The sequence below is a fragment of the Strigops habroptila genome, chromosome 3 (genome assembly GCF_004027225.2).
Source record: "Strigops habroptila isolate Jane chromosome 3, bStrHab1.2.pri, whole genome shotgun sequence".
NCBI classification, from domain to species: Eukaryota; Metazoa; Chordata; class Aves; order Psittaciformes; family Psittacidae; genus Strigops; species Strigops habroptila.
In genome coordinates, this window is record NC_044279.2 from 86508187 (window position 1) to 86787930 (window position 279744).

Genomic DNA, 279744 nt, shown 5'->3' on the forward strand with positions numbered 1-279744 from the left:
AAAGTGTCAGTTCCAACTGACTGACACAGACCTGCTGTCTGCAGGAAATTGTTCCACTCTGGAACTACATACATGGTGAGATTCAGATTCCTTGGTACCCGTTCCACACCTTTACTTCCTGTTCCTTGAAGAATTTGGAAGCCAATTGATATTGGAGATGCTGTTCACCTGTATCTTGGTGCTCTGTATTTTATCAATCTGTATTTCTTATACCAAAGTCTGGGTGAGCCATCTCATCTTTGTGAGGTGATTAAAAATTACGGTTCTCTAGTTACAAGTGAGTATGTGGACTCTGTCCTATCTGGGTGAATAGTTACTGTACAATTCCAACATGCTTTGCTTTTGAACAAATACAGGCACAAAAAAAAAGAAAAGGGGGGGGAAGCACAGCTCTACGATTAGACTTGACGACACTTTTGTCTGATGCCTTGAACTCTTTGTTTGTCGTTTGATAAGGAAATTTACGCAAAACTTTATCTATTTGGGTGCTGGCAGGTTCAACCTTTTCAGGACAAAAAGGCCCAGACTAACACATAATAAACAAAGCATATCAAATTCATTTTTGGCAAGGACAGTCCAAGTTTTGTAATCTTCTTCAGGCCAAGTGGAAATCTACAAATGCCAGCACTATGGTTAATATTTTACAGACTCAAGTAGGAAAGAGTATATAAGCAAATGCTTTCCCTTCTATCTTCCTAGCTTTTCTGAGCATTTTAACCCACATCATCATCTGCAACCATGAAGTGGGTAACATTAATTTCATTTATTTTCCTCGTAAGTTCTGCCAGATCCAGGAATCTGCAAAGAGTTGCTCGAGGGGCAGGTAAGAAAGGACCACTTAGTTGTCTTTGCTATATCAATTTCATGTCTGTAATGCAATTTCTTGGAGAATTCTTGCAAGCCTGATCCAAAGAGAAGAGAAAAACTTGATTGATTGACTTGAAAAGAAACTAAATGAAGAAATCATGAGGAGATTGCTAGAACAGGACAACTTAACTGGGTGAAAAAGTCTGGTGACGTCCTTTTGCAGCATCAGTGTAAGGCATGAACAAATGTTGATTATTCAGCATCTGTTACTTTCCAGTGTGGAGAAAGGGGGCGCACTGTGTTTTTGCAAGCGCTGTCTTTTGCATGGTAGTTCATACGTGAGCTCCTCACCAGTAAAAGGTGACAGTTTTCTCATAAGTAGGTCAAAAAACAAAAAAGTCTGCATCTCAGTCTGGGCTGCAGGAAGGCTAGCCAAAACCTCCTCGTTGTTTCATCTCTCCCTGTGTTATAAACCTTCAGACATTTGTCAAGAAAATATTTCTGCAGGCAGTCCTAGACATTTTTCCACTGATATTTTTGATTTTTGTTTGAAGCATGAAAATACCCCAGTTTAACCAAACTCAGTTTTCAGGAGCTGGCTGGGATGCCAGTGAACAGCAGCAAAAAAGTCTTTAAATTACAATTTTCTACACCAAAATGCTTATTATCAAAGCAGGTATATTCCATTAGGTAAAGGAATTACTCCTCATGTTTTCTAAATGCTTCTGAATGGTATTTCTAGACCAAGACAACTGACCCAGTCTAGCTTGTTCATTACTGTAGCCATATGACTCAGTATCTGTTGGAGAAATCTCATGGGAGTCTTCTCACCAAGAGCAAGGTGTAACTGCAACCTGTATTTGTTACCGCCAGGACCAAGGGAAGGTATTTACCTGCTTTCCTTTTCCTGGAGAGCACAGATGATATGCACTGGTTGGAACCAGAATATGAATCTGACAAATTAATCATTTTGTGTTCAAAAAGAAAATTCTGCTGATGCTTGCTCTCATCAAACTGCAGCTGCATTCCTTTCTTTGTAGCGTGGACATGATAGTGCTGTCACTTACTTAAAGGACGTGTTTGCTAACCCTTAACAGTAAGCTACAGCAGTCATTTTGAGTATTTGAATTTAGTATGTGCTTACAGAGGTAAATCTTGTATTAGAATCCTAAAAATCATATGCTTGGGCTCCGCCAGAAAGATGAGCGTGCGTAAGCATTAGGTGTCTACAGACAAATGGACAAGAAGGGTCATCTGAGACATCAAAGAGCTCAAGGTGGCTGAAAAGAGCTTTAGATTGAAGTTCCCAGAAAATCAGCACAGATTACCCAGAATGGTGTGCCCAGAGGTGGGATTTGGCAAGTGCTCAGCATCAGCTTGGGCTGTTTCAAAACAATGATGCTACTCCCTCAAGTTATGCCCTTAAGAGCTGGGTGAATGCTGCACCCTTCTGCAAATCTGACCCAAGGTACCCAGCAGGTATTCCTTAATGGGTCTAGCACAGCCAGGGGGATAGGGAGCCTCACTGTTCTCTTTGCTTTCCTTCCTAGAGCACAAGAGTGAGATTGCCCATCGCTACAATGACTTGAAGGAAGAGACATTTAAGGCAGTGTAAGTGAACATTCCACTTACATTTTCTGATTCTTTTCCATCTCTGTTGATATTGGACCAAAAAGGGAAACTAAAACACACCATATGAGCGAGTGAAGAGTGTATGTGTCTCACTGAAGGCACTGAGTTAGCCTTACTGTTAGCGTACAAAGCCTACAAATATGTTAAGACCTGCAAAACTCACAATGACTTTCTTGCTCTTTGGGAAAAGAACTCCTTGCAAACCTTATGAGAAAACCTGTGTTCCTTATGGGAACACAGTTATGCTGGATTGTGACATTACCAAAAAAACCCAAACAAACCCACAACTGGTTTTCTAAGACAATTCAATTATTTTCTTTTGAAATTGGTTTTGGGAATGGCAGAGGGCCCTGGCAGGAACATACCAACTTCTGAAAGAAGGCAGCCTGAAAATCAGAATTTGTAACAAAATGGCAAAACCCAGCTTAGTTTACAGCTGGTAAAAGCAGCAGGAAACTCAAATCATAGTGTTTTCTGTTTTATTTCTAATCTATCATTCAAGACTTCTGTTCTTGGGGATTAAGTCTGAAAACCTTTTAGAAAGGAGGTGAGAAGAGGAAGGATGTGGGATCTGGTACTAAGCTCTTCATGGTACTCTATTTAAGCACTTGTGCATGTCATTTGAACAATTTCGTATCCAGAGGCACCTTTGAAAATGTTAGCTGTTATGTTTCTTATCTCCATATTCCAAAACATGCTTTGTGTTTCAGTTCCATGATCACATTTGCTCAGTATCTCCAGAGATGTTCTTACGAGGGACTGTCTAAGATGGTAAAGGATGTTGTTGATCTGGCACAGAAGTGTGTGACCAATGAGGATGCTCCTGAGTGCACAAAATCACTGGTATGCAATGAATCCTTTGGTATTGTGTTCCTCCTTTCCTCCTCATTCTGTGCAGCTACCAGCATCATCCTCACTGAGGATTTATACCTGGTCCTTTCAGGCGTGGCTGTTGTCATCTGCCAATTCTCAGATTTTAGTGCTGAATCAAAGAACTTGTTTTTGTTGGGTTCTGAAACTCTGCCTTTCAGAAATGCCTAAATGATCTGTGGAGCCACAAATTGGAGCCCAGACACAACACTTGGGCACATTAAGTTTAGCATTGCCTGGAAATAAATATTAGCATTTAGCACAAATATCTGAGCTGTATAATACAGGTCTAATTCTAGGTATCCAGATGACCAAAGTGTGTGGGTTTTCACACTGGGGTGACTTGAAAAGGTATGTGTGCTAGTTTAAGGTACTTAGTTTAAGAAGTTTTAAAAAAACTCCTCTAGTATGAGGTAACAAAAGAAGTTTGCAGGTAAGGAAGATCCCTGGGTGTCTAGCAGGCTTCAGAAAGACAGGTGCCTGTGTTCTTGTGAGCTCTAACATTCAGACCAAATGACATGACTACATTAGTTCTCCTTAAAGGTTTCCCAACCTGATCATCAAATAGAATCTCAAATTCTGCTTCAATTAATTTGAAAATTCAGTTTAGTCAGATTAGAAGTAAAAGGAGATCTCTGTCTTGCACAGAGTATTTTAAATTATAATTAATTTTTTTCAATAACGGTTTTCATATTGGACCACATAAAATAAAACTTTACGAAATTGTGTTGAAAACAATGTCTTATTCTGATTTATGGTCTAAATATTATCCCTGTAAAAAATGTATTTACTTATCAATCTGGATTTTCTTCTACAGATTTGTACATTGTTTATTACAGTGTTTATAAGGAATAATTCTGACCCTCAGCATCTCCCTTACAGCCCTCTATTTTCTTGGATGAAATCTGCCAAATGGAAAAGCTCCGTGACTCATATGGCGCAATGGCTGACTGCTGTAGTAAAGCTGATCCTGAAAGAAATCAGTGCTTCCTGTCATTTAAAGTCGCCCAGCCAGACTTCATTCAGCCATACCAGAGACCAGCTGCTGATGTGGTGTGCAAGGATTACCAGGACAACCGGGTGTCATTCATGGGACAGTAAGAAAAATGGCCATTTTGTACTCTTTAAGTATTTAGTTGTGCAGAAGAGGGATCTCCAAGCTATATAGAGTGCGTGGACATGCAAGACATTAGAAGTTGCAAGAGTTCAACCTCATATCTGCATGCGTAAATCAGTTGCTCAATTGTTAAATAGCCAAAGCTCTGATCATGTATTTTCACTCCATGCTAGTGCAGGTTTTTCCATTCAAAAATGCGTTTTAAGGGATCACATTCTATAAATCTTGGGGGACTTCTTTCTTTCCTCAAAAAAACCCTGTAAAATCACAGTGTATCCAATATTGATTTAATAATTTACTTGCTCCATCTTCCAACCACTCCCATTGTAATTAGAAAGGATGAAGAAAGATAACAGTAAAAAGAATAAAAATCAGCAAGAAAATCTTGGTGAAATGGCCATAGAATAATTTTTCACACTCAAAATCACAATTTTCAAGTATCTGACAATGCATTTAAAAAAATCAAACCATTTGCACATCAAACTAGGTGGCTGACAATAGAAGGACTTAATCCACCTGGCGCTGCTACTGTGCCCTGCTTTGGAAATTGAGATTTAAGAAAGCGTTTCCGATAGAAGGCGTTGTATTGGGAAAGTAGATTACATTTCTGAACTCAAAATGAAAGTTATAGAAGCTCTAAGAGATTTAAGGCCATTTGCTGTTGTCATTGGAATATGTAACTTAGATTTTCCTTTTCCTTACAGTTTCATCTATTCTGTTGCAAGAAGAACCCCCTTCTTGTATGCTCCAACAATCCTTGGTCTGGCTGCTGATTATGAACGTGTACTTCAGAGCTGCTGCAAAGAGAGTGACATTGGTGCTTGCTTGGATGAAAAGGTATATCCAGTTTTTCACTGTGGGTAAAAACGGTCTGCTGCATAAAGGTCTCTTCTGATCTTAGCAACAATTCTCTTTAAAGCGAAAAGTGACTTTAAATGGCTAATGTTAAATTACAGTTTATAATACCAACATTCTGCTTTCCTAGGGTGGCTTTCAGTAAATATTTGTATGTGGCTTTATAGAAACTAACATGGAATAAAAATTCATATTTTGGGTGTTTTTAAATGAAACCAAAACCAAAACCAAAACCAAAAAGAACCGAACCATAGATAATTAAGTTTGTCTTTTTGTCCCTTTGCTAATACATTAACAGGGAGCTGTGACTATTGTGCAGATGTGCTGAATCCAGAGAACGTGTAGCACTTGCAATTTTTCATCTGTGGTGAACTGTAGCAGGAAGGCATGCTACTAGAGAGGCATGAGGGCAAGACAGCTCTCTCTTGGCAGCCTAACATGCCATCACCTCATCCAGTGTGTAGGTGTAAAAGAGGTCTCCCCTATTTTTGCCCTACTTGTTGTCCAAGCAAATGGAGGAGAAAGAGTGGGAAACAGGTAGAATCTTCCTGCTCATGAAAATCTTGGTATGAAGAACTTGTAGCGAAGGATTAATCATGTGTTAGTCTGTTGATTCAATAGCAGGTGACTTCCACAGAGCTCTGCTTTTTAGAGAACTGTAGCTAAAAGATTCCATGTTAGCCTTGGCAATGGCATGAGCCTCATTTTCCTTTTGTCTCCAGCTCAATCTCAGTGACTTCTGTGTAATCACCGCGGTGCTTTGTAAGACAATTTAGGCTCCTTTGAAGCCACAGGCTTCAATCAAACTGAAGTATTTGGTGAACAGCAGCATGTTTGTAGAACTGTACCGTACCATAAGGCATAGCATACAGACTAGAAGTTCAGTGCTGATTGCAAACTGGTTAGGACTGCCTAAGGAGTTCTCAGCTGCTTTGGCTTCTCAGCAGAGCTAACTGGACCAGGACCTGCTCTGCATCTGAAGTGGGAGTTTCAGATTGTTTTTTTTCTCAGTCCATTAAATGTGACAAGTTTAATGTGACCGTGTGCATCCTGTTGCTATAGGCAGGTGCCATAAAAGAAAAAGCCAAGAAAATAAGCCTGAAGCAGCAGTATACTTGTGAAATCATCAACAAGTTTGGTGAGAGAACTTTCCAAGCAGAGTAAGTTCCAATCAGTTTTTTATAAAAAGTAGGCTTGTTAACATGAACCTGAAACTAATCAAGAGGAAAATTCCTCACCCTGAGGAAATTCTTCCCTGTGAGGGTGGTGAGACACTAGCACAGGTTGCCCAGAGAAGCTGTGGCTGCCCCATCCCTGGCAGTGTTCAAGGCCAGGTTGCACAGGTCTTGGAGCAACCTTGTCTAGCGGAAGGTGTCCCTGCCTGTGGCAGGGGATTGTAACTGGATGAGCTTTACGGTCCCTTCCAACCCATAGCATCCTGATTCTATCCTGATTCTATCATTCTATGAAAACACCAGCATACAGAATTCACTTCCAGATGCTGAGTTAGAACAGTGCACTCATGGTACTTCCTGGCATGCTTTTTATTTATTTATTTATTTTAAATAAGTTGCTAGTTTGAACCTTAAATCAGTGAAAGAATCAGATTTGGCAGTATCACAGTTATTATCGAAGCTATGTTTTTAAGATTAAGAAAGACTTAATCTTTCCAACAGGGAGTTGCTTTGCATTCTGTGCTTGCCTAACACACTAACATTGACTAGGACTGCCTTACTAGATATAGTCAGTTTTGATTTAAAGGCTTAATTAGGACTATATACATCTGTGCTAAGCAATCTGGAGAGCCTTTACAGGTCATTCCCCAGCCATGGGGAATTCTAGGGTGTGATTCTTACATAGACAGCTCAGATAGAACAGAAGAATCAAACACTTGTTTCTTTCTATTTTAAAGAAGCACTGGGTACTGGTGCAGGTGTCGATGCCCCTTTTTTTTACTAACCACCAGAAATTAGATGAGAAGAATGAATTAATATTTACTTCCAACAATGCTGATCTACAGTATCACAAGCGTTAGCAAGATTTCTGTTCAATAGTGAGCATTAAAACAAATATATTTTCTTCTTTTCCACTCAGTAAACTTGCTCGCCTGAGCCAGAAATATCCCAAGGCTCCGCTCTCAGAACTTGTTAAAATCGTACAGGACATTAAGGGTGTCTACAAAGAGTGCTGTGAAGGGGACATGATAGAGTGCATGGATGACAAGGTAAGCCAAGTATTTGTCAAAACTGTTTACATACTTGAACAATGTTTAGGAAGACAATAATTTGTGCAGCTACTCATTCACAGTCCAGGAAATTCGTACTCAACACTGCTGGAAGATTCCTCAGCCACTGAAAACCTCACAGCCAGCTCAGCGGCTTGTTCCTGGAAGTAGGCTTTGCACTGGTTCTGGATCTAGCCTTCCATAATCATGAGGATTATGGAAGGAGATGTTACTTACAGTATAGTATGTGTGTTTGGCTGAAATCAAAACATTTATCTGGGAGATTGATTGATGGTATTTACTCACTTCAATCATAAACAAAGCAAAAGAAAGCACGGGCAATTTTCTGCTGTCCTCTTGTGTGTATTGCCATCCCTGTAGTGTCAGGGAACTGTAGAGAACAGCTTGCATGGGAGGATTAGCAAAACTGTGCAACAGTGACATGATTTAAATGTTGCCTCTCTGGCTGGAATTTAGATGTGCTTTTTAAACCAGCTGGTGTCCAGTGCTGGCTTTATGAAGCTCTGGGGTTTTTGTCCTGTGTCAGAGCTGGGCACCTGACTATCAGATCTATCTGGTACCCTTGTGACAGATCACTCAATGACTTTCCAGAGTTTGCCTTCTCAAAGTTTCTAAGATCCGGGAAGGAACCACATTTTCCCTGTACCCATGAACACAGTGCTTAGTACACAGAGCACGTACCTGTTGCTCTGATTATTCCCTTTCATGGAAACAGCATTTCCTTAGGAAAGCGCTAAGTAAATAGGTGACTTGGGTGAAAAGGGAAGAATCTGAAAAAGAGAGGGGGGATGAATTTATCTTTAAATTATTATTTCATAGCTTGTCTGATAATATGTTTTAACTCTTTAGGCAGAGCTTGTAAGCTATATGTGCTCTAAACAAGATGTTTTCTCAAGTAAAATCAAAGACTGCTGTGCCAAGCCAGTTGTGGAACGAAGCCAGTGCATTATGGAAGCAGATTTTGATGAGAAACCTGCAGATCTTCCTTCACTAGTTGAAAAATACGTCCACGATAAGGAAGTGTGCAAGAGCTTTGAGGCAGGCCATGACGCATTCTTGTCTGAGTAAGTAGTGCAAACAGCATGTGTGCTCGTATTTGAATGTTTCTGCATATGAGGCTCTGTCTTTTCTGGACTATGACCTTTTGCACTGCTGGAAAAACTGTCCTCTTGTAGTTTCAACTGCATATGGAGAACAGAGATGACCACATGGAAGCCTGATGTAGCTCTGACCCTAGTTGAACCCCTAGTTTCTCATTCGTGCTTTGTGATTGTTTCTGTTCAGCACTGTCCTACTTCTCAAATCTGAATTTATCAGTGCTTTTATTTGTGGGCTTTGTGCATGCCCACATACATTACCTGCTTAAGAGTTATTCTGTCCCAGGGAACTATTTTGTTCCTCTCACATTTGCCTTGTTGGTAGACGACAGAACGACCAAAACCATGTACTAAAACAAGCAAACAGCATTCCAAGCTCATTGTCCATTTACTTGATCTCATTGAAGGAACTGTCATTGTCAGTTATTGTGCTGTGCATGAAGAAAGCAGCACATTGTTCAGGAGCCCTAATTCTGTTAGCCTGTGTGTCTTTCAGGTTTGTTTATGAATACGCACGGAGACATCCTGAGTTCTCCACACAGCTGATTCTGAGAGTTGCTAAGGGATATGAAACACTCCTGGAAAAGTGCTGCAAGACAGACAACCCTGCCGAGTGCTATGGAAATGCTGTAGGTGCACAGCTTTGTTTGCAGATAGCTACAGTGCTTGGTCGGTACCTATCATGAAACAACTGAGTTGAGAAGCTCCTATGGAAGAGCAGACAGAAAGCATTTTGAGTAACTAGCCCCAGGGAAAGTTAGTGTTCTGATGGGACACGAAGCAGTCCAGGGCCTGTGACAACGATACAGAATTTTCTCAGATCAGAGAATAACTTCATTGGTCACCTTATGAAATTTCAGACTAGTCTCACAACTGCCTGACACCTCTGTCTCTCAGAAGTGATTCTGCTTAGCCTGAAGATGATTAATAACTGGTTAGATGAATTATTCTGTGAGCTCCACTGCCTATACTGTGTGGCTGCTCATGGATTATAATGCGAATGTGTATGGCCAGCTCACAGACACAAAGCATAAACTTTGATCTCCTAATCTGCAACTGAATTGCACACAAGTCACAGCACAAATTGAGTCACCAACAGCTTTGGCCAAGGAATAGAAAGAGGATGTTCTCCTAACAGTTGATAATCCTATACTTGAAAAATATTCACCCCATTTAAACAAAAAAACCCCAAAACCAACCAAACAAAAAAGCAAACAAAAACCCCTCTTGTCTAGAAAGTAAGTCCAACAGGTAACTAATTTAAATTAAATTAAAAAAATCTTGCTGCCTTTTTAACTAATTTCTGCTAGAACTTAAGACTCATATAAGAATCAAGCCCTCCCTAAGCTACCCAGGCTGTATGGAGGTAATCAGCCTTGCAAAATGGGTATCTATCTTACAGCTAATAAGATCTAGAAGAGCTCAAAAGCTGCATTTGTATGACTGTTACCAGGATGTCCTGCTCTAACATTACTAATGAATTCATACTGGTTTGCAGCAAGAGGATTTGAACAAGCATATCAAAGAAACTCAGGATGTTGTAAAGACCAACTGTGACTTTCTTGCTACCCATGGCGAGGCAGACTTTCTTAAAGCGTAAGTACTTGCTGATAAATATTCCTGAGTGTAAAGAATGGTGCTGGCTGCTTTGGGCAAATTTATTTGGTCTTCACTTCTGTTTTCACTTCAGTGGTCTAGCTCAGTAGAGCATTCATCAAATGTGAGCCAACAGTCATTTTGATATGACTTTTTCAGAATTCTCGTCCGCTACACAAAGAAAATGCCTCAAGTATCAACTGACACCTTGCTTGAAATGGGAAAGAAAATGACATCTATTGGTAATAAGTGCTGCAAGCTTTCCGAGGACAAACGCCTGCCTTGCTCTGAGGGATATGTGAGTACACTGCTTTATTCTCTCTACTCTTGAGGATTTCTTCTGTTCTCAAAAAACGTTGATTTCTGGTGAGATGATAGTAAACTCACAAGATTTTCCACAAACCCCAAGCTAAGCATCTACCTAAGAGAATTTGAAGCCTGTTAATTTTTAATGAATGTGGGAACCTAAGTAGTTGTCTGATGGGAGCTTGTGAAAATTTCAGCTAAACTTTGCTCTCCCTCAGCAAGCAAAAATAAGTTGGTTGGCTGCTTGCATTTGGAAAAGCTAAACAGTCTCTTAAAAAAACTAAATGTACTTACTGATTGTAGCCTGATAGGCAGGCTTTTTGCAGACTAAGAAATACCCAGCTCCAGAAATACATATTTATTTTAAGTTTTAAAACCATGCCATTTCCAAGGAGGTGTTTGGATCTGACAGCTTCCACTTCCAGCTGTGCTATTGTACCACAAACACCACATCTGTTATTGCAGCAGATGTAACTCAAGTTTGTCCTTCTTTCCTTCTCTTTTCAGCTGGGCATTGTGATTCAGGAGATGTGCAAGAAGCAGGAGACCACACCTATAAATGACAACGTTTCACAGTGCTGCAGTGACTCCTATGCTAACAGGAGACCCTGTTTCACTGCCATGGGAGTAGATACCAAATATGTGCCTCCAGCATTTAACCCTGATATGTTCAGCTTTGATGAAAAATTGTGCACTGCTGCTCCTGCTGAACGGGAACTAGGGCAGATGAAGTAAGCTAAAGAAATACTTGTAGAAAAGCTTCTGAAATGTAATACTTGGAAGAGGGGTGCAGAAGGAAGCTACAAACACCCTGTTTTGTCATCTAACTGGGACTTCACTAGCAACAGATAAAAAGCCAGATGGAACTATGTGTCTGCACTGAGCTTGTCAGTGCATAGCATCATGCAGTTTGGAAGAGGCAAAATAGGGTATTTTCTTCAAATAAAATCAGTGTCTTAGCTGACCTGTTGCATGTAGGTCCACTGCCAGTGCAAATCTTAAGAGGTACTTCATTAAGACAACATAAAGGTCATTGCAGTAAGTTTTTTCCCCACCTATAACTGGGATAACAAAAAGCAAAGTGGTAGACTGGGAGTTTGGAATCACAAATAGGCACAGACTCCTCTAGGCATGATCAAAAAAAAAAAAAACCCAAAAAAACCAAAGCCTCATAAATGAGCAATACCTGCACAGAATGGCATATTTGAAATTGCGAACTCAAACTACAGCAGGTAGTGTTAACTCTGTGTTGTGGCTTTGTTTTCAGATTGCTTATCAACCTCATTAAACGCAAGCCCCAGATGACAGAAGAACAAATCAAGACAATTGCTAATGGTTTCACTGCCATGGTGGACAAGTGCTGCAAGCAATCAGATATTGAGACATGCTTTGGGGAAGAGGTATTTCCTATCATCTCCTTTAAAAAACAAAACAAAACAAGAAACGAACACGGGAAACCAGAAACACGAAACCAGTAGGAAACCATGCATTAGGAAAGCAGTTCTGCAAACTGCTGTGGTCACTTGTCTGTGTGCCCTTACAATAAATTTACCTGCAGAGCAGAACATGTGCAATCATACAGATTATAGTCATTGCCCAGTTTCATGTGGAAAGGCTGCCTGGAGGTCATGTAGTGCAGTCATTTGCTCAAAGCACAGCTAAATTTTAGATTAGATGAGGTTGTTCAGGGCTTTGTCTGGAAGAGTTGAATTACAAGCCATAGCTGAAAAGATGTATGTGTAGAACCTAAACTCTACCTCTCACATACACGAACTTCCTTTTGTGCTATAGATTCTTACAGAATTCTGAAGGATTACTAGTAAAAAGTGCATGTGGATCAATTATCAGACACCTAGCAAATATAGATACATTAGCAAGGGGAGTCCAGGTGATTATGTCCTATGAACAGTCATTCAGTTTTTTTTGAAAGTCATCAACCACAAATACATTCATTCATTCAACATCTGAAATAACCACAGGAGGAGTTGGTCTGTAACCATATTGCTGAGCAAGCACAAAGCATTTACAGGAAGTATAAATGACAGTTTCCAACAGCAAACTCATTAACATTTGAAGCAGAGAACTCTATTACCAATATCCTAAACCATTTATTGATTGAATCCTTTTTTAATATATAACCAAAGTATTGCACAGGTAAATACATTAGGGAGACTTAGGAAATAATTATTTTTGTCTCTAATTCACTCTAAAAGTGTATTTTCTACCTTTGCAAAACTGAAAAATACCCAACATACACGAGTGCACAGATTCTAAACTTAGGAAGGACCATTAGAATTATCCTTTGAAACAGAACACAGACACGAGTTTAAGTTTATAGATATTCCTGCTCAAGCACTACATACTTTCCTGCCTTGGCTTCTCTCTCACAACTGTTTGTATTCCTTTTTCTAGGGTGCAAACCTAATAGTCCAGAGCAGAGCCACATTAGGAATTGGCGTTTAACATGTGGTAGGTAACAGCAATAATGCACATATATTGGGTCATTTATCTATCTATTTATCTATCTATCTATCTCTATCTAATCTATCTACCTATCTCTGCCCACCCTTCTGCCCAAAACATAACTCCTTCAGCTCAAAAAAGCATCCAGCTTCCCTTTAACCACCAAGCAGTTGCTTTTTCTAACAACCGGTTTAACCATCTGCCATTACACAGCATACAGCAAGTGGAAGTACTACTGGTGTGCTACTATTATACAAAATAATCCTTTTTGTTTCTCCAATCTAGGTTGCCAGTGGGGAAAATATGAAGAAAAATACTTCTGTGTAACTTCTCCTGCCCATTACCTTTTTTCCTTTGGTATTGAATGAGTATTTCATAAATCTTTAGCGTTTTGTCAAACCACATGCTTTTCCAGAAACTTTTCAATTCTATCACTTTGAAAAAATGAATAATAAATAAAAGCTTTATAAATCTGCATCTGTCCTTGTCTGCTGGTGACTACCATAAGACAAAGCTCTGCAGTGCTCCTTACACAAAATGGTTGCTACAAGTACTATGTAAGGGCAGGGATTCCATGGGTTTTTTTCTGTTTCTTGCTCTTGGAAAGTAGGTATGAAAGAATATGAAAGGTGCTAACACATTTAGCTAGGCTTTAATACCGTGACTCAATTAGAGGTTCACCTTAGGCTTTACCTCAGCAATTATAATCACACATTAAGAAAAAGTTCAAGGGAACTGTTCAGTCTAAATAAGATGACTGGCAATGAGAGCTTATTCAAAGGAAAAAAAATTATTTTTTTACATCAGTCCCAAATCAAGTATCCCTTTGCTTGCAGAGTTGCAAACAGATCTGCTTTTAGACACTTCTTTTAATGTCTTCTAAGTTGTTTTTAAAACAGCTTTTGACTTTAGTGTTGTCTCTTGAAAAGCCTACCATCTGAATTATGCCCTTCATTTCAGGAAGCTCCTAAGAGAGAAATATTTCTGTTTTATGCCACTAAAGCAGCATGATTTTCTAGCTCATAGGTAGTTTCACTTTAACAAGGACCCTTGCATAACCCATGCATAATAAGACATTTCATTAGGGCAGTTTGCTTGGCCTTGACACTCTTTTGCCTGTAGTTCATGAATTGGGAATGTTCTCCAGAACCACAGAAGTACACTCAGAATGAAACATTCAGAGACACTGGGTTGAAAATTGAAAAGGAAGAATCATCCGTCTTGTTATGATTGAAAGGTTTGAACATTCAATCACTGCGAGTCATAGTTAGGTATTGGTTTAGGTTGTGTAACCCCAAGTCATTCACAAACACCTCATTTGAAATGTACAGTTTTGTGAATTGAAGCAAGAATCATTTGTCAGTTGCGGTGAAGCACATTTTCACTTAGTTTAAGGGAGCAAAACAGGCATTCCAAAGACCACTCCCATTATCTAATTCACCATCCAAAAAGCTGACAGTCATCCACTGCACGTAAAACTAATCTGCTCTAGATTAGTGAATTAGGACAAGTTAAGCTCATTCAAGGAAGAGATTTGGTGATGATTTTGATGCATGGAAATCAGCCCTATACCGCAAATCTATCAAGAAGTGGGGGTTTCTCACTAGATTTCCAGCTACCCCCCACACCGTAACACCATAACGATTGTTATGTGTGCTGTCACATGGGCTACGGCTTTTCAACTACACTTTGAATAACTCCAAATACAAACCAGGTTAAAGGTTCCATTAAGATTTAGTAACTGAAAATGCGCTTGTAATGAATGTGTTTGTGATTTTGCTGGCTCCAAAGAGACATAGAATTAATAGATAAATGATTTCTGGGCTGCATTTATCATTTATCAATGCTGAAAAAAGTAATGCGGCAAGAGAGTGAAGTCGAATATCAATATAGCAAAAATATGTGGAAAGAATGGATTTCTCTCCACCTCAGCCCATTTCTACAATTTGTAGGAACCCATCTATTTCATTCTTGCACATCAATAGCTTTCAGTTTGCATAAAGACAGAGCACTGCAGCTGAGCTGCGGCACTTTAAGAAATATCTTGAGCCTCTGTGTTGATGTGATTTTGAAAATTACTTTTAAAAAGCTTTTGCTCCCATGCTGAGCTATCTTCCCTGTATTCCTAGGGCTGTCTTGTGGGTTGTGGCTTCCCACAACTGATATGTTTTTGTCCATCTGGGTTTCTTTGTAGCGAGGGGATTTTCCTTTTTTCCTTGCAGTATCCAAGTTCAGAAGGAAAAGGAAGAAGGAAGCACACTCATAGCTCTAGCAAAGTCTATATTTGTGCAGGGTTCACAAAGATGAATGCCTTAGGACCAGGCAGACGATGGGTGACCTTTTATAATATACTTCAGACCAGTTTGGTTCCTACCAGCTGAAGGCAGCAGTACTGCTCTCATCAAGAGTTGGTGAAAACCCAGCATTTTGGTTAACTGCAACCCAGTGCCTTAATTTATTCCCCAAAGTGCAAATGTAGACAACATCTTCCCACAGCAACTGCAGCACAAAGCCGGGAATAGGAACTGCTTATTTTGCACTGGGTGAATACTTTCCAGGTAGAAAAGAATAGTGTGAAGGAATATTGCTATGTGCTCAGAAAAAGCTACGCATGCATTTCAAATACGGGAGCCTTCCACCCACCACTGTCCAATCAGGTAAGTTTTAATTCAAAAAATATTATCAAGGAATCAAGGAATTAGGCAGGACTCATGAGTACAAGTGCAAAAGAAAAAGAATATTCTTCTTCAGAAACCTCATATATTTTCAGTTTTCAATATTCCAGTAAAAACACCTGTGTTTTCCCATATTTAATTCTCAATTTGTCCATCTTCCTTCCTTTATTTTGCCAAGAAAAACAACTCTCAGCAAGCCTTGAATTTTCAGAAAGCACAAAGAGGAGAAGGATGGTGGGAGTGAGGATTTCTCCACTGTAATACTCTTTGAATCTTTGGCTACAATCATATATTTAAGTACATATGCATATATATGTTTTTAAATATGGAATGTTGATAACCATTTGGGTCTGAAAACCCAAGGAGTCATATGACGATTTTCATGACTCATTTGGGTGATTAACAGACATAAATAGTTCTTTATTTACTTAGTAAAATATTATTTCTTAGAAGCTTTGTGCCACATTTCATTGGCTTTTAAATTTCCTTTTCATTAGTTATATTCAGATGCTTGCAACGTGCTCTTCTTGATGCTCCTACACTTCTTATCAACTATGAGTGTGCAGTTAAACTGCTGCCACCAGCCTAGTCTCAGCATGTACTTGAATCTAAAGGTATTACAGTTTTCTCCATCAAAAAACCCCCCTGTATTTGGTTTTGTTAAGCACTTGTTTGTTGAATGTTTTCAACCTGAAGTGCATTTTTCTCCCCCCGCTGCAATGATAAAAAAAAAAATCGAAACCCTCTAGATCCCAATAATGTGAAACTTCCATATGAAAAATTTTCAGGGGGTTATGTCTCCATTTGCAGAACATGCTCATTTTAACAGAGAACATGATCATTATTGTAGCTTGTTCAAATACAGAAAGGAATCAATGAATTAGGCAGGACTCATGAGTACAAGTGCAAGATTCTGAAGAAGTGTGGAGGTTTCACAACAGACTAATTGACCAAAAACTGCTTAAGAAAGCAACATGGACAGGCTGTCCCAAGAATTGAAAATACGGTGGAGAAGAGAGATAGGGAATTACCTGCAGCTCACGTACCATTCTTAGACACAAGGGTTTCCAGAGGCATGTCTATGGTTCTGATGCTGCTTTCTGAGTTAAGTCCTGATTTTAATGAAGAATAGAACTGATGCTGAAGCTGTGTCTGCTACTGTAAAGGAAGAGAACAGCGCATACTCCTAACTGGAAATTGATGTTACAGAAGTATCAACCGCACCAGCTACATGTAATCAGCTTTTGAATCCAGATCTTTCTCTCATGGACATAGCATCAGGTAAGTCCTTATAATGCTGCAACACTTCTTCTACATTCTGGCAAGCTTATTGTATGCAAGAACCATATTATATCTAAAGTTTTGGTCACTTCAATAGGAAACCAAATAATTAAATCACAAGTCTCTCCGATGAGAATAGGGATGTCACACAAGACAGAACTGTTACTTCAGTTGAAGTTCTTGCCAATAATGAAGTATAAGGTCAGAAAAATTATCAGGATCACTCAGAGCCTGCCCACAAAATGGAAATAGTTTTTTTTTCTGAGGGAAATGAATACATCTAGATATCCCCCCCTTTTCCAAAGAAAAACTGTGTCCAAGCAGAACTCAAGGGTCTTTTAAACACAACTGACTTTAGCATGCGGCATTCAACTGAAAACATCTCTTTAGCAATAGCACATAGAGTTTCTTATCAATGCAGATCTCAGCTGACTAGACTCAAATCTGTACCCTAACAAGTGTAGGTCTTACTGATGGGCTTAACTGAAAATATCAACATGTACTCAAGAATACTCTTCCACCACTCCTCATACCATGAAGAAAGAGAAAGGGAGAAGACAGCTGTGGGAGAAGCAAGCACAAAGGGAAATAGAAACAGAGCCACAGCCATAGTGTATGCCCTTCTGGACGCGGTATACAAACTTTGGATGGCCTTACTAATCATTATGTCAAGCTTCAGTAACTGGGTCTAACTCTGCATTTGACTTCCTTTCCAGATTGCTGCTCCATCTCATTAAATGCAACTCTCAGAGGACAGATCAACACTAATGAAAATGATTGCCCATCTCACTGCTGTGATGGACAAATACTGCAAGCAAAGAAATGCTGGGGCACACCTCGCGAAGAGGCACTTCATATCTTTACAAATCACTCCAAAACAGAAGCTGACATAGCAAGTATCAGTGAATGCACCAGGTAGAGTGACCATTTGTACAGCTATGTTTGCCATGTGTTTGCCCACAGATAATAAACTACGCTTCTGTGTAGACACAGACTACTTAATCTTCACATTGCACTGCAAAACATATGGCACCCGTGACATCAGGTAATTTCTTTGGAACCAATCCACTTCAAGCATCTCACACAGCGAAGTCAAAAACTATAGGAAAAGATGGTGTATGTAAAAGGAGGGGTCAAAAAGAAAACAAAAAAAAAAAAGAAAACAGATTAATAGTTAATAGATGATTGTTGTCTCAAGTTCAGTAACACATATTTTCCCCCCTAGTTTCAACAGCATTCTTTCCTTCAACCTTGCTATCTCTGCATACTGTCAGAACAACTCGGCAGAAGAAATCGACATATAAAAAAAAGGCAAAACAAACCTGGGTGCAGCAGTTGCGAGATCTCAAACCACAGTATCAGAAAGTGTAAATACCAGTTTCTCAGCCTAAATTTTGCTCTGTAAGGAAATTAAGGACTTTAGGGCATTTCAGACTTATCATACATTTTGGTTACATTTTTCCTTATCATCATGGTCCCTTTCCGTGTGAATTCATTAGCTCCAAAGGAAGAATTCTCTATTAACAGTTAAGAAAATTAGTCTCTCTAGAATGGCATTATATATATATTAAAAAAAATGTATATGATGGTCTCTCCTGACAACAGACTAGGAGACAAACTGTATGAAAGGTTGTGCTCTATGTCCCCTTTGACTCTCTCTCTGCAATCATAGAATCGAATCATAGAATCAACTAGGTTGGAAAAGACCTTTAAGATCATCAAATCCAACCATTACCCCAGGACTGCCAAGGCCACCACTAAACCAAGTCACCGAGAGCCTCATCCACATGGTTTGTGAACACTTCCAGGGACGGTGATTCTACCATTCCCTGGGCAGCCTGTTCCAACACCTGACCAACCTCTCGGTGAAGAAATTGTTCCTAATATCCAGTCTAAACCTCCCCTGGCACAGCTTAAGGCCATTACCTCTTGCCCTATCACTTGTTACTTGTGAGAAGAGGCTGACTCCCAGCTCACTACAGCCTCCCTTCAGGTAGTTGTAAAGAGCGATAAGGTCCTCCCTGAGCCTTCTCCAAAGTGAACAACCCCAGTTCCCTCAGCCATTCCTCATCAGACTTATTCTCTAGGCCCTTCACTAGCTTTGTTGCCCTTTTCTGGACCTGTTCCAGCACTTCAGTGTCTGTCTTGTAGTGAGGGACTGGTGAGAACATAGGAACTCACCCGTGCCCAGTACAGGGGGATGATCACTTCCTGCTGGCCCTGCTGGCTATGCTATTTCTGATACAGACCAGGATGCCACTGGCTTTCTTGGCTGCCTGGGCGCACTGCAGGCTCATGCTCAGCTCTGTCAGTCAGCACTCCTAGGTCCTTTTCCATGAGCAGCTTTTGAGCCACTCTTCCCCAATGGGGTTGTTGTGGCCCAACACATGCATCCTCCAAATGCAGGACGTGGCACTTTGCCATGTTGAACCTCATACCATTGGCCACAGCCCATCAATCCAGCCTGTCCAGACCCTTCTGCAGAGCCTTCCTATCCTTCAGCAGATCAATGCTCCCAGCCAACTTGGTGTCCTCTGCAAACTGACTGAGGGTGCACTTGATCCCTTCATCCAGATCATCAGTGAAGATATTAAACAACACTGGCCCTAACACTGAGCCCTGAGGGACACCACTAGTGACTGGTCGCTAACTAGATGTGATGCCATTCACCACCAGTCTTTGGACTCAGCCATTCCAGCCAGTTTCCAACCCAGTGAAGAATCCTCCCATCCAGGCCATGAGCAGCCAACTTCTCCAGGAGAACACTGTGGGAGGCAGGGTCAAAGGCTTTACTTAAATCCAAATAGACAATGTCCACAGCCTTCCCCTCATCAACCAGGCAGGTCACCTTACTGTAGAAGGAGATCACGTTGGTCAAGCAAGACCTGGCCTTCATGAACCCATGCTGACTGGGCCCGATCCCTCCGTTTTCTTGCACGTGCTTTATGATCTCACTCAGGATGGTCTGCTCCATGACCTTCCCTGGCACTGAGGTCAGGCTGACAGGCCTGTAGTTCCCAGGATCTTCCTTCCTGCTGTTTTTGTAGAGAGGCATCACACTGGCCAACCTCCAATCCCCTGGGACCTGCCCACTAGACCAGGACTGCTGATAGATGATGAAGAGTAGCTCAGCAAGCTCCTCTGCCAGCTTCTTCAGCACTCTTGGGTGTAACCTGTCTGGCCCCATAGACTTGTGCAGATCTAAGTGGAGCAGGATGTCTCTAACCATTTCTTCCTGAATTATGGGGACTTCAATCAGCTCTCCATCTCTGCAATCCAACTCAGGGAACTGAGTACCCTGAGGATGGCTGGTGTGACTGTTAAAGACTGAGGCAAAAGCAGTATTAAGTACCTCAGCATTTTCTTCATCCTCAGTCACTAGGTTTCCCCTAGTATCCCTAGAGGATGGAGGTTCTCCTTGGCCTTCCTTTTATCGCTAATATATTTGTAAAAGAACTTTTTATTATCTTTCATGGCAGTGGCCAGATTTAGTTCTAGCTATGCCTTTGCCTTTCTAACTTTCTCTCTACATAACCTAACAACATCCTTGTACTTTTCATGGGGTGATTGTCCCTTCTTCCACAGGTGATAGATTCTCTTTTTTTTTTCCCCGAGTTCCGGCAATATCTCTCTGTTCAGCCAGGATGGTCTCTTCCCCACCAGTTTGATTTTCGGCACATAGGGACCACCCGCTACTGCACCTTAAGGACTGCATTCTTGAAGAGTATCCAGCCTTCCTGGACCCCTTTTTCCTTCAGTGATGTTTCTGAAGGAATTCTGCCACCCAGCGTCCTGAACAGGCCAAAGTCAGCCCTCCAGAAGTCTAAGGTGGAGCTTTTGCTGACCTTCTTCCTGACTTCTCCAAGGATTGAAAATTCAATAATTTCATGATTCCTTTGCCCAAGACAGCCTCCAACCACCACATCACCCACCAGTCCTTCTCTGTTTGCTAACAGCAAATCCAGCCGGGCATCTCCCCTAGTTGGCTCTCTCACCAGCTGTGTTAGGAAGTTATCTTCCACATCCTCCAAGAACCTCATGGATTGTTTCTTCTCTGCTGTGTTGTACTAAAGTAGGGGTACTAAGGAAGGTGACACTGCCCCTCTACTCTGCTCTCGTGAGATCCCACCTGGAGCACTGTGTGCAGTTCTGGTGTCCTCAGCATAAGAAGGAAATGGAGCTGTTGGAGCAAGTCCAGAGGAGGCCACAAGGATGATCAGGGGCTGGAGCACCTCCACTATGAAGACAGGCTGAGAAAATTGGGGCTGTTCAGCCTGGAGAAGAGAAGCTGTGTGGAGACCTTATAACAGCCTTCCAATATCTGAGGGGGACCTACAAGGATGTTGGAAAAGGACTCTTCATCAGGGACTGTAGCAATAGGACAAGGGGTGATGGGTTCAAACTGAAACTGGGGAAGTTCAGGTTAGATCTAAGGAAGAAGTTCTTTCCTGTGAGGGTGCTGAGGCACTGACACAGGTTGCCGAAAGAAGTGGTGAATGCTCCATCCCTGGCAGTGCTCAAGGCCAGGTCGGACAGAGCCTTGGGCAACATGGTCTAGTGTGAGGCATCCCTGCCCATGGCAGGGGGTGGAACTAGATGATCTTAAGGTCCTTTCCAACTCTAAGTATTCTATGATTCTATGACGCAAGCTGGGGGGTAATACACTGTCTACTCTGAGGAGTAACCAGTTTCCAACCTCCCTTGTCTCCCAGGTTCCTACCATCTGCCCGATGGCAAGAAGGTAGGGGATCCTAAAGTTCTTTTGTTTTGGGTGGCTGGCTTGATACTCTCAGGGACGGTAGGGTGCAGGTCTGCCAGGCAATCTCCTCCTCGTATTGCCTTATGCTCCTTTTAGCCATTCCTCCTCTTCCTGTAGCTCTGCCACCATGCATAGCAAATCACCAACCTGCTGACATTTTACACAGCCAGCATCTAACATCACCAACAGGCTCTGGCGCTCACTACAGCCAGACGCCTGGACAGTTACGTGTTTATAAGGGACCTCTGTCTGGGTCACCATGTCCTTCCTGGCCAGCAGAGAGGACCTGGTTTTCTTTGCTTTCTGCCGAGAGGATGCCATCCTAAAGCACTTTCTCCATCACCGCGGCCTGAGCTCATCTCTGCACCCCGTGGGGCTACTGGCTCTCGCCTGCCCCGCGCCAGCCGCCGCACTGACTGCCGCAGCCACGCTCTGTCCACCCGCTCTGCTCGCCACGATCCCAAGGGCACTGTTTTACCCTATCAGGGGCAGTGCCGCCCCTCCTGGCACCGCCCCCTATGAGACAGCTGCTGAGTCAGCAGCGCTGCCGTTTCCCGTGCGAGTCCTGACTTGGATTTGAGGCTCCTTGGGTGGCTCTTCGCAGCTCAGGCAAAAAGTGTTTTTAGTCTTCTTCTAGCTTGCAAACCTGATTGATGATAGCCTAAAGTAGAGACATGCTAGGAAATCGTTTCTAAAGCACTGCACATAATAGCAGCTTCACAAACTGCTATTCAAAGATGTTTATTCAACCATAACCTTATCTATTACATGAACAACCTAAAAGTTGTCAGGCAGAGATAAAGACGGGATAGGAGCCAGTGACCCCCTGCAGTGGTGGCTTGTTGAGGAAAGGAAAGATCATGGGTAAAATTCCCCTGAGAGACAGGGTCCTTGACTGTAGAAAGTGTCTCAAACAGACCCCTACAGAAACATGGTGGAGTGGAAGAACTTTCCCCTTGCAAGTGCAAGGCACAAAGAGCCATTATGTGGACTTGAACCAAGGGATATCCCAATCCCTTTCAGAAAAGGATATGGAATACCAGGCAGGATGGCTTCAAAAGGAGATTTGGACTTGACAGCTGCCTCTGCTCTGTGGGGCCACCATCAGAGTCATACCTGAGGGGTAGGCTGCAAATGAAGTCATCTTAGTAGAACTACCAGTGTTAAAATACCTGATCCAACCAAAGGATGACTCTGTCGGAAGAGAAATCCTGGACAAGGCAATGCTAGACTCTTGACCACAAGAGTCTAGGGACTCTTTAGGGACTCTTTAGCTTTTTACTCCAAAAGCTAAAACTCCACTAGACCTAGAGTGAGCCATTGAGTCCCAAGGCTCAATGTCTTGGGAGTAGTGCCTTTCAGAGAGCAGCTGTAAGGAGTTCACTGAGGCCTTCACAAAAGGACATGCATTTTGCTTCCTTACCTGTGGGCAAATATCCCAAGTTCTCTGCCTTACTCAAAAGCACTGTCTCAGCAGGTCACTGCAACTGGAGTTTGCCTTGTGTCGAGATAACAGTGATTGTGTTGTATTAAGTTAACTTGTTTTGACATTCAGCAATGGTGTTTCACTTGGCTAGACCGTCATGCCTACAGGTGCCAGATAAAGACAAGGACAAGTTATAAATGTCACCCTTTGTACTCTGTGGTGTCCAGCTCAGTTGCAATCAACCCAAGGTAGGATTTGGAACATAGATAAAAGTAGGTGTGTTTTGCTTAGGAAATAAAGGGAAGGGTGGGTCAGGGACCAAGGATTTTAACTTGAGGGGTTTAACTTCTTTCATTCCAGATGTTGTGGGTTCATCTTATGCTCTCACAATTGGCTGGCATATAGGCTTTGCTTCCCAATAAAGGGCATATTGTGTTGATAACTAACATGGATGCAGCAGCATCTACAAAACATCACTCTTTTAAAGCTTTCACACTAAATACTAGGCTGCAGATATCCCTCCCAATACCCAGGGACCACCCAATAGCAATGATTACCTCTTTTGTCCCACTTAGGGCTCAACAACTACTTCCAGGACTTCCAGAAGGACATGCATTGCATGTAAAACAAAGTGGAAGAGTCTATCCTGGAAATGATCCTCACCTAAGGCAGAAAAAGTTTACATCCAATGAAACCATTTCATTATCATCTCCCCATCCCTAGAAGTGTTCAAGGCCACATTAGATGGGGCCTTGAGCAACTTCGTCTAGTGGAAAGTGTCCATGCCCATGGCAGGGGGTTGGAACTAGATAAACTTTAAGGTCCCTTCCAACACAAACCATCCTATGATTATGGTGTGGTCTCTCTTTTTTTTATTATCAAAGGTGTTTGCTATAGAAGGGCTTGCCTCTGAGGCAAGCAATGGCTCCTGGAATTACTAGAATGTTTCTTCCCCGCTGTATAGAAGTGTATTTTGCTTTTGACATGGTCCTGGAATTATGTGGAAGCAGAGAGGCAGGGCAGGGTGGAAATCTGGGCAGTACAACTCACAGGGGACAACTGTGTCCTCATATCACAGAGGTGGTCAAATTGCACTCGAGATGAAACCCTACACTACAAACGTCCACACAGATAAGTCCTCCCAGGACACTTGTCAGCTTACTACCAGCACTGAGACCACGCAAAGTACGCAGAGCACTTCCCACCCGTGTGCACTGACACAAGCCACACAGCAAGTGTGTCCTTGCACGCCCAGAGAACCAACAGGAGAGAGAAAACCACTGCCAGAAAAGCCGTGAGGAAAGTTGCTTCATTCCCAGCCAAGTAAGTCAAAGGGAACCAAAGGACAGGACTTGGTTACCAATTTAGAGCAGCACTTAGGTGTGTGTGGCCAGGGCATGCTCCCACCTGTACTGCGAGAGGTTATCCCATCTCCTGTGCCAACGTGCTTACACACCCACATGGTGAACACTCCCCAAGACAAGAGCTCAAGGAAAAACTCAATTCAGATCAGACCAAAGGGCTGAGCAAAATGCCTGAGAGAGACACGAAAAAGAAAAAGAGAAGCCAGACATCATACATGAATCTTTTTGTTCCTTCAAGTTAAAAGAATTTGAACAGGATCCTTTTAGCTAGAGAAATTATGGTTTGTGTTACACCACATCCATCATCTCAGCATAGGTCAGCAAAGAGGCATGGCTGGGCAATGAGTATACTTTAATACCACATCAAAAACTGCCTGTTTTTTCATGAAGCAAATCATTCTTTTGTACTACTGATAATAGTCCATAATAGATAATCCGTGAATTCATAATGCCCTTTAAACATAACAATGTCCAGATTACATATACAGTCAAAAAAGAGAATAAGACATGCCCTTTTGGCAAAATACACCCACTCAGGACATCATCTCCAGGTGAAACCAAAGTTTACGAAAGATTTTGATAGAATTAGTCATTTGCAGGGGCTGAGAAGAGTGATTCTTGCCATCAGATTTCCCAGCATAGCCAAATACTGTTAAATCAATTGCAGCAATGAACAACTTGGATTTCCTTCCTGTGTTGCCTCCAGGCTACTGTGCCAGAAAAGATGTGCTGAATATACAGGTAATAGAGTTCTATATAACAAGTCCCAAGCCACACCTTCAATTCTGAGGCACAGATTCAGCAATGAGTGCCAATGCTGTCAGAGGTAATCTTAAGACAAAACCTTCCACTCTCTTCACTAAACTTCTAAGTAGACCCTAAACGCCAACTACAAAACTCTGCTCTGCTTCTGTAAGCCTCACACTGCAGCACTCCAGCCAAAGGCTCTCAAGTGAATTTGGCTCATACTGCCATGTTATGTGTGATAAACTCTGTATAATCTAGCAAGAGGAGCTGAGTATTTTCCCAGTTCAGAGCACTAGGACATGTGTGTGAATGGCATTCCAAGAGGACAGAGGACTGTTCTTGATTTTTTAGCTAAGTATTTGCAGGCAAGACTCAAATACGCTCTATGAAAGTGAGGTTTTTTTAGGAAATCTGCCATTAACTAACTGAATAACATGGAAAAGCTGAAATGCTTTTGGCTTCCAGTGGAAAATTCCATGTATACAACCACAAGGCAATTGCTGGAAGACAAGGAGGAAAGCTGTCAGGGTTTTCAATGAAAACTAAATGAAGCAAACCTGCAAAAATGAACCACTCTTTTTTTGCTGCTTTTTTGTCATATAAAGCAATACTTCTAATCTTTTATTTTTAAATCTATTCATTACAAGTTCTTGTTCTTCATAACAGGGAATTATTCCTTATTTCCAAAAAGGCAGAAGGTTCTGCAGCTAGGGCAGAAGAGATGCCAACCCCCATCCTAAGAGCAACTCTGCTAAACACAGGCAGTGGCAGGCTCAGTCCCACAAAGACAGAGCTAAGTTATAGATAAAGCTTTCATGAGCAGTGTGTCATCCTCAATGGATATGGTTGCCCCTTAGATTTCAGATCTGGTCTGGTGATCATGCTCCCATCTTCTCACCCAGAATCCTTTCCCATTTGATACCATCTCATGTGATGACACGCAACCCCCATGTTCTTCCAGCAGCACAGAACAAGCAGCATTGCCATTTTCTCTGGAAAGAAATAAAAAGCCCTGTCTTTGCCCCTTCCTTCAGACTAAATACACATGTCCTTGGCCACCTATCACTGTGTTACACATACCTGTGGCTCTCTAAAGTCATTCTGTCTTCAACAATTTGTCATTTTTATCATGCTGATGCTTACAGCATACTATTTCAAAAGTAAGTAAAAGGACTATATTAAGTGGAATTATTCCCTTCCTTCTACAGTTTGAGAGTTGATTTTGTTTCAAAATTTGGAGACATTTTTGTGGTAATTTTTAATGCTGCAAAAATCTTGTAGGGGATACTTAATTCAGCCTTTTGGCCATGACACCTTGAGAGCAAGAGACAGTTTGTACAGCAAGGAGGGATGAAAAATACCAGGTTAACAGCTGAACTTGGGATTTTTCCATCAACAGTGTGTTACAAAGACATCTTCTTTGCAGCAATCACCTTTGAACAAATTTGCAAGTAGCTGAGATCAGCATGCACAGTAAAAAGCCCAAGGAGCGTTTAAACTTCTTGTTTGAAGTTTGATAAGTTAAAAATATGTATTTGTCTAAATCTTAAGGGGAAAAAAAGGCATCTCCAAGGTCCATCCTTTGCAACAAGCTGGTGGATTCATCCTCCTGAGCAAATAATATGTCTAATTATTGTGAAAATATTCCAAACTGGCTAACGTTACATGTGACAGTAAAAGGGTTTTGATTAACCAGAAATCGTTTGAGAGAGTATAAAAGTGCCTCTTTCCCGTTACTTCTTTCTGCCTTACCCAGATGAATCAAGCTCACCCCAAGCCCCTGCCAAAATCTGACAGGATGAACTGGAGAACAGTAATTTATGTGATTTTACTGGTGAGCCTTCCCATAGTCAAAGCCCTGCCTAGAAGTTATGGGGACATAGGTAAGAATATATCTTATGGTTTTAGTCTATCTTTTTGTATAATACTGATGGCTGCAGCTTCTCATACATGGTTATTTGGTATCTTGCTTTGCCTCTGCCAGTTCTACACTGGTGTTTTCTGTGGGTCAAAGGTATACAACAAATCTCAATCTGTATAAATTATTTGTGATCAGCCTTAGATGTGTTGCTTCTCAAAGGCTTGAGAATCTATTTAGTGTGCAGGACAGCCAGTGGTTGCTGAGAGGAAGCCTATTGAAGGGGAATTCAATCCCAAGAATGTGGTTGTGCCACTGGTTTTAGGTACTCCAAAACCTGCTGAAGTGGAGCCTGTGGTTTTCTGGTCTCCCTTCTGCAGTGTGTGGAGAAGTGAGATAGAGGAGGCCCAAGAGGGATGCTACCTCCATCTCTGGTGGCTATTCAGAGTAGCAAAGTTATGCTATTGCTCTGTGTTTTCCTTTGGAGGGATCTTACTCTCTCTTCATTGAGTACTGAGAGCTTACAATGACCAAATTTCTCACTAAAGCCTAAAAATGGGGTCTAAAATAAAATGCTTCTTTCCCATTACATATTGTCATTATTATTCAGCTCTTTTTTCACCTGTATGAATTCCAAATGCACTAAATGGCCCAACAGTGTACCACAGACCTGATGTTTGTGTTATTTTTCTCATGTTTTCGTCACAGTTAACATCCCTGCATTGCTCAGAGCGATAAACTGGTTTATTTCTTTGATTTGTTTGATCCTTTTACAGTAATCTCAGCCCTACTGATGCAAGGGCAAAACAGTTACACGTTGATTGGGGAGCAGGCCCCTTGTTTTAAAATTAATGTCTCTGTATTCTCAAACAAACAAGAAACTCAATAAATGATGGCATTTAGATTTGCCAATTAATAAAGGTGCAGTGGCAAAGGAAAAATATTTGCACAGGATTTTTCTCATAAATGGGACACATACTTTCCTCTGAGCCAGTTCACAACATGGATGGAAGGATGCAGCTCTGTGTATTTTGGAGGAGCTTTGCCTGCCATTGTAGTCCTCGTTTTATCCCATGTTTTCTACACAGAAAATCCTTCATCAGTAGCTAGAGTGGTCAAGCGCACCTTAAGATAGCTAAGGCAAGGTTAAAAGGTATTTTTAAGGTGCTTCTTTAATCATGTGCAGCATCAAAGTAGCTGAACACCCCCAGGTTTTAGTGTATTCCTCCCCACAACGCTTGTGCTAGGCAGGGAAATGATATTGGCCCTAATATGTTATAGGTCAGAAACAAACACTTTCACATCCTTGTGCTAAAGTCAGATGGGAAGCTAAATCTCAGGCCTCGCTGCTCCCACTGGTAATACCCTAGCACTGAATTATCTTTCTCCCAGCCTCCAGTACAAAACAAACAAAAAAACAGAAGATATTTGATGAAGCATTTAGCAAACATTTTTAATTCAAATTCTCTTGTTTTTCAGAGGAAAAAACCAGCATTGGACAACGTTTTTCACAGCTGCAGAAGAATAATTTTAAAGCCATGTAAGTCATCCAGACAGAGTGTCTACTTGCAAATTAGCTGCCACTGCACATCCTTGCGTTGTTTGGAATGAGCACATACAGCAAGTCAAATGCTCATGTGTTCATGCCAACTCAGCCCCAGTGACATGAATCCTCTTACTGTCCCACAGGTAAAAGTTACAGAATTAGTTTCTTAGCTAGCCAGCAACAGGTTTAATGGTGTGTGTTCTTCTCCTAGGGCCCTGGTCATGTTTGCTCAGTACGTGCAAGGAGGCACATTTGGCACAGCGGTTAAAATGGCTGAGGATGTCACAGACCTTGCCAAAAGGTGTGCTGCTGCAGCCAAGGACAACCCGGACTGCCTGAAGCCCTTGGTAAGCACATTTACCCTTCTAATCTGGCAACTGTTTTCAGAAGTGATTTGTCATGTCAGAGCCCTCATGTGTGTATTCCCAGAGAGGCATGAACACATTGTTAAGAGACTTACCTGTGTATGTGTGTTTGGCCTTACTGACTCTTTGGTTCTCCAGGCTCCGATCTATAAAGCGTCTCAAGATCAGCGGAGGAAAACAAAGCCCCTCTCCTCTCCCCATCCCAAATATCACAGCATCTTTACCTGAATCCGTGACCTGCATTTCTCTAAAATACGTTCAGAAAGATGTGCCTTTATGGCTGGTGTAATCAAGAAAAAGGGTCTGAATAATGTTGTAAGGTCAGAGTGTTTGACAACCATTCCACTTGGAAGCATGTCTTGGCATAACAGTAGGTACCAGAGTTCAAGAAATCATCACCCAGGTTTTAGAGGTCAGCCTGATTTTCACTGCAGTTAAAGCAGGAAGAAATGAAGAGAGAAACAGTTTATGAGAGTTGGGGCTTGTTGGCTTGAAGTATCCTCCTTGGAGAGCTCAGAAGAGCAAAATGGAATCCTCACACAAATTAACTTTTTCCTAATTTTCACAGGACAAGATCTTCCTTGATACAATATGCCAGGAGGAAAATCTTCCCAGGTTTACTGACTGCTGTTCTAAAAAGGATCCTGAAAGAAATGACTGCTTCTTGACTCTTAAAAATTCATCGAGGGGGTTCATTTCTCCTTTTGAAATGCCAAATGCAGAAGTTGCCTGCAAAAATCATTCTCAGAATCAACATCTGTTAACAGGACAGTAAGTAAATAAGTCATAAATTCATTGCCTAGGTAAGACAGCTATGAACCTGCAGACAGCAAATAGTTTTCAATGCAGCTGTCAAGTTCGGTTTAACATTTTCTGTGAGCTTGTGCTCGTTCTTCTTCTTAATGTGAATTATTCGCATAATTCATCTAGCTGTAATGGTCATTCCACAAAGCCTGTTCTGCCATCTCCTGCTTTGGATATAGGTCTATATGATAAACAATCTGCCCTGGTTTATTGTAGTGCATATAAAGGCCTTGTCTGAAACCAGGAGCCTCTGTTTAGTCCTTAAAAGCCAAGCAGAAGTTGTGCTGCTTCTGAACCAGAACTGGCAGGATTTGAGATTTCCAAGAAACTGGCCACCCCATCAGCAGTTTCCAAGATAATAGCACACTACGTGGCTTCTCATTATGACAGTAAAACAGTCACTTTTAGCAGCTACCATTTTAATTTCTGGCAGAGGCAGCTATACCACTGTTGCCCCTGCATGTGGGGGCTTACTGGGAAACTAAAGATGTTTTTCGCTGGGTTTCAGTTTTATTTATGAGGTTGCCAGAAGGCATCCTTTCCTCTATGCCCCCACCATCCTTTCTGTCGCTATCCGGTATGACGAGATGATGAAAAACTGCTGCAGAAGCACTGAAGACCTCACTTATGACCTGGAGGAATGCTTTCGGAGACAGGTATTCCATCACAGGCTACAGATAGCAGCCACTTCTTCACAGAATCATAGAAGGACAGAATGGTTTGGTTGGAAAGGACCTTAAAATTCATCCAGTTCCAACCCCCTGCCACAGGCAGGGACACTTTCCACCAGACCAGGTTGCTCCAAGCCCCATCCAACCTGGCCTTGAACACTGCCAGGGATGGAGCAGCCACAGCTTCTCTGGGCTGTGGCCTCACCTGTGCCAGGGCCTCAGCACCCTCACAGGTGAGTTCTTAGGAAGAACTTCTTCTAAGATCTCATCTCAGTCTCCCCTCTGTTAGGTTAAAGCCATTCCTCCTTGTCCTGTCCCTACACACCCTTGTAAAAAGTCCCTCTCCAGATATCCTGTAGGCCCCATTAGATATTGGAAGACTGTTATAAGGTCTCCCTAGAGCCTTCTCTTCTCCAGGCTGAACAAACCCAGCTCCCCCAGCCTGTCTCCATAGCAGAGGTGCTCCAAGCCTTGGAACAGCTTTGTGATCTCCTCTGGACTCACTCAAGCAGGTCCACATCCCTCTCAAGCAGGTCTATGTCCCTCTTTCAGCATCTGAACCGGATATTGGAATTCACCTTCTGAATCAAGGACAAACTGAAATCAGACTCAAGTGCTCTCTTGAATTATAGCTTGAACTCCTAAATGAAAATGCTTGACTGTGGGGTGTTGGGCAGCTGCAGCTTTACAGTGAACCCAAGGCAATCCCCATGCCCTGTGACAGCATCGCTGTCCTCCCAGCTCTGCCCAGAGAGGATGAGGTGCTACACAGCATGGAAAAGTCTGATTTGCTTCCCTGCTGATAGCGCCATGATACACCTCCTGCTTGTCTGGGTATCTGCACTGCAGAGACATGCCCCACACATAACCTGTGTCCGAAATTCAGAGCACGCTACCTGTCATGGTGGAAAACAAGGATGAGGAACATGGAACGCTTGCTTAATAAATGCTAGCAACTAAATAGCAAGCACAAGAGTTCATATTGCAGCCTGGACAGCATTTTTCTTTCACTATTAAAAAATCCCTGTTTAAAAGACAATCGCAGCAGTATTGTAGTGTAAAGCATTGCCTTGTCGTTTTATCCTCTTTCACAGTCTGCATCTTCTTTCTACCAGGCACCAAAGGTGGTGAAGCCAATAAAAGAAGATGGCCTAAGGCAGGAGCACACATGTGGAATCTTGCACAAGTTTGGAGAAAGGACCTTGAAGGCTCTGTGGGTGTTCCCCATGTCCATCTTATTTTGAAATGAAGTGTGGATATCTTGTGTTAGCTGTGGGCAGCTCCACACCTGCATATAGCACAGTGACTCAAATATCAGCTGTGTCCTTGTCATATGCAGGTCAATAGTAGCATCTAACAAGCAAGACAGATTAGAAACACAAATTTAGGCATGACAGCTCTCATTGTTTCCTTAAAAACTGCCATTACCTTTCAAAATCTAAACCCAAAGTTTGAAAGGAACACATCTCTCTGGGATGAAAGCCGGAGTGATTGTGAGCAAAGTACAACTCATGTCTCTTACCTAGTTTTAACACAAGGTTGCTCCTATGATTTTTTGTGCTCACCTACCACATTTCCTTCCACCATCTCACAGTGAAAGTCTCCTGGGGTCTTTAGACAACCCTGAAAAATCTCAGCTCTTGTCTTCAAGGAACATTTATTGACTTGAGCGGGAGCAGGGAAGAGACCATTTCTGAACAGTTTGGATACCCCCTCCACAATAAAATGAGGGGAGCTATCACAGCCACACACTGTGATTTGAAACAATAACTATTTTTCTTTGTTATAGGAAGCTTGCTCAGATAAGCCAAAAATTCCCTAAAGCTGATTTTGTTACTGTTAGCAAACTCGTGATGGATGTTGCTAACATGCACAAGGACTGCTGCCGTGGAGACATGCTGGACTGCATGCGTGATAGGGTAAACCTCATTTAACATTTGGGTGTTTGCAGAAATGTAATGCTATTTTTGTGTTGGTTTCAGTTTTTTTCTCCTCCTGTGCTGCACTGATTGCTCTCTGAAACTGGAGTTTAGCTCTGCAGTCTAAAAACCTGCTTGATTTTCCCATTTGACTTTTTTTACCCAGGAGCACCTATGGCACAGCAAGCAAGGGACTGCACCAAATAGATCAACAGGGCTTCAGTCTTCTTCCCTGTTGTACCAGAGTTGCATGGCACAGCTTTGATCAGCCACCTCTTCTCTTTGGGAGTCATCCCCTCCATCTGGAAAATGCAGATAAAAACACTGATCAAAAACCCCTCCAAAGATCAAAATCTGGTAAAATTTCCTTTGTTCCTTTTTCTGCTTTACAGGAAGAGCTTCTGCACTATGTCTGCACAAACCAAGACATCCTATCAAGTAAAATAAAGCAGTGCTGTGAAAAGCCTCTGTTACAAAGAAGTGAATGCATAGTTAATACAGAAAACAATGACAAACCTGCAGACCTCTCCCCCCACATCAGGGAGTTTATAGAAGACAAAGGAATATGTGAACGTTTTGCCCGGGAAAAGGACACACACTTAGCCAGGTAACTTGGGTCTTCCTCAGCTCTTCCATTTTTTTGTTTCAATACTTGGGTCACAAGGTGACACTTTGGGCATAAAAGTCCAGCTCATCAGCCTCCAATTTGTCTGCTCTGGGAGTGTGTAGGCTTGGGATACTGGGCAAGTTAATCTTAGTGAACCACCACTCACCCCTAGAAGGTGTGAATGAAGAGTAAATGCATTCTGCAAATGTGGAGCAGAGCACGACTGTTATTTCAGAGGCAAAACTGAAGAAATGCCTGTGAAATTTAGGAAAAATCAGTTCTGATTTCAGGCCCCAGCTACAGCTTTGATACACTCTTCAGTGTTAAATTCAAAATACTTCAGTCAGACTCATGTCTTGATTCAAATGAGATCAGTTGGTTTCTGTTCTAGCCGTGTTCCTTCATGCAATGAAGCCCTGATCCTACCCGTAGTAAACTTAGGCACAAATGCTCCATGCTGCAAACATAGCATCAAGTCCCAAAGACAGAGAATTCACTTCAAATAACATACATCGGGTCTACTTATGAAAATTTATTGGGTTCAAACTGCTGTGTAGGGCAGCTGCTGCAGCATAGCTCATCTTTTCAGTGTCTGCTGAGAACTGGGTCTGTTATTGCAAATTATTTCATGATCATTAGGCAGCTCTTTCGGCTCATCTCTAATTTCTGGTACTCCACATATTGCAGGTTTCTGTACGAATACTCCAGGAGACACCCTGAGTTTTCTGCCCAAATGCTTTTAAGAATTGGTAAAGGATATGAGGACCTACTGCACGAGTGCTGCAAGCCTGGAGCTCCAGAGGACTGCTGCAGCAGAGGGGTGGGTGCTGTCAGGCTGCACACCGCATACTGATGAATTCAAACATATGACCGCATGACTAGCCTGCTCCAGGCCTTGAGCCACAGCTCCTGTAACAAACCAGCACATATTACAAGGCCTCACTATGGAATAAGCATCAACAGAGCCTTTGCAATCAACACTTGCGAAGTGATTTCACATGGATAGGCAGAGATGCTGGGAAAAAAGATGCTGGGAAAAGGCATGGAGCTAAGGTTTCTGTGCGCCCTGCTCTCTGCTGAGTGCTCCAGCAGCGCCAGTTGCCCTCTTCCAAACACAAAAAGAACTTACAGTTATTGTCACAGACCAAGACATGGGCATTGTAAACATCTCAAGCTAGGAGCTGCCCTATGTCTCACACCCAGCCTTCCATCAGTCCTACAAAATTAAATATTTCAAGGTGGTTGAAGGAAGACATGTATGACATTCAGGCAGTCTATAGAGGTTTCAGACAGACAAAGGCTTTCTGTGGAATCAAAAATGGGTGGCATGTAGCAGGTAAGAAGTAGCTACAGATAATCCAGGCTTTATCTGGAGGGAGTGGAGCATTCTGCATTCCCCCTGTTACAACTCCTCAAATTAACTTACTTTTTTCAGGAGGAGGAACTGAAGAAACATATTTATGAAACTGAAAGTGTGATGAAGACGAGCTGTGACATTTACAAGGAGAAAGGAGATTACTATTTCCAAAATGAGTAAGACTTTTTTACATGCTTACGTTACTCTAACTACAGTAGACAGAGCAAACCCAGAGTAGCTGAACCATACACTGTGCTTAAACACAACACGCAGGCACAAGCCTCCTGCAGGAACTTTGGGCCTGATTTGCATGTTAATAAGCACATGCCTAACAAGTATGCACACAATCTTAATGAAACCTTTAAGCCGCTTGCATAGAGTTAGGCTTCAGCTGGCCTGCTCTGGGGAGACATTGGGTTTTTTGCCCTCCCGTGCATGTTTGATCTTTAAAAGACCCTGGAATTAGAGGCTTCCAACAAGCCTGGTAAGCTCCTTCTACCTGTTATATCACTGAAGGTTTTCCTGGCCACAGTGGTTAATAAACGCAGTTCTTAAAACAAAAAAACAAGTAAACTTCTTTGAGCTTACCTTCTGCCCCCATCTAGTCTGCCAAGAAGACACTCAAGTCCAATTTTGTTCTTAGACAAGCTCCCTATGCTCCCAGGGAAACGAATAACATGCGGAAGACATAGGTACCATCTCATAAAAGGGCCCACTAACACGTAACTGGCAATGCTGCTGTTAATTCTATTTGTTTAACCTGGTAAGAAACTGGTCAGAGAAAGGAGAGAGGTCAAACAAGCAAAGCAGGCTTACGTGAAGTTCTACACTCCAGCCTTAGTCCTGCCGTTGCACTACTGAGTGTTCCCTGGGGTTTGGCTGGAGCTCGAACATGTGAAGGCAGAGTCTTGCTCACTGCTGCCTCATGCAACACCCCCACTGACTTCAGAAAAATTACTATTTCAGGCTCCTCATGAGCTTCACCAAGAAGATGCCTCAACTGACATCTGCAGAGCTGATCAAATTCACCAAGCAGATGACTACAATTGGCTCCCAATGTTGCCAGTTAAGCCTGGACAAGCTGCTGCCTTGTGCCGAGGAAAACGTGAGTATTGTTTCTCTGGATCTCAGTCCTACTTCTGGAAACTCTGTCACAAATTCTGCTGCCGGCAGGGTCCAAGAGCAAAGGTAAGTGAAAAGAATGTTCACTAAGCTGTTGAGTTGGTCTGAAGATGTACTTCCATGCCTGAAGCAAGTATAACTCCATGTCATTGAAGTTAAGGCTTGAATTGAACTACATAAAAAGCTTCAGCCCATCCTCCAGTCACCTGTTTCTCCACCATTCCCTTTACAAGAGCAGCCACACAGACCCACAGGTTCCCTGCTGGGGACAGCAAGTCCATGCAAGTGTGCTTTGTGAAGAAATCTGTCCTGGGTTCCGCTGTAACAATTATTTTTCTTCTTCTTAGTAGCTGGTGCAGTGCTGTGTTTTCTACTTTAGTCTGAGATCAATGCTGATAACACCAATGTTTTTAGTTGTTGCTAAGTGAAGTTAACCCCGATCAAGGCCTTTTCAGTCTCATGCTCTGCCAGTGAGGAGGGGCACAGGAAGCCGGGAGGAAGCAGAGACAGGACACCTGACCCAAACTAGCCAAAGGGGTATTCCATACCACAGCACGTCATGCCCAGTACATAAACTGGGGGGAGTTACACAGAAGGCCCAGATTGCTGCTCGGGTCGGACTGGGTAGCGGTTGGCGGGTCGTGAGCATTGTATTGTGCATCACTTGTGTTTATTGTTTTCTTTTCCTTTTCCCCTTTTAGTTTTATATTCTCTCCCCTTGTTTTTTCCCTTATTATTATTGGTGATTGTAGTAGTAGTTTTGTATTATACCTTAGTTACTGGACTGTTTGTATCTCAACACATGGGATTTACATTCTTTTGATTCTCCTCCCCCTCCGCCCAGGAGCTGGAGGGAAGAAGGAGGGGAGGTAAGTGAGCAGCTGTGTGGTTCTGAGTTACCGGCTGGGCTTAAACCACAACAAAAATCACATTGGTTCTGTGTGCAAAGGACTGTCCCTGGAACCACACAGACATACTTCTGAGAAATTATTGCACTAACAAAAGCCAGCATTCAGTCAAAAAATAAACTGTCACCTACCTTACAAAGTTTAATTTAAGCTTTGTTATTCTTTATAACTTTAAGAGCAGTATGTATTTTTGACCATAAAAAAATATAAATAATTTTTTTTTCCACTTTTCTTGGTAAAGCTGGATCTTGTGCTTGGAGAAATATGCAGAAGACACCTGACAGATCCTATAAACCCAGGCGTGTGCCACTGCTGCAGCAGCTCCTATGCTCTCAGGAGACCGTGCATAGGGAAACTGGAAATGGATGAGCATTACGTGCCCTTATCGCTGACTCCAGGGCTGTTCACTTTCCATGAAGACTTGTGTACAACTGAGGAGGAGAAGTTACAGCACAAGAAGCAGGAGTAAGGCGTGCCTCTTCTAGTCTGTTACCCTCCTGTTTCTTATTCTTACTTTGGCCATTAACTTGTGCTGGGGTGAGCCCAAACTGTCCTGGGCCCTGTGGCATGGTGCACAACACAGACACCACCTGCACACTTAGCTCATGGATAATCATAGAATCACAGACTGGTTTGGGTTGGAAGGGACCTTAAAGCTCATCCAGTTCCAACCCCAACACCTTCCACTAGACCATGTTGCTCCAAGCTCCGTCCCACCTGGCCTTGAACGCTGCCAGGGATGGGGCAACCACAGCTTCTCTGGGGTGGAGCAATGCTAAAACCCAGCACAAATATTTTATTTCCCAGGGAAACTGGGCATGTCTTTGCTCCCTGCTGCAAATACCTGTCTGGGTGGGGAATAAAAATGAAAAAGCTGTAGAAGGGAAGTGGGCAGTAACAGAGGGACTTTGCAGGACTAGGGCTGGAGAAATGCACCATAAGCCGTGTGCTTCCCTTGCTTTGCTCTGCTTTCCTTGCAGAATGCTCATCAACCTCATCAAATACAAACCCCAGATCACGCAGGAGCAGCTGACGGCCATCACGGCTGCCTTCACTACCATGAGGGAGCAGTGCTGCAGAGGAGGCAACCCCCAGGCCTGCTTTGCCAGAGAGGTGTCCTTTCTGCTTCACCTGGCTCACAATGGAAACAGGGAGTATATGCAGGAGGAGGAATTGCTCCTTTAAACAGCCAAATCAAGTCTGGCTAGCCAGAATTCCTCCAGTTCTGTTTCGGCAAATCTGATGGTCTGCACACATAGATATCAGTTGATAGCTGATCCATCACTAAAGGACTTACCTAATTAGTCTCATGTTTACATGCAGCAATTGATGGATACAGAGCTCAGCTCCATCTGTTGCTTCTGGGGAGCTATTGGGACTGGGCCTGTGAAGGACAGGGACAAAGGTGTTTCCCTGGCTAACAGTTCTGAAATGAACTCTTAATTTGTTAATTCTCAGTTCTGAACTGAATTTCACTTGAAAAGTTCCTCAGCAGTAGGGAGAGAAAGGATGTAGTCACATTTTAGGTCAAAGTATTTTCCCTGTTTGTTCTCCCTACCACTGTTTTCCTCTTCTCTTGGCTATGTTCTTGTAGCTCATTGACCTTCACACTGCAGAGCTACTTCAGCTTCTCTTCACCCTCCACCAAATCTGCTTTTGTGTACTTCCCATCTCTCTCTCTGATGTATTCCTTCACTGAGCTTAAACCCTCCACGACCCTTGAGCCTGGCTCTCTGCTTTCCTCAGCCTTCACTTTGCTTTAAATGACAAAAAAAAAAAAAAAAAAAAAAAAAAAAAAAAACCAAAAAAAAAACCCCCAAAAAAAAAAAAAAAACCCACACAAAAAAAAACCCACAAAAAACAAAAAACCAAAAAAAAACCAACCCCACAACTCTCCTGTATTAACAAGTAATTTCCACCTCTGAGCACACCAAGCCACACACCTGCGAAGAAACATTCTGCTACCTCCTCTCAAACACTAAATCTCCAAAGGCAGCCTGCGCTGAACAGGAAAAGCAAAATGTTTATTAAATGTAGTGGTAAATATATCTTTGCTCTACAGAAGATTGTATTTACACAGCTTGCAAAGACAACAAAACACTATCCACTGCTGCCACAGTAGGTAGCGGCAGCTTGCTTGTTCACAAACACACCACCACGTCACCTTTCAAACTACTACTCATAGATATTTTGCTTTTTTTCAGGGTCCAGAACTTATAAAGAGATGTGAAAAAATGTTGTCAGCATAAAGAGCTCCCGCAGCACATTGGAAGACACTTGCCAACCTAACAGCAAGCGTATCTTTTCTGATGTTCATGAAGCATAAACAGGATCATGTGATGTGTCAGAGTGTACAACCACTACCTTGTGGCTCTTTACTCACAAATCTGAGGAAGTCTGGGTGGTTTTACACCAGCTACAGTTCATCTGCTGCTGCAAACGAGGGACAAGAGGCATCTCAATAAACCACACTTCCCATAGGACCTGCTGGGCTGGGGAACTGCTTTTCAGTCAGATGAGGAGGAACCCACATACAAACCTCACCTTTGTTTCCTGTCACAGTGATTCAGAATTATCAAGGAGATGTAAAATTTAAACCAAAGCAAGTAACTTAAAGCCAGTTAAATTTCTTAGTTGTTCAGGATCCTTAAGCATGCAAGGCTTAAGAGAGAAGGCGCATCACCTTGAGGAAATCCACCGAAAGAATAAGTTAAATGGATGGAAATTGTCATTAAGGATATAAATCATGAGACCAAAACTCATTCATTAGGTTTGTGGCTGACAGCAAGGTGGAGCCACACTGTTGCAAACCCCTTTACAATTCTTAAATGTCAAAATCATTTTGTCAAAATGTCAAAATGATTTTGACATTTAGAGAGACAACCTAGAATATTAGAGAGACAACCTAGAAGAAACCAGCTCTGTTCTACTAGGACAGATTTCACACATGACAGAGGAATGATTAAGCAGCTGTACCATTTCATTACAGAAGAACTACTCACTGGGGAGCTGTGCAGGTTACCATGCAGTTGTAATGAACCACAGGCCCAGAGCCACCAACAGTTGGCTGCTAATTCAGGTCTAACTTATTGCTCATATACTGGGGGCATAAGCAGAGCAACAGCTAAAATAGAACAAGGCTTTACTCAAGTATCAATGGTGGTTTTGATACCCAACCAACAATCAGATGGCCACCTTGGGCTTCTCCAAACACTGCAGCTTAGAGATGGTGATCTAGGTCAGTCTTCTGCAATCTGAGGGTGGTTTGGGGGCTTTGGCCTTTTTTTTTTTTTAATGTTTTAATCAGTGATGACTTGAGATTTTCCTCTGGGGGAAGCTCAATCATACAAATTCAGGTAAGAGACAGACTCTCACTGCTGTCTGTGTGGTTAACGACTTAGGCTCCCAGTTCAAAAGCAAGCCCTCTTGCCTCTGTCTTCTCTGCTTTTCACTGCTGTGTTACCTGGACTATCCAGTAAATCTTCGGAATAAACTCTCCCCTGTTCTCACTTGTATTTGTCAGAAATTTTTCCTTTTATCCAGCGCTGCAAGGCCAAAGCTTTATTGCAGTAGTCCTTCAAACCCAGCAGGCTCCAGCTGGTCCATGCATTGTCCTGTAGCCATTTCCTAGCATATTTCTGTTCCTGTCCAGCAGGACAAGTGAAATAGAAATATTTCAGCACCAGAAGGTGGCACAAATAGCTCGGTTGAGGAATTGTGTTCATGCACAGAGGACTGAAGAACCTGCTTAAAAACATTTTCTCTCTTTTTCACATGGTCTGAGCATTATCTTTTAATTGCAGACCAAGGAATTATGAATATTTCATATTCCAATGTTATCATAACTGCACCTTCACACAATTACTGAAGCATTTAGGAAAATGAACATGTAATAGAAGCAGTCTGTTCTGCATAAAAATACTTCAATACCCTTTCCTGGTTCAAATGAGAAGGATGCCGCAGCACAGGCCAAGATCTCTTAGCACTTGCCCTTTCCCAACAAAGTCAGACAAGCTTGTGTCCCTGCTCCTGAATTTGATCTACCCGAACATTGCTTTGCAAACAGGTTCCAACTTGTCCTTACAGGAATTTAGGCAGAACCAAGCACAGAGATCCACACAAAGCTGTATGTCTGCTCTAGCACCATTTCCATGGTCCATCACTATTGCACCTGGTGCTCAAAGCTCACCTGGCCTTAGAGGAACAAAAACCTCCACCCATGACACAGCTGAAGCAGCCACTTCTGCTTGGGTTTGGCTGAGAACTTGGCCGTGGTCTTCTTCAGACTGCAGAGATCTGACATTCCATGACCTGTGATGGTTTAGGGCAAGTTTCACACCTCCAACAGCTTGGATAACAGCTACTTGAGTGGGCCCTGGGGACATGTTCGTGATGCCTGCGTACACACTTCTGGTGCTTCAAGGAACTTAGATTTGCACCTGTAAGGCAACTATTACTTAAAACCATGCATCTTAACTGCTGAATTATCTTCATTTCTTCCCCCTGTGCAACCTTGCCTGTAATTATTTTCTGATCAAGACTGTAACAGACTGCACATTCAAATAAACCCCTTGGCCCAAACCACAATATCTTCAGTTATGACTTGTCATTTTTAAATCACCATCATCTCAGACAATGGTAAGTTTTCCATATTTGATTTATTCTACATGATTTCCAGGCACCGTTTCCCACACAGTGATTCTTTTCTTCTTACAGTGTTTATCTCATTACCTGCATCAGGTAGCTGATGCAAAACACAGATACCACGTAAGAGACTAACATGGAAGGGCAATTCTTCAGGCACAAGTTGGATTTTATTTACATCTCTACAGTTTGAGCTTTAGTATTACGCAGGACCCATCTGGAGAAGACCCAGCACACTGCGCCAGGGTAGGCTGCACCAACGTTGCACTGAGGCCATGAAGTCTACCCCTCACAGAACACTTCTTATTTCCACCTTTAGATTAAAAACCTCAGGCATTAACTTGTAATCTTTTGTTTCAACAAAAAAAACCCCTGAGGTGCCTCCCAGGACGCCATAAGCAGATCCAAGTGTTTAGTTTGAGCTCTTACTTGGCAGTTCAAGGGATATTGCAGACAGAAGTTCCCCCTTATGTTGAGGAACTGAGGAGCTGTTAGGTGGGAAGGTTCCCATTTGTATTTTTCTAACCATAGCTCAAAGCTTAACCAAGTTGAATATCTACTGTTCGCAAGCTGGGGGGATTTCATTCTCTTACGGATATTCTGGGGGTTTTTAATTTAAGTGAAAAGTTTAACTGCAACCTTAGATACATAAATATCATTTGCCACTTACCTCTACTGAAAAGCCTTCTTCTAATGTAATTCGACATTTCTCTAATAGAAGGAAACCCATATATATAATTCTCCTATTTTCTGTACAATTAACACACTGGCTATTGCAATATTTTGCTCACATGCTAGACTTCTCATAATGGTCTATAAATTAGTAGGTTTTAAAGCCTTGTGCTTTTCATAGCAATTTTCCCCCTATCTTATGCTATATTCAGTCTTTTAAGGGGATCTAGTGCGTCTTCTGGGATGGTTCTCAACTTGTATTCCAGAGCTGTAGGGGAGCAGCTGCATAATTATGAAGAGAAGCTCCAGCACATGGAACCCTCCTGTGCTGTCAGGGCTCTGAGGTCCCATCCTGCTCATGCCAGCGCACTGACCTTCCTCAGGTAGAGGAGTGTGGGTTGTTCATGACAGGCTCTCCACCTCAAACTGTGGTCTCTGTTCTTTGAGCAGTTCGACTGTGAAGGTGCTGATATATCAATCTCTTCTCTCTCAGGTACCTGAGATGGAGAGAGAGAGAAAAGGCATTTCAGCAGCAGAATCCTGCAAAACTTCAACCCAAACTCTAACAGGCAAGTTGAATGGCTGAAAAACATTGTCATGAAAGCTTTCCCATAGCAATTGCCGTTGTCTATTGATTTTTCTTTATATTTCCTGGCCATTTTGATTCAAAGAGATTACCACACAGTCAGCTGCTAACAGATCCACAGCTGGTGCAGGCTCTCGTTGCTTTTGACCTCAAGACCCATATACCTGTTCAGAAATACCGCTGTGCTTGTAAGGTGTACTGGTTGTGCATTTTGAGCTACCACCACAAGAATTTGCAACATTTATCACAAGTGATGTTTTAAAGCAACATTAAGAAATTAGCACTAAGGTCCCTTAAATGCCATGCTGCCCAAGTCCAAGGAAATACACAGCAGCAAGTAGGAACTGAGGAACCAGTCTGAGGCTCAGAAAACAAATGAAGTAAAAATAAAAGTGACACTGAAAGTCAGAATCTCCTGGAAAGATCCCCCCATATGTCTGGGGTCAGTATTTATTCTGCAGTCTTTAACAGCAGCAGCTCATCTGGGTATGCAGAATATAGAAGAGGATAAATCCCATTAAGCCTCACTTCAGTAATTGCAGCACAGTGACTCTGCTACAGAAACCCACTCCCTTCTTGAGCCAACCCCTAACTGTGAATATTCTCTTGGCTTCAAAATGACCCCACAACTTTTCCTTCTATTTGCCTTGCAATTGTCTGTTGAATCTCCTGTTGTTCTTCTTCATTTATTCTATGCAGAATCGATTCCAAAAAGGGAAGATGAAACTGAATATACTGAGCAACCTAGCAAGAAGACAAGAAATGCATGTTAGCAACCACACTACCTGAGAAGAGTGGTGGGAACTACTAGAAGTGGTGGGATACGTACATCACTGCTGATCTCCTCCACATCTCTGTCCATGAGAAAGAACTTGGCAATCTTCTCCGAGGGCCCCTGCAGCAGTCTGTGCAGTAAGGGGATGTCCCCACTCCTCAGTTGCTTCTTCTCTGGGATTTAAAAGAAACATGGTGATGCATAGAACACACAAGAGTGCCTTGGGGTACCTCACAGAACCAATAACCTGTTTTCTTGACAAAGACTCTGAATTCAACTGATGTGCAATTATTAGATAACAAACTAGGCTCCAACACATATTAGCAGGAGGATGTGGCAACTCACTTATGCTATGTATGGTCAAAGAAATGGGTAGACACAACAGAAAGGACCTATGATTTAGGTAACCACATAAGCCTGATCCAGGCCCACCAGCTTGATCCTGACTCCCTAAAACAAAACTTACTTCATAGATTTCAAACATCATTTCAGCTTCATATTCTGACATTTAAGGTACATGCCCATCAGTTCTCTCTCCCATTCTTTCAGGTATTCCTTTTAAGAAGGATCAAATTTCCTATTTCCTAAAGCAAGAGTATGTTGCAGAAGTAAACATCTTCCACCAAAAAAAGGTCCTTTTAACAGGCATCCAAAACTATCGACTGAAGTATCCCACATCCCATGATTGTCACTGTGCAGAACAATGGTTAGGGCAGAAAAGCTTTTTAACACGGCCTTGGAATGTGGGAACACCAAAGGCCTGTTTAGCCTTCCATAACCAACTATACCAGCACACTGTTACTCAGGTTCTCCCCTTCACTAGAGGGCCACACATCCCCAAGGGGTCTCCAGAAGAGCTGTGATGCCACCCAGCTTCCACACTGTCCAAACAAGGACAGATGCCTGGGATGAACCCTGTCACTCCGAATCCAGCCAGGCACACACAGGCACACACAGGCACACGGTCACTAGAGATAAAGGGATCACACAGCAGTGTCCAACTTACCTCCAGATGCGTGGATAATATAAAGTGCAAATTCATGGGGGCTGTTTTCTATCTGTTAAACACAAAGAGATGAGATCTTAGGCAGAAGTTCTTCCCTGTGAGGGTGGTGAGGCCCTGCCACAGGTTGCCCAGAGAAGCTGTGGCTGCCCCATCCCTGGCAGTGTTCAGACTGACCCAGTGTTTCACCATCAGCAGATACTCTGTGCTTCTCAACTCAGTTATTTAAATCAAAACCCTGGGATCCACTTGCCCACATAACCACGTTCAGCAAACGGCAGCCCTTTTGAACAATTACTTTTCAACTTATTCTCTACAACTTCACAACCTGCTCTGTAATTCCATTCCTTGTGTTATTATTCAGAGAAGTCAACTTCTCCTTTTAGTATCACACCACCAAGTCTTACTAACTGCACGAAGTCATTCTGCCCCAGCAAAGTCTCCAGGCAAGTTATAATAAAACAAGGTAGTTTCAGACAGCCTGGCACTGATCTTGAGCACTACTTTTAACTCTGACTGTCTGGAGCTTTCCATGTGCCCGAATCTAACTGAACTCATCTCCCAGACCCTTGGGCTAGAAGAGAATTCCCAGTTGTTTTAAGCACAACACAATTGCCAGGGCCCGCCACTAGAGGGAAGCACGGCCATGGGCATTGAACAAACGCATCCGTGCTAGGAAAGGCTCCAAGTGCAGCTGCGTTTTCCTCTCCTGGGCCTCAGTTCAGAGAGAAGCGGTTCTTACCTTAAACTTCTGAAGCAATTGTTCTATTACTTGTCTTGTTCTCATCTGGCTGTTGATTCTTATTTTGGTTTCTGATCCAAAAGCTGGAGTAAAAACCGATGTCTAGGAACAAAACCAGCAGCAAAAGGGCATGAGCATGAGGGCTGCTGAACACAGCAGCAAGGACCACAAAGGATGTAAACCAGCACAGCTCTGGGACAAAGCAGGCTGTCAGGTGTGGCTGAGAGAGCTGGGCTTGTTCAGCCTGGAGAAGAGAAGGCTCCAGGGAGACCTTAGAGCAGCTCCAGTGCCTAAAGGGGCTACAAGAAACCTGGAGAGGGGCTTTGGACAAGGGGGAATGGCTTTAAACTGACAGAGGGGAGATTGAGATGACACCTTAGGAAGAATTTCTTCCCTGTGAGGGTGCTGAGGCCCTGGCATAGGTTGCCCAGAGCAGCTGTGGCTGCCCCATCCCTGGCAGTGTTCAAGGCCAGGTTGGATGGGGCTTGGAGCAACACGGTCTAGTGGAAGGTGTCCCTGCCCATGGCAGGGGCTTGGAACTGGATGAGCTTTAAGGTCCTCTCCAACCACTCTGTGATTCTATGACAAAGCACAGGTGATGCAGTGTCCTCAGGAGATCACCCTTGGTACCAGGACTACTGTGGACCCTGTCATGCAGGGTTGAGCTCAGGGCCCACCAACACCATCCTGGCCATACATGGGGCTATTGGAGAGGTGCCCATCAGCTCAGGGGCCTCCAGCCACTTGCTGGAACTCTGAGCTGTCCCAGTACCCAACCTCAGGTGATGGCAGCGAGCATTTGTACCTCATAATTATAGAAGTGGCCGTTAATTGAAAACCTGTGAGTTTCTACTTCTGTCTTGGCAATCATGGGGAGACGGGTCCTGCTCCGCAGAGTTGCCACGGTGCTGCCGGCCCGGGGCAGGGTGGCGCAGTCCTGGTCCTGCTGGCTCCTGGGCATCAGCGTGCGGCTTTCGTAACAGGAATAACCTGGACAGAAAAAAACCCAAATAGCTGCTTTACCCCCCCTTCCAGAACCCCACAGCAAGGAGCCTCTGGATGGAAGGATTTAATTATTATCATCATCATCATTATTATTATTATTAGCACAGCCCATTAGAAGTGGCCATTTGAAAAGATACCTGCATGGCAACCTTTTCACTAACCAGCTGCACATCAGTGTTTCACCAGCATGGAGAAGATGTTCAGAGACAGAGATAACCCTTTGCTGGCAGGGAAGGCCTAATGTGTCAGATTATATTTGCAGTCACAGAACAAGGAATTTTTAGTGAACATAAGAGCACCAACACTAACTTTCTTCAAGGTTCGCCTTTTCTTCAGCAGATTTCAGTGTGTCCCCGCTAATGTGATGGAGGTCGTCAAATTCTCCCCAGCGTGTCATTCCCCTGAAATACAAAAGATACATTTATAGTTGATTACTATTCATTAACCAATTTGTAGGAAAATATTAAAAATCCATTTCCTATATATATATTCAAAACACACTCAACTAACTCCAAGGAAGATGCTGAACAACAACTTGAGTTGTGTTCTCTGCATTTAAAGAGTTCATTTAAGATTAAACAACCAAGCTGCTCTGCATACCTTCAAGCATGTCAGGGCAGCTTCATGTTGTTCTGATCATGAATTAATATTTGCTTTGAGATTCAGATCTCCACCAGTCAGAAGTATTTTTAAGAAATAAAAGGCAAAGCATAACTTTAACTGCCAGACTGAACCCATCCTACAGGCCAGATGCACCCTGTCCCAGTAGACCTGGTAAAGGGGAAAGAAGAGAACCAGAATTGCCTCAGACTCAAGTTCTTCACTGGTTACTTCTGCCAGGTTACATTCCTCAACTTCCACAGCAAGAGACAAAGAGCAAGACTGTCTCTGACTTTACTGGAATTCCACAGCTGCAAAGAAGGCAGAATTAAATCCACAGTTCTAACATGTACCACATGCAACCTAAACCGAGGGATAATTAAGAAAGTGAGCTCTGAAATACAGAATTTATCAGGGGGTTACTCAGGGTAAACATTGGCTCAGCCTTCATATTACACATTACTCAGCTTCAGCTCGGACACAATTCAAAGTTCACCAACCAAGGCTTGGGAAATAGTGTTCAAAACAGAAAAAAGAGATACTCTGAGAACCTACATCAGTTTTTAAAGCTACAGCAAATGCAGCACGAGTCTCATCAGCACAATGGACTTGATGGGCAATGCCATAGGTAGCAGCCTGAATGAGCAGCTGATGGTGTGTGTTTCTGAGGAAGTTTAACATCTGATTTCACACAAAGCCAGTATTCATTTCCTGGCTAGAGCTTGGCCCTGAGAGGCAATGCTTTCACACCTGAGGTACCTGGAAAGGTAACCTCCTCCACCTTCTCAACTGCTCTTCAGCTGAAAGCCAGGCAAAGATGCAATAAAGATGAACCTTTCTGCCCAGCAGAAGTTCTTGAAGGACCACCACAGCCTTTGGTGAATCTGGGATACACAGCCAGACACATCCATTGAACATGAGCTGTCTTTAAATACTACCGTGCCTCTTCTCGTGGAGGTTAATTCATTACCTTTTACTAGGGAATGGACCCACATTCTCTGAAGACTTCAGGGTTACAAATGAGGGTATCTGCTTCTCATCCTGAATTTTTAATCGGATTGGATGTCGAATGCCCCAAAATATTGACAAGATTCCTTCAATAAATGGTTTGCTTCCTTCTCGCTGACGGAAAGAAAAAAGGAACAAGAGTAATAATAATCGAGCGACAATCACTGATCTCCCCTCTAAGTAACAGGAAGATGGTGAAATCATTAAACCAGCAGAAACGCAGCTAGTGAAGGAGAAGCAAGTCCAGACCGCTAAAGCAGGGACTCTGTGGTATGAGAAATGATTCATGCTTCAATCCCTCCGTCAGCTCCATAGAGGATGTGTTTCTGGGGCTCAGCTTCCCAGTATTTCCCTGCACTAAAGATTCACGCTCCAGGAGAGAGCATTAGTCTGTCCTTGATGGAGGGACAGTCATCCTACCATTACACACCAGGGGTTCAAGCTGAAGAGTGGGGGAACTGCACCCCACAAACATCTGCAGTACAACTCAGTGTACTGTACTCAGTACAACTACAACATCAGTGCCCATTAGAGTTTTTCCTGCTGTTACATTGTGCTTTCTGTATTACTTTCACACTTACCTGACTATGTGACAGTTGCAGATTTTCTTGATCAGAATAGTAAGAGTTGTAAGTCTTCAGAAGCAAACTGAGTTGCTCTCTAGAATAAAAGATCACAATGAAAAGAATCATGTTTTTAACATCCATATCACTGTAAAACCCTATATCTCTTACCCACTGCCTTTTTGTTAATGATTAATAACTTCATTTTCCAGAAGTAAACTTGTGTCAGGGCACTGGGTTACTTTTAAGTTGGCTCTTTACAGGCCTAATACACAGAGGAAATAAATTACTCATGGTCTACTGTGACGTTAGTAACCCTGCCCCAGAATAACTTGTACTTTAGACTTCTGCTACAGTCACGGAGGGAAGCAAACAGGAACAGCACTTCCATACACCAGCACTGCAGATGATTGCAGTCAGGTTACCAGTTGTTTTCCCTGCATGAGGGCTTTCATTGGGTTTTGATATCTTTTTCAGATACATTTCTTATTTCAAAATACCTCCAATATGCCTAGAGAAAGCGTTTCAGTTTCCTTCTGCTTGAGACATAACAGCTTGGCACTAAGTCTTTGCTCAGAGGAGAAAGGATGGAGTTGAAGAGAGCCTCTGCCAACAAGCAGGGGTTATAATCCTGCCCTCATCTTGGATTTCAAACAGAGATTCAGGATGCAATTACAAAAAGCAGCATAACATTCTGCTTTGAAAGTGCTGTGTTGAGTCAGGAAGGCAACATGAGGCACACTGGTGCTAGCAGTGTTTAAAACTCAGTGTTTAAGAACTACCGGAGGTAATTATGCCTGTCTCCATCGTTGACAAACTCACATATAGCCCTTGTGAACAAGGCAAAGGGCAATAAATGCCATGTTGCACAAATACAGGCTGGGGCGTGATTGCTTTGGCACTGACACTGGGGAAAAGCACCTTCTGGTTACCACTAAGCAGCTGCTGGTCCCAAGTCAGCTGTGCCATGCTGAGATGGAACCAACATACAAGGAGAATATCCTCTTCAGGGCAAGGCTGCTTGAATTACAGCTCAAGGCTCAATTTGGTCAAAGTACTCTGCCTTCTTCACATGACTTTTGGCAAAGAATAAACACCAAGTTGACAGCATCCAAACAGTGGGGAAGTGATAAGTAGCGTCAACCACAAAGACAAAAAGCAAGTTGCAACTTGGGCTAGGGAGGACCAAGGCAGAATTAAGTGATATATATTTCAGGACCATCAAGAATGAAACACTGTCATGCTAATTAAACAGCAAAGATGATTTAGATTGTAATTCAAGAAAGCAATTTCCACCAGCAGAGATAAGTAAGCTTGGGAAACAATCGCATGGAAGCATCCAAATTCTTCCTTATGGACAATCTTCAAGTACTAACTGATATGACTAACAACAAAGCTGGTTTAACATGTTGCCTTGTGGTGGGGAGCGAAAACACTGAGAGTGTTTGCAAATAGCAACTCTTCTTTCCATGCTTTTGTCTAGCATGAGGTACAAGAGCTGAACCACAGGCAGAACAGACAGCACTTGCAAGCTCTTCTCACAGCAAGTTACACTGAGACCTACTGAAACTATTTAAGACTCATGTACCATCAGAAGTGCTATTACTGTTCCTACACCAACTTTCAGTAAAAAAAAAAAACACCACCAACCAAAAACCCAAAACCAAAAAACAACCATAACTCCCCCCAAAGAACCCCAAACAAACCACGCAAAACCAAAACAAACCCCAAGAATTGACTTCTAGCACCATTGCTGAAAACCAAATCACACCCGAGAATGATGCTCAGTAGAAAAAGCATTTTACTATTTCAGCAGTCAGAGATCACCACAAACAAAGAAATAATGTGGGACGTGTAGGAATTTTTCAAAGTTGTTTCCCTGTAACAGTCACCACACATCCAGAAAATGAGGATGTGATCCATGGTGACAGCAGCACCCTTATTAGAGATGACAAAGCTAAGAGTGATCTCTTCCTTATAGGATCAGTTTGTCCATCACTGCAAGCAGTACAGAAAGATAATTTCAAGGATGAATATTTTTGCCCAGCATATCCCTCTGATCAGATGGTGACTCAATTTAGTCAAACTTTTTAGTTTAAATAGCTCTACAGTTGACTGGGTAAACTTATAAACAAACAAACAAACAAAACCAACCAAGCAAATAAAGTCAGTGGGTCAGGGGATCTCAACCTCTCAACTGTGATATCAAGAAATGGCTTTAAACTGACAGAAGGGAGGTTGAGATGAGATCTTAGGAAGAAGTTCTTCCCTGTGAAGGTGGTGAGGCACTGGTGCAGGTTGCCCAGAGAACCTGTGGCTGCCGCATCCCTGGCAGTGTTCAAGGCCAGGCTGGATAGGGCTTGGAGCAACCTGGTCTAGTGGAAAGGTGTCCCTGCCCATGGCAGGGGGTTGGAACCAGATGAACTTTAAGGACCCTTCCAACCCAAACCACTCTGTGATTCTATGAGACCAGTGCAAGAGAATAGAAGGATGGATTACAAAGAGAAATACAAGTAATTTTGGTTGGAAACTGCTATGTATAATTTTAGGTGTTCCAATGAAAATATATTCTCCCAGGACTATCACTGTCTTACTGCAGCAGTGTACACCCTCTTCTGTGGCTTATGACTGTTTCTCAGCCACCTCTTACCATCAATACATACCCACAGCACCTGGACAACACAGTATCTCTGCATAATGCTAAGCAGAACGACACCACTGCATGTCCTTACATAGGATACAGACCTGCAGCACTGATTCTTCCTTCAGGACAAGGTGGGCAGACATCTGACCCTATGCCAAGCAGAGTGCCAAGGTGAGACAGATGGACATGGCTGTGTTTGTGGTGGAGGGGTATGCAGAATGTGCCAGTCAAAAGTTTTCCCTGATATTCCCTATCCTTGCTCCACTTAGAGTGAACTTGGCAGCGCCCTCCTGTTTGTTGAGCCTTTTCCCATGGTGAGAAGGGAAAAGATACTCAGGGCTTTTACTCAGCAGATAACATTAGAACAAAGGCTGCACCATGAAACTCAACAAGGTTAGCTGCATTCCCTTCTAACACATTGGATGTAAATTATTTACTGGAACTTACTGCAACTCTCAAAAGATGTTTTCCCGTGGCACCGAAAGAGCATTTTCAACATTTACTTCAACTCTTAAATCCTAGTAATACAGCTGGTGAAAGCCTTTTTTCCTTTGAGTTGGAATAGCTCATTACAGGTTCTTTGTCTCATGAACTATGAAGATTGTATTCAGGTCATCCCACCAAAAGGGAAAGTTCTAATAGACACAGCTATGAATCAGATAGAAGCAAAATTGGGATCTTACTGGCTAAAGGTAAACAAGATTAAGCATGTCTCTGCCTCATACACAGGCAAAATCCAGATGCTATGCGAGATTAACATGCTGAGTAGGAGATAGGGAGTTTTGTTTGACAGATGTTGTGACAGACCTGCTGATCCTGCTTGCACAGCGCTTAAAACATAGGTCATCTTATACTTTGAAGCCTAGTACATTTGGCAATCATTTTACTGATTACCAAGTTGTCATTTTGCAAGCTTTTTCCAAGTAGAAAATTAGGGTGATCAGTTTCCTGGAGGCCCAGATCATACTCTGGGGCCCATTTATTACTCTTAGGGCATGCTGGCTCCTAAAGCAAATAAAATCACAGGCTAAAAGCACTTAATGATGTGGTAAGGGTTCTCTCTGAAGCAGATTTATGTTTCTCTCAAGATTTTTGCTTAGTTTGTATTGTCTAGAATAGCTTCCCATTAAATTCCACAGGACTTTGCCCAAATAAATCTTTCAGGTTTCAGTCCTGCATTTGTGCACCCAACAGTGACGAACCACATAAGCCATTACAAAAGCCCTGAGGGAGAGATTTAACAGCAGCTCACTGACTTGTTTGACCTTGTGTACTGGGGACAGGAGGAAAGAAAAGATTTTTCCTTCTTTTAACCCCAGAAAGGAGCAACACATGCTCCAGCCTGTTAGTTCCAGAAGTCTTTCTGTAACACATCTTCAATTACAAAGGCCCAGAGACTGCCCTAACCAGGGGGCGCATGGTCATGTCTGAAGAGTTAAGCTGCCAGAAAATTAGGGGCTCTGTGTTGCAAGACTGTTCCTTATAGCACAGCTTTGGGACAGCAGCCAAATGCAGCCATTACTGGAAGCCTGAGCTAAGTAACTAGTAGAACTACCTAAAGACAAACCCAAAAAGGTAACATTTACTGCAGAATCATCACTTGGTTCAGTAATGAAGGCAGGATACAGAGGAGCTGTAAAGTCAAGAGCCCTGGTGGTAAACCACTGTACAGCCCAAATTGTCTTCACTTGAAATGCGAAAAGAGGAGAGTTCACCTGTGCCTTCTCCCTCAATTCCTAGACACTTATCTAGGCTTATATTTATGGCAGTTATTCATAAAGACACAATAGTTCAGCTGGCCAAATGCCCTGGCCAGCCTTTTGATCCAGCCCCTGTGCAATTCCCAAACAGCAGGCTTGCTACATCAGCAAGATTCACACAATACAACTGGAAGAGGCTTAATGTAACAGTCAACTGAAGGCATAGATGGGGGATGGCAGCTTGAAAATTGCATTGGAAGAAGCTCAAGTGCATACAGAGTATGTCAGTGATTCTTGAAACACTTGTTTTTTGGTTTGGGTTTTTTTTTTCCAAGGCAAAGCAGCTTCAACCATACTTTAAACCATGACTAAGAGAAGGGTCTTGACCATGATCCACGTATCATTACCTGAACAGGCAATAACAACTCAAACACATTGGCTCATCTAATACATTTCCAAATGCTTTTATATGCCAAGTATATAAAAGTTCACACAGATTAATTACCTTTAACATAAAATCACTATGTCCCAAATTAGTAGCAGTATAAAAGGAACAACTCTTTAGGAGGAGGATGCGTTTATTGTCTGCGTGCTTTGGGCAAAGCTCTGGCACCCTTAAAAAGGGAGAAATTCACAGTACTACTCATGCCACATATAGAAGTATCAGGATTCAGATGCAGATACCTATTGCAGTGTGAGAATATCTATTACAGGGCCCATCCCTGGAGGTGTGTGTACTTACCTTCTTCCCACAAGAATATTAGGAGAGGTGGAAATGAAGTGAAAGAAGAGCCCCCTCTTCCAGCTCCTATGCTCTGGTCAGCAAGGGAAAAGCTATTTCCCTACAAAGGGGATGGAGCTATATGGCAGGCAGCTCTGGGTTCATGGCAGCATTAGGAAAAATTCCGGCTAGCCAGATTTAACCAACGGAAAGCATCCCATGAAAAACTGTTTGAGTGCAATTCCAAGCTTTTTACAAGGAGGTTAAAGAACCACTTTACACAGAATAGAGCCAGGAGCCTGGCAAATCTTTTGCAAAGACATCCCCCACCTGTAGCCACAGACCAAACCCTGTGCCTCGAACAAGTAGAGCTCAAGGGAAGCTCTGGAACTCATGTTCAATTCCAATAGATTCCAAAGATAGGAAGGTCATCTTTGCTAATTTGGAATTTTATTTCAGTATCCTCTAAAAGTGCTGTTCTACACAAACAAAATCTACAGACCAAGAGGTTTAATGCTTGGTTCTTTAAAATCCATATAAAGGGCAACTTTGTTCTGGAGACACTTGACAGAATGCAAGTTCTAGGAACTGCTGCTGCTACAGGCTCAGCTCTCTACAGGATTCCCTATTAATGAAGAAATACAGAATGACTTGAAAGAAAGCAGCAAAGTCATTAAATGGTTTTGGGTTGTTTTTTTTTTTATAGTTTACCTGGTTATGAACTTCTCCTCATTGATGGAAACAGAAGGTAGATGCTGAGCTTTCATAGTCACTTTCTTCATTTATTCCAAAGAGATGAATCTAAACAAAAGGTTAAAACAATTATAGCCACTAATGCCACTAAGAAAGACCAAGTGGTAAACACAACCACAAAGCCTTAGTTTGCCAAGTGAAACAGGATCAGACACTCAAGCTAAGGGTTAGCTACACGGTATTTTGACCTCTTTGTACTCAGCCCTAATACCCATATATTTCCCACTCCTAGTAAAAAAGTCATAGGCCATTCCCACCAAGTAGATCACAGTACCTTAAATCATAGAATCCCAGATTAGTTTGGGTTGGAAGGGACCTTAAAAACTCATCCAGTTCCAAGCCCCTGCCATGGGCAGGGACACCTTCCAGTAGACTGGGTTGCTCCAGGCCGCATCCAACCTGGCCTTGAACACTGCCAGGGATGGGGCAGCCAGAGCTTCTCTGGGCAACCTGTGCCAGTGCCTCACAGGGAAGAACTTCTTTATCCAAGTACTACATATGCCAGGACTTTCTCAAGTAGTTTTAGGACCACTCCACAACTCCATGATTACACTTCACTCATTAGCAGAGAGACTGCAACTACTGGTCAGGATTCACTGGTTAGTTATGGATAAAGCATTGCCCAGGGTCACCAAAAAACCCCTAAGTGACTCAGGAAACCAGCTCTTAACCACGTTTGTAGAGCTAGACAAGAGAAGAAGTGCTGATCATCAGTAGTGTCCTGCAGCACACAAAGAAAGCAGCTAAAAGATTAAAGAGAGCACAAGGCTATAATTAAAGTGATGTAGCAATATAATTTACAGATCTCCATGTTGCAATTCCAGCACATTGTGTAGGCAGCGAGCCAGCCCCTTAAGACTTCAACAATGCATTCTTCAATAAGCTTAATTACGAAGTCTTGGCTACCTTTATTCCCCCTCGGGTACTAGAAGAAAAGGCAGACTGAGGAAAGTAACTGAAAAGTCTCAGACTTAAGATTGACAACAGATAGTGCACTAAAAAACTTAGTCTCAGCCCAAGACATGGCACCACACAGAAAGGCTGGGGAGGACGGGGGAAGGGGGAAGGAAATGAGCTCCACAGAAAACAGTAACATCTGAAAGGCTGCATTGGAAGTGGATATTTTACTTCTAAATATTAATCGTATTTCTTAATGCAAGAAATACTTGTATTTCTCTCTTAATGGGAATGATGGCAGAGGCATTCACTTAACAGCAGCTGATGTCCTTTCTCCCTCATGCTGGGGGATGGACTTGAGCCTGATTTCAGACTGTGTGGACAGAGCCTGGTGTAACACCTCTGAAAAGTAGTTTATTGTCTACAGCACTAATACCAAGTAGCCTTCAGAAAATCAGTTTAGGAAAGAAATCCAAGCTTGGAAATCTCATGGCTAGCTAGCGAGTAAGTGCCCAGCTTCTATTGAAGTGATCCTACACTACTGAGCTCCTGGTTTAGAAGTTACCTGAAGTTTCCATAGTCATACAAGAATAACTTCTAAAATAAACGTGGACAAACAAGAAGCAGTGTAAAAACACAGTATCTTCACCCTACACAACATCTAGGACACTGTCTCACAACCTCTAAACCCAGAGTGCACTACCAAAACGAGCTTTACATGAGCAGCTGGGGTTTCTAGCAGCACTGGATCAGTAGCTCACCAACAGGAGCAGGAGGGATCCCACACCTCATTGTCCTGAGGGTGACATCCATCACAGCAGAAACACACCTGGAATCTGATAACCCCGGGTCTGTACAGCAATGAGTGTGTATAGAAAGAAGAGATCACTGTATATGATCAGTATAATCTTGTTCTTTCTTTGCCTCTGAAATGAGTTGAGTTCAGTAACCATTTGACACCTCTTGATATCTGGTTTTAGGTGATTTACAAATACCTCCAACTGAATCGACTGCCTGTGCCAGAGTATTTCAGACCAATTTTAAATGGTGCAGAGGAACTTATGTACATTGGCACCTGGACAACTGGATGTACACTTCAGCTTCCTCCCATCCATCAGGAAGCAACATGTGAAGAACAGCAATAACCAAGTTACTAGTACTACTGGTAGAGCAGCAACTCCTGCAAGCTCCTGCACTGCTTCATTGCTGGTGGTGGCATTCTTTTCGATAGAATCTGACCTTCAACTGATTCATATGAAAGAAAAGCTCAGACTGAGAGGTGAGCTTTACACAAGAGATGATAATCACTGAACTGTTTTGTTTCAGTGAATGGCTTTCACTAGATTATTTGCCTTAAAAACCTTGGGCATATCTTAAATTAGCTGGATGCCATTAAAACACTGACAATGAAACAAACTGGAAGAGTAGCTGGTGATGGGAACAATTCCTCACCAACACCTCCCCCTTTTCCCTCCCTCGGTGCCCAGACAAAGACTGGCCTCCTCTATAGCTGGTGCAGAAGCACAAAAAGCTCATTACAGTGATGTGACCAGTTCTGCTTATAAGGCTTGTACAAAACACTTCCACACCATCAGCTCACCCTAGAGATAAAACACTTCATGTACCCTTCCTAGAAGCTCACACATCTCACATCCCTCATTTTTAGTTAACCCTGAAACCTGCAGGTTGGGAACATGCAGCGACTTCCCCAGCACAACTACTGGACACCACAAATGACAGTATATTTACATTGGTGCTCTGTAAATCCTGTCACATATTCTATCACCTGCTGGTATTTTCTTGTTTTCCATGTTACTCTCCTGTAGTTCTTTTGATGAAGCAAACAGAAGTGAAATGGGGTTTTTTTTTTCCCCATTGTTCTCTATGATTTAAACTAACAAAAATAGGCTGATTTTCCATTTCTTCTAATGGTACATGGTCCAGGCCATCTATTCATCTATTCAAAGCAGTCTCCTACTTTGCTTAGTGTTAGACAAGTGTCCTCATTATTACATTAAACTGGACTAGAACCAGAGAATCCCTTCAGATAGGTAAGAACTTACAGAAGCTAAGACTAACCTCCTCGCCTGAGACTTCACTAAGAAGAAACTTAAAGCTCAGGGGAAGACTGAAGCCTAATATACTTTTGAAAGGACTAAAAAAGAAGCAGAAGGGAAAAACAGGAGTAAATGACAAGTGGGGCAGATAGAAAATGAGCAACTCCAAAGGAAGACTGTTAATGGACAGGCAGATCAGAGGACTTGTTTAATTTCAATAAGTACAGTGATCTTGAAGTTATTTGCTTAAAGGGACAGCAGAGGGACAGGACAACCAAGGAATAACAAAGCAAAGGTGAGAGCACACAGCCACACTGATTTGTACACAATTATAAAGGCAGCAACTGTAGAGGAGGGCTGGAAGAAGAGGGACACCCCACATCCAGAGCTGAGCCCAGCAGGAGCAGGAAAGCAACATTTTAATTTGTACATAACAGCCTGGATGTGCTTTTTGGCACATGTCTATATTAAGGTGGGGACTGCCAAGCAAGCAGTGAACTACACACAGCTCACACCAGTCTTAACAACAACTAAATGCACAAGCCTCCCCAAAGATCCCTAGGCATATTGACCCAGTGCTTCCCCAAACTGTCCTAAAACCACAAAAATGGGGTGAACCTTCTCCCTTTTGTGTGTAGAAACCCCAGGGCTCAGTTTTCTTAACTCAGCTATCAACATATGCATGTACAGCACAATGAGCTTGGCACTGTAGGCACAACAGCACCTACACCCAAGTCATGTTCTGGACTCAGAAGTGTCTGGTATTCAGCTAAATTTTGGACCAGATAAAAACAAGTTAAGGATTTATTCACATACATGAAAAATGAAGCATCAGCAGAATATTTTTCCTCATCTTTTCCTAGTCACACATTATATTAGCCTTCATGTTGTTTGTTTCTTTAAGTTCCATGTCCTCACCAGTAAAAGCAAAGGTCTAACCAAAAGAAAGCACTTAGGCCAAACACTTGCAGTTTTCCCTGCTGAAAACAAGGGTTTCTTTGGGTTTTTTGTCTTACAGACTCCTTTACTGTTTACTTTAAAACCTAGTTGCTGCAGTACAGAGCAGTAACAGCACTACTCGAGTACAAAACACAGCTCAGCCCCTCTGCTCAGGCAGGTTCAGAACAGGCTTTGCTGCCTGAAACCAGAGGTAAGTTAGTGTTAATCGGTGAACATGGCCCCCCAACTTTGACTCAAGGGACAAGACACACGAGTTCCCTCCCTTCACACAACAAGAAAGCAGGGCTTGTACCAAATCTATTCCCAACACAAAATAATCCATTGTTATGAAGAGAAGTTACTTTTTTTTCCAGGTCCCTTAGGAACGATGGCTTTTACTTGCCAAAAAGGCAGACAAGGTCACTGATGTAACCTTTGCAATCACATTGAATGAAGAACAGCAGAGGCTTGTGCCCATGCACATGCTGATCAACAGCAGCAGCACTTCCTATTATCTGCCTGTTTTAATCACAACTGATTCACACAAATCACCTCAAGAATTAGGAACTTCAGCAGCTTCTGACCAAATACTTCTCTCTCCCTCCCTCCCTCCAGCACCCCAACCACCCAGAATGAATTTGCCTGGAGTTCTGGGCGATTGCAAAGGATCTTGCTTCCTACTGACTCCGCAGGTTGCACAGCAAGCAGAACAGCTCCAGCGTTACACAGCACTTACCTGCACACGGGAGAGCAGAAGCAGAGGAGGAGTTTCACGTACCTTTCACTGAGCTCTGGAGAGGCATGACAGCAGTGCGCTGCTGACAGTTATCTCTGCCACTTCAGGGAACCCACAGAGCTCTTAATTACTGTTTTGCTTCACAAACTGGGAGTGCTGGAAACCCAGGACACTCCCCACACCTCAGAGCATGTCGGGAATATTTACCTACCCACTTGCCTCCCTCCACGCTGCTGACAGGAGCTCTCTTAGTCATGGTTACACCTATGGGGAGGCTCTGGTTAACACTTTAATCACTAACTTCATAATGAGAGGCAACCTGCTGACTCCTGGTGATTATTTGCTGACAGGGCGTACCCTGAAACATCCTGTGCTGGAAGAACTGTTAGGCTTTAACCTCAGCTGTTTAGTAATCCATAGGATAAAGTCATTTTTCCTTCTCCAGATAAATGCTAACCTTTAGTGTTTGGTGGAATAACCAAACCATATGATCACATCATGCTCAAGTAGAGATCTATGGATTTTAACATAACAGAAATGCTGACAACACAGCTTCATCACTTAATCACATCCAGCTGCATAATCAATTCTTTGCTTAACTGTAAAATAGCCTTATGACTATTACTCAGTGGGCAAGAGTTGTGTCTGTAAGAGAACACATTGCTGCTCAGCTCAATTGCTCAGCAGCTGAGTATAAGCAGATGTTTAAGCTGTAAAAAAAAAAAAAATAAAATAATATTTGAACCAATGAGCCAACACACACCTTCTCAGCTCCTTTTGTTTGCCTATCCATATATAGCAAGAGATTTATTCACAAGATCAAGCCTAAAACTGAAAGTTACTGGGCCACAGAAAGAAGAGCATGAAAAATACTGAGCCTCGATCAGCCTTCATACCCATCTCATGGCTCTGGGATTTAGATCAAGTTACTTCTGCCTCTATATAGTGGTAGACTTGGCAGTCCTAGGGGAATGGTTGGACTTGATGGTCTTAGACGTCTTTTCCTACCTGGTTGATTCAATGACTATGTGTTAGAGAGGCAGAAGAGACTCATGAAAGTTTCATTCCTGCTCACATCTGTACCCTCTGGGGCACTCCTTTCCAGAGCCTGTGCACACAACACAATATACTTGGTATTTGGGATTACAGTTTATGCTGCAGTTTCTAGCTTGGCACCTGAAAAATATTCAAACAACGGTTTCAGTGGTATATATATGACATTGAAAAGTCTCTCACACCAGAGGAAGGAGTCAACACACCAGATTTTTTGCCCAATTCTCAACAGCACAGAAGCTCCATGTTGTGGTAGACTTGGAACTTCACACCAAGCTGGAGCTGCTGCGTCTCTTGTGCAGTTGTTTAACACAAATCCATACAGCACCCCAAATTGTTTAAAACCAGAGGCTTGATTTTTTTCTGGCACAGCTTCAGACTCTGCCTGATGCTCTTGGGATCAGAGAGCAAGCACAGCCTGGCACCTGCAAGTCTCCAAAGCAAGGTAACATTGGATCTCTGACAGACACATATGCCACTCTGCTGGACACTTCCACTGTTGGGTACCAGGAGGTATCCAGGTATTTTTAGATCTGAAGACAATAGCATTAGCTTATGACAGGGCAATGACACTTAACCCTTCAGTGTAACTCAAGCTTCATCCCAACTCCCAACTTGTAAGGTTTTATTTGGTTTGGGTTTTTTTTTTGTAAAGATACATATAAGTTTTTCTGAACAACTTTTTCAAGTCTAGAAGCAAGTTTTGAAAACACAGTGCTTAAATTACATTGACACATGCAAAGATATCTCTGTAAGAAATTAATACAATAAAGCAGTGAAAAAACTAATTTGAATAAAGGACTAGCATTCACATTTCCAGTTAAGCCAGGCTTGGTGAACATAGCTCAGGTTTGTTTCTCTCCCACTTAACTACTCCTACCAATGGCCTAGTTGTGCTCTCATTTGAGTCTTACAAAATTACTAACTACTTTGCAGACAGTAGTCAGTGCAGACTAGGAATAGGTATCACATGGAGCGGGGGAAGAAAGGCTTTAGGGACACATACAGGAATTAGTTCACTGTGAGCTCCAAGAAAGAGAATGCCTCTATTCCTTTCACAGGAAATAATCAATGCACACAGGTTTGGGGTTTTTTTTTTTGTTTTTTTTTTTTTTTTAAATCTAGCATAATAAACATAGTTTATATTTCCTGGAAGTCTAAGAACAAGCCAAAACCTGGCTCTACTGTTTCACCCTTTAAATGAAGGGTAACAATGGTTTCTTCAGCACAGGCGGGGAACATGCTGCTCCAAGTCGTTATAGATTGTATTACATTTCTGTCTCCTTGCATGATAAACATTCAAATCATTTTAATAAAGAAAAGGAAGTTGGAGGTCAGCAGTTTAATAACTTGGCCTCAAATCATTAACAAACAGACTGTTAGAGCTAAAAATTCTCAAATGGGTAAAACTAAGACTCCTGCTCTATTTTTGTAGTACACAGTCACAAGAAGCAGTCTAGCCATTGCAAGATCCTACATGCTTGCTGGACTCCAGTGGAAGTGTTTTGATAAACACAACAGGATATACAAGCTCACAACAGATTACTTTGCTTTATGGTGAGAAGGAAAATCCATAACATTGTTCGCAAACAGCTGTTTCTGGCCAACTTCATTAACCCTAAACAGAAAAATTCCTTCATGGACTTTCTGAGCCAACTACTGTAATACAAAGTTAGAGCCTCATCAGACAAGATCTGAAATTGACTTAACCAAGTGATCAGTTCTTTCCTTTAAATTACAAACATTACCACAGGATTGCATTGATAATAGCCACAAATCAGGGAATTTAGAAGAACTGCATTTCCCCCACAAAGGAACTCCCATTCCTTAGCAAGATGATTTTCTGTCATGACACCAAAGTGCCAAGAGATGTACTTGTGTGCCAGGACATATTTTGCAGACACAACTGATAAGGACAGAAAACAAAGTAGGAAACAGAAGATTATCTCAGATTATTAAATATACAATGCACACATCCACTACTGCGTCTTGCCACATGTGCCACAATCCCTCACACACCATCTTCTGAATTTTGGGGGCCACAAGCTTTTAAGGTATAGTAAAGAAGCAGAGCTGATGTTTGTAGCAGCACATGTGCTAAAGGGTATAGGGTTTTGACATCACTTAAATAGCTGGAACTTCCCAGGTACTGATTTTCACCTGCACTTTGCTTGCATATCTCACTCTCTTTGCCCTCATGAACCACCACTAGAGGAGCAGGTCCGGAGCACCATTAGTCACACACCATGGCTTTGCATTGATTATACACACCCATTTAGTCATCCATTTGATATTACAGAAAATGATAAAGCCATACAAGAATTTTCATTGCCTGGAGCTAGAAAATATTATAAAGGGCAGAACCAAAGGGAACTGCCCTATCCAAAAGAGTCATACAGCTCCTCACTCCCATTAGAGCATAAAATCACTACCTCACCACACCCAGCCAACTTGCACAGCACTTACCAGCTGTAAGTCTTCCACAGTTAAGATTTTCAGACCCAGATTTCACTCAAACCCCAAGGTATTCCATAAAACACCACTTTCTCAGATTTCTTTCTATATACCACTCTACATCTATACACTTCTGTCTTCAAGAGTCAAAACCCCTGGTCCACCTTGCTTCTATACCTCCACAAAAAAAAAAACTCACCCACTTACCTGAGCTATGGGCTCCTTTTATGCTCAGGTCACTGCTCTGTAGTGGTCAATTGAGGCCCATGTGACTGTAGCACCTGACCCCCATTTCCAACATGCTAATGATTTTTCTTTAATTACTTTTTTCTTAAGGCAGCTGAGTCATCATGTGGACTGTCTCCTTTGTTCTGTTCCTTTTAAAAACACCCCTCCAGTCCTCTCTACAATCAAATGGTCATACAAGTTCTAACCTAAAGTTTTGGGGAAGCTTCAGGTCTTGATCCTGACTTGAAGCTATTGCCATAATTCTGTGAAGGTGCATTTGGAGCTGCCCTGGCAAAACAATCAGCTAATTTTTCTGCTACTTCTACACTTGCCTGTAAGTTGTGTACAAATAGGAAGATTCGAGATGCAAAGCATTGTATGATTGAGGTGGGTGGGTGTCCTCAGGTTATATCTGAAGGGGGCCTACAAGGATGTGGAGAGGGACTCTTCATCAGGGACTGTAGCGATAGGACAAGGGGTGATGGGTTCAAACTGAAACTGGGGAAGTTCAGGTTAGATCTAAGGAAGAAGTTCTTTACTGTGAGGGTGGGGAGGTACTGGCACAGGTTGCCCAAAGAAGTAGTAAATGCTTCATCTGTGGCAGTGTTCAAGTCCAACTTGGGCAGAACCTTGGGCGACGTGGTCTAGTGTGAGATGTCCCTGCCCATGGCAGGGGGTTGGAATTGGATGATCTTAAGGTCCTTTCCAACCCAAACCATTCTGTGAGTCTATGATTCTCCTCATCCTAGGATGTCCCAAATCATAAAGTAAACTTCAGCAATAACCTAATTCTAATACATTTTGGATCACAGACATACGTATGCAAGTTTATATTTTCTCCACAAGCAAAGGGAAGAAACGGGAAATGTCTTTTCTCCACTGAACATCAGTCCCAGAGTCACATTAGAAATACCCAAGCCTTATCCAAAAGTCTACCAGTAATCAATCTGAGTTGAATTTCTGATGAACACAATGCATATCATACATTGTTTCCTTGACTTTGCTGCAGTACATGGCACTGTGCCATAAACTTATGAATTATCTCTAGCATACAGTCTTGCAGCACTGTCCTAAGCCATGTGTGACTGAGTTCAAGGGGGTTTGAGAGACTGTTCACTGTCATGCTCTCAGTGGTTACTACCCTACCAGTCAGATCTTCAAAGGTACTACCTTTTTTGCCCCAGAATTTCACCTCTGCAAACTGACACAGTTCCAGACCCTGAGATGCTCTGAAGAGATCTCTGTGGCTCCTCAGGTCTCTCTAAGAATGTTCACCCTGTGACAGAGATCCTCCTCAACTCTGCTTAGTCTTCTTGCTGAAAATCACTGCTCTGGGTGGCCCTTATCCTTCCATAATGCTGCTTTCATATTACAATATCAAATAACCCCTCTGGGCATTCAGCTGTCAAGCTGATTTTACCAGGAGTAGATACATCAATGTACTTACCGCTTCATATTTATATTCTGTTCCTGAGTGCCTGATTGTAGGGATCACATTTTTATTCTCAGTCAGATATCCAAGACCCAGACTCTTCAGAGTAGGGTCCCAGAGCACAGTGGGTGCTGCATGCTGTGGATGGCAGTTATGTGTCAGCTCAATGGCAGAGGCGGTGGCATTCCAGTGGTGCTGGATAAAACAATAGCCTCTCTAACACTGAAAGGCTCAATCTTCTCTCAGTGCTTGGCTAACACATTTACAACCTACGCTGGGGTTCATGGGAATGAACAAGGCTAAAAGTTGATCTCAGTGCTGAGGACACCTGATTGTTTTTGTATGAACAAAGCCAGATGAGGATGGAGGTATATGAAACACTGTGTTATATAAAATCACCATCTGATTTGGACTATGAGCTCTGCCTGTTCCTGTTAAGGCAACATAAAAACTCAATAGCTGTTTAGGAGATGCTGAAATTCTGGAAAGCTTCTTCCCTTTGCTGACAGGGTGTGTCTTCCAGTTTGGAATTTGATCCATCTGAAACTGTCATTCTCAGCCCTGTGGGCGATACCTTGCTTCTAGCCAGTACACATGTCCTTACAAGTGAGGAATCTGAACAAGCTGCCCACTGGAAATGCAAACTCAGCCTCTGGAACAGTATTGTCCCAGCTTCTACACCACTGGGAATGTACCACGCTGGCGGGAGGCAATCCCCACTGCAGGAATCTAGTCAACCAGGATGGTCAACCAGCTAAAGAGCTGTAGAGGAACGGGAGTGTCTTTTGGCCTGTGAGTTGGACAATGTGCTGGCCCAGGTCTGTGGAGAGCACAGGTTCTAACTGGTGCAGGAATGAGAGTAATTCCAGGCATGAAATGTTACGCAAAAGTAATTGCAGAGGCAGGAACCGCATCTGAGCAGTAAAAGTCCAGCTGTTCCTGGAGGCATATGGGCAGGCAGCTGGCTGATCCTCTCCTGGAGCTCCTAGTATCTGCATACGTGCTCACTGTGTGCTCTGCAGTAGTCAGCTTAGTAGTGCTGCAACAGCTACTTGCTACAGCAAGTTCAGAGCAAGGCACACTGACTTTCATAGAATCACAGAATGATTTGGGTTGGAAAGGACCTGAAGATCATCCAGTTCCAACCTCCTGCCATGGGCAGGGACGCCCCACGCTAGACCATGTCACCCAAGGTTCTGCCCAAGCTGGCCTTGAACACTGCCACAGATGAAGCATTTACTACTTCTTTGGGCAACCTGTGCCAGTGCCTCCCCACTCTCACAGTAAAGAACTTCTTGCTTAGATCTAACCTGAATTTCCCGTTTCAGTTTAAACCTATCAGCCCTTGTCCTATCACTACAGTCCTTGATGAACCGTTCAAGCCTTCATTTACAGTGATGAATTTCAGACACCTGTGTAAAAACTTAAAGAGTATCTGGTGAAACAGATAGCTCAAAGGCCCACCAAGGCCAGGTTGCATGGGACTTTGAGCAACCCGGTCTAGTGGAAGGTGTCCCTGCCCGTGGCAGGGGGTTGGAACTGTATGAGCTTTAAGGTCCCTTCCAACCCAAATTGTTCTGTGATTCTAGGATTCTGTGATTCTAAATCCCCTGAAATTGAAGACTCTTAGACCAACAACGTGATTTTTACATGATTGATGCAAATAATCATGTGAATGACTAAACTGCTGCCAAGGAGGTACTGGGGTAAGGTGCCTGCTAGTGCTAACTGGGCTTGGGCTGCAAGGAGTTCACAGCCCAATGTGGTGGCCTTGCACTGGCCCCTGCTGGCTGCTGCAGCGGGATGTGCCACAGAGAACTAATGTCACGGCTGCTCCTACTCTGCTTACTTCCCGGGGTGTCTGGGATTGCTACTTAGTAGATTAAGACATATCTATTAAAAAAACTTTATTTAAACTCGCTTTGTCTGCTTTTCTTAGTTTATTACTAAGAGCAAACTCAATTGTCTGTGTAATTAAGGAGCTAAGACACTCCAATCCTCGTGCCTCATGATTTTTCTCTCCAGGAACTAAGTTTAATCACCCACTTGTGCATGTCACTGCAACACGAATTTAAGAAGCTGCCAGGGCCTCTGCAGAGTGAAAATACTTTTAACTATATGGTCTTCAAATATTTTGAGAATAATTTGTCTAATTAATGCAGGATCTGTTCAAACACTGATATTTACAACTCAAATTTCGTAACTGTAAATTTGTCTTGCAAAATGTATCATTTTAGACTTGATTTCCCTGCTGAAATAAAACCAAAATGACTCTTGGATATTGTCAGAAGTTGCTGTGAATGTACAAATCATGTCTGCCAGCTCTCACTTAGCTTGTCTGGCCTCATCTCCTCTGATGTTCTTCAGCTCTATTTTCCACCAAGTCTGTTCCCAGATAAACATGTTCCTGCAAGCCTTCTCTGGTACACAAACTGAGTAAATGATGTTGCTTTCAGAAATTTGCTGTAAAGATGTATCCTAATAAAAGTCATGTCATATGCTGATCTCTTACCTTACGCTGGGTTTGTTTCTTATTACTTCACCTTTTTGTGACTGTTTTGACTTCAAACGCTTCTGGTGACGCATTTTTCAGCCCTCTTCCTGGTCTCTCAAGAACTGATAAAAATCACTAGTCCAATATAAAGACTAATAATTAGTTGTTGACTGAAGTCAGCAATGCTAGTCTAGGAACACAGCTAGGAACCCTGAGTAAAACCTGTCCTTTAAGCCCAGGATGATTTAGGATGCAGTGGCGTAGAAGTACCACAAGGTGGGGGGCGACCCCAAAGGCTTTTGACTAGAGCCTGTAAGGACAGGACAAGGAGGAATGTCTTTAGACTCATAGAGGGGGGATTGAGGTGAGATTTTAGAAGTTCTTCGCTGTGAGCTTTAAGGTCCCTTCCAACACAAACTATTCCATGATTCTATGATTTGCGAATCTCAGACACTCTCCACTTCTTCCTCCTTCTAGATCTCTGGAGACGCTTGGAGAAACCGATCCTGAAAGTCATCAGTTGATGATGCTGCCAGTGGACAGCGGATGAACACTGACTGGAGAGCATAAATGTGGATCTTTTGTCTTGGGAATGTACAGGCTTGTAATGTCTTGGGACATGCCTGTTAGTCCTGCCTCATATCAACCAGGTGAGGCTTGTAGATAGAGGAGCATGACTGGGACATGAGCCCCAGTGGTGTCCAGGTGGGGCAGGGTTCACACAGTTTCTAGAGTAAAAGAGACAGCTCAGCTGTCCACGTAGTAAGTTCAGTATAGAACAAACTTGGGAGCTGGGTTCCTAAGTAGTGGTTTGTCTATCTAGGCTGCTTTTGCTAGATACATACTATTATGAGGGTGTTAATGCATATTTCCCATCTTTGCTACTGTGAAATCTTTTAGAGGGGCATATAGTTATGGGCAGATGCTTCCTCAGGCTGTAGTTGCTCTTTGTTTAGGAATTCCTCCACTGTTCACATAAAAGTAAACGAAGGAGCTGTGTGTTGCTGTTGGGCTCCTATTGAGCTGCAAATTTGTGTTGTGTGCCCACACACCAGCCTCTTGCAAGACTGTATGTGAGAATATTTGCAAAGCACTTCCCCTTCAGTGAGGAGTTAGGTTCTAGAGAAGCACGTGTTGTCAGCCTATGGAGCCCTCAGGAATGGGATGCTGCCTTTCAAGCAGAGATCTGGGGAGACCTGCAGTGCATCAAGTGCATCCACAACATCTTAGGATGCTGTGGTCCAGCTGTGTTGTGAATCCAGCCTGCTGCTGGAGAAACTGCAGTCCTGGATGCTGTCCCTGTGTGTAGTACTGGCCTGCAAAGAAGAGGCAGGGGAAAGGTGAAATGGTTTTGAGTGTAAAGGGGAGGTAAGGTGAAAGTGATGACTGTAATGGTGAGAGATGTCCAGAGATCCCTGGTCTGAGGTAAGGATCTTGTTCTGTGGTCTGCTGGTAGAGCAGAGATAGATATGAATTTAAAGAGCAGCTGGAAAATAAGCTTGTTGATGCTACTAGAGGTACCTCAAGGCCTTTATGAAAGTTTATTCTTCCTGTTCCTTTCCCTGTGACTATTGTAACACGTTTTCTGTTTCTCCTTCTAATTTAGCGAATGTGTACAGCAACAGTAGGCGAGGATTCTGTGGCCTAATGGATGTAGGAGATCAGACAAGATGAGCTGAACAGTCTCTTCTGGCCTTGAAAGCCTGTGACTCTCTCATTTGTTTTCTCCTCTCTTTTCTTTCCCAAGGCAAGGATCACTTTTCCCCCAAAGCTGACGTGGCTGTTGATGAGATGACCAGAGGCACAGTCCTTGTGGCACAGGTACATAGGAGCTGTCAGGAAAAGTCTTGTAACTGATTGTGCTGCTGCTGTGACCCTCTCTGCCCCCTTCCCAATCCTGCATGCATGGAAACAGACAACAAAGCCAGAGCTTGTAAGTCTGGCTGCTGGGCAGGGTCGTGTTGAAAAATTGTGGCGCTGAGAACTTCCTTGTGGAGCACCAGTCACCACTCAGGATGGTGTGGCTGGAAAGGGAGGAGTATTCCCTCTTGTTCCTGATGTGGACAGAGAGGAAGGGCACCGGAGCGAGTCTACAGAGCGCAACTGGCCTGTTGTCCAGCAGACCGAATATTCATAGAATCCTAGAGTGGTTTGGGTTGGAAGGGACCTTCAAGATCATTCTGTTCAAACCTCCCGGGTCTGCACTGCTCTGCCAGTCTCAACTGTTTTTGCAACACTGACAGCCAGTCACAGCCTGTCTGACGGACAGTCTGTCTGTGACTGGCAGACAGTCACTGGCTTCTGGCAGGCAGAGGGAGAAGTGAGGCTTCTGGCAGCATCCCAGGGTCTTCCTCCTGGTGGCAGGAGCTACCTTTCCTCCAGCATGCTGTAGGACAGAGTATCTGCTAGGCAGTGAATGATGCTGGCCTTGCATCCTCCATGGCTCACACCAGAACTGCTGCCCACTCATGTTTCTCTGTTTCCAGATCGCAAATTATGACAGTGCAAACAGGTCTGTCATTGATTGAGCTGTGAAACTCGATGGGTGAGGAGGTGCGTGTTGGCATATGTATTTTTTCATCACTGTTAGAGTTTATGATTATACAGGCTTTTTATTGATGTTTAGGAACTTGCTGATGTTTCTTGCTAGTGGTTTGTTCACCTTTGTACCTTCTGTGTTCTGTCACCTTCCTTTAGGTGGTGTCCATCAACAGGACTCTGGTGGCAAGAGGGCTTGCTCACTGGCTTTACTACTAGCCGTGCAATTGTCAACCCTTGATAACTCTTCCTGCAAAGAAAAATGAAAGAAGAAATTGTTTTCTGCACTGTTACAATTCTGTTTGGTAACATCTTGCAAGAAGACTCCTTTACACTCAAGTGCGGAGTCTTGTGGTCCATTGAAATATGCCAACTGTTACCATTCCACTTGAAACACACCCGTCATCTTGGTGAAAGGTGGGGTATTAAAATCCATAATGACAGATACTGTGGCTTTATAGGAGAAAATCCTCCCTGGCTTCTACTCCGAACTTGAATGGAAAAACCCTTAAAACATTAGGGTTCACTTGAAGCTAGCAAATGCCCCCGAAAATGTGGTTGCATTTTGTTCAGGATGTATAATGCCCTGTGAACTTCGCATCTGCTTTTTCCTAGAAGTTACATTGCTTGTCCTTTTTCAATAGGCTCTGCCTATGAAATTAATCATAGAATCATAGAATCAATCAGGTTGGAAATGACTTTTAAGATCATCAAGACCAACCATTACCCCATGTCCTGGGTTCAGATGGTTATTTTTCTCCTTCTTACTAGGTGTGCAGTGCTGTGATTTTGGCTTTAGTCTGAGAATAATGCTGATAACATACCAATGTTTTAGTTGCTGCTAAGTAATGCAGCAAATTTTCAGTCTCTTATGCTCTGCCAGTGAGGAGGGGCACAAGAAGCCAGGAGGGAGAAGAGACAAGACACCTGACCCAAACTAGCCAAAGGGGTATTCCATACCACAGCATATCATGCCCAGTATATAAACTGGGGGGAGTTACCCGGAAGGGACCCGATCGCCGCTCAGGTCAGGTTGGGTATCAGTCGGCGGGTGGTGAGCAATTGTATTGTGCATCTCTTGTGTTTATTGTTTTTTCCCCTTCCCTTTTTAGTTTTATATTCTCTCCCCTTGTTATTTCCCTTATCATTATTATTATTAGTAGCAGTAGTTTTGTATTATACTTTAGTTACTGGACTGTTCTTATCTCAACCTCTCGGGTTTAAATTCTTTCGATTCTCCCCCATGTCACTGGCTTCTGTTTGGCCACTGTTGTGCTTCGAGCTGATGATTCCAGAGAATTGTTGAGCATGGATGTTTTATACTACTACTGTTATACTAACTGAGCTGGGAATCCACACGAGGTATCAGAATAGGAAGCAGGTGCTCCGCAAGGGCAAATGCTGGATATTTGGGTATCAAAAGAAAGGTCACAAATTCCCATTTTGATAGTCAGTTTGTGGCTTTTTGATGCAGTTAAGAGTTACAGCTCGGGCTGATCTGGATGCTGGCAGCTGAGGGGACGATGTGCTTGGCTGCAAGGTACTTAAATAAGGAGCCTTGTCCTGCAGCCCACCAGCCCCCAAGCACTGGGAACAGCCTGCAGAGAGGAAAGGGAGTGATTTACCCTACCCTAAGAGTTTGTTACTGCCTTCAGTAATGTACCTTAACAGGGTGAGTTATTGTACTAGGTACAAAAAATTTCCATTTCAGTTCCAGAGATCAGGCTGAGGTGGTTGAAAAAATATGAAGCAGACTGTTTCCAAATAAAGCTAATGAAAATGTGAAATAACAAACAGATAACAAATAGATTTTTTTAATAGAAAACATTTAATAATACATTGTTAGGAATAATGACACTCTCACAAACAAATTCTGTGTGTGCAAGATGGAGGTTTTTCCCATTAGCTGAGTGAGGAGCTAATTTGACATACAACCAAGTCCTTGTACAAAGCAATGAGTCTGTGAATAGTTCTTAATAAATTAATAGTAGGAATGAAGAATCTAGCAGAAATTAAATAAATTATCATAATTTTCTCTCTTGTATAGAAACTACACAATAAATACATTTATAAATACCATGGAAATCACAAAAAATAAATAAATACCAAACTGACCGTCTTACAGAGTTCATAGGCTAGATTTTCCACGTGAGAAATCCCAGCTCCTAGTACAAGGCTGCCTGTGGTTCAGGAACCTGTTGTTGACACAACATACTTGCGCACTCCAGGGGAGCAGAAGGAAGGATCAGTTTGCTGGTGTTTTAGCAAAATAGTGTAAATAAGCTGTGCTGTAAGTGCAGTGCACTTCCCCAGGTGTGTTTGGCTGAAGTGGTTGCCAAGGGTCCTTCATTTCCTTTATCAAACCACTTTTCCTATTCAAGCATCTTCAGTGTCAATGTACAGGCAACACCGCCCATTCCAAAAGGCTTTCTTAAATAGATGCAGTGAAATCAATCAATCAATCAATCAATCAATCAATCAATCCACAGGAAGCAGAGTAACACTGATGGAGGAGGTGGCAGATGGCACACTGTTCAAAAGATGCTTTTCCCAAATGCTTCTGTCAAGGGAGGAGTGGGAGCAGTTCCCAGACTTGTTTGTCCTGATGTTTCTTAGAGTGGCGAGTCAGAGTTGAGTTGAGCCCTAGTAAGAGGTGAGGGAAGAGAACCATTTAAAAGAAGGTTCAAGGATAGTTATCATTGCTTAGCATTGAACAAGCATTTAAGGATGAGTGGTCTGTTTGCCACTCTATTGGCTATCCTAGGCATGGAAACAAGAAAGGTGATGTCTCAAAAGCAGTTACTGAAGTCCTAGTGTGTGCATATCTGGTGTCCAGCTAGGGAATTTCTGCTGCGTGAGTTTCTGCATTTTCTTGCATCAAGAAACTCATTAACTCAGAAATACGATTTATTAACATATGCTACTGTAAGTAAGGAAAAGATGCATTTTTTTAAAGCCTCATTTTTCAACAGGAGCCAAACATTTCTGAGTTCCTTTCCTTCCAGACCAAATTGCTGGTACTCAAATGTTTAGTAGTGACATATCGGCTTGAACAAGGACCTTGCAGCAGTCAGACTCTAGACTAATTCTGAGACTAATTCTTTAATTAATCAGCAAGTTTCCTTGGTTTTTTATATCTGATGAAGAGAAAATGGAAAGTATCACTATAAAGTTCTACAGATTGGCTTTTTGGAGAGGTTTAGCACTCAGCTGCCCAAATGAAAAGGGAATGGGACTTACTTGGCCAAAATTGCCTTTACAATTATCTGTACCCAGGGAGCAGTGGGCTCCAAGCACACCTCTCTGCCATCCTTCAGAGTCGCTCTGCAAAAGAAAGATTAAAGAGAAGTCAGGAAACTACTGCATGGATCAGTTTTACTCACAGAGTGTAATACAAGGGCATTTGTAAATGAGTATGAATTCATCCCAGCTGCTCTAGGTTAGACTTGGCCATTTTGGTTTATGTTTTCCACAACAGAGGAAACTAAAACCACCCAGGAGCTGTGTGAGTCTGTGCCTGCTCTCAAAGCAGCCACACATTCCCCATATCTTCCTCAATATATATGGGTATTTGGTTTGAATTGGTTTACATTAGTAAGTGACTGAAGCCTCCAGCACTGAGAAGATGCTTCAGCAGTACAAGGATTTCAACCTTTCAGTCCTTCCTCCATGCTATTCAAGACCAGATTAATTTCATTTCTTTCCCTATGTCTGCTTGTGGGAACTTTATTTTTCACTCTGAGACTGACCTAAACTGTTTTCCCAGGAGTTTTGTCTGCTTAATAAATAAATGTAGCATTTAAAGGGCATTATTATCTCATGTATTAAGATCCGCCCAGTCCTTGAATTAATGTTTTACCCTCAGAAATATTTAATATGTCCAATGACAGATAAATAATTATCAGTTCAGGAATACCTACGGTCATAGAGACGATGAAGAACATGGTGTATTACTTAAAACTGCCTCTCTCAAAAGAATAACCAAATCTGACCTTATTATGTCATGGTCATGAAGTCTGAAAGCCCCAGTGGCAGGGGGAAGGTGAAAAAGAGGAAGGATCTTGCAGAGCTACTTACATGACTTCAACGTTCTTGCAGTGGGGGCCGCTCTGTGTCAGCTTCACATCTTGAATGGACTTAGGAGGGATGAACTTGGAATGAGTGGCTATGCACTGGCACCGGAGCTCAGTTCCCATCCTGGCCAGGGTCCTACCTGTGAGCAGGAAAGGAAGGACATGGTTGGAGAGGTGGTCCTACCCATTGCTGGGTCAGACATAAAGCTCGACTTCTTTGGTTTATCCACATTCTCAGTTAAAATACTGTATTTGTCGAAGCTGCCTAAATCAGTCCTTATGGAATAAAGATGAGTTGCTTGTTTCAGATGAGCTGATGCCCAAGTACATTGAAAACTAAATCAACACATCTTTTTGAAGTAAACCACATGGTTTGTGTTTTCTTGTACTGGTCACACTGTATGGTTAGTTGCATCATTTCGACATCTGGATTGACAAACTGGCGACTACACAGAAGACAAAGCCCTTGAGGTTTTCATTATTGGAGGCTTGTCCATGCTTCTGTGTTAATATTTACTCTCTGTTTCCAGTAATATATATTACTTGCTCGAGGCAGTATGATCATTAATTAACAAATATGAGATCATAAGCTGTTCTTTATGTGGGAAGGAAGAGAAACATTCAGACACTTAAGAAGGAGATCCTTAAGGAGAAGGAGACACAGAGTGTCTCACTGTGAACACTTGGAGTGAAACATAGAAGCAAGGCAAATTCAAGTTGCATCCTTAAGGTTTTTCCTACAAGATGTCAGTAACTCGTCAGCACAAGGGCTATGTGAAACAAACCTTCAGACTGAAGAGGAATTGCTGCAAATCTCCCAAAAGAAACTTCCCAAAAACAATGCAAAGCTACCTCAGTGCAAGGAAAAGCATCTCGGAGATGCCTACACAAGTACTATAGTCCTCAGGAGGGATTCACTCACCCTGAGACGCAGCCACGGAGATCAGGCAGAGAGCCAGGACAGCCACGAGTTTGGCATTCATGGTTGGACAGGAGCTGCTGCTGGACGGGTTCTGCGGAGCAGTGAGCTCTTCTATCCTGAAGGATTGCTGATGCCTCTCAGGGTGACCCATGTAGCTTATATAGGGCTTTGTGCCATGCACCTCTGCTGGGCTAGCAGCAGAGAGGATTGCGTTAGAGGAATTTCCCAGATGCAGTACAAATGAGTCACATGACTGTTGTGAAACTGCTTCCCAGATGACGACAAATTATTCTGCCAAAATGATATAATGTATTAATTTATCAAAATATGTAAATAATAGCCATGCATTCCTATGTCTGGTGTTGGCTTTTGGAAATACTGTGCTTTTTCTCATGCATACCCTGATTGAGTAATACAGCTTTGTGATGACTTCAGTTACATTTATGTTATAACTTTTTATTACAGGGTAATAACTCTTCTTTGTAGGGTTGCCAGGTCTATACTTGAAATACTGAATTTCTCATCTCCATTTCTGGTGATAGCTTCCACTTATCCAATCTTAAGCCACTGGAGTGGAAATGGAGCAGTGCTGAAATCACTAAAAAGATTTTTCACTGGGCTTAGGATTTTACCTTGGCATTATTTTTATATCAACGATTCTAATTCCTTGCTCTTTTTTTGACGTTCAAGGGGCATTTCACAAAGTCAGTTCATCTGTGCTACTATCTGTTCAGGAAACGAACTGAGGCTGCAGTCTTCAAAGCTTCCTGGGGGAAGCAGATAGTAAATTCTGAGCAGTTTTGAGAACCCTGCCTGCATTTGTCATGTCACACATATTAATGAATGATGAACAGAGGAAGCTTTGCATGCAGACTAAATAACATGACCTGCAGAACTGCAATTGCTTTTGTTTGCTTTGTAAGTCTAGGTACTTTTAATGAGCCTTTTCTGTCATCTTTTTCAGTGACCATAACCATTGCTCTTAGCAAAGGGAAATAACATGAAGCATTACGGCACTGCTGGAGATATTTCTGCTCAAGAGCCTTGTTGCATGAACACCGGCTGTTTACTTGCTGGAGCTGGTACAGATACTGCCTTGTGAGGGAGACAATTTCAGTGAAAGACTTGGGATTAAATCATAGAATCACAGAGTGGTTTGGGTTGGAAGGGACCTTAAAGCTCATCCAGTTCCAAGCCCCTGCCACAGGCAGGGACACTTTCCACTAGAGCAGGTTGCTCCAAGCCCCGTCCAGCCTGGCCTTGAACACTGCCAGGGATGGGGCAGCCACAGCTTCTCTGGGCAACCTGTGCCAAGGCCTCACCACCCTCACAGGGAAGAAATGCTGATCTGTTGTTCAAACAAAGATTTGGGGTTTTAACCCATCTCAGTAGAAGCCATTCTGTTTCAGTGCTGTGAAAACATTGTCCTTTTGACCGTGATGTTTTTTGCTGCTTGTTATCTCCAACCTCAAAGCTTCATGTTTCTGTGATCTGTGGATTTATAGAGGTGTTTCTCCCCAACTCTGGGGAGCTCATAAAAGCTCAATTATCTTTAGCATGTACAGCATTAGACGTTATTTATAGTAATACTTTAATAGTTTGCCCATGATTTATTGGGGTTTACTGTGTACCATTTGTCATAAACTTACTTGATAAAAGGAAAATTGTGATGAAAATTCATCTGTTTGCCAGCACTGTGTCAGCTGGCCCAAGGGAAGACACCACCAAGTTTGTCTCTCCTACCTCTTACTGATTCCGGTTCTGGCTCCTGATGGTGCTCCTCCTTAGCTGTGTGTCTCAGAGAGCTTTACTGAGAAGTACATGTATTCTCTGAAGGTGTGCCAAGGAGAGGATTTTACCAGGTATTGAAGGTTGTGTTTTATTGTTCATGTTGTGTATGTCATGTTAAATTCACAGGATGGTTTCACTGAAGTCAAGCTGTAAATGTTGGAGCTTTAACCAGTTTACCTGGAACATGGTTTTGCTGATTCTTTTCCTGCGGGTTCTCTGTTTCTCTCTGTGTCTCCACAGATGTATGCACACACATAGAGCAATTAAAATTGTATTAGGGATCCCACTTTTCTTTGTTACTATTTGCAGCTTTGTTATCTAATTTTGGAGTGTGACAAAATGTCATTAATGTCTGAGGCAAAAAACCAGAAAATTCCCCCTCAAATCCCCAAGGAAAACCGATTGCTTGTCCTCCTAACCACTAGGCTCAGCTATTTCCTGAGTGTGGCAGTAACAGATCTGCAGAAATCCCCAGATCAAAAGGGAAGCCAAAAGCCTACTCCACCTCTATCATTAACCCTGCCCCTAAGCTAAGAGTGTCTGTCTCTAAGAACAGGATGTTTCTAATGAAATAAAAATCCACCATGTTGGCTGAGAGCTAAAGCATCTCCTCTCCCTCCACTTTTTCTCTGATATGACACAGCTCCATTGGGACTATGTGAAGCGGGTGTAATAGAGACGGTAGAGGCATTAAAATGTGAGACATGAGATTGAGCCCAAAGGCCAGGCACTCCTAACCTGGATTCCTGGGAATGCCCAAGTTCTCCCTCCACCCCTTCCACTCTTTGCCCGGGATCTCACCCCAGCCCGTGCCTATGAGAATTCCAACTCCATTACCTGATTTTGGCAGTGTGAGTTTTCCCATCAACCAGCAGAGATGACTTGTGCAAAAGGAATTGCTGCTCCTTTTGCCGGGTAAGTCACTGAGTGAGCTGATACCGCCGCAAGCAGATACCTTCCATGGCTAACCCCATTAAAAGCACGCTGGTAACCAACAAAACAACAGTTAGGCAATAGTCCAATAACTGAAAGACAGCTGAAAAGGGAAGTAAATACTTCCCTTGACTGTGTTTGAAGGCAGGGTATAGGATGTGTTCTCATGCTGCAGGAGGGAAACTAGAGGTTTTTCTTTTTCCTGATTCGTGGCCCTGTCTAATGAACACAAAAGTCAATCTTTTGGGATCTTGTAAAGGATCATTTAGAGTCTTTGTACGCAGCAAAGGACACCCAAACACAGGGGTCAGAGTGAGGGGGATTCATGTGTGCTCCAGTGACCAGGATCATCAGAGAGGTGGGGGAAGAGCTGGGCTCTAGCCCCATTTTGGTTTCAGCCACCTAGGTCCAGAGGAATGCTCCAGCCTGTGGGCTGTTTAAGTTTCTCTCTGCAAGAAAAGTAAGACTTTGTCTTGGTTTAGACAAATGCAAACCTCTCATCTGAGAAGCTGTGCACACAAGACCCCAGCAGTCCAGGACACAAAGTTTTTGCTGGAACGAGGGTTCAGCCCATGCAAGGTGAACTCTGCCAACTCCTGTCTCCTGGGTGTTCTCTCTGCCAGCCGCTCTTGTTCCCCAGGGGAAAAAAAAACCTGCTCTGTCTTCTGAAACCACCTCCTGTTCCCCATAGAGGGCTTGGCATTTTCCTGCCATTCCTCTCGACCTGCCAAGAGCCAAAGGGTAAATATTGGGGCTGGGAAATAATCCCTTGAATTGCTCAGGAACTGGGCGCAGTGCTGTGCAAACACTTGTGAGGCACGGCAAGGGGAGAAGAAGGGCTCCTAAACATCTGCCTTTGCCTTGCTCTATGAGGAAGTGATAGCGTAGAAAGGAGAAAAAGCTTAGGTCAAAGGAGAAAAAGCTTAGGTCAGCTTGTGATTTTCTGTTAAATGAAGTGTCTAAATACAGATGGCGATGTGCCCTCAGCCAGATCATGGCTTCCCTGAGCCCCTCTGGAATCACAGAACAGCAGTACAGCTTCATAGTTGACTTGTCTTTTAACTGACGTGTTTATAAATACAACAGTATAAGTATATATTCATATGACTTCATATTTATTTATGATATGTGTTTCATTTCATATTCACGTCCTCTGCATGAAAATTGTCAATTCTGTATGTAGCTTTCAGTTAAAAAAATTGTTGTGGGTTAAATGAAATGCTGCATTTGATCCAATTCAATATCAAAAGTCGCTGACAATATTAATATAATGTATCGAGCAATAGTAGAAAATGATACATTAATATTCACTATAATACTAACATAAAAAGTTAGCAAATATTAACAAATATTCATATTAAAAATAAACTGGATAGACTTGGTATTAACAGAGAAGATACTAAGTCCAACCAGGGAGTTGTTAGGGATGGCAGCTGGAGTTCTTGCTCATTGTTTTAGTTGCGTTTTCCTGTCCTGAGCTTGGCAGGAAGCATTTTCTGGCTGTGGCAGCAAGGTATGGAAGTGGTGGGAGAGAACTCATGGGAAGTTTTGAGAAGTTCATACCAGGAACTTCTGATTAAACTAGAAGTGGTCAGCAGACATCATGCACATCATGCATTCACCTCTGCCTCATAAAGTGTCACTTGCTGTAACCTTACTGCCTACTTAAACTCTATGGGGCCATCACGGTCTTTTTCCCTGCAGTCCCCCATTGCCCTGACCACTCACCTCTGGGCTGGTAATTGCTGCTAGAATCTCCATTTAGAACTTCCTATCCTCAGAAACTAGATTTATATTGCCAGGCATAAACCACATGTAGCAAACCATGATGGGAAGACACCTTTAACATCCTTTTTGACTAGGGAAAGAAATTAATAATGACTGCAATAGGAATTAATGCATTAAAATAATGTTTAGTGATGAATGCTCCATCCCTGGCAGTGTTCAAGGCAAGGTTGGACAGAGCCTTGGGCAACCTGGTCTAGTGTGAGGTGTCCCTGCCCATGGTAGGGGATTGGAACTGGATGATCTTAAGGTCCTTTCCAACCCAAACCATTCTGTGATTCTCTGATTTACCATAATAAATATATAAGCTGCAAAATCCTTTCGCAAAGCAGAAAAATGTGGCCTATTAGAGTATCAGGTAGAACTAACATGAAAGAAATAATATTGCCAAATATTTCCCATTATATTAAAATAATGTCTTCTCTTCAGAACTACGACTTCTAAACTTCTTTTTGTATATATTTACGCATGTGTATCTCTGCCTGCATCTTCCCATCTATAAGTGAAACTACAGCACAACAGATATCACTTCAGAAACAACACAGGTAATTTAGTATCTCTAATTTTAGATGCTCTCTTCTTAGAACCATTGATGAGACATAGTGAAGCACCTCATAGGCGGTAATTTAGGTGTCAGACCATGCTTGCTTGCAGCTGTGCTGCAGGTACATCCAGTCAAAGACTGCTTGGCTAAAGTAACTAATAAAGACACTTCATTTCCTTCAGTCAGCCACATTTTAATCAGCATTCCCCATGCCAGTAAGTGGCACATCTCATAGATCATTTTACAAATATGTTGCCACAAAAGTTCTTTTCTGGGTATTTTCTGGGTATAGAAAATGAAGCTTTGGTCTCTGTAGAACTCATTGCTGCAGCTGTCAGGAGCAGCTGGTACAGGATCTGTGCCACTTCCTCGATGCTGGTTCTTTCATGGAGAAGTGGCTGTGAATTCACTTCTCTTCTGGCCACCTAGAGGCATCTCACTTTTGAAAGAAAGAGATCTGGTTTGCTTCATCACCTCTTGCATGGAGCATCTGCTCATCTTTGTGGCACTACCTTCAACCTTGCCCAACTCTACTGTGTCTTCTTGAAGATGGGAGCCAGGGGCTGCACAGTGGGTGAATCTTGCAGTTACTCAGCGGCATAGCAAAACCTAGTAGTTCTTATTCAAGCCCTAGTAACTCCTAATATCATGTTTGCATGGGTTGGGTTTCTGGGTGGGTTTTGGTTGGATCTGAAGCTTTTTCACTGCTGAGCCCTGATGTGATGTTCCTGTCATAGTCGTAATCCCAAATGCTCTCTCCCATGTGCTAACGGTCAGCCTAGAATGCCTTGTTTTTATATGAGCTTTGTAATTTGTTCCCATGTCAATCACTTTGGCTGCTTCCTGCAGTGAATTTCACCTGGAGTTTCTTGCTTAACCAATGAGTCTCCTACAGTCCTCCTGCAGTTCTTCGTAGTTGAGCCTAGTCTTGCCTGCTCTTCATTTAGTATCATCAGAATACTTCAGCTTATAGGGAACGACCTTCCCAACCCAAACAGGACCCCAACAAGGTGGTGCAGGAATCCATGGGTGATGTCCCTTTATCAGAAAAAGCTGACTTTTTCATTCTGCCCCTCATTTCTGTAGATTCACCTCTTACCTATCCATTTCCAAATGTTCTTCCTTATTTCTAATGTTTGGTGAGGGTTGTGAAGGGATTTCAGCATAATAATTTGACTATGGGGGACCTGCAGCACCCATAGGCTTGTTGTCACTTTCAAAGAACCATAACAAGTACATGGAAGCCTTCCTTCCAACCTACACAGACTCTTCCTTACTATGTGTTTGTTCAAGTGCTTACTAACTGTATCCTTTCTATTTCTACTTTTATGGCCTTTAATTTCAAGGCCATTGAAGGGTAACTAATTTATTCTTGTCCTTACAGCACTAAAACACATTCATTAAGCTTGAACTCCTCGATCCATTGCAGATAGAGTTTTAGAGATAGACACAGCAAAGGAAGTAAGTAGAATCAGGGAAAAAAAAACACCAAACAAGTAATCAAGTATAGTAAAATAGCAGAAGGGGGGTCTGTTCCTTGACATTCTCATCAGTGTTTCCTCTCATTTCATATCCTAGAAAAACTCCGAGATGTCATTTTCCTTGACTTTTCTTTGAGAGGTGATTCAGTATTGCTTCTGGCCCTGTAAGTAGATGAAGTACAAAGGGAATTCAGAAATCTATTAATGAAATAATTTTCATTAATACAAGCTACAGAGAGAGCTCACAAGTTGTTAATGACCTATTTTTACTGTATCGACCCAATACATATGTGCAAAGACAAATCCTGTGTTTACACAAATGCTGCTCCAACAGAAAGGAATTCCATAGGCCTGTGTCCAAAGTGTGCTCAGCAGGGACACGATTGTCCCCATTTACAGCAGTGAAGGTTGACAAGCGTAAAAATGCCAGCTCTACACCTGAGTTATATCCAGAAAGAGGAGGTGAGTCTTTTAGAGCTTGATTTTTGGAAGGGTCAAACACGCACCCAAATTGTGCCGTCTCTCACGAGGTGTTTAGATGCATCATACACCTCTGGCCTTTTGGGTGGCTTAACACACAGGGCAGCTGCTAAAGTGAGGAAACGGTTTTAATCCTCAGGCATTTAGGAATGCAGATTTAGAGAGAACCGCTGACAAGAATTCCTAGTGCCTGAAGAGGGAGAACAGTTTCATGCCAAGAAATTAAAATATGCCTTCTAAAAATAGGTTTCAACTGAAGCTGTTCCAGCAAAGAAAACATCTCACCTGGCCAAAATAGCCTTCACAGTGAGCCGGACCCAGGAAGCAGAGGGTTCCAGGCACACCAGCCTGCCGGATCTCAGTGTAGCTCTGCCAAGGAAGAACAGAGAAGTTCAGGATAGGTGGGTCCCTCATGGTTTGAAATTGATCTAGTGATCAAGGAAATTGGTAGCACTTCTGAGAGAACTAGGGAGAATTATTTTCCTATAGTGTTTCCATACGTGGGCATTTGGATTTTTAATGAATGATGTTACTATAGGCACTGGTGATGCAACCTTTTTAATGAGCTTGATGATTTTTATTAGGTTTTCTGTTCTCTATCTGGTCATAGTTTAGCAGATATTTCAGGAACTTAATTACCTTGGAAAATTGTTTCCTTTTTTTTTTAACTCAAACCTGGCTGAAATTCCCATTTACTGGTGAGGTGGAACTGGATGACGTGCAATGCTGCACAGAGGGTGTGATTGTACTGGAATTATTTGCTTATGAAACCATAGTGAAAGCAAAAGAACCTGAAAGCTCCCCTCTGCTTGCAGGAATGCATTGATTCAATTCATGTGAATAGCTCCTGATGTAGTTTTAAATTTAGCTGACCATGTCTTTTACTTTGTACTCGCTTGGATTTTCCAGTTTAAGAAGTTCCCACTTCTTGCACAGGAAAATGCTCAGTATACAATTCTGACATAGGAAATAGCTTGTGCCATTTCAAACTTTGTCACATGCAGACCAAATTAGTGGAAATTGCTTGAATTCATGTCAATGGGATCAAGATTGTATCTTCAATTGATTCTTCATTGTCTAAATTAGTAATCATACCCTGCATGTGTTATGGGATCTAATTCTTTCCTCTGATGATCGTTGTAATTAATATATAAGCCTAGAAAGATTTCTAAAGTACTGTTTGGAAGTGGTTTGTTTGCAGGGAATTATATCATTCCTTTGCTAGGTTTAATACCTTATACTTGGTGTCCCGTGAGGCCTTTGCAAGGGGTACATTAGTCCACCCAAAGTAAATAAGTACCCAGGTTGGGAAACACCAAGTGGCTTCCTCCGCTTGAGAGCAAGACTGTATTTTGCAAGAGTGCTCACATGATTTCCACGTTTTGGCAGCGAGGTCCTCTTTGGTTTAATCTCACACTCTGGATAGCCTGGGGGGGGATGAACTTGGAATGAGTGCTGTCACACAAGCACTGGAAGCTTTTCCCCGCTGTCTTCGCCAGGGCCTTACCTGTAGAACAAAAGCAAGTTACGGGGAGGTAAACAAACAACTTCATCACTTGCTCCTGTGAAGCAAAGAGTATTTATTGCCTTCTGTCAGCCTTATTCTTGTTACTCAGCTCCTATGATGTGCTGAGGACTTTGAGATAAAATTAAGTTACATTTTCGCTGTTGGTGTGCAAAAATATTTGAAATTAAACTTTTATTTCTAAGTGAAAATACTCAGATGTTTTCACAGTGCATTTGTGCCTGGCCAGATTCTACACCTAAACTGCATCCCTTGACCAAAATAGCCTAACATCACATGATCACATATTGTTGACAAGTTTCTGCTGTGATCATCTGCTCATAGTCTTTATTCTTTTCTGCAAATTCCACGATTCTTCCTTTGAGGAAGTGCTACCATCAACCAGCTTAGCAGGAATGGAAGTACAATTAGGAGAAAGTTGTCATTTGGAAAGGAAGAGATGTATGAACATGTTGAGAAAAAAGGTCCTCTTTGAATTCAAACATTCCCTAAAATCTAGGCTGAGACATATATTATGGCATAGGAATAAAGTAATTTTCTGATGGAAGCATATTTTACCCTTGGAAGCAGCCACAGCATCCTAACAGATGCAAATACGAATGATACTTGTAACTTCTGAATGACAGGATATTGAAGATGCACATCTCTGGCGAAAAGTCACCATTAACACAGCACAAGCCCTCTTGGGTGTATGTATCCATTGGTTATGTGAGTGTTAAGAAATCATTTTCCTACCTTCTGACCTCACCATGAAGACCAAGCAGAGAACCAAAGCAGCAGCAGCAGATCTGCCACCCATTGCTGTGCAGAAATCTTCTTGACCAGTGTCCTGCTTTGCTTGCTTTCACATTAGGTTTTATCTGGGAAGGGGCCAGCCCAGCAGCCACTGCAGCACAACACAAGGGCTCTGTACACTTGGGTCTCCTAACGTGTGAGTGTTGCATAAGAAATCCAAATCTCTGCGAAGTCCACTCGGAGGCACTTCAGAATTCCCTGATTTACTTCTGCTGCTGTGGATTTCAAATAATTTCTTTAAATGATGATTATTATCCCTCCCTTTCTGCTTGCACATCTTCATGGAATGCTAGTTTTAACCAACAAAGCTGAGCCTGCTGAGTTCCCTGAGTTGGGAATCAAGACAGTATTACCATGCATGCCCCTGAGACAAAATTAAGAGATCTTTTCCCCCTCTCTGAATGTAGAATTTCTGTTCAGCTTCTTTGCATTGAGTTTAAATGCCTCATGCAAAAACTTTCACCCAACATAACTACAGGAACTTTTCATCCCAATCTTATGGACTGTATCTTGATCTGACTCTAATGAAGTTATTTAGTCCTATGAAACCAGGACATAACTAGTTTCTGTTGTTCTCTGAAAGGATTTGGTCATTTTCAGTTTGGCTAAAGGGATTCTGTACTGAAAAGCTTCTCTAGTCATTGATCAGGAAGCAAGGAGCTTCAAATGATTGAGGCATGGCCACCTAAGTCACTTAAGCTCTTCAGAAAATGCCAATTGTTCACATTGTGAAATGAGAAAGTGCCTGACAAACAGGAGTTGCAATAGCACCTGGTTAAAATACGCACTTGGGAAGTTACTGATTTCTAACCATCTGTATCTAGAGTAATCATAGGTATTTGTGACAGAAGATAAACACATGTCCGAAGTGAAATCATTTGTATTGTTCACTTATTGGGATACTGGATATTCTGATTTTTGTGAGAAAAGGTAATCTCAAGGAAAGAAACTGGACCAAATTGTGAGCTGATAAAGTATGTTGTCCATATGAATTTCCATACTTCACTAATATTAAGAAAGCAATTGGGTTTTGGAAAGAAGGAGCCTGCCAAAGGAGAGCCTTGATATTGTTTGGAGGGGAGATGGTGGTTTATCCTGGCCATAAACAGTGTCTGGCTTTTGCTCAGCAGGGAGCGGGACAATGTTTTGGATATGTTGGCTCCAAGTGTTAATTAACTAGTTCAGAACTGCTTTCATTGTTCAGTGTAAAAATAGTTTGCCAGGAGAATTAGGAATTTCATGGAGTCTGACTTCAGGTTTGAAGAGGGAGTATCAACAAAGCAGAAACAGCATGGAAGATCAGGTAGTCATCATCAGAAGAGCCGCAGTGCTTCTCTCAGCAGTCTCTGAGAGCACCGAAACACAGTTTGGGAGCATGAGGGTTCTTGTGTTCCTAACAAAGGCATGCTGTGAGGGCACACAGGACCAAAATGCAGTACTTCTTCATTTCTCGCCAGCCTCTGAATCACATCTCACCTATGGGAGAAGAGCCCTCCTGTAGCCATGATTCAGCTCCCAGTAACTTCACTGGGATTTTGCTGGTGACAAAGGTGTCTGTACAGCAGTAAAGCAGGTGCCAGTCCCTTAGTATACACATATACTTTTATGGGCATGCATCTAAAGGGGTTCTTCCTACCTCTCCCCATTCCTGGCTTGTATTTCTGATGTGCTTGCCTCCAAATTAGATCTCTGAAAGAAGCCAGCTTGTAAAAATCACTTGGAAAACAGGAAGGCTTAGACAGGTAAAACAAGTCTGGACAAACCCTGTCCCCCTGAGAACCTTTGTCTCCGTTCCATGCCAAGGATGAGGTCTAACAGGCTGTAGAGCAATTCTGTGGGATAGGGGCAGCAATGGTGACAGGGGGCAAAGTGGGGTTAGAATAGTTATCAGTTACCATCTTGCACAAAGTCTTGCAGAAACTCCCTTTTTTTACCTTGCACCGTGAGCAAACATGAGCTGTTTGTGCAGAACATGGAGTGGATCCTTAGTGGAAAAGGCTGAAGCTAAACAAATATCAAAACATTTGCTCAGCTTTCCCATTTTCTCAAGTGTTCAGTGCTTCTGTTTCAGTCTTTTCTCTGGAAATTGCTGTGTCACAGGCAGATGTGTGTCCATATAATAGGAGCTCTGTTTCTTAGGCTTCCTCCTAATGCAGTCCTCCCTCCTCACTGCAGTTCAGGAGAATGCTCAGTGACTTCCATCATGTTTATCAGATTTCCCTTCTTATTCAGGTGAAGGAAAAACCTTGTTCAGTGCCATGTTCTCAGCTGACGAGCTGGCTGAGCACCACCACCACTATGGCCTTTGAGTTTCTGTGACTAACCATTATTCATTCATTACTTTCTATCTGTGAATTTTATCACCCAGAGCTCTGAAAACACCAAGACTGGCAAGAAAAGAGGAAAAAAGTAGATAATTTTTATGATTCCTCCTACTCGAAACCTTCTGCACTCACCAGAGGCAGGAATTTATTGTTGTAATTAGCCACCCCTTGCCCTTTGGTGAACCCATCCCATGGTGGACGAAAGGAAATACATCCTTTTTTTCAGGTCTGTATTTCAATACAGAAATTAATAACACACAATATTGAAGTGAAAACATCTCAACAAACATTTATTAGGTACATATCAAAAATGTTCCCCATAAATAAATAAATAAGTATTGAACACCAATGACATCCTTATGCAAAAGTAAGTAAAAATAAATATATAAATAAATAACGTGCCTCTTTCTAACCAAAAGATGGCATTAAGATATATGTTTAGACCTTCACAACAGTAATTCGCAATAAATAATATCTTGAAAATGATGGCACAAACCCCAGTGTCTCAGAATTTTGATGTCCTAACTCTGCAGGCTCCCTCTTTTGGTCAGTAGCCCACTCTGAGCAGCAGTGACCTAAATGTGATGCTCCCCTATCAATATTTTCCTGGAGAGAAGGAGTTAGCTGCTGTTCTTTTCCTAAACAGCAGAAAGGGAAGGTGTCATTTAGTGAAAGCTCTGCACTGATCCAGCTGTGTTTAGCAAAACTTATTCCAGGATCGTCTCCACATCCTTTCACAAGCTATTCCTTCTGCCTGCTTTTTCTGGCGTCAGTGGTTCCTCTCCTACATAATGTGACCTCTGTAAAATACTTAAAGTACTGTTGTCAACCAACTACAAAACCTGATCTAGTTCAAGATGTCCCTGCTTATTGCAGAGGCATTGGAACTAGATGACCTTTGAAGGTCCCTTCCAACCCAAACCATTCTATGATTCTGTGATTCTAAATCCAGGGAATCCATATGCTCTAGGTGCTGTTAGAAGTGTGAACACAGGCAGCAGGGGGAGGTCAGCTGCCAGAAGCTGGATGAGCTTCTCCATCTCTTTTTTGCCTTGCTGCAAGAGTTAGGATGTTTTTCTTCTTTGTCTTAGGACACTATCTCAGGTTTGGCATTTGCCCTAGAAAGAAAGAAAATGGAAAAGGAGACAATTAGAACTTGCTTGTAGAACAGGTATCACTCCCTGGAATAAGATGAGATCCACCACTAAGGGTTTGTGCTTCTGTGTCCAAGCCCCTTAAAAGCTTTAACTGAACCTAAGGGCTGCTGGTACGTTGTGACCTTTCTACAAGTCCTCAGTGACTGGGGGCTTCCACAGCTTGGTGCTTCTCTTGGGACCTTGTGGGCCTGATTTCCCCCACTCATCTCAATGCTGTTCGTTTTAGAAAACTGATTCTTGCTTTCTACCATACCAAGCAAGAGAAAAACCCCCAGTTAATGCCTGGCTTTCCTGAGCACTCAAGCTGCAGGTTTTCAGTGTGCCTGTGCCTTACAAGAGGTGTAGTTACCATTCATTCACATGGGGTGTGCTATAAGCGATCCAACCTCATGCTGATGATTAAAGCTCAAAGCAATTCGAGTGTTTATCCCATTAGTGAACACAAACATTAGTAGCAGCCTGAGGAAACAGAGTTTGTGGGAACTTTACACTACACATGTTTGCTGGCTCATTTAAAACACCACTTTTGGATAAGCCATGCTGAGAACAGGCAACTCACTTGTCCAGGATTGCCTTGATGATGAGCTTCACCCAGGGAGCAGTGGGCTCCAAGCACACTTCCCGGCCATCCGTCAAGGTAGCTCTGCAACAGAGAAAGGAGGAAGGGAAAAGGTCAGGTCTGTTTAGGGAAGTCCAAGGCAATTTCCCTTTACCCTCCTAACATCATTCTAGGTGTACACTGACGTCTTCTTTACTTCAAGCTGTATCAGGTGAGGCTGTAGCCTAACATAAAAGGGTTTGGGGTTTTTTTAATGGTTTCATATCTTCTCATACCTGCTTGAATGTATTAAATCATTTGCAGGACTCTCACGCTTTCCAAAACTGATTCTTTTCTCCCACTCCCTTCCCCAGCTTGTGATGGTACTTAACTCAAGGGCTGTCTTTCCATCTTAATTCACAAACTGTACTGCCCAGTCCACAGGAATTAGAAGTTCTAGAATTGTGACTGGATTATACGATCTGTGTGAAAAGGGAGTTTTTTCACTGACTTGAGTAGAAGTGTGATCATTTGATTTGGCCTAGCCATCACAACTCATGTTTTGATCACTCAACATGGCTCCATGCATGAAATTAATTTCTCATCTGCTGGTGGAATTCAGAGTTTTAGAAAGCTATTTGCTGTCTGAGTTTAGGTTGCAATAGTTGCATGGAGTGTTTGAAAAGTGGAGATTGTCAAAGACAAGACGGGCTTTCTAACATGTAGTGTGCTGTCTGTCAGAGCAACAGCGTTGCTGGTCTGCATTCTGAGCAGCTGCCTGCAGGCTCACTCCGTCAGCGAGCACTTACATCACCCTGAATGCAAAATCTGTTTCCTTCTTGTTAATTAATCAGGAGGATCTTGCAAAAGCACTTACATGACTTCGACATTCTTGCAGTGAGGTCCGCTGGGGATGAGGTTCACGTTGTGAATGAACTTGGGATGGATGAACTTGGAATGAGTGCCTACGCACTGGCACCGGAGCTCCATCGCTGAGCGTGGCACGGCCTTACCTGCAAAACAAGAAGGAAAAATAAGGTGGACTCTTTTCCTCTTTCCACAGCATAGAAGCATGGAATCACAGAATGGTTAGGGTTAGAAAGGACCTTAAGATCATCTAGTTCCACCCTCCTGCCATGGGCAGTTATGTCTCATGCTAGACCATGTCATCCAAGGCTCTGTCCAACCTGGCCTCGAACGCTGCCAGGCATGGAGCATTTACCACTTCTTTGGGCAACCTCTGCCAGGGCATGTTCTTTTGCTTGCAGTATTAGAAGAGTTATTTGCTGCACGGTACAGTACCTCTGCTGTCAGCATTTGCCATAGCAATTAGGAGAGCTTTAGAAAGGATTTCTGCACCTTTTGTTCCCATCGCTGAGATGAAGAGAAGGATCAGGACCACAGCCACAGCCTTGCGTGTCATGATGCAAGAGTGCTTCTCCCTTGTGTTCCGCAGGTCTGGTGCTGTGGTGAGGTGAGCCCCAAAGGTGGCCAGTGCTGGTGCCTTGGGACCTGCTGGGTTTTATACTGCCTCAGCCTCCCTGGCACAGAAGGGTCATGCCAATGGAAACTCCAAACCTGTAACATGCTGCTGTGCCATGAGTCATGCATGAGTGGGCAAGCCCCTTGCCCTAGATTACCATGAAACTGCTTTTCATTAACAGAAAACACTTCATTAATGAATGAAATAGGAAAACATAGACTCTGTACACAATTGCCCTGGACTTAGCTCTGTGATATCGATAGGGGGGTTTGTAATACTCTAATTTCTTGTCATTATTTTCTTCTGTATCTTTGTTCTTTTGATGTTGTTATTATCTTACTCCTTGTGACCTTCCACTTCTGGTAGAAGGCACTCATTCTGTGGCTTTCCATCTGTGTCTTTGGGCTTTGATTTCTTTTCATTTTACATTCTACAATAGAAGTAGGAGCTAGTAATTTGTGGAAATGATAGGTACTAGAACTGGATTTTAATGACCTTCCCTTGTCCTTATATGCAATTACATTTAAAAAAAAATAATCTTCCTTTATATGCTAAGATAACTTCTGCAGAAACAGTATTTTTGGATACATTAAAACCTAGCATCACTGAAATAAGCAACAGAATCCAGACTGACTGACACATATTGAGAACTATTATTATGCTATGATGAATTGCTTTGCCTAATCAGATGGAGGTTTTTTGAGGCTGACTGCTTCTTCTGAAGCTAAAGCTTCTTGACTGTTTGCTGCTTTGAATTTGGGCAGAGGGAAATTGTAAAAGCTGCTGGAGGATTCTGCTTCTGAAATAAAGTGAGGCACTTCTGCAAATTGAAATTAGACCCTGTAAAGAGACTTCTTCTGATTTTGATCAAATTAAAGGAAAAGTAAAGATGGGATCGTGAAGAAGGATTATTCAGATCAAGTCAGAGATGTACAACCATTTTTATTAACAATAGAAAATAACACTAAAACACAAGGAATCCCATTACTGTTGTTCTACCAGGTAATGGAGACAGTCAAAGGAACAAAGCATAGGACCGGGTAGGAATGAATGTAGGTTTATTATTCTCTGACTCAGCATGAAGGACACAGGGGTTTCTGTGTGCCAGGCTGAATTCCACATAATGTTACCGTATATATCAGTGTCTGGAGTTTTATATAATTAGATTTATAAATAGTTTTAGAGGACTTGCAGTGAACATAGCTGGAGTAGCTAATGTTAACAGATAAGTCCTTAATTACAGCCCTTCTGTGTCAAGGCGGAAGTCTGCCTAGTGAGTATCTTCTCTTCAATCATGGCCACCAGCAGACGTCTGGGAAAAGATCAAGTGTCTTTGAGACTTACCCATTGTCTCCCACTCTAAGCCTGGTTTCATTTGATGCCTCCTGATTCTTTTACAGGAAATCAAGAAGCAGATATTGATCATTATCCCTGATTTCCACCTCCTTCAGAATTCTGTAGACCTTTATCACATCTCCGGGTTGATATCTTTTTACAAAATGTCGTGTTTTCTGATAGTAGCAAGGTTGTTCATTCCTATCTCTGGACTTTTTATTTCCCCTTAGCACGCTATTTCCATGTACAGCCAGCTGTTTACAGAAGTGCAAACTAGAGTATCAATGGAAATGTCTTCTGGCCTGTGAACAAGAAGAATAGGGAAGTATGAATTGCTATGCCTGAGGAGAGTTTCCAAATAAACACAAGAAACTGGTATTTGTCTTTGATTTCATTAATGATGAAATTATTGAAGCTAAAATTATTGCTTAGGTGTCTTACATCTATCATAGATGACACAATGATTACACTATAACAAATCTTGATATGGAGCAGTGGAAACAACTGAGCAGAGCTGTGGAGCCCATGTTTTGATGTGTAATTTGAGAGGTAGTGAGTGGAAGATTTGGCCTGCAAAAAACCCACGGTCAACAAAGATAACATTCCTTCTGTGGTTACAGAGAGAAGTCAGAAAAGATGAACTATAGATGAGAAAATTACATGTTTTATAGTGAACCCTTGTGACTTGGGTGAAAGAGAGGAGGTGCCGTTTCGATTTATTTGGAAGGAGCTAGTTTTGGAGATGTGAGGCAGGTGAATGAAAAGCTGCTGAATTTCTAATGCATTCAGTCTCTGACTGAAGAATTCCTAAGCCTTAAATAGGAGTATAACAACGACTGGAAGCCTCCAGCAGAATAAACACCTTTTTTTGTCACATGGATCATAAATACAGGGTCAAGAAGGTTCAGTTTTCTTCCTAAGGCATTCAGTAAGAGATTCGCAGATCATCTGTATGCTTCTCCCCAGCTTTTCGTGACCTGTGAGCGACCTGAAACTTCACATTTCCACATGTTCCCCTGAGCAGTGGGGAATTTCTTTCCCCTGGAGAATCCCTTGCACTGCTCTGTCCTCATCTCCCTCAATGATTGCTCACCGGTATCTTTAGAAATGCTGCCTCATGCCTAGAATTTTAGATCCAAACATGTAAAAGATCATTTAGAAATAGCTGAGCAGCTGAGTCAGTGAATGTGACAACTCCTGTTGGGGTTTTTTTGAAAGATGATTAGGTTCAGCAGGAAACGGTAGTCCTGCTTGAGCTTTAGATCTTCTTCAGGCAAATTCTTCCTCTTATTTTCTCATACTTCTGCGACCCTGTATGCAAAATCTATGCATAGTCTTGATCTGCAAAGGGGAAATGTCTCAACTTCTTTGGGTCTTTTTCAGGCAGTCTAGGTCTTCAGTGTCATCTGTATTTTGGCGGTGAGACTGTCTCTACTCTGAACCTTCCCTAAGACAACCTGACTGACTTGAGAGGGCTGAACAGAGAACTTACAGTTACAAATACAACAGATAGATGCCTTTGCCCCCTATTTCTTAATTATATAGCCACAACCACCCCAAGATTTGAAGTTTGCATATCACACTGACTTCTATATGAAAGAGATGGACTAAATGGCTCTAAACAGAAATGCAGCCATGAAGTGCATGTTGAGTACCTTTCTGAGCTTCAGCAGTGCCTGGGTCAGCCCTCTACAAAAATAGTCCTTCTTTTTTGTTTAGTTAATATGCAGCTCTGAAAGCTTAATTCATTTAGATGAGCCGTTCCTCTTGGGAAAGGCTCACTAAATTTGTGTGGTTGTATCTGCCCCTCCTTCTGAAGGACATGCTGGATATTTACCACCGCTAACAGAAATGGAAATTGCATGCATTCATTTCTAGACTGAGTGCTGAGCATGGAGTGAAGTCTGTTTTCTGGACCAGTCCTGCACTGAGCAGGTGTTACAAAGGTCACTGTGCGAGTGGTTTAACAAAGGAGTGTTAATTAGTCACACCATTGCACAAAGTCTTCTGAGAACAAGGATGAGCGCCTCAGCTCTGCTGTACCACAGCGCTACTTCCTCACAGCACAGGAGATGATGATCCCTATTCTTGTATTGTCCGTGCGGCCCGTGGTTCTTGCTGTAGTTGCAACACCTATGCTGGTGAATACTTTTTTCCACTTCCGCTGCTGATGAAGTCTCTGGTTTAGAGGCAAGACAAGCACCATCGAGTTGTGTCACAAGGGGACCCGGCACGTGTGTCTCCCTGCAGCACAATTGAGCGTCCAGCAATACACAGATCTATAGCACATCTAAACCATCACTCTCGCTTCTTTCTCCCTCAGTTGAGTTTTCTGTTAGCCTGCTTAATTTTCCTTCTTTCCCTCAGTTGAGTTTTCTGTTAGCCTGCTTAATTTCCCTTCTTTCCCCCAGTTGTTCTGGGTCCTAGTGCTATGCATTTAATACTCCCCCCTTCAGCCGGACCTCCAAAAGTCATTAATGGTGGTGCTGAGTATTGCTTCAGCAAAGCCCTGGAGCTTTCTGGGGGGTTAAGCATTAAGGAATCTCATTACTGTTGTTCTGCCAGGTAATGGAGACACTCATAGGAACAAAGCAGAACATCTAAGGTTGACTCAGGACTTTATTCATAGTTTTCAGTAGTCTGAAAGAATCCAAAATTGCAGTCCTTCCTTTCTGAGCCCTTTGGCCCATTCACAATACAATCAAAAGCCATCTACTGATCAGGTTTGATGGAAAATATCTGCCTTTGTATATTCCTGGGGTTTCCCCGTGTATGTAGTAACTGCATAGGAAATGAAGTCATCTCCAGAAAGGGAAGTAGTATTGGGAAAAAAAGCAAAAAGAAGAAAAGAAAGAAAATGGACAGGATGCTGCCTGAAGCATGACCAGATGTTCACGCTACTAACAGGCAGCAACTTTTCCAAATAAAAAGTGACCACTGTGGTTTAATGCATTAGCTGCATTTTTAAGGCAAAAAGATAATTGCAGTAGCAGGATTACTCAGGGGCTTTCCAGTATTTCAGCTGGTATGACCACATGTTGTCTTTCATATCAAATACATACCTTTTTTCATTAATCATCTGAAGGAACTGAAAAACAATTACAATAGAGGAACCAAAGGGATCTAAAATATTTTCTTTCAAGTGTCAAGGCCGGGACTTCCAGGACCGAGCAGAAACAGTAGCTGAAAATAAGGACAGGACTGGAGAAGCTACTCTAGGAGTAGCACTTGCTCACACTCCCTGCCCTCCCTTTTGTGGTTTCTATCCCCCCAGCTGTGCCTGAACTAGAAGTCAGCTTGCTAGGTAGCCTTTATCTACCTGAGAGAGGGGGATAAAATAATGCCCAGTTTTCCAAAGCTATTGTATTTTGCCAAGCAGAATTAACAACCCTGTGATACATGGGCAATGCAAAGAAAATCAATGGAGTCACACATCAGCATTGGGTCTACATCTGCAGAGAACAAGGTCCTGAGTTCAGAGGCAGTGAGATGATGTGAAGCTCAACAGCTACTAGGAGATAGAAGAGAGTGCATTGGCCTCAAAATTCCCATGTGCAAATCATCAAGACATTTATTGCCAAAGTTCCAGCTGTACGGAGGGAAAATCAGTCCGGCCCCAAACACGTAACTCCTACCCGGGCATTCATTTCCACTGGTTAAATATCTGCCCTGCTGGGTACATGGCATCAATTTTTGCAGTTTAATTGTCTTTGTTCTGCCCTGTGGCATGTTGGTTTTGAATATTTGCCATGGAAGAGATTGGGTTTTCCCTGCTAATAGGTACAAAGGAGGACTTGCATTGCAGCTGCACCCAAGTATTCTGCTTCCTCCTGCCATTGGCACAGACACTGGACAGATGTCAGGAAGGATGGCTGGGATGGGAACAGACCCTGGGTCCTGTCTTTTCCCACTCAGTCTTCCTCCTCAAGGAAAAGGAGCAGAGGCAGCACCTCTGGTGTATGCTTCTCTGACTGGTAACACTGTGCTGCAAGGTAATGGTTTTCGGGGGACTGGCTTTCCCTCTTCTTTCCTTCTTTTCATGTTGTTCCTATATCAAACTGAAAACCCCACGGAATAATTTACATTATTCTGACTTCTTGGCATCTCCTGCTATGGAGAACTTCCTTTAACTCAAAAGATCAAAAGTCACCTGCAGGTCAAACAAAGGCTTTAAGTATGACCTGTTCTGCCTTCTCCCATTCCTCATAGATATGTAACAGCAAACCAGAACACTTGTGTGGCAGGGAGAGTTTGGGAACTTAGGCTTTGTTTTGCTCCAAGCACTCACAAGTAGCTCTAGATTTTTAAAGGTCCAGTAGTACAAAGACACAGTTCATATTCTTTAAGCCTCCATAGATTTTCTGCAGTATTACAGCACTTTTGGAAAGCAATCCTATTTGTGTGTGAAGTTGCTCAGATTTTGTGAACTTGAAATGAACAATGCCACTTCAAATTTAGCATAAACAGCTGTGTTGAAACATACCATGAGTTGTCAATGTCAAACTCAAATGTCTGAATCTTTAATGTAGATCAAGGATATAAATCTACAGCAAGGAGCCTGATTTTCCCCAGGCCTTTTTTCCTGAAGGTCTTCTGATACCTGTTTGATAAGTCCAATCCCAGAAGAGTTAACCAGGAAACCACCCATTATGAGTGTAAGGAATCCACTGGGAGTAGTCACTGAGCCAAACGTTCAATCACCCACACAAAACAATATCCCTTCCCCATTCTTCTTCAGTGTAATAACCACCAAGGAGCTTGGGAACTGGTAAGAGCCATTAAAAGCTTTGATTCCAGCACATCTGTTATGATTTTTATTTCTGAAGCAGCCTGCATGACTGCACACTGGCTGACAGTCTTTCTTATGGTTCATCCTGTCAATCATGCATATTCTTCAGCAAAGATTTATATTGCTTCTGCAAAGTCTCCGTGATTTCTGCAGTTTTGGAGGACAAAAGCTCCTTGGGTAGAAAGATGTCCTCCAGAAATTATTTTCAAAGACTGTCAGAGAGTAAATGAGACCTAGGACCCCTTCTTCTTGGTTAGACTTTATGTTTGCATCTACTTTTTGGCTTTGATGAGGTTTAAAAGGTTCTCTCCTGAAAAGATGGTCCTCGTATTCTAGTTTTAGTGTTCTACTTGAAGCATCTGGCCAAGTTCTGTTCCACCATGTCCACTGAAGATTTGCCAGTGGAGATACTTAAGATACTATGAGACCTATATTTTCTTCTTCATGCTTAATGTGTCCTGCCTAGAAGTCTTTGAGACGGTCCAAAAGAAACTCTGCATTGGAAATACTGATGTCCAATGGCACCGCAGGAATCATCTAACCAGACATCGTTACCCTTTCCTGAGCCAGATGGAGAATCAGTTTCACAGAAAGACATGAGAGAATAAGGTTGGAAGAGCCCTTTGGAGAACACCCCGTCCACGCTCATACAAACACATACATACACATACATCCTGCCTATTCAAAGCAGGGTCAACTACAGCAGGTTGCTCAGGACTGTGTCAATGAATACCTCTAAGGATGGAGACTTCACGACCTCTCTATGCTTTCTTTTTGTGTTAGAGTTTTGTCAGGAGCTCCGTGTTGGGTGATCGCTGGTAGATCATGGTGAGCTCCAATGCTAATTAGTGGTAATCACTAAGTGCCATATTCAAGGCATTTGACTGTCCAGCCTGAGTAAATATGGACTTAGGTACAATGGCGTTAACTTGGAGCCATCTTTGGTGAAAGTTTTAGGTTACACATGCTAAACTGCAGAGGTCCTGTGACAACGCTGCACCTCTTGGCTGTTTCTGGAATTTTTAGATGCTTTTCTCTGTGAGATGAAAGTCACTCACAGATGCCAGAGAGGGGCTATGATTTTATGATTCTATGACTTTGTAAAGTATTGAGATAATAAAACTGTCTAGTTGTGTGTACCGGGAGCAGCGACAGGGGCTCAAGTGCTTTGTCTCATTCTGTACAAGCAGTGGTCAGTTGTCAAACACTGTACGATTATTAGTTCCTGGGGATTTGTTTTGTGCTTTAGTGCAACAGTGGTTTTGATCAGGAATGATTACTAAACCAGAGTTTGAAAACAATTTCCTTCTAGCTAATGTTGCAAAATGAGCAGGATGTGCACTTGTTGATCTGAACGTCACTGTTCATCTGTCACACCAGTTTTTAAAGGATGCTACAGAAGTGTGGGAAATAGCAACAGATTACACTGGGACTCATAGCCTTTGTTATTATAATCTTTAAGTAATAGAGCTTGAGTTTCAAGATATATAATTGGTCAGGTAGGGAAAAAAAGGAAGAGGTCTGGAGTATATTTGTGCAGCATCAATTAAATTTTTAGTCTTTTATGCCCAGTTTCAAGATAAAGCTCAATTTATCATCAACCTTTGAAGCACTGTCTACTGAACAATAGATTCAGAATGAAAAAGCTGGCATTTTCTTTGTTGCTCTGCCATAAACCTATCTGTCATGGTAGACAATAAGTTGCCATCCCAAGCTTTCTATCACAGTACTTTCCTCACATACTTTTTCACTGTTTTTTTGTGATGCTTCTGTATGAAGTTACTAATGAAAAATTGTGTCTCATGTCTTAAACTCACCGTAGTGCACTCTGAAAGGAATGCTTGTCATTCCACATAAGCCAGTGCATGTCCTACTCTTTTCACAACCCGATCTGGAAGGAAATGCCAAATCTTATGGTAATCACTTACCCAAAAGAAGTTTCAGATGAAAAGCATGTGTCTATAGCAGAAGGCATAAGAGCAAAGAAGTTTGGTTTTCATACACATTGTTTGAGTACTTCTGTGGTTTGTTGACAGTAAGAAGGATAAGCCAGGTGGCACAAATTCAGCAACAAATGAATAGCTGCCTTCTGAAGATACTAAAAATCACACTTTAATGTTTAGTCGGAACATTAAGGCAAGTCGTGTTGCACCATGGTAAGTTCCTCAGAGCCCTCCTTTATTGGCCTCTCCTTATTTCTTCTCTGAATCAAAGATATTTCCCAATAATCAACAGTTCTTGTGCTGTTTTACCATGTTTGGGGCAGATTAATGCAGAAAAGAATAGTATCTCTCATTAGCATGCAGTCACATCAGAGTTTCAGTGGAGGACTTTTGGGACTTATTTTGGTATCTGGGAATAGGGATGGGCTGAGGTTTTGGAGGGTTTTATTTCACTGCAATGCTGGTAATTTCATTTGTAGGCTGATTTTTTTCTTTTAGTTTTTTGAGATAGTCCCATTTTATCCTCTGGCTCTGGGATAGTGTTAGGGAAATAACTAAGGAGATGGAGCAAAAGCTGCACTGCAGGGGTGGGAGCAAGAGGCCAGCGCTGAGGAAGACACAGGAACTTCTTTTGATGGCTTCCCCAAGGCTGTATGTCCCAAACTACATCCTTAGTTATAACAACAGAGCCTAGAAAAGGATTTACTGTAAGCCATTGTATGAAGCATCAGTCATTGCTGTATTGGCTGGCTGATGATATCTGAAGGATCATCAGTGAGCGCTCTGAAGCCTTACAGAACTAAGGTGCCACCAAATTAAGACACACAACACAATGGAATTACAGGACATTATGACATTTTTACCACTGAACAAAAGCTGTCTCTGTTAAGCCTTATTAACACATGGGTCACTTCATCTCATGGCAAGTTCAGTCATGTTGGCTCTTCCTGCAAGCAGCTATGGGTGTGAATTAAGGAAGTGTTGGATATCTTTAATCATCTGCTGAATCCCTCAACCTCCACAGCAGGCAGTGAGGCTACCAGGTACTCAGTGTTGCTCAGGAACAGTCAGACTATGCTGTTACCATTTCTAGTTTATATCTGCTATCACAACTATAGCATTACAGCTAGATCCTTGTGTTGCACGCGACTGCTATAGTATAAAGGGAAGACAAGTGGGCTAGAGGCCGAAGAGCATCTGCTGCCTAAAGTGAGTGGCCTTGTGTCATACAGACCGTGAATATATCTGAAAGGAAGAGGGACACGGAGGTGTTCCAAGGGCTGGAGCACCTCTGCTATGGAAACAGGCTGGAGAGCTGGGCTTCTTCAGCCTGGAGAAGAGAAGGCTCCAGGGAGACCTTAGAGCAGCTCCCAGTGCCTAAAAGAGCTACAAGAAACTTGAAGAGAGGCTTTGGCCAAGGGCCCGTAGGGACAGGACAAGGGGAAATGGCTTTAACCTGACAGAGGGGAGATTGAGATAAAATCTTAGGACGAAGTTCTTCCCTGTGAGGGTGGTGAGGCCCTTGCACAGGTTGCCCAGAGAAGCTGTGGCTGCCCCATCCCTGGCAGTGTTCAAGGCCAGGTTGAATGGGGCTTGGGGCAACCTGGTCTAGTGGAAGGTGTCCCTGCCCATAACTGGATGAGCTTTAAAGTCCCTTCCAACCCAAACCACTCTGTGAGTCTATGATTCTAATATGTCTCCCTGTACTGTTTATCTGCAAAAGGCAATGCCAGTATGTTGCATCTTTGCTGTTTGTCAGGGTCCCATCCTCTAGCCGTTGGTCAGTTCAAAATGAATCACTTGTTGTGGGGCCATCCAAAAGCCCTTTTCTCAGTAATTCTTTCACTTGGAGTCAGAAAGTTGGTAACGAATTCCAGCAAGACAATAAAATCATATGTGCCTCATGTTGCAATCTCATTGTGTTGCGCAGTGTCCTCCTAGGAGGCCTGTGTAAGAGGTCACTTCTGCACTAATGGCACGCAAGCAAGGGCACTGTCATTTTTAAAGAGCCGTGGTGGTCCCTCTTTCAGCATAGCAGGCAGCTTCCTGCCTGGAGCCACAATCTGCAGTTTAACATTTCTGCTCCAAGCAGGCAGCATCTCAGCACCCTTCAGCCTAAGTTTCTGGTGTAGCTTGTGAGTGGGTTCAGAATAATCATGGATTCATAAAATCATAGAATGGTTTCGGTTGGAATGGACCTTAAGATCATCTAGTTCCAACCCCCTGCCATGGGCAGGGATGCCTCACACTAGACCATGTCACCCGAGGCTCTGTCCAACCTGGCCTTGAACGCTGCCAGGGGTGGAGCATTCACCACTTCTTTGGGCAACCTGTGCCAGTGCCTCACCACCCTCACAGTAAAGAACTTCTTCCTTAGATCTAACCTGAACTTCCTCTGTTTTAGTTTGAACCCATCACCCCTTGTCCTGTTGCTACAGTCCCTGATGAAGCGTCCCTCTCTGGCATCCAGCATCATCCCTCTCTGTAAAAGCACCAGTAAGTGGATGCATTAGATCCTCTCTTCCAGTGTAAACCCAGCAGACAGCATGCACTTATGAGGCAGGAATGGCAGAGAGAGCATATGCAGGGTTTCTAGCAGCGCTTGCAATCATACCAGATGACATCTTAGAGCCTTCAGTGCAGGGCTTCCAGTGGGTTGTATGAGCCCAGCACCAGCAAGCATCCTATTTTCCTCTTTGTGAAGAGTATCTAAAATAATGAGCTGCTTATCTGAAGCTGAGATTCCACAGAGTGCCTCAGCAAAAAGGAGCAGTCTCAGGGGTGACTCAGGCCATGGTGCTCTCCCTGCACACTGCCCATCGGTGGGCCACAGTTCTGCACAATCGGCATCCAACGGGGCCTTTCCTCACCCCTCACCGCTCTTGCACAACCAGAAGCCACTTGCTCTTGTCCCAGGCAGTGAAGAAAAGACACAGCTCAGATCAGAATTTGGATCTGAAGCTCCTGTCCGATGGAGTATTTGAATGCAGAAATGTTGTCCAAGGCTCACTGCAAAGATATGAAATTCCTTTGTGAGCAGAAAACAGATGTGCATATGTTCTAGCTAGTGTTTATCTGGTGATGGTAACCAGGGGGAATGTGATGGTAACATTCTGCAGGCAAGTTAACAGCATGGCCTTTGGTATTTAAAGTCATCATACCCTTGAATTGGCATGTGGATACTTAAATAAGTGGCCTGATTTTCACATTTGTAACAGTTGCTGAAGTTGCTGGGTCTCTGTGAGAGCAATAATTGAGACCATTTCAGTACCTTACTTCAGAAGTTCCCAGTGAAGGAATGCATCCATTAGGAATTTTCAGTTTGAGGCCAGTCCCTTGTGAAAGGAAAATACAAGGACAACCCAGGACAAAATCAGGATGTAGATTAGATTGATTGCATGTGCATGATGTGGAAGGTTGGATGAACTCAGAGAAAAGACAATCGCACCCCTAAAGCGTTAACCTGGAGCCCAAGATATCTCAGCCCAGCTTCTGGCTTTGGTGCAGAGTTTTGTGACTCTGGGATAGTCAATTAGGCTAAGAACTGCAAAGATCTCACCAAAGGGGTTGTCATCCTCAGTGGTCATTGCAGTGCAAATTAATTACTGCTTGTTTTTTGTGCCTAACTTTTCCCTATAAAATTCCATAGCTGCATAGACTGAAGCTGCCTGTCTCCCAGGAGGTATGCTTGAGTTGCTGTCGCTCTTTTCTAGAGGCTCAGAAAAAGAAACACTCTGAAGTATGGAGGAAAGATAGTCTCAAAGCCTTGAGAACTGAGTGAGTAATATTTTTATTAAGGAATACATACACTTTAAAAAACAAGAGCAGAGGCTTGCCCTGCATTACGTGATTAAACCAAGTGCTGGTGCAGGTCTTAGAACAAACGCAGACCTCAGACTATAAGTAAAACTGGACTTGCTTTTTTGCAAAAGTAGCATTTGTGAGTTACAAGTATACTTTAAAGTATGGATCTACAAGACCTTTGAAAGAAATATCACCTTTCTTTTGTGCATTTTGCCTGAAAAGATGCAAATTGTGTGTACGAGCTTATCTTTAACACTTTAGGTACTTTAACCTTTTAAAATTCAGAAGAACAGAGGCTTTCTTGCTTCCTTTCTAAAATAAATCCACCTTATAATCCTTTGGAAAGGATTCAAGAAGCACGCCTTCATCCATTTCATGAACAAATAAACTAACACAGAAAAAAAGCTTTTGAGTTGGATTATGGTTTTGCTTCCCACCTCAGCGGCAGGAAGTTCAGCTGCAGGCTACACACTGCTTTTCAGTGCAATCTGTTCTGTTTTCATAGCAATGCCAGCACCAGACACTACCTGAAAGCTGAACTTCCTGCCAGAACCTGACGCAGGTCACACTTCTCCTGCGGGATTTGCATGATTTATTTCTCTTTTGCATTACTTGACCCAGTACATTGTTGAGGATTGAACAGGTCTTATTCACCCCACTGAAGTCACTGAGGTGTTTTCCCTATTACACTTTCCACTTGTGTAAGCTGATATTTTCCCCACCACCATCTCACATGCCTTCACAAAACTGCTCAGGTGAAAAACAGTACCAAGATTTTCTTCTGATACGTGGTCCAGCGCAAGCTCCAAGCGTCTAGGCCTCAAAGACATGAGTCCTACCACCTCTGCCATTTCTACAACATCAAATTCTTTTCACATGTGCACAGCTCACCAGGCTTTTGACTTCAGAGGTTTAGTGGTTCAGCTTCAGAAAGCGGGAAATGAGTGAACGTAATAAGCATCTGAGCATTTTAGTGACCATTAGAGTCCATGGGAATATTTTACTTCAAAAAGCCTGAAATGAAGCATTATGCAAGTAGACACCACTAAGAAGGGATGGTATAGGAGGGCCCTGAGATGAAGGATTACGCAAGTAGACACTAGTAAGAAGGGGATGTTACAGGAGTGTCCTGTAAACTTCCTTTGCAGTGAGATCCCTAATGCTGGAAATGCTGTTTGCCTTTCTGTATGCCTGATTTCTTGCCTAATCTTTCCCAAATTTTCTGAACAGAAATGAAACTCAATCAAAATAATGCCTGAACAGCAAAGGAAAAATGCGGAGATTTTCCTTCCAGTTCTGGCATAGCAGTAAAGCCCTTTGGGAGTCTCTGCCTTCTATCTTCAAATGACAACTGAGCTTTAGAGACTTACCCCTTTTATTAACCGCCATTGCACTTTCTGTTTTCCCTAGGGGAATTCGGTTTACTGCTGTAGCAGAAAAAAGAATGAGGAAGTATTCCCCTCCCCAACATCCTGAACAATGAAATCAAGTGTTTTGCCATTTTCCCCCACATTTTGGTCTAGCATTTCTTTATGACAATATACAATAATACACTAGCAGGGTACATGGATAGTACCAGAAGTGGTACCAGTGAAATGTGTGGGAAATGGAGAATAAAACCTAAAATAAAATGCTTGCCTCTCCTATAGATTTTAAAGTGTATGTTCAAAACCTTTCAAACGTATTTTATGGTTCTGCCCTGATTCAGTGTCCAAATATGGACTTAAATTGGTTTGTTGAGGATTGCTTTGAACAGAAGAGAATAAACCGATGCCCACATGATTTTCAGCACTGGTGACAAAGAGGTACTCGGATTTTATGACAAACAGAATCATTTATGATCCTGCATTGAAAGTAACCTGCAGCTGCAAGTTCCTGCAGGTGTGCACAAGCCACCCAGGAAATAGCAAGCTGCTGATGGCTAACTGAGCCTTTTCCTTTGAACAAAACAGCATTCACCTGAAAGCTAAAAGACAGGGCCTTTTCTTATTGACAACAAGGGCTGAAGCAGCCTCTTGCCCTCAGGACAGAATGGACTAGGGTGGCCATAATCATTTCTTGGTTTACCCAGGACTTAGCACTTTTGCTTCAGATTTTTTCCTTTAATAATATGTGTCTTTGCTAGGAATATGGAGATTTCTCATCGCAAGTGCTTCTCTAACAGCTTCAAGCAAGCAGCAGATTGATAAACCCAAAGGGTAATGGGTTTAAACTGAAAAAGGGGAAGTTCAGGTTAGATCTAAGGAAGTCCTTCATTGTGAGGGTGGGGAGGTGAATGCTCCATCCATGGCAGTGCTCAAGGCCAGGCTGGACAGAGCCTTGGGCGACACGGTCTAGTGTGAGGAATCCCTGCCCATGGCAGGGGGTTGGAACTAGATGATCTTAAGGTCCTTTCCGACACAAACCATTCTGTGATTCTATGAGACTCTTAGTACCATTGCCGTTGTTTTGCTCAGGACCAGTTTTTTTCTGCCACTGAACCATTTATCAGCTTATAACCAAAACCAGACATCTCCTGCCCTTTTTCTACTCTTCTTCCTTGACCAGGAAGATCTACTAATATACGTGAGAATAGACTCATTTCTGTTTCACATCTGCTCCCACAGGCTCAGACCCAGCATGGGCAGGGAAATGCCAAGCATGGTTATTCTGTGGAGAGTCTGTGAAAGACGGATGTCTCCAACTCCATCCCCTCCCTCCCTTGTCTCTGCCTCAGGTCACCAACAGTAAAACCCAGCACAATCAAACGTAATTACAGAGCTTCTTAAGGCAGCCTAATGAGGACGTCAAGCTTTTCCCCCCAGGAGGTATACAAAAGTCTGGTAAGACAGCAGTCCCTATGCATGGAACATCCTTCTCCCAGGAACCCACCCTGAGGTTCATCCCTCACCATCTCTTCTCTGCTAGTAAGCAATGATGTGATGTTGCAGCCCTCCTGGTGACTGATTTAGCCTCAATGTGGCTGCAGGCAGGTCCACAGTTCCACCTGGAGGCCAGTTGTGGTGGAGCAGCCTCTTGTCACAGCCTCCAGAGCTTGCTCTGAATGATGCTCAGAGACAGTTCAGCACTGAACCCAAAATCCACGTGTCTAGCCCTGCACTTTTCATGTCCACTGAGTTCACTCCACCTGACCTTTACTTATGGTAAGGTTTTGCTCCCCCCTGGAAGGTACAGCTGTGCTGTGACTGCAGCTGTCACCCACAGTTATCCCTAGCTATAACCACCTATTCGTGTGATTAGAGCTGATGGAAAGGTCACTGATAGGAGAGGTGGTTGATCCATGCTTATATTGTACGTGAAGAGTTTTAGAGAATGAGAACTGTTTCCTCTTTGTACATAACCATCATTTAGTCCTGCCTTCTGCCTTTTATTCTTCTACAGGACTCATTTCTGCTCTCCCTTCTTAAGGAGCCTGCAGTGCTGGACATAGGTGGTTTCCTCCATGGCGCTGAGTATCCCTCCCACCTGGAGGCATCCTAGCAGGTCCTGAGCCAAGTCTTCCACCAACAAAACCTGCCTTAGTATTTCAGGTGCAGTCCTGTGTTCACTGACGTTATCCTTTGCTGTCTTTTCTACTAATTCGCCTGGTAAAGGCATCAGCTTGCTGGTCTGCACTCTTCCAGACTTTCAGAAGGCCGACCCTTAAAGCCAGGCCTTTTCAAGCCTGGTATCAAGACAGGGGGAAATGAGAGGTTTGGCACGTGCTATGCTTTACCTTAGCATATAGTATTTATTTCATGTTTTTCCTATTTGACCTTGGAAGCAACCTTCCATTCTAATAGCCTTCTTAACACTGTTTTAATCACATAGGCCCTTAAAACATCTTTTCAACATAAATTTACCAGTTATTATTCCTGCACTCCAGAGTCAGCAGAATCATAGGAAACACAGGCTTGTGTTGGAAGGCACCTTAAAGCTCATCCAGTTCCAAGCCCCTGCCATGGGCAGGGACACCTTCCACTAGAGCAGGTTGCTCCAAGCCCCTGTGTCCAACCTGGCCTTGAACACTGCCAGGGATGGGGCAGCCACAGCTTCTCTGGGCACCCTGTGCCAGCGCCTCAGCACCCTCACAGGGAAGAACTTCTGCCTCAGAGCTCATCTCAATCTCCCCTCTGTCAGGTTAAAGCCATTCCCCCTTGTCCTGTCCCTACGGGCCCTTGTCCAAAGCCTCTCTCCAGGTTTCTTGTAGCTCCTTTAGGCACTGGAGCTGCTCTAAGGTCTCCGTGGAGCCTTCTCTTCTCCAGGCTGCCCCAGCCCAGCTCTCTCAGCCTGGCTCCAGAGGAGAGCTGCTCCAGCCCTCGCAGCATCTCCACGGCCTCCTCTGGACTCACTCCAACAGCTCCACGTCCCTATTGTGTTAGAGGCCCCAGAATTATCGAGCAGGGTTTTTTTCAAGTGGTGTGTACCATGAATACAAACCAGGGCTGTCCGAATGGAAAGAGTACTGCTAGAACAGAAGAATGACGATTCAAACACATTGACAAATATCACTAGCAAGCAATGGGTTTAGAAAATTAAAGCATTTATTCAAATGCTAATGGCAAACTGTGGATCTAAATTAAAGTACTCATTTCACAGCAGAACAGTATTTGGACAGAAATGAAATTTCTTTTCAGTCAATGTCCTGATCAACTTAATTTTATAGGAATTTTGACTATCTCAAAGAAAACCAAAGGTAAAAATGCTGAATTTCAAGCAAATCAGAAGCTGCTTTTTTTCAGCAGCCTCTTCTCTGAAGAATCCCTCCAGCTCACTCACTCTCTTGCCCTCCCTGTGTACTCCTGAGCAATTTTAGGAAAGCAAAACTGGTGTGCTCATGATTTCTGCCATCATTTTTAGCATCTTCTTGTATATTCTTGTATCCTGTGTGTAGAGGTTGCCTGAAATCAAGCAATCTGAAAATTTCAAAAAGGAAGGGAAAAAAGGGCACTACAAGCTAATGGGGAAGATGACCATTGACAGTAACCTCAATGGTGATCACATGTATCCAAAATGTTATGTTTTTTCCCCAAACACCTCTGTCTCTAAACACCTCCCTTTAAGGAGCTGAAACAAACTCTTGTCCCTCTTGCTAGTTTGCATGCTACTTTGGGCAATTCACTGAGAATTAAGCAAACTTATCAATAGTAGTTTTTCCTTCCTTTCAACTCAACAGCAGACATTTTTTTGTGCCAGGAACAATGTAATCAATCCAAACCATTCTATGATTCTACTACAGAGTCCAAATATGCTGAAGAATGGACCTACACAGAATGCTTGAAGGGAGTAATCCCTGAGATAGCAGCTTTACTATCTTCTAGGGTGTAAGCCACATTTGGCTTCTTCATTTTTCCTTCATTGCAACACAAGCAATGAAAGTAACATGGAGGATTAAAGTGTTAGTGTCCTAAGAGAAGACTTCAAAGATTTTGTGCTGATTCCAATGAGTGTTCCCATTTTCATGTGGTCACCAGCCTCGTGTCACTGCTTTCTCATCTGGTGTCATCACTTCAACCAAAAGACCACAACTATCCAAAGCACACCCTCAAAAATTGCTCAGATCCACTGAATCTGAATCCTTAGTTGGATTGAAATTGGCTTAAACCAGTTTGGGGGAGGGGGAGTGTTGTTGGTTTGGGGAGTTGGGGTTTTTTATTGGAAGAGTAGTTCATTTTGTAATAGATTCATATTTGCTTTACTTCCATCTATTTGCAGATGCAACAAATTTCTATGTATCTATTTTGAAACAACTCCTACTTGAGGGAAATCTTTGCTATCAGGCTTAAAGTACAAGTCCAGCCAGTTCTAAACAGTCACTATAATGTGCTTGGTTTCAAGTCGTTCTAATAACGATTCATGAGCAGATTTCCTCTTCACAAACCAGAAATATTTCACTGAAATCTGTCTGGGTTTTATCTGATTTTGCTTAAAGTTTCAGATGTATATTCTACAGCAAGGCGATATTAAGTAAATAGGGATCAGGAAGTTGCAGGGAGAGGGAGATCTAGGAACACACTTGCAAACCTTAAATTCCTGCATAGTCCTGAACATGTCACAAACCAAAGAAACACATGGTACAAAAAACCCCTGACCTAGAGGCTTTAGGGATACACGAGGCATTCGAGTTGCTGGGGCAGGACACACAGCAGCAATAGGACTTGGTGAACTCTACTCATGTTCACAAGTACACGTGGAAGAGAGAAACAGGACTGGCTGCAAAAAAATGACATGCAAAAGCATATTTCATACTAAAACTAATTACAAATCATAGAATCATAGACTGGTTTGGGTTGGAAAGGACCTGAAGATCATACAGTTCCAACCCCCTGCCATGGGCAGGGATGCCTCACACTAGACCATGTCGCTCAAGGCTCTGTCCAGCCTGGCCTTGAACACTGCCAGGGATGGAGCATTTACCACTTCTTTGGGCAACCTGTGCCAGTGCCTCACCACCCTCACAGGAAAGAACTTCTTCCTCAGATCTAACCTGAACTTTCCCTGTTTCAGTCTGAACCCATCGCCCTTTGTCCTATCGCTGCAGTCCCTGATGAAGAGTCCCTTTCCAGTGTCTCAACAATGGCATTTCAACAATGAAAGTGCACTGACCATAGCTGAACTAAGCTTATGTGCAAATCAAGCTCAAAAAAATGACACCCGATTTTCTTTAAAAGCTCCCAGAAAACTACATGGTTTTTTGCTGCTTTATGTCAGAAGGTAGCAAAATGCCTCGACAGTCATGATGAGGAAGAGAGTGACCTGTCTGTGCAGAGGAGGGGAACAGGAGACTGGTGTTATGGAGTGTCCCTATAGAAATTTTGAGTGTCTCCTTGTTACAGGAAAATCAGGAACGGGGTGCTTGGGGGAGCAACCCCCACTAGATGAGAGCATGGAGTCACATGGGGTTAGCCAGTAAGGCAAGCTCCAGGACTCAAACCTCCTTCAGGAGAACAGAACGGCTGTCCTCGGGGTCCCATGCAGACCCCGAGCGACCCTCGGAACTGTGCAGTGCCATGCTTCGCCCTGTCCCCTGCATGCAAGAGCCGCTGCTGAGGCCATAGCAGCCCTCTTCCTGCGCCGCTCCTTCGGCACCCAGAACCGGCCCTGGAATAGGTCAACGAGGCTCCCGCCATGGTCAGCGTACCCAGGCACAGCCCCGGCTCAACTCCGCGCCGGGAAATTCCCCAACAGCTCCCGGCGGGCGATAAAAGCAGGGGCGAGCAATGGGGCCGCACTGCCAGCTCCTGCAGCGCCTCCGCCGCCAGCAACGGCCATGGACCCGCACCTCCGCCTACTCCTCCTCTTCTTCCTTCTCCTGCCCGCTGCTCCCTGCCGGGGTAAGCCGAGCTTAGCGGACGGGTCCCGGCAGCGGTGAGCTGGGGGCCGGGGCCCGGCGGGGGCTCGGGGGGGGGGCTCGGGGTTTCTGGCGCTGGGTCTGAGTCGTCGCCTCCCGCCGCAGGGGCGCCGCTGGCCGGGGAGCTGCGCTGCCGCTGCCCGCGGACCGTGACCGGCATGATCCCGCCGCGGCGCCTGGCCCGCCTGGAGCTCATCGCCGAGGGGCCGCACTGCGCTGTGCCCGAGGTCATGTAAGTGCCCGGACCCAGTTCTCGCCCTAGTCCCGATCCCGGTCCCGGCCGCGGCCTCACGGCTCCCTCGCCCCGCAGAGCAACGACGAAGCAGGGACAGACGGTGTGCCTGAGCCCCGCCGCCACATGGGTCAAGCGCATCCTCGCCGGGATCGTCGCCCAGCAGGTAGCGGGCAGAGCGGCCCCCACTAGGGGGTTGGTCCCGGGAAGGAGCCCCGTTAAAGGGAGGAGAGCAGGTTCCTCCTGCTGAGCCGGGGCCAGGCCCTGCTCACCTGCGGCTTCTTGGCTTTTTGCTTCCAGCTCAACACAGGAAAACTGACCAGGGAAGGAAAGTGGCTGGAGGGGAGATGACCTAGAGCTCGAGGGGCCTCCTGCTCTGCGTTGGAGCCGAGCCTATTTACTGAGGCCTTTGTTTAATGTGATGATGTCTGATTATTGAAGTATGGCAAGTACTATGAAAGATGCATCTTTAATTTGGACCCTGTCTGAAAAGCACAATTCTAAGTGTTGTACTAATTCACTGCCTTTAAAACTTTGCTTTTGGGGTGTTCTGCAGGAGAAAAGATACAGGGAATATCCTGAATTCTTTCACAAGAAAAAACATCTGCCTGGGCTGCAGCATTAGCAACCCACGGATGAGCCTTCAGCATCAGCATGAAGTCTATTTCCGTGCTACACGTCTTTGTAAAGACTTGAGTAACTCGCATAGAAACATTCTACATGTCTGCTCAGAGTAGAGAAGGGAGCTGGTGCCTCCCAAAACATGACTTTGCACATGATATACCTGTGTGCGTGGAAAAAGCTTTCCCAAGGGCTCTGCTGAGTCAACACGAGTCTACCCACCGCCACCTTCTGGTTGCTCTCTCCAGCCAGAGCTCCTGGTCCACTACCAGCGCCTGCCTTCTAAGGGAGCTGGGTTTGCTCCTTGCAGCCTTAGACATGTGGTGTCTCTTCATGTATGGCACAGTGCCGTAACTTATATAAATTATATTTGAGTGAACATGCACAAGAGCATGTTCACTCAAATTATTTATTTATTCCACTCCAAAATCCTTTTGGAATTGTGTACATGCAGTTTCCTCTGCTCTGCATATTTCTGTCCAGCAGAAAATGGAAAGAATAGGGACCTAAAGCACTTTTAAATAGTAGAATCATAGAATCACAGAATCATTTACGTTGGAAAAGACAACCTTTAAGATCATTGAGTCCAACTGTAAACCTAACACTGCCAAATTCACCACCAAACCATGTCCCTAAGTGCCATCTTAGTGCACTTCGAATAGGGAAACTGTACTTCGAATAGGGTAAGAATTAAATGTAGTAATGTAAATGTCATTGTGGTGAGACCAGATGATTTCTGTTCATTTTCCAAACTGTTCAAGAAACCTTCATAGTTATATATTGTGTAGAGATATGATCCTGCATCTGGAATAACTACTAAGTTCCTGTAAATGAAAGAGAAGGGTTTTCCTAGCAATGAAAACATTTTCCTAATGTTTTTATTGCTATATATGTTTCCTAATCAAGAAATTTTCCCTTGTTACTTAAAGAGTTTTGCTTTTTAAAGAATAAACATTTGGATACACTTGGCTGGTGTCTGCTTCCACGTGTTAACATAAAAGTCGGCTCCTACACCATCAAGCCTTGTCATTTTAGTTAACAGCTTCTGTACATCAGTACAGTTTCACCATTCCAAAACTCCAATCCTCAGTACTCCTTTGCTTTAATGGGAGTTCTGGACTGAAAGCATCAGGACTGAGCCTCTTTTATTTGGTCCCATTTGCAGGGAAAGGGAATTATTTTGGAAGCTGAAGTGATAATTCCACTGCAGTCACCTAGGAGCTGAAAACTGTACTAGAGAGAGTTTGGAGCAATGAAACAACCTTTTCCCATCACACATCCCCCTAAATATTTATGCCCATTTCTGGTTTCTTTTGAAATGAGGAAACGGACAGGTTTCATATGGCCAGACAACTTAGACCTCTTCCTACCAAGGTTAGGAGAAAACATTTTACCCTTGCACCATCTTGCTGGGCTTGGAAGGATCTGTGCTGCCACTTGAGAGGTTGAGAAGAACACTTGACCTTTTGGCAGACCTCTGGGAGGATGTCTGAGCTGGTTTAGGTTGAATCTGGCCAGCAAAGTGCGGTTTGGGTGGCACGAGGTCAGATAATGTAACTTCATCACCGACAGCAGACTGACATTAGTTTAAATATGAAGCCGTGTGATTGCCTTGGGTTTCTCAAGCCTAAGGGGCTCTTCTTTCTGTCTTGCTGACATGCTTCTGTCATTCCACCTACTGCAAAGGAGCAACACTACTTTCACAATGCCTTTTTCTAACACCTTCTCCATAATAATGCAGGAGGAGGCTCTGGGTAAAGCAAGGGCAGCTCAATCTGTTTCAGTCCTGATGAGCCTGCTGCTAATTTGTTCCTCCAACAAACTCTCCCCTAAGTAAATACTGGTCATGCCAACATTCATGATGGCTTCATCAAGAGAATTCCCAACCTTCGTGAAAAACATGACCAGGCTCAATGTTCTCATTAGTAACAGGGAAATTGTTAGGAAGGTGGCATTCAGAGTGTCTGTAGAACCTGCTTTGCAAACTGCCTGGCTGTTCCAGTAACAAACCCACCCTGTGGACGTGCAAGCAGAGTCGTGATGATGTGCTGCAGTATCTGTTGCCTGCAACACCTGACATGGCCTTTCCCAGTTCATATGATGGTTGTGACTCAGCTGTGGAAGCCGTTTTTGGGGAAGAGTGATCCCTTTGGACCACACTTGCAGCATGCTTAGGACTGAGGCTCCTGGCCCTTTTGGGGACACATGTGGACTGCCTTAACGCAAATCTGGTGGCAAGGCCATTGCTCCAAGCAAATTGTGCTGCCACAACAGGGAAGGAAGGCATAGTCCTCCCTTCCTCGTACTTACCTTGGTCAAAAAAGGCTGGAGATATAAGAAAGTTCACAACAGCAAAGCAAAGCGGGCTGATTTCCTACGATGTTTGGTGGAGTAAAGAGATGTGGCTGGCCCAGCATTCCCTTTGGAATCCCCTGGCAGCTGGGCACTTCTATGTGGCCAAGGGAGACTGTGAAGGACAAACTGAGGAGAGCACAAGCCTGACAGTCATTCTCAACTCACTTTGAGAGTGGCAGTAGGTTAGCAGCACTTTTATCCTTATCTGCGTATATTTCTTTCCACCTCCAGGCCCCTCCACCTCCTCAGTAAACACACAAATAAGTCTGGAATGGCTGGATGTCCGTTTCACACTGCACCTGCTACATGTCTGTAGCTGCCACAGACAACACGGGGATTTTCTGTCTGTGCAGCTAGTTTGCAAAGATGATTTCTTTATTTGGATGACCACCTGGCAGTGGAACACTACTGAAGCCCAGTTCCACATCTGTTTGGCAGCATCTAGCCTGGTTTCCTTTGTAGATAAAGTCTATCATGTGATGAAGCTGCGTTGATTGTTCTGTATTCCTGTTTTCCTGGCAGCTTTTGAGTGATGACCATTTTCAAAGTATTAGGATCAAAGATATTCACTTCTAGATGTTTTCTGACAGTCTATAGGTAGCTGTAGAAATTGCCATTGTGCTCACACTGAGGAAAAGGCTGCAGCATAAGCACATAACACACTTTCACAACATATTAGAGAACCCAGGGCAGATGGAGAAAGAGAAGATGCAAGTGCCTTAATCGGGGGAAGTTCCTTGGTTGGATTGTGCACCTAATTAGACATGAGAGAATCCAATTGCAAAACTCAAGTCCATTGAAAATCAGTTTCGTCAGTTCGGCTACTTGTTCGCACACAGCACCTTGATCATCCACTGCACTAATCCTCACCTACTGGAAGCAAGGTCAGGTCTACCATGCCAGTGTCAAAGAGAGGTTACTGTGATCCACTGTCCCTGCAGGGTGGCAGGATGAGCTATGCACATTGCGTATTTTCCTTACGTTACAACACATTCTCCTTGTGTCATCGGCTAGACCTCTTGACACACTAACCTCATCACACAGAGATGCTTTTAAAGTTACTCTTTCTCCTCAGGCTTCCCTGATTCATACTCACTGGCATAAGAAGATTCTCTGATCTGCCTCCCCTTCTTAGCCCAACATCCAGGAGGCACCAGTGCAAGAGGAGAGCATACCTAGGGCCTTCCATCATGCTAACTGGCAGTGGATCACTCAGCCTCTCCTATCTCTCAACAGTAATTAATGATTAAGTGTGACCAACTGGTTGTATCAGTTACAAAAGGAAGGGAATTTCCCCATAGCTGGAAAAGTCTGTCCAGGAGGTTGGGCTGATCCCGCTGGCACAATTCAGCTAATTGCCCAGGGCATAATCCTTGAAGGAGTTAATTCCTTTGGGATGATCCTGAATTATTTGCCTCTTAACTTTGTTGAGAGTCTATCTAAAAGTGACAGTATGGATCACATATTCTTAATTTCAGCTGCCTCCTACTCAGCCTTCAGTAAAGATTATTGTACTGTCTCCAGCACAAAGGAATAGCACCAGGATACTCTGAGCACCAGTGCAAACAGCACACGTGTTCTTCTTTCACAGGGACAGAGACAGAACAAATGATGCTTATCTGACTTTTTCTTGCCTTTTTTCCTAAACCATGGTGCTGGTAGTACTGCTGACAAAGCCAGATGTATAGGGTTGGCCAAGCACAGCTTAAAGGGAAGTGACTGAGCAATGCCTCTGGGCACAGAAGGCATTTTTTGGAGTCCTTGCACATCTTGAGTCTCCTCTTGCCCTGTTGGTCTGGTGGGTGTTTGCACAAGCCTTTCCCAAAACTCGAGTCCAGGGTAAAGGTCAGGCCAACTCTTGAGGAGTTTGATATGTCAGAGAATGAAGACATTCTAGCCCATCAATGAATGTTCTTGTGTACGTCAAACAAAACGGTTAATTACATCACAGGAAAATGACTGGGCAAATAAGCTTCTTCACAAGCACTGCAGATGTTACACAGCTGTCAACAAGCCACATTTGCTGATTGAAGAGCATTTCCTTTTTGGCATGTGAAGCTATCTCAGAGCTTCTTCACCTCTTTCTGCAGTGAGTTTCTGCTTCTGACACATCATTATTTCTTCGTTGTGAGGCACTCTGTGCTCAGATCCCTCTTTAAAAGCAATGTACCTTAGCAGCTTATCTGCTGCATTAGTGCTGAATCACATTGTACTTCACAGCAAGGCCAGCCAGTGGCAAATGAATGCATGGGGATGAATCTGTCCTAGCTGGAGAGGCATAAGACAGTCTGCTTTGAAAAGCTGTATCAGCATGGAAGAAGGACACACTGTCCGTGATTTTATGAGCCCTGCACAGAATACTTTCCAAATCCCACAAACACCTCCTTCAGATTTTGACCATGCCTGTTCTACCCAAAAGATGGAATTTCCAATTCAGAAAAAGGTACAGCTTTACTTGAAGGTAGCTTGTTTTTTTTCAAGGCTCTCTCAATTATTTGTTGTGAAATCTCCCACTGGAGACAAGAACGACTAGGAAGTGGCTTTCCAGAAGTCAGAGAAGGCAGAGGAAAGCAATGTAATGTAAGATCCTGATGCTGGAGCTGACAGTTTGAAACCCATGGGACAGAAGGGCCACTAGGGAGTTTCTCACTGTATGGGGCATTTGTCATGGCTGTTTTATCACTTGCAGGTTGAACTTCCAATCTAAGGTAATCATTGCTATTGGTAGCTATTTCATTCAGCTCAGCCTATTCCTGCATGTAAGCTGAGAGATTTGGAGAACGCTGAAGGAGTTCCTCTAGTGAAATATGCTCTGTTAATGCAGATTTCTCTTTGAACAAGGCATTGGCCACTCTCTAACAGAGAAATCCTTTTCCTCCATGAGACAGGCCCTTAACGTCCCATCTGTAGCAATTTTCTAAGAGCTCAGCCACTGCTGCCCTTCATGAATTGCCCAAAAAAGGGGTAAAATGCAGGTCAGCCCCAATTGTCCTTCTATACCTGCTCTACTTAAAGTGACAACTGAAGTCAGCAGTGAAAAGCTGACTTCACCTAAGCTGCTACTGACGTTGGAGCGATCAGAACTTCACGTAGCAAGACTTTACCCTGAAATCCAAGGCAATTGTGTTCAGTGAGCTGGCACTTTCCAAAGCAGAAAGCCTGTTTGCACAGAACATTGCCACAAAAAGAAAAACAATCTGAGAGCAAGACAAGATTTTCTCAAATAAACAAAAGCCAGTACACAATGGCATATCTTATAAACAGCCACAAGCCAGGAAACGTTAGTTTATACAGGGGGCAGGGGAGTGGAGGGAAAATATGGGGAGAAAAAAGTCAGCAAACAGTTCACAGAGACTATTTCCTTACATTTTAAAGCTAGTCCATGTCTTTACAATCCCTTTGCCACTGGCACACCTAGCATATCGCTTCAGGTTGTACTCTAAATATTTCTGTGTTGGAGAAACGGGATTTTCAGCATGAAAATGTAGTTTTTCCATGGCACCTTATACGGAAATTTCACAATAATAGGCAGTTTCAGAGTTGTGCAGCAAGGACTAACAGCCAGGCTAGCGTTTTATAGCTTGTGCTTAACTATTGAGCTAGAGCCTGGAGTTCTTTCAGACAACTCATGAGCAAGGCAGAAGGAATTACAGCCAGGAAGGAATTGGGTATTTGCTCCCTACTCTTTGGCAGACTGAACACAATGAGAGGCAAGCACTTTGGAGAGCAATACAAACCCCCACTGCTTTGAGATCTTCCCCTCCTGGTTACTTTAGAGCTTCCGTAACGTCCTGTAGGGTGGCAAAAATGGGAATTACTCAAGTGCCCCAAGGCTTACACATCTGATGGACCTAGAGCCACAGAGACTGCACTGGCAATGCCTACATCAGTGAGTTCACACCCAGCTCCAAGAGGAGAAAAGTCAGCTCCCAACGGGAAGCGAGCTTAACCCAGGATAGGTGTGCGGAATCCAATTAAGCCCCTGCAGCCTACAGGAACCTGTATTTTGCTTTAACTTCACGTGGGCTGTGCTTAAAGGGAAACATGTTTGGCTGAGTGGAAAGAAGCAACAGCATCTGCTGCAGTAGGAAACCAGTACATTTTACAACAGCACGTTTTGTCTCCAGACGAATTTGCCTCATCCTTATAACCCAGCCTTGCTTTTCTGTGAGAGGAATCATAGGAAAGCAAATTAATGTGAACAAGGATTGTCCTTGCTCTTTATTTCTTCCTCTTTACCTGGCAAGTAACTGGATGTTAAGCGTTCAAGTTGTGGACATAGAGAAAAATCTTACTGAACTTTGAAAGCTTCTTGCTGTACAAAATAGCTTTTCTCTCTGTAATGCCAGAATTTTAAAGTCCAATATTTAGGCTGTTGTGGTTAAAAGAAAGTGTTACATCACTCAGAAATGGAGAAATTATTATTTTGGGTTTAGGGATACCATCTTCCAGTTGTTGCTCCTCAAGGGAAAACATCTTGCTATATTAAAAAGCTTTCCAGGGAAAATAATGTATTTTGTCTGACCCATCCACCAGATGAATGCAAAAATTTAGAGTAGGAAAGGGCTAAAAAGTTGTCCTGTCTCTGAGAAAAACAGTAAATCCAATTATGCAACTTTGCAGACATTAAAGAGAGAAGAAATTAGGGGTGAGTGTAAGCTGGACAAAGGTACATTCCAAAAAACAAGGGAGAATGGGAAGGGTTACTTACAGAGATGTAATTAAATAAATAAATAGTCTACTAAGGGATGGACTTAACAATATGACAACTAAATATGTAAGTATGTACACACACATCTACTTATATCAATGGCATGTTATGAAATCACAGAGTGACTCAAACAATCGATATTCTATTCCCAACTGGCTATTCCCCTGGGGCATAATGTGGACATATTTGAATGACTGGTGTTACTGGTTCAGTCATAGGGGGAAACCTGGCCATAAGGAAAACCAGCGGCTTCCAAATGATTGTCATACTGTTCGTAGACACAAATATTCAGAGTTCCCTGCCCTCCCTTGTCCCCATTGCTAAGTGAGGGAGAGTGATTTAGCGTGACCAGAAGGTCGAAGGAGGTGATCCTGCCCCTCTGCTCTTGTGAGACCCCACTTGGAGCACTGTGTACAGTTCTGGTGTCCTCAACATAAGAAGGACATGGAGCTGTTGGAGCAAGTCCAGGGGAGGTCACAATCAGGGGCTGGAGCACCTCCCGTATGAAGACAGGCTGAGAAAGTTGGGGCTGTTCAGCCTGGAGAAGAGAAGCTGCGTGGAGACCTCAGAGCAGCCTTCCAGTATCTGAAAGGGGCCTACGAGGATGCTGGGGAGGGACTCTTCATCAGGGACTGCAGCGATAGGACAAGGGGTGATGGGTTTAAACTGAAACAGGGGAAGTTCAGGTTAGATCTGAGGAAGAAGTTCTTTACTGTGAGGGTGCTGAGGCACTGGAACAGGTTGTCCTAAGAAGTGGTGAATGCTCCATCCCTGGCAGTGTTCAAGGCCAGGTTGGACAGAGCCTTGGGTGACATGGTCTAGTGTGAGGCATCCCTGCCCATGGCAGGGGGCTGGAACTAGATGATCTTAAGGTCCTTTCCAACCCAAACATTCTGTGATTCTTTACTGCCTTCCCCCAGAACATCTTCCTTCTCAAAATTTATGCTAATAGACTGTTTCCTCTTTGCATTTTCAACCTTTTGTCCTCTTTAGACTATATATCCCTTTTTATTAGCAAGAAAAGGAAAAATTCTGCTCGTTTTCCTCTCCATGGGAGTTCTGCTTCACATGGGTTGAGGTCCCTGTGCCATTTGGCACCTAAAGCAGAGCCCTCATTGCACTGATCCTGGCTGAGAGAGGCCTGTGCCCCAAGGTATCAGTGACTCACCCAACTCCACTAACTGAGCAGGCCAGGCCACACTGAACTGCACCTCTCCTCGGCTGCAGGAGAGATTTTGCCAGCTCACTGCAGGGAGCTCCCTCTCACTGCTGGTCATTACCTACATGTCCTCGCCCTCATGTGAAACTGCACCAGCAAATTCCATGTGAACATTCTTCTCTTCTGCCATCAGAAATGACAGATAGAGTCGATTTCTTTTTTAGACAATTTTCAAAAGAGCTTGAATGACTCTCAGTGCGGGACCCTTTACACAGAGAGAGCTGTGCCCTGAATTGTGCCCTGTTTGGTCCTGCACAACTTAGGGTTACCAGCATCTGAAGGCATGGAAGACTCTCTTTACTATCTTCTTCTACGTAATAATAGCTCTAATAAATGGCATTTTAGGCAGTACTTGACAGATAAAAACAAGAGCCTGAGTGCCTCAGTTTCAGGAATCCTTTCTGAATACAGTATTTTAGGTATGTCAAACCCATCAGCAATTCCTTACTAGAGAAGGCAGGGCTGGACTGGATCGAAAGCAGAGTACACTGTAAATGTCTGCTCACAGGCCAGTACATGGTGATCGGTGGTATGGCAGATGCATGCTTTTTTGTTTTAGTATAGAGCTGAATTTTCCTCTCACCTAGAGACACTAGAAAAAAGTTGGAAGAAGAGATCTGAAAAACGAGATTGTAATCATTAGGGTTAAAGGCAAGAGCATAGTAAGAGACAGCCTTGTAGTGCTTGCAAATCTGCAAGGACTTGCAAGAGGGAATTAGATTGCCCTTGACTGAGAAGAATGGAATAAATGCAAAGAGGGCTAAGGGCACAGAAGGCAGCATAAGGAGATGTGGCTGTTCCCAGCATTGCCACAGCTGTTTTTTTGTTTGTGCGTGTGTGCTGTTGCGCAAGTAACTCAAATCCTTCTTAAGCAAAATCGTAAACCACACATTATTTATTCTCTTTTAAAGGAATGGCAGCTGGAATGACAAAGTTAAAGCATAGCTTTAAATGCTTCCTAAAACACCACCTGTTATTCAGAGGTGTTGAAAACTCAAACCTTCTTAAAACATTTTGTTTATTTATTTTAAATTATTGTACAGTACAAATAAAGGCAACAGCTCAGGAGCTCTTTTCTAGATATCAGAGCATGTGGTATGACTTGCCCATACAACTAAAGTCTCTTTTCCTGCAGACAAGTGTGTCCTCAGCCTCAGGAATTGTCCCTGGCTTGCTCTGGCCCATGAATTTGCTGCATGCTATATGGGATAGTGCATAAGTAGGTGTAAGAGAGTCATAAACATAATTTTTTTAATGTCATAATGCTCTGACTTCCTCATCCAATCCAAACAATATGATTACCTTTATTTTTGCCAATGTTCTATTATTAGGTTGATTCTGTCTTGTATTTCAGTACTGAGAGAAAATTGAACAAGTGCTGAGCTATAAATGATGATAAGCAGTGCACCTTAGTACCTCTCTCACAGCTTTAACTCGTATGTTACTCTCTCTCAGTATTTTACCGTTGTCTTGGAATTAAGAAGGCATCTCGGTAAGCAGAGTGGCTCTAGCTTACTGCTCAGTTCCAGGTGTGTTACCACAAGCTGTCTCATCTCACGTTTTCCCGCTACTTGTTCTGGTTGTGGCAAAAAGCGGGAGTGTGTCAGTAATTCCATCTGTATGTATATGTGCATGAGAAGGAAATCCTGGCATGTAACAGTGCCAGCAGTCCCATGTGGGTCTGAAGACACAGCAGAGTTTGTTTGCAGTTCACCATAAGAAGGCACAGAGAGCAGCCATGGACAGCAAGACTGTAATCTCCCTCCTGATTCTCTCTTTTCTGGGCAACTTCCCTGGTAAGAAAATTCAATTTCTTTTCCTTTGTATTACAATTCTCCCACAATATGGTTTAGCTAAAAAGAATGTTTTCAGGTGTGTAGGCCTTCCTCACACTGTCTTTGAGGTAGCAGGTGTGTCAAGAAAAACATACGCATGGACTGTGGGCCTGTTTCAGAGTGGGCCTGTTTCTTGTCTCCTGGGCTTTTTTCTGCTAGTGGAGATTCACTGCCATTGGTGAACTTGTCCCTTAAATATTCTGAGAAAGATGAGATTACAGCCAGGGCCTCAGAGGTGATAGCCTGCACTAACTGTGTGCCATATTGCATTGCTATCACTTTTCATGCTGCTTTTATGTTAACTGGCCCTGGGATGAAAGCTTGGAATATTGAACCTACTTTCAATCAGACTATTTCTAATCAAGAGCCATCTGTTAGAGCTCTTTCCTGAGAAGTATGAGGGTAAAAAAAACCCAAACTCTGCTGGGAAAGTCCAAAAAGTATTTTGTGGGCAGAAAGTATGCCAAGTTTAGGGCTTTGGAATGCTTCCAAGCCTTGGCACCATGTGAATGCTTCCTCCTACTGCATCCTGGCTTCATGTTGGGATGACACACATCTGCAGTCTCTGATGAGCCAGAGTAGAGCTTCGTGTGGGCAATCTCAGGCTGGACAAGTGGCTAAAAGGACATTACACAAACCTGCAGCGAAGCCCTGGCATAGCCTTTAGGAATCTCATTTTATTCTCTTGAGCCTGTAGATGGGATGTTGCCACTCTGCTGTGATGCTCTGTGCTTCCCAGTGCTTGACTTTTTGCTTCCTGTCAGGTAGGCAGGGAGGTGTCGGTCAGCCAAAAGAAACACTACAGATTCAGCTGGGCAGAGGGTACGTGAAGAAGGGAAATAGATGGATGGTCATAGCAAGGCACAAGAACTAGCACAGGGTGAGGTAAAGTTGGTCTTAAAGGATGTTAAGACTGGCTACAGTAAGAGAGGACTGATGAACAGACTGGGATTTCGGCTCCTGCAGCCCTACATGCCTCTGTAAGAGTGTCCATGTGTCCCCATCCAGTTATCTGGAGCTTGTCTTTGCTTCTTGTTGACACTGCCCTCAAAGTGCTGAATCTCCTCTTTCAAATCTGTTCCACAGTGCAAATGTCAGGAACTTCAAGCTGAAGATGCAGCTTGCCTTAGTGGGAAACATGGACAAATATGCTTTCTCTAATTACTATTTTAACTGTTAGTTTGGTTCAGCTGCAGACATTATAAGCTTCCCTTCCCTTTCTTTCCCTTACAGAGATGATGCTGGCAGCGGAGCTGCGGTGTCACTGCATCCAGACTGCCACAGGGCTAATACTGCCAAAGCACCTGGCCAATGTAGAAATCATTCCTAAGGGCCCACACTGCAACGCTGTGGAAATCATGTAAGTAAAGCAAGCAGGCAAGAGAAGTTATGGCTTACAAATGCTCACAGGTTGGCAGCCCTTAAGTTTGTAATTCTCAGCCTTGCCTGCGTCCTCCTCTGACCTCCTCAGGTGCCAGTATTAACCAAAGTTCAATGTTCATTCCACTGCAGAGGCACACTGAAGAACAGCAAGCAAATCTGTTTAGATCCCCAGGCCAAATGGGTGAAGATGATAATTAACGGGATTCTACAGAGGTAACTGCCAGGATTACCTGGGAACTGGAATTATTCCACCAAAGGGTGTATTTTCTCCAGTATAAACACCAATGTGTGTGCAATCTTCAGCATTCTTTCTCTGAGAGCCATTTGAGTAGTGCAGGGCTGAGAACAGGGGAGGACTGGATGTAGTGGAGAGTTGGACAAGGCAGAAACAAGGACTACCTGACACCCCTCAGCAATCTAAACCAACCTGTTACGTGTCATACTGTTCAAACAAGTCTATTGATACAGGTTCCCTGGGGCTGTGTTCAGCTCGACACTGGCCAGGGCAACGACCGCGCTTTCTAGAGGCACAGCCTTGGAAGCAATACAGAAGCGTTGCTCAGCACTGCCCTGCTCCAGCTGATCTGCCCAAGAGACATAAGGATCATAAGAACAAGCTCCTCTTGTGTCTGTGCATGGGTGCATCTCCTGGGTGATAAATTACACATGGGCAAACTTCTCCTAGAACAGTTTCAAATGACTTTCCGCCTTAGTGCAAAGTAAACATTCAACTAAAAACAAACAAAAAAGAAAATAATTCTTTCCTTTTCCACCACAAGTGAATCTGTTTCTGTCTGGTTTCAATGGTTGTGTTTTAATCTCACTGTTTGGTGCCTGCTGTAATTCATTACAATATCTGTGTTACAGTTCATCCAAGAAGCGGCGTCAGTAAGCGAAACAGAAGCATCTCTGCAAGCAAGAGAAAGCTGCACGGAAATGCTTTTGGCCTTTAAGTGTCTTCTAATTCCACTCTAGCTTTCTCTATCCTTGCTGCTCTCCATACCTCAGCTGTTCCTCTGCAAAAGGAAACTGCTGGGCTCAAGAGGGTGTCACAACAGTAGCAGAACCTCGTATTTTATGGCAAAATTTGACATGGTGCTTAACTGCAGAGGCATGTAAAGCAGCACCCTGACCAAAGCCTTGCCTTGCACTGCTCAGCTGGAAACCCCAGCACAGGGTTAGCACGCCAAACACTGCACTTGCTGAGCTGGCACTTCCACTAGGCTTCCTTCTGAAAGGCTATGAAGTACTGTTTTGTTTAGTTTAAAGAGGGCTGTAGGTTTCTAAGCAAAGAAATCCTAACCAAAAATTCTTACTGACAGAAAGACAGAAAAAAATATTCAAAAGGAAAAGAAAGGGAAAAAACAAATTTATTGGTATTAATAAAAACCTTGCATAGAGGCAACATAGTCAATGAAGTGAAGCAAAAGCCATAGATTTCGGTGTTTAAAAACTGGTTTTTTGGTCTTATGCCTATTAAATAAACCTCTAACCTTTAAACAGCAGTCATACTAATTCTGGTTCTGTCACCAAGCTACCAATGTCACAAGGACTCTTCTACAAAAAAAGTTTTTAGAAGCCATCAATTCAGCTGTTCATAAATGAAATGTGAAGAAAATGTGTGTGAAATATCTTCTATGTTTGCAAACATGCTCAGAGTTTCGCCACCTGCAAACCATTGTCAGGGTTTATTCACAGTGCACCGGGGCTGAAAAAGTTACTGTAAGTGCAACAGTACTATAGGTAATATTCTGAATTGCTATGCCTGATTTTATAAGAAAATAAACTAGATTTTAAACAGTTTTTCAGTAATGACACTTTTGCTAAAACATACTTCCTTTTCCCTTTAAATAATATATTTGAATACTACCTTGTTTTCAAAATTAGAAGTGCCCAGTTCCCATCTGAACACATTTCGGGTTCTACCACTGAAAGTGACACTGTAGGTCTCCAAGCACGTGTGAGAGATGATGTCTCAGCTGTGTAGCATGAGGGGCTATTGAAGGACTATCTGACTCCTTCATAAATGAAAGAACACACCAAAACAGATTTGCCATTAAGACCTCACGCTTACAGGTAACTGGAAAAGTAAGATTTTTCAATTCTTCCAAATACATTGAAAAAGATGCTGATCCATTCCATTAATTAGAAACAAACCTGTGGATCTTTTTATCAGTGTTTGGAGAAAAATACTATTTCCTTCAGTTTTAACTGATATAAGGCAGCTTTTTTGGCCAGTTTACTTTGCCAAGAGCACACTCAGCCCAAGGTGGTACTGAGAGCACATTACAGTAGCAGCTGGTAATGAAAAATGGCTGATAAACACAGTTTTGCTCTCTAAGACTAAACCCCAAATTGCTATGTCAGGTTCAAAATTGTGTCTCTGCAGACAGCCCGTGATTGCACTGACACAGAAGATTAATACACCATAAACATGGTGGCAGGGGGTTGGAAATGGATGAGCTTTAAGATCCTTTCCAACTCAAACCATTCTGTGATTCTATGATGCTATGAATATGTGCTCTTTACCAATTCATTCAGCCTAAATGGAAGAGAAAACTCTTCCACTGGATTATTTCATACTCCCCAGCCGGGAGGAATGGTAAGAACCATTTTTACTGAGAAATACAATAAAGCACACAACAAGATGTACATTTCCATCAAACTTCTGTTCTCATTCATTTTCAGTCTTACTTTGGCACAGAAGCTTTTGCAGCAGAAGGATTGCATCTGGGTTACACTATAGCAAAGCCTTGCCCTATTTGCTTTGCACCAGACCTGTACCTTAGCACTCTTTTCCCTACAAAATAGCAATGGGCCTTTGCTGTTCGAACAAACTTTTCTACATGATCAGCCTGTTTTCAAACCCTGTGAAGGGAAGTTGGGTACTTAAAGGCTGGGTGGCTGGTGCTAAGGAGAAAGACTTCCCTAGTGCTCTTCTTCAGTGGGTGTGCTATGGCAAAGCCTGCAATCTCGGACTCCTTAAATCTCACAGGATTTTCCCCATGACCTGAATTATTTGTCTACTTTTCCAATGACTTTCTGTCCCACCCCACCTGACACATTGAATATCTCAGTCACAAGATGTAAAAAGCTACACCAGCATCAATAGAGAATAGTCCCAAACTTCCTATTTACACTGATAGGAAACAGCAAAGCTCAACCTAGAAGTGGCTCCACTGCAGCAAATAGAATTTTACTACAGGTGAGCATAGCCTGCAGATGCTTTTGCCTCACGACTGCCATATAACTAAGTGCTTGCCCTGTAGATGAACTCACTGTTATTTACTATGAGTAGCTCACTGGACTACGGAAAACACAGTTCTCTCTACTTCTGTGAGACAGCAATTTTTCATTTCAGGGTTTTTCCAAAGACACACCCTATTGACTAGTCATCATCTCTTAACTATTAGCAATATCTTCCTATCATGGCACATGAGTAACAGTATATGGCAATGGTAGGAAGGCATTATATACCTTAAACTCACAACCGGGCAGGAACTGTGTAGCATGTTATGACCAAGCTTGACTGTCCCCTCTCCTAAGATTCTACTTTTCTGTGGGAGTGGTCTTACAGAAATTAGTTTTGAGATTAAGTTGTCCCCATGCTCATTCTGGAAGATTTTTGTGTATGGAAAGTTTTAGTCACATCTTTCCAAAGAGAGATGAGTTGTTTCATACGAAAGAACAAGTACATATCCCTTAGTAATGCTGTGGTTAGATGAAAAATGAGAAGGATTGAAATGAGCAACATTAGAGCTGACACATCTTAGAAATGTGTTTAAAAAAAAAAACCAAAAAAAACCAACCTAGTAACCTAGTGAGGAGCTGGATTGGGGAATGAGGAGGAAAAATACTGGTAATTTGAGATAAAAGGTTCCAAATATCCTCAGACATTTCCTAGAGTAAATGCAATGTTCAGCAGTATGTAAATGCCAAAATCAGACTGGAAGCCAGTAGAACGTATGTGGCTGAGAGAGTTCATAGGTTATGAATTAAAGATGAGCAGTATTTGAAGGTAAAACTTGCTGAGGGCACTTATTCTGAAACATGAATGATTTGCTCCAGTTCATTCTTACCACTTTGCAAGTAAGCAAAGACCAGTGTTCACATTTATTGTGACACCAATACAAATATTAATCTTACAGAGGTATCATTCACGTTTGGCTTCACATTTCCCCATTCAGACCATTCAGACAAGCTAAGTCTCAGTTGAAAAAAAGTCATGTTTTTACAGCAATATTAGATGTGGACATTAAAGCTTAGCATCTTTTTGGAACTTAAGGAGATTTACTAATTGCACCATGAAAATCTTAGGCTGTCTCAGCATTGGAAGGTGCTGCTGTTAGAAGCTTTAAATAATCCTCTTGAAGGGTATCAATTCAAAGAGGGCCAGAGTCATTCAAATTCTACATAATGGCTAACAGCTTAGAAAAGGAGTTATCATCTTCTGCCTGACCACCTACCAGGAAATTGAAAACCTGTAAATATATTTTTAGAACTCAAGTACAAACGGTAAATGAAACCATTTTTTTTTATACTCTCCCAGAGGGGACCAGGGCACCACACGCACTTAAAACAGGGCCAGGAACAACACTGGGGAGATGACCTGGTCTAATGAAATCTGTCCCTGTCCATGTCAGGAGGTTGGAACTGGATGAGCTTAAGGTCCTTTCCAACCGAAACCAGTGATTCTATATTCTCTGATATATGAGAAAGAGGTGATCCTGCCCCTCTGCTCTCGTGAGACCCCACATGAGACCCCACTTGGAGCACTGTGTACAGTTCTGGTGTCCTCAACATAAGAAGGACATGGAGCTGTTGGAGCAAGTCCAGGGGAGGCCACGAGGATGGTCAGGGGCTTGAGCACCTCCTGTATGAAGACAGGCTGAGAAAATTGGGGCTGTTCAGCCTCAGAAGAGAAGCTGCGTGGAGACCTCAGAGCAGCCTTCTAGTATCTGAAGGGGGCCTGCAAGGATGCTGGAGAGGGACTCTTCATCAGGGACTGTAGCAACAGGACAAGGGGTGATGGGTTCAAACTGAAACAGGAAGTTCAGGTTAGATCTAAGGAAGAAGTTCTTTACTGTGAGGGTGCTGAGGCACTGACACAGGTTGCCGAAAAAAGTGGTGAATGCTCCGTCCCTGGCAGTGTTCAAGGCCAGGTTGGACAGAGCCTCAGGTGACACGGTCTAGTGTGAGGTGTCCCTGCCCATGGCAGGGGCTTGGAACTAGATTATCTTAAGGTCCGTTCCAACCCAAACCAGTCTGTGATTCTATGATTCTGTGATGCACACGCCTGCTGTATTGATAGAGCACATATGCTTCAAATTCAGGAAGAAAATATAATGTTGTAAATATCTCATGTTTCAGACACTAAAAAGATATTTCCTTTCTGAAAAAGTTCATATAGAGCAGAATACACCATCCCAATATTATTCTTGTCTTTACAGCTGCCTAAACCCCTTTGCCTGCCATGCAGTTCTGCTGAAGCAATTCAGATCAATTTCCTTCCCACTGCTAAAACATATATAAAAGAGTGGCATAAAAACTCTTAAGGTTTTAGTGGTGTAAGGAAGGAGAAATTACTTTTTTTCTGTATCAGCAAACATTAAGTTTTATCTATACTCAGAATGATAAAAAAAAATGTGAAGCCATTTAGGAACACAGCTATGTAACTCAAATCGAAATGTGAAAGCAGGTTTTTAAAAAGCATTCTTTCTCCCAAGACAGCTTATTTCATACTGGGAAGTGTCTAAGACCAGGAACCCTGTGTTGTCAGGGGAAATTGCATTGTTGATGAAGGGGCTCACTGCTTGCATCCCACTAGAAGGCTACCCTGGAAAGCTGCACTGAGAGAAGCCATAGCGAAGAATGCAGATGCACAAGGAGTATTTTTCTGCTAGCACATCTACCTCACTTACTGGAAGCCCTCAAGCTAAAAGCTTGTCTGCGTGTTAGGGCATATGCTCCTTTAATTATAGTGCTACAACTGCCCTGTGGTGCAGTTGTGTTGTCCCTCGCCTTCTCACATGCAAACTGAAAAGATTTTGCAAGTCACTTTGACAGCAAAGCTGTGTCACTACCAAAAAGTAGAAAGGCTGAAGAAGTTGATTTAAAATACTGCTAGTATGACCTGAAGTCAACTAAAAGAGCTACCACCCCTTCTGCTGGCAGAGCTATTGACACTCTCAGCTACTCCTCGAGACCCAGAAGACTGGCACAGATTGGAAGGCCAAGGTACGAATGAGAACAAGCCTGGCAACGCTGTCTGCCAGCTGAGCCCCCAGGCAGTGACACAGCTGGAGCCATCTTCATGAGGCTCTAGGGACAGAGGGCAACTGTTACTGATATTCTTAATTATCCTGATCAGTGTGAATGTTGTTTAGGGGATGGATACCTGTGTTCTTTGGAAATACCCACCGTGGTCAGACTGTGTAAGTTAGGTCGGTAATTTCAGAATGTTTCTAATTCATTCTCAGAGAGATTTAAAATAAATAGATCATGTTATGAACATTTCTCTCCACAGATAATGCACACCCATGTAAATGTACCTGTTTATTATTTTTTAATGTAAAATTGTTAACCTTTATGAACATGAATTCCACTGAGTTTAGTTAATCTACCCCAACATACAACCTTGCCTCAAATTTACCACTACCGTTCGTGTTTCTTATTATTGCTGGGCCTCACTACAGAAAACTCCAGCATTTCATATTTAAGCTTACAAACAGCACCAAGTCACGTTGTTGACCTTAATAGTACAGGTAAGTTTTTCTCTGCATGGCAGGAAGTCTTTAAGGAGTTCAGCCACACTCCACAGCAAATTCCCTGCTGTGTTTAATGGTTTACTCCCACCCACACAAGCCAGTAACCACAGACAGCAAAATAAAAGATTCACATAACAGCTCAACCAAGATTTAAACTTAGAAAGCAGAACATGCTAATGTGACTTATGTTCCTAACTTGTACCTCAACAACCATCTTTATCCTTGACATTCATACTTTATCAGTTTGTAGCAGCAACAAAGTATCCTGGCATAAGTTTGGTTTTAGGGGTTTTTTTGCATCATCTCACAAATCTTTTTTCATACACAGGCAGTAGTTAAGTCAATAGCACTGTACAGTTCACATATTTCAACATCAGCTGTCTATTAAATGGCATCTAATAATAACATTGTAATATTGTAGGCTGCCATTGATTAGGAAATAATTTTTTAAGCTAAAAATGTGACGGTATGAATTCAGAACCACTGTTTTATTACCCTTTCTCTTCCACCTGCACCTACAACACTGAGGTGAGGATGAAGGTACAGTCCTAGAGCACAAAATCAGGTCCTATGAATAACAGCAATGTTTTCCAAAGAGCTGAGCATCCTCACTTCTTTCCAAAGCATCCATCACTTCTTTCCAAAGTCATAGGAATCATGTGAGAGGCAATATTCAGGCATGTCACTTCAAACCCTGGCTCAGGTGACAAAACCCCTTTAAAATTTAACAGGCCCTCTGCATTTTGAACCTACTTCAGAGATAAAATCAGGGCAAGATGAGCATCATGCTGAATGGCTAGAAGAACTACTTCATAGTTCATTCAAACCCAGCCTTTCCTCAATCCAAGTGCAGGACATCTGACAGACATTGGTGTAGGAGGATATACAAGCAGAGCATTTTAGGACTACCCCTCTCACAGCGTCTGTGCTAGATGAAAACACTTCAGCAGTAAAAAGGAAGAACCTGCTTCCTTGGCATATTAATATCTGAACATTATTGCACAGAAACATAATCAGAGGACTTTTTCTAATGTTCACGGGGTCAGTTCCCTTTCTGTCCCATTTGCCTTCTACAAAGCAGACTGATGCACTAAACCAGATGTAGCTATCAGGCCAACTGCACACACCCTGGATTAAGCAGACATAATAAACCAGAACAGGCCCCATTACTTTACCAGAACAGAGCCAGCTGCATCGTTACTAAATCCACTGAATCCTGATGTGTTCATGTATGGTGTTATGTGGTTATGACAAATACAGCAATACAAAAACAATGATGACATAAAATATATGCTCCTATTCTTTGTGTATCCTGCTATTTACTTATTTCTCATTTGGTTTGCCTTTGAGCAGTTTTCTTGAAAGTATGTTTGGGGTGTGATACAGATAGATTTACTATAATAGGGGCTCCGCAGGGCATACCAGAGGTATGAATATACTCTTGGTTTATTTTGTAAGGGGCAGAAAGGCCTAAAATCCAGCGCTTGAGGTTAGAGTGACAAGTAAGGCTCTCCTGGGAAAGCACGACACTCGTAAGAGACTGGAAAAGTGCTTGCATCCTATTTAGAGAAATGCTACATGAAGATATTTATACTGAAAAGCCACTATACCCAGTGACCCACTTTTAACCTCCCGTGTGCTAATGCCTCAGAATTCCACAGACATAGTCAGCTGCCTGACTGCAGCAAACAGGCTGGAAACCAAAGGAAGGGGGTTAATCACATAACTTGTAGCTAGGTCATAGTAAAGGATGTTGTAAATGTTAGGAGCTTACAAGAATCTCCTATGGATAATGTGCAGACACATGCAAAAAGTTCCATGACTGTTGCAGGGCTCAGGCAGTCCATGAAACACAAATGATTGTCAGCACAGAAGCAATTCTGGGAAACTGCTGCCACACGCCCAGTCTGTTTCTGTCTTCTTTCTGAGAAATAAGCTTAAGACAGGACAGGAACCTGGGCTAGATGGAGCTTCACTCTCACCCAGAGTGGCTGTTCTTATGGAAGTCACATGCACTTACTCTGCAGTCTACCACTGTTAGGAGAAGTTGGATTTATGCCTTACTTATCTCTCTTGTGGAAAGACACGCATGGACAGGTGGTGCCTTACTGCATTGCAACAACAAAGCACTCAGCATTTTGATGAACTAGGTCAGGGTGAACTAAGGTGTATGAAAGCTGTCTCCTTCACCAGCACTAGGGAACTGCTGTAGGTAAGCAACTTCTGTTCCCAATCTTGGCAGTCCCAAAACATACCCATGGATAAAGAGTACAAAACATGTTCTTCCCTTTGTCTCCCACCATTTCCTTCCTGCCTGAAGTTACTTCTGTCTCCACAACCCTGAGAAAGTCCTGCCTGCCCTGGCCACCACTCGACAGACTGCAGTGTAGCTGCACACACAACAGTTTTCCTCCAGAGGGTGGTGTCTATCAGAAACCACCGTCAGCACATTGCTCTGTTGCAACATCTCTCTCTTGGGATAGCATAGATTCCAAAAAGGGCTACATCCAGCTTCACTTGACGAGAGCAGCAGATAATCTGCAAAATCCCCAGGCTCCAAGGCAGAATTCTCATTTGCACTGCCTGGTGCACACCAAAGACTGACACTAAAAGAGTGACAACCAGTCTCTCTCAAGAGCCAAACAAGAAAAGGTACCTCCTGGAATAGATTTTATATGTTATTTATATGTTATATGTTTATATGTTTATACGTTTATATGCTATTTATTATGTCACTTATATGTTATTTACATGCTATTTTTGAAAACTGTAGATCAGTGAAAACTGCTACAATTCTTCCCTCCTGCTCTATGCCATATGTTTTTCTTCAGATACAAGCAAATCTACTGAAACAGCAGTGGAAATACCTTCTTGCACAACTCTGGATTTTTGCCTCCCACCCCATTTTCAGAATGGAAGTACACTGCCCAACAAGAAATGCTAGTAAAACAAGGCACATCAAAAGCCTCTCTTTGTTTTAAAGTCCTCATGGGACTGACTTTTTGTCATCAGCCCTTTGAAATTCACAAATCCTAAGCATGAATAAAGTTAAACTTGACAGTCCCCTAAGAGCTTCAGATAAACCCCTATAGACAGTCCAATGTACACAGTCACATTAAGCCTATTGCTGCAACTTAAAACTGGATTTAACCCTTGCAACTATTTTTCTTGGGGTCAAAAGTGGAACAGGAAAGAAGGTTTCCTTGTAAAGTTCCAGCTTTGAATGATAAGCATAATAGCCTTTGTGCTATACTGTACATAAACTTGATGAACTGAAAACATATATAAGATATTTAGAGGAATGGCTAGGAAATTTCTTTGTCTCCCCAGCTGCAGACTGTGGAAGCAGAATGCTTTCATGGAGAGATTAGAAATTGCTTACTCTGCAAGGGTGCTCAGAGATGATGAGCACCACCATCTGAATAACATGTCAGTTGTTTGCAATAACCTTCGTGGGAAGCCAGGAAAATGTCTTGAAAAGTATACTCCCCTTAGCACTAAAAAAGAGGAACACCTACTTCAGCAAAGACATAGCATCTTTCTTGGCTGGATACAAGTCCACTATCTCTTCCATGGAGAAAGCACACTCAGAAACTCCTTTGCTAAGCTAGCAAGAACTATTATAGCAGTTGGGGCTTTTTTTGCCAGTACTATTTGCCAGCTACTGAATAAAGTAGCTAATCACACTGTCAGTGAAGGTGCTGTATTTCAAGGGTTTTCCACAGTCATGCTAAATAAAAAGCAGGTTCTTATACCCTGTGCAGAAATGGCTTTGCAAAGAAAAGAAATAGCATACATGTTTTTGATGTGAAACATTTGGTATCATAAACGAAGCTCACCTACTGACTTAAGAGAATTATCCTAAAGATAAATTTGTCCTTATCATTCCCAACTTGATTGTCAGCACGAATCTGACTTCTCACCTCAGCCAAGAATCTCCTTCCTACTCTTAGCTGCTAGTAGCATAGCTTCACTTCTGATACCCACACCAAATACATGATCTCAGTTAAGATGCCATACTTGCTACACTGATGCTTCTTTTCAGTGGATCACTGACATCTCCAATATCTATTTTTAGGATGTCTTGCATATATACTTCCTTTATTTTTATGATATTAGTGACCTTCCTATAAAGTGCTGATTTCCTGTCAGTTTTCAGAACAACATTGCTCTGAAATATCCACACAATCAATATAATACACCGCATAGCAATTATTTTTATTTCAACAAGCTTGCTAGTCCTCTCTTCCTCATTCAATATTACCTTTAAATTCCATCTATAGTTAAATCCAAATTAAAGTCGCAAAGCATCCAGTTTGCCCAGCAAATAGAATTATGTTAACAAAGCAAAAACTATAGGGAAAGCAAAGAAATTCAGATCCAGAGAAATGCATTGAACATGAGCTTGCTTTTAAAAGGCCTATTTTATTTGTCAAACTGTGTTCACGTAACATACCAGATTTTTCCAAATCTTACTTGCACTTTTATTTTGACCAGCATCTTCTGCTTTCCAGGAACACTGCATTCCACATTGTAAGGGTATTAAACCACATTTTTACTACTACACCATCATGAAAAATGGACCCTTTTTCTTTCTACACTTGAAACAAACTAGAACATTTTGAGACATTTCTTTATAAATTTTCACCCATGACCTCCTCTCCAAGAGACAAGATCAACTACACATTTTCATAGATTCATTTAAGATTTCATAGATTCAGACAGCTACCAGCACACAGGCTCTCCAACAGCGCTACACCCAAATGCTTAGACCCCTGGTATCCTCATCAGCACATAAAGATGCCTTCCAAAAAGAAGAGTGCTCAGAGCAACCTAACACAAACCTACCTCTGTCTTTCCCCAGACCCAGCCCACCATGGCATTTGTAGCTTTTCCCAGGTACTTTTCAGCCCTTTACAGCCCTGCTCATAACGTTCAATCAGCTGCTCACCTCAGGATGCCAACATGCAACCATTCGCTCTGAAGGAAACACATCTTCAGCCCCCAAAATGAAATCTTCAGTAGGAACCATCTGTCCTCGCATGAAAGAAAAAACACAGAACAAAAAGTCAGTGGTGGAAAGGTAGAGAATTTGAACTCCTGATTGGACAGAAACTTTGTGCCATGAAAAAAGGAAACCAGATATGAAGACATGGGACCGTTGCACCAGTGGCACATTATTGCTGCTATGTCTCTAATTCCCTGCAAGGAAGGATGGTGAAATTTTGAAGATAGGGAATAGCAACTCTAATACATAGATGACAGCTATTTTGGAGTCTACATAATTTTCAGGAGAATTTGGGACAGTACACGTTTTCAATAAAGAAAATGCCACAAGCTTATACTGTCATATAGATAACAATAACAGCACATCTTTATGCGTCTTTAACATGAAAACCATATTGAAAATTGTGACCTGACTTTATATAATTTCCAGGGTTTTTTTAGTTATGTGAATGAACTGGAAAGAAGTTACTTGCTGGGATTGCCTGCAAATGAGTGTTTCACCAACGGTTTTACTGAGCAGATCTTTCAAAAGCAAAGCCACATGAAGAATGGTTTGGGAAGTGACAAGAATCAAGATTACTAGTATGGGTTTGCTGGAAACTTCAATGTGGATTTACTTTCACTCAACCCTATAAAGACTGACATCTGCTGCTGGCTTCAGTAGCGCTGCTAAATGTACCTGCCTATCAAAGTAACGGCAACATAAGGTGCTGGGCTTATATTTTGCTGATGTATGTTATCAGAAAAATAATTTTTTTTTTTTTAATAGCATAAGCTTTAACTTAAGATTATCAGACATGTATTGTGTGATTAAACTACATGCTAGAAGTCTTGGCGATGTTTAGAATTATTAACGATTATTTTAGAATAACCTAAAAGAGAATATAAACGCAGTTAAGATACGTCAATCAAGCTTAAGAGAAGCTGAAAAACCATGTTTCCTGCCATTTTACTCACAGCGAGGTGCTCAAGCACCAACTAGGTACATCATTTTTCTCCTGCAGAGTTCTGTAACGAGTCACAGTGTTCCAAAAGCATTGTGGTAGAGCAAATGTACCTGACTATTACAAATTATCTGATCGAAACTTGACTGGGAAGTGACACGGTTTGAATGGAATCTGCTTAAACTGACAGCACATTTTACATCCCTTGCAATACCAATGGACTACTTGGTCTGTTTGACTAATAATGAAAAACAACAGAAAAGCAGAAATATTACATCGTTAGGCAAATATAATACAGAATTCGGCATGTGTTACTATTTAGGAATAGCTGTTACTATTAAAACCAGAAATAGTCATTACTGTCTACCAATGATTTTGTAATAACACGAAGTGCTGTTTCATTTAAAAACAAATCTAAACAATTTTCTTGTTTCTCCATGAAAACATGCATTTAAAGGATCCAATAATAGTTGTGAAAGGCATTATAAATGTTTATCACTGGGGCTAATGATTCCTATTTTATTTACTTTTTAAAACTAATACCAGAACCTTTGCTCCAAATTCCATCCCACACCAAATGCTAGAATTTTCCTTTTCACATAAAAAGGTACTTTCTATAGTTCCCACTGTAAGGTTCTTTAGGGCGTAACAGTAAGACAAGGTGCAGAGAAAAGGAAAGCCTTGATTTATTTTAATTGTGCTAGAGAAAGCTGAGGAAAAAACACATTCACTATTTAGGACCTCTGTAGCAATACAGTGTGCTGTCACGTAACCTGCACCAGTGCTTCCAGTGCTGTGCTCACTTCAGAAGTCTTTTCGGAGTCAGACCATGCCAGACAATAAGTGTTAGTGATTAATCAAAAAGGCATCTATCCATCTAGCATTCTGAAATCACTGATTTACTGCCTTTACATCTGTAAAAAGGGATGCCAAAATAACTAAGATTAAAAGCTCTTATTAAAACAAACTTGGCTGGGTATTTATTTCTCCAGCTTGTGCCTTAAAACTGTGTATTTGAGCCAAGATTTTTCTCAACATACAGCCTGAGGACTCCTAATAGCAGCACTGAAAAGCATAGGAATAGATTTTTTAAAAGACTGCCTGTGCTTTGATGTCTGTATTTCTCTCCAAGATCCTAAATATTAATTTACATCTTGAATCTACATCTCTTCCATTTCCTACAGAACAACTTCATACATGTTTTCCATTTCTATTTCAGCTGACAGCTGAACAGTCGAACTTGTGCTCCTGTTTGTTTCCCTGCCACCATCACCTGCGAGCAGGCCCTAAGGGAAAATAAGAGATGAAAATAAGTGAGGTGACAGGAGGCTCTTATTTTACGTTTCAGAATAACGACTACACAGCGATAGGTGTAGTTTGGGCCATCACTGGCGATCGCCACGACATTTAAAGCTGCCTCGGCTACCTAAGCAGCGCGGTTCCGTGCGACAGTAGGAAGGGATGAGGGATGAGTGCCTCCCGGTGGCTGGCTTCCCACATGGCCCCACAAGCCAGGGAGCGCCAATGCTTCCCTTCCAGATAACCCCAGCATAGTCACAGACTATAAACACAAAGTAAAAGCACAGTCCGGATTACTGATGCGCATTTTAAGTCAGTAAGTATTTTCTTACAATGCCTCACAAGGGTAACAAGGTTTGGGGTTTTTTAAATTCTTTTTTTCTCAAACTATTATTTTTTATTTCGTAAACTGTGATTCATTTTTTCCTTAAACGAAGACCGCATAATACAAGGCGGTTTAGCTCTCTTCTCAACCTCTTTGTGTGATGTACACCTTCCAGCAGCTGGTAAGGCAAAAACAGAGCAGAAAAAAAAAAGGGAGAAGTGGACAGAAAGGCAGAATATTCTCTCAGCATATAAAAAAGAAATTATTCATACAATTTTTTGTAAAGCAACATTTCCTGATACAGGTTTTCACATGATGAGAGAATATTTCTCAGCAAACCAGCATGTTTGACTTCCTCTTCACACACAAATAATTATTGAGAATTTTAAGATGATGGGATTGGTAATGCCCAAGACAGTATTTTATAACTATAGTCCTTTATGACATACACATACAAATACTCCAAGTATAGGAGATTCTGAAACAACCTTTAAGAGCATCCATCACAGCTGTCAGCACCTAACTCTGCTTTAACTGTTTGCAAACCAAATTGCCTATTTTCAGCTTTGCACCTTGGACCAATTTCATCAGTGCATTTTTGTGCATCATATGCATACTGTTATTTATTACTGTAATATTTTGATAAGATCTCTATACAATTTTTTTCAGCAGATCTTGAGCAAAAGTAATGTGGTCACATTTTTTAGGTTATGCTCTGCGAACTGTTAATTATATGGTTATTTCAGCAGAGGTGAGCTTCCAGATTATTGGAGTTTTTTTCAGGAACGATCTGAAAAGGCAGTATATTACTTTGTTGTGAATGACTGCTGTTGGTAGCATTTCTTTATACATGCATTACTATATGTAGCTTCAAGGCCAAACCTGAGGTTGTCAGTATGGTGCAACTGGATTGGTATGCAAGTTAATTTAAAATGTTGTGGTGTCTTGCTTTTTTTAAAAGTTGTGATATATCAAATTCCAATCTCTAAATGGGATCTAAACACCTAAGCAGTTAACTCAGGTCAAGAAAAAAGTTGCATCCTCATATCACTGAAACACTATTTTTATTTGTCTGTAAGGGTCAGTATGAACAGCAGGAATCCAATTGGTACAGAAGATAATGAGTAACTTTTTTTGTTGTGTTCAGCGTCACTGTAAGAATATGTCATTTGTCAAACATTTTGTAACTAACTGATGTACTCTGGAACTAAAGCAATTCTTCAAGTCACAGTTTGCACAGCAAATTTTCTCAAAGACATTTGTAATACAACTGCCTTTTCCTAGCATGCTAATTTGGTAGAAAAAATCTGTGGTGGATGTTCTGTCTGTGGAAAATTTTAACAACAGCAATTCCAGGTTCTGTAGTCAAATAAACAAACCTTGCATAGAAGAAATGAGTGGACAACCTCCTTCATCCTAGAGAAAAAGAAACTCTTGACAGAATTATCTTCTCTGTAATACCAATTTTTAGGACTACTGATTTGTTTTCATTTCCCACCATGTTTTCTGTTATCCTCTTCTACTTTTCTTTAATACCTTGACTGTTCTTTGTGATATACATATATATACACACACATACCTACTTCAAGTAATATAAATACTTTTTTAGGATTACTTGTAATTCCTTTTCCCAGCACTCATCAAGTGTCAGTCTGTCAATATTTGAACATCTTTTTCTATGGAACTATCAATTTAACAGTCCTTAAAAAAAAAAAAAAAAAAAAATCCTTCAAAGTGGGGAGATTTTATATAATTGAGCTTAAATATTAAGTTTACATTCATAATCTTCAGTTCTTTAGAAACTGGATAGGATCAATTAGCATTTGAAGATCTTTGCCCTATCTTGCACCACTACTATCTGTGTGCGACCATAAATTTTCATGCAGCTTCCTATTTCCTCACATGTTCATTTTTATCCAAAAAGGATAGTAAAAAGAAATAAATATGGGAGTAACGGACTGTATCCAGAGACACAATAGTTAATGGTCCGTGATGGCCCATCCCGAGTCTTTCTTGCCTTGAAAGTGTACATCCCAAGCATTTCTGCCTTGTAACTGTAACTTGGTAACCAAGAAGGAGCAGAGAGCTGTGCTGAATTCATCATTTTCATCAGAAGGGGATGTTGTAACCAGCTACCATAGTCAACTGCTGCCCACCAAAGGCAGCCAAGGACATTTAGAGGTGACGAAGATGCTGGACTGGGATGAAGATAGCGATAAAAAGGAGGGAAGGGGAGGAAGTAACCGGAAGTTGCCGACCCCTAAAAGACCCTTTGTGCTTTAGAACACAAACTCAAACTAGTGCCAAATAGGTCACTAGGCCGCTCCTCTTGGCACAAGCTGGCCCCCTGAGCCAAGACGAGTCAGCACCTTTTAACTAATAAAAGCCCAGGACCTCACCCCCCTCCCTGCGTCACCCTGCATCACCCTGCAGCCCTGGGTGTCACCCAGTGAGGGAAGAGTGGGAAGGGGGTCCCAAGAGGGGATTGTGGGAGTTCAGCCCCAAGGTGGCTGGGGACAGAGCTGGGGACAGTGCGGGGAACCCTGGCTCTGCCCTTGCTGCTGCAATTCTGTCCATAAGCCTGCTCCCCTTTGCCACCTCTTTCCAGGAGTGGCCAGTCTGCCCCCACCAAGCCCCCAGCTTCAGACATGGACACCCCACATGGGGTGAGCTCAGCGCTGGGGCTCAAGGAACCAGGGACACAACGTGGAGCCCCTGGCAGAAGGAGGAAGCGCTCCAGAAGGACAATGGAGTGGAGCCCCTACCACTCAGCCCAGCAGCCCACAGAGAAGGCCTGGAGCCAGTATCACCCAGTCCAAAACCCCATGGAGAAAGTCTTGGCCTGCTCCCACCCAGGCCACCATCCCATGGAAGGAGGCTGGAGCTGCTGGCACCCAGACCACCAGTCCACGGATGCAGCCCAGAGAAAAGGTTGCCTGGGCAGACCTCCAGGGAGCAGGGACTCAACCACTAGCCCTCAAGCTTCAGCACCATTTCCAGGGTCATGGACCAGCTGCAAGAGCTGTACAAGTTGTTGCAATCCTCAAGCTCCAGCAGTTCCTCCAGCTCCTCCATGGAGGATTCCCGCTCCTAGCTTTTCTCTGGGGACCGCAGTGCCCCATGCCGGGGCAGCTGGCTGAGGGAGTGTGTCTGTCTGCAGCTGGACCGCAAGGAGCTGGAGCTTTTCTGGCAGCAGCTGGACGAGCACTGGAAAAGCAGCCTAGAGCAGCGCAAGGAGAAGGCAGCGCCAATGGAGATTGACAGTGCAGCTGGGATTAAGAAGTGCGTGTGATGGGGACAGCGATGGCTTCAGGGGCAGTGCTTGCCCCGTTCCCACTTTGTGCTTGCCAGCACCCCCAGTTCCCATGGTGCTCTGGGTGCCCATGGCAGTAGTTCCCACTGATGGTGGTGGTTTTTGGAGCCAACATCCAACTGCTCTCCCTCAACCTACCCCCATTCTTCTGTAACCAGCCAGCGGGTTGGGACCTTGCTGGGGGATAAACCAGGTTCAAAACCCGGTTTCCCAGCTCACCCAGCCCTTTTCTCCCCTGCCCAGGCAGCCGTCGGGCGATTTCTGGTGCCTGTCCTGTGACCGGCCACTCAACATGAGGGTGCCTGGCTCATAAGTAGCACCCGTCACCAGAGCGTCAGGGGGCTGCATGGGTGGGACGGGGGGAGATGGGTGCTGACAGTGCCGCAGGACAGGCACAGGGCTCAGGGAGTCTGTCTGGGGGGGTCACCCCTGCAACGCCCTGCCCATCAGTGAGGGGACGGGGACCCCTCCCTGAGGGCAGCGGGCAGGGGGATGCCATGGGGTACAAGCCCATGGATTTTGGGGTGCTGCCCTGAGCCGGGGTGGATCGTTTGTCCCCTGTCACCCACCGGTGGCTCTTGGCTTCTGCAGGCCCATCGTGCCCATCCCAACCCTGCCGCCACTGACCCTCCACGGCACTGAGAACACCCATCGTGCCCTCAAAACAGGAAAGCAAGAGGTATGGGACACGGGACCCACCCCATCCCCGGGGCGCAGGGTGGCCCTGCCCTGGCCCGGGAGAGCTCTTCGCTGAGTGGGGATAGAGGGCTCTGGAAGTGCCTGGGCAGGGCTCCCACAGACACCCGTCCCCCACCCTGGCATAGCACAGTGCTGGGTGCTGAGTATCCCCATGCCCCATCCTGCAGGGTGCGGGTGGCCGACTGCTGGTACCCCAGCGTGCCGCGGCAGTGTGGGGGCCAGAACCCTGTCTTCCAGCCTGTACCACCCAGCACCCCACGGCTGATCAAGCCTGACCAAAGGAGCACCCAAAGACGCTCAAGCCCTCCACTGTGCTTCCCCAGCAAGGTAGGGATCCAGTGGGGCGACTGAGGCTGCGAGTGTGATGCTGAGCATCCGGGATGAGGGCATCTGTGCCTCAGTTTCCCCAGGAGAGCTGGGTGTGGAGGGTTGCTTGGGGATGCTGAATTCTGCCCTGTGCTTTAGCCAGCTCCCTCTCTTCTTCCCAGCAGGATGACAATGAGACGTCCTTGCCCCTGCTGGGCAAGGACGAGGACAGACTCCCAGGGACAGGCAGCAGACTGTGCTCAGGTCAGCCTCAACACTGAAGCAACGACTCATTCAACGCCCGCCACCACCACCACCGCCCGAGGAGGTCGGCACGCGCTGCGCCCGGGGCTTCTCCCTTTTCTCGCCCAGCTCCGACCGCAGCGCCCGCCCTGGTTTCCCTATTGGCCACGTGCTCCAGGGTTACAGCCTCCCCGACGCGCCTCAGCCACCCGCGCGAGGCCCGCCCCTGGTAACAGAGCGCGTGACTCTGCTTGAGAGCTGCTCCCGTCGCCCGCCAACCTGCTCTGGCGTTACGGCTTCCGGGCGCGGTCACCGCTAACCCAGCTCTGCCCGAGTTTTCCCGCCTCAACCGCCATCTTGTGGCCAGCTGCAAAACCAATGCCTGAATACTTCTGATAATCCTCCCCTTCTGGTTAAATATTTGCCCTTTGCGGAAATTTTAAGGCACTGTCCTGTATGACGCTTCCAATCTGGATAACGTTTTTTGCAATCTTGTTCTTGAAAGAGATTATTGCTAACTTCTTGTTCTTCAAGAAGCAGCTTATGGTCACATGGTGGTGGGTTTAGAGGCATTTGCTCAGAGATCCCTGTTTCAATTAGTCTCTGCATTAACCCTCTTACACGTGGAGTTGTACGACATCCAACAGCTGTTAAGACTCCTACTGCTACAATTAGAGATGCAAAATTAGATACCACCATTCCCTTCCATTTTCCAAACCAAGAGCCCAGCTATCCAATGAGGGAATCCCTGAATTTTCTGCTAATGCTTCTGCTAAGGTAGTAAGGCCTTGTAAGGCTCTGGTTATGGTTCCATCTGGTGCTGTATTATTTGGAATAAATGTGCAACACCTATTCCCTAGCGTTATGCAAGTGTAAGCAAAAGACTCCGATGATGAATTGCTTCTGTGACACAACAAGTGGCTCCAACAGCAGTGGATGCCAGCCAGCTGCCTTGTGAAATACCCTCTGGGTTTGAGACGGTTGCATGTGGGCAGCAAGAAAGGGTGATGTGCTCCTGAGGCAGAAAAGCTCTCTTTTAATAGTCAACATATAGCATGTATCTTCAGGGTTAGCCAGTGCCCTGATGCAGAGACTGGCTGCTCAATAACGTGCACGCTCGAGAGCAAACAAAGCTTTCTCAAAAGCAGTTTTCGATGTAGTGGTTTTAGAAGCCCTTGCTAGCGATCTCTTCTTGCTTTGACTGGGATCTAATCCTGTCGAGGTAGGAGATAACAAACCTTAGACAGAAAGCAAGTCTCTCTTTGAGAGTTGAGGCGAGCCTTTGAGAACACAGGTTCCCTAGCAGCAAAAAGCATTAACGTATCTTTGTGGAGATAAAGAAACTTTCAGAAACCTAAAGTAGAGTAATGGTGAAGAAGCACCGTGATAACAAGGTTGCTATTCCTTTCGCAGAGCCTTTGTTAGCCCCTGCAACCCTACCATCGCTAGGTAGTGACATGGTTTTGTGGTGGACTTGGCCGTCCTAGGGTAATGATCTTTTCCAACCTAGTTGATTCTGTGATTCTCTCGCTAGCGTGCTCCATAACCTCACGGCCTAACTCCCAGACTACCTTCAAACCTCTGGAGAAAAGCACAATGAGCCATGCAAATGCTCCTGCAAGTAACAAGTCCTGAGATGAGTTTAGTACTGGTGGTTCTGAAAAGGCAAAGTGAAGTTTAGTTCGTTGAATCACAGAACTAGGTTGGAAAAGACCAATTTATGCTCTGCCAAACTGGGGTTCTGCTTTCCTGCAGGTAGTAGCACCAGCACCCGAGATACTGCGGTTTAGCTCCAGTTTCTCACCTAAGTACACTTGCACTATTGGCTGCTCTTATGGTAGCCAAGTCTAGCAGTCCCCAAGGACTGTTCTTTCTCCTCCTTCATGCCTCTGCTCTGCCTGGGGTAGGCATGTACATGATACCAGAAGCGGCCCCTGCTCGCGGCGGGCGCGAGCTACCGCAGAGCTGAGGTGACCGTTACACAGCGGCCGTTCTGTGCTCCTGCCCTGGCTCCGCACTGGCGGTTCCTGTGCGACGCCCGCAGCGCTGACTGGACGGCGCGAGTCTCGCCGGCCGCCGCCAGGGGGCGCCGCCGCTGAGTACGGGCCGGGCCGCGCCGGGCCCCGCGGAGCGGGGCACCGCGGCGGCAGCGGGCTGGGGCGGTGGCACCGCGGCGGGAGCGGGCCCCAGGTATCTCCGGCTTGTGAACTACAAAGCCATTTGGGTCGAAGGCATTTACAGCCACCCCTAATCCACCCGCCCAGGGCATGGAGCGGTCAGGATTGCAGCCTTGCACTCCCTAGCGCCAACCTAAGCAGCACGCAGGGCTCTTGTTCCCAAGAGGCAGGTACCTGGCATCACGCAGAGCCCCACGCAGGCGGTGTGACGCCACCAAGTCAGTGGGCGCACTCCCAGCCTCCCCTCGGAGCAGCAGGACCAGCACCCTACCTCACCCCCACACACAAACTGCTGCTGACAAAGCACCTGCAGTTTTACCTCAGCTCCCAGATACAGCAGGGAGGGAGAAACAGCCCAACCCAGGTTAAGAGCAGCCCCCACCCCAGTGAGACAAGAGACCCCCACTTACAGGTGCCAGAGCTCCACAGCAGCCCCTTCTTCAGTGCAGCAAGGAGGAAGGACACAGCCCCAAGTGCAGCAGAGAGGGAAGAGAGGCACCCTGCAGCTCCTGCCTGATGCAGGGAAGAGGGAGAGGAGGAAGGTGGGACTGGGCAGGACAGCCCAAAGCCCAGCTCCCAAGCCCTGGGGTTACAGGGCTGTCTCCTGCAGCCACCAGCATCATGCAGTGGAGAGGGATAACGGGGTGCACATCTGGGCTGGGTTTCTCACATGTGCTCCACTGTAGACCCTCCCACTTCTGCTTTTTAAGGCATCCCTTAGCCTTAGGAAGCCTGTTCACAGGGTCAGGGGCTAAGTTACCAGCCCCCTGCCATACCCCCAGCCATTAGTGCTGGGGTACAACCCTCCAGAGCCATCCCCAACATACCAAGCTCTCCCCAGCACAGCATGCAGCTCTAAGGCTCTCATCCTGAATGCTGAGCTACAGCACTTAGAGCAAGCCTCTCTGAAGAGAGGGCAAGGGGAGCTTCTGAGCCAGCAGCAGGAACCGGGGGGGAAGAACAGTCTGTGTGACCGAGGTTAAACTAGGTGGCCTTTGTATCTGGGATGACAGCTTTTGCCTTTCCTGTTCCTGCCTCCCCAAAATCCAGACCTCCTAGCAGAGCTGGTAATAGTCATCCCACCATTATCACTGCAAGCCTTCTCCCTCCCTCCTCATATAGGTTAAGGATAGAGGAAAGGAATCCTAGGAATGACAGCAAGTGCTCCAGACCTTCCTTACATCTCCACATCCAGAGCAAGAACAGAAGCTCCAGGGCTCCAACCTGAACTGGAAAAAGTGTCCTTACTCTCAGGTGGTCCCCCATGGTCCCCCTCCATAGTGCAGGTCACCAGGAGAGCCCCTTTAACCTTAAAGAGATAAGAAGTAGCTTGCCAGAGATCAGGATAACAAGAAGCTCTACCATTACACCATGAGCAGACTGAGCATTTCTAGGTGTAATCAATAGGGCAAAAGTTAACAAGCATGCCTTAAAAAGAACATGCTCCAGCCTTCTTTTATCAGTCAGCAGAAGCAAAAATCCCATGAAGTCACATACTGGTACCAGCTCAGGCAATGCAGGCAAGTGACAATGAAACTGGAAGACAGACAAACCTAAGCCCAAGGAGAGCAGGAAACCATAGACTTCCCCTCCACACGCAAAACCCCACAGTACCTAAACAGGAGTCAAAGGCAGCCCAGTAGCACTACTGCAGTAAAGACAGAAAATAAATACAGCCATAAAATAGAAAAATAAAAAAACTACAACACCACTCTCAGAGCAGCAAAAAGCAGCCCCTGATCTGAGCTTAAATACAGAGCTGGGCCAATGGGGAAGGGTGTGCAGCTGGGGAGGCTCTAGGTGAGGCCATCGGGGTGATGGGGACCTGCTGGGCATCCTGAGAACCTCGGTCAGCTGCGGCTGAAACCGAGCAGCTCTGACATCTCCACTGCCACCTCCAGGGCTGCCTTCCCAGCCAGGCTCTGGGCATCCTTCAGAGCGAAGGGGGAGCAGAAACAGCATCTCAAAGTGTCCTCTCGGGAGCGACACACAGGCACACAGGGCAAGTGGTGAGAAGCGTCTGTGAGGTGCCAAGAGTCACCTTACAAACAGTGGTCATTGGGATCTGTGGCATCAAATCTGACTTATGTGGGGAGTTCACTCCTTTGTTTTCTTATTAGAACAGGCAAATGATGGGCACAGACTATGAACTGAACTTTTACTACTTGATTTGCCTACTGCCCTTCACATCAATCCACAACAGCTGAAATCAGAAAGACCTATTTAAAATAATACCTGTGGGAACAAGGGAGAAACATCTCCAGCTTTCCCAGAACCCAGAGCCATTCCAAAGCACATCAAGGGCAGTACCAGGCTGTCATGGCTTGTGGCCAGCATCACGGGTGGCTGTAAGAAGCCAGGAGGTCCCTGTGGGTTCTGTACAGGGACAGGAGCATCGATCTCACGCTTGGATCAGGCATTTACATTTTGGTACATGCCTCGGGGACTTCTGACAGTCCAGTCTGGCCTGAGGAAGAAAAGGAATAATTTGGAAAGCAAAACACCTCCTTCAAAAGTTGCCTTTTTCTGCTGGGAAAGAATGGAAATGTCCCTGTTGAGCTGGAAGTGCTGTTTGTGTGTGATGTGCTGCTGCTGTGGGTACAGAGCCTGCAGCCAGCAGAGCAGGATGCAGATTTGTGTCCCGGCTGAGTTGCTTTGTGGGTGCGATGGGGTGAATATTTGCTTTTCCCCCCTCAGAATGGCTCAGAAAGTGTTGATGCATTGCAGGGCTATCTTGTGGTCTGATTTCTTCTCCTAATTTGAAAGTCTTCTAGCGGTTAGAGGGGAATTTGCTGTGCAGGAGGTGAATTATGCTTGCAGTTATAGACTTGGTTTTGTTCTTGCAGGGCCTGTGGCATTACTGTCGCGTGGAACATTATTATAGACGCTTGTGCATCCTGCCTTAATTTCTCACTCTACTTCTCAAGATGCTTTACTGACTGACCATGGCTGAGAAAGGAATGACCATGTACAATGCTGAGGCAATGAAGAAGTGATGGGTTTTGTAAAACTGGAATTTAGCATTCCATGGAGCAAGGAATTCCTTCAAGCTCCCAGAGCTCGAGGAGAGGTAGAAGACTGCTCAGTGAACCACCATGATCAGCCCATGCACCAGCCCACCCCGCTCCCACAGCCCAACCCCACCCCAGCCCGGCCCCAGCTTTGACCTCAGAAACACCCGACAGGGGCTCATTCTGAGCCCAAAGGTGCAGGACTCAGGCTCTGGCCCAGCCCCGGGGCCGGGGCTCCGTTCTGCAGCCGGGAAATGCCCGGCTGGGTCCGTGCTGCAGAGCCCCGCCCCCGAGTCCTGAGCCCCAAACACCCTCCTGAGCCCCGAACCCCGGGAGCCCCGGCGGGGCCGGGCGGTGCTTGGGAACTGGCCGGGGGGACCCGCTGGCCGGGCCCTGCCCCGGGTGGCCGCGGGTGGCTCGGGCGAAGACGGGGGGCGCCGACCCTCCGGGCTTTATTCCCCCGTGCCCCGCCGCTCCTCCGTGCGCTCCCCGCCGGGCACCGCCACCGGCCACCCCGCTATGCCCCGACACCCGACGGGCCGCGGCCCCTTGTCCCGGCTCCCGCTCCCCGGTGCCGGCCCCGGGCCGAGCCCCTCCTCCCCGCGCCTCATTTGGGCCCCGCCGGGGGAACCCCGAGACCGCGCGCGGCGGCACCAGCGGGGAACGAACCAAAACCGGGCGGCTCAACCCTCCTCGGCCCCGCCCCTCGGCCCCGTGCCCGCCCCGCGCAGCCTCTCCCGCCGGCCCCGCCCGCGAGGGGTTCGCTGGGGGCGGGGCCGTGGCTGCGGGGAGCGCGCGCCGGTGCGGCGGGCCCGGGGTCGGGGCTGCGCGTCGCGGTGCCGCGGCGCCGCCGGTGTTCGCCGCTTCCCGGGCTCTGTGCGGGCACCGCGGCGGGGCCGGGCCGGGGCCGGGCCTCACAGCCTCTGCCCCGGCGCCGCGGATCTGCCCCTGGGGCCGGGCCCGGGATCGCAGCGGGGAGCGGGGCCCAGGTCCTGCGCTGCCCGCTCTTGCCTGCGGCCGCAGCCTGCGCCGGGCCGGGCCGGGCCTGCCCCACCGTCTCGCGGGGGCTGTGGCCGCCTGACGAGGGCGGCTTCGCGCAGAGCCCGAACCAGTGCGCGGGAGCGGCTCCAGGTTCCCGGGCGGGGCTGGGGCTCTGGCCCCTGGCCCCGAGCGCGGAGCCGAGTCTGTGCTCCCACCGCGGCCGCGGGAGCCCGGCTGCCGGCGCCAAGCGCAGCGCTGGGGCCCCGCGGCAGAGCCCCTAATGCGGCCGCACAACCCGGGTGTGAGCCCCCGGAGCACGGCGCTGGCCTCCGGGTCAGGCCCCACCCGGCAGAACCCAGACCCTGCTGTGGGCACTGAACCGCAGCTCTTGGTCTCTGTTCTCAGCTCCAGCACCCACGCACGGCGCCTGGTCTCTGTTTCAAGCCCCCATTAGGCTCTCCTTGGGAGCCCCGAAACGGGCTGCGGGACTGTGGTGCCAAGCGCCCAAAATGGAGCACTTGGTCTCAGTTTCTGAGCTTGTGATGGGCCACAACTCCAACAGCAGCCCCATGAGCTCGTTTTTTCAGCCCCCCCAAAACACAGCATTTAGTCTCATTGTGTGCCCCAAAGTGCAGGGCTTACTTAATCTCTGAGCCCTAAATCTGGTTTTGAGCCCTCCAAATGCAGCACACACTCTTCTTTTATGAGCCCCCAAACTGGCTGAATGAGCCCGAGTTCAAGCTCCCAAAGCAGCCTCTGTTTCTCAGCTAAAACACTGACCACATGAGCCTGGTTGTGAGCCCTCCAGAAGCAGCAATTAGTGTGTTTTCCTGAGCCCTGAACCTCACCCCCAAAACGCTGGACTTCATTAGCTTAGAGACTAAAACACAGGCCACATGAGCCCAGATCTGAGCCTCCCAAACGAAACACTTGGTCTCTTTTTATTGAGCCCCAAACCTGGCCCCCAAAACACAGGACTTTGTTTCTGAGCCCTAAATCTGGCCAAATGAGTCTTGCTTTGAGCCCCCAAAATGCAGCACTAAGTGTTGAGGTTTTTTTGTGTGAGCCCTAAAGCTGGCCAATGAGTCTGGTGTCAAGCCCCCAAACTCTGGACTTGGTCTTGAGTGATACCAGGACAGTAATTTTCTGTCCCAAAGCAAATTTGCGAGCTTCTTGGATGTTCGTGACGACTGCAGCTACTGCCCTGAGGCATCCTGGCCAGCCTTTGCTCACTTCATCCAACTGTTTTGAAAAAAAGGCTACTGCCCTTTTATAAGGTCCTAATCTCTGGGCTAGGACCCCTAGAGCTACTCCTTGCTTTTCATAGGAGTATAACCAAGAGGGCTTAGTCACGTCCCGAAGTCCCAAAGCCAGAGCTCCCATGAGTTCTATTTTTAAATGTTCAAACGTCTCTTTGGCTTGATCAGTCCATTCCAAAACAGAGGGTTTTCTTTTAGCAGTTTGTATAACGGTCTTACCATAATCATGGATCCAGAGTCGGCACCATCCAGTCATACCCAAGAATGTTCGAAGGTCCTTGGTTGTGGATGGCCTTGGCATTTGGCAAATGGCTTCTTTTCGGGCTGTTCCAAGTTCTCGAAGTCGTCCTGTTATTTCATATCCTAGATAAGAGGCTCGAGTTTGAATTAATTGTTCTTTCTGTTTGGACACTCGGTATCCGCTTAGTCCCAGAAAATTCAACGATTCAACAGTCCACTGTACACATTCTTCCTTAGTTTCTCTAGCAATTAACAAATCATCAGCATATTGTAGCAAAGTTCCTGTCTGAGTGGGCACATTCCATGATTCTAGTTGTTGTGCTAATAGGTTTTCAAAAATCACTGGACTGTTTTTAAATCCTTGAGGTAACACTGTCCAAGGTAACTGAGTTTTTCTTCCCGTATCGGGGTTCTCCCATTCGAAACCAAACAAATTTTGGCTTTCTTTGGCTAAGGGCAGGCAGAAGAGTGCACCCTTTAAGTCCAGGACGGTAAACCATTTTTGGTTATTGTTCAGTCTGGTTAACAAGGTATATGGATTAGCCACTATTGGATGAGAATCCTCCACAATTTTGTTGACTGCCCTTAAATCTTAAACTAACCTATAACTTTTTCCATCGGATTTCTTTACTGGTAAGATGGGGGTGTTAGATTCTGATTCACACTCAAGTAACAGTCCATATTCTAAAAATTTATCAATGATTTCTTTGATTCCCTCCCGATCCTCTAATTTTAAGGGATATTGTTTTATCCGAACTGGGTGGGCTCCCCTTTTTATTTCCACTTTAACAGGCAAAGCATTTTTCGCCTTACCTGGGACCTCAGATGCCCAAACCCCTGGATATACCTGATTAAAGACTTCTTCTATTTCAGGGAGGTGGTCTTTTTCACTTTTCTGTTGAATTAAAACTAAACTCAGGATTTCAATTAATTGTTCATCCTTAACTCTTAATTCCATTTCTCCTTCCTTAAATGTTATAGTTGCTTCCAAATGCTCTAGTAAATCTCACCCCAACAAAGATTTTGGAGAATTTGGCATATATAAAAACTTATGCATTCCTATTTGTTTTCCCAATTTGTATTCTAAAGGTTTCAGAAAGAACACTTTTTCTTGGCGGCCAGTAGCTCCCACAACTGTAACAAATTCTTTTGCTAATGGAATCAAACTGATTTAACACCGAATAGGTTGCTCCTGTATCCACTAAAAATTCTACCTCCTTTTCTCTAGTCTCTAGCTTTAATTTAACCAGTGGATTCGCTAGGGTACATTCCCCAGGTCCCCGTCAGCCTAGTTCCAATTCAGTCACTGGAGCCACCTGGAGATTCTTTAGCTTAGGGCAGTCTTGCTTCCAATGTCCAATTTCCCTACAGCAGGCACAGTGATCCGGTCCCAAAGGAGAAGAACTTACTCCTCCACCCCTGCTTGACATTCCTCTTCTGCCTCTGCCTCGTCCTCTCATATTAGTCCCTCTACCGATTTCTACTTGTCCCAAAGCTGCCACCGTAGCTGTGGCTATGGCACAACCCTGCTTTTTCTTCTCTACCTGTTCCCAATTTCTATACACTCTCCACGCTTCTTCTATCAACTTTTCTGTATCACGATTATCTGGTTCTTTAAACTTCTGGAGCTTTTTTCTAATATCTTTTGATGATTCCCCTAAAAATAGATCGGCTATCTGGTGCTTCCCTTCGTCTGAGGAAGGATCTAATGTAGTGAACTCCCGCATTGCTTCTCTCAACCTGTCCAAAAACTCAGTTGGTGTTTCAGCTTGCCCTTGTTTTATAACAAATAGGGCTGACCAATCTGCTGGTTTTGGAATTGCATTTTCCAATCCAAATTTTATCCAATGTTGATATCTTTTCAGAGTGGCATAATCCACAGGCTCATAATCCCAGTCTGGTGGTGTGGTGGGAATATGGTCTTCCACTCTGCCTGCTAATGCCCCTGCAGTAACCTGAGCACTTACATGAGTGCGGGCGGTTTTTAACACCAGCTGTTTTTCCGTTTCAGTTAATGCATCCAGCATTACATCTATATCTCCCCAGTCAGGATCTTGACTGCTAACAATCAACTCAAACCTTTTTGCCGCTCCTATTGGATCATCTCGATAGTCTTTCATAGCTGACTTCCAAGCATCTAAATCCTCCTGCTTGGTTGTCAGCAACAGCAACCCCCTCCTCCTCGTCAGTATCAGAAGGATTCGGGGCAGGGGATGCTCCTCTTGGAGGTCTTGGTGATACATAATCTTCTACCCTATCTTCCTCCTTTTTCCTTAATTTTAAACACGTTTCTCCAATATCACAACCTGAATGACACCTCTCCAATTAGGTTTCTGTTTGGGGTTTTTTTTCCCTTTTTTTTTTTTGTCTTCCCCTGTCCCTTTGCAAAGCTAAAATTAAGGGATCTGGCGCATTCCGCATTCCTTCTGCCACTCCTGGTGGTTTCTCAAAGTGAAAAACATATCTGCATACATTACTTCATCCCATTTTCCTTGTCATCTTAAAAACAACATCAACTACAGTAACATATTAAAGTTCAAAGTTCCATTTTTAGGCCATTTTTCCTGATCTTCCAGAGTACACAATGGCCACCACTGATTACAATATTTTACCGACGTTTTCTTATTGACTGAACCTCCCGGGAATCCTCCCAGTTCTTTCCAATGGCTAAAAATACACCCTAAATGACTCTTTTTCAATATTTCATCACTCTGTTGCTTTCCCATCATTAATTTTACACATACACACACAAAGGGATCCCACAAACACACTCCACACAACTACAATACCTAAAACACAAACGATCCAATTAGACAAACAACTACTAATGACACAATCACAACATACAGTACAGCCTTAACCATATCATACTGTCAATACCAAAAGCCATGATAATCCACAATACCAATACCATGATAATCCACAAAACTAGGTCAAATACCTGCAAGTCACAAACAGAAACAAATCCAAATGTATACCAATCGGGTGCTAGCAGCCAGGTACAAGCCTTGCCTATGAGATTTCTATATCTCGATTTATGGAAGGCTCCAAACAAAAGGTTAACCCACCAAAATCCAAACTTCAAACAGATTCCTGTGCAGGATGTCTCCTACGACTTATGGAATGTTAACCAAACCAAAATAATATTTACAAAAGAATACCTTCTTAAAGATGGTCCTTGTCTGCTCCCGCAGTGATCCGAGTGAGTCGAGGGGTCCCTCTGGGAAAGTTCCCCGGGGGCCCTAGGGAGCCCTGTTCTCAGCAGGTCCTGCAGCCGAGCAGAGAGGGTCCCATCTGGGGAGCCAGATTGATTCGTAGAACACATTAAGAACTCGACAACAAAGTTTAAGGTGACAAGCAGGTATTCTTTATTGCAGCGCTGGGAGACACAGGGGATATCTCCTCCTAATGTGTGTCCCATTTAAGCATCAAACAGACCGTGATTATATTGTTGCTTAACATGTATATTCATTACGTTTCTGATAAACGTCATACATATTCATTAGTTGTCCAAGAATCGTTTTATATCATTCCACACCCATTTTCGCATGCGCATAACAATGTGGTAGTGGTCTTTGGTGGTCGTTTTACTTCTTCCAACAATCTTCATCACTTGGCCATTCCTTGAACTCTTGTTCTGGAAGTCTTTGAAGCATGCGCAGTAGATAAATGCTTACACCAGCTTAATTAGTTCGGTAACACTACTGACATAAGTGATTTCTCCTGGTCCTTCTACTTATCAGTTAACTTTGCTACAGCACCTCCTGAACATCTGCTAGTTTTAGATGCTCTTTATCTAAAGATCTAGTCCTGTTTTGCTTACAGTAAATTTTGTACAAAGGTCATAAGGTTCTAAAACCATGTCAGCTACAATGATTTATCTTATACAAGGATCCTTATTATGTTCTTTTGGTTGGGCTTCTTCGGTTTGGAAAGTTTTGTTGTTATGTCAGCAACCACTAGTCCAGTTTTGGCTGATTATTATGAAATATTCACCTAAGATACTTCCCACTGCTGCTGTTACAAAGCCACCAAGCTTAACGTTACTTAAAACTAAATATTCTTATTTACAAAGGATTATATTTCATTTTGTACTGCCTTGTCTCAGTCTCTCTGTGAGCCCCAAATCTGACCAAGGGAGTGTGGTTTTGAGCCCCCAAAGTGCAGGAGTTGGTTTCCGGTGCTGAACAGCAAAAGGCAGGACTTGATCTGTGTGTCTGACACCCAACATCAGCCCAATGAGTTGCTTCATGTCAGGGCTTTCATACACGGGACTTTGTTTCTAAGCTCTGAACCTGGCTTTGAGCAGCAAAACACAGAAGAACTAGGGCTCTGTTTGATCCCCAGAACTGACCACATGAGCTGAGTTCCAGACTCCAACACGGGCAGCGGGGCCCGGAGTCCCCCGGCAGCCCCGTCCTGGGAACGCGGGGCTCGTCCTGGCTCCGCAGCACCGACCGGGGCCGCTTCCCGCTCCCCGCTCTGCAGCGCTCTGCAGAGCCGCAGCTCCCGCTGGAGCCCCAAACCGGCCCCCCGGAGCTGCCTCGGGTCCCGCCGCCCGCCCGCTCATCCTCCGGCCCGTGGCGTCCCCACAGCCACAGCCGCCGTCGCCGTCCCCGTCGGCGCGTCTCTCCTCTTCCTTCCTTCCTTCCCGGGCAGAACACGCGGAACTGGGGGGAAACGTCCAGCCAAAGCCCCGGCAACGCCAGTTCCACACCGGTTTCCAGCAGGGCCGCTCCTCTCTTCCCGTTTAACCCCGGCTGTGGCTCTCGGGAGCGGCTTCTCCCCGCGCCGCACGGCCCCGGCACCTTCCACCGAGACGCACCACCGCCCCTCGCGTCAGCCGGAGCCCCACGGGGCCGGTTCTGGACAATGACCCCTGTACGGAGCGCCCCGAGCAACAAAGCCGGGGTCAGCCCCAGCCCCGGCGGGCGCTCCGAGGCTCCCGGCGGGGCTTTGTGTGGCCGGCGCTGGTGCCGCTGCAGAACGGACCCGGCTGTGCGTGGACAGCCTGGAGCCCTGGTTCCCTGCTGCTAGGAAAGACCGGGCCGGGCTCCATCCCCTGGGGAGGGCTCAGCCCGCTCCCGGCTCGCTCCCCCATCACATCACCTGCATCTCCCCAGACGCAGGTCGCACAAACACCAGTGGACCCCAGGAACCGCTGTGCAGCACCAGCCCCGCGGCCCCGGGTGTCCGCGGTGCCGAGGGTCCCGCAGCGGGGTCCTGGAGCGCCGTGTGCCGAACCGGCGTCCCGGGGCCGGGGCACAGCCAACGGCGGCTCCTTGGGGATGGCGGGCACGGGGCGACGCTTCCTATGGCCGACCCCAGCAGCGAGGAGCCGGCTCGGCCCCGGCAGCAGCCCAGCCCCGGAGGCTCACTCGGACCCCATTAGACCGCAGCAGGGACCAGGGCGGCCCCCGCAGCCCCACAGCGGGGCGAGGGGCTCCCCACGGCCATCGCCGTGACCCCCAAATCCGCCGCTGCGGAGCTGCTGCCGCGGGAAGGACCATGGGCTCCTGGCACCCCTGCGGGATCCAGAGCTGGGGCACCCCGGGGCGACAGAAGGCAGCGGCCAGAGCCCGACCCCCGGCCTGCACCCACCGTCACATCTCCTCCTCTTCACCTTCCTCTTCCTCCCTCTGCCCCCGGGTGCAGGTCCTTTCCCATCACCCGGGAGAGCCGCACCTGGGGGCTGCCCCTGCTGAGAGAACATGGAACAGATGAGAGAAAACGAGGGAAAAATAAAAAAGAGGGGGGGTGAGGGGGGAGGAGTACAAAAAGAAACAAAACAGGAAAAACATTTAAAAAAGAAAAAAAAAAAAAGGAATAGACCGGGAAAATAAGATAAAGAAAGAAACAAAATATGTACGAGTGCCTGAGAGTGCTCTTGCTCTCCGGCTCTCCAGGACTGCCATAAGTAAGGCCAGCCAAAAAGCAGACTCCCAACTTGTACATTTCAAAGGGTCACAGACTCGAAGTGTGAGGACTCGGGTGTGCAAGGTTGGATTGGGAATCCCCTGAAAAACATCTAAAACTCATTTCAAGGCCTTCATTTTAAGGTCCTTTCCAACCCAAACCATTTTATGATTCTATGTCTAAAGCTCAGAGAGATGATATCAAACAGGAGTGCTCTCGCTTTGGCAAGTAGTGCCATACCTGGAGGGCAAGTACCCACTCACAGACACCTTTGGGCCTTGGAGCTGATCCAGTAACCTCGGTAGCTTCTTCGTGTCACACTAGCTAACCTTTAACTGAACCCACAGCACCCACTCCCCAGCCACGCTTGTACTTTGCTCTGTGAAGCCAATCTCTGTTTGAACAGCCTTTGCGAATGAGCACTCGAGATGGACATGTTTGCAGAGTGCTGGATGCAGAAAGCAGCAGAAACTTGATTGTTCTTGGAAAGACCTAAATACTACACAGAAAAAAAATGGATTTCCATGTGAAAAGTGATTTTATTTTACATTTTCTCCAAAGTTCCTAGTGAAACTTTCCCATTATTGAAGGGGAAAAAAATACAAGTCAGGCAAGCTTATACATGAGTAGTGAAACGTGCCCTTCACAGTGTGGCTGCGACCTGTCCTTGCAGACTTGACTATGGTCCTAAGAGAGGACAGAGAATATTGTGTTGTTTAAAGAGCACTGACATAAAGAGGGAAACATTAACAAACTGACAAGATGGCCACAGATAAAATAAATTAAAAAGCATCTGCAAAAGTTTCTTTCCAAATACAAAATAACTTTTCTTGGGGGGGGGGAGGTGTGTTTGTGTATGTAATTTATTTTGGTTTTAAATTGACATAATCTATACAAACATTAACTTTTTAACAGAAATAATTTTAAATGGCTATTTTTACAAGAAATGGATCGCTAAACAAAACATCCATCTCCTGCAAACTGCTGAGGATAAGCAAGTTGTATTTTGCACTCTGTACTTTGCACGCTTCCCATGAGATTCCCAATTCAGCCTCCAAGGGCAGGATTTTCAAGAGCTTTCTGCAGCAGCCTCCTCATGGTCTGCTCCTCACTGGGGACTTTTGCTCCCCAAAGAGCCTATCTGAAGAGAGACCATGCATAGCTCGAGACATTCTCCTGCCCATCTTATGAGCCAGCCATTAAAATAACATGCAGGCATCAAATACCACATAATTAGACAGGAAGCAGAGCCATTTATTGAGGAATAAGTATTTCAAACAGAGCAGGTGGGAAAAGCCCCCTCACCCCGCGTGCTAATAGCATGAGTTGGGAATTGTTTTGAAGTCCCTACTAATACAAAGTTAAATACACTACCTGTATTTAGTTAGTGCCTCTGTTCCAGAGATCAGAAGTTGGGAAGCTTGGCTGCAAACACCCTGTTCTGCTCTGGGGGACTCCACTACCATCCAAGGGGTGGGCCCGGGCGCATCTGAACTCCGCGTTGTCCTCTGAGGAGCTCTGTTCCTGGCACTGCTCCTGCCAGACACCTTTCACAGCCTGAGGTGGGCTTGGCTCAGTCCCCATCTTCTGCCCAAGAGCCGGCTGCTCCAATTCATCCACAGCAAGTGGGAAGCTCCTTACCTTGCAGGGTCCCTGTTCCCCAGCTTTTTCCTGGGGGAGCGACCATCCTTCTCTGAAGCACCAGTCTCATCTGCAGAGGGATGAGGCCCCCGCAGCCCTCCCGTGGGGAGTCACAAATCTGCCATGTGCTTCCTCCTCTGTCTGTGCTGCACCGGGGAAGGGGGAGTCTGGTGCTACTCTAAAGGAAAGACCATTCTGTAATCCCAGCACTGGCTGATGCGGGCAGAAATCCAGACCTTGAGGGCTACTGAGCAGCTCCCACCTTTCTACTCGGGACACCTCAAGAGCCTCAAAAACACAGTGAAGGAAACAATTTTGGCTGTAATAGCTACTTCTCAGCCGCCAGCTCACCGCGAGCAAAGAAACAGAACATATTGCACAAAGCTGAGGTTGCCTTCTCAAGCTCTCTAAAACCTATTTTGCCACAAGCTCTCTACAAACTGAAGATTAGGTTTAGTTGGTTTACCGTTTGAGCTTCTGTGTTTTTAAGAGCAGCCATTGTTATGCTGAACTGTTAAAAATGATGGACTGACTTGTGCAGCTCTCACAAAGAACAACTATTGGAAACTGCTGCCTTCGTTTTTGCTTGCCAGGCCTAATGGCTACTGAAAATCCCGGCCTGCTTCCAGCATAGCCAGTGCACAGGGCAGCCTGTGGTGTACATCACTTCTTCTGGATGTCCTTAAAGCCAAGACAGGAGCCCACCTAGCCCTGCACCAGACAGGCAGGCAGGTTCTTTTCCATTAGCAAGACACAGCTATGAAAAGCTCGTGGTTTTCTGCAACTGTCTGCTTAGCCAGGAGAAAAGCACAGGTTTTTTTCCTCCTGTTTTAGAGTCTATTTGCAAAGATTTAAGTCGATTTGCACAGAGAAGGTGACTTTTCTCCTGCATATGGAAGTGGATCAAATGAACCTTGATCCTAACCTACACAGCTTCACACTTAGTGCTTGGTTTTTCACATGCATATTACTCAGGTTGGTAAACACGACAGCACCAGGGACCACATACAGAAATCAATGGCCAAGCATTTAAACCGGCCTCCAATAGCAGTGAAGATGCAAAAAGGCATTTCCTGTTGTCATCTTCAATCCACTGAGGAATTGCTCACTCCCAAGCAGAGAATTTAACTCTCATGGTGATGGAGAATTAATTTATTCCCTCTGAATATTTGCCCTCTAAACACACTATTTCAGAGAGTCAGTTACGGAGGTAACTTACAGAAAACGTTGGTTAACATTTACTCTTATTGCAAACTAAAACATTGCTCTCACCAGCCAAAAGTGCTTTCAAAAGCATCATCCTCTACAGATCGTGCTGCTGGAAGCAGAACCCGGGTTCTGCCTAAAGTACTTCTGTGAGCATTTACTCTGTAACAGAACAAACTTTTTGCAGCTGTGCCTGAGATCAATTAGATGTTTTCCTTCCTGGTCGTAGTTTCTCAAATGAAGTTTTAGAAGAAAATCTTAAATTGACAGCATAAGTATGGACAATTTGATTTTCAGAGAAGTGAACTGACATAAGGGGGGAAAAAAACGTTTACTGATTCATGTAACCATCAAAACAGAGGCAAGCTTGATCAGTCATAGCTAAGGCCTACAGATAAGAATTACGGATTAAATAATTTCATGTCAGGAATCGCCTGCCATGATTTACTCACAGATTATTTGCAAATGTGTTCTAGAACAAGTCCCTCGGCCACTTCACTGGGTGGGATACATTCACACCCTTGGCATGCTGCTTCCACAGCAGCATGAAAGACAATTCTGGTTTCTGGAAGAAGTGGTGCTTTTGGGTTCTGCAGGCAGCCATAATGCATTTTATGTTCTTCCGACCGGGGGCACCACGATCTAACAAGCTGAATTAGGAAAAAGAATACACACACATAGTCAGTGTATATTCACTGGAATACATGTCTTAAACTGGATTACCTAAGGTTCTTAGGATATCGGATTTGTTTTTCCTCCTTGCTGCACTACTCAATAACCTAGGGCAGAAAGCTTAGCTTTAAAATGCAGACCAGTATATTTCAAATCTCCCTCCCATTTAGTCACTGTAAGAACGGAGACAAAAATTAACAGCTCCTGCTGCTGCTTCCAGCACCTTGTACAAAAATAAATCAGGATGTCCTTCTGGCAGTCTCAAAAATCTTGAAGAGCCTTCTGCAAATTCCTCTTCCATCTTTTGATTTCAACAGAAACAGTAAGTTCCCATTGCCAAGACTCATGTCTCGGTCAAATTCAGAGACAAATGAAGTCTGTGCTTCTCTTTCCTTGGAATTGCCATTCCATTTCCATCCTCAGTGTTTGGATTTCCTTACATTTTTTTCTTTTTGTCCAAACAAAATGCACTGGCAGTGCAAACACAAAGTACGTATTGTGAAACACTCCCCAGCCCACCCTGCCCTCCCCAATAGCAAGTGATCATCTCAGCATTTCAGAAGGGTCTCCCGAGACGTCATCTGCACACACAGGACTCCACTGTCATGTTGGGGTACACCTTAAGAACCACGTTTTTATTTTCATCAAAGAATAAGATACTAAGAGAAGACATTTTGTCGGGAATGCAGCAAGGCTCGGGAATGCCCGGGACGACACCGACGGCTCTCACTATGCTCTGGATGGTGGCGTGGTTGGATGGCTTCAAGGCCTGCAAGAGGAAAATAGGGCAGAAAATGTAACTACTACAGCCACATTAGAAGGGACCCACATACCCTAGAACAAAACTGGATTCTTTGAGAAGGGTCCTGTGGAGACCCCACAGCTGATCAGCTGTACAATATATTTTCTATCAAAGTAAGTCACCCAGGGGCTGCAATTTAGTAGAACCTGGAAAGGATTCACTGGGGAGCATTCAGCTACTCTTCGACATGCAGATGTTACACAATGCCTGACCTTTTACTCCTGTTGCTGTTTAAGTTTACTGTCATAGCTTACCAGACGAACGAGATGCAGGGGAGTGGTGATGCTCTGTTCAAAATATAAATGCAAAGCTTGTTGCACCATCCTCCCCATGGCTGTAGGTTTCCCAGCATGGTTACAAAGACATTTACAGACATTTACAAAGTCATCATCTCCATCTGTGATTCTACGATTCTGTGATCTAGGTAGCTCATCTCAAGAAAGACATCTCTGTTTGTCTGGAGTTCAAGAATACCGGTGCTCCTCAGCAGTAATTGACAGGGATATAAAATATGTCTTAGATATTTCTGTATCCTTTCTGCCTGCAAAAGGAAGCGAAAGCTCCGGTAGCATCCAGCCTTGTCTCTCATCTCAGCTGCAGTGCAGCATTCTCCACAAAGGGACCTGGGAGCCAAATGGATCTCCTGAGCCTGCTGGTCAGACATCAAAAGGCCAAAACCCAGTTTCCCATTGCCAGTAGTAATGGAATTAAAAAGTCTCTGAAGGTGCTGTGTTAAGTTCTCATGGGAAACCCTTCCCTTCAGATATAGCATCATTTTGCAAACAGGGTCTTATTAGTAGCACCAGACACCATGCACAGCTCAAGAATAACAAAGGCTGTAGAATGTGCTCGCTTCACCTTTTTATAGAATTTAGCTTTCCATTCTCTTTGGAAAACAAGGTCATTTTGGTTTTCACAATTGAAAAAGCACACAAAAGGAACAATTTGAATTCCAACAGGGACAGGAATCTACCAATTCCTTTCAGGGAACCAGACTCACAATGGGTTTCGGTATCCAGCTCTAAATGCAGTACCTGGCAGCAAACATTCAGCTTCACAGTGCCTAAATAACTGTAATGTTCTGTTGCTATAATCCTTCACCCAACTGAGTCCATAAAGTTTCACGCAGAAAGGCCTGATTAGGCCCTTTAATAGGAATTTGTAGAAGGAAGCTGTTGTCCCGGTTATGGCTTTGCAGCCTATGCTTACAGGCTTAGTTTACAGCAACTGGACCTCCTGCTTCATGTCAAAGTCACTTAAACTCTGTGCTGTATTTTCCTGCTGTTTATTTATTTCTGACCTTTTCTCTACTATCAGCTATTTGCAGAGCAGAGACCACTTCTGGTATCATGTACATGCCTACCCCAGGCAGCGCAGAGGCATGAAGGAGGAGAAAGAACAGTCCTTTGGGACTGCTAGGCTTGGCTACCATAAGAGCAGCCAATAGTGCAAGTGTACTTAGGTGAGAAACTGGAGCTAAACCGCAGTATCTTGGGTGCCGGTGCTGCTACCTGCAGGAAAGCAGAACCCGAATTTGGCAGAGCATAAATTGGTCTTTTCCAACCTAGTTCATTCTGTGATTCAACGAACTAAACTTCACTTTGCCTCTTCAGAACCACCGGTACTAAACTCATCTCAGGACTTGTTACTTGCAGGAGCATTTGCATGGCTCATTGTGCTTTTCTCCAGAGGTTTGAAGGTAGTCTGGGAGTTAGGCCGTGAGGTTATGGAGCACGCTAGCGAGAGAATCACAGAATCAACTAGGTTGGAAAAGATCATTACCCTAGGACGGCCAAGTCCACCACAAAACCATGTCACTACCTAGCGATGGTAGGGTTGCAGGGGCTAACAAAGGCTCTGCGAAAGGAATAGCAACCTTGTTATCACAGTGCTTCTTCACCATTACTCTACTTTAGGTTTCTGAAAGTTTCTTTATCTCCACAAAGATACGTTAATGCTTTTTGCTGCTAGGGAACCTGTGTTCTCAAAGGCTCGCCTCAACTCTCAAAGAGAGACTTGCTTTCTGTCGAAGGTTTGTTATCTCCTACCTCGACAGGATTAGATCCCAGTCAAAGCAAGAAGAGATCAATAGCAAGGGCTTCTAAAACCACTACATCCAAAACTGCTTTTGAGAAAGCTTTGTTTGCTCTCGAGCGTGCACGTTATTGAGCAACCAGTCTCTGCATCAGGGCACTGGCTAACCCTGAAGATACATGCTATATGTTGACTATTAAAAGAGAGCTTTTCTGCCTCAGGAGCACATCACCCTTTCTTGCTGCCCACATGCAACCGTCTCAAACCCAGAGGGTATTTCACAAGGCAGCTGGCTGGCATCCACTGCTGTTGGAGCCACTTGTTCTGTCACAGAAGCAATTCATCATCGGAGTCTTTCGCTTACACTTGCATAACGCTAGGGAATAGGTGTTGCACATTTATTCCAAATAATACAGCACCAGATGGAACCATAACCAGAGCCTTACAAGGCCTTACTACCTTAGCAGAAGCATTAGCAGAAAATTCAGGGATTCCCTCATTGGATAGCTGGGCTCTTGGTTTGGAAAATGGAAGGGAATGGTGGTATCTAATTTTGCATCTCTAATTGTAGCAGTAGGAGTCTTAACAGCTGTTGGATGTCGTACAACTCCACGTGTAAGAGGGTTAATGCAGAGACTAATTGAAACAGGGATCTCTGAGCAAATGCCTCTAAACCCACCACCATATGACCATAAGCTGCTTCTTGAAGAACAAGAAGTTAGCAATAATCTCTTACAAGAACAAGATTGCAAAAATGTGTTATCCAGATTGGAAGCGTCACACAGGACAGTGCCTTAAAATTTACGGAAAAGGCAAATATTTAACCAGAAGGGGAGGATTATCAGAAGTATTCAGGCATTGGTTTTGCAGCTGGCCACAAGATGGCGGTTGAGGCGGGAAAACTCGGGCAGAGCTGGGTTAGCGGTGACCGCGCCCGGAAGCCGTAACGCCAGAGCAGGTTGGCGGGCGACGGGAGCAGCTCTCAAGCAGAGTCACGCGCTCTGTTACCAGGGGCGGGCCTCGCGCGGGTGGCTGAGGCGCGTCGGGGAGGCTGTAACCCTGGAGCACGTGGCCAATAGGGAAACCAGGGCGGGCGCTGCGGTCGGAGCTGGGCGATAAAAGGGAGAAGCCCCGGGCGCAGCGCGTGCCGACCTCGTCGGGCGGTGGTGGTGGTGGCGGCGGGCGTTAAATGAGTCGTTGCTTCAGTGTTGAGGGTGACCTGAACCTTTCCAAGAAAAGCTTTAGTTTCTGACACTGTCTCATCAGGAAAGTGTTGTTCTTGGGTATAGAAATTCTCATTTTGTTAAGCGTGGGCAGTCTTAGGACAGGTATGAAAAGGCTGAGCTCTGTGGTTTAGTGCATAGTCAGGAGAGCTGCAGAGTGCATGAGTCTTGTTCTCAGCTGCCTTGCACTTGTGCTGCCCCAAGGATGAGTGCACACCCAAGTAACTCTTAAAAAAGAAAGAAGTGCATGTTTTGAAAGCTTTCTCTTTCCCAGCCTAGAGACGCAGCTGTAATACAGCAAGATACGACCCCTCATGGAGGGGAAAAAATGGACAGTGCTGACCCCCAAGGAAAGGCTCAGCAGCTTTGTCTGCTTTCTAGCAACAGGGAAAGGCAGGAGAGTGATGGGGAAAGGATGGAGGTGCAACAGGCAGGGCCAGCTTGTCGCGGGGGGGGGAGCAGAACATATGCTGGACATAGCAGCAGCGATGGCACCACTCAGCCACCGTCTCAGCTGCTGGACGTTGCCATCAGTACGTCGGAAGTTGGATGCGTGAACTTCAGAGCGCTACACCTGGGGCTCTTGGGCCATGGGGACCTGCCTGCCCCTGATGAGGGGGTCAGGGCATGGGCCCAACATCTGGGGCAGCAGCTCCCGGAGCCAGGGCAGTGGCTGTCCAGGACAGACGCGCTGCAGGGCACCGCCAGTGGCTCCCAAGTTAACTCCGTGGCTGCCCGGATTGGGGCAGCTGAAGGAGATGGAAGCCATCGAGAGCAGCAGCTCCAAGTTAGAGGCTCCCCCCAGTCCCTTGGGTGCTCCTCCACAAGACACTCCCTCCTCCTGGGCCACACTGCCTTTTAGAACAAGGTCTAGTTTAAGCTCCCAGCAGCACGTGGGGCTTCGTTGCCACTGGAAAAGGGATGGATTTTTGGGGAGGAAGAGCTGGCGCTGAAATGCTGCTCCAGGTCCTCCCCACATTACCATCAGTGAGTTGTGGGTCCAAGACAGCCAGTGCCCTCAGCTCCTGGAGGCTCTGCGCCCCTGGAGCTCCAGCCCCACTATCCTCTGCATCCCTCCCTTCCCCACTCCTGACCTGTGACTGGGAACCGTGTCCACTCCTCGGGCAGCTGAGAGGCACCATCAGCACCTCACGGGCCTCATCTCCCACATCCAGTCTCCCTGGCTCGCCCAAGGGTTAAACCCAGCAGTGGTGGGGACTGGAGAGGGACCTCACCCTGCACGGCACTGAGCTGCTCAAGCACCCGCTTTTCCCGGGCATCCCAAGGGGCAGGGCTGGATCCAGCTCCCCTGGGGCAGGGGTGGGGACCAAGTTTTATAACTGTCCTGTCCTAAGACTGCCCACACTTAACAAAATGAGAATTTTTATTCCCAAGAATAACACTTTCCTGATGAAACAGCGGGCAAAAAAGGCAATGATAAAGTCATGCTCAGCCTCTCCTCTCCAGCCCACAATCTTCAGAGTCGTGAGTTCAGATATTGAACTTGTGTTACACGTGATATCCCTATTGGATATTGGTGCTTTCACAATCCAGTTTTCATGTGCTCCCTGCAGCAACACAGAGCTGACTCCTTCGGAGCCCACAGTCCTTCTCACAGCACACTCAGCCACCACCACCAAAGGTACATGCATTTGAATTTGGGAGTGGTGGTGGAGATCTCATGAGAAAGCGACTTTTTGCTCTGAGAAATCTCCCTTAACCTGTCAGGAGAAATTGACTGATTCTGCCCTGAGAAGTAGGTACTAAATTTTCCCTGCTTCTTCCTCCTTCAGCAGTGCCCCATGCCTAGAGGCAGCAAATGTCCTACAGCAGGTCCATCACCCGGTTCCTCCTCCTGGCATTCACAGGCACACAGGAACTGCAGCTCTGGCACTTCTGGCTCTTCCTGGGCATCTCCCTGGCTGGCCTTCTGGGCAACGGCCTCATCATCATCACCGTAGCCTGTGACCAGCACCTCCGCACCGCCATGTACTTCTTGCTCCTCAACCTCTCTGTTCGTGACCTGGGCTGCGTCTCCACCATTCTCCCCAAATCCATGGCCAATTTCCTCTGGGACACCAGGGAAATGTCCTTTGCAGGGTGTGCTGCCCAAGTATTTCTGCTTGTCTTTTTCATTTCAGCAATGACTTATGTTCTCACCATCATGTCCTATGACTGCTACATTGCCATCTGCAAGCCCCTGCGCTACAGGACCCTCCTGGGCAGCAGAGCTTGCATCCACAAGGCAGCAGCTGCCTGGGGCAGTGGGTTTCTCAATGCTCTGCTGCACACTGCCAGGACATTTTCACTACTCCTCTGCCAAGGCAATGCTGTGGACCAGTTCTTCTGTGAACTTCCCCAGATCCTCGAACTTTCCTGCTTAGACTCGTAGCTCAGGAAAGTTTGGCTTCTTGTGGTTGGTGTCTGTTTAGCATTTGGGTGTTTTGCTTCCATTGTGCTGTTCTATGTGCTGATCGTCAGGGCCGTGCTGAGGATCCCCTCCGAGCAAAGACACCACAAAGCCTTTTCCACATGCTCCCTCACCTGGCTGTGGTCTCCCTGTTTGTCAGCACTGGCATCTTTGCCTGCATGAAGCGCCCCTCCATCTCCTCCCCATCCTTAGATGTGGTTATGGCGGTGCTGTACTCACTGGTGCCTCCAGCAGTGAACCCCCTCATGTACAAAATGACGAATGACTGACTTGTTCAGGGAAACATACCAAAAGCAAAAGAGGGACTTCTCAGCAGGTCTTCCCATTTTGTTACCTGCTGCTGGCGACTGCTGGTGCCCACGAGGGACTAACACTGTCAGTTTACAGAATAACATTTTTTATTAATATAAAATCGTGACAAATTAAGGTTTGTGATTGCCGGTGATAGGGAGTGCCTGCAAAAACAAGTTTGAAGTGATACACAACCAGACTATAATCAGATTAAAATCAGCTGGAGTGAGGTAGTTACTTAGTGCACATGATGCAAAGTTCTTACCTACTAAGCGTCCCTATGGGGGAGAAGACAGGTTCAGCCTGTCAACTGATCCCAGAAGTTGCGATGGGGTCTGCCCTATCTCCCGCGCCTCACGTTCGCTTTTATACTTTTCTTTCCTCTCAGGTGGAGCTTGAGTGGCTCCAGTCACACATTCTTGTATTACTGATTGGTGTAAAATTCTGTCGCTTCTCATTTAAAGACAGAGACGATAAAAAATACAAAGCGCATGCTCAGTGAGGGGTGGTCATACCTTGGAGGTGGGAACTTTGGGATGGAGGTGTGCATTAGTATGATAATGAGATTATAATGAGCAAGGTTCACCTAAGGAAAGTGATTTTGCCACAGTTGTTGTTGGCTCATCCACGAACATCTTCTCTTGCATTTGCCATTTGACAGCTGCTATGCGGCGTATCAGCTGTATGGTACCATCAAGTTCCCAGCCCTGCAGGGAGTACAACAGAGCGTGGCTGCGGTGTCTCCACTCCACTCCACCTTCCATTGCTCCTCTAGGATAGCAGGTTGTGTTGCCCAGGGAACCATGGTGGAGTAGGTTCCATGCATACCAACCGTCCTGAAAGTGGCAGCTGTTATTTTACCCTGAAAAGGTTTCTATAATACTACGACTTCTGTTAGATCCCAGTTTTCTCTAACTTTCCCCTCAACCGTGATTTTCACACACAGCCACTCACACACACTCTACAGAAGACCCAGGACCAGCAAGTTCCTGAAGCTACAGGAGGAGAAGAAACAAGTTGAGGTAAAGGGAGAAAGACGGTAGCACATGATTGCTGCCTACATCTCTTTCTGCTGCTGGTTGCCACTGTAAAGGGAAAAGGACTTGGCATTCTTGCTGAGGTGAGGCAACAAACTGCATTAGCAGTGGGCAGTGAACATGAGTCTGCTGGTCACTTCTTGCCCGATGACAGCAGTGCTGTTGTTCAGTTGCCATCACCAGCATGACCAGCAGATGTCTGCACTGGACAGAAATGAAATGCGGCTCAGGAGGAGCTGTGGTCTGGTGCAAGGCCCAACCAGGGAGCAAGAACTGGGGTCCAAAGTCGTGCATTCTCTCCTCATGCCACCCGCTCCTGCCTAGGGTTCCAGGCACAGTTCCCACCGGGGCTCCACCAGTGCCAGAGGAGCCGGTTCCAGCCCGAAACCACAGAGCTTATCTCTGTCCTCCCACCCCACAACTGCCCTGAAGAGACAGCCCCAGCCCTGTGGGACTCAGGCTTTGCTTCAAAACGCCCAAATATGGGATTTGGGCTCATTTTGACCCCAAAATACAGCACTTGGTCTGTCGTGTTGAGACCTGAGACCACCTGGGTAAGCCTGGTTCCACATGCCCCAAACACAGCTCTTGGTCTGTTCCACATCCCCAGAACAGGACAAGGAGCCCAGTGCCAGTGCCCCAAAACATGGCACGTGGTCTGTTTCTCAGCTCCCCACCCCAAAACACGGGACTTGGTCTCCATTTCCGAGCCTGAGCAACCATGACTTCTCAGTCTGAGAGACATAAAATGGGCCAAGTCAGATGGGTTCCAAACCCCAACACACTGCACTCTGAGCCCCCAAAACACGGGACTTGGGCTCTTCTCTCCAGCACCAACACGCAGGACTTGGTCTCTCTGAGCCCCCCCCCTCAGCACCCGTTGAGCCCAGGCCCCAAATCGGCCCCGTGCGCGGCTCTGGGCGCCCCCTGCAGCTCCCGGTGGCCGTTCCCGAGCTCCATAGCGCAAGACTCGGTTCCCCATTTCTAGACGTGCCGTGCCCGGCCCAGCCTCACCCCAGGGCGCCCGTTGCCGAGCCCTACACCCCGCACGTCCACCGAACCCCCGTGTGCCGCGGGACGGCCCCGGGAGCCCCGGCGGGGCCGGGCGGTGCTTGGGAACTGGCCGGGGGGACCCGCTGGCCGGGCCCTGCCCCGAGTGGCCGCGGGTGGCTCGGGCGAGGACGGGGGGGTGCCGGGCGCCGGCCCTCCCGGCTTTATTCCCCCGAGCCCCGCCGCTCCTCCCCGGCCCGTCCCCGCGGCACCGGCACGGAGCTACCGGCGGGACGGAAAATGGCGGCCGCCGGCCCTGACCCTGCGCACACGCCCGGGTGGGAGGGGTCTCGGCGGGGCGCGGTCAGCGGACGGGGCGGACCATCGGCCGCCGGGTCCTAGCGCCCGCCCCCCGCCGGTATCAGCGGGGCCGTTGCGGGGAGAGCCCTATTGCCTTGGAATCGCAGCGGGCTGTGACGAGCCGCCCGCGGGGGACCCCGGGGTGAGCGCACAGCCGAGGTGCGCGGCCCCGAGCCCCAGTGCAGGCGCAGCCAGCCCGGCCCCGCGCAGGCGCAGGCGGCTGTCATGGCGGAGAAGGGGCAGAAGAGGTGAGTGTCCCCACACACACTCCCCCGGGACGCGGCGGGGCTGCAGACCCCTCCCCGCTTCACCTCACTGACCCGTGTCCGTTCCCGCAGCGTCAAGATCGCGCCGGGGGCCGTGGTGTGCGTGGAGAGCGAGATCCGCGGGGACGTGACCGTCGGTAAGGCGTCAGGCCTCCCCCCGCCCCGGGTGCTGCGGCGGAGCTGGGCGTGGGGTGACCGCGGCTTGTTCCCGGCAGGGCCCAGGACGGTGATCCACCCCAAGGCCAGGATCATCGCCGAAGCAGGACCTATTATCATCGGGGAAGGCAACCTGATCGAGGAGCAGGCCCTCATCGTCAATGGGTCAGTACGGAGCTGGACAATACCCACGGGGCCACCTCATTTTTGGGGAGCAAACACTGCTTTATTGGGAACACTGACCCCCAGCGCCAGGCTGGATGCGGAGAGGGTGTGTTTGGGATCCCATGGTCATGTTCCCAGCTTGGGCTTTGCAGAGGGTTGGTGTTTCCTGAGATATTCCCTGAGGACAGCAATCCTATCCTGAGAATGAGAGACCCTGCACAAGAGCAAGCTATCTCCAAACCCTAGCACTCTAGCTGGATGGGATAGAATCACAGAATCTCAGACTCGTTCGGGTTGGAAGGGACCTTAAAGCTCATCCAGTTCCACCCCCCTGCTACGGGCGGGGACACCTTCCACTAGACCAGGTTTCTCCAAGCCCCATCCAGCCTGGCCTTGAACACTGCCAGGGATGGAGCGTCGTATACGTGATGTCTTTCAAAATCAAGCTGGTAAACATTACAATACCTTTGTGATCTCAAAACTTGAAATATATTCTCCCATCTTGCAGGTATCCGGAAAATATTACTCCAGAAACTGAAGAGGTGGAGCCCAAACCCATGGTCATCGGCACCAACAATGTTTTTGAAGTTGGGTGTTGTATCCTTGCTGTGCGTGTGATACACCGCACTTGTGGATCGGTACGAGTAAGGTATGGTCTCTCTTGGAGTTTAAGCAGCCCAGGACTATTTATTGCAGGTTGTTGGTTTGAAAATGGTACCAGGGTTTACCTTTTGAAATAAAAGCAGAACATTCTGCAGTTTTCTTTAACACAGACCCGTGGATTCCCAAGCAATGAAGGTAGGAGATAACAATGTCATCGAATCCAAAGGTAAGTCTTGGCTTATCATCTTGTGAGATTTTGCTTTTGTAGAAGCTGGGAACAGCAGAGGTGGTGTCTTGCTGTAGGCGAGGCTGTTGACAATGCTATGATTTTCACACAGAACCCCACTGTGTGGCTCGCCTTGGTGGGACCAGGCCGGGCGGGCTCTGCCTCCTGTTGCTGAGCAGCTCATGGTGTTGATGTTGGGTGGTGAAGGGTTTATCCACACCGTGGGCATGACTCTCACAGGGATTCCTCTCTCTTCCTGGCAGCGTTTGTTGGCAGGAACGTGATCCTGACGAGTGGCTGCATCATCGGGGCCTGCTGTAACATCAACACCTATGAGGTGATCCCCGAAAACACGGTCATCTACGGGGCTGACTGCCTCCGCCGCGTCCAGACCGAGCGGCCGCAGGTGAGTGTGACACGCGGGTGGCACCATCCCTGTTGCATTGTCCGCGGGCTGCCCTCACGCTGCCTCCGCTCCCAGCCCCAGACGCTGCAGCTGGATTTCCTGATGAAGATCTTGCCAAACTACCATCACCTAAAGAAGACCGTGAAGGCCACATCCACTCCTGTCAAGAGCTGAGCATCTCCTGCTGCTGGTGGCTGATGAGAGGGGGTGTCATCTGGTACTGGGAAGCATTCTGTGGCCCTAGGAAGCAGCTAGTCATTCCATCTTTGGGAAAAAACCAAATACCATCTTGATTATCTGTCTCCGTCATTTATATTCCGCCCAGCGCCTCGAGTCCGCTGTGGATCAGTTGTCTCTCATGCACTAACTCAATTGTACATGCTCTGTTTTGGGAATAAAATGCTGCCTGCTCTTCTGTCAAGGAGAGACTGCGGTCCTGCCTGGGTCAGGTGCTGAACTGCCACTGCCACCATCCCATTTCCTACAAGGATGTGGAGAGGGACTCTTCATCAGGGACTGTAGCGATAGGACAAGGGGTGATGGGTTTAAACTGAAAGAGGGGAAGTTCAGGTTAGATGTAAGGAAGAAGTTCTTCCCTGTGAGGGTGGTGAGGCACTGGCACAGGTTGCCCAAAGAAGTGGTGAATGCTCCATCCCTGGCACTGCTCAAGGCCAGGTTGGACAGAGCCTTGGGCAACATGGTCTAGTGTGAGGCATCCCTGCCCATGGCAGGGGGTTGGAAATGGATGATCTTAAGGTCCTTTCCAACCCAAACCATTCTGTGATTCTATGATCCCTTGAGGACAGCTCAGGTGCTGTCTCCCTGCTCTTTCATTCCCTGGCTGCCGGCAGAGGGAGATGGACCCACACTGGAGGAGAGCCGGGCTGCTTGGAGGAAGGGCTTTTCTTCCCCTGCTCCACCAATCCAAGCCGATTGTGGATGGGAAAGGCTGCAGGACTCTCTCCCTGGTCTTAAAAGGCACCTACGCGGCTTCCCTCCCAGAGGGTCCACAATGGAGCTAAAGCTCCTCCACTCATCAGCTGAGCTTTGGACACATCCATGCTTCCCATCCGGCCCCTGAAATCTACCAGGGATATTATTCACACCTTCCCCCTTTATCTTTGTACAACACAGCCCGATGTTCTGTCTCGGTGCAGAAAGAAATTAATGTTGGAGCAGAAATCCATGTAGGAAGGCGAAAGAGGAGAGAGCATCAGCAACCACCTGCAGAGGAACCCCAAGCGCCAGCTGGGCTGCAAGACATGGGATGCTAATTTGGGACCGGGGGTTTAGGTGGGACAGGCCAAGGCACGAACGACACAGCACCCACTGGATTTGCTGCCTGAGTTCAGTTACAGGAATACCCAAAATAAAAACCCACTGTTTTTTGGCTTTGCAACTCCAACCCTTGGTCCAGCACTTGGGACAGTGCAGCTCTTCCCCAAAGCCAAGCCCAAACAAGGGCTGAACCCTCGTCCCCCCCAGCTTGAAAGATAAGGCAAACCTTTGCTGGGAATTCATCCCAAAAGCACGAGGCTCCAGCAGATTCAAGCAACTAGATCAGCCTCCACACTTCAGATTCCCTCTCTGGGCCACCTGCCCTGGTAGCCAGACACTTCCAGCTCCCCAAATCCAGCTGGCATGGCTCATTTCCATCTCCCTCCCAGCATGAGAGGTTCTGCTCTGTAAATCACCGCTGTGGGGAGGCTGGAAACACTCTGCTCTAGGTCAGTGGTGAGGCTGAATCCATCCAGGCTGCCCACAGGCCTGCAGATCTGTTTTGAACAAAGTTGCCATGACCTTAAACACCTGTTTGGCACAGGCCCTTTGCCATCGGCAGGGTGTCCTCAGCGTCACCTCTGGTCCCCATGTATTGCGTCCCATCTGCTCCAGACACGGCTGCTGGTCCAATGCTTTTCACCCTGAGGGTCTCCATCACACTGCTCCATCCGTGGAGATGTGACAGGGCTGGGACAGACTCAAGAATCAGATAGAAAACCAGGCGAGCAGGGTGTAAACTCACCCAAAGCCCTGCCTAAGTGGGGAGTGGGGTGGGAGCCTAAATGCAGCCGCAGGGCCAGCTGGGCCCGCTCCCTGCCCCACAGCCAGTCCTGCCCCTGTGTGTCCCTCCATCCATGCCCTGTGTCCCCAGCACTGTCCTCTCCTCTCCCCCACAGCCCTGCTGCAGCCATGACCCTGGGAGTGTGCCCTGTGTCTCCAGGACTGTGCCCCATGTCTCCATCCTTGTGTCCTGTATCCCCAGTCCTATGACCAAACTGTGTCGCATGCCCCCAGCCTCCTGTCCTGTGTCCCCAACCCTGTGTCCAGTGTCCCCAAGTACTTGTGTCCCATATCCCCTGCCTTGTGTCCTGTGTCACCAACCTTACGCCCTTATCCCCAGCCTTCTGCCCTGTGTCCCCAACCTGGTCCCATGTCCCTGGGACTATCCCCCATGTCCCCTGCCCTATGTGCTCTGTCCCCAGCCTGCATCTCATGTCCCATGTCCCTGGGACTGTGTTTCATGTCCCCAGCTTATGTCTCATGGCCCCAGCCCTGTGTCCCGTGTTCGAGCCTTCCGCCCATGCCCCCAGACTCCTGTCCTGTATCCCTAACCCTGTGTCCCATCTCCCCAGCCGCATCCTGTGTCGCCAACTTCCTGTCCTGTATCTCTAATCCTCTGCCCAGTGTTCCCAGCCCTGTGTCCCATCTCCCCAGCCTTCTGCCCCGTGTCCCAGCCCTGCCTCGTTCATCCTCCCACCTTCCCTATCCCCATGGACCCGTGTCCTCATCCCTCCCCCCGGCTCCCGTTCCCCTCCATCCCTCCCGGTCTCTCCCTCCCCCTCCGCGCAGTCCCTCCCCCGGCCCGGCCCCGCCCCGGTTCTCCCCGCGCCCTCCACCGCCGCCTCCAGCCTTCAGCACCGCCCGCCCCGGACGCGGCTGCCGCCGGCGGGACGACGAGCCTGGCCCCGGACGCACCATGAGCAGCCTCCCCGCCGAGCGGGAGGGCGGCCCCGCCGACACCGGCCTGCCCGAGGAGGAGGTACCGGGGGAAGGAGGGGATATGGGGTTGCGGAGGTCCAGCAACCCCCTCCCCACCCGCGGCTGCCCCACGCCGGGGGGGTCCCGTCGGTCCCGAGGCTGCTGCTGGGGAGGGGACACACCGAACAGCGGGCAGCGCATCCCCCGGTCCCCGGGACAACCCCTCATCCCCGCACAAACACCCTTCTGCCTCCCCGGGGAGCCCCGCAGCACCCGAGGGTGTGTGGGGGGCCCAAACAGCCTCTCCCCATCCCCAGGGCCGGTTTTTGGGGTGACCGGTGGTGGGTACCATGCATGTCCGCGTCTCTCATCCCGAGGGTCTCACCCCAAAGATGTATCCCCGCTCTCATCGCCACGGGTGGCAAACCCCACAGCCCCGCCATGGACTTCACAAGCGCGGAGTTCCTGCTTTTACCCGTGACCTTGAGATGGGAATTTGGACTTTGGGAGGGTGAGAGCAGGCAGATAGGATCTCCTCCTCACCTTTCACCCCACCGTGGTGTTCCGGCACGTCACTTTTTGATGGGGTCTCTGGCTGATGGACACACCAGGATGCTCCGCTCGCCTACCTCGGGGTTTTTGATTTTCCAGCCTGAAACTTACCAAAGTTTCCCAAAGTGCTCCAATAAGGGGGAATTTCTCCAGTGGTGGCCTCGCCAGGTCCTTGCAGGTGATGGTGGCGATGTGGCTCGCACAGGAATGCTGGTAGGAGACATCCATGAAGGCCTGTTGCCTGTCCCAATGCCCTGCTCCCAGCTGGATTTGGGGAGGGCAAGGGGCTGGCCATGGCACTGCTGGCCCTTGGGCACCCCCTCACCAGGGGGATGCTGAACATGAGTCCCTGCAAGGTGCCAGGGTCTCCTATTGTGCTGGGAACGTGTTAGGAGAGTGATGGCTGCTCCTGTTTGCAAGCCAGATTCCTCCGGAGCCAGGCAGGTATTTTTCCCTGCACGAGTTTTTCCCAGCCCTGGCTGGAAGAGCTGGTGCTGTCGAGTATTTGCTTAAGCACAAGGGAAGGGGGTTGCCCAACTACTGCGCCCTACCTCCCCCTTCCCCGGGGCTTTCAACCTTATCCCCGCTAAAAACAACAGAGGGAGAAGCAGCACCCACCATGGGGAGGTCAATCAGGGTGCTGCTGGGTGGGACAAGCCCCTGCTTTGCCCTCACTCCTCCCTGGGCTGGCCAGGGTCCTGCTGCCTGCTCCTGGCACCCCAGCGTGGCCTCCCCATCCCTATCACCTTCCCCCAGAAAGGAACCCCCTGGTGCGGGGGAGCTGTGGGACCAGGGATTGTGGGGGGATGCCCACAGAGGAGCCTGGAGAGGAGGGAGAACAATTTGGGAAGGAGGTCACGTCACTCCAGCAAGGCGAGGACGGCATGTAAAAGGCTCAGCAGAGGCCTTATTTGGTAGCGGAGCAGCTCCAGAGAGCCCGGCTCGTGGTCCTTGTCCCCATGCCATGCCAGATCCTTCATCCCAGGGGACCAGGGCATGGAAAGGGTACCCCAGGGGTGGTTTCTGGGGGGGGGAAGGTACCCAGCAAGTGGATAAGGTTTGCCCCTGTGTTGCATCTCCCCCATGCTCCTGCTTTCTTTCTTCCTCTACACGCAGCGTCTGGAGGGTTTGGAGCCGGACACAGCCATGCATGACCCCCACCAGTGCCTGCTGCTTGCTCCTCTGCGCTGTTGCAATCCCCCATTTGCTCCCTTGGCTTCTCGCTGGCTTTTCTTCCTCCGTTGCTTCCTCGTTCCAGCCCCAGCAGCTGCGGGCTGGCTCTTCCCGGAGGACTGCTCCATTCCTCCCGGCTTCCTGCCGGACATTTGGCTACTGATCTGGAGAAGTGGCTATGGGTGGCAGGGCTGGAGGCTGAGCCTCTTCCTCCTGCATCCCAGCAGCAAAGGAGCCAGCATCCCCTTGTTTATGTCAGGGAATTTTGCGGGTTGATGGCATGTGTACACGCAGCCTGGGAATCTAAACCCAGCCAAGGAGGAGGACACTCCATTAGCAGAGAGAGTATTTACACAGGGATTAATCCGTGTGGGGCTGGAATTCACCCCGCCACGGGGGAGGCAGCACCCTGCTTTGCCAGGGAGAAGCGGGGGAAGCTCTGCTTGCCCTGTTTTATGGGTTGGTTGCAGTGTTCTTGCTCCTACCGGGGCAGTCAAGCAGTTAATCGGCTGGTAGAGAATTAAAGTGAGCCCCTGCTGAAGGGTGGTGGATGTGGTGGACGGGGAGCTGGGCTTGAAGGAGGCCATTAAATGCCTCGTCAATGAATCACCCGGACGCCTTCCGCCTCTCCCTGATGGCCCCCAGCCTCTTAACATTTACCAGGGGTGGTTTGTGCAGGGGCAGGGGTGCGTGACCATGCTGGTGGGGTGCCCGGCATCCCTTGGGATGGCCAGGTTGGATGAGGCTTGGAGCAACCTGGCCTAGTGGAAGGTGTCCCTGCCTGTGGCAGGGAGTTGGAACTGGATGAGCTTTAAGGTCCCTTCCAACCCAAACCAGTCTCTCATCTGATGCGGGTCCAAGGCAGGCAAATACCTCCCTGGTGTCTCCTTAGCTTTGGGAGACGAACCTGGCTTGTGGCCTCTCCAGTATCCCTTAAACTGATCCCAGATGGGATGTGGTGTCTGGGGACATCAGAAGGTGATGGTGCAACGCAGAGGTGAGAGGGACACACCAAAAGTGGGATGGAGATGGCTTCCTAGGGAGAGAGAGGAGAGCAGCAGAAGCTAAGAGAAGACTTTCTGCAAGGACAAACTGGGAGTGAGGTGGTGGAATTGGGATTCGGTGGCCCTGGCAAACCTGGGAGCTGTGGGATGCAGCAGCAGGAGAAGAGGAGGACTATGGAAAGTGGACTTGGTGTAGCCCCCTAGCCGTCATCCCCGCTGAAGGACATCAAGGTGGTGGCTGCCTGCAAGGTCCTGCACCCATGGCCAGCAGTTTCCTGGAGCAACCATTGGCACTTCTTACCTGGAAGAAACCTTTGGTTTCACCTCAAATTGTAACAAGGAGAGATGGAGAAAGGCTCCACCAAGAGCATTTGGACCCCACCTCAGAGGGGTCATTTTTCCCTACAGAAGAGCACACACCTGAAAAGGCTTTCCCCCCCCCGCCAAAGGCAGGATTTTGCCCTGGGAGCGTTCATGGTTGAGGATGGAGGCAGAGCCCCCGGGATGTCTCAGCACAGCAGTGCCTGTAGCAGCTCCTTGCGGGTTTGAAGCTCCTCTTCCATTTAAGGGCAGGAGTAATATTTCCGCCTAAAATAATCTTTCCCCTTGGCAAGAGGATATCCGTCCAGGCTGCTGGGAATTATCCCCGAGGACGCTCCCTTTGTCTGCCTTTCTCTGGCTTTAGCACCCAAATCCTCCCACCTGCTTGCTACCCAGCCCAGCAAGAGGATGTTGTTTACGTAGGACCTACTCAAACATTCCTTTGGCTGGGTACGCCACCCCCTAGCCCCTTTTCGGGATTCAGATGGGGAGCACCTATAACCTCCTATTTCTTCCCTCCTCTTCCCAGCTCCCAAAACATGCTTTTGGGGCTGGAAACCAGCTGGGAGATCCTTTGGAGTTTTCCTCCCTCTCTCGCTCTAATTTGACGGTTTAAAACTTGGCCGACCCGCGTTTGAACTTTCAAAGAAAACAAGTCATTACCGAAGAGAAGCCCTTCCTTTGTGAGGAGGCCCAATTCCAGAGGGCTTTCCAGGGTCTTCTATCTCTCCCATCTCTCTGCCAGGCAGCTATGGGGCTAAATGATCTGGCAAACTGGGCTCATAGGGGTTTGGATTTCAGGGATGTGGTGGGTTCTCCTCTGGAGCCATGTCTGAGGCCTCTGGTCCCTGGGAAGAGGAGAGGCAGGAAGCCAGCAAGCCAGCACGCCAGGAAGGACCAGAGGCTCGAGGGATGATGGAGACAGGGGGGGACCATGCAGGGACACTCAGCCTGCTCCAGAGTAAAACCAACTGGGAGGGTGGATGTGTCTGGCGATCCCATTCCCTGGATAGCACCCGTTCTCAGTGGATCTGTCTGAAGGGGAATACTTCTATTTTCCCCTAGGAAAGGATAAATTTGCCGCCTTTACATTGAAATTCATGGACGCAAGGGGAGGTCCTCTGGATGAATCCCTCCTCAGCCCCCGCCAGGAGAAATCTGGGAAGTGTCTCCATTAGAAGACAGTGCAGCATTGAGTGCTTTGGGATGCTCCATCACCCTTTGATCTCAAGAGAAAGGCAGAAAGCTGGTGGGGGTCCCCCAAAGCACCTTGGGGGGGGTTTCCAGCTCACCATGAATGGTCCCAGTAACAGGGACAGGCTATGGGGCTGTGCCCAACTGCAGCCGTGGCTCTGGAAGAGGTGTGGACATGCCTGCGCTGATCCCATCCAGTCTGGAGCTCTCAGCATCCCTCTAGGCAAAGCCCTGAACATGCTTTCCTGGCTGGAGCAGGGCTTGGTTTCCAAGAGGATTCAAGCCTGGGATGGCTGTACTTTCACGGCTGGCCTGTTTTCTGGCACCCACTGATGGGAGGTGGGTACCAGCAGCGATGGGCACCACCGATGGGTATCATACCAGGGCTGTTGACACAAGAGCTACATGCAAAAAGCCCCCGAGTACCTTTTGTTATTCAATAGATACAGGGCAGCCAGAGGTTTTTTTTACACAAAGCAGGAATGTTTGCAGCTCCCAGCCTCTCCCCCCTCCCTCCCCCCCCGGAGATGGGGTAGATAGCTTATCTGCAAGAGAAAGAAGAAATGTCAGCAGAAGAATAGGCCTGGCCTGGCTGTTTCTGGCTGGGGGAATGGGGCAGGCAGAGTGCCTGGCCAAAAAACTAAAATAAATAAAAAAGAAATCGAGGTTTTCACCCTCCTCCAGCCCGAATCTGGCAGCGTGGCACCTAGGATGGGTGACATTGGTCTAGCCCCTCAGGACCAGCTCTCAAGGTATTTGGGTGCCTGAAAAAATAAGCTACAGCCATTAAATCCCCCAGATGACCTCCTAGCAAGATGCTACAGGAGCACTGGAGATGATGGGGATGGCAAGGCAGGGACATGGAACCCATCCCCAGGTGCCCCCACAAGAGCAGAGATGGTGGATGGGGACGCAGCAGGGCTGAGACCAAGCCAGCAGCTCATCCCCAACATGGTCTGAGCCTGAGTACAGCCCTGGGGCTGTGGGTGAGGGTCTCAGGTGAGGATGGTTGGGGCTGTTCTCAGCCCCAGGCTCCCGCTGGCCATCAAAGTGTTTGGATGAGATTTTGGGAACGAGGAGAAGGGGACGGGCAGTAGATCCAGCTGTTGGTTTCCTGCTCCACACCGCTCCCCCATTTAGGAGCTGGTTCTAAAGCAAAACCATCGTGGCACAGGTCTTGCCCCAGGTGGGGTTTACCTGTTCCCCAGGAGCCCCACATCCACCCAGAAAGAGTTTAACCCCCTTAAAAAGTGACTTTTATAAACCAGGGACAAGCTGCTTAAATCCAGCTCCCTCTAAAAGAGGGCCAGTCCTCCAGGAGGAAGGGCTGGGGTTTGCTTCTCCCAAGTCCTTCATGAGCTGCTGCAATTAAACAGAGACAGTAGGCATTGTCTGCAGAGTGAAGGCTCTGCTGGGGATGCCAGGAGAGATCTTGTTTGCCAGACCAAGGTAAGAAGGCCCCAGGACGCTGGTGGCCTTTTCGACCCAGAGAGAACTCGGTGTGGTGAGGACGGGTGTTGGTTACCCTTCCATGGTGTCTTACCAGCTTGCTTCATGGTCCCATGAAGGATGGGGATGCCTTTCCCAAAAATGCCCCATCCCCAAGTGTGGCTTAAGGCTTCTGGCTGCTCACGAGGTTCCCCTTGGGCTGGCATCATCCTGGCGTGCCACCACTGGAGGCTGTGGGATGCATGGGGTATCCCTAGGTTGGAGATGAGGGACAGTCACCAGGAACCTCCTTTTCTTCTTTTCTAGGTGAGGACACTCTTTGTTAGTGGGTTGCCTCTGGACATTAAGCCCCGGGAACTTTACCTGCTCTTCAGGCCCTTTAAGGTACCAGACTGGGGAGGGGAGAAGGGGGATGGAAGCACAGGGCAGGCCCTCTGCCCCATCCCATGGCCCCACCAACCTTGGTGGGATCTGGGAGCCTGCTGGTTTCCTCCCAAAATATATCTAATTTTGTGATTTTATTCACAGGAACAAGTTTCTGCACCTTTTTTCCCTAAGAGAAGGCATTAAAACTCGGGCAGTGGCTCAGATCTGTTACCACTGTGGACCTTTCTGAGCAGCCTTCCAATACCTAAAGGGGCCTACAAGAAAGCTGGAGAGGGACTTTCTACAAGGACATGTAGAGACAGGACAAGGGGGAATGGCTTTAAACTGACAGAGGGGATATTGGGATGAGACCTTAGGCAGAAGTTCTTCCCTGTGAGGGTGCTGAGGCGCTGGCACAGGATGCCCAGAGAAGCTGTGGCTGCCCCATCCCTGGCAGTGTTCAAGGCCAGGTTGGACACAGGGGCTTGGAGCAACCTGCTCTAGTGGAAGGTGTCCCTGCCCGTGGCAGGGGTTGGAACTGGAGGAGCTTTAAGGTCCCTTCCAACCCAAACCAGTCTGGGATTCTGTGATTCTATAAACTATAGGAAAATGGCATCAGGTTCTTCGGGGTTCAACTGCACATTGACTTACACCCCATTTAGCAGAAGACTGTTTGCTGCAGACCTCCAGTCTCGTCACCCTGCGAGACCTGCAGCTCAGACACTGGCTCTTTTCAAACACAAAGGACAGTCGTATCAGGCATCCACATCCTTACAAAAATCCATCAGCAGCCAGTCCCTGTGCTGGTGGCAAGCTCCCCTACCTGATGCCCCGAAGCTGTAGGGCTGCTGGGTGATGGATGCAGGAGGTTTCCCCCTCCAAGGGGCAGCTGAATCGGGGGGATCTCCACCGACCACCCTTTTTTATTCTTTTTCTTGCAGGGGTATGAAGGGTCTCTCATCAAACTCACCTCCAAGCAGGTAGGAGCCACTCGAAGTGGCGTGAGCATCCCACGCCACGCACCACCGGTCCCTGGGGCGAGGGGCTCCTTCTCTGCTCCCTGTCAGCCTCACTGATGGTCCCTCTTCTTCCTCCACAGCCCGTGGGCTTTGTCAGCTTCGACAGCCGCTCCGAGGCAGAGGCAGCGAAGAACGCGCTGAACGTGAGTGCCCCTGGATGCTCCATGTATCCAGGATTTTCCCCTCCATCTCCCCATCCCTGGATACTCTCCAGATTCCTCCATCCCAGGAATGTGCATCTCCTGTGCTAGCTAGTCCTACTGCATGCGCATCCCTCCAGCTAATCCCCATGGGTTGCTTCTCATCTGCATCCTCCCAGGGGGCTGCATCCCAAGGCCAACCCTAAGGATTAGAGCCTTAGATATGAGTCTGCGAGAGACGCCTTTCCCAGCCTCTCCTGTTGTTTCAGTGATAAAAATCCCAGCTAAAGCTGCAGAAGAAAAAACAAATTTCACTTTAGAGGCTCTCTCCTACCTCTGCGGAGTTAAACCTCCTGAAAAGAGTCACAGGCAGAAGTGTGTGGAGCTGGTTTTCCAATTCCCCTGGGGTTTTGGTTTGAATTTTTTTTTTCTTCCTTGGCTTTATTTTCAATGTAAGACTTTTTTTTGGCTCTGCTAATCCCTCTGGATAAGAGTGCAGGATGCCGACTGCCAAATATGGTGCCGATGCTGAAGATGCCGGAGGAATGCGAGCCGCCTCGGGGCCTGGCAAATGAGCTCATTTCAAGGCTGGAAGTGGAAAAGAAGAAAAGAAATTCAATAATGGGGAGTTCTTTTTGCTGCGGGGCCGGTGCTCACCCCCCCCCCACTGTGCCTCTTCCCCCCCACAGGGCATCCGCTTCGACCCCGAGATCCCCCAGACGCTGCGGCTGGAGTTTGCCAAGGCCAACACCAAGATGGCCAAGAGCAAGCTGGTGGGCACCCCAAACCCCAGCACGCCTCTCCCCACTGCCGTACCTCAGTTCATCGCCCGCGAGCCCTGTAAGTACCAGCCCCAGCTCCCCTGAGGGAGCCCCGCACCATATCCCCCCAACCTGCCACCATGGCAGTGCCAGCAGGTTGCCAGGGGTTGTCCCCATCCTCATTTTCCTCAGGGAAAACGCCTTATTCAGGCAATTTGATGTCATGTAGACATCCCAGGTGGATGTAGCGGGATGCTGGAGGGAGCAGGGATGCTGGAGGAGGGTGGTGATGGGAACACTAGGTCCCATTGGAAGCAGCAGTGCCTGTTTGCTGCAAACATGGTGGCACGTGCTGGCTGGTGGCCGTGAGTCCCCAAACACTGGGACAAGTGACAGCCGGCTTGGCACAACGCACAGAAATGGGGTGAGCTCTCGGTGCTGCTTCACGGTGCCAGGGAGTATCTGGGTCTCCGTGGAGGTCTCGATGATGTCTCGCTGTGAACACGCCATACCCGTTTCTGCTACTGAAAAAGCATTTCTTGTGTGGATACCAGCTCCTCGCCTTGCTGCTGTGCATGGCCATGAACTGCACGCTCTCCTCCGCACCCACCGGCACTGGATTCCTGGGGTAAATAAACCTCATGGAGATGATGCACGCAGCCCTGTGGCATCGCTTGCCACTGGCCAAACCCTGCGTTTTCCCAATGGGCGAATTCGGCGTTGGCTTTGTGGTCAGCTCTCGCCAGCAGCACCATCACGTCGTGCTTCTCCAGAGGAGGCTCTGCTCCTGCTTTTGCCTGCTTTGGGGGGAGAAGGAAAAACCAGCAGAGCTGTTGGCTATCGTATGGCGTAGTGGGGGCTGCGTTCTGGTGCTCACCATTAACTCTCCTTCTTCTTTTCTTGCAGATGAGCTCACAGTGCCTGCACTTTACCCCAGTAGCCCTGAAGTGTGGGGGCCGTACCCCCTGTACCCAGCGGAGTTAGCACCTGCTCTACCTCCTCCTGCTTTCACCTATCCCGCTTCGCTGCACGCCCAGGTAATTCAGACCCATCCGCCACCACTGCGCTCACCCCCCCGGACCCCCCTTCTCCTCGGTGCTCGCCGCACCACTAACCTCTGCCCAGCTAACAGGCACTCACCCCTTCTCACTTAGGGAGACTTAGGGATGGCACCCAAACACCTCTCTCTGCCTTCCTCCCTTCACTCTTGCCAGGTGGGGAGGGAGGGATTGGGGATGTTTGCTGGGGCTGGACTTGATCCATCCCCATCACGCTCAGTACCGAACAACCCATCCACTCCCTTGAGCATCGCTGGGATGCGGCTTGCTGGATGCGGGGTGTGAAGCAAAGCGACTCTGAGGAGAGGGAAAGCGAGGCGCAAATGGAGGACCCATCTTTTATTGACAAGTGCTTTTCTGTTGGCTGTCCCGATGGTAGCACGTGGATGTTAAAAATTAAGCACCTACCCAGCGGAGAAAAGAAGTGGAAATGGAGGCGGTGGAGGATTTCTTTGCAGTGCCAGCCTTTGGGATGTTTCCTGTAGTGGCATCACAGGGATGCTGGGAAGAGATGCCTGCCATGGAGGGGGGGGACAGCTGCCTCCCCAGCAGCCATGCTGGACATTATCCCAGCTTGTGCTCCTCAGCTCCAGCTTGGCGGTGAGCAGGAGGAAATGAGCACATGGAAACAGATTTGCCGGATAAGCCACATCCGAAAGTCTTGAACCGGGTTATCCGGAGCCACCATCGCTGGAGCCAGAGACAGCCGGGGGCTGCTTTGAGCAGGAGGGCGAGGAAAAGCGATCCATGTACAAACCATCCTCAGCCTCTGGATGAAACTCCAGGTTTTCGGGCCCTGCTGTTTGTAGGAAGAGCGGCGGTAAATATTATTGCAGTGACGTACTTGCCTTGTCAAGTAAGCACTAACAGGCAGCACCTGCGCTGCTCGGGAGGCTGGGGAAATGGCCAGCAGAGGAAATGGAGACGTAAGAAGGCTCCAAGGGCTCCTGGGAAAATCCATGCTGAGAACCGATGTTAGATGCTGAGACTATCCTCACTTGGTCCTGCTGCAAGCAGCAATGCCACAGGCTGCATTCAGCCCCAGCAAGTGTCATCATCCCAACCAGAGCTGGGATGTGCTGCGTGTGTTTTGACCTTCTCCTCGGGGAAGGCTGGGAAAAGGGAGCCCAGAGGAGCTTCGTGCCAGGGTGTGCGGCCACCACCCCTCTCACCTCGCTGCCCCTCTTGTCTTTGCAGATGCGCTGGCTCCCTCCCTCCGAGGCTGGTTCTCAGGGCTGGAAGTCCCGTCAGTTCTGCTGAATGCCGGGTGAGTGCTCTCCTGTCCTGCCCCCACGCTGCAACTCTCAGGGTCTCCAGCAGCTCAGAGCTCATGAACATCTCATAAAGCCTTAATGAAAACTCTCCTGGCAGCCCCAGTGTGGTTACCAGGGAGGTAGGAGGGTGGTTTGATTACACCTGAGACCTCTGTGGATGGCAAAAGCCTTGTGAAATATGCTCTGCAAATAACAGCCTTTTGTGGCTAAATAAACAAAAGCGATTCGAATGGAAGAGGGGAAAGAGGCTCGGCTGATGCTGGGTATCGCTTGCTTCATGAGCCTGCGGGAAGCCTCCTGTGCCAATGTTTCCAGCTAAAATCTAAGCAGAGCTATATTTAGGAAGGAGAGATGAGTGAATCCCTCAAACAGGTCCATCTGCCTGTAGCAACCCTGGTAGCCACAACTGGCTGCGAGGATGGAGGGTCAGGGACCACTCGGTTCCCTGCCTGTTCCACTGGCTGGGAAGGGCCACGGCACAGCCCAGCAAACAGTTTTGCTGCTCAGACTTTCCTGCCTGAATCCTATATAGAATAGAATGGTTTGGGTTGGAAAGGACCTTAAGATCATCCAGTTCCAACCCCCTGCCATGGGCAGGGACACCTCACGCTAGATCATGTCACCCAAGGCTCTGTCCAACCTGGCCTTGAACACTGCCGGGGTGGAGCGTTTACCACTTCTCTGGGCACCCTGTGCCAGTGCCTCAGCACCCTCACAGGAAAGAACGTTTTCCTTATAGCTGCGTAAGTTTGAACCTATCACTCCTTGTCCTATTGCTACAATCCCTGATGAAAAGTCCCTCTTCAGCATCCAAACATACCATGTGGAACCCATCAGGGCAGGTTTAAGCTCCAAACTACCCCCTTAGGAAGTGCCAACGCTGGCCACCGCAAAACAACCTCTCCCCACAGCACACTGACTTCAGTCCCTGACCCTCCGCCGTGTCCTCTCGCAGGTCTCAGGTGTGTGATGGTGGCCTACAGTCAGTCTTGTGGGTATTAATGGAGTCTTCCAAGGTGGCTACTGGGTTGGCATGCTCTCTGCAAGACCACAGTGTGCTGGTAAGGCTGCAGCACGGCGCGTGGCTATGCCAGGGGGACGTGGTCCAAGGGGAGGGGGTAGAGGGGCAAGGAAGCCAATGTGATGTCCCCGAGGGAACAGGCAGCAAGGTGACAATCCCTGGGATTGCTCCCTACTCCTGCTGTGGCACAACGCCTCCAGCACTGATCCCAGCGATCCATGCTCTGCCATTCCCGCATTTATCGCTGTTATCTAGGGTGAGAGTTTCAACAGCCAAGGAATGCCTCTCGGCTTTGAATTACCCCCAGTAATCTCATCTCGCTGCCGTCCTCGCTTCCTGCCTTGGATCAACACAGACTGAATTCTTCTTACGTGCAAAATTCATTCCCAACTTAACTCTCAGCTTCCCAGCTGGTGCCTCCCTGGTTAAAACCTCAGGGGCTACAGTAGAACAACCCAGGGCAGCCCTTTCCCTTTGCCTGACCCCAGGGTGCCGACAGCCCTGGCTCTCTCCCTGCAGGCATTTCCCATCTTGCCCTTTCCCGGTTAAACAACTTTCCTTGGAGCTGCTCTCCCTTTTTCACCCCATTTCCAAAACAATCCTCCCTCTACGCTGCAGCACAGGAGCTTCCCCACAAAGGAGAAAAGATTAACCACATCCCTTTCTTCACTTTGCCTCAGCCCAAGATGGCAGCTACCCTTTTTTTAACACCTCTCTCGTTTGTTACAGGCTTGAAAAAAACCACAAACAAAAAACCTCACACAAGTTTGGATTCCTCCAAGACTTTCCCACAGCCTCTATCACACATCTGCTCTCCTAGAAGAAAAGCGAAAAGCATACCTAGTAATAATATTTTCCTCTTTTACACTGTATATTTGTAAGAAAGAGTGTGTTACTTCTGAAAGCATGGTTTGACAGGCATTGCTGTAGTGTTTGAAAAGGCTCTTCAAACAGAACCATAGGAAAGCAGACTAAGAAAAAAAAAACCCAACAAAAAAACCAACAAAAGGGCAAAACAAGAGCAAGTATTTTTGTACCAAACAGAACAATCTTAGACTGACTGGGTCAGACCACAAGTTTTGTGCTTGACTTTTGAATGTGTGTCATTAGGAGTCTGTATCCCCTTGCCCCGTCAACTGCATGTCAAAGGCATGATGCTCACGTGTGTGCAGATGTCAAGATGCACAATTTGGGTGTGAAGGAATCGTGCTCCCTCTGGCATAGGAATTGTGCTCTGGCTGCGTGGGCAAGACATCTGCGGACACTGACAGTATTACTGTTTTCTTCCCAGTTGTACCAAATGACAACCAGGCAGGACAATCAGAAACTTTCTTATGGTGATTTGTTTTTTACCTTAGGGCTATGTTAATAGCTTGCTGTGCAAAGCTTTGGCACGGTACAACGGGCTCAGATCAGGGATGGGCAGAGACAGCCCACATATGTAGCAAGGTGACAATTTGCCTCCTCCTCCTCCTGCTGTGACTGCTTGAAGTTACAGGCAATGTAAACTGCTGTATGAGAAAAAACAAACGACAAGCCATTGGTTTGCCAGCTTACTCGAGGTTGGGCATGAGTCCTGAGCGAGCTGAGGGGCAAGAGACCGCTTGACATATCAGTCTCTCCCTCTCCTTGCTCCAGGAGGAATTCGGGAAGAACAAAGCAAACCAAAACCTCAAAGAGATTTCGGTTTCTTGCAAAAGGAGGTGCAAAACTTCTCCTTCCATTGCCTCTCCCCCCAACCCCGTCCCCGCTGCAGGGCACACTGAGCTTCGCCGTAGCCCGTTTCCCAGCTGCACTGAAGACATGGGGTGCCCGTGGCCTTGTTAAATGCATCATAACCTTTTTCTTCCTCCCTCCTTTTATTCTGTGGGTAGGCTGAGATTTTGGCTGCTGGAGCCGGCGCAGGGTGTTGGGTGAAGTGGTGAGGTGGGAAACTGTCCTGTTGGGGTCTTCTGTAAGAAATGGGATTGATACAGGCGATGCAAGAAGAAATCAATTCCAAGACAAACCCCTGAGTGGCTCTAAAAGGAATGATATCAGCATTTCCAAGCGATGGACTGACTCTTTTAGCAAACTATTTCCTGTACTTTGTCTTGTGGAGAGGAGAGAAGCATCCACATTGTCTACTCCGCTTTTGGGAATGTGTTTAAAGGTACTTTTCTATTGTAATTTTTTAATAAATGAAACCAGTGATTATTATAAGTTGCGTGCAGAGCGTCTGTCATGTGCTGTGGATCTGGTTGGGAACTGGGAGAAGGATGCCAGCACACACCCTTCAGGACTTTGGGGAACAGCAGCCTCCTTCCTCTGGGTATGTGAAGGTGACACGGTGATTTTTTTCAAGGCTGATACTGTCATCCTGCTTGTCTCATGTGGATCTCGAGGAAAGCTCCAAAATCCAGGCTGGAAGGATCATCAGGCTTAAAAGAAATGACTCCAAGTTTACAAAGATGTTATCGGTTAGTTTTTAAACCTACTAATCTTGGCACTGAGTGCAGGAGCTAAGCTGCAATTTTCCATGAGCTCAGCCACAGCAGAGGCAAACGTAACCTAGAGACCAAGGGCCAGATTATCTTTTTTTTCTTAACATGCTGAGAATTTTGACAAACTCGGTTCATGAGCCCAGCCTAGAAATTCCTCCTCCTTCCTCCACTCCGCTCTCACCCCGATCAATGCCACCAGCCTCAGCCAACACGCCAGACTCTGAAAGCCAAGCACCAGGAGCAAGCTCCAGCTTAGAAAACCCAGCCCGGAGAATGGTGTGTAAAGGATGTTTTTAAAGCAGGATACAAACTCGTTGAGGGCGGAAGAAAAAGGCACAGTGGCGTTACTTGAAACCCCCGCTGGCAGGGATGAAGAGTTAAGCCCTTAATGTTGGATGCTAATCCCTCCGCGGCCACCACAAGTCACAGCTTTCTTTCCGAGTTGAGTTCAGGGGAGAGGTTTGTTGGCAGGCCTGGGATGGGATGGGAAGGGAAGAGAGTGCTCAGCCCAGCTACTCTTCAGAACAACACTGTCCTGGACACTGCTTCAGCGAGACAAGCAGATGCAGACTCAACAGCAAACAACCTCCCTCACTAAAAAAAGCGATGAAACCCACAGGGAAATGTCCTCCTGGACTTTGCCTGGGCACAGCATCTGCTGGGAGATCTGCCCTGTGAAAGGAAGCGGGGCCTTCCCCAAAATATTTAACCTCCTGAACCTTTTTTTTAAAGCCGGAATGTTTTCAGCTCTGTGCTGATTGGCGTTGCCCTCATCGGCAATGGGGAGCAAGGGAGCACGCTCGCCCGGCCCCAGTGTCCCCTTTGCCCGTGGTGACCTTTCCCCATGCGGCTGGGGGAACATTCCTTCCCCATGACCGTGGGGGCACTTACAAGAAGGCCCAAGCTGCTGGCTGACACCAGAAGATTGCAAAACAGGATCAGGGACTCCCGGGCCAGTGCTGGCACCCAATACCAGGGATAAGTCCCCGGGATGGGGGGGCACGAACAGGCGGCACTGGAAAAATTAAATGGGAACATTTTGCACTCTCATTGTTTCCAGTCTTTCTCTCCCTATTCCCCCAACACCAAGGCTAAGCTTGGGCAGGGGGGATGCAGGCAGCTCCTTCCTATGCATCCCTGCATCCCTACATCCCTACCCTGAGGCTGCCCGCTGACAGGCAGCAGGCTGGAAGCAACATGAAGGCAGGGAACAGGCTGCCAGGGTCTGTGGAGAGAAAAACAAGTGCTAACTCCCCACAACGGATGGACATAACGCATCAGTGGAAGAATGGGAACAAGACAGGAGGAGGAGAGCTGTATCTCCCGGAAGATTGTGTAGCGGGGCAGGCAGCAGCGAAGGCAGGGATGAGGGAATGGAGATGGGCCAGCCAGAGCAGGGAGAGCAAAGGGCAGACGGAGCCGGCGCCGTGCCCGCAGCCGGGATGGGGCAGGGAGGAGGAGCCAGCCCAGCACTGGCTCCTGCGGGCCTCCTCGGGAGAGGGGGGGAAGGAATAACAAGGCTGGGAAAGATGAGATAGCACTGGGGTTTGGCCAGGCAGCCTTAGAGGCTGAGACACAGGCTGGGAGGGAAGCTGGTGGCTAAGAGCAAAGAGGGGGACAGCTGGGGCGAGGGTGCAGCACTCACCTTGGATTTTATCCCCAGTTCTCAAAGCTTGGGGAAATGGAGAGGCATCAGCCAGCTAGGGTCACTGCGCTGCCCAAACGCTGCCAGGCAAAGCTACTCTGTCCTCCCTGCTAGCACAAAAAGGCTCCATGTGCACGGAAAAGCACGCAGCTAGAGCAGCAGCCAACCCCACTGCCCGGGGAAGGACGGGGATAACTGCATCATGGAGGTATTTCAACCCAGGCAGATCAGCAGCATGCCACAGATGTGTGCCCTGCAACTGCAGGCTGCCTGAAGAGCTGAGCTTCAGCCAACATTTAAACACCATGGTCTGCCTCGCTGCCACGCTCAGGCTAGAAACCAAGATGATGGTGGAGCCTGAAAAGCAAAGTGAAGAAATACCATTAGCAGACCCCTGAAATGCTTCTTCTAAAACACGGGGAAGTCAACCATTAGTAGAGCCTGGACTTCATCTCTGCAGTCTCCATAATTAATAACTAGCTCAGGAGGGAATAGAGAACACAACTTAACTGATGGAGGCAGGAGGAAATCGCGCAAGTACTTCAGGCCTTGGACGTAAGCCCAGAAGTGCAGGTATGGTCAAAAAATTAACTTAATGGAAGGACAGCCTCCTGCCTTAACCACCCTTTTCCCCTGCTGTGCTTGCACTCTGCACTGTGTCCAACCCACAAGGCTGGTAGAGTCCAACATGTGGGTCCCAACCACATGTTTTCGGAGTCATGGCTGTTTTTTCCTGGGCTGCGGGTTACACAGAGGCTGCTGCACACACTTGCAAACCAAAGCAGCAGAAAGCAGTGAGGGTGGTGAAGCACTGGAAGGGGTTGCCCAGGGAGGTTGTGGATGCTCCATCCCTGGCGGTGTTCAAGGCCAGGTTGGACAGAGCCTTGAGCCACATGGTTTAGGGCAAGGTGTCCCTGCCCATGGCAGGGGGGTTGGAACTAGATGATCTTAAGGTCCTTTCCAACCCTTACGATTCTATGATTCTATGATTCTATAAAGCGAGCCAGCAAGGAAGAAGAACTGCTCTTACAGCAAGCAACTGGGGCTCAGACCCACAGCAGCACGTTGGTAAAAGGAGACCTCTGATCCAACCTCCCTCTTGCAACAGAACTGCTGCCTATGAGGTCTTGGCAGCCTGGTCCAGTCTTGGCGATGCATGAAGCCTCCATGGCTGGAGACACCTCCCCACCAGCTTCTTTTTTCCTAATATCCAAGCCAAACTTCCCACGTTCCCCTATCATGTCAGCTGGCATGGCCGCCAAAAAAGTTTGACTACATCATCTTTCTAACTGCCTTTCACATGGCTGTACCTGTCATTAGATATGCCCCCAGCCACCTCTTCACCATATCCAGCTGCCCCAGCTCCCCACTCTCCTCCCAAACCCTCCGTCCCTGGCCCTGACTAGCCCAGAAGCCCCAAACAGACCCTCCCGAGCACCCCTCTTGAGTTGGGGGGAGGCCCAAACTAGACACAGTTTCGAGGTGTAACCTCCCCAGTGCTGAGCAGAGAGGTAAGAGCTTTCCTTGCTCTGCTGGCCCTTGCCGGAGCGGCACAGGCTGCGTGCTCCTCATTTGGGAAGAGAGCGGCTACAGCTATGCAATACCCAGCGCAAGGGAGAAGGTGCCTTCCTGCTGAGAGCCCTGCTGTGTCCAGACAAGCCCTCTCATCTGGGGAACTGCCATTCTTCCTTATCTGCTTTACAGGGATGTGTCCAGAGAGCCTGTGCAGGAGTGACAAGACAGACGTGGTTAGGAATGTGCCTACGGAGCCAAACAGACCCGAGGAACAGCACAGCAGCAGACCCTCTCTCCTCTGGGAGGAGATCTGGCCCCCAAACCACCTTCTGCATTACCACAAAATGCTGGCCCAGGACTCCCTTTTGTAAGCACCCCTAGAGCCAGGCTGAGCAGTGCTGCAGCAATGCCAGCTACATGAGGTAGCTGGGAACGCTGCTCTCAGGCTGATCCCTCTCTTGCTGACAACTCAGCAGCAGGCTGCGATGATCCAGCCATATCCCTGACTTTGCCAGCAGTAGAAAGCCAGTATCAGCAGACTGGGCTCCAAGCTCTCCTCTCCCTGATGGCTGTTAGAGGTAGGGCTTGCTGGTCTTAACCAGTCGACAGGAAGCAGTCAGTCCTCCTGGACATCCTCCTCCAGATGCAGTAGCTGCCAGAGGCCCCCAAGGCTGTAACACACAAAGGAATTTGGGCCTGGTACATTAGCAGCGACCGGAAAGCAAGCAATAAAGCTGGAAATAATGAGATGTCAGCACCAAGTTGCTTCTAGTCATCTGCAAACACAGCCCCTTCTCGTCAGCAGGTACCAGAGGCACAGCTCTCCCCCATGGCCCTGCACTGCCTGCCTGTGCTCATCAGAAGTGACAGCCCTCACTGGCTACATCCATGTGCGGGGTCTTTATACCATTTGTCAGGACTCCCTTGCCTCTCTCTACTCTGCTCTCTAAAAGCCTTCAATGATCATGATGAATTATAGATTAGCGCTGGTACACACCACCTTATGTCAGTTTTCTCATTCAAGCATACAAAATCCTGCTGTTTTCCATCCCCTTCCAGAATGATCATCAGAACAGGAGGAGCAGGTGGAATAACTCTTCAGTTAGAGCAACTTTTAGGAGAGAAGTCAGTAGAGCTGTGACGCACCTGGGCTATTCAACTTGCACCTTAAAAAAACAACAGTGCTTTTACTTTGGGGCACACCTCCCTCCCAACAAGATGAACTAGTGTAATACTAAGGGGGACACAGGACTGAGCATTTGTCCCTGGCTGCTTGCAGACCTCAAAAGAGCTGTGTTCTCTGCTCCAGTGACTGCTGCAGATACTGTCCTCACAGCCACAGGCTCAAGGTGCGATTGTGCAAGCAGAAGGATGGTGTAGACAGCTCAGATATAATGTCCTTGGCTGGACAGGACATGCACCACCTGAGGAGCCTCAGGAGAGTAGAAGCAGAAGAACTCATCTTGTAGGGAAAGGTAAAGACTGCACCGAGATGGGTTTACCAAAGAACCTTGCTGAAATGCATGAGACAGAAGCGCCTGCCATGGACTAGATGATCATTGTAGGTCCCTTCCAACTGAAATAGTCTATTCTACGTTCTATCTTAGTCAAGGGCAGCCCGAGTGCCCTTATCTTCCTGGTTAGCAGCAGATGCTTCCAGGGAATGAAGAGAAAAATGGAGTAATAGGCCCATGGCCCCCAAGAGAGAGCAAGATGCCTCTCAGCAGCCCTTCATAATGCCAGACTAACGGAAGAAGGATTTTGCCAAAGAAAGTGAGCTGAGGGCACGGTGGGTTTGGCCACCAGAAGAACCATCTTACCAAACACAGAACACATGTGAACACCCTGGAGGAAGATGAAGTAGGTTTAAGTTTTTCACAGCTGTGAACTCTTATGCTGAACTTCAACAAAAAGCCTGATCTGGACATTATGCTGTGAAGAGACTGAAGTGGACTAGAGTGGTACTAAAATGCTTTCAGCAAACAGACTCCCGTTGATATAGTCTGAGGTGTTTTCAAGTTGCACTACCTGATTTTTAAGAGGTCTTGGAAGAAACCCCCATAAGGATCCCTGAGAGCATCTTCAATAGAGAAACAAACCCCAGCTCCTGAAACTCACACAAAGAGAGGAGCTCATGCTTATTTTCTGAGCTTGTTTTCTTCACAACTGCTTGTCTATATTCCACGACACTTCCATCAGGCCATTGTGAGCTTCCCTTCAGCTATATCCAAAACTGTACTCTAACAAATTGTAAAACTTACTATGCCTTCCTCTGGAGAAGACTTCCTCTGGTGATACAAAGCATCTAATCCAGCCTTTCAACTGAACTGTTTTGTTCCTTCGAACACTGGAGCCTGACAATGCCAGCACAGCACACAGAGCTGATAGTCAGTCTTCCTTTCCTATTTTTTGGCCTAACGTATTTTTAATCTTTGAAAATAGCTGCAGGCATTTTCTTCAGACTTCCCTATTATCTTAACCACTTGAGCAGAGAAACAAAGCAGGTAGCCTGCCTTACGGCCTGCTCTGCAAGCTTTGGGTCATAGAGAAAGGATAACACTATGTAAGATGACTGGGATGACTGGGAAGTTACCCCCCTTAAAAACTCGGAAAGTATGAAAGGCAACAAAGAACTCACTAAAGAGTTCTGCTTTTGTCTGAGTACCACCATCAAAAAAAAAAAATCACTGCTCAAAAATGCAGCAGATGGAAGGGAACTTTTTTGTTGTTTTGGAGTTAAGATGACAGAAGAGAGGAGAACAGGTTTGCAAGTGTGCCGCAGGTGCTTTAAAGCAGAGCTGTAATGGAAAACTAAAAAGCTCCAAAAGGAATTGCTTGTGCTGACCTGGAAAATACAGGGAATAAAAACAGTTTCAACAGCAGCCGGAGCAGCACGCTTTTTTATATATATTTATATTAAAAAAGCATGAGAGGAAAAAAAAATAGAAGAAAACTCCTACCAGCATTTATCAACTCTTCAAGGTTGATACAGGGCTGACATGTGCAATGCCAGAAAGTATTGTCTGTTCCTCAAAAGAGCAGTCTTCAATATCAGAAGGGTAAATGCTACACTTACAGAAGAGTATTTCTCCTCCTGTGCTTCCCCAGGCAGACATAACGCGTTCAGTGTGACAGCAACAAAGCCTTATTCTTCATCTGTTCACGTGTCCAGATCTGACGGCCTCTGCTTCAGCCCCCGACACATCACAACACCAGCTCATGTGCAAGCAGCAGCAATCTGCTGTTGGTGGCGTATCACAGTCACCTATTTTATCTTTGATCCTAACCCTAGAAGTGCAGAGAAGCAGCTCCTCTCCTGCAGTGGCATGAAAACAGTATCAGCATTGATTGACTCTGGTTCAGCACATAAAAATAAGTTATCAAGAAGACATAATTTGGCCATGGTCCACGTTAGTCTGTACTGCACAGAACATCAGGCAACTGGAGAATTCATTTAAGGTGGTTCCTCCCCTCTCCCCAACCACAAATGATAAAAAGATGACAGTGTAAGCCCAGAACAATAAGTCATCGAGAAGATAAAAATACAGCAAAGATTCCTTCACTTCCTTGAAAAGGAAAATGCAACAAGCACAAAAGATGTTGATTCTCTCATTCTTTGAGGATGGAAAACTGGAAACCAGCATTAAGTTTATTACTGAAAAACAACAAAAAAAATTGCTTCAGCATTACACTGTCATTTTATTTCCCTCCTGTCCATAGAGCAGAACTGTGCAACACATGTGCATCCCCTACAATGTTGAAAAATCACCAAGGGCAATTTCTGATTAGCATTACGAAGCTGCAGCTGCATTGCCATCCTGCAGCCTGCTGGGACTTCGGGAGAGGGTTGGGTTTTTTTTCTGAGTTTGAGCCTCAGATATCACTTATTCTCAATAAAGCTCAGTCTCGTGGCAAGAAAGAAGCCTACAAACCATGAAGAAACTTGTCTGAAGTGATTCTAGGAAAAGGTTTTCCTGAAATAGGTAAAACAAACATTGTATTCAATCCTACTAGAAAGCCCCTTGTAAGCAATTCCAGGTAAATACCCATTGAGCAATGTAAAAGCAGAGTTAAGCATTGAACAGGAACTCCCGCATTACCTGCTGAGCACCGTTTATCACTATGCCAAGAGGCAACTAGTGAGAACCTCTTACTTAAAGACACATTTTCCATTTGCTAATTAAACTCTAAACTTAGTAGTTCATACTTGCTCTTAAACCGACCTGTTTTACCTGGGCAGTTGCTGAGATGGGGGAAACACATCACATTACTATATACAGTCAGTCTTTCTTTCAAGCAGACACTGAACCCAAGTGGCAAAATCCTGATATATTAAAAATGCATGTTTGCTCCAGATTTCAACTGGTCACTGTTTGCCAGAAACGACATCAGAGTAATCTTTTAATACTCCAGCCAAGTGGTCATTGTGACTCTTAAACCGGCGTTTCTTCTGAGAAGCGGGTTTCTTCCTCCTCTGAATAGGAGCCTACAAGAAGAAATAAACAGCAGTCAAAAGATCTGCCCTCCAGCTGCAACATCTGACCTGATGTGTGACGCTGTGCTAGTCATCACTTCAGTAAAGATGAGCCCTGCCTGAACCAGGGGTAGGCAGGCAGGGAAAGTGCTTTCTTTTTCTGGCAAGGAGAAAACAGCATTCAGCTCAAATCCAGGCAGGGAGATGGGGACAGAGCAGTCTCTGTGTCCCATGCACAGCAGTAAAGCTGGCATTTGTAAGTGAAGCCTCCAAACACTCCCATGCAGCTACAGAAGCAGGTACATGCCCCATCATTCTATCCACAATTACGTGCTCAAAGACACATTCAGCATGTAAGGAAGTCATGAGTGCCTAAGTGGTGAGAGGCATTAAAGCACCTAGTGTAGCAACTAGCAGAAACCAAGAACAAGTCCCGTGTGGAAGGGAAGGGACAGTTTGAAGCCAAGTGCAGAAAAGACATGATGTATCACATCAAATAAATGTTAAAAAATGAATTGCTTGAAGCCAGGAAGAAAGTATTTTTTAAGAGCTTGCAGCCATTTTGGCCTCCCAGTAAAACACTGGGAACATATTGCACCCAATTTGGAGAACAGCACGTGTGTGGTGGGAGGCACATTACGGGGTTCACATTAGGATGTCAAAACTATTTAGCAGAGAAGAAAAAGTCACAAAACCCTGACCCTTCTCCCCAAAAAAGGAACTATTCTTCTACTCCTAAGGTATTGTACAGCTTCAAACAGAAGCTTCCACTCTGGAGCTCATAGGGGTTTCTGGCATTTGCCCTCCTCTTGATGCTGCCTGGATTATTACACTGGCTCAAACAAGTTGTAAAAACACTGACTGCTGGCTATAGCATTGTTATTTGCAACTTCTTAAAACGGGTCACACTTCCCTGAGCTACACAAAGCAGCTGTGCATAGGCTTATCATCATCTTTTGGAATTAACACTGCGGGGTCAGGAAGTGGGAATCCCCTAGAAAGATCTACAATTTGTCTCTCTTACTATTTTCTTTGGTCCAGTTTCTTGCATGGAAGAAATACCCTGTCGTTTCAGATACTCTTCAATCTTCTCTTCATCCATAGAATCCACAGGAATGCTCCTCCACAGCTTCTGAAATTCTGAAACACCAAAGAAACCCTCGTTTTATATCCTCATCCAGAGCACCCACAGGCAACATGTGCTTTTAATGTGAATTTGCTATGGAGTCTCTCTTTTTTTGCCTAGCACCTCTGTAGCTGTGCAGATTGTCAATGTGTTTTATAAGCCTTGCTCCAAAAGATCTTGGTGAAGGGTAATAACTAACCATAAACGGCAACTCCATTTACACATCTTCAGCTGCCATTGTCCTGGGAGACTTGTCATCTCATAGTCCAATTTATTGAAGATTCAAGACATTTGCTTCAGTGGGTTTAAGCTCGTTTATCACTGTAATATAATACATACCGTGCTGTACGGATAATAAATTACTAACATTCCTCTGGTGTTAAAAAGAAGAGAGATACCTTAAAAGCCACAGCAGCAGGAAAAAAACAGAGAGACAGTAAGTCTTAATTAGAGCAGCTGCCATCTGCCTGCACACTTTCTGCCTCACATTAAAGTTGCGCAGAGTCTCTGGAATGCCTTCTCCAGGCAGCGGCTGGTACAATCCTACCTCCCTTCATTCCCCAGGCAGTAAGTTCGATATATCCTGTCAGCATGTTTGGCTAACAAACTATAAATAAAACACGAGGCACACATAGCAACGCAAGACTACATTTTTCCCCTTTATTTCCAGATAAATTTAGTATACAGTTGTCAAAACCACCACAACTTCTGCAAGCTTAAGAAGCTGTCCTACGCAGCAGGCGATGAAACAACAGCCTGCCACAGATATACTGGCTCTAGACACACTGCAACAGGATGACACTGTACAAAAGGTGTACGTAACAGACCTGGTTCCTGCACTTGGACCAGTTCCCTTCCTAACGCCTCTTGTTTTGCTATGAAAAATGTGCTTCAAGTCTTGGGTCTTTCTTTTCTTCCCACTATCAACAGTAAGGGGCTGTTCAAGCTTTCCAGGAAACAAAGGAATTTCGCCCGTGAAGAACAACAACGTTCATTTTTGGTAACACAGTGTTTTTGACGAGAACCAAATCCTGTCAAAACACCACTTTTGGTTACATGGAGGTAGAGCTCAGCCCGTTTTTCATACAGGCACATACATTCTCATACGGCATAGCAGGATCATCGAGACCACCAGCTTTCAGATAACTTAACGCAAGGACTGACACTGTAGTCAAGACATTCTCCATCTGCTCATCCATTTTGAGTGTGATTCCAGGCTTTTGGCATAGCTCGCAACGCCTGCTATCACACATCATCTCTCACCTAATCCCGTTGCAGCAGGTGGAGAAGGTTGTGCTGTGATCAAAGCTGAACATGCAAGAGAGAGATTTCTTAGGGATGAGCCCTCAAGACTTCACAGCAGAAGCCGGTGCAAGGTTCCTATTGCATCCTCCTGACTGAGCAGAACATGCTCTTTCAAGCTATTTTCTTTCTGTTCATGCCCCCTCCCTGTCCTCAACACCCAAGCTGAGACCCTAGAGGTGCTTGGAAAGATGAATCAGTATCGCACATTGCAAGTAACTGTATTTCCAATCGTGTGTCTGCAGTTCACACGTGAAGTGACAAGGCTGCACATAAATGCATGACTATTAAACAGATCCCAGTTAGAGATTCTTTAACGCTGTGTTGTGCTGTTCTGCCTTTGGCTCTGTGCAGATGACTCCAATGGGAGCTGAAGAGCTGCAGGTCAATCCTCCGAGATGCACGACAGGCATATAAACACAAGGTGATGGCAGAGGAGAGATGTGATAACTCTGAACTTTCACATGACAGTGTCCTTTTATTCACAATGATCTGCTACAAACACAGATGATATTTCTCCTTATTAGAATTTATGATCTATGGACAAATATGTCCCCGTGCAAAAAAAAGAAGGCTGAGGATAGGTGCTTAAGGTTAAACTGGTCTACATTCTTCTGGGGAACAGAAGTGAAAAATTAAACGCTAGAAAATAAATGGTCAGCTCTTCAAGGATCAACATGCACAGGAGTGCAGATCATGGTTTATATCTAACCACAGCAGTTTGCATTTCTTGTAATGCAGCGGTTAAACCATCATTATAGCTTCTCATCCACCTTTTAAACTTGGCCAAGAAATATGAATCTAAGTCACCAAGAATCGAAACCGCAACGCTTTACACACAGATAATTTAATCCACTAGTTAGTCCCACCAGAGTCACTCTACAGTATTCTGCAACTCCCATGTAATAATTCCTTCATAAATCAGGCTGCTTTCAATGCTGTTGCTTTGACTGTGGTAACTGGAGAAGAACCTTCTCCCCGTGCTGAAGCTCCATCTAAGGCATTAAAATGTGTTACGGCCTAGGAAAGGGGGAGGAAGTCACAACAAAACAGTCATCCCCCCGAAAATACTCTGTGTTAAACGATTGGTCCAGGATTAAAAGCACAGGATAAAGGTGCAGAAGCAACGGAGCTGCCACCCTTCTGACAGCTGTGCATACCAGCTGTTTGCATTCAGGGTGCCATCGAAAGGCAAAAGGAGATTCATCTATCATCTCATCACAAAACCGACTCGGTGGAACACCAGACACTGAGCTAAATGCAAGCACTGAAGAAAGAGAGCAGCTGGCTGGCTGGCACCGAACCATCGCCACATTACCTGTCAGAGTTATTCAGAAGTCTCCAAGGACTATGCCCCTATCAGCTAGTGAAAGTTTAGACCTTGGGAATATGCTATCTGAATTATTGCAACACCCTCTGAAACAAGAGAACCTATGGGAAAAGCTGGCAATAACTACAGCTCCCAGAAACAACCCTCTGCACTTGTAGCTGCGCTATTTCTGCACCTCAAAATTCAAACCCTTGCCCCTAGACAGAAGAGAGGTTTCTCCAACTTCTTTGAGGAGAATCTGAAGTGCTGTCACCCTGGCTGTGTGGCTCCAAGCAAATGGGGTCACCACTTATTAAAAGCAGCACTTCACGACAGGGGCCAGGGGAGCATCCGTGCTTACAGTTGGCCAGACAGGAGGATGTGTCAGGCTGGCCTATCTCTGGAGAGCAGAGAAGACAGAAAGAAAAATGCTGTGAGGAGCTGATGTGTCTGAAGAGCAGACAACAGTGACAGAAGGCAGTTCTTAGAGATGGTTTCAATATACCAGATCCCTTTTTTACAATGTCTTTCTTACCTCTGTGGACAGGCACAGGGAGTTCAGTATTGCTGTGAGGAGTGGGAAGGGGATTGCTGGAGCAGAAAGCTCACCACATGCTGCCCTGCTTTAGCTAGGCACAGAGAACAGGTTCAGATGCACACATTCCTGCAATGCATGTAACCATTCAGATTACAGAGCACATTCAATTTTCCTTCTCGCTGTCCTGTCAACAGCTAGGTGATCTTTACACCATCAGAGCACAGCAAACTACTCTTCTATCAGAGACACTAAACTATTTGAGAGATCAGCCAGAACAAGCGCATAATAGCTGCAGAAGAAAAAACCCTGCCCAGCAGTCAAGATGGTAAGGCTACACCTGACTGCAGCCGGCTGCATTCAGACAAGCTGACAGTTTCTCCCACCGCCTGGGCTGCTATGACAAGACAGAGCCCAGAAAAAAATCCCCTGGGGAGAAATTCCCAAAGAATTTCTGGCCAAAGCAACGCAGGTGCTGTAAACCTTCAAGGAAACACATGCATTTTCAGCGGAGCTTTTAAGTCCTCATGCCAATGCAGATCTCTCCCAGAAGAGGCAGAAAAGTTGTGATCCTGGTACCCGAGGCAGGCGCTCCGTGTCTTGCCTGGACTATGACCAAATCCTATATGCAGTATCTTGCAATTTGACCACTGTAATATTTTAACTCTGTGGCTTGACAGAATCAACGCTACTCACAAGCTGCTCTCTTGGCTCCTCCAGATAGCTAACTTCTGGTCTTTCAAGTAATGAGAGGAGGAAACGAGACCATGAGCCGACTGAAAGGCTAGTTTAGATATTTGCTAACATCTCCAGCGTGGGGATGTCTGCAGGCACAGACTTAAAACAGTGAGCTTTGACTAGAAGTAACCAACATACAGCAAAGCTGAGGGCTGCATAGCAAAAGTTTTGCAAACACCTTCTCTCTCCAAAACACCCAAAGGGTAAGAATGCACAGTTACCTCAACTTTACTCCATCAAGAGGTGCCTCATGTACAAAACCAATTTGTGCTGACATTCCCTGAGTGATTACACTCTAACATGTTCACTTTCCATAAATGCTTACATTTGGGGAACAAAGTCACGGGTAAATGGCTGCATGGTGACTTCAGCGTGGCTTATACTGCACTTCTGACTGTGTCATCCGCTCACTGCAAAAAGGTTAGGATGGCTTCTGGAGATAAACTGCTGTAACACACCTGAGCTGAGCCAGAATCTGAGCACAGGACAAGAACAGACAGCAACAGGGCAGAAGGGAAGAAACAACTGAGTAGTGGGGAAGATGGAGTCCTGCTTCCTAACAGTCCCGGGGAACATAGTACCAGATTTATACCAGAAGGAAAAGGTGCTCGATGTTAGGTTTGTGCTGCTCCTGCATCACCTTGGAATTCAAAGCCATCACTGATCCCAAGAAATTTTTACATTGTTAAATTTAAAATGCTTTAGCCAGTCTTTAAATCTCCTCAAAGGTGCTTAGGAAGAATATTAAAACCATGCATAATTAAGTACCCGAATTTCTAGGCATTAAAACACTTCCTATATTACATTCAGATGTGAAAGATACCATCTCTCACAGTTAAGCAATCAGACTGGCCTTCCAGCATTCAGCCTGCACGGGGTGAAAGCTTTGTTCACATGCTAAGTGCTGAGCCTCAGCACAAAAAGGCAGCGCTTTACTTGGCTGAAGCACCTGAAATCTACCCTGGCTTTTATAAACACTTTCAGCTACCCACTACTGACAGAAGATTAATTAGTCAGGAAGTCAAGAAGGAACACATGCAATCTGAACCTTCCTCGGCTAATCACACAAAAGGAAGAACAAAAGCAGTTCCTTACTGCAAAAACCTTCTCTGCTACCCTTAAGATCTTGATATATAGGTACTGCACCACTGCTGCGGTACATTAGGATTTACTTTTAAAAGGGGAGAAAGAAAAGCTGTTCAGCCATCAAAACAACCGTAGCCAGGGCAGAGGTGGGCACTGCCAGCAAGCAGTTCCTCCCACTACTTCAGACAGCAAGCTCCACATCACCCTGGCAGCTCCTCTTTCTCTGCTGATGGAGCTCAGAGAGCGGTGGGAAAGGACGCCTAACTTAGAGGATACTAATCCCTGCCAACATATGTTCAAAACTGGAGGGTGTCATCTGGGAAAATCATGCACCAAGCAGCGCAGAGCCCTTATTTCTAAGGATAAACACTAAACTAGAAACATATTTTGAACTGTCATCAGCTGCTAAGATCAAAGAGCCTGACAACACTTCAAAGCTTATTTTGCAGTTTTATAAAAACTTCGTTTTCATGTTACTGGAGATAATGAGCTGAAATAGCACTGCTAACACAGAAATGTGTCACAACTCATCCTGTACGCAGACAATTTTGCCAGTGACTCCCTAAGAGACATGCTTCTGGTGCTCTGGAAAGAATCAGAAGCAAAACTGCTCAGGAAGGATGGGCTTTCTTCCTCACAGGATAACTCAGTTGGAAAAAGGACCTGTTCCAGCTGCAGTAAGTGAGTAAACCCACGCAGGGATGTTTTAAGAGTTGTGGCATATGCAGGCTGATCACAAAATTCACAAAAGAGAAAGTATTCTTGCCCCCTCTCAGAACAAAGCACTATCATCTGCATGAAAAGAAAAACCGAAGCCAGCAGTAACAGAATAATAATTAAAAAAAATCACCTTCTGCTTAGATGGAACATGCTGCCACCTGCGGATGAAAGACAGCAAAGCTACCTTGAACTACAAACTGCACACTAGGGACCCCTCCACTACAGACACTACAGCCTTAAATGCCTTCCTTCATCTGGAGATCGAGCCAAATGGCTTAAACATTTTGTTTCAAGGGGTTTTTAGAGTTGTTTGTTTTTAGCCTTTCCCCCCTTTCATAGAAACAGTCTGAATTGCTTGTTCCTAAACACAGATCAGTGCCGGGTGTGCTAAAAATACAATGTACTGAGCAGCCTTGGATTTATACAGTTAATGATACAATTTCCAGTTGCTTAATTCTATTCAGAATAAGGATTCTGAGCTACTCAAAGAAAAAAAGAGCTTTCTGCTTTGTCCTATGGTCCCGTAATTAGAGCAGTTCAAGTTTCTATCAAAACTCTTCCCTTTTTAGCCATAATGCAACATTATATGATAAGATGGCTTTATGTGGCATGGTACAAGAACACTGTGTTAACAACAGAAAGTGTTCAGTGCCATTTAGCCATTCAAAATAAGATCTTCTGACACGGATTGCCTTCTCCTTTCTGTTTTTACAGGCACCTGATGTTGGCATTAATGTCATTATTGGAACACACCCCAATTTCGGTAATTAATTTCTGTGCATAAATGGGCACACTGCACCAGATGATGTTACCATTAATTAGACAGAAAACAGACAGTAGACTTCTGAAGGTCCAAATCCACTCCAGCTCTAGGCAGCAGCAGTAACCGCACATGTGTGCTCTCCTACCAGTTGTTAACTACCCCTTCTCAGGACTTCTTGCTCACATCTCCTCCCTGTTTGTTTCCCATTCTGCTTTAAGTGTAGCTTCTCGTTGCATTCACCATAAAAGGCAAACTGGAAGAAAAACAAAACCAAACTTGCACCCAAAAGCCATTCTTTTGGGTTTTTTTGGCTGCCCTTTACACAGCGAAACCTTAGATGCTGTATAAGGCAGATCACTATGAGGTGATTTTTCTTGTCTCTTCTGCACTTGAAGACAACTGTTGGATTCCTGGTGCCACGTTCCAATATATTCATTATAAACCAGAGGATATTAGCCCTGAAGTCACTCGCTAGTCTGGTTAGCCTCATGTTAATATAAACCATCCTCCTGTCAGCTGGATATACTTATTTCATTACCGCCTTAAAAGACCACTATACCTGAAGACTGCTTATACATATAGGTGTTTGAGATGAATTCGAATCAACCATCATGGAAATGAATGTAAACAAACACCTACCTTCATCCACAGTGAACTGACAGCTCTTGTCATTGTAGAAAAGAATTTTCTTCTTATCAGGGCGATTAACAAAAATTATCTGGTCCCCTAAAGCCTTGAAAGCAAATGCAAAAGAACAAAACAAAATCACTTTGTTTCCAAGAATGAGGATTCCAACTTGAACGATGGACCCAGACGTTGTGCTACAAAAAGCAAAACAAATTGGAGAAGCAGCAAAGTAACTGGCAGTGAAAAGCATCCAAAGCAGACACGGGTGGTACGTACATTAATAAATCAAAGAAGAGATACAGAGGACTTGAGATCAAGGTATAAAAGCAAAACTAAATGCCTACAGTTGGAACGTGGGAGATCAAGAAGTCTTTTGTGAGAAGGAGCTTTGACAGCTGTGCTGAGATCAGGCCACATCTGAACGTAAAGGATGAAATACAGCAAAAGCTACAATATTAGATCTTCTGAAATAGCTTCTGAGTTGTGAAATGAACAGAAACAACTCATGAGGAAATTCCCTCTTAGCCTCTACCTCCCCTTTGAGGAGCTAACTGGAATGGGTTCGCTACATCGCAGACACATGCTACTCACCTTTATAGCTTTCTGTGCATTGGGTAGCCCTTCCTCGATATCTTCCAAAAGGATTCCTCCCAGCCCTCGCTGGTCATGCTTGTCCAAGAGCCTGAGCAGAGCCTTTTTATCTTTCAAGTTGTACTTGGGTTTGAAAGCATACTTCCCATCTACAACTTCTATTTTTGGATTGTTGACTAGAGCCTGTAATAAGGACATAAATTTAAAACCCTGAAAAAGAACCCATGGTAGTACGTTTTTTAATAGTGTGCTTTTGAGGAGCTAGAGCACATGAGCCACATGTTACAGCTGCCAGTTTGGAGGTTATCATCAAGCTTGAGTCATACAGATGTTACCAATGTGAAAGGCATTAACCTGGGACAAACAAACCAGGACTCAGCCTTCCCCAACTGCTGTCAACTGGCACCAGCAGCTACAGAAGAAATTGAGAAGAGCAGACCTCCTGCACAGGAGGATTTTACTTCTGATGCCAGCTTCAGAGTGAGACTGACTAGTTGTTCATGGACAATTGAAATGATTTCAGATATGCGCTGAATCAGTTTTGCTGTGCAGCAAGTACCACAATGGAAGTTCACCTGTAACAGAGGGCAACTCTACTTAGTTTCTTCTGCAGATGCCAGCCTGACCCTGAAAGGAGAAAGAGAAGAGACACAGAAAGAAGAAAGGACGGAGAAAACACCTGTAACAGAGAAGGTAACTAACTTTGGTGCTGCAGGGTGTTTGTTCACCTTTTCTTACCCAGTAACAGTTCAGTGATGATTTCATATACACTTGTTGGGAGGAGCTTTTTCATTCCATCTTGATATTCTGGTTCATTAGGGAAAGAACCTGGAGCTACCTTTTGAAAGACTTCAGCAAAGTCAAGCTTCCATCATAACCAACACTGGGGTTTCTGTAACCCAGAATTTTAGCCCTGGTAGCAAAGGAATGCTACAGGCTGTATTAGTTAAAACCATCCTAGTTTTATTATGCAGATATTTTTTCCTCATGTCTCAACAAACTTTATTGCTCCGTTGCGATGATATTAAATATGATCTGAGCAAAACCAGGTATGCCAATCAAGTGTAAATACTAAATATGCTATTCTGGTGATTTATTAATCTTGAAATTCCATGAAGACATTCCAATCAACGAAGCACGAAGATCAACATGGGGGCAAATTACAGTCAATCTGAAGGAACAAAACCTAGCATCTAGAGTGAGACTAATGAACTCCTGCAGTGGAATTTGCACATCTATTACCCCACAACTTCAGACATATTTCACATCAGAGTTCTTCATTTCAGTACATAACAAAGACCTGTAAAGCCTATGAATTTGGTGCCATACTCCTTTGTTCTAGTTAATTTAACGTCCTCCATATCAGAAGAGCTTTCTGCATTATTTTTATTTAATAAAGAAATTCCTTAAGGAAATTATCTTCTTTATATAAAACTAGTAACAAATAAATTCACATAAGGTAGAATATGCCGTGTAACAATTTTAACAGGTCCTTAAAAATGTTAGAATAGGCATTTCACTGTTACTTCAACAGCAGAAGGTACATAACAGACGGACATGTGAATCAACGTAGCTTCCTAAAGGGGAGATTAAATATTTATAGAGCTTGTCATTAAATAAACGTGTATAATCCATTCTTATCATAATGTTTTATCTCTAATTAAAATCTAAACACACGTTTTCATTACCTCGCTCATTAACCATTGCTTTTGTTTGAGTCCAATATCTAAATGCTGTGTTTCATCCAAAATCTCTTCTAAGGTTAATGGATGTGTGTCACCACGCTGGTGCCGAGTCTGGAAAAGTAAATAGGATCTATTAGAGCTCTATAATTATTTTATTCAGTGACTCAATTAGCATAAAGTAACTAAAACTGGTATACTCTGATGACAAAACAACTGTTGCAAAACCAGACTAGACACAGTACACATGAGTTTCAGTTTAGGTTTTTTGAGAAGATGAGATAAAAAAAATTAGTACCAGCTGAGAGTGACGGCAAAGTCATCTGTCTAGCACCAAGTTACACGCTGCTTTGATAAATAGCTCATTAATCCTAGAAGCTAACAGCATGCTGCAGCTCCTATTTCTGCTGCAAATAACAACCCCTGTTTTGGTTTTAAAGTGACCTGGAATAATGAGGATTTCAGTAATGGAACAATACGCTGACCTTTTTGTTTACTGACAGCACTTCGAATTTAACAAGCAGCTTCTTGATATTCTCTCTCTTGATATGAAAGAATTTTAGAGCTGAAATATACAGCATCTTTCAGCTGCCACAGGAGAATAAAGAAGTATTTAAAACCATTATAATTTTACAGCAAAACTCTGTACCTTCATGTAATTCACTATTTTAGCAAGAACTCCAAACTTGTAGCCAGAGCCTCCTGAAAGGGACTTGAAGTTGAATGATCCATTGCTGTGATCTACAAAAGGAGAAAACAAACCATTAAATTATACTTCCTGCAACACCCCGTTGGCTCTGCCTTCCATCTCTTTCTCAGTCTACTTCCACAAGCTTTCAGAATTACAACTATGAAAAGAAATGCGTGTTGCAGGAGCAGCCACCCTCAGAGGACTTTGTGCTAGTACACGTCTTGATCCAGACCCACAGAGGTACCTGCCGACACACATGGCTCTAGAACACTTCTCAGCAGAGCTGCATAAATGTAAAGTTATTGGGACATGACCTTCAAGAAAACAGCAAGACACTGCAGCATTGCTCCTGTAAGTGTACATGTTTCATTCTGTGGCTTAACAAATCATAATTATTTATGCTACGTTAAGTCACGCTGAAATAACACGCTGCATTTTTGCCCAACCATTAGCTCTACTGATAGCTTCGTGCTGCTGAGACAGGAGTAAAAACTTTCACTTGTTCCAAAAAAGTATTCAGCAGCTGGATGTGCTTGTGCTGGGCTTATACATTTATTTATTTATGCAGCTCTAGTAGAGAATTTATATAAAAAAATACATTTAAAACTATACAACTTGGTGTGTTGCACCACTGGGACAACAATTCAGAATCCCCTCTGACTCTGGCTTAACGTATTGTGAGGTTTGCTACTGTGTAGTTTGTTTCAAGAATTCCTGCAGGGTTGTTAATGACTGTTTTATTAACATTAGCTATTAGCACAGCACATTAAACAGAAATAGCCATAAACTGCTATCAAAGCCACAGGCCCATTATCAGCGTAATGGTATCAGCTTCTCAGAATCTCAGCTAGTCCAAAAAAAGAACATTTCCTCTTTGTCACCACACGATTTTTTTAATCCACTGGTGACTTCTAATCACATTTGATAGGACAGTAGGTGTTCTCAGAGATACCAAGCTCCTGTTATTTCTGTGGAAGAATCAGTCGAGGGAGAGAAAAGAACAATTAAAGTTAGGGCAGTAATGGAGGGAGAGGTTGCAGCAGGTGCTGAGTAGAGCTGAGTCTTGTCTCTGCCAAATGTGGATGAGAGCGGTGACAAGAAGCAGTGGAAGGTCTCAGAGATTTGCAGTGGTGAAGAAAAGAAAGAAGAAAATAAAAGATCATTGTACTTTACAAAATGCACCTAAAATGTCTGAGAAAGACCCATCGCCTCCACCAAGTAAGTGGCAGGTTTGGAGAGAGTCTGCTACCTTCTATGTGCTTAAACTTGGATTTGCTTGCCAAGTTCTTCACAGGAAACTCCAAATTAAGTTTCCAAAGTTGCTATGCTTTGGGTGAATTTTTTTTGATGTCTGTCCCACTGCATCTCAACCTCTTTCCAAGCTGATTTGCAAGTCACTGCAAAAGGCAACTACAGAGTGGCAATGTTGGATGTAGTCACATTGCAAACAAATCCACTTTGGATAATTATTGGGAAGACTTCATGGAAACTGGTGCTGGCATAGTAAAAAACACTTCAGAAACACAGACAAAAAAATGCTAAAAGAACAAACATCAGACTTAAAACTCGGCAAGTAGGAATTGTGAAACTTTTATAAGACACCGTATTAGAGGCTTTACATAGCACAACAATTCTAAAATGAACATAGAACAATCAGTGTAACTCCACAACAGAAAAATATTTTATTCTAGTTACTAAATTAAGATGGAAAAAGGGAGAAAAACAAAGCTGGCTCCCACTGAAAATACAGCCTATAGGGATCTTCCCCTGCAGGATTCTTCCTTTTTATCATTAAAAATTAACATCCACGCAGGACATTTTATAAATAAACATATATACAATGAGAGGTCTAAAGTGCTGAAACAAATTCAGGGGCACAACAAAGAGTTAAGACGACTTATCATGCATTTGTTCTGTCAACTGAATCCAGAAGATTACCTTGTTTAATCTGCCTGGCTACAGCCTGCTAAGGCTCCTGACAAGTAAATCTAACTCCACGGCTAAGCTGGGAATCTGCAGATATTAACACTTCAAACGTCAGGGTTTGACGGCTGCTCGCAAAGCACAGCAGGGCATGGCCACCACCACCTCCCAGCGCCCTTACAGAGCTCATCACACACAAAGAGCATCCCCCAGAATGAGAGCAGGAAGGGGTTTGTTTCCTATTCGAGACAGTAAGAGTCAAATTTATGAATGATTTACTCCTGGGGTTTGAGGGCTGGATGCAAACCGAGCAGAAAGGAAGTTGTCAGCAGCATCCTGCTCTGGCCAATGGTAGGAGAGCTCCCATCTTAGTGTGCCATAGGCTGCATTAAAAAAAGAGACCAGAACAGCGCTCTTCCAGCACCCTCTCAGACAGAGTAGGTTGTGGATCATTTATAACATTGTCTTAGTTTAATCTTGATTACTGAAAGAAAATATGCCTGTAAACCTACAGCCTGTTAAAAAGCTTTTTAGAATCAGGATGATTTTTCTCTAGGTTTAGCAGGATTTTATTCCAACTGAAGGCAGAGAGCTTGCCTTGCACTATCAGACGAGCATTTCACCATCTGTGCGCTAATGGAAAATTGATGACCACTCCATCTCACAGAAAAGCTCATACACCAAACCATGATTCGGTAAACAAAATGGATTTCGAGCTTACTGGGGAGGTAGCTTGTTGCCTGCAGCCTCACGGTCCTTGTAATTAATTCTGTATGTTTGTACTGAAATGACAGTGTAAGGATTTTCCTTAAAACAAAGACAGCTAAACCCGACATTTAAGAAGTGTATCTCCTAAGTGGGCATTCCATAAACCGTATCAATTAAGCTGCCTAAAAACCCTCTATGTTCATGGATACGCTAGAAACCTGTTCGAGAAATTTGGTACGTTAGGGCAGGAAGAAATTCCCATTGCATATTATTATTCTTGTAAATACCGCAGCAGTGATCGATACAAGACAAACAGGCAGGTGAGAATCCATCTGAGATTTGTTAAATGGTATTACCCCAAGATGTCTCTTCAGTGGTTTCTTAAACAAGACTTCCTCAGTACTGCATCGAAATGATTTTTTTGCCAGTCATTTCCCTCTGCTCCACAAATATGATTTCCAATAAAGCTGCTGCTCTGCAGTGCCTAAAGACGATGATACTTTAAAATTAAAGCCTAATGTAGCTATTACAGAAGCCAATTCATTAAATATTTAACTCGCTGCATTGTGGATACATACAATGCTGAACTGTATTCAAATCAGACTGGCTTACAATATTAATTTAAATTGTGCCACGGTAAAATAAGTAAAACTGCATGAAAGCAGACCAGTTTTGACAGCTTTCAAAGATGCTAACCTTGCTAGTGCCATGTTAATTTTGAAGGCTCGACAACGGCTACTTCACTCCTGTATTTTAATAGTTTACAGCAACAAGCAGCTGATATTTATCTGCCTCGCCTTGTTCAAATCGAGATCATCACCAGCCTTGAGAAGCACAAACCACCTCCAGCATGGGTATTAAATTCCACCTCCCTGTGTAAAGATGAGCTGCTCTACGCTGTGCAAACCACTGCCCTAATGGTGGCTGTGGCAGGGGAAGGGGCTGGCAGCTGAGCAACAGGGAGCATGCGTGCTGAAGATGCTCCTCTCCTCAGGAAACAGAGCTACCGCCCTTGGCGGAGGAGCTGTGCTGGGCAGAGTCCTCGCTACCCAATGGGAACATGCCCAATCTCTCCAGCAGCCCCAGATCTTCATCACTTTTGCAATACTCGATTTCTCAGCAGCAGAAACAGTTCATTTTTGTGTCTGGTGTTTACCGAGCGAGTCTTAAAAGCCTGGTGAAGCTCAAAAACAAACACCTCCCTTCTTCCTGAGGATATTGTCTTGCCATTTAAAGACACATTTCAGTCCTCCTTGCTTTAATTACCCCTCAAAAGGGACTCTCGAATCCTTTTACTCAGCTCCTTCCCTCCCCCCCCCGATTTTCAAACAAGCCTTCAGACTACCCCTTCAAAAACCCTCCTGACTTTTAGCCCCGCAAAAGAGGCCAGCTGAGTTGCTTTCCTAGACCGTGACCAAACCAAATCACGCTCTTGAAGCCAGGACCTGACTCAGCTCATGAGTATTTTTAGCTTGGATTTGCTCTGTAAACTTTTGTTTAAGAACAAAAAAACCAAACAGCAGTTTAATCAATCCTATCCGTCTCAGTCATACTTTGTTTATTCAAAAACAGATTTGTGTATTCGGCTACAGATTTAACAGAGGAAACAGTAAGTTACTGCAACTGCTCTGATAAATGACCATATCAAATGCTAGTGCCACGTATCTTCCCAACAAAACTGCTGTGTTTCAATTTAAAACCATTAAAGGCAGGAGGATAAAGATCAAAATGTAGAATCACAGAATGGTTTGGGTTGGAAAGGACCCAACCCCCTGCCATGAGCAGGGACACCTCGCACTAAACCATGTCGCCCAAGGCTCTGTCCAACCTGGCCTTGAACACTGCCAGGCGATGGAGCATTCACAACTCCTTGGCATGTACGATTTTAAACATAAAAATTAAGACATAAATCACAAGCTGGTTTGGCTGCATCTCCTGCTTTTTACAATTATCTGTTTTTTTCCCCCAAAAGACACGAAAATAATGAGACTGCTTAATAATCTGTTTTCATAGACATCATCACACTTTGCCTTTTGTCACTTCCCATTTATTCAGCATTTTGTAGTTTTCACTCTCTAAACAGGTTGATAGCAGAATTATTTCTGGGATACACAAGGTTAAGGCATTACCTGTGAGCACATTTTTAATGAACAAACATCAGCGTTACCCCTTTGTTCTGTAGTTTTGATTACTTAATGAAATCAACTAAATTATGGTAGCCAAGACCACTTTGTAATGAACACAGCTAGGTTTTCACTTTTTGCTTGATGTTCAAAGCAACCTTCCATTGAGGCACGGAAATAGACTCCAGGTTTCTACAAAGTACCATCTTTTCTCTGTCTTCCTCTTCCACAATCCATGTTTTCCGGGGGTACCCCAGCAGACAAAAGCCCATTTTGTGAGCTCCTCCTTAGCTGCATGTGCTCAACAACAGGCTTACATACAGGGCACAGCCTGGCCCATCGGTGCTGCTCACCACCAAGTTTCACCTAAAAACTCCTTGCTGTTTCCTCAAGGGAATACTGAAATCTGGCTCAATCTTCTCCCACACCAGTTTTAAATTGCCTGAAGGATTCAACATTATTACAACATCCTACAGTTGCTATGACAGGTAACCAGATGTTACTGTGGCCTCCTTCCTTGTTGTGGTTCAATAAGGCCAAGTGCAAGGTCCTGCATGTGCGTCAGGGCAATCCCAAGCACAAATACAAGCTTGGTGGAGATTACTGAGAAGCAGCACTGAGGAGAAGGTCTTGGGGGTGTTGGTCAATGAGGAAGCTCACGATGACCCAGCTTCAGTGTGCACTTGAGCCCCAGAAAACCCCTGTGTGCTGGGCTGCATCCCCAGCAGTGTGAGCAGCAGGTCAAGGGAGGGGATTCACCCCCTCTACTGCGCTCTGGGAGACCCCCCCCTGCAGCCCTGCATTCAGTCTAGGGCAGCAACACAAGAGAGACGTGGAGCTCTTGGAGCAAGTCCAGAGGAGGCCCACGGAGAGGATGTGAGGGCTGGAGCACCTCTGCTATGGAGATATGCTGAGAGAGCTGGGCTTGTTCAGCCTGGAGAAGAGAAGGCTCCAAGGAGACCTCAGAGCAGCTTCCAGTATCTAAAAGAGGCCTACAAGAAGCTAGAAAGAGAGGCTTTGGACAGGCCTGTAGGGACAGAACAAGGGGGAATGGCTTTAAACTGACAGAGGGGAGGGAGATTGAGATGAGACCTTAGGCAGAATTTGTTCCCTGTGAGGGTGCTGAGCGCTGGCACAGGGTGGCCCCAGAGAAGTCTGTGGCTGCCCCATCCCTGGCAGTGTTCAAGGCCAGGTTGGACGGGACTTGGAGCAACCTGGTCTAGTGGAAGGTGTCCCTGCCCATGGCAGGGGGTTGGAACTGGATGAGCTTTAAGGTCCCTTCCAACCCAAACCAGTTGTGACGACTCCATGTTTCCTTGGACAGCTGTTATTATATTAGACTATACACGAGAAGTACCATAAGTTTGCTCAGTTTTGGGAGGCAAAGACAGGGAAGAAGGAAAACAGGGGAAAAACTGTAAAGATGTTACTGCCAAACACCTCATCTGCCTGTGATTATCATAACTCACAGAGAAATTCAGAGACAGACGGAACCGCTTTTTGTTCTATTTTTTGTACTACAGAAGTTATTGAGGCACAGCCTACTTTCACACTTTTCAGCAATGGCCTTCCCCAAACAGCACATCTCCACAGCAATCCATTTGTGCCAAAGGCAGATTTGCTGGAGCAACTTGTTGTTTCACGTCTCCCCCACGCCACAAAGCAGTCTTTTTCTTCTGCTGGGTACAAACAGACAGTATTGGAGCAAAGACGACACTCCTTTCCTAGCAGTGAAGCAGAGAATGCCATTGAAAAGAAATCAGAACTCCCTGGAAAGGGGTGGGTTTTATTGTTGTATATCCCGCCAACCACGGCACCACAAACGGGCCAAATTTCCAGATGCGCTCAAGTGCCATTTGGGCAGCTGGATTTCTCAAGCACAAACTTCTACTCAACAGAAGAAGGGAACGAATGTGCCAGAAAATCTGGCCTTCTGAAACCAGAGAGTTTTGCAGGGTTAACAAATCTGTGATAACAGGCAATTTAAGAGAATAAGTTTTAAGGAACCAGGGCTGTTATTTGGTACTAGAACGACCAAAAGTTAATTTCCAATCTTTGGAAACATCCTCCAAAATAGTTAGAGTTCATGTTTTGGGTTTTTTGTTTTTTTTTTTTAAAGAGTAATTTATTTCTTTCTCCCAAACAGGAGAACCCCTCCCCAGCTAGCAAGCTCCAATGACATTAGCATCTATTAAGTTCTTCTCATTGCTCAGGTATGGGAGAGTGGTACACAGATCTCCTGATCCTCTAAGAATGACATGCAAGTACCAACTTCAAGCATAACGATGGACAGGTCATTAAAACCACAGGGTACCTTGCAAATAATCATGTAACCTTTTTTGTCTTTGCATGTACTTGAAATAAAGAAGCGAAGCTCTCTCATTCCAGAGTAACTTAGATTACTTAATGCATGCAGGGACCAGACACCACTGAAATAAATGCTTCAGACTAATCATGAAGTTGTACATTTGAAGTGTGATACTTTTGTGAGCAAAGATGAGCACGCAACAATCCACGTTGGTAGGAGGTGCGAGCACTTAGTCTGAGCATAAGTCCTACAGTTTCAAGATAAAAATCACAGCATGTTGTTGACCAGTAGAGTCCTCAACAGCTTTGTTTTTCTGTTGCAGCCCCCCAAAATTGGGTGATAGTGAGCACGCTAAGACAACTCTTCAAGAATGGCAACCCTCAACACCACTCACTGGAATGAGACTACATCCGTTTCCCAGTATCTGGGCTTTCAAGTGCAAAAAATTTACCCTTTCCATGATAACTGGAACACTGCCTGCTTTATTATCCTGATCATATTCATCTTCACTGTAGTTTCTCTGGTGGTGTTGGCTTTCCTCTATGAACTGCTAGACTGTTGCTGCTGCGTGAAAAATAAAACTGTGAAAGACTTGGAGAATGAACCCAATCCTGTTAGAGCAATGTTGAACAGGTTCAGAAAAGCATGAAAACAGAGGTGGTGTAGGAAGGACTGAGCATCAGCACCTGAAGAACGTTAACAACCACTTGAACGAAGCCTCATGATTGACATGATTGAGCAAGTCACATGCTTTTTGGTTTGTTTTGGGTTTTTTCCCCCCCTTTTGGACTTAAGTTAACAGCAACAGTTATAATGTCTGGATATGAACTTGAATAATAGGCAAAGGCTTTCCGAGTGCTTAGCAGGAGGATGATCTTCTGCAATGTTATGGGGGAAGAAAGATTTTTTGTTTCCAAATGAACTTTGTTGTTTATATGGAGTTATTAGCCTAGATCTCTGTCTACCCAAATGAACAAATGTTGCTACATGTTATAAAACTATGTTGCTTAACTGGAGAAAACGTTTTATAACATGCCTCAACAATCTGACACAGGTAGTGCAAAAGACACAACAGTGTCCTTCCACTGAGGTCAACCATGCAGAGACGGGAAAGGAGAGGCTTGTGTGGAATCTTTGGCCTCGATAGCTTTCTTATTATGGGTTTCTTGCTTCTAGAAGAGAGGATGGTGGGAGGAAAAGTAAGCCAACTTGAAACATATACCCTAAAATGGTCTTTTCTAACTCCCTGTGGTACAACTTGACACCTTCTCCCTCTCTTCCTCCAGTTCCACAGAACTGCTCTCCTTTACTTCCTATTCAACCTGTTTAACAACAACTGGGTGTCGAGACATGATTAACACACTACCTTAAGAATGTCTGACTATTTCCACAAAAGCATACCATTATGGTCTAGAAGAAACAGGACATGTTTCTGCCCCAAGGCTCCTGCCTCTATGGTAACCGCAACACTAAAGGGAGTCAGACATGCTGGATATTCATCCCCAGCTTAACTTTTCAAAGCTGAACTGGAATTGACCAAGGAACACAAGCAGACAGGTCGCAGACCTGCCACACCAATGACAGTAATTTCACCTCCAAGCAGCTTTTAGGTATCAACATGCTTTGTGAAGGAGGCCACACCAGGATAAGCCTTGCTCTAGAGATGGCAGGATGGATGCACAGCAAGAAGAGACTTCATTTTGCACAAGAGAATCTCAGCTTGCTTCACCAGCCTGCCCAGGCTGTTCGCACTCATGCCTTTCTCTCAAACTGGGACTCACAAATGTCCCAGACCAAAACTATCCATGGGACAAGATATTCAAACCCAAATAATATTCCTGTCATTAGGGAAACAAAACCCACCTAATGGCCAAACGGATGAGTAAGCTACGACAGTGATTTCACAGTATGTCAACGTCAGAAATACCTCTGTGCTATGGCCAGTACCTACTAGCTTTTTAAAAAAATCTAAATATATATAAACTCCCTCCACCAGGTTCAGCATGCCTAAACTCCAGAAGATCTGCACGCAACAAAAAGACTTGCTCATCTGACTCGTGCTCTTCCTGGTTGGTGAGATGGAGTCACAAGATACTCAGGCCACTACTAACCTGAGCTAGTCCAGTGATTAGTAGAACTAGTCCAATGATTCATCTGGAGCTAGTCCAGTGCTAGCCCAGTGATTCATCTGGAGAAGCAATCTCCCTTCTGCAGTCACAAAATGACACAACTACCACTGCAACTGTTCATCTCAGATACGCCTGCTACAGCAAAGCTCTGCCAGTACCAGTCCCATGTGCAGAGAATGCTTTCAGCTAAAAATCAAACTATAAGCACAATTTACAGAAGAAGCTGATGCCTCAGGTTCAAGACAACTTGGGATTCACACCAAGACATCTGATGAAGATAACGTTAGTAGTGAGAACATCTTTAGCTGCCAGGTACACTCATCTCCTTCCACTGTATTTGACAGCATCAGCCCTGAACAACCCGTGTCCTGCCCAAGAGGCAAAAGTAGCCATTGGGATGCACTAGATTAATTAACTAACGTGCCTCTTCCTGAAAGCAAAAGGTCCAAATGGCAAGAGGACTGCTGGCCACTTGCAGTGTTCCTGCAGAACACTCGTCACCGCTGCACACACAAATAGTGTGTAGGAAGCAAACCAGCAAGCCCCTGCTATGCTGGCATCGTGGTCCTCAGCCTTCCTGAGAAGCACATGCAATGAAAAATCTTGGGACTCATTCCAGCTAGTTATTTCATGGACCTGTAAAGGGGGATGGATGTCTGCACAAGGAACAAAAGACATAGAACCCTAGAGCCTCAAGATGATTCTTGCCCACATGTAGAGTAAGTCATGAAACAGCCCCTGGAGATTCTGCCTCTTTGTTACTGTGGTTAAGACCATCAAAACAAAGATCTTCAGAAAAAGACTAAGACCTTAACCACAACTTACTATTCATTAATAAAAAGAAATATCAGATATGATCTATTTCATGTATTTTCCAGTTTCTATTCTGAACTCAGTAAGCAAGGCAGTTCTGTATTTTTTTCCAAATAACTTGCTTGAATAATGATTTCAAATAACTACATGCAGCTATTCTCACTGGAAAGCTTACATAAAATCTTCACACACAGCCCAGATTTAGCCATGCAGTCATTTGAAGAATAGTGTGATCTCAATTCGTCTCCTCTCCCAAAAAGTGACAGGGGCAGGCTCTCCAAGTCATGAATTCACAGAACAAGGGAGAACCTGCAAGCACTAGCACCCAGGGACTAGCAATGCCAACATGTAATCACTGTGAAATTATCATCTTTGTGCTGATTTTGCAACAAAATTAGGACTGATCATCTCAATTTTAATTTCTTTGGGGGTGAGGAGAGGTGGGACAGGGATTCTGCAATATCAGGATTTTACTCCACGTCCTCAAGACCCATCTCTGCCACAAGCATATCCTGACACTTAACAAATAAAAACTGTTTTTTCAGGGAAAGAAGTTTGACTCTGCAGCATTTTAGCTAAAAAAAAAAAACCCAAACAAAAACCCACAACCCCCCCCCCCAAAACATCAAAAAACCAAACAAAACCAAAAACAAACCCCACACTAAAAGCACAGTTAATGGAAGCTGATGGCCCAGGTAGGTGGCAGCTTCAGTGGGCAATTTGTGCTGCCCAACCCGGTCAGTCACTTGCCAGCCTGAACACTTGCTCTGGGCCAATTCCTAGAGCAGGAGAGAGAAAGTTTGTGTCTGTTTGCTCCTCATTATCTTCATTCCACCCTTGCTGCTTCTGCAATAGTTAGTAAATATTCCCCAGGGGGAAATGAAAGGAGGCTGAACTCATTCTGCATAAAAGCATTCTAGAAACCCTGAAAGCTTTCCGATGCTGCCTGGAATGGAGCCAGCAGTGTAAAAGATAACGCATACTTCCTCCCAGCCACACATTCCTATTTGTGTAAGCTAACCATTTGACAGCTGCAAAAGCACTTCAAGAAACACCCAGCCCACAAAACCACAGAAAAGAAATTACATGTTCTTTATCTCCTCTGCACTGGGCCATATATCCACTTAAATCCTCTGGATCAGACTCGCATTTGCACTGCCTGTCCTCTTCCTGCCTCCCCATCCCTCCTTCCCAGCAAACTGCTGTCGCTCAAGATATGCAGTTTAGGATATTCCACATATAATTTTATTTTCTTTGGAGAGGAGAGTGTGGCAAAGGGACTGATGGAAACCTGGACTCCCTCGGTTTCTTTTAAACCGTCTGATAACTTTATTTAGTGCCCTGAGAAGCTGGAGATACACACTCAAACTCCCTACTCTTCCCCTCTGGCGGAAGATCCTCCACTCCTCCCATCGTCCTTGATGTTTTTCTCTGTTGGTTTTAGCTCTCTTCTTTTTTAGAAGAGAGTCACACACAGTATTCAAAGCATGAGCACACAACGAGTTTGCACAGCAGGGTATTTTGTGTTTGAGTACCTCCTGACATTGGATTTGAGCTTTCGAGTGTATCCAAGAATGGTCAGTGCTTTCAGCAAACTGAAAAGGGCCCCCAAATTTACGTGTCTTGCACAGTGGAAGCAAACACAGAGCATGCTGCTGCGTGTACACCAATCCTCTCCCTGCCACTCCAGGTGCTGCACCCTTCATTTTCTCCCACTATTTTGCTACTGCTTTATTAACTGATTATTTGCTATCAAGGGATCAGCACCACCATCCCAGGGAAACGACAAAACTCCTCACCAAAGCAGCCAGAAACCTGCAGAAGCACTGGTGTTGATTCCCAGGTCAAACAAGAACCACTGCTAATCAGGATGTGCTCACCAGACATGATTTAAACTGCAAAACCCGTCTTGAGGATGGACAGATGAGTTATAGCTAACAAAATTAAGTTTCAGGTGCTCTCTAAAGAGGAGAGGAAAAAAGCAAAAGCACTGTCAGTGCTTGTCTTGTGGGCCCAGCAACCAGTGAAACCCACAAACCTGGCTTCACACAAAGTAATATTCTGACAGAAGAGATTCTTCCAATGGAGAGGAGGAGCACACAAGTCACAAGACAAGGCCTGACACATATATGTAGCAGCTAAAGTGTTTTTTTCACCGTTGCACAAGTGAACTTCTTAACAAAAAGTGACATTTTAAGGTAAAGAATGACAACAGCCACTCTAAATTCACAGACAGACTAATTAATACAGACAGGTCACAGCTTAGAGGCTGACAGTGGAAAATACCGAACAGCTGCTTAAGAGAAGACTCACCAACCTGTGTTTTGTTTTGAGCTTGAGGAGCCACTTTGTTCTACCTTAGCTTTCTTCTTTTTTGAGGAAGAGGAGTCAGAAGATGGCGCTGGACGCTTCTCTACGACTGGTGTGGAGAGGGCACGCTTTTTGAACAGCTCTCGCTCTCTCAATAAGGTCGGGTCCATAATTCTGGCAGGAGGACCGGGAGGGAAAAGGTAAGAAGTCGATATCAGAGTCAATCGGGCGCTTGAGAGCACACGTATCTGCTGGTGAATGTGTCTGTTTATGGTTTGGAGCTTTCTCTGCCTGTGAGTGGACTTTAACAAACTGACGCGTCTGGGGATTTTAAGTGTCAGCACAGCGCCTTAACCCCAAGGAACAACTGAACGTGGAGAAAGCGATTTAATTTAAACCCGCCCTTAAAGCCGCACCGGTGCAGAGAACCGCTGGCGACGCTTACTGCTGGCCCAGCTCCGAGCGGCACCACCCGCCGGGACGAACCGTCCGCCTCCACGGCCCTCTGAGCCACCGTCGGGAGGGGAAACTTTGTCAGTAAGGTACCGGCCTCCCAGAACCACCGACGGGGAGCCCGTTTCCCACCCCGCTCCCTCCCTCCCTCCCTCCCAGCCCCAGCCCCAGCCCCAGCCCCAGCCCCAGCCCCAGCCCCAGCCCCAGCCCGGCGCGGCCGGCCTCGCTCCCCCTCCACCGCTCACCTCAGGGCGCCGCCGCCCCGCGAAGCGCAGGCCGCTCACCGCTATTGGGCCATGCCGCCTTCCCGGCAGCCTCTGCCCCAGCCCCCGCCCCGGAAGTGGGTGCGCCGTTGCCATGGCAGCGCACGGCCCTGCCGCCGTCGGCCCCTCCCCAGCACAGAGACGTGGAGAGATGTTTATTCCTTTAATAACATTAAATTTCACACAGTGAAAAGCATAAACGCGTTCCCGGGGTAATTCCTCTGTCCGCACCCGCCGAGCAGCAGTAGCAATGTAAAGCAAAGCACAGACGAGAACTAATATAGAAAATGATAATAGAAAAATATCCATCCTAATTTCTCTATTCAACTAAAAATCCCTTTTTGGGTGTCTTTTCTGTGTTTCTTGGTTTGGTTGACAGGTAGAGCTGTCGCTGCTGAAGTTCCAAACCATTCTGGCACCTTCCTCTTGAAAGGGGGCTGTGAGGTCTAGAAGAAGAAAATAAAGGTGGAAAAAGATGAGCAGTTCCATGCTAATTTATACAGCTCTCCTCCCCAGAATGATGCTTCTCAGGAAATGTAAGCCTTTCACTACTATGGTAGATTGTTCACATGCCCCTTAAATCATAGAAACACAGAGAAAGGACCTTAAGATCATCCAGTTCCAACCCCCTGCCATGGGCAGGGATGCCTCACACTAGACCATGTCGCCCCAGGATATGCAACACCCTGAAGTAATTGAGGGACTAAAATTAAGATACAGCAGGATGAAGAATCCAGGCTGGGAAATACCTGACCTGAAACAAAACACATGCTCTTGTGTCCCTACAAACACATGTTCCGGAAGTTCTCATCAGCAATCAAAAGATAGTGTTATGTGTTTAGTGTTTCAAGCAGATACCTGCTGTGCTATGTAGGAATTATATCTACCTAACATTGACCAGACCATGAATAATGATTTGTCTGCATCATGTTTTGCACTCAAAAATATCCAGCTTCAAACTGAAGTGATTTGTACAGCAAGCAGTGCTGCTCAGGGCTTCACAAGCTCCTTTAGAAAAAAACCCAACCAACCAAACCATTATATTTATGTTTATAACTTGAGTTTATATAATCACCAGTGCAAAAATCCTTAATGGGATGAGCATACAACCTTGTACAACTTTATACCTGAAAGAGCAAAAGGAGCCAAACATCATCTTAACTACTGGGAGCATCTGCCACTAGATGGCTGACAAGATGTAACAGGGGAAAAAAAATTCCTATAGCAGGTTGATGCTGTTAAAATGGTGTATTTGCACACAGCAAGGGCAATAAAAGCAGCATGCTGTCACTGTGTCAAAGATATTCACAAGAGAAGTTGGATGGCAATCTAAGCCAAGGTTTTAGGCACAGTGAAGAATCCAGATGCAAGCTGGGATTTAGGTTTCTTAAAAAGTTCAGTACCCAAATATTTCATCAGGTCTGGGCTCTGCTCCTGGCACAGACCTCCAGGCAGCCTCACCTTGGACTCAGAGTCTGCAGACAGCTCCTCCTCATTGGGATCAAGGGCAGGCTCGTTAGGGGAAACCGGCGTGATGGGCTTTGGGAAGCCTCCTGCTGCTCCTCCACTACCTGGCTGGCCACCATCCATGCTCTGTAAAGCCTTTCCATGCAATAGGAAGAAAGCAGGCTGTTATATCCATCTCAGCATTAAAGCTTAAGTCTGCACATACCAGATTCTATGCAAATCCTACATTTTGGAGGGTTTTTTGGGAAGTAAATTGAGTCTGTAAACCTCTGCTTAATGAGATTGCTATTTCTTATCTATTTCACCACAATGAAATTTGAGTAAGCACATCCATTTCAAACACAAGGGAAGTGGAACTTGTACTTGGCTCTTTGTTGTAGTAAAGAAGAAAACTTCCTCCATCCCCATGGCTCTGAGAACTTGAAATACTCGATTATGTCTCAAGCACTCTGTTTTCAAATGTGTTTTTACAGCAAAGGTGTCAGTTAAAAATGGCATAGTGGGCAGAGAGATATTAAATTCTACATAATGCCTGCTAGTCACAGGTTGGAACAGCAAGCTGAGATTTTTGGATCAAGTACACATTTTGGTGTTACTGAGATCATCTCTAACAGCACTTCTACATGCTTTATTACAGCAAGAACATCTGGTTACCAAAGCCAAAGGCACCACTTGCAGATGGGTTTTCTCTGCTCCTTCCTTCGGTGTCAGATTGATTGAATTACCCTATAAAAGCAGCAGTAATGTAAGGTTGTTAAAACCCAGAACATTCACTAGCAGATTTAAAAGGTGTTTGCTACAAGGAATTATTAGAACCAGCACATCTTCTGAAGGAGAAGTAAATAAAGACTATTTGGAATAGGTTTTGGATTTGCAGTCTACTCATTTGTGTAATATTAATTTGATTTCTAATAGCATGTCATTCCTGTTAAATAGCTCCAACAGCTAACAGTAGCAGGGGAAAAAAGTATAATTTGAGCTCATGCAATTGGACTGCCAGAAGTCAACTCCAGGAAAAGGCTGGTTTAGACACAGATACTGTCTAAACAAAACAGCACTCGCATACAAGAAATAATCAATTTGGAAAAATGGCAAGGCTTGAAGATTTGTTTGAGCCAGAGTTGAAAAAAATCAACCCCAAATCCTGTAAGAGACAAACATGAAAAGACAAAAAGAGCAAGCAGCAGAAGGATTTGGGAGTTTGTAATTTCTTTTTACCACCAGTGCAGGGTGACCTTTTGTACATTCGTACAAGGTGCTGAACTGGAACTTGGGAGACGGTAGCCCAGCCTTTCTCTAACAGCAACAAAGAGCTCCTTATTTCCTGAGATTTCTTCCCAATGAGTCAGCCTTATGGCATGACACTTTTCTTGTTATCACTTCTATGCCCAGCAGTTTCAAGCAACAGAGGAACCCATGAAAGACTCAGACATTTCCAGCAGGCATTGCCTCTGTCTTTTTCACACTCTTAACTCTTCTGCTACCTCAGACTTCTATGCAGGAAGAGAGTTACTTTTCCCCATATCAGATTGGTGATCAGATACCAAGGCACAGAAGCTAGCCAAGGGCAGAACATGGAATCCGTGGCTATGAAGGATGCAGATTTCCAAGTGTTTTCAGACTGGGGAGCACATGGGATTTGAGCTTTTTCCTCCACTGCCCCAGCTACACTAAGTCCAGGATTTTAAAGGGGACCTTTTGCATCCACATCCTGAAGGACTGAACTACAGCAGGAAGCATTTACCCCTCAGGCCACTGTTAAGCTGCCATTGTGGTGGTCTACAGCAGTGGACCATCATGTGCCTGATCTTCTTGGGCTGGATGTCCAGGACTTACTATGGTAGAGATGAGCTGACAGTCTCACATGGCACCTGATTTGATCTCTTCCTATGTGTAGCAGATTACAGCTAGGCTGCACAGGGGCAGCCTTCTTCCTAGGTCAAGACTTTGCAAGGGGAACTCTCTGGTTCTGCTCTGAGCATTGCTCTCCCAGGAGAGGGAGGCAGACCTACTCAAAGCTGAGGGAAAGACAAATTGTGAAGATGAGACACTAAGCACTACTGGAAATAGCAAAGGGCTTTTAAGCTGCTCCAAAGAGGAAACTTTCTTTTCACAAAACCAGTTTTACACCTTTTCTTACTAACCTTTGTTTTACTCCATGTGGCATCTTCTCTGTTTGCTTGATCTGCTCCTGTTTTTTCCTCCTGCCTTTCCGACCACACCAACATCCTTTTGAAGCCTGAGCCATCCCAAGACTTATTTCTGTCCTCTTTCTCCAATAATGCAATAGTCATCCTGATGAGATACAGTTCAATATTTGCAGGAACAAGTTTTCTAATTGCTTGAATTTTAGTGGTGTCTTCGAAAAAAAGCATAAATACAATATTAATTTTTTAATCCTCTTGTCCTGTATTCAGTTTTCTTTCATAAAATGCATCATTAAAGCAAAAGATAAAGGCATGGGGAAAGACAATAAATAAAACAGTGGATCATGAGCTCATGGGATAAATCCCCACCACATTCATTACTATCCTTCAATTTAGTCAAATACTAGAATTGCCTGCCTTAAACTTTCATTTCCTATCAACCATTTTCTCTTGACAGGAAGGCTCTATTAGCCTAGGCTGAAAAACTCTCTGCTTTTTTAAGTGCCATGCCAGTCTTCCATTCCAGTGTGGCACTAAATTTAAGACAGCAATCTAAGAGTCTGGCCAAGCCTGTAACTGCAGCTGAAAAAAGACACATTAATCCAAAATAGGACAATGAAGCCAGCAAGTCAAACTCTGTCAAGCTAAGAAATTAAACTACTAGGGCAAGACTGAAGTTTAAGGCACGCAGTCCCAGAACTCTAAGTCAGCACATGGCTGTCTTCAACCTCTGAACTAGCCCACGGCTCCAGCATTAGGAGCAAGAACTACTTTTCCCGCATTTGTCAGCTTCTTCGTCACAAACAAGTGTCTTAAAGTTAAGCTGCACCAGGGAAATCCTACAGCTCTTATTCACCATATTTTTCATAGATACCAGTACTTAGAGGAAGAGTTTGTCAGGCTCATGTTTTCCCCAAGTATTTACCCAAGTAAATACAAATTTAAGAACTATCCCCGAACCTTTTCAGCAGCCATGCAACTGAGAGAAAGGGTTTGTAAAGGGCTACCCTACCCCTCTTCAGCTTTTAATGAATCAGCTCTTTAATGAATCACAATTGCTTTATTTTACAACATAACCTTGGAAAGAAAGCAATGACCTGGCCTTGCTGTGCCCTGCCTTACCACAGCCCTTCCAGAAATGATGGGTTCTACCTGAAGCAGCAGCTGAGCTGTCAGTTTTTCACTCCCTTCATCTGTATGCCACTGTCATGAGAAGCTTCAGAGAAGGGCTGCAATGCTCACCCGACTCAATGGGAGGGTTACGGATAACATCAGAAATCATCTGGTGAACTTCAGGAGTCAAACCTGCTCGCTCCAGGTTGACAGGGTAGCCGGCTTTCAGCGCCTGGCACAGGTGAGTGCCAACCTCAGAAAGAGGCAGAGATCTGCTCTCACTGATAGTCCTCTAGGAAAAAAAAGGCAGAAAGGATTGAGATGGCAGAATTGTCATCTCTTAAAATGCTTGCCTTGAAGAAAAACATCTCAAACTATCTGCCTAAACTTGTACTTTTCAAGGAGAGATTTAACATCTTCCTTGAAAGAACAGGTTTCAAGCTTCTACCAGTTTCTCCCCAAACAATACACATATTGTGCATACCAACATCAGGATTAGTGGATACAGAGCATCTTAATAATTATACATTTAATAATTAAACATTATACCCGTTAATAATTATACAACTGTTTCTTTTTGTAACGGACATGTTAATTAGTCCTTAGATACATTTTTAAGTTAGGGACTACCTAACAATGTTTACCCATGCTCTTGGGAGAGGCAAAACAAAACTCAACACAGCTTCAGTTTCCTACTGTAGAATTAAAAATACAACTACATCAAAGCAGCTTATAAGGCTCATCTTCACAGGGCACATGGCATGATGCCAGCTTAGCCACATGCCCTGGAGCATGTCAACAACTTCGTTGTGACAGGTAACTTGTCCTCAACTTTTTTTTGTAACAGGAAGACACAGCACAAATCTGAACTAGAAAGCCACGATAATACTTCACGCTTCAGGCTTCCATTTTGTGTTGAACCTTCCCAGTAGCTTTGTTTTTTGGCATTGAAGCCTTACCTGTGGGTATGGCATACGGAAAGGATAGGAACTTACTACCCAAACCAGAGTTAATGAAATTTATCCCAGTGGTTATTAACCGTGAAGATATGCCTGTATCCAGCCCCATGCTTGGTGTCTTTTCCAGCAGGATCAGGAAGTTTTTTCCTGTATATCCTTACTACTGTGACAAGGCAGAGACGCAGAATCAGGCAGAACACGTGCAATAGAAAAGCATGCTAACTCCACTGAAGCAGAGCAGTGAAGTGACAACAACCATTCTGCCTGATGCCTGCCAATCTGCACAGGCATCTTATAAGTAGGGAGCTGTATCTTATCTCCCTGCATCCCACCTCACAGCAAGCCACGTTTCTCATACTTTTACCCATCCATAGAGTTAAATTAGATGAGCTACCACTTGCCAGGAAAGCATTTTAAAGTAACCCCACCCCAGAGGATGTAGGGGAACTTAAAAATCCCCCTCCTCTAGACAAAGCAACCCCACCATTAGTTTTCAAAAAGGAAGGGACCTCCACAGGGAGTAGCTTACCACAGAGAGATTCTTCTCTTGGAACAGGACATACGTAACATGCTCTGAGGGAGAGAGGGCTCTAGTATGCTTCCAGGGAAATGCTTCTTTCTGATCTTTAGACCCAGACGGAGAGAATGTGTCAGTCTAAGTGAGACAGAGAGAATTAATAAGAATTATAACCCAGTGACAACCAATGGGTCACCCTCCCATACCTGAAGTTACCCAAAAGTTACCCAAAACATCAATCAAGTCCATCTCAATGGAGAAATCCAAGTCTATGTTCCACAAAAAAATAAACCAAAGAGAATCCAGATGGACATCTGCATGCTCTCATCTTAATTAAAGAAGCATGGCATTATGCAAGGGCCATGGAAAAAACAAAGCAATGCAGAAAAAACAGCATCTGGGTCAACACAACTTCTTAGGTGTTACTCATCACACCTATAAAACTTAATAGTTTTATTCCATCAGAATAAAACTATTCTACCAGCACAAACTGTGGTATTCAGTCTGCTGCTTAACATTCTTCCATTTGTTTTCATCTTCTGCTGAAGACAGATTCCTTGAAAAAAGCACCAAACCAGGAATGCTTTTGGTCTCCATTCCTAGATCATAATAGCTTCCTGTGAAGCAGAGTCTTCTCAAGCATTAAGGAGAAGTAGTACTGCTGCTCTACCTGCTTTCTGGACTAGATAAATCCCTTTAACTGTAGATTTACGTAGATATTAAGATCCCCCAACCAAAACTGTTTCATAGTTCCTCTAATCCTCTACTCTGTGGCACCTCCTCCCTAGTGGTGTCTCTCATCACTGTAACAAAGGAGCCACTCTACAGAAAGTCTTGGACAGAAGAAAATCAACTGTGAGAAAAGAACCAACAGGAGTATTTCCAACAGCTAGAAACCTAAGCTCTTCGGCCAGTCTCCTAAGGAGAAACTTAGAGGAAGCAAAGCCCTGCCCTCCAGGTCTACTGAGTCATTAAACCACGATGAAGGAACATCTATATAAATTTGACCTCCAGCCCCAAATCACAACAACAAGCTGCAAGCTCTTGGTAACACCTATTGGACACTCAGCCTGGCCAGATGGGTGACCTTTATAAGGTTGTCCTGGACTTTCAGGATGGCCACACCACTCTGGAACATCAGCCAGATCCCAATGTCATTCTGATGTCATTGCCAAGGAGCACATTCAGATTTGGTGAGGACTCTTGCCCACAAGGTTAGCAAGCTTCACTCCCATGCGTGGATGGAATAGCTGGGACACGGACTAACTCTGAAGGGCAAATCTGACAGCTGCAGACCAAATGACACTATTAAGGCTCCTGCAATGTAGCAGACGCTGTCATAAGTCATACCTGCAAACCATTTTCTTGGCAGAAGTCCTTAATTTCAGCCATGAGAGGAATCAACAGGGTGGATTTTGCTTCAGATACACCATCAATTCTCTTCACATTCTCGATCGTCGTAGGCCTGGTTTAGGATGAATAATAAAAGCTGTGGAAATGTTCTATGCCAGTGCTTCAAAACATCAGGTGTCTGTCAATGACCCACGCTTGGCCTACAGATCTATTAGCGAAGACTTGAAAGTGTTATTACTGCATCTTCATTGTCTCTGCAACCATTTCAGTTCACCGCTTCTGCTTCTGAATCATGAAGCTTGACCAAAGCAAAAACTTGAAGTTTGTTGCTCACTATTTTGGAGGATCAGTTCTCCACATACATCTTCATTTGCTTTACCTCCTGAGATCACATACCCCAGAGCTCTTACATGGAACAACAACATACACATTCTCCAAGTAATATTCTCTAGTGCCTTTTAGTAGCTGGAAAAGGCACTTCAGATGCATTATCAACTGAGCTGCTTCACAATACCCCCTCATACAATGAGAAAAAAAAATAGTTCTTTTCCCCTCCTTGCAGTACTTGAGAGCAACACTAAATTGTGCTTATTCTTTTACACCAGCTATCCGTACAAGGTAACAGACAGCTCCTGACCTGTAGCTGACCCTTAGCAGATAAGGGCATAGTAAAATGATTAAGACACAACGGAGAGAAGCAGATGGAATGGAAAGGATTAGTAGAAAACACACTTCCCTCCTCTGACTCATCAACCTGACAGGAGGTTTGGACACGCAGACAAAAAACAAGCCTGATATCAATAACTGTTTAACTTACACCAGAGAGTGGTCTACAAGGGTATTAAACAGAAATTCTCAAGAAGAGAACTGTTCCTCTAGCTATGAGACACATGCTCCCAACAAGAGCAGAAAGGGGATTTGTGACTTGGCTTGCAACCCTCTCAGTTTGTACAACACGTGCAAACCTGCTTTACCTTATTCGGGCCATCTCCACCAGGATCTTATTGGTTGCCAAGACAGCTGGAGGAATTACCTTCTCATTAGCTATCTTCTGTCTAGCAGTCAGCAACTTGCCATAGAGAGCAGTCTGTGAAGAGAGCCATATTCCCATGAAGCAACTCTAGATTGATGTAATTAATATGAGAGGAAGTTTTACAGCTTCCCTCATCTTCCCACTAATATACAAGAAACCTACAATCTATTAATCCATCTTAACATATTCAAATCTACTTCTAGGACTTCTATTCAAAACATCTTTGTAATATTAAGAGCTGCCCAAGCCAGCTGCTCCAAGATAGGATGACTGTGGTCTGCAATTCACCCATATCCTCCCTCTTCCCAAAACTTACTTCTAATTCTTTTTCTCGGGATGAAACAACGGGTTCTGAAGGCTTCAAAGGAGATCTGACCAACGAGCACTCTGCAACACTACCAAAAAAATAAAGCAGCATGAAACAAACCCTGTGTTAGATCAGTTTCATTGAGGAACTTTGCACAGCGCTGTGGGAAAGCAGCAGCCCAACTTATTTTGACTTCTGACAGCACCATCAGACTGTCATCTGGCACCTCGTGCTAGTGCTGCCCTCATACAGGAGTTGAGCGGATTGGGGCAGAATGAGCAGTACCCCTAATCTAACAGAAATCCTGTATCTGGTCCCATAACTTGAAAATACTGCTACTGTACAAAGCTCAAGCAGCTGACATAACACTTTTGTGGGGAAAAAAAACAACCAAAACCCCCCACCAATATTCCTATTAACAGCTAGATTCTCCTATTGTTAACAAAAACATGTTCTGACAAGCAATTGTCCACTCATAACATCATTCTGACAGTATCCTGCGAGAAACACCTTACATTACACCCCCACGGCTGATAATCCTGGCCAAAAAGAGCTAATATCTTGAAGAGCATCAGTGGCTTACAGCTGCTGAGCTGTAAGCAGAATTAGCTGATGTTACTGCTAGGCACATCTGCCTAGAAAGCAGCACCCCAGCTTCCAGTCCAGAGGCTCACATACTTCAGGACATTCACCCCTAATTAAGACTGCTGTGATTATACTGCAATTATCTGTTAGCAGACAAGCTAGGAGTAGGAGCATCCTTCCCTAAGAAAAGGGTGAAATAACACTTGTTTGGATCATAGCTGTCCCCAAAATAATTCTTCTTCACATGGCTGCAGTGGCAGTTATTCACTCTAAGTGACATATCCTATTTTCCTGTCGTCTCCCAGCATCAGGCCCAAAGGAGGAATCAAACTGCTCAGAAATGCAAGGTAGGTTTAATCTGAAGCACCACAAAAGCCAGGAAAACAAATTACTTGGTCTGGTTTTTGCAGAAGCTTGTTTCATTTCTTTTGACCTGAGGGAGCTTCAACCTCATTCAGTCTTCTCCAGACTAACACAGAAAGGTAGAAACCTACGTGCTCACTTACAGCCCCTGCACAAGGCACACAGGCAGTTTTGCCAGCTTTAAGAGCAAGTCACAACCTAATAACAATTTTGCTTGAATTATTATTTGCAAACTGCTTGGGAAATGAATGACTCTCCATTTGTTATTTTAAATCATCATGAATTAAAATTCATTAGTTTCAACTTTCACATAGAAGAGACTGAAAAAACATGGGCTCCAGAAAAGCATTTAATCTAAATCTGCTGTTGCTCCATTCTTTGTGAGCATCTGCTGGTTTTCTTGCCTGGATTTGTAGTAATACCTGTGAGAAAGTTTGCACTTCAGCCATTAATAAAGCTCACTTTGCCTGTGACACTACAAGGATACACAACTTGTCAAATTCCAAGCCCATTACGTGTTGTAATAGTTCAATGTTTTGAAATATGTACAGTGTACAGTAAGTCCCCTTTTTCTTTTTTAAATATATTAAGCCTTTTCACCATCACTTCCCACAAGAGAATGCTGGTTTTAAGCATCCTAAAAACAGTATCCCTAGTGATATAGTTAAAATTAGGTAATTCAGTGATATTTTGGCATACTGTACCTGTTAAGCATGTTATCACTTCCTGGAGAAGTTTTACCTTTTCTCTCATATGGAAACATATCATACAGAGACATCTATATAAAAAAAAAGAAGAAAAAATAATAGAAGAACAAGAACAAACAAATGCTGATTTACAAGTCTTTTCACTGAAGTTGTTATTAGCAGCCAGATATTCTTTTGTAACACCATGAGACACTTGCAAGGTTTCTTGAATGCAAGCATGGACAGACCACAGAGTGCAAGAGGGGTCATATTCACACAGACCTGCTTCGCTGGAGACTGCCTTGCTCCTTTCTTAACTGGTGAGCGCTGCGTTGAGGGCACGGGTAAAGGTTTGCTGCTGTAAGGAAGTGAATCGTATCTTAGTCAAATCAAAGTTATTTGTACAATGACACTGCCATTTAAAAAACATACTAAGCAAACTGATCTGAACTTTGTAAAGGGATATCTTGGGCAAATCAAAAGTTCTTATTGAGAAATTATTATAATCGACATTCTTGGAGAAAAAACACTGAGGACCTCAAAGCCTCAAAGCCTAAAACTAACGAGGAACAAGTATCTTGTCTTACGGAAGAAACAAAGATTTTTGTGACAATACTTGAAAGATTCAATTTTAAAGACTCCATTAGTAGAGAAAAACAGGTACTAACTTTCTGGCTTGCATTAAACATATAGCTTTCCCTGTTGCTTATGTTTAATAACCAGCATTTTTTTGACCTGTAGACAGCAGCTGAGAGCACCACAACAATAGAATAGGCAAAAGAAAATTGCTACTTTGTCTTTACCCAGTTTTGGTTTTGAGCAACAATCTAGACACCAGAACAGGCTCTTAAGACCAGCTCTGAAGAACTCTGTTCTAATATTATTTCTTGCCACAGCAAAGCCTTTGCAACCTTCAGTTCATTACCTTTCACTTCAGAATTAGCGTGTGTACAGACCAACACAACACTGCTTATTAAATATACCCAGAAACAAAGAATTACAAGAAAATCATGATGTTATTTTCTTGGAGCTCTATCATCGGATTGCAAATACCTGACCACCACTGAAAAAATACCCCATTTTTGCCGACATACTCACCAGGCCTCTAAATAGTTTAAATTTCACAGAAATACACAAAGTATTACAGATACGTATGGAATCAATTCTTCTTGAAACAAAGGTTTTCCCATTTCATTCTCAGCTTAAATGTTACAAAAAGTAGGTCAACTGCATAAGTGAGAAGAGTTGCTAGCTGCTCTGTTTCAAGTCTCACAGTACAACTCATCAGCATTAGGAAGAACATCAATCTTCATGAATTTTCCTCTCCGGTTTCTTGTCTTCACCTGGTTACTTTCTCCATGAGGATGCATTGCTACAACATGCTTCCAGGCTACCCAGAAGGCACACATTTTCTGAGTAGATCAAGTACTTTCACTACATTTCTTCACTAACTTCGCCAGTTACACAACCATCCCATTAGCTTCACTGAAGACCTCAGTGATGATAGACTCTCCAATTTAAGCTGCAAAGACACGTCACTTTTCATACCAGCAGTCAGAGGTGTCTATCCAAGCACTCACAGTAACTTCTTCAGCACAGAATCACAGAATGGTTCAGGCTGGAAAGGACCTTAAGATCATCCAGTTCCAACACCCCTGCCATGGGCAGGGACACCTCACACTAGACCGTGTCGCCCAAGGCTCTGTCCAACCTGGCCTTGAACACTGCCAGGGATGGAGCATTCACCACTTCTCTGGGCAACCTGTGCCAGTGCCTCAGCACCCTCACAGGAAAGAACTTCTTCCTTAGATCTAACCTGAACTTCCCTTGTTCCAGTTTGAACCCATCACCCCTCGTCCTATCGCTGCAGTCCCTGATGAAGAGTCCCTCCCCAGCATCCTTGTAGGCCCCCTTCAGATACTGGAAGCTCCTCTGAGGTCTCCACACAGCTTCTCTTCTCCAGGCTGAACAGCCCCAATCTTCCCAGCCTGTCTTCATATGGGAGGTGCTCCAGCCCCTGATCATCCTCATGGCCTCCTCTGGACTTGCTCCAACAGCTCCATGTCCTTCTTATGCTGAGGACACCAGAACTGCACACAGTGCTCCAAGTGTGGTCTCACGAGAGCAGAGTAGAGGGGCAGTTGTATTTTTGTATTATGATACAAATTAGGGAAAGTTGTGGCTGGAAACATCAAGTGCAGAAGTCTTCTGCCCAACCTCACCATCTCCAGAAGCAGGCTCCAGAAACTGATCTGGTGTTAAATTGATAGAAAAAATGGCTCAAGAGAACACATGTACTACAATTACCTTCTAGATGGTCTCTGAAGATTAAGGTCTTCACTGGACTGCAGTAGGAGACTTGGATTTGAGTCAGATCCAGCTTTTAACAGCCAATTTCTACCCTGTAAGAAATAAACCTCACGGCTTAACTATAGATTACTGCGAGAAGCTTTTGATGGGTAAGTTTCACACCAAAAAGTACCTTCTGGGTAAGCACGCATGTGGTTGCAAAGATGCTATACTTAGAGACTTCTTTGAGGAACCCTTCCATTATCAACTGTTGGCAGAGCGATTTCCACCAGTTCTCTGGCCAGTCTTTTCCACTACCAAAGAGAGGGTGTCTTCGGTATCTGTTTGGCAAGCGTTGAGAACTCTGGAATTAGAGAAAGAATTGCTCAGACTTCCCCAGTCCTTATGGAAGTTTCCAATATATCCAGTAAATCAGAAACCCAAGATTCAAGGATCATGTCCTCAAGAATACTTCTCCATAGAAGAACTTTACAGAAAAGTCCCAAGCATAAATAGTTATTGAAGCTTCCATAATACCCATTACAATAACCACACCTACAGCACGTCAATGATAGGGGCATAACCCACACCTATTGCCTTGGTCATGTCACCGTTTATGAAGCTGAAGAACAGTTTTACCTCTACTACCCTAACCCACCCCTGTGCTTTCTGCCAAGGCTGTGACAAGATCATGACTTTCTTTTGCAGCAAGACCCCAGACAAACCTACGCTTAGATCACAGAACTATTAAAACATCTTCCTTCATGTATGGAGGAAGTTACAGAAATAACACAGCCATCCATACCAGTGAAGAAATTTATCTAGTGCAGTTTGCATTCAGCCAGTTCAGGTCAGTGTTACATTAACTTACCCATTCTGGTTTTATTTTAAAAGGGTGTACAGAGGTAAAAATAAGTTGATAAATCCTGTTTAAATCCCAGGACAGAGGCACAAAAACCAGAAGGAGGCTCACTATGCATCTGCTCTACCCTTCCTCTCGCCTTCATTGCAAAGAGTTTTTTGTTTGGTTGGGTTTTTGTTTTAAACAGTTGCTATTTACTTGTCTCTTACCACTGATTCAGTCTCTAAAAAAGCTGATTAGCTCCTGTCTGTTTGGTTCTCACCACCCCCTGAACTTCGGGCCCAAAGGGATGAGAACAGGCTAAAGCCTCTTTCACAGGAGGAACTCTTGGCACAAGCCTGAAAAGTTGATAACTTCTCTGAAACAGGGACATAACAGGGGATCGCACATTAGGAAGTAGAAGAGTCTTGGGCAGAAATAAGTTTCTATTTATTGCTAGCATATGAAATCAACAGCAAGGCAGGCTTCAGACCCTGTCATTTGTAGCCTTGCTGAATTCCTCTCCACTGGGGAAACTCCCATCTCTGGGTATATAGTAAGGAGCAATTTGAAGAACTTCAGACAGTCAAAGAGCTGCTACCCTGCATACATAGCAAGAGAGGATTGTTTAAGACCCCTAGCAGCAGGGGATAGAATCTGGAGCAGCCAGGCATGGGCAAGAGGGACGCAGCTTGCTGCTGAGTAGGACCAGGGCACAGAGTCCTGATGGTGAACACAAGGGAGTCATCTAATCTGCTGGCAAAGAGGAAGCACCAAGTCCTATGTCCTCTCTTCTAGAGAGCCCTCACTCAACTTTTAATCTACATTAAAGCAAGACTTACACTCCTAAGCTTCCAGTTTTGCAAATTACATTCATTACTCCAGTGACTCCACATTTTCAGAGCATGGTTGACTTAAAGAAATTAAACAATAGAAATAATTATAACAAGAATAAGATGCAAAACAGTACAATTTGTGTCCATGTTTGGGCTCTGGTTCGGGTTGGAAAGGACCTTAAGATCATCCAGTTCCAACACCCTACCATGGGCAGGGACACCTCACACTAGACCATGTTGCCCAAGGCTCTGTCCAACCTGGCCTTGAACACTGCCAGGGATGGAGCATTCACCACTTCTCTGGGCACCCTATGCCAGTGCCTCACCACCCTCACAGTAAAGAACTTCTCCCTTACATCTAACCTAATCCTCCCCCGTTTTGGTCTGAACCCATCACCCCTTGTCCTACCACTATAGTCCCTGACGAAGAGTCCCTCTCCAGCATCCTTGTAGGCCCCCTTCAGATACTGGAAGCTCCTCTGAGGTCTCCACACAGCTTCTCTTCTCCAGGCTGAACAGCCCCAATCTTCTTAGCCTGTCTTCATATGTGCTCCAACCCCTGATCATCCTCGTGGCCTCCTCTGGACTTTCTCCAACAGCTCCATGTCCTTCTTATGCTGAGGACACCAGAACTGCACACAGTGCTCCAAGTGGGGTCTCTCAAGAGCAGAAGAGAAAGGCAGGATCACTTCCTTTGACCTACTGGTCACACTTCTTTTAATGCAGCCCAGCACACAGGTGGTTTCTGGGCTATGAGCACACACTGAAGCTGGCTCATGTTCAGTTTCTCATTGACCAACACCTCCAAGTCCTTCTCTGCAGGGCTGCTCTGAATCACATCTACACCCAACCCGTAGCTGTGCCTGGGATTGCCCTGACCTAGATGTAGGACCTTGCACTTCACATTGTTGAACTTCATGAGGTTGGCATTGGCCACCTCTCAAGCATGTCAAGGTCCCTCTGGATCCCATCCCTTCCCTCCGGCGTATCAACCAAACCACACAGCTCAGTCTCGTTGGCAAACTTGCTGGGGGCACTCAATCCCACTTTCTATGTCACCAAAGATGTTGAACAGGATCAGTCCCAACACCGACCCCTGAGAGACAACACTCGTTACCCATCTCCAGATGGACATTTGAGCTGTTGAGCACAATACTCTGCATGCGGCCACCCAGGCAATTCTTTATCCACCAGGTGTCCATCCATAAATCAAATTGATGTCTCTCCAGTTTAGAGAGAAGGATGTCATGCACGACAGTGTCGAACGCTTTGCACAAGTCCAGGTAGACAACGTCAGCTGGATCATCATTTAAAACTTGCTTAGGACTGACCAACAGAAGCCAAAACAGCAAATGCAGCTTTATACAAATGATTAAATGCTAGAGGCACTACTATAAGCCAAACACAACCAGTCATTGAGACTACTAGTAACAAAGTAATTGCTGAAATAAGTACAAATTCCCATGTTTGCTGATAAAAGAAGGCCTTAAGAGTTGTATATTCTTTGTTTAGCAGGGTTAGTATAATATTTCTGTCAATGAAGCTTTAGTTCAGTTTCCCAGAGGACCTTGTTCGCCTTCACAGTAGACTCAGCATACATATCTAAGTGAAACATGGTCTCCCTTGTGGTCCACCCAAAGACTGCTGGAGGCCACTTGGACTTTCCAAAAACATACTCCTAACTGAGGAGCAACATGAATTATCCATATACTATACACAAACTCTTAAAGCCACATACCAGTCAGCCTCAGACAGATACAGCACAAACTTGTGGTGATACTTCATACATTTGTTCTAAAGTATACATTGATTCAACAAAGTAAGGAAACTAGTTTTTTTAATTGCATTAACATAGAAAAGGTTATTCTTTTAGACAGCAAAAGGTTATTCTCTATTTATAGTGCAAATTTGGTATCAGCTCCACTTCTTCCAGTACTGTCTAATAAATTAAGAATCATGACTATCTTAAAATCTAGAACACTATTTTTTCCCCTAGACATACTTGTGTGACAATTAGCAACTCCCCTTTCGTATTCAAAGGAATGAAGAGGGACATGATTCCCCCAATTTTATCAAGTACTACAGGTGATTTTTTTCCCCTGGGTTATAAACTTAGAAAGTGATTCTGTTCTTACTCTTGTATTTTATTTCTGGTGAGTTTCTTGCCTACTATTTATGAAGCATTCAAAAAAAAAAAAGAAAAAAAAAGGTATGTAGAAATCATTTCCATTCATTCCAGTATATGCTTCCAATCTTACTACTTCAAGTCAGCCAGTAGTACAAAGCTAGAGGGCAAGGCATCATTTGCTTTATTCAAACATACACCATCTAATTACCAAGCAAAGATGAGTTTATTCTTCATTCTGAAAAAGCTATTCCTTTCAGGATAATGGAAATCATGCATCTTCACAAAAAAAAAACCCACCAAACCAAGCCAAAAACCACTCAACTACTTCTAGGATAACATCAAACTTGCCATAAAGCAAACAAAAGCTCAAGCCTTGCAGGAGGAGGTTTAGAACCCCTGCCAATACTTGGGCTGGCATTCAGATGTTTAACAAACAGCTGGCAATTGTCAACTCAAAACAACCCACCAAGTACAGGACAGCTCCACACAAGGCAAATAACAGGTACTATTTCTAAACTGAACTCTTAGGCTATAAAGTACTGAACATTTCCATTTCACTGCTAAGAAAAACAGAGCTAAGAGGGCAAGAGTTTGAAGGTAGAAACTGTTCCTTTGTTGTACATGCACAAAATTAAATACAACATGTTTAAGAGGTTCACTACTTTTATGGCTGTTGCCCTTAAAGACAGAAAGCTAGTTTGCTGCACAGGAAGTGCTGCTGAACTTCTCTCTACAGATACGCAGCTCTCTGAGAAAAAATTACTAAATAAATGCGTGTATACACACTTTTAGATGTATGTATATCAAAGTACTGTTTGGTATATCAATAAAAAGGGACACTGACAGTCCCTCCACTCTCAGAACATGTACAAAAGGTTTTTACTGTCACTTACAGACCCTCGAAGAAACAGAATGGGAACTCTAGTTCCAAACTTCTCCTCCAGGGTGCTCACTGCAGAGAGCAGCTGATACGCTTGCTTCCCAAAGTCCTGTAAACCACCCTCAAAGTCATTGGGGACTGCAAAACAAGACACCCTGAAATGCACAAAGAAAACCAAGTTGAACACATACAAATCAAGTCCACTCCCTTGGTTTCAAATACTGACTATCAAGTGATAACTAGATAAAATACACACTTCGAGTTACATTAATATAAACAGTTGAACATATTTAAATGTAAGAACTAGGACTGAAAACATGAGACTAGGAAAAAGTCAAAATCATTTGTGGCTAAGGCAGCTGCCCAACCATACAATAAGCAGTTCTTCATGGTACTTGCTGTGACACAAAAACCTTGTCTCAGCAATCTCCTGAATTTAGTATTTTAATATTTGAACTGGTTTAGACATGCAAGACATTAATTGCACCCAATAGCAAAGACTTTTTTTGGCTGCTTTTTTAGGTAACATAGGGGATAAAAACAGAAAGCAAGAGCAACGCCATTAACGCATTTCTAGGGTTTATTAATACCTTTATTGACTCAAAGAACCCATTGAAGAGTTATTGGCACAAATCACTTCTCAGGAGGAGAAAAAGGGCAGTGATCTATGGCAACTGATTTCAGTTCCGCAACACAAATTCACTATGTGACTTTTTCACTGGCACAGCAACGTGACTGCAAGGACTGAAATTATTATCTCTCAACTCCTCTTCTTCGTTAGTTTTAGTAGAGGCCAGGCAAAGATTTTTCATCCTTGAGCATACAGGACATGTAGCTGACTTGATAAAATTTCTCCAGAAGGCAAAACAGCCTAACATCTTGTTGCAGATCAAAAAGCATCAGGCTACCAGCAAGAACAAGGAATCCTTTATTATAAACTTCAGGGAAAGCATGTACCTTCACACAGGAGAAACTGAAGGTGTTTCTGCTCATACCTGTGTGACTGCTGAGCCCTGGGCTTCCCTTCAGCACACCTACGAGATTATTAGCAGTGCTAGAAAGAACACATGTCAGCACACACTGGAAGAGGAGAACAACTTCCTTAATTTAACCTTAGACATGTGGTATCACACTCCACTTATGGGTGGGTTTTTTAGGGATTAATTACCTAGCAGATCTTAAACTGATGAACAGAAGTGTATCTCACAGTTTAAGAGTGTTACTCTTAACTCTTTTAGGAACTGTCACTGTCCTTTGTTAATAGGCTTTCCCACAGTCTAGTTTCAAACTGCCTCATGACTTGCTCAACTATTTAGGAGAAGGTTAAAGGCAGTTTTTCAGAGATAAACTTCAGGCTGAACATCTGCAAGATCAGGTGCATAAGAAGTCAATTCTTCCAGATTATTTGCCTCATAAGTCAGCCTGAGAGAATGTAACGTCTTATAGGAGTCTTCAGGGAAGAAAGCTTACCTGGACCTGCAGTTATCACAGCAATCTTCTGTGCCCATGATGCCAGAAGAAACCTTTCGGAGTTGTTTGTCTTCGAAATGAGACAGAATAATTCTACCCAAGGGAATGTAGGGAATTAAATAAAAGACCAAGAATTTACACATTAAATTTATTGCAGAAAACAGAGTTGAATCCAGCATCATTAATTAATTCACTGGGGAGCCAATTATTTGGCCTTGATTCCTCTAAAGAAAAAGTGGGATTTGTTTGAAAAGTAAATAAGGAAACACTTAATATATATGTATAAATATGCTGAAGGCTGTATTTTTTGATACTGCTGCTTCATATAAAACATGCTTGCAGAACACACGGTCAATATAAGATGCCTTGTGGTTACAACCTCCAGCCAAAACTGACTCAAGTGACAAAGCATTAAATAGATTCTAGTACTCACTTCCTCCTGCAGCTATTTGACACAAGGTACTTCCCTATTTTTGCCAACATCTTCAGTTTGTACAAGCGGAAGTTTTCATTGCGTATCTCGCTCAGAAGATGTCTATCAGTCAAAGGAAAAAAGAGCAGCCTTAAACATGACCACTATTCCCCTGTCCCACACCAAAAATGAAACATGCCAGACCTCTGCCTCAGTCAAATTCACCAGAAACAGCTAGAAAATCGTGCTAAAACCAGACCCAAACTGCCTGTTTCTCCACAATCTTGATTCTTATTATAGCTCAGAGAATGCTCAGAAGAGCGCCTTATTCATATTCCTCTAAGTATGACCATTATTCCAAACAGGAGAGGCTTCTTCCAACCCCACAGGCTACTAAGCTTCAGAAATCCATGTCAAAAAGCACAGAGGAAGGAGGAAAGGGCAGAGGGCATTGTGAGAGGGCAATTTCTCTCTCTCTAGTTTTCCAAACTCTGGCATGTTCTCATCAATGCTACTGCCACATTATAAAGTGTGTCAGGATAGTCTACTTTTAAGAAACTCAGTGGTGGCATGTTATGACAAGTGTACATGTTGCCTGATTTTATATCCTTTATAGTAATCACTAGAAGCATTCAACTGAGAAAATGCACTGGGAGTACTGTAAAGGTGTATGGAACACTCGCTCTGCCCATGCTCCGAGCTGCTGTGTGAGCCAAGCCTGAGCTACTATCTGCGCCACACTCACTGTGCCACGTGGCACCAAAACCAAACCAAAACCACGGGTGTTGGTCACCACATTAACACAGCTTCACCATTTCAGCTCAAGAGTTGAGCAAAGCAAGCTTCTGCCTGCCCAGATAAAAAAGTATAGATTTCACAGATGCTGGCACCATGCTGACAAGCTCAAATGACTGAGTACAGACACTTCTGTGGTCCTCTAACAGCCATGGACAAAATTAACAGGAGACTCCTACAACTAGGACTCCTCTGCCCAGAAGAAAAAAGAAAATACATTATTTCCCCATTTAGACATGCTTAATTCTACATCATCAGCCCTCTTAGGGCTGATGATGGGTCTAAAACCAGGTCAGATAATTTACAGGACAAGTGACCAGGTTTTGTCACTGCCTGCCTTGCAAAGTGTCTTCAAGAAAGCAAAACTGGAACAAGGACACACTAACATTAGTGCGCTTGTGGACTATCTTCTGGAAGCATGGTATACTTAGTACTGTGTGTATGCAGGAAAGGACTTCAAACCATTCTGAAAAATACATCACATCTTCAACAAAACCCACCCTGCTCCTCTATGTTTTGGCTACCTGCGTCAAAGCAGTTGTTTTCAGTCATTTACCTGTTGAAAGACAAGTCTGATGCAGTCCATAACACATGACAAGCAGCAGGAAGCCCATCACGACCAGCTCTCCCAATTTCTTGGTAATAGGATTCCATTTCCTTAGGGGCACCGTAATGAATAACCATCCGGATATCTGCTTTATTGATGCCCATTCCAAATGCCACTGTAGCTACAACGCACTACAAAACAGGAGTCACACACTGAAAGTTTTGAAATGAGCATCAAGAATATGCCTGGGTGAATGCTCACACAGTTGGTGACAACTTTTTGCCATGGACTCAACTTAAGCCTAAATTACAATGGCTTCCAACTCACAACTTCCACAGTACTACCATTAAGTCTGATTCTGGTCAGAGTATGAGCACAGGAATATAAACATGACAGTGATCATGTGTTGAGGCAAATGCTAGAGTGGTTTCAAGCAGTGATTCTCAAACAAAAAGCATAAAAACCTACCATGAAGGGTAACACAAGAAGGCTCAGGATAACTCTGTGCCTGCTATGGAGGAAAGCAGTTCACAGAATTGATGATACTGTTCCAGCTACCACTATTTTCCTCAGATGCCACACATTTTTAAGAGACTTTCTGAAGGAATTTGAAGCATCAGCCAGGAATCCTATTACTGTCAGCTTAGACCAGAAATTTCTTTGCCCAGAATTGGAGACAAATGGCAAGCACATGCTGACATTCCCAAATTCCTTCCTTTACCAGAAACTCTACAGTTACAAATAGGACCAAGTGGACTTAAGTTTTCTACATACCTGAATTTCATCCCTCATGAACTGGTGATGGGCCTCTCTCCTTTGTTTGATTCCCATACCAGCGTGGTATGCACGACAGGCCACATTGAGTTTCATCAATTCAGACACAACCTGTTCAGTGGCTTTTTTGGAAGGGCAGTAGATGATAGTGGGCCCTTCAAACTCATACGCAGAACTGCTGTAAGTAATAGCAACATGTAAATACACAGAACAGAAGAAGCCACCCTTCCACTAAATGTCTGACTGGACCTAGTTGAAAAGGCAACATAGCTTTTCCAGCAGTTCACTTTCTGGGGGATACAGAAATTTAAACAGATTTTTAAATGGTCTACTCATACACAAATTGTCTGTCCTTTGGAAAAAAAACACTTGGAAGTTACTTAGCATCATAGACTAGTTTGGGTTGGAAGGGACCTTAAAGCTCATCCAGTTCCAAGTCCTGCCTGAGGCAAGGACACCTTCCACTAGAGCAGGTTGCTCCAAGCCCCTGTGTCCAACCTGGCCTTGAACACTGCCAGGGATGGGGCAGCCACAGCTTCTCTGGGCAACCTGTGCCAGCGCCTCAGCACCCGCACAGGGAAGAACTTCTTCCTAAGGTCTCATCTCAATCTCCCCTCTGTCAGTTTAAAGCCATTCCCCCTTGTTCTGTCACTACAGGCCTTTGTAAAAAGTCCCTCTCCACATTTCTTGTAAGCCCTGTTGCAAAGTACAGAAGATTTTGGTCTCTAGAAGGAGCAGGATAAGACCTCCCAATTTCCTTTAAGTCATGAGGAAATAAGCTTTTACAGCTGTCACTTTTGAAAGGACTACCTTTATGTAACTAGGTACAAATGAGCAATAAAAATTCACGTATATTGCTGTGAAGGCACATGCTGTAGCTTGCAAGAAGCAGAACAGGGCCAGAAGAGCTACACCACTGGGTCTGCTACCAGAAAAGGACTGCAATTAGTTGGGGGGGGGTGTGCAGAATAAATAAATAAAAAATCTTACCACAGATTTGTGGCAGACTTATGCACCTTTAGTACAACACTATGGAGAGTTACCCACCAGCTAATCCATCATAATCATTCCAATTGCTATAGCAGGTCCTCTGAGGATCAAATAATGCCGAAGATTCTCAAGTAAGCAATATGCAGACAGTGAGGGTCCATCGCTCCTTGCCTTAAAAGTCTTTTTTAACTTGGGAGTGGAGGGTGGGCAAAACAAGTGACTAGCACAATATCAGAGCCAAGCTATGGAGGAAGCCCAGGCTCTTCCTCACCGAATCAGGTTAAGACTGCTACCAATTCTTAGTACACACTACCTTAACTCCAAACTACTCAATTATATCTGAGGAGTCAGTGAACGCAGGCTTAAATCCTTACCTTCCTTTCCTAATAAGGAACTGCTTCAAATCCCTAAGGATATTTCCACTTTGTTGTCCAACTTCTAAGTACAGGTTAGGTCTGTCAAAACTAGTACACGTGACCTGAGGATTCTTCAGGTTCAGACAATTCACTATGTCCTCCCTAATCGACGGACTTGCGGTTGCAGTTAAAGCAACAATGGGAACCTACAATGAAAAGTAAAAGTCTAAGACCTCTCAGATTTTTGTTTTAAACAAAAAAAAAAAAATCATGAGTCAAAACTGAAATCACATGTAAACAGGCACTTTTATCTCCTGATGATCACTGGATCAGCAAAGCTACTTGAAAAATACAGTTATTACTTAGCTTCCTAGACCTTTGGTCTACACTGTTCAGGAGAGCAGACAGGGACAGAAAGAACATTTGAAATACAGTTTTACTGTGAATGTGTGTTTTCTTTAGTTACATCTTCAAGTAGTCTACAGTCATTTTCTGAGATGGCTAGTTAAGTTTAGGGAACATAGGATAACACTTCAAAGAAAAGTGTGCAACATTCAGGTCTAAGTTTTTGAGGATTTGCTGTAAATTCTTGGAGAGTGTCTAGAAATCACAGTTGCATGGTTCTTACAAGCCACTGAGCCAGCCAGTTTAGAAAACATCCCTTAATATTAAACCAGAAGCTTAGGGACATAATCTTCCACAGCACAGGGATCTAAAGTAATTTAATTATCAGAAGTTTCTGGTAGTCTAGGTTTAGAATATCCTCCATTTAAGCATTTGGAAAAAAAAGATCAACCAAAACCCAACAAACCACACAGCTCAGTCACTGACAGGGACTACATACACTCCAAAACAGCATGGTAAGTAAACCCCAAGAGCAACATCAAGACTCTTATTTCAAACTACCATACAAAATGAGATAGCATCCTCCTCTTACATTAGAAATCAAACATATAAAAACCTCACCGATGGCAGAGCCTTCTTCAGTGAGCCTAACGTTCTAAAGGAATTTCTGAAGTCATGGCCCCACTCAGAAATGCAATGAGCTTCATCAACAGCTATGAGGGTAATACCTGATGGGAACAAAACCAGAACATGGACACATTAACAAGACGAACTAACATGGGAAGTGACTAAATACAAATATCCTATTCTGCTCAATCCCAAGCTTTCCTGAGAAGGCACCAGTTGTCTGCTTAACATTTGTTTCTACAATGCCTTCTGCTGTACCAACTCCCTAGGCCCATTTTTATAACGGCCTCTTCCGTAAAAAGAGCTAAAGAGCTTTTACAGACTCCCCCCTGTATCATCTCTGCTTCCTTCTCCAAGCTTCAGACTTCCAACATTCCTCACAATGGGTCAAAAACTTGAGCTACCTCCAGTAATACCTTTTCCTACCCTGATTGCCAGACTTCAATAATAGTCACAAATACCAATTACACGTCATTAGCTTTATTTTCTCAACTGTAAAACAAACCCTCAGAGTCTCAGGTCTGCACTGAAGTGGAAGCCCAGAAAAATTTGAGGAGAGAGGCGTTAAAGATGTCCCTGGGAAATAACCTTACATAGTCTGAATCAGAGAAAACCCTCTACTAGAGTACAGATATCCCACTCTAATCTGCATGTTCAAAGTGCTCTAGCGGCAGAGGCCAAGCATACAGCTTGTTGGAACGCTGTAAATTCAGATGGCTCATCTTCTCCCTAGGTAGTCCTTCCTGCCTACAGCACTAGAAACTTAGTTCCTTACTAAAAAACTCTTGGGGTCTACATGCCTTGAATTTACCCAACTGAGAGATGAATCAGCTGCATCATCTTTGAAGAAGAGACTTTTTAGGATTGGTAAGAGTCATAGAATGGTTTGAATTGGAAGGGACCTTAAAGTTCAACCAGTTCCAACCCCTGCCATGGGGTGCCAAGGGACACCTTCCACCTGACCAGGTTGCTCCAAGCCCCTGTGTCCAACCTGGCCTTGAACACTGCCAGGGATGGGGCAGCCACAGCTTCTCTGGGCACCCTGTGCCAGTGCCTCAGCACCTCTGTAGTATTTCACAACAAAGATTCATTGTGACACTCTGAGAAAGACTAGAGATTAGAACACTTAAAAGGCTAAATATTTATTGACACACATTTCACTTCCTGTGACTGCAAGATCAGGTTTTTTTTAACACCTCTGCTCCCCGCAGCTTACCATTCCCAAGCCAAGACCATACTATAAGACACCACTTATGTGATTTGTTTGGTTTTCATCAGTAACAGGATTTTCTGACACCATTTACTGGTAGCTACTACAGTAACCTCTGAACTCACTAGCAGTAAGAAATTGGTGAAAAGCGTTCAAGCATTAAAAAAAGATTAAAAATATTTAGGCATTTAAATGCCTGCCAACTCAACCACAGCCTTACCCCCAACTTACCAATAGTTTGATCAAGCTCCTGAAGCAAGTCCAAGTTCCCTGAACAAAACTCTGGAGTCATATATATGACTCTGTACTGCCCCCTGAAACATCAAGAAAATACATTGTCACGGAAGGAGAAGCCCCAGACAGCTCAAATAAACCAAAATCATGATTGTCTAGAAGATGTAAATGAACGCAAGTACAGACTTCAGGATAGGGAACAAGATCAAGGAAGTGAAGACTGTAGAAAGCATTCCACAATAATAGGAAGGCAAGGCAGCAACAGTATGACAGGAAAAACAGCAGTGATTTACTAGCATTACAACAAGAAGGGACTGTTGTGATGACTTAGTGACAAATACAGGTTTAAAACTTGTAGGTGTGAAATTATGTAGAAATCCTAATATAAAGCCAATATAAAGTCAACAAGCCCCACCTCCCCAGCCATGGGCTATAGACTCCCACACACTCAGGCTGGGTGGATGCAAGCAATATCACTGACTGTCACATTCTAGGTCTGAGCCAGAAGCAAGAGATTCAGTGACGATGGATCAGGGAGACATCCTACCTCTCAAACACACCTACATCAGAACCTGCAGTCCTAGAAAGCTTAGCTCAGACTTACCCTTTGATGCATTCTTTGATGTTTTTCGACTGAGCTGAACCAAGTAAGCAAGCTGGAATACCTGACATGCTGCAGAAATAAAGATGCACAGTCACGAACAGATTTACTCCCAACACTTTCTGCCTTAGCATTCAGCCCACGCCAGCACATCATAAAAGAAGTCCAAGCTGTGAGGTCAGAAACTACTTTCGTCAACAGATCTTTGCAGGAAAAACCTGTTGAAAAAGCTGGATTCGTCACTGGCTATTCCTGCCACCCAAATGTTCCTCTGCTTCCCCTCCAGCTGTCGCCCACACCATACACACTTCATTAGTGCAATAAGGAATCGGAGAAATAAAGACCATTTCCCTTGCACAAGTTTACTAATAAACATCCAAAAGAAGAAAATACAGTAAATACATTTTCTTCATTTATGATCTTACCCAGTTCACCACATTGCCTTACTAGTTTGCAATTTTTTTGCCTTGCCTTCCACTCTTTTGTGAGCTACTGCTGCTGCATTTGCTCATTTTCAATCTGCAGGCTGCTTTTTAATGACAGATTCAGTAATTACATTTCCCAGCTTAGCCACTTCATATTTGACCTCTTTCAGGACCCTGCAATGCCTGTCCTCTTAACTAAGTGATTTACAGCATTTTTATTCCAGCCCTTTGGTTTGATAGCTTCTCCCCTCTCATTCCTGTGTTTCAGTCCCTGGCAGAACTGCACCCAGACTGCCAGACAAATTACTGAACTGAATTAGGTTGTGGAAATACAATCTCCTCGGCCTTCAGAATGAATGGCCTGCTGAGAAGGTAGTGAATAAACCCTTTCCACTGTGGAAAAAAGTATAAAAGCCAAAGAAGCAGCGGAATACACATAGACACCCTGCTGATTAATACTCAGTTTAGAAGCTGGCTACAGAGTCATCTTAGGCTGCCCAGCCATTCATCTGCACATAGTCATGATGCGCAGCAGAAAATACCACACATCACTGATGTTCCTTCCTTGAAAATAAACTTCATATCCTCTCTTTCACAAAAGACCTGCTCTTTCCAAGTCGGACAAGGCAGGAATGAACTAGACAACTCAGCATGCTTCCCATAGCTTAAATGAAAAAGTGTCAGAAGTGAATAGCTGTTATAACAGAAAGCAAGTACATGTAAAGAAAGCATTATCAGGTCAAGAGAAACCTATTCGATTTTAATACACCACCTATAACTGCTCGTGTAAGAGCAATTCAGTGTCACCCACTAGTTCCCCCCATTAGACCTTAAAAGAAGAGAAGAGGCCAGGTGTTAGGAGACTTACTACACCATCCATCTTCAAAGCCTGTGCTGTAGCATTGAACTGAATGGCCTACAGCTTCCAGCTGCATGTTGCTTAGATGTTACTTCTCCAACAAGGAAGCCCTACCAAATTTTGATGTAACTCTCAGAGGCTGAAACAGCCTGTGCAGCTCCTTCATCAGTTCAGTCTGCACAAAAAGGGCCTATGAATCCAGAAACATGCAAGAAGGATCCACCTTCAGGAACAACCCATCAGCATAGATCCTTTGCAAATCCACCCTACCATTCACATAACTGGCAAACCCAGTGGTCCTAGACTGCTTACACAGTTTGTATGCGTTCCTTCAGAAACACGTGCTTTACAGCTGACAAACACTTTTGCTGTACGAAGCTGCAACCTTAAACACCAAGAAATACCACAAAGCAGAGTCCATTGGTTCCCACTGGCAATTCAGCAGCAGCTTGTTGGTACTACTTACGTCAACTGCAGCACCTGGTCCTCCATCAAGGAGATAAGAGGACAGATGACAATTCCTGTAAGTCCAGTGTAAACAGGAGGAAACTGGTAGCACAAGCTTTTTCCATAGCCTTAAAGAAAAGGAAAGCAGACATGAGACATCGTTCTTTCTATGCAGCTGCCACATACAGCTATAGGAAACAATTTTAACACCCTGTTGAGCCGTAAGAAAAGAATCATAAAATGGTTAGAGTTGGAAGGAAGCTTAAAGATCATCTAGTTCCAACCCCGTTGACAGAGGTGGGGACACCTTCCAGGAAGTGATGTTTGTTCTGCTAGTAGAGGAACAAAGTTGCAACATAAATAGGGCCAGCATCCATCCGATACCCCTCTCTACACTGTCTGTGACAGCAGCGAGGACAGAAAAACAAGTAGCTAGCATAGCTGGCTCAGACTTAGTGTCACAATCAGGGCACCCTGCTCATGCGAGCCACGTGGACAGTCTCCAAGTTAGAGTTCCACTCTCCACAAAAAGGAAAAGATTTTTCACTGCTTCTTAGGATGTAAAGTTAACTTACCAGTTGCCATGACGACGAGATTATCTCTTCTGTCTTCCAGAAGAGAATTGATCACTTTCCACTGGACCCTTTTAATTAAACAAAGGGGAATATTTTATTTTTGCCACCAACCTTAACACGGCAGTTTTGTTAAACTGCATATTCATGTTTGTTCTGCATATTCAGTTGAGTTTCAGGTTGAAGAAACCCTTCTGGCTGCCTTATAGCATGTTGTCTTTGCAGGCTGCAACCACTCAAATGCTCCAACTGCTGCAGGCAGTCCCCCCAGCGCTACAGTTATATTCAACACAAGACCTCAATTTTGCCAACCCCTTCCATGGTCTCACAATTGTACATAACTGTGCAGTCAATTTAAAATGTCCCCCCAACCCCCATTGCCAAAAGTTTACCAAATACTGAGTAAAACAGTTCCCCCACCCCCGCCCCAAGTGTTGCTCTTAGGCTGCATCTTGCACAGAATGCATTCCACCACCAGCCATCCAGGAAGATTTCATCCCATTCCCATTGGGCTTCATTGTAACAGCAATGCTCAAGTACTAAGGCAGATGGTGCACTCAGATCATGCTACACAAGACAGCTAGAAGTCTGTCCCTCCTGAATTAGAACCACATAAAGAATAACCAGACTATGAAAGTTTATCACACAGACAATAACATCTGTGCAGTTTGTGGCTTGCTCTTTAAAGACACCTGAACTAGACCTGATGCAATAAAGCTTCGGTCACAGAAGACGTGCCATCAGCAAAAGTCAAGAAGCTCATAATCTGCTGTGAGATTACAGTATTGTACTTAACACACCATAAAGATTTATCTTGACATATTGTTGTAGCAAAAGCAGCTTTTCTTGTCCTAGAGATTTTGTACAGGCCCTAGCTTGTTAGTAGTTTTTCAAGTAATAAAAAAATCAGTTGAAAGAAGGGGGAAAAAGATGAACCCTGGAGTGTACATTTTAACAGAAAACATACTTACGGCTTAAAAGAAGAATGCCCAAAGCATGTCTTCAGACAGGTGCTGTGTCTTTCACTAGGTAGTGGCAGCAATGGATCTTTAGTGGGAGAGAAGAGAGAAAGCTTCATTTGGAATTAGATTTTAAGACGACGAAGCACTGTCTTGACAAACAACAGTCTGCTCATGATTAGTGGTGCCTGGGTGCCAGGATTTGAGTAACTCCAGTGAAAAGAGACATCAAACTCTGAAGATATTTACTGGCTAGAATAAAGGATTAAGAAAGCAAAGGGGCTCCCCAGCGACCCTGCATGAAGAGGAGAACATATGGCTTCATTAATAACATAATAGAAGCAATAAGTATTGTAATGTGTAGCTGCATTATTTGGACATGTTTGGACAAGATACTAGAGATGTTTTACTAGGCATGCCTTCAAAGACCCTACCAAAGCTACACTGAGAATACCCAACACTGCAAGCTGCTAACAAATTCATGGTCCAAAAGGGCAAGGGGATCCTGATTCTGCTGTGAGCACTGAAGAAACACATTCAAAATCTGTTGAAATTTATAGCTAACACTCAGCAGTAGAAAGCATGACATTTCCACCTAGTTTTTGTCTGTTGGGCAAACTCACATTCCCTGTAATAGCTTATCTGGCTGTTGTTTAGAGAAATGAACTGAACAAGAAAGAATAACTCATTTGTCCACAACTAGCAGCCCATGTTCTGCTTAGAAGCAGAAAGCAGGTCTTCTCCTGGCCTGGTCTAACTTTTTGCTTTAAGAAACCAAGCACAAAATGTCCATGTGCTTCCACATCTGCCTGACAGCAGATTTAATTTTAATCATGCATTATAATTTAAAACATACCCAAACATTCCTCCTCTTCTTCCTCAACATCTTCATCACCATCACCATCTGGTGAAATGTTCAATTCTGCGTCAGGACTTCTCCTGGCTTTATTGGACTCTCTTCCACTTAAAGCTCCTTCAGCATCATCTACATTTTCTAAAGACTGAGAATCAGGAAAAAAAGTTATTTTGGAGCATGAAAGGGCAGATAACAATGCATGTCTGAGGTAATATGATATACGACTTATCAGTTTCAAACTGCTTATGACCTAACTTAGATCTATCGACATACAGAAAAGCACAGTGGTCAAACTACTTTATCAGTGGCATATCAAATTCCAAGCGCCATTTCCTGGATACCAATAAAACAGCTTTTGTTTCTTCACTGCAAAAACGTCTTTGAAGTTTTGAAGACACTAAAATCTGTTGTTTGAGAAAATCAACAGTTGGATTTTTGACTTAAGTAGATGAAGGCACACATTTGACTGAGGCTAGTAAAAAAGCAGAAAGGATGCCATCCCAATGTCATGTTACACTCAAGGTACTCTAACCAACACTAAACATCTTCTACTCAAGTGAATGTTTTTGACAAAAATAGCATTTACAGAAGATTGACATGCAGCATTAAGAACCATCTAGATGAGACCTGGTACTTCCCCAGGAGCAAAATCATCTTTCCCCCCCTGACCTTTGAGTCTTGTGTCCTAGCAAGCTCTAAGCAACACACTTGACTTCACACGTGTACAAGCACACAAACACATGCGACTGCTCTGGTGCAAATAGTCACTTGACTCCGAACACATATATTATTCTGGGGGATCAGGAGAAAAGCCAGGGTAAAGAAAATTAAGATTTGCTAAGTGTATCTTCTTTTCAGGAAATCAAAGTTATACCATTAAAATCACATGAAGGAGCCTGCAAAACATGGCTACAAAGCAATATGACCTATAGGCCGGGTTAGCAGCACCTGCAGCACACAAACTGCCCTGTCAGCTCAACCACTTGGACAAGGGTTTGAATGCATGACAAGTGAAGCAGACCAGTTTATGAAAGATAATCTATGTAAGTAGAGCAAGTGAGTGGATCAGGTCCAACCTGGTATTGTCAAGATGCAGCAGAACGCAAATGATATTGCAGTTTAACACTAGTAAACTGAATTCTTCAGGTATCCACACGTTCATCTGTCTTCTGTTCATCTCCTGTAAGCAAAACAGTTTTGCTTCATACCCCCTCCCCTGAATGACACTATACTCTACTGTTACCCAAGAGCACTATCATTACTAAGAAAATTAAAACCAAACCCCTGAGGCACTCACTTTAAGCATCTCCATTTCCAATTCTTCATCACTTTCAATGACATAGGAAAGATTTTGCTCATTGTCTGTGGAGCACGCCTCCTAAGAAAAAATAAATTATTTTATTCTTATCAGCAAAGTTATTTCTACTTTACCCACAACCTTTCAGCCTTCTGTAGATACTGTACGCCATTTCTCTGCATGCTTTTACTTCTCACCAAACTAAGCACAACATTAGGCTGTGAAGCATTCCCATTAAAAAAAAAAAATCAAAAAATATTACAATATAATAATGCCCTGGAGAAAGAGACAAAACCAGTAGTATCACCAGGTGTGAAACACTTGGAATGTAAGAAAATCAGAATGTGATTTAAGAGGCATCAGTCTACATTCAGCAATCACAAGAAGGACTGCTGTTTACAGACCCCTTAGAAAAAGATCTGCTTTTTATTCATGACCAAGTCAGAGATGCTCAAGTGCAGAATTTCTCTCCATCCTGCTAGAAATTATTTGATAGCATATTAGCAACTGAAAGAGGAAAACTAATTAGATTATCTGGAGCTTCTGTATTCAGAATCCTTCCAAACCCCATGACTGAAGAGCAGCTCAGTGCTCGACTACCCCCCCCAAATATTTTCCAGACTGAGCCCTTCTCCCAACCCACTATAATAGTCTCTCAGGAACAGAACTTTTAAAAATCTTGGGGGAATTAAGGATGAGATCACTTCCCCTGCATGGGTGTCCATGATTCATGGTGGCTTTTCCCATTACCTCAGCTGCAGCTTCCTTGGCGAATTCTTCTGCAGCCTGATATTCCAAGACCTGAAGTTCCTGCTCAGTAATGTCTAGTGACATGAAGTCCTCTCTGTCCGCTTTGTCCTTAGAGCTGGCTGCTGCAGCCCTATCTTCTACAGTGTTGCCTCTCTCTGCTGCTTCTTCTTTAAGATCTTCCTCCCAGAAGCCAGCAAGGGTAGCATCAGAGCAGATGTTGAAGTCACCTTCAAGTTGTTTAGCTAATTGAGGCATTTCAACTTCCTGTGCTTCAATATTTGATGACTCTGCTTCAAGATTTGTTGGACTTGTGCCACAGCTCTTCTCCAGTACAGAAGGACAACCTGAACCAAACAGCACGCTTCTTAAGGCAGTTACATTCTCCGATATGTCAGCTATTATTTCTGCAGCCCTAGAAGGTAAAACAGGAAAGCTAAACCAAAACGATAAAAGCAGTTACTACACACATCTCACCCACAAGCAGAACTCAGTGTTCTACTCTGTTTCTCCAAACAGTTTGTCCAAAACTTCACTCATATCACTGGCATTCCACATCTGTGACAAATTTCTTTACACTGAAGACCACCTATAAAGACTCTCTGAAAACACTGTTTGTGGTGTGGCCCCCACACTTACATCAAGTCTCCAGACTTCTAGCAGTCAGTCATGTGAGAGGCCTGACATTTATGAAAGGTCTTGCTGTGCATTTCAGCAAGAAGCAACAGATTCAAGCAAGTTGAGTGCCAAACCCACTGCAATTAGCCCAGTGAAAACCTATATTCCTACATATAAAGACAATGTTTTCCCATCAAGTGTAGCCTGCTTTTACTTGGAAAACAGAGACTGCCGCTAACACCCATGCGTTTTGCTGCGTGAAACCTTAGGGATCAAAAGCAAAACGCTTTTGTTACAGGTAAAGTAGAGACAGGTTGGCAAAAATCTAACCTCTGCACATTTACAAGTTGCCCAGAAGAGTCAGGGATGCGAGAAGCCAGATCTGTTATTTCTGCAGCTAGTGAAGTCAAGTGCTCCTTCACACCCATGTCATCTGTAAGAAGTGCCATCAGAGTTATTCAACAACAGTTGAGGTCTAACAGCTATATGCAAACAAGTTCCATTCAAGTAACTCCAGTTCTACAAGACCTAGAGCTGATAAGACAGCCTTTTCCAGTGCTTAAATGACAAGTACACAGAATGAGGCCAACCTTCCATATACTTCAGCATCGCATTTCTTCCAGTGGCTGGTTACACACGCTCAGGGAAAAAAGATGTATAACAGGACCATTACTAAGTGATCCTTCCTCAGTATCTGCTCCAGCTTCCAGAAAAGAACAGAGGTATGCTGACTAAACCAAACTCAAAAAATTGCACCTAAGATAGTACCGCCACTTCTCGCTGATAGGAAAGTAAAATTCAGCCAGTACAAAATGGAAATACACTTCTCGCCTCTTTTTCCAACCATAAGCTACATGCAGTCCTTAACTTTGCTTATGATGCATGAACTGAACAAGAACTGAGACTTTCAAACCACTTTTCTAATCAAGTTAAATAATGCTAAGCTGCTCTAAAAATGTGGGTCCTATTAATACACCTCAAGAGAAGCATTTCTTCAATAACATGTTTTCTTTCTTGGGTCTTATCTCTTTTTGAATTAGATTTTTGTCCCTGCATCAGCAGAATTGGTATTAACTCACTGAAGTGTTTCCATAAACAAACTGGAATGACAGCAGGAATTCTTACCACCGCTGTATACAGTGGAATTAGCAACATAGCAAGACTGCATTCCAACATGATGACGGAACATACATAGTATGATAACCCAGGACATCTGAGAACCTTTACAGTCTGTTCTCTCTCTGAAAGCAATCACCAAGAAGCCAGACAATCCTAACAAAGATACTATGAAAAAAATCCGTTGGCAAATAGAATAATAGAATATCTCACTGTACGTTGAATAAACGACTTATGCTTGGATGTATAATTTACCTCTTCTTCCACAAAGTACTTTCTGGTCACTGTTATTCATATTGTTCAGTTTTTTGTAAATGATAAAACCAGCCTGCAAAATAAAGGGAAAAAATATCACTCAGTACTCTGCAGAGAAACACCATCTTAGACAAAGCAAAAACAATAATCAAGAATTAATAGAGCAAACTGTGGCTTGAATACACTGTGAAAATCCAATCCTGATTTGTTGATATATGCAGTACAACCACTGATGGTCTGCCCTACTGCACTGTTCATCACAACCAGGTAATGCTTTACAGAATGTCTCACAAAAGGCCTGACTTGGGACCCACACTGTAGCAGAAACTCTGATCTAGACTCCAGCACGGTTATTTTACCAAGTTAGCTGCAAACAGAGAGCTCCAAGTACTCAGCTCCTGGTTTCACCATCTGCTCCACTTCATCCAGATTTAATGTAGTGCTCCAAGAGAATAGCTATGAACCTACTAAGATAGATTCTGTGTGCTTAATATTTCCCTTGATATGAATAGTAAGTTCTAACAGGAAAATGCAGCCTAAAGCCAGTAATGTGCTAATTAGGCTACACATGTTAACGAGAGCATCTTAAAGAGGGAAGAAACAAGTCACTGCCTTGTGTTTTCCCCTGAGGCTCCAAGAGGCAGGCCAGGTGAACAGAGCATTGCAAGAAAGAGGCACTGCCTGGAAAAGTGCTGGTTACAGCAGCTGCATCAGGCAATAGAGTTCCTTTACTTACTGGGTTGGGTCTTAACAAGTGCTAAACCCTCCACAGCTTGGAAGTCAAAACTAGAAAATATGCAACGTTTCCCGAGTCAGAACAAAAAACAGAGACCACTGTCCCACTTTCCTTCCACAATCTAACCTCAACACAGAAATAAAAGCCTGCAGGAAAAGGATGCTCTTTCTGAAACTGAAGCAGCAGACACTTCTACAGAGCTACATAAATCCATATCCAACTACATTACTCTTTCTGGTAATCCATACTGTGGTTCTGCTGCATTAGCCACTAGAGAAGATTGTATTTCTTCCAAGTTGTTCATTAATTTTATCTCACCTATTTAGAAGGATTTTGATTCATATGCTACTCAAGAAAGATGAGCAAAACCCCCAGCAGAAAACACAGCGAAAATTGCTAAGCAGCTACAGTTAATACCTGCAGACAAGGGAACCAAAAAATAATTACCCACTCTTCACTTCCATAAGTGATTATTGTACTTAAAATACACACCAGACATGTTACATCTATGTGGGATAATCACACTGTGATCATTTAGGCTTTCTCCATACAGCTACATACAAAATTCACCCAATGGTTCCATGAAAACTCACTTCCCTGAAGTCATAACTTGAAGCGAGTCCAAATGGACAGACACTCCTCAGGCTGATTGTTGGTGCCTGGGTAACTTGGCACATTCAAAGCACAGCAGAACTTCCAGGAGCTCTGCTTCCTGAAAAAACTTCAATACAAAGGCAAAGCTTGGAACACCATGAAACATTTAGAGGTAAGGACCTCATGGGGGGTCCAAGGCTGCTGTGGAATGGGGTTTCTTTCTTCCATCTACATTCAATTTCCTATGTGAAGTGTTCATACAATATCCTCTTTAAGTGATGCGGGTAATAAAACAGGTTAGTCTAGGTACGAGCAGCACCATCTTCAACAGAGAAGATATTACAACACTCAGGATGAACACTGAGGTTTAAAAACTTGAGACAAGAAATTGGACAGCAACATATTTGGTGGCATTTCCACCTTTAAGCATCCCATATCCACAGCAGACCTCATGGTCTTCCTACGTTCACTCTGTTCTGCAGCAGAAAGCTATTAAAAACTGCAGCTAACAGCACATTAGAGAAGACTCCACATGGGTAAGAACAGTGATCTCTCCTTGTACGTACATAGGCATCTGTGGCTGCATACAATTTTTGCTCCTCGTTGAGTGGAAACTCCTTCCAGTTACTACAGCGGACAGACTTATCCTTCAAAAGCTGCTTGCCAAAAAGGTGTTTTACCAGACCATTTAGACTCCAGATCTCCTTACACCTCAGCTGGGGAAAGGAAACAAACAAACAAAAGGACTTGTTTAAAGGAGGAAGCAACTGATCTGACAGAATGTATTCCTCAAAGCAGTAAAGTGTACTTAATCCCTCATTAGAAGCAAAGAGCTCTGGGTTAGTCAGCACAAACTAGTTCCTGAAAGCAGTAACTGTTTCTCCAGCCTTGAATCTTTTCTCATCACATTAAAAGGTAGTTTAGCCATTTGAAAGCTGTACTTCCCTGCCCTGAAACTGTATTGCTAGAGGACACAGCTACATTATCAAGCTACAATCAAGGAAAGATTGCATTAGGGCCAGGTGAGTCCACACAATGTGAGGTGGTACTGTCACTCTACCAAAAATAGCTGTACAATGTAGCCTCCAGTTGATAAAGCCATAGACTTAAACAGTAACCCCTCTCTCCTCCAGGATTTTTCTATTATTTGCCTTGCGAATCAGAGAAATTCCATATCCAACACTAGGAAATTATTTAATATAAACACTGGAATATTCAAGTCTTCCTGTAAGTGTTTTGTCATCTTCTGCCAGTCTGAAACCAAGCACAAGCCAGAGCGTGCCATTTAGACCATGCTAACCACTACCCAGCATGCTGGGAAACAGCAGTGCATCAGAAGTCTCTAGAAGCCACCCCACCACACTACTGTTTTCAATTGCTTTTGTAGTCATACTTGTCATCCACAGTTGCTACATGCTATTGTCTTAATAGCCAGTTTGGGAAACTTCCCTTCAGACCCTAAGGATTCAGGACTCACAGGCACAGCTTTCCATTATTCCAGCTTGCAAGCAGTTGCAAAACATGCAGAACTGCAGCATTATCAGCTCATCCCTTTAAACCTAGTATAAAAAACTCCCAACCAACTGCTCGTTTTAGGTTCCCCCAGCCCTTCCCCCTGCATTGTGCCATTATACATAATCCTATTTTGTTCTCTCAGGCTTCTCTTTCAAGTTTATTTTTGGGTTGTTTTCTCTTTAGCAGAAGATCACATTGCTCATCTTCATAACAAATTCTCCTGGAGTTGGACACTGGGATTAAAAAGGGTGGGGGAAGTGAATTGAGGAAACACCTAGTCTGAAAAGAAACAACTCCTATTGCTTGAGCAACACAGTTTAATTTGTACAACTCCCAAGCCACTACGAATTGAAGCTCCAGGTTTCAATTTCAATTTCTACTCCAGTGCTCATAAGGAAAGCACCGCCCCAAATGCTGATGATATATCACATGGCTATGATTTAATTACACAGGGTACATAAAGCACAGAGCAGAGAAGGGTATAAGTAGTGTTATTTCTGGGCATAAATCTGTCCTTCACCAGGAAACTGCAACTGTTGCTACCATCGTACCAAACAAAATATGCACAGAAGGAAAGAAAAGTGCAGGGAAAGGCCAAGTACAGATGAGGAAAAGCCTTGCATATACAAAAAGAAAAGCTTTAAGGAACATGTTAGAAATAAGTATGGCAGTGTGATTTGGAAAGTAATGAACCTTTTGCTCACTTCCTTATTAAGATGGTGTTGTAACACCCTACATCAAATGCTACCTAACCAAAATCCAACTAATATGAAATTCAGGGTGCACCAAACGCAACACCACTTCTAAACAACAGGTCATCAGGCTCTGGAAACTGCACCCACGTGAGAGCAGAGGCAACACCAACTTCAGAGTTGTGATGAGCCTATGAAAGATATTTCATAGAATCACAGCAGGGTTTGGTTTGGAAAGGACCTTAAAGATCATCCAGTGCCAACCCCCTGCCACGGGCAGGGACACCTTCCACTAGGCCAGGTTGCTCAACGCCCCATCCAACATATTTCTAGGGCTCTAGCTTATGTGGTCTACAACTCTACATGAAGGACTTGAAGGAAGACGTTGGTGCTTGAAGGACTTGAAAGACCACCAAGCAAGCCATGGCACGAGGGCTGCCTCCCTTTGAACAGGCATGAGTCCTTAACTGCCTCCACAGCATTTCTTGCATCTTAAAGGTTCAGCGGGGACAAGCACACCATTGCCAGTAGAGCCCTGACTAGACACGTTCTGGTACTACGGAGTAAAGAAAATGCATCTGCAGCTGAATTACCTTGTAAACATGAGAGGTGAACAGACAGGAGACAAATGCTCACTAAGAACGAACTCACTGAAAGGCACTACTCAGTTCTGTGGAATTCCTTGAGAGTTCTTTACAAACTTATTTTAAGTAAGTTACAACACATCCCTGCTTTATTCTATAGAACATGTTTGCTATTAGCATTGAACTCCATTATGAAGCCAAGGAAGCCTTCCACAATAAAAAGATCCCCTCCCACAAGAAAAGAGTTAAGTTTTACTTTCTCATTAGCAACGTCAGCCAGCTCCACAAAGCTCTTCAGTTTGATTTCAAAGTCACTCATCAGCTTCCATTGATCTCCCTCAACTCCTACGCCAACCTTTTTAATTGTTTCATCTTCAAGCAGTCTTTTGAGTCCCTTGGGAAAACCTAAAAATAGATGAAGCCCAAACATGAGAAACTAAATACGGGAAGATGCCAAAAAGTCCAAAGGAAATAACAAAATCTCAGCACAAGAGCCATCTGCAAAAAACTGTGCTTTTAGGGAAAAACCCCAAAGTTGCTCTGTTTATATGGCTGTTTGCACTCTGGAATGACTGCAAACACCAAATGGTTGCAACTTATCATCTGCAGACAAGCAGAAATGAAACATTTGAAACATGCGAATTCATTCTGCATCTAAAAACAAATCAATAAGAAAATTAACAACCTTATTTTGTCTTAGCGATCACTAAATCACATTACCAAAAGGCAACCTCTAACTGAGAAAGACTTCAATTCACAGATTTGGATGCTCACGAAACCAAACACAACATAACTTTAGTTTTACACAGAATTCCTTCCAGTTTTTCACTATTTTTCATTCCTGGAAAACAGTTTAAACCATAAGCATGGGAAATGACCAAGAAAACAGATTCTGTGGAGAGACAGTCAGTGCTAACACTGGGCTGCTCCAACAACAGCATTTGTAAAACAGAACTGGCCATGCAGATCCTCTGCCAAGCCCAGACAAGTCTTTTCTTTCTTGTAAGAAAGAAAAATGTTCATGGATGTACACAGATGCTAAGTATTGTATTTTGATTTATCCCTAACTTATGGCACCACAATCCTGGATCAAAGGATGTTTTCAAGTTTACAGGACTGAATAAAAGCGCGTACCTTTCATATCTGGTTTTCTACAGGAGGCAACAACCACAGACCCTTCATACATGAACCAAAAGAACCTTTTTCTCCCCACCGTGTTTGATTCCATTTAAAATGAGTATCTTACATACATACCTTGAGGGACCCAGAGCTGAGTACCTTGAATGAGTCTCAAGTGCAATTCTAGTACCCTCAAACACATAGTACTTAATATCTGGCTTGGTTCCTATTTCAAATTTCACCTTTTCACTACTGTAATATGTATTCATATACTTCAACAATCACTTTGCATGGCTGATTTTCTTTTTTACATGACTATCTCCACACTTTCATGGCCACCACTGAGACACAATACAGACATCTTTGCAACTATAGCCACAACCAGCTGTGCTGTGGACTGTGAAGTTGCAGGTCCAATTCAAAAATTAGAAAATTACTCCTCTGTGGAGGAGACAGACACTTGAGCTGACTAAAAGCTTGCAACATATGCAGCTGACTTAGTGAATAAAGGATTTTCACGTAAGAATATAATCATGAATACCTTCGAGGATGGCAACTTCCCAGCAGAGGGCTTGTCCCCCATTTCTACCACCTAATTTCTAGAAAAGTGACTGTATGAATTAAAAAAGTCTAAGTTCCAGAACTATACAGAGACTAAACCCTGACAAACAGGCTGTAGTTTCTTAGAAGTCTTTAAGGAAAAAGAATAAGACATGGAAAATTATCAAGAATCTTTCTGATAAATATATGTAGGTTTTTTCCTTTATACACAGTTCAAAAACTCTCCACACTCTTCTTCCTGCAGAAAGAAGCATTTCTCTCCCATTCCCCCCAAAAATGGGAGGTCTTATCCAAGTGGCTAATCCTGCCAACATCTACGTTTCTGTAGATCGAATATATTCTGCATAATCAGCAGAAATTGGCTGTGGTTCCTGCAAGAAGGTTGACATCTCCATTCAGAATACATCTCCCAGTGGCAAGAGCAGAAATTTTGGGAAATTATTCAGGAGGAAACACCATCTTCTGCTATAACACACAGTAGCTCACATGCAGCCGTACACAGCATTGACACACAAACATCTTCACTTACAGAATCAAAAGCATTTCAGCTCTTGATGATTCTTGCTCTCTTAGCTTCCTTTCCTCAAATCTTTTTCTTTTGTGCCTTTTGTACCTTTCTGCCTCCCGGATTGAATAGCCTCCAGCAATTAAATTTTCCACCCCATTTGCTATAAATGACAAAGGATTGAACACCAACATTAAAACTATCACCATTATAGCTCAGCATGCACACCCCAGGGAAATCAGAGACATCTTGCAGGCATAGTTTCAATCTAACATTCAAACCAAAGGTTATAAAATTGCAGCCTCCTTCCCTCATTCCCATATTCCCTATTTGCAAGCTTTTATTCACATCCATAATGAATTCAGACTTCACTGAGCACAAACCCCTTCTCTTCCCACAGCTGCATCTCACCAGGTATCCGGTGTTCTTTCTGATAGCCAATGTCACAAAATGCACGTATTAGGAACCAAACAGCACAATGGCCATCGTCTTTGTGGGGTTTTATTATGAAAGCCAGATTAAGAAACACAGCCCGCTACATTTAAGTTCCATGTTTATTTTGACACTAAACAGAAAGCTCATTCTATAAGCAGGGAATTAAATTTTGAAAGATAAAGTCAAATCTTCTTTCCCAAAGAGAAAATTAATCTTCAAGTAACATCATTTTGCCTTGTTCAGACCCTAAGACACTGTATGCCAGCACACAGGGCAAGACTTGGGCTAAGATCCACTTGATATACGTTGGCAATACTCAAAGAATAAATCCATTTATTATAGGCAGGAAAGAGAAGGATGGATTTTTACTACCCAGCATAGCATGAAATATTGGCTATTGCTCAAAGGTTAAGTTCAAACTTAATCAGAGTAAACAGAAGGCAACTCATGCCCTAACAAATAAGAAAGAAAGAAAACACAGTACCTGACATGGAAGAGATGTGGAACAAATAACACTTCTCCTCAGATACACATATCTGGATTACTGCTATTTTGGCCATTTTTCCTTTAGTATATGATGGTGGCCATTCAATATCAAATCCAACAGCAGCCCCATCTGATAAACTTTGCCTAAAAAAGAAACGGATACTCTTCACATTTAACTGTTCTTCTATCAGTATTTAAATTATTAGGCTTAAATCATCTTACATAAAAAACAACTAAAAGCTGGCATATCCCCTTTCATACGTACAGGACACAGAAACCATTTTAAAATCAAGACCATAAGGTTTGTGAAATTCCTGCTGGTTCCAGAAGCTCCAAGAAACCTCAGACCTTAGCAGATCTTATCACATGCATGCACTAGCATAGTGGAGGGTTGACCAGGGCTGGACAACAGGTGCCCCACTAAGCCACTCTATTACTTCCCTTCTGAGCTGGGCAGGGGAGAGGAAATATAATGAAAGGCTCATGGGTTGAGATAAGGACAGGGAGGGATCACTCGCCAATAACCATCATGGGCAAAACAGACTTGACTTGGGGAAATTAGTTTACTTAATCACCAAGCAAATCAGAGTAGGATAATGAGAAATAAAACCAACTCTTAGCACACCTTTCTCCCACCCCTTCCTTCTGCCCGGCTCAACTTCACTCTCAAATTCTCTACTTCCTCCCCATCAGTGGCACAGGGGAAGGGGAATGGGGGTTGCAGTCAGTTCATCACACAGTGTCTCTGCATTCCTCCCTCCACAGGGGAGGACTCCTTACACTTCCCTTGCTCCCTTGCTCCAGGATGGGGTACTTCCCACAGGAGACAGTTCTTCATGAACTTCTCCAATGTGAGTCCTTCCCACAGGCTGCAGGTCTTCATGAACGCCCCAGCCGGGGTCCCTTGCGTGGATGCAGTCCTTCAGGAACAGGCTGCTCCAATGTGGGTCCCTTCCATGGATGCAGTCCTTCAGGAACAGGCTGCTCCAGCGTGGGTCCCTTCCATGGCTGCAGTCCTTCAGGAACAGGCTGCTCCAATGTGGGTCCCTTCCATGGCTGCAGTCCTTCAGGAACAGGCTGCTCCAATGTGGGTCCCTTCCATGGCTGCAGTCCTTCAGGAACAGGCTGCTCCAGCGTGGGTCCCTTCCATGGCTGCAGTCCTTCAGGAACGGGCTGCTCCAATGTGGGTCCCTTCCATGGCTGCAGTCCTTCAGGAACAGGCTGCTCCAGCGTGGGTCCCTTCCATGGCTGCAGTCCTTCAGGAACAGGCTGCTCCAGCGTGGGTCCCTTCCATGGCTGCAGTCCTTCAGGAACAGGCTGCTCCAATGTGGGTCCCTTCCATGGCTGCAGTCCTTCAGGAACATGCTGCTCCAATGTGGGTCCCTTCCATGGCTGCAGTCCTTCAGGAACAGGCTGCTCCAATGTGGGTCCCTTCCATGGCTGCAGTCCTTCAGGAACAGGCTGCTCCAGCGTGGGTCCCTTCCATGGCTGCAGTCCTTCAGGAACAGGCTGCTCCAATGTGGGTCCCTTCCATGGATGCAGTCCTTCAGGAACAGGCTGCTCCAGCGTGGGTCCCTTCCATGGCTGCAGTCCTTCAGGAACAGGCTGCTCCAATGTGGGTCCCTTCCATGGCTGCAGTCCTTCAGGAACAGGCTGCTCCAGCGTGGGTCCCTTCCATGGGGTACAGGTGGAGATCTGCTCCAGCGCCTGGAGCACCTCCTCTGCCCCTTCTTCACTGACCTTGGTGTCTGCAGAGCTGTTTCTCTCACATATTCTCACTCCTCGCTCTGGCTGCATTTGTGCCGTTTTCTTTCCCCCTTTCCTAAATTATTTATCACAGAGGTGATATCACCATCACTGACGGGCTCAGCCTTGGCCAGCAGCAGGTCCCTCTTGGAACCGGCTAGCATTTGCTCCATCAGACACAAGGAAAGCTTCTAGCAGCTTCTCACAGGAGCCACCCACTACCAAAACTTTACCATGCAAACCCAATACACAAGCCTCAGTAAACAGCCAGATACAAAAGGTGGAGTAATTTATGCTCCCTTGAAAGCTTTTCTTTATCTAACCCACCGCGCTAAAAGGCAGGGAATAATAACTTGCATCATTAATATACTATCTTTTCTTGACACATATAGTCCCCAGTTATGAATTAACACATACACCTGACTTCTTATAGCTCATACCTCCCCATGCTATCCATACTGTGGATAGGAAACTGCAGCATACTCGGAAAGAAAACAGCACTAAAAAACCACAAAGAAAAATTGAGTAAGAGCGATTATTACCTGATATCTTCTGAGAGGAGGGAACAGTCACTGACTTCATAGCTGTATACAACAGAGCCACGGAACTCTAGGAATGGCAGCCCATCTTCCAAAACACTCCTCTGAAAAGCAGACTTCTGTCAAACAACATTTGGAAGAGGCTCAGTTACTGGCCACACCAAAGCATCAGCGCTGCAAATGCTGCATGCTGTGTCCCAACAAGGCTGGCACCAGTGGTTCCCAAAACCTTGGGGCAGAACTGTGCTCCACACACAGGGGCAGAAGCACTGCCAATTAACAAAAGGGTGACATCCTCCTTTATAAAAACATTTGGGTCCATGCCTCCATTTCTTTGCTTAGCTCCAAGCACTGAGAATGAAATCCTGCAGGCTGAGTTTTTACCTCAATTACTTTTGTTGCATTCTTCCCACCAGAGAGATTCGGTAGCTTTCCAAGAACAATGTTAGCGAAAAGAAGCATTTTAGACAGTGTCAAAAGAAACCTTAACGCTATTTCAAATGCTGTAGCGCTTGCCCACCCCTTATTTGAGGGAAAAATATTAAAAATGGGCAATAACTTAAGTAATTTTTCAAGTCATTCAAATCTGGTCAGGCTAAAATCCTCTGACACATCTCCATTTCAGTACATCTATATAAAATAGCTCAGTTCCCCCATTTCCTTGGTCCCATATTTCAGCAAGCAGGCTTCACTTAACCCTGTCAGATATTGTGTGTGAGGAACTTCACAAAGCTCTTCACGGATTTAAAATTATCTGAAGGATTTAAAAGGACCAGTGTCCTCCATCAACTGATGATTACTGGCTTACAAACGAAAGCTTTAAGCACACAAGTAAGGTGAAATGTAACACTCCAGTTAGCATTTTTCCCCTCTTTCAGAAGGGCATTTACTAAAAGTTAGACTGGTAAAACTCATTTGAACTGCAGAACTTCTTTCTGATAGTTTACCTGCCTGAAAAAACTTCAGGTTGGTTCAAAATACACAGTAAATTACAATGCCAGTAATACCAAATATGTGTAAGTATGCCATATTAACACTTAAAAACCAACACCTTGTCAATCTAAAGGGGCCACAATAGATAAAAGAGGTTTTAATACAGTTTCTGAAAGAAGATGCTTGGAAGTGGGAGATTCTGGAACAAAGACAGTGCTGATTTTATGCTTGCACAATAACACATTCCCTCCAGTTAATAAGCAGTCAAAGTTTAATCAAAACCCTTCCACAAATTGCTGGTTGAGGCAGGGTGCCATGGTTCACTGCTGTACCACAGCACACGGAAGTCATCTTGGTTAACTGACATGGCAATATCCACACTACTAGTTTTTAACTGCTGCTCTATAGAACTGAGTCTTCTGCTTGCCACGCAGTTTTCTACTTGTTAAAGCAGTTTCAGATCTTAGAGGTGAAGGGTGTCGCTTCTAGTAGGAAGTTCTATACCAAAACTGCTCTTATATGCAGGAAAAAATGCATCCAATGACATGTTAACATTTTTGGAACACCAGAATTTGGCATAATCTTTATGATCAATTAATTCTTCTGATACCTCTGATACGTGTGCAGAGGTATCCGAAACACTGCACACGTGCAAGTGCAGAAAGCCAGAGGGCCTTCCCAGAACAAACCCGCCTGCCAGGCTGCAACTTGAGGTCGCTGCATTTTGAGCTCTCCGATTATGTACACAACCTCCTCCCCTGCCCCAGTCCTTCCTGGTGTACAGCCCGCAACACTGGGTGAGCAACACATCAAAAGCTCCCTTATATTTGGGTGGTTTTGACACTGAAATTCAAGTTTGTCAGGAATAAATTTCTACAGAGCTAATAGCAACAGCCTTCGGTCGATACATGATATTTTAATTAGAAAAAAAGACTTTAGTGAGGTCATTCAACCAGTAACCGAGCAGCTAATTTTAACTATAATTCATAGGACAAAACACCTGTAACCATTCAGAAATGGCAGAGGCACAGGTATAAATACATGCCTGTGCTCCAATGTCGTTTTACTACACCATGTACATCAATAAAGTTTGCCCTGTGTTAAGTTAATAAAGTAATAAGCTAAGTATCCCCCATGCGACGACATACCTTTTTATCACCCGAAACTTCCTCTTGGCTTTGGGTAAGCATCCACTGCGGATATTTGTTCTGCAGATTAGTAGCTGGCAAACCCATTTTATTCATTTTTTCCACATTTCTGTTATTTCAACATAAAAATAAGAACAAAAAAGAACAGTCAGTTTGTACAGAGACAAGCCGTTACTTTCATCAGGCCAGAACAAGATGATGGAAGTTCACTACCTTGAACTTAAAAGGATTTGTGCACAAGAATAGATATTTACAGAGCTGCCCACATTGAACATCAAAAGACCTTTAGGCATTATATTCTTGTTCACATGTCAGTAAGAAAATAAGGTAAAAACCCACAAAATACAGAGAAAACCCCTTAAAGTCCTATGGGAAAAAGAACTGAGTGTGTTTCCATGGAGAGCAGTGACTTGGAACAGAAGAGTACACCTACTGCCATCTCTGGCCAACACAGCCCTCATTGCCTAGCCAAACTGATGTGGTGGTTTAGGTAACAGCATAGGAACCAGCCATCTAAAACTCCAAACCCAAACCAGGCACTCTCAGACTCTCACAAACATCACCCCAAGACATCCAAAACAGGACCTCAGAGCTGAGCGCCCTCAACCAAGGTACAGAAAACCACCCAGAATTTCTAGGGAAAAGTACAACCAAACAAGGCACATGCTGCTAAGCTCTTTGGCGTAGACTGGATGACGGCTGAGGTTGCTTAGGAATTTGCCAGCCCTTGATTCAAACCAAATGAGTTCGCTGAGCAGAGAAAGCTTATTCCCAGGGCATCAGGGAGCAGGGTACATTCCCTGGAAGGGGAAGGCACTCCATACAGATGCTGTAAGTTTAAAGTAAAGAGATTTAAGTTAGGAAGATACGCTGTTTATAACACCAGGAGATTTTCAGCCCTGATGACTAGGGCTTGCTTTCAGGGAACTGGAGCAGAATTTCCAAGTTGTGAGCAAACAGTGACGGGATTAGAGCTGTTCCAGCTCCTCCCCAGACTGCTTCTAGCATGACTTAGAAATCTCACTGGAGATTCAAACAGGTCACAAAGAAATTTCTCATCCTGCTTCCTCCCACTAGGCCCTACGTGCTCAACACACCTCAACAAAAAATCCAGGGTACATACATATATAGTATGTATGTTCTTAGCAGTATGTTCTTACTGCATGTAAGAACATACATACTTTCCAGTTGCACTTCCTCACCAAGAAGCAGGTCCAAATCGTAGGCAAACCATGCTGTTTCAGTTCTTCGGTACTCAAAACCACCTTTTGACGTTTGTCAAGCAGAAGGCTTCCTTTGGTTATCTGTCCACTTGTGCAGCAGCATAATGAACTATTACCTCAAAGACTACTTTAAAAAAGCATTTTAATACTAAAAACAGTCACAAAAGAGCCACTAGGAAGATGCCTGAAGTAGAAACACTGTTCCTGGGAGCTGCAATTACCATAAATGACACAAACCAGCACAGAAACTACAAAGGGTGGGACACGGCTTGGAGCAACCTGGTTTAGTGGAAGGTGTCCCTGCCCACAGCAGAGTGTTGAACCGGATGATCTTCAGGTCCTTCCCATCCCAGACCACTCTAGGATTCTACAAACAGGACAGGACACCCTACAGCACACACCCCACCATCTGCCACCCCAACATGCTTGCCACAAAACCAGCTAAAAGCCCCAGGGTGCCTTCAGCAGCAAGACCACACGAGCAAGCATCTCTCACCATGGCATCACACACCTCACTGGTGTTACACCAATAACCTGCACTTACGAGTGTGAGACCTGCCCTGAGCTGACACCAGGATCCCCCAGGACAGTAGGTAGCACAGATGGAGCCACGGGAAAGCCTTCACACAGGGTCAAAATGCCTAATTTCCTCATGGGAATTTCTTCTGCACCCCACTGCCCCTCACAGAATCAACTAGATTGGAAAGACCTTTAAGATGATCAAGTCCAACCTTTACCCCAGCACTGCCAAGGCCACCACTAAACCATGTCACTGAGGGCCTCATCTACACGGTTTGTGAACACTTCCAGGGATGGTGACTCCACCATTCCTTGGGAAACCTGTTCCAATACCCGATTACTCTGTCGGTGAAGGAATTGTTCCTAATATCTAATCTAAACCTCCCCTGGCGCAGCTTGAGGCCATTTCCTCTTGTCCTATTGCTTGTTACTTGGGAGAAGAGACCTCACTACAACCTCCTGTCAGGCAGTTGTAGAGAGCGACAAGGTCCCCCCTGAGCCTTCTCTTCTCCAGACTAAACCCCCCCCCAGGTCCCTCAGCCGTTCCCCATCACACTTGGGCTCCAGGCCCTGCACCAGCTCCATTGCCCTCCTCTGGCCCCGCTCCAGCACCTCAATGTCTTTGGGCGCACACCCAGGGAACCCTCTCAGGTGCGGCTTGTACCCTCAGAGGCCTCCCCGCCTTCCCCCCGCCCCGGTACTGCGGGGGAGCAAAGCCGCGGCGCGGCGCGGCCCTTCCCCAGTGCCCGGCGGTGCCCGCAGCAAGCCGGGAACGGCGGCGGGGCGCTGCCCTCCGAGCGCTGGCGGGCCCCGTGGCGGCGCGTTTCCCCCCACCGCTGCCGCCGCCGCAGCGGGCTCCCCCGCCCCGCCGTGCGCCAGGTACCTGCGCCCCGCTCCCGGAGCCCGCTCCCGGACCCTGCTCCTCTCCGGTGCGGGCCCAGCGCCGACCGCGCCGCCACCGGCGGAGGGCGCATAACGCGTCACCGCTCGTCGCGCTCTTAATTCGTCACGGAGACAACCAGCTCCCCTCCCCGCCGCGTCTCCCCGGGCAGCAGCGGCGGGAGGTTACCCGAGGTGACGCGCATGCGCTATGCGGCGGAGGCCGCGGGGCATTGTGGGTAGTGTAGTCCCGGGGCCGGGCGGGCCGCGCACCCTCCGGCGAGCCCACGGCGCCCACCGCGCTGCCGCCGCCGCCGCCGTCCTCGGCCGGGCGGGGCTGGGGCGGGGCGGGGCGGAGCGGGCGGCGGGGGTGCGCCAGCCCGTGGCTCTGCGCGGCGGGGCCGCCGGCTGCGGGCGGTGGCGGCGGCGGCTGAAGGGCAACGGCGGCGATGGGCGCTGTGGGGTGAGTGACCGGGTGTGGGGCAGTGCCGGGGCACGTGTGGTGCGGGGGGGCACAGCGATGGGGCAGGAGATGCTGTGCTGAGGGGCACTGGAGGGGCAGTATTGGGGCACTGGGGGCACGGGGGGGGCTGTACTGGGAGCGCTGGGAGGGGTATCGGGGCGCTGGGGGCAGGGGGTCAGTATTGGGGCGCTGGGGGGCGCAGGGGGACAGTGTTGGGGGGCATTGGGGGGGGGGGGGGGTTGGCAGGAGGTAAAGCTCTGGGGGCACCGGAGTAGGTTATGCAGTGATGAGGGCACTGGGGAGCAGTGCTGGGGCAGTGGGGGGGCAGTACTGGGCATCATTGGGGGCAGGAGCTGAAGCTCTGGGGGCACTGGGGCAGGAGATGCAATGATGCGGAGCACTGGGGAGCAGTGATGGGGCAGTGGGAGGGCAGGAGGGCAGTACTGGGGGACAGAGGAGTAATACTGGGGGGGCAGGAGGTGAAGATATGGAGGCACTGGGGAGCAGTGCTGGAGCTGTGGAGGGGCGAGGAGGCCAGTACTGGGGGCAGGAAGTGAAGGTCTAGGGACACTGGGAGGGCAATATTAGGGCTCTGGGAGTACGGGGGGGTAGTACTGGGACAGTGCTGGGGAGGACCCCAGTGCCCTCCCCCAGTGCCCTGGGGAGGAAGAGCAGAGGAGTGTGATGGAAGGGAAACACAGCAGCATGGTGGGGGCACCCTGCAGTGGGGAGTGGGAGCTCTGAGGGGATGAGTGTGTGTCCCCCCCCCCAACAGGGACACCCCAACCCACCCCACTGGAGCTCCCGCTCCCCACTACAGGGCAGGGAGGGCTGCTGGATTGGGCGGACAGAGGGTGAGGGCACTAGGGCTGCTGGAAGGAAGGCTCCCTTGGCTGGGAGCCGGAGCTGGGGAGGGGAAGAGCACCCGGGATCCTTTTGCTGCGATGCTGCGTGCCGTGGCAGCGGAGAGGGATGCAGGCGGCTTTGTAGGGAGAGCAGCGCCGAACAGAGATGCTGCCGAGAAGCCGAGCAGGCCCCTGGTGCTGATGTTGTCATCTGTGTCTCTGTTCTGTATTATTTCCAGCTGATTGGTAAAGATGGAAAGAGGGAGAGGAGGAGGAGGAAGGAACCTGGGAGGCTCTGGCCTGCACAGGAGCATTTATTCCCAGTCCCAGCAGCAGTACCATTACCCAGCCTCCTCCCAGGGGGGCTGCATGGAGATCCAGGAGCTGGCCTCCAAGAGGGTGGACATCCAGAAGAAGCGCTTTTATCTGGATGTGAAACAGAGCTCCCGAGGCCGCTTCCTGAAGGTCGCCGAGGTCTGGATAGGAAGAGGCAGGCAGGACAACATCAGGAAAAGCAAGCTGACCCTCTCCTTGTCCGTGGCTGCTGAACTGAAGGACTGCCTGGGGGACTTCATCGAGCACTATGCTCACCTCGGCCTGAAAAGCGGCCACGGTCACCGGCACGAGCACAGCAATGGCAAAGAGCAGCATCCCCGGAGGCGGCAGCAGCACCCGCCGCCTTCGCCTCCGGTGTCCGTCGGCTCCGAAGAGCACCCTCACAGCGTCCTCAAAACGGAATACATTGAGAGGGACAACAGGAAGTATTACCTGGACCTGAAGGAGAACCAGCGAGGGCGCTTCTTGCGGATTAGACAAACCATGAGTAGGGGACCTGGCATGATGGGTTATTTTGGCCACAGCTTGGGACAGGAGCAGACGATCGTCCTTCCGGCGCAAGGGATGATTGAGTTCAGGGATGCTTTGGTCCAGCTGATAGAAGAATATGGCGAGGGGGACATAGAGGATCGCCGGGGGGGAGGCGATGAGCCTCCGGAGCTCCCCGAGGGCACCTCCTTCCGAGTGGACAACAAGCGCTTCTACTTCGACGTGGGATCCAACAGGTACGGCATTTTCCTGAAGGTAAGTGAGGTGAGGCCGCCCTACCGTAACACCATCACGGTTCCCTACAAAGCGTGGACACGGTTTGGGGAAAATTTTATCAAGTACGAAGAAGAGATGAGGAGAATTTACAACAGCCATAAAGAAAAAAGGATGGACGCCAGAGGGGACAGTGGTGAAGAGCAGGAGGGTCTCGAATAGAGTGCATTGGACTGGCTATCTGGCAAAATAAACAAAACAAGCAGAAATTGGTGAGAGGGACTGACCTAGAGTAATTCCAAGTTGCCCCCTTTTTTGGTTTTTTTTTTTTGGTTTTTTGGTTTTTGTTTTTTTTTTTTTTGATAAAGTCCTTTTCCGGTAGTTCTTGCTAACCCCAGTCTGTAATATTACAGGAGTCTGTTAAATTACGCCCAAAACATCTCCGTGTGTCTTATGAAAGTACCGACCTCCCGAGTCCGTCTGAGTCAGCTGCTTTGAGTGTTGAAGACTATGGAAGTACATGTATCAGCACAAAACAAAATCTGGCACTCTGACCTTTAAGTAGTCTAGATAAGGCTTGTGTTGCACTCCAATACAAAAGCAAACCAAACCCCAAACCTTATGCTGAAATGTATCAGTTTCTGCTTATGATGGGTTTTTCCGGGACTGAATTCTGCCTGTACTTGGTCCATAGGCTGAGCGGCACATCCGGAGGGTTTACAACAAAAATCAACTTCGTGTGAATTCCTGATGTGGGTATGAGGGGAGAGAGAGGTTTTTAAATTGGCAGCTGCTGGTTATTGAGTTTGAAATGATAGGCTGCATGAGTAAAACCTCGATAACCGGTCAGACCTTTATCACGTGCTGGTGAAGATTTGTTACTTATTCTGTAGTTTTGTGCTGAACGAATAATCTGAATATCCCGGGATAGCAAAGCTCCACTCGAGCACTAAGCCTTCTGAATGAATGGCAATGAATAATAACCCATGTACGTGTTCTGCCCATGTGAGGCTGGTGATTTCTTGTTTTCATTTTCAATGCATTTGTCCAAAATGTGAAAAGGTATTTTCGTAGTAGGTGTGTTATGGGTTCCAGCAGGCAGCTGGGGATGGAGCGGGTGTTCGGAGAAGGAGGGACCGCCACGACTGAGGCTTTCTCCCAAATATGAGATTAATGCAGTCGTGATGTTACCCGGTTTTCTCCTCCTGCAGCAAGAAAGACCTTGGGGAGGTTTGGTGCACCATTGGGTTCATATAAAAAGGCATGTCTCTCACATATACTGTGGCGCGTTTTGGAAGTGGATGTTTACGCCCAGTCGAGTTTTTTGTCATGTTGATTTTACAGGTGGTGGTGGTGTTAGGAGATGATATCTGTGCCCTGCCATCACCCCCTTCGCACCCGCTCAGAGCTTATGGAGCAATTCAATTCCCAGTAGTCCACCATCAACCAGGTTTCAGTGTCATCCTGCTGAAGTCTCTGGAGGGAAAATGTGTACAATTCCCTGTTTAGGAGGTTGATGAAAGCTTTTGAAAACTCCTTATCGTTGCTTAAAACCTGAATACTCAACATAAGGGGCTTTTCCAGCCTTTGGGTGACCAGCTCCTTCCCCTCTGAAACCAGCGGAAATTTGATGGAGCTCCGGGTACTTCCAAAAACGTGTTGCCCACCTTTAAGATTCTTTTCAAGTAGGCATTAATGTGTCTAATCAGATATTTATCATAATTTGAATTCTTTTCTAACAGAGTGGCCTAGTGTTCATGTGGACCAGCTATTTTCCCACGCAACCTTGACATGGTTTTATTTATTTTTATTTAATCTGTTGAGAACTGTATTTATGTCCAACCAGACCATTGATCACTTTTAGTCCGGACCCACCTGCACACTGCATGGCCACACTCAATCCAAATGCTATTACCTGCCAACGTTATTAACCATAACGAGAAAAGTTGGGGAGGCAGAGTTGGGAACCAAGAGGATAATCTGGACTTTGGTTTGGAAACTAAAACTAGTTGATCTGTTTTAACTTTAAGGAAAAAAAAAAAAAGATTAAAAAAAAAAGAAAAAAAAAATCAAAGCTTGCACCAAAGTCACCAAAGAACCTTTAGGAAAGTGTTACAGTTGTGACAAGAAGTAAGTAATTTAATTTCACTGTTTTAGGTGATTCCCCCTTTAGGTAAAACCACACATAGCAGATACAGCAAGCAAGCTTTTGGCTTCGTGTCAAGAATTCCCATCCATTTCAGGTTCTTTTTCAAGTCTGGGAGAGATGTTCTCACCCCACCACTTCAACTGCTGTCGGAGCGTGATGGATCAGCTGGGGGTTGCAGGGGGTGCTGTTTCATCATTGCTCTTAGGGCTTTGGTCCCAATGGTTTTAACAGGTCAATTACAAACAAAACCAACACTAAAATAACTCTACATCCCATTATTGGTGCGAAACCAGAATTTAGTGAATGAGTCCTTGTTGCACACGTTAGCGTATCGCTAACTGCTGCTGCCCGTCACAGTGCCTGGAGTTAAAAATTAACTTATATTCCAACAAACCGGAGCTATGAATGTACAAACTTTTTACATCCTCCTTTCCATTCCTACCTGGCATTCCTCCCCTACGAGCTTGACATCTCCCCATCTCAGCCTACTTTTCCCTCAAGGGATCATAAAAGCTCCTACGTTGGAATTAGAGTGACTGTGTTGTGTCGTAAGTGATCATCCCTTCCCTGTGTTCCTTTAGCATCAGTGAGGAGAATACTTGGGATGGGCAAAGTGATTGGAAAGGGATATTTTCTTCACCATTTTAAAAGAAAAAAGATGTGAAATGGCTTTCCTTATCTGCCCATTTTTTTAAAAAACCCTTTATCTTTTGTTAATGGATTGGCCTTCCAATAGCATTAGTTAGATATCACCCAGGAATTCGACGTCTGCTGGCTACTGGGTCAGGCTCGGTTTTGGCACACAGGTATCCCATAGGATCCACTACTAAATTGACTCTCCTGGCATGGGATGCACCTTAGTATCCAAAACTGGATCAGGATCTTCATGTTCATAGCCAATCCCCCGTGGGTAAACCACTAGCCATGGGTGTCCACCGCAATGGAAGGCACCAATGTTTGCAGACAGAGGGTAATACAGGCTCACTGGAAATGCGGCAACGCAAGACTTTAATGGTGAGATTCAGAAATGGGTCCCTTGTTATTTTTGACAGCGTGTCTTCAGCTTAGGAGAGCAGCGATCATGTGGGCTGCTTGTGCACAGGAATGCCCAATCCCTAATGCGTTTTAAATGTTCATTCCTGATGCCCTGAAACTGCCGTGTCCCTTAAACTTGAGAAAACACAAAGCTTATTTGCACTAGAAAGAACGGCCAAAAACAATCCTTAGGAGGACAGGGTGAAGAGCACCAGTCTGAACCTCTTTTTTATTTTTCTCATGAGAGAATTTCCTGTTCAAGTCCTCACCTCTGTTTCGAAATTGTATGGTCCCAGCAGAAAGTCTGTCAGTTCAATAATGAAATTGTAAAGCACTTTATATTGTGTAAATAATAGTGGGAGCACATTTCTGCTCCTGCTCTGGTAAGGGGATGCTTCAGTGATGTAATCTAAGGCTGGAAGAAGCCGTCTCCTGCATGCACGTGTCTGTTAGAGACCTCTTGTACTTGCTTGGTCCAGCTCCACTCGTATGTTAGAGGAGGACAGGCACTATATTGAGGATCCTCTCAAACCACCGAGAGTGGGATGACTTATTGTTTGCAGAGCTGCTGAGCATCCTCAGCTCCTCGCCCATTCTACAAATCAGGCCCTCGATGTTGCTGCCAAAGCTTAAAACCAAGCTTTTCCAGTTATAGTCTTGACAAAGCTGAGTCCAGCAGCTCTCTTGGGCTTGGCTTTCCCTGCTGCTGGCACAGAAGATGGGGCAGTCCCTAAAAGCTTATCCTGGGTGGAAGTGGCTGCCTTGCATGCAGTTGTGTTGAGTTTGGCCCATCGAGCCAGCTTTCTAGATCAAGTAGAGGCAGGGGTGTGCTAATGAAGGGTTGGGAAGCGTTTTTGCACTGGTGCGGTGAGGGTGACCCGCTGGGCGCTCCGAAGGAGATGGCAGAACCCACCATGGTGGGTTCATCATGTCGAGTCTGGATGACGGACTCTACCCAGAAAGAAGCTGCAGCAGTTATCAGTAATCTACTTGTTGTCGTTAAGTGTTTCTTATCTGTATCCGATATATACAAATTCATATTCACATATAGACATTAATATATTTATGTGAGTATATTGTAGCCTGTAGTTGCTTGTAGCAAAATAATCTTATTTATCTGAAGTACACAGTCTAAAGAGAGGGCAGTTTTCTCCTACTACTGGTCTGGATAAACATGTTACTTCATGGAGAGCTGGTTGCACACTGTTTCAGAGAATCACAGACTGGTTTGGGTTGGAAGGGACCTTAAAGCTCATCCAGTTCCAACCCCCTGCCACAGGCAGAGACACCTTCCACTAGACCAGGTTGCTCAAAGCCCTGTGTTTTTGTGGACCTTGTAAGTTTTATGCTCTTAAGCACTCTCATCCGTTAGGTTTTTGGCAAGGCTGCAAGGGAAAACGTAGTCAAAAGAAGGCAAAACTCTTCCTTGGAGGCATCGTTGAGGTGAGGTGGGAGCTGTAAGGAAGAGGCAGCTGCAGGTACTGCCCATCACATCGTGCTTCACTGCTATTTTACAACCCCTATCTCTGCAAATCTGCGCTACCACGTTCATAAAATCCCAAGTAGGAGTATTAAAAACCTGTCCTTTATTGACAAAAAAAAAAGGCAAGCAATTACCAAAATCAATGTCAGCACACTTCTTTTTCTGCTAAAGATGTCATTGTCTAATGGCTTTATAATTTTTTTTCCCCTATGGCCTGTTGAAGTGACCTAAGCTCACAGTGAAGGGAGTTGGTAGTGGTTAGGAAGCCTGCTGTTCACTTGACTTGCAGCCCTTTTATTCGAGCATAGTAATTTTTATAGCATAAAGAAGTTTATTATTACGTATTTTTATTGGGCAGATTTTTGCACCAGGTCAAAAATTAATTAAGAAGTGATTTTCGTTCTAAGACATTCCTACTTTTCTGTACATACAGTATATATATACAATTTATCAAATAATTATTAAAGAGAAGTATACCTTCCATTTAGTTTTCTATCCTGCTTCCTCCAAAATTAAAACACCCTTTATTTTTTAATTACTTAACGTGTTGTGATGTCTAAAATTCACCTTTCCCCTCCTACCTCTCCATTCTCTTCAGGTACAGGCTGTATTCAAAATAGTTTATCCAAGTAAGAGTGGAAATAAAGGCTACACTGGAAGCTATGGAAGTAGCTTATGACATGACCAGTAGCCAAGCAAGGCTGTCACCCCTCAGCCCTTGCCAAAACAAATCATCCCTCCGGTGTTGATTGCTCCATAATTGGGAAGCAAAGCTTGCCCGGTGTATCCAAGATTTCCTGGGGGAGCATGGTACACCCCCATAGACGCCCCGCAGGCTGGGTCCACAGACCTTGACCCCTTGGTGGGACATGCTGGCGGTGGGTTGAGGTGGCAGCAGGTTTAAGCCATTGTACCTGCAGACGGTACCGTATGCACAAGTTGTTTCCAAGCTGTAGGGCATGCTCTCCATTGGGCTCTCCGTTTTCCAAGATCTGGAGAAGCTTTCATGGGCTGACACCAATTTTTCTTCCTAATATCTTGTCACGCCGGTGTTCACTTCCCCACCTGTACCTCCACAAAGGCAACGCTATATTAAAGCATTGAGATAAAACAAAATAGGAGGAACTCCTGATAGATGACGTGGGTTAAGAATTGGTTTTCCGGAGATGTCAAAGCATAAATTGAGGTTTTAGAAGCTGGGTGTCATTTTGTCACTTCTGTGATGGATGTAATTAGATCGTTCCTTCTATATACTGAGGCGTCATGTGAAATGTGAACCCTCAGCCTCAGGGTTCTGTTATGTACATTAGCATCGAGAAAGGTGTATGCTGGATGTACCTTCTGGCCTTTCCATGCTTGTTGGATGTGTTTTGTGCTTTTACTGTACCCAGAGGTACTGGTCTAGCCTCGAGGTGCCTGGCTGCCACCCCAATAAAACCATCATTAACAATTTGCTAATCCATCTTCCTAATTGATAGGCTACCTCGAAACGCTTGCGGTGGCACATGGAAATTGCTAGCTTTGTACAGAATAGCCACCGTAAATAAAAAAAGAACATATTCCATCTTTTTAGGTGGTTCACATCCATCCTACCTGCTGGTATTCAACAGGGCAGGATATTGGAGTTCTTGGTTGGAGATGGGTCAGCTGGTCAGTTGGGTTTCTTAACCATGGTGGAGGAAATCCGTCCTGCAGGCAGAAGAAGTTTGCACTTATCTGTTTTTTCATCTTGATCGTTCACCACGCAGAGATTAATTGGAGGAAAAGATGGCCCTTCGTGTGGGTTGCTGGAAGACAGCTAAGGCTAAGGCTCTCCACCCAGCCCCACCAAGCACAGTACTGTTCTAACATCTGTGAATTTATATGTGACACACAAATTAACAGAGAGAGAAGGGAGAGAGGAATATTAAAAATATATATATGCATATACCTATTAAAACAGTAATTTTTTTCCTGTTTCCAATAGATCCTTCCTCTTGAGATGTTAAAATGTTAGCTGTCATCTTTTCTGTTTTCTGTATCAGAGGTGTTCAACGTGCAATACGAGCACTCACAAGCAAAATCAACCTACTATACTACTGACGTTAAATCTTTACACTACAAATTGCGCGCAGTAGAGTCTGCATCTCAAAACACCAGAGTGTTACATGGGATTAAAGACATAGGTTAACCTCAAGGCTCCTACAAGCATTCCCATCTGCTTGTTGGCAGGATGTGGAGGGAGAGGGGGAGTAAGAGCAGAAATAAGCACTTCCCACCAAGGCACAGGAACAAAAAGGTAGGAGGGGGTGGAGGGAAGCAAGGACAAGACTCGTGCTCCAGGGAATTGCAGAGTATGACAATTGTTTTATTGGGAGGAATAGGTGGCACCGTCAGTGCTGGAGTCCCGCAGAGCTGGGGAAGGAGGCAGACCCTGGGAGGGGAGCATACAAGTGTTGGTGGCTTGTAATACTTGGCTCCTGCCATCCCAATTTATGGATGCTTGTGTGCTTTTCACTGGAGCCTTGCATTCACTGCTCTGCCTGCCTCCTGCTCTAGGAACTAGCTGGGCTATATGATGGAGAGTTATGTTATCAATGGGACAGCTGCTCTTTTCCATTGCAGAAGTAAGGTGTTGCTGAAGGCCGGAGGGGAAAGAAAGCAGCTTTCAAGAAACACACTCCGTGCCTGTCCTTGCAAAGGGGTTTGTGTTGTTTTTAACAAGACTTTACAGATGACCACCGCTTAAATCGCATGTGCACCAGCGTTGGTGCTCTGAGGCCTGATGTACAGACGTGGTTAGTGTTACCAGCTGTTGAAAGCTGTGCTTTGCACAGTGAAGTGCTGTAATAATAGTGAGGACTCTAGAAAAGCTGTTGGTATCTCAAGCTGGGCCTCTTGATAATGGGGACAGGATCGCTTTGGGTTTATTCTGCCTGTGCCTATGTTCCCCACTGATGAAACAGGATGAGTGATACCTCCCTACCTCGAAGGGGTGTGATAAAGATGAGTCCATTTGGCGTTGGAGAATTTGTGATGCTCTGATATCAAAAAATATTGATGATCTCTGAAAGCAAAACAAGAAGAAATTCATTGATACATATGCAGTGTTTGGAAGGTGTATGTAGGTAAGGCTTGGATCGCATACAGAACAATGAAAAAAAGAAACCTATATGCTAGAGGAGGAGGGAAAGTTATAAAATTGCATAATTAGCCTCTCTATGCATATGTTCAAAGCAGTTGGAATTAAGATTACTCAGATAATCCTTACTTCTGGCACTTCCTGACCTTTGCTTGCTCAATTTTCCAACTTTTTCTTTTTTCTCCACTGTTTATACGAAGATATATTAGTGGCCTGTTCATAACACCAGGTTGTTCAATAGATTTGGGTTTTCAACCCTGAATGGAGTCTCACAAGCCTTTCAAGGACTCCTCCACCTCCAACTTCCTTTCCAAGAAGGAGGAAGGACCAAAGAAGTGTAAGAGCAAGGAGGACAAGAGGACACTGTGTAAGATGTATGACAGTAGAGCTGGCAGGGACCTCTGGAGAACATCATTTGTGGTCCCACATTCAGAAGTGGGACTGGCTAAACCTGACCCATTCCTCACACTGGTTTTCAGCCAGCCCGGTGCTCCACAGTCTGCAGAAACTGACTCTAAACTTAAATTTGCAAGTACGAGGGTGCCTCTAATGGTACTTTCCAGGGTCCACACAGCAAAAAGCATCTTTATTTTACCCAAGTTGAACAACCTGGAAAAAATCTGCCTTTTTAAATCTCTAGTGATGGGTATTCCCAGCCTCCATCCCCAAGCTGTTTCAGTGGTTCACCCTGCTCACCCTCAGATATTTTTCCTGCTGTCCACCCTCTGTGTCCCTTGCTTCCATCTAATTCCATCGCTTTTCATCTTACAGGCAATGCTCTCGATAGGAGATATGGAAACAGTTTGTTCCCTTCCTTGCTGCAGCTCTTTTACATAATTAAAGACCTTTGTCAGGTCTCTCCTGCCTCCTTTTCTAAGCAAATACAAAGCCTTCCACCAAGAGTAGTTTTTAGCCCTCGTCATGTTCTTGTTGCTTCCTGATGAGTCTGTCTTTTTCTTGAATCCAGAATTACAGAATCCAGAATCAGGAGAGGTATTTTTACAGCTTCAAGTGGAAAGACTGCAAATGAATCAAGGTTTTCTATTCCCAGTAGGATGGTTTTTTGCAACAGCTTACTTGCTGCCTCCAGGCCAGTTTGTAACTCTGTGTCCTCCCAGGCCCTCTTTGGTGAAGCCACTACCAAGTCAGGCATTTCTCACTGTCTCTGCTGTCGTTCTTGCCCTTCTTTAATAGTTATAGAAAATCTGGGCTATTAAAATGCCAGAGCACGTATTTTCTACAAACCTTTGCAATAGAAACCTTTTCTGTACGTGGTGGTGCAGCAGAGCACTATCTATCATTCATGTCTCTGCTTATCTCTGAATTGGACGTAGGAAAAATAGCCCATCAACAGGCATTCTCCAAAATATTAAATACCTAAATATTAAGTATGATGACACTTTCCCAGTCTTCACAATAGAAGCAGTAACTCTCGCACTATCAAGATACCTGTTTAAATGCGAATGTAAAGAATGCATCTAGTGACAATATAAGCTCTCAAATGTGCTGCCAATTGCTTTGGAAATACCGGCTTTCCCTCGTGTTCCCAAATCTCCAAAGGTTGTTACAGAAAAGTGTAGTTTCATCGTGCAATAATGTGAATAGTCACCAGAATATTTACATGAATTTTGCTAGCTTTAGCTAAGATTTTTGCCTGAACTGGCCCTCCTCTCTGCTCATTCCGCCTCTCCTATTCCCTCTCCTACCATCATCATTCATGCCCGTGCTTCGTCTTTCCCTCCTCTAACATCTGTGGGCTTTCTGATTTCCTGCAGTATGTCTGTTACTCATCTCTTACAAGTTGGTATCTCGAAGCAAAACCAGCCAGCGCTTGAATTTCAGTTCTTCCCAATTTTTCCAGCAGTAAAACACTCCATAGTGGAAAAGATCATTCTGCTTTGAACAGAGTCAGAGCATCAGGTCATTATCAGGACCTGGAAAAAAATAATTCCCAAGTGAGCAAAAGACTCAGCATTGGCTGAGTTGAGTCCCAGGTGGCTCTGTCTTCCACAGGGATGTCCTTCCTCCCTCCAGGGATGTTTTAAGCCCCTCTATTGATTTCCCAGGTGAGGAGCTGCATGTTATTTCACTCAGTAAGCCGTTCAGCTGCCTTGTCTTAACATGGTTGTGTGGCCATCTCCTTCCTGGCTGTGCTGCAATCAGAGCCCATCCAGCTATGCCAGATAACTACCTGAAGAACCCTGGGTTTGGGGTTTTTTTCCCCATTCCCAGCAGCTTTGGCTGCACTGAAAGTTAATTGGAATTTCCTTAGTAACACTTTTATTGTGAGGAGATCTGGCAGTTTTGTGTAGGAAAACTACAGAGGAGTTCCTCCTGTTCCATGCAGGTTCTCACACTGCTCTATAATCACTTAACATAGACCAGAGCGCCTTCCAGATGTGCATTTAAGCCTATGACTAACATCTGCCAAGCAGCCCTTGCTTGTTCTTCCCTCCTCTTCCTCGGGGAGAGTCTGAATGTGCCAATGCAGTCCTGATATTTTTAACATAAATTAATTATCCCTGCTGTTCTGCGATAACAGAGGGGTGAGCTGAAGCACGTCGTGTCTTGGCTTTTGCATCACTTCCCTCCATAATCGGTCTTGAACAGGAGCTGGTTTGTCTCTGGAAGTTCGCTTTTGACTGTTGCTGCTTTGCAAATTGTCATTTTTTGCTTTGAGCTTGGCATGGAGGAGTTTTTTTGTGCTGCTGGGTGGTTTGGAACTACCTAATGTAAAAAGACCATCTCTTCCTCCAGGAAGCTCAAAGGGGGAATCTAAGGCCAGAGACAGTACAGAGGCAGAGACAGAGGAATCTAAGGACAGCGACAGAAGAGAGGTGACGGAGCAGCACTCTGGATGAAATGAAACTCAGCGTGCAGTCAACAGATGTATTTCTGTTTGGGATGCACTGAGCTGCCTCCGAGGACAGTCTCTTTGCTGAGACACCAGTAAACCCTGAAAGGAGTTTGAAAACTGTAGCACTGTGCCAGTGCTGCTTTTGAAAGAGTTCTTCCCAGCTAGGCATCACAGCAGAGATGAGCAGAGGCCATTGACAGCTAAGAACAGAGGGCAAGGCTTTGATTCAGTGCTTTGCAGTGGTATTTATCCTACGTCCTATAAGTCGGTTAATGCACACCGAACCTTTTCTTCTCTCTTCACCTTTGGTGGCAGGCTCAGGATTACACTAGTGTGCCTGTGCCCAGTAATTAGTCCTCCAGTCTGGGAGGGATTTGGGGGCAGACTGCTGTCTTTCTTTTGAGCTCTGATGCTTTTGCAAATACACAATGGTAAATACCAGGGGGGAGAAGAACTAAACCCAAGGGCCAGCCCTAAAACTTTGTTTGACTAAACCATTTCTGGTTTTCTAGCTGCTAAAAGCTCTCTGGCAAGGGGATTTTGTCAGCTGGGGTTAATTTAACATGTCTGTCTCCTGTTCCACCCCTAATTATCAGAAATTATTTTACTTTAAAGTCTTGTAAAGCTGTAATGTCTTCTATTGATGTGATCAGTTTCCTTTCTCTCTGAGATAGAAAAGGTTTTGTTAGACCATTCCTGAAGGTTGTATGTACATCACTGTAGCTAGTGGTGAAGTTTTTTGATTTAAGCATTTTTAATAATCCCCCCCATCCTGGTAAAATTAGAGAAAGAGTTTTTTGGCTCAAACACTTACAAAGCTGAGAATAGGCACTATGTTTTACGGGGTGAACCAAACCTCATGCCTCTTATCTCAGAGCACATCCTTTAAACTGGCATTCCATTTCTTGCTCCACCTGGTTGCAAAACTTGATGTGGCCTTGATGGCCACTAAAACAGCACCTGTAGCAACCCCTGTAGATGTTTATATGGCTTAGTGTATAGGGACATTTTCCTCTTGCTTTGCTCGCAGGGCCCAGGCCTGGTTGTGCTGTTCCTCTTCTGTTGACAGCTGTTTGACCACTAAGAGTATTTATCAGTCTGGTTCACGTCAAGAGCTCTAAATCTGTTTTTTCCTCAAGAATTCACCACCTCTTTTTGAGGCCTTGCTTATGAACCTATCTGGAACTGTTGTCAAAGCCCAAATGTGCCTCGGTTCCCTCCGTCCCCGTGCATTTTGCAGCCAATGTAGGACAAAAAGATGCGTAGCTGGTTATATTTTTCCCAGGTGGTTGTTTTCTGTGTGTGTGTGTGATGTGCTTTGGCCTTAGCCATTCCAGGGACCAGAAAGGCATCCTGTCCTGCAGCTCTCATCTGCTTCCACAGCTGTTGCATGGACAGCAGGGCTTTGGGAGATGTTAACTCTATGCTGAAGCAGATTCTTGTGAGGCTTGGGGTGATGCTGAAGCAAAGGAGTAGTTATTTAACCTCACAGCCATTCATTCCCTTTGTGATCGTTCTCGTGTCAGGTAGGGTTGCATGAACCAGTTACCTGGGGCAGATTTGATCATGTGCTTGTCGTAGGCTAGCTGCTTCCTCCAAGCAGCTAGCATGCAGCATCTCGCTTGTAGACAACATACAACAGCTTCCCCAGGGATGAGTTTTACTGCATCTGCTACAAGTATTACTTTGAGCTCCGATTCTTGCTTCTCACCACAACTTGATGCTGTGCCTGGATTCTTTGTGATGTGGAACCTTAATTTTGTTTCTTTGAACGCAGAAGTAGGCTGCAGTCTGGAATTATGCATCTTCATCTAAATGTTGCCAGGATTTCATCCTCCCCAGGACGTTTAAATTGGTTGCAGAATAATAAGAGTTGCTTTTTCCTGTTTCCACATCAGTTTGGAAATCGGCCCAAAGGTTTGATGTGGGTTAGTAAATTTGGGTACGTGGGATGAGCATACCCACAGCAAATTACGTGTGAAGATGCTGAGATAAGAGCTGTGCCTCTGCCAAGCCTCCTGTCTCTTACAGTCCTGTGCTGGCTCTGGCTGAAGCAAGGAGACACCGGGACCAGGGATCATCAAAGCAGAACATTTTCACAGATGCTGCCAGCTTCTAACTGTGGATTGTCTTCAGGAAGGCATATTAGAGAGACTTTTAAAAACAGCTTAAAACTGTCGGTTTATTTGTCAGTGTGCTGATATGTATGCAACCCCAAGAAACACCCCAATCCAGAGCATAAGGCAGACGTGCTGCCCGCTTTCTCCTCCCTGCAGCAGCAAACTTGCTTTTCTCACCTCTTTTCTGCTCTTAGGAGACACCCTCTAAAGTAGGGGTAATCTCCCTAAATTTACTTATCCCTTTTTAGACAACACACAGGTTTCAACAGCAGCCCATGGTTTCTGAAAGCTGCTTGCCACTTCTGAGATGATCCAAGAATGGAAGAGACTGCAACTCAAACCTGGCAAAGATGTCACTTTTGCTGGATAACCTGTAAAGGAGAAGATGTCATCCCCAAAGTGTATCTGCAAGCCCCCCAAAAGAGGAGCAGAAAGGTAGAGGAGCAAGCTCTAGAGACATGAGCCAAGAGGTAAGGAGAGTGAAAACCGAGCCACAGCTTGGACTTTTGCAGGCTGTTTTGGAGAGCACAGCAGCTCTCTGAGGTGGATGATCTATCACCCCCATTGTTTGTCTCCAAACCTTCCCCTGAGATAGGCTCTGAAATGCCCTCCTGCAGGGGAATGCAGCCTTCTCAGTCCCTCTGCCACAGGAGAAGAAAGCACCAACTGGAAGATCTTCTTAACTTCCTCACCTTCTCAGGCTCTCCACAAAGTGAAGTTCACCCTCCTCCTTCATACTGCAGCCCTTGA

At 45.0% G+C, this 279744-nt stretch overlaps 12 protein-coding genes and 1 long non-coding RNA gene across 71 annotated transcripts; 7 read left to right on the forward strand and 6 right to left on the reverse strand.

Annotated features, from left to right (window-relative positions):
• Nucleotides 1-684: 684 nt before the first annotated feature.
• On the forward strand, nucleotides 685-13465 carry ALB (albumin). The gene is made up of 15 exons (XM_030480931.1): nucleotides 685-823; nucleotides 2358-2418; nucleotides 3150-3282; nucleotides 4192-4406; nucleotides 5131-5263; nucleotides 6344-6441; nucleotides 7376-7505; nucleotides 8376-8590; nucleotides 9120-9252; nucleotides 10122-10219; nucleotides 10379-10517; nucleotides 11033-11256; nucleotides 11793-11925; nucleotides 12938-12994; nucleotides 13274-13465. The coding sequence occupies exons 1-14, from the start codon at nucleotides 739-741 to the stop codon at nucleotides 12986-12988; spliced, it is 1848 nt and encodes a 615-aa protein (XP_030336791.1). The 5' UTR covers nucleotides 685-738; the 3' UTR covers nucleotides 12989-12994; nucleotides 13274-13465.
• A 10764-nt stretch (nucleotides 13466-24229) lies between these two features.
• On the forward strand, nucleotides 24230-39289 carry LOC115605338 (alpha-fetoprotein-like). The gene is made up of 13 exons (XM_030479604.1): nucleotides 24230-24314; nucleotides 28578-28638; nucleotides 28856-28945; nucleotides 30322-30469; nucleotides 31600-31697; nucleotides 32274-32403; nucleotides 32796-33010; nucleotides 33698-33830; nucleotides 34446-34543; nucleotides 35334-35472; nucleotides 36639-36862; nucleotides 37378-37510; nucleotides 38602-39289. Exons 1-13 carry the CDS (start codon nucleotides 24230-24232, stop codon nucleotides 38644-38646), a joined length of 1599 nt encoding a protein of 532 aa, XP_030335464.1. The 3' UTR covers nucleotides 38647-39289.
• A 1747-nt stretch (nucleotides 39290-41036) lies between these two features.
• On the reverse strand, nucleotides 41037-58586 carry RASSF6 (Ras association domain family member 6). Of its 2 annotated transcripts, none has more exons than XM_030478750.1 (11): nucleotides 58485-58586; nucleotides 53772-53861; nucleotides 48014-48092; nucleotides 47395-47546; nucleotides 46134-46225; nucleotides 45625-45809; nucleotides 44820-44921; nucleotides 44081-44132; nucleotides 43129-43247; nucleotides 42946-43043; nucleotides 41037-42210 (listed from the first exon to the last, which is right to left on the reverse strand). In XM_030478750.1, exons 2-11 carry the CDS (start codon nucleotides 53840-53842, stop codon nucleotides 42135-42137), a joined length of 1026 nt encoding a protein of 341 aa, XP_030334610.1. In that variant the 5' UTR covers nucleotides 53843-53861; nucleotides 58485-58586; the 3' UTR covers nucleotides 41037-42134. The 2 variants fall into 2 exon arrangements, with proteins under 2 accessions (XP_030334610.1, XP_030334611.1); XM_030478751.1 differs by having other exon boundaries at nucleotides 58443-58586.
• An 11853-nt stretch (nucleotides 58587-70439) lies between these two features.
• Nucleotides 70440-73844, reverse strand: LOC115605011 (interleukin-8-like). Its single transcript, XM_030478759.1, has 4 exons — nucleotides 73637-73844; nucleotides 72719-72854; nucleotides 71882-71965; nucleotides 70440-71284 (listed from the first exon to the last, which is right to left on the reverse strand). Exons 1-4 carry the CDS (start codon nucleotides 73785-73787, stop codon nucleotides 71254-71256), a joined length of 402 nt encoding a protein of 133 aa, XP_030334619.1. The 5' UTR covers nucleotides 73788-73844; the 3' UTR covers nucleotides 70440-71253.
• A 6412-nt stretch (nucleotides 73845-80256) lies between these two features.
• LOC115605339 (interleukin-8-like) lies at nucleotides 80257-82974 on the reverse strand. Its single transcript, XM_030479605.1, has 4 exons — nucleotides 82911-82974; nucleotides 82019-82157; nucleotides 80936-81019; nucleotides 80257-80332 (listed from the first exon to the last, which is right to left on the reverse strand). Exons 1-4 carry the CDS (start codon nucleotides 82972-82974, stop codon nucleotides 80257-80259), a joined length of 363 nt encoding a protein of 120 aa, XP_030335465.1.
• Nucleotides 82975-85557: 2583 nt separating this feature from the next.
• LOC115605013 (interleukin-8-like) lies at nucleotides 85558-139313 on the reverse strand. The gene is made up of 5 exons (XM_030478761.1): nucleotides 139212-139313; nucleotides 131748-131828; nucleotides 87867-88002; nucleotides 87011-87094; nucleotides 85558-86412 (listed from the first exon to the last, which is right to left on the reverse strand). The coding sequence occupies exons 3-5, from the start codon at nucleotides 87977-87979 to the stop codon at nucleotides 86382-86384; spliced, it is 228 nt and encodes a 75-aa protein (XP_030334621.1). The 5' UTR covers nucleotides 87980-88002; nucleotides 131748-131828; nucleotides 139212-139313; the 3' UTR covers nucleotides 85558-86381.
• On the forward strand, nucleotides 107509-109484 carry LOC115605012 (permeability factor 2-like). Its single transcript, XM_030478760.1, has 4 exons — nucleotides 107509-107656; nucleotides 107779-107905; nucleotides 107984-108071; nucleotides 108206-109484. Exons 1-4 carry the CDS (start codon nucleotides 107593-107595, stop codon nucleotides 108254-108256), a joined length of 330 nt encoding a protein of 109 aa, XP_030334620.1. The 5' UTR covers nucleotides 107509-107592; the 3' UTR covers nucleotides 108257-109484.
• Nucleotides 139314-165199: 25886 nt separating the features above from the next.
• DCTN6 (dynactin subunit 6) lies at nucleotides 165200-167449 on the forward strand. The gene is made up of 7 exons (XM_030478758.2): nucleotides 165200-165451; nucleotides 165542-165606; nucleotides 165685-165790; nucleotides 166299-166387; nucleotides 166572-166619; nucleotides 166883-167025; nucleotides 167101-167449. Exons 1-7 carry the CDS (start codon nucleotides 165429-165431, stop codon nucleotides 167197-167199), a joined length of 573 nt encoding a protein of 190 aa, XP_030334618.1. The 5' UTR covers nucleotides 165200-165428; the 3' UTR covers nucleotides 167200-167449.
• Nucleotides 167450-169909: 2460 nt separating this feature from the next.
• RBPMS (RNA binding protein, mRNA processing factor) lies at nucleotides 169910-183538 on the forward strand. 5 transcript variants are annotated; one of them, XM_030478755.1, is made up of 9 exons: nucleotides 169910-170065; nucleotides 176004-176081; nucleotides 177005-177043; nucleotides 177163-177225; nucleotides 177912-178062; nucleotides 178890-179020; nucleotides 180239-180308; nucleotides 181271-181376; nucleotides 182066-183538. In XM_030478755.1, exons 1-7 carry the CDS (start codon nucleotides 170003-170005, stop codon nucleotides 180299-180301), a joined length of 588 nt encoding a protein of 195 aa, XP_030334615.1. In that variant the 5' UTR covers nucleotides 169910-170002; the 3' UTR covers nucleotides 180302-180308; nucleotides 181271-181376; nucleotides 182066-183538. The 5 variants fall into 5 exon arrangements, with proteins under 5 accessions (XP_030334615.1, XP_030334616.1, XP_030334613.1 ...); XM_030478756.1 differs by having other exon boundaries at nucleotides 169921-170065; nucleotides 179262-180308; XM_030478753.1 differs by having other exon boundaries at nucleotides 169921-170065; nucleotides 179629-180308.
• Nucleotides 182280-186772, reverse strand: LOC115605014. Its single transcript, XR_003990477.1, has 2 exons — nucleotides 185465-186772; nucleotides 182280-183756 (listed from the first exon to the last, which is right to left on the reverse strand). It is a non-coding gene; the product is annotated as an uncharacterized LOC115605014 (long non-coding RNA).
• A 3807-nt stretch (nucleotides 186773-190579) lies between these two features.
• Nucleotides 190580-264069, reverse strand: LOC115605248 (general transcription factor IIE subunit 2). Of its 50 annotated transcripts, XR_003990550.1 has the most exons (40): nucleotides 263888-263903; nucleotides 261263-261377; nucleotides 259185-259300; nucleotides 256895-257040; nucleotides 254047-254195; nucleotides 251566-251715; nucleotides 249670-249742; nucleotides 248629-248731; nucleotides 247684-248095; nucleotides 246934-247014; nucleotides 245637-245781; nucleotides 244793-244868; nucleotides 243825-243892; nucleotides 243269-243377; nucleotides 241522-241590; nucleotides 240915-240997; nucleotides 239468-239574; nucleotides 238520-238707; nucleotides 237156-237333; nucleotides 236391-236572; nucleotides 235061-235162; nucleotides 234628-234720; nucleotides 233171-233312; nucleotides 228666-228836; nucleotides 228491-228585; nucleotides 226466-226541; nucleotides 226202-226275; nucleotides 224559-224640; nucleotides 224184-224296; nucleotides 223207-223321; nucleotides 221869-221994; nucleotides 220510-220672; nucleotides 219265-219479; nucleotides 214945-215111; nucleotides 202582-202673; nucleotides 201939-202046; nucleotides 200251-200433; nucleotides 199672-199765; nucleotides 192478-192593; nucleotides 190580-191465 (listed from the first exon to the last, which is right to left on the reverse strand). XR_003990550.1 is itself a non-coding variant. In XM_032919795.1 (36 exons), the coding sequence occupies exons 6-36, from the start codon at nucleotides 254107-254109 to the stop codon at nucleotides 215977-215979; spliced, it is 3918 nt and encodes a 1305-aa protein (XP_032775686.1). In that variant the 5' UTR covers nucleotides 254110-254195; nucleotides 256000-256138; nucleotides 256895-257040; nucleotides 259185-259285; nucleotides 261263-261371; nucleotides 263888-263981; the 3' UTR covers nucleotides 215803-215976. The 50 variants fall into 50 exon arrangements, 47 of the variants coding, with proteins under 47 accessions (XP_030335305.1, XP_030335306.1, XP_032775686.1 ...); XM_032919795.1 differs by lacking the exons at nucleotides 190580-191465; nucleotides 192478-192593; nucleotides 199672-199765; ... (2 more) ...; nucleotides 202582-202673; nucleotides 214945-215111 and adding exons at nucleotides 215803-216099; nucleotides 217115-217255; nucleotides 256000-256138 and having other exon boundaries at nucleotides 259185-259285; nucleotides 261263-261371; nucleotides 263888-263981; XM_030479414.1 differs by lacking the exons at nucleotides 190580-191465; nucleotides 192478-192593; nucleotides 199672-199765; ... (2 more) ...; nucleotides 202582-202673; nucleotides 214945-215111 and adding exons at nucleotides 215803-216099; nucleotides 217115-217255 and having other exon boundaries at nucleotides 263888-264069.
• Nucleotides 204804-210429, forward strand: SMIM18 (small integral membrane protein 18). Of its 2 annotated transcripts, none has more exons than XM_030479450.1 (2): nucleotides 204804-204983; nucleotides 210008-210429. In XM_030479450.1, the coding sequence occupies exon 2, from the start codon at nucleotides 210056-210058 to the stop codon at nucleotides 210332-210334; it is 279 nt and encodes a 92-aa protein (XP_030335310.1). In that variant the 5' UTR covers nucleotides 204804-204983; nucleotides 210008-210055; the 3' UTR covers nucleotides 210335-210429. The 2 variants fall into 2 exon arrangements, with proteins under 2 accessions (XP_030335310.1, XP_030335311.1); XM_030479451.1 differs by lacking the exon at nucleotides 204804-204983 and adding an exon at nucleotides 209544-209590.
• Nucleotides 264070-264315: 246 nt separating the features above from the next.
• On the forward strand, nucleotides 264316-274030 carry PURG (purine rich element binding protein G). 4 transcript variants are annotated; one of them, XR_003990555.1, is made up of 3 exons: nucleotides 264316-264346; nucleotides 265431-266501; nucleotides 266643-266733. XR_003990555.1 is itself a non-coding variant. In XM_030479464.1 (3 exons), exons 2-3 carry the CDS (start codon nucleotides 265444-265446, stop codon nucleotides 266781-266783), a joined length of 969 nt encoding a protein of 322 aa, XP_030335324.1. In that variant the 5' UTR covers nucleotides 264316-264346; nucleotides 265431-265443; the 3' UTR covers nucleotides 266784-274030. The 4 variants fall into 4 exon arrangements, 3 of the variants coding, with proteins under 3 accessions (XP_030335324.1, XP_030335325.1, XP_030335323.1); XM_030479464.1 differs by having other exon boundaries at nucleotides 265431-266271; nucleotides 266643-274030; XM_030479465.1 differs by having other exon boundaries at nucleotides 265431-266252; nucleotides 266643-266731.
• The last annotated feature ends 5714 nt before the right edge of the window (nucleotides 274031-279744 follow it).

What these genes read in the sequence shown, in the direction of transcription:
- DCTN6 (XM_030478758.2), top strand. Translation starts at nt 165,429, where the DNA reads ATGGCGGAGAAGGGGCAGAAGAG. An exon ending in GCGGAGAAGGGGCAGAAGAG is followed by an intron (nt 165,452 to 165,541) that starts GTGAGTGTCCCC and finishes CCGTTCCCGCAG; the next exon opens with CGTCAAGATCGCGCCGGGGG. An exon ending in TGTTTTTGAAGTTGGGTGTT is followed by an intron (nt 166,388 to 166,571) that starts GTATCCTTGCTG and finishes ACAGACCCGTGG; the next exon opens with ATTCCCAAGCAATGAAGGTA.
- LOC115605338 (XM_030479604.1), top strand. Translation starts at nt 24,230, where the DNA reads ATGAAACCCTACACTACAAACGTCCACACAGATAAGTCCTCCCAGGAC. An exon ending in GTCACAGACCTTGCCAAAAG is followed by an intron (nt 28,946 to 30,321) that starts GTGTGCTGCTGC and finishes GCTGGGTTTCAG; the next exon opens with TTTTATTTATGAGGTTGCCA. An exon ending in TGCCTTGTGCCGAGGAAAAC is followed by an intron (nt 35,473 to 36,638) that starts GTGAGTATTGTT and finishes TTCTTGGTAAAG; the next exon opens with CTGGATCTTGTGCTTGGAGA.
- RASSF6 (XM_030478750.1), bottom strand. Translation starts at nt 53,842, where the DNA reads ATGAAGAAAGTGACTATGAAAGCTCAGCATCTACCTTCTGTTTCCATC. An exon ending in GAGGAGAAGTTCATAACCAG is followed by an intron (nt 48,093 to 53,771) that starts GTAAACTATAAA and finishes CTTTTATTCTAG; the next exon opens with AGAGCAACTCAGTTTGCTTC. An exon ending in TGGAGGAGATCAGCAGTGAT is followed by an intron (nt 43,044 to 43,128) that starts GTACGTATCCCA and finishes TCTTCTTGCTAG; the next exon opens with GTTGCTCAGTATATTCAGTT.
- RBPMS (XM_030478752.1), top strand. Translation starts at nt 170,003, where the DNA reads ATGAGCAGCCTCCCCGCCGAGCGGGAGGGCGGCCCCGCCGACACCGGC. An exon ending in TGCTCTTCAGGCCCTTTAAG is followed by an intron (nt 176,082 to 177,004) that starts GTACCAGACTGG and finishes TTTTTCTTGCAG; the next exon opens with GGGTATGAAGGGTCTCTCAT. An exon ending in GTTCATCGCCCGCGAGCCCT is followed by an intron (nt 178,063 to 178,889) that starts GTAAGTACCAGC and finishes CTTTTCTTGCAG; the next exon opens with ATGAGCTCACAGTGCCTGCA.
- LOC115605012 (XM_030478760.1), top strand. Translation starts at nt 107,593, where the DNA reads ATGGACCCGCACCTCCGCCTACTCCTCCTCTTCTTCCTTCTCCTGCCC. An exon ending in GCCCGCTGCTCCCTGCCGGG is followed by an intron (nt 107,657 to 107,778) that starts GTAAGCCGAGCT and finishes CTCCCGCCGCAG; the next exon opens with GGGCGCCGCTGGCCGGGGAG. An exon ending in CCGGGATCGTCGCCCAGCAG is followed by an intron (nt 108,072 to 108,205) that starts GTAGCGGGCAGA and finishes TTTTGCTTCCAG; the next exon opens with CTCAACACAGGAAAACTGAC.
- LOC115605339 (XM_030479605.1), bottom strand. Translation starts at nt 82,974, where the DNA reads ATGGGTGGCAGATCTGCTGCTGCTGCTTTGGTTCTCTGCTTGGTCTTC. An exon ending in CTTCATGGTGAGGTCAGAAG is followed by an intron (nt 82,158 to 82,910) that starts GTAGGAAAATGA and finishes TTTGTTCTACAG; the next exon opens with GTAAGGCCCTGGCGAAGACA. An exon ending in TGCCAAAACGTGGAAATCAT is followed by an intron (nt 81,020 to 82,018) that starts GTGAGCACTCTT and finishes CTTCCTTGGCAG; the next exon opens with AGCTACACTGAGATCCGGCA.
- ALB (XM_030480931.1), top strand. Translation starts at nt 739, where the DNA reads ATGAAGTGGGTAACATTAATTTCATTTATTTTCCTCGTAAGTTCTGCC. An exon ending in AAGAGTTGCTCGAGGGGCAG is followed by an intron (nt 824 to 2,357) that starts GTAAGAAAGGAC and finishes TTTCCTTCCTAG; the next exon opens with AGCACAAGAGTGAGATTGCC. An exon ending in AGACATGCTTTGGGGAAGAG is followed by an intron (nt 11,926 to 12,937) that starts GTATTTCCTATC and finishes TCCTTTTTCTAG; the next exon opens with GGTGCAAACCTAATAGTCCA.
- LOC115605013 (XM_030478761.1), bottom strand. Translation starts at nt 87,979, where the DNA reads ATGGAGCTCCGGTGCCAGTGCGTAGGCACTCATTCCAAGTTCATCCAT. An exon ending in TGCAAGAATGTCGAAGTCAT is followed by an intron (nt 87,095 to 87,866) that starts GTAAGTGCTTTT and finishes TCTCTGTTGCAG; the next exon opens with AGCTACCTTGACGGATGGCC. An exon ending in ATCAAGGCAATCCTGGACAA is followed by an intron (nt 86,413 to 87,010) that starts GTGAGTTGCCTG and finishes CTTTCTTTCTAG; the next exon opens with GGCAAATGCCAAACCTGAGA.
- SMIM18 (XM_030479450.1), top strand. Translation starts at nt 210,056, where the DNA reads ATGGCAACCCTCAACACCACTCACTGGAATGAGACTACATCCGTTTCC.
- LOC115605011 (XM_030478759.1), bottom strand. Translation starts at nt 73,787, where the DNA reads ATGGGTCACCCTGAGAGGCATCAGCAATCCTTCAGGATAGAAGAGCTC. An exon ending in CTCCGTGGCTGCGTCTCAGG is followed by an intron (nt 72,855 to 73,636) that starts GTGAGTGAATCC and finishes TCCTGCTCACAG; the next exon opens with GTAGGACCCTGGCCAGGATG. An exon ending in GTAAAGGCAATTTTGGCCAA is followed by an intron (nt 71,285 to 71,881) that starts GTAAGTCCCATT and finishes ACCTCTTACTAG; the next exon opens with GGCTCAACTCAACTCTGACT.
- PURG (XM_030479463.1), top strand. Translation starts at nt 265,444, where the DNA reads ATGGAAAGAGGGAGAGGAGGAGGAGGAAGGAACCTGGGAGGCTCTGGC.
- LOC115605248 (XM_030479414.1), bottom strand. Translation starts at nt 261,358, where the DNA reads ATGAATAAAATGGGTTTGCCAGCTACTAATCTGCAGAACAAATATCCG. An exon ending in CTGACGTTGCTAATGAGAAA is followed by an intron (nt 251,716 to 254,046) that starts GTAAAACTTAAC and finishes TCCTTTCCCCAG; the next exon opens with CTGAGGTGTAAGGAGATCTG. An exon ending in GCCAAGAAAATGGTTTGCAG is followed by an intron (nt 221,995 to 223,206) that starts GTATGACTTATG and finishes TGTCTCACTTAG; the next exon opens with ACTGACACATTCTCTCCGTC.